The sequence below is a fragment of the Homalodisca vitripennis genome, chromosome 3 (assembly GCF_021130785.1).
Source record: "Homalodisca vitripennis isolate AUS2020 chromosome 3, UT_GWSS_2.1, whole genome shotgun sequence".
NCBI classification, from domain to species: domain Eukaryota; kingdom Metazoa; phylum Arthropoda; class Insecta; order Hemiptera; family Cicadellidae; genus Homalodisca; species Homalodisca vitripennis.
This window is the reverse complement of record NC_060209.1, coordinates 67,848,764-68,137,121: the sequence shown is the minus strand read 5'-3', so window position 1 is coordinate 68,137,121 and position 288,358 is coordinate 67,848,764. Positions and strand designations below refer to the sequence as shown.

Below are 288,358 nucleotides of genomic sequence, written 5' to 3'. Positions count from 1 at the left end.
AGTTTCACGCAAAATTAAGCCTACGTATGAAATCTTTCCCGGGATATCATGCCACATTAAAGAGCGCGATGAAATCAAATCATGTCTCTGAGTTTTAACATTAAAGTTCCTCTCTTTTTCTATTTACCCTATGAATAGAAGTCACATAATATAATTGGATTAGTCTGTTTACACATTTATTTATTCTGCTTTTACTCGTTGCCATCGTGGTTATTCATAAGATCAATATAAAAATATTCACTAACGCTCAGCCAATTTCCGTGGAGTGACATGCACCATCGTGGAACTCAGTGTTTCTAATATACGATACAAATAAGATCTGAAGTCCATTTTTAAAATTTGACTATGAAGTAGTACAACAAATATAATGACCTAATGATTTCTGAGTAAAACTAAATACATGTCACTGAGAAATACATGTTTGCAGTTTATAATTTCCAAATATACATAACTCAAAACATTATTTTTAGCATTCAGAAAACCATCTGGTCTCAGATTGTTCACCTGTAAGTATGAATGGTACAGAAAATTAGATCTACTAGGGAACAGAGATGATTATGTTTCCTGCGTTTCTTTTCTTGTTTGTTTCTTATCTTGTTGGAAATCATTTTAGTTTAGAAGTTAGCTTTGCCACTGAATATTCAAACACATGTAACCCTTGTATGGTTTGTAAGAAATATTGACAGTGACTCTAAGTCAGTGGCTTTCTAGCGATAATACTCGTACATATTAAGTTTCTACAAATTAATTCGTAAATATATTCTATTTCTTTATCAAAACGACTGTTATGTTTTCTATTTGACTAATTTTCATTTTTATATGTGATAGTTGTGAGGTTTGAAAGGATTATTTACTTTTTTGTCCTACGCAGAAATCAAATCATGGCTGTGATCAATACCTCTTAAAATACATTTTAGTCAGTAACTATGAAGTATTTTAAAATATTATAGAATATAACATTATATATTTCATCTCGTTATTGGTTTAGCATAATTAATAAATTTTTATGATTTATATTTTTAATATTAATAAGATTATATTTATTCCTTCCATATGTTTATAACATAAACTTATGACTAACTCTTAGAATTTTTCAAAAATCTTATCTAAAATATTGAAGCAGACATTCAGAAAAAGTAATTACATTTTACAGAATTGTTTTAAAATAAAAACGATAAGAGTTAAAGGGTATTTAGTATTGTTTATTAAATGTCCATAACATTAATGTACGAATTATAGTTCACAGTCCTAAATCCAGTGTTCTCTTTTTGTTTATTTATTGGAAACCGTCATCAGATCTACAAAATAATAAATAAGAAATAAAAGAGGAACTAATCGTATTTGTTCAACGTTTTGACAGTCGTAGATAATATTATTCTCTTACCTGAAATCCCTTAAAACTCTATATAAATTACTTTAGTTTGTATAACATTTTAAATGTTATTAGTTTTCCTTAACAGGAACAAAACCAAGTTAGTAAACTACTGTAGTACTTGTTAAAAATGGCCTCGTGCAATTTTCGTACTTAAAATGTCTTGAATATTATGTTGGTAAGGCGTTTCAATTAAAGTTTAGTTTAATTTGTGTCCGTTTAGGATTTTATATGGTTTTAATCTTGCCTAATTCATTGTGTGGAGTGTTTATTTAGATTTTTAGTATTGGGATTGTAATACAATATATTTTATCTACGATAAAAGTTGAAAAATATTTTAAAACTTAATTTAAGGAATACAATTTTGTGAGTATAAATTTCAATACCTTGAAAGGTAAATATTAAGTTAGACTCCATTACACCTTTCTCTAAGTGCAGTGTCTGTTATGTGACTCTGGTGCAGATTGGTTCCTGCAATCTGAAGTCCACTTCTGTCTGAAGAGATCTATTAAAAGTTGGTGACGACGGTCAAAACGAACTCCTTTCACAGTTTCAACGTTAGAGACTACAAAAGAATTCAGTCTGGGTACCAGCTATATAAATTATCAGTTATCCAATGCAGTTTAGATAAAAGAGTATTTTCATTGTCTCATCAGGTGTACAATTGGTGATGAGGCGGTATGATCCTATCAATAAATTCTTATACTGTCTGCTTTTGTTTTAATTAATTTAAGATCAAACAATAATAATTTAGAGACATTTTAAGTGTTTTAGATCCGTATTAATGATATTTTCTTAAAATTGACAAGTAAGTACGTCGATTAGGTATATTTCTGTTCGTTTTTACACAACCATAATATTGTAACTATTCATACCAAAATGTTAAGGTATTTTTAAGAGTAATTAATTAAAATAATTTAATGTATATTTTGCACAAACAAGGATGTTATGATAAACTAAATATGTTATCTCACAATAAGAGCTGAGATTTTAATAATGATTTTTGAGAGATTTCATAAGGTGCCACTCAAGACTGAATGGATTTGAATAACTAATACTTTTATTACTTCATTGTATTTTTTACCTACCTGTCATATTTATTATTCAGCATTTAATTCTCCTGTTAAGATATACAATTTTGGGATTTATCTTAGGTGAGATCCCGAAAATGTTCTGATTTCGATCCCAGTAGGTTCTCGAGTAGACAGATGTCACCCAATCATAAATGTAATAATAATCAATAAACATTGAGTAAATCAGTATAAGGTGTAATATATGTCATATAAAAAATAAATATGTCTATATAATATTGGTTCAGAGAATGTTTACGTGAATTAAGATTTCAAACAGGTAAACATCATTCTTACAGAGTTACTACATAGGTAACAGATTTCTTGAAAAATAAACAATTTTAAAGACATTTGCAAATAGGTATAACGTCATTTGTACTCTACAAAATTAGGGCGCCTTTTATGCAGAATTTATTCCGACAGAACATGTTTGTACTGATTATACTTGAGTTTAAATCCTCAGTACTCCACATGTAGCTTATTGGATAAGTGCATATATTTAAAATTTCAACCATTTTTATACTGTATTGGTCATGAAGGGATTAGTACAAGACAATCACTTTATAACATATAATATTGCTATGAATTCCTCCTTAGGCATTGTTGGCTGAAAGTAAGCAGAGCATATACTCGTGGGACTCGAAAAATTTCTGTCTGTCTGTGTGTCTGTCTGTTTATCTGTCTGTCTGTGTGTCTGTCTGTTTATCTGTCTGTCTGTGTGTCTGTCTGTTTATCTGTCTGTCTGTCCGCACAATGCCTCGAAAACGAACTGCCCTATAGATTTGAAATTGTGTATGAAGCTTTATTTATATTTGACGAAAACCCAGTTCGATGGTGGTTCATGTTATTTCATAGAATTTGGATTAGCGTTGGCTAATATTTTTACATTGGTCTTATGGAAAACCGTAATGGCAATGACGAAATAGCTGAGTAAATACATTAGTTGAAAACCCCAATACATCTAGAAGAGATTCAAGCATGTGTCATGTAACCTATATATCCCTTCATATACAAAATGTTGTTGTGGCAGTGTATATACTTTCATTATGTAAAGGCTAATGTGAAATCCAATTTAATAGAAAAAATATGATTGTATTATGTGGAAATATCTGTCGATAAACACTGAAAAATATATGCATATAGATATGCAGATTTTATATATTTGCACGAAACTTTTGTTCTACATAATTACTTCTATGATACGCCATCGTTGTGTCAACTTTCTTTTTGTATATCTGTCCACAGGAAATCTTAAGGATAAAATTTGCTATGGATTTTACATTTTGCCTGTAATCCCACCGAAGCCCGTTACAACAAGTGATGTGGCGTACTTCTGTATTATACGAACTTTAAGAACAAAAATGCTCACACGTTACATGCAAATTAGCGTTATCCAATTTTTGAGCCCTACTTCTACACCGAAGGGAAGACAAATTTGGGCAAGTATTAATCAATGCTAAATTAAATGACATTATCTTTTCAAAATAAACACTAATTTAATTATTATTTTTAAATATAAAATAAATAACTCGTAGGAATCTGGAAATTGGAGAAAAATTTTGTAATTATTAAAACATATATTTGTAATGTCATTAATTCATGCATGTCAAAAAAATAAAGAGAAAACAAAATTTTCTTGCAGAATATGTGAAATGTTGATATATCACGAAATGACAGAGCAGTTCCTGATCTCGTTTCTGATCGTCTCAGCGGAAAGGAACATTCCACCCACGTACTGCTTTCAATCTCCTGGTTGTGGAATGAGAAAGGATAACTGTTCCTTGGAATTGGAATACCCGACACTCTTTGGTCGAATATGATTTATTACTTTATTTACGGTAAAAATTGTGTAACTGACTGTATACTCCATAAAAACTACAGAACTAGGCAATTGATTACAAAATTAATTAATTAAATAGTTTTGATGTATTAATTGAAATTGGGAATGAAGCAAATGAGCACACTTCATTACTATTTTCATAATCAACTTTTATTAATATCAATGTAGTATTCGATGTAACATTTTTATAATTAGTACATATAAATAACACAACTTTATTCTCATTTCTATAAAATATTGAATTTTTACCGTTATTTCAATGTGTTTCAATGAGTCTTATGCCACTTTTTTGTGATCATTAATTTCTTAAGATTGAAAAATTATTAAAAGAAAGGTAGCTTTCATGCTTAGCTGTCAACTAAAACATTCACTCTCTTAAAGGGTCATTCCTGTAAATCTAAGGCATGGGGACTTTAATGTTAATCATGCTGATACATTCTTAATACGGTACTGCAATAAATTTAGAAACACTATCATCTTGAAACTACAAGTATAACGCGGTTTATAAAAGCATGGACTTGGATTGATTGCAGTCTAGAAGAAATCAAGTTAGCAAGCATTACTTTTAATGATTCGCAGTTGTATGGTACTCAACCACCTTTCAAGCAAGTATCTTTCGAAACAATAACTAGATATCAAACGATTTATAAGCATAAAAGTGGTTGAATTCTCTTAACACTTATTAAATAAGTGTCAATTGTGGTGTAATTTACTTCTCCTTGCCATTTTATAATTTTCTATGAATTTATATGGAACAAATAAGTACCAGAATTTCGGATCATTTCGAAGGATACCAAGCGCTTAATATTCTTCTATTACTAATAACAACTTTATACAGAACTGCAACCTAACAGGTTAAGTAATTTATAAGTTATAAAAACACAAACACAAGCCATCTATCGATTTGACATTCATTGAATGTGAGGTTTGATGTCATAATGACGTCGTATATTCTCCTACATAGTTATGTACCTAGTTTTGAGTTACTATTATTATACATACAAACATTTTAATTCGACTGTCAAATATATGTGTCTATAATTTCTTTGGATATGTAGTTGATATTAAAATAATCATTAAGTAAAGTAAATTAATGTTTTTCTTATCTGTCTAGATACTTTACCGATATAATTAAGATCTGATTAGAGCAACCTGAAAACATATCTACATGACACGGATTGTTTATATATTTCCTTCAAAACAGTTTTGTGTTGTTTAACTGTACAGATGAGTTAATTATTTGTATTGTTTTTATTTTAGTTGTGAATTATTTAAATATTTGATGGTTATGCTTATTGTTTTTGTTAATGACATCACGAAGCAAATTTGAATAGGTTAATTCTGTACACAAAATATAACTAAAATGCAGGTTTATCAATGATAAATACGTCGATCTGGATCATCTTCAAGTAACCCATGTAATAAACGTGGAATGTAAGATTTATAATATTCTGTTTGTGTAACATTCTTTGCACTGAACTTCGTGATAAATCCAGCTCAGATGCTAATCGTCTGGTCGATTACCGAGGACTTTTGGTTACAGCTAAACATACCCGCAATAAATTGTCAACAGTTGAGACTGTTGTTGGGCGGCCAGACCTTGGTGCATCCATAACAGATCCATGTTGTTCAAATCTATCTCGTATGTCGTACACTGTTTGTCTAGACGGTGGTTTTGATCTAAAGTGTATTCCCCATTCATTATCAAACTGCAGTAGCACCACTTTTATAAAATGTTTTTAACGTGAAAATCCTTTCTTCTTTCGTTGACATTATGACTAATGTTTAACAAAAATTCTATTAGAAAAATAATAATTCGGGAACTGCAGCCTTAAACACGTGTCACAAATGAACTCACTAGTTCGATTTTTGTGTGTTTCATTGCATTGCATTGCCAACTTAAAAAGACATAATTACCAACATTTAGTAATACCAACATCACGGACGAAAACTATTGTACTACGTCTTGCTGTTATTTTTTTCTTCTTTTAACCAACTGTCCAGTGACTTTTGCGCCACCCAGTATAAACAAAATAAACAAGGTCACTTGTTCTATAATACTGACATTGGTTCAGTGTTGATTCGTGAAATAAAGTACCTATGATCGTACGGGTTGATTCAATGTGAATGTTAAGCTTAACTGCAGTCCACCAGAGCTGACTTCTGAGATGTGGAGTCATGTTTGCCTGAAGAGATCCAAAATACATCGGCGACAAAAACGCTCGAAGCGAACTCATTTTGACATCACGAACATCTATACTACAAAATATAAAAATATAGTGCTATCTAGGTGTGAAGAGATATTCACATTTGCTCAATAGGTGCACTACGCTGTTTTAGACACGATCTCTAAGCATGGTGGAGCAACCAAGTTTTATTATACACATAACATAGCCATGTTAGGAAGGGTTTATTTAATTGTGAAAGGATATATTTTGAGTTTTGCTCCAGTTAACCTTCCTCTTAGAAATCAGGGTTGAGATAAACTCGACATTCACATCCTAAAAATGTGAAGTAAAGTAAAGTCTGTTAAAGTAAAGTGTACTATAAGAAACTGTATAATGTTTGAGATGAACTCATCTTTAGTGACTTGCTTATTGGATCGTAAACATAAACATGCATCACTTGGGAGATTTAATGAAACTACCATCTTAAACGTCTTAATGTTTCCGGGACGATATAACTTTAGTGGTAACGGTTAAGTGGGCCGCAATCGATACAGCTATTTGCGGTTTAATTAAATTAAAAACTTCAATCAAAAGCCGATAAATATTTACACTTATTTAAAGAACATACATTATAGAAACTATAAGTGGGAATTTGTCAACACTCTTTGATAGCCCCTTTTTATTTGCCAATGTTTTGTGGTATTTTATAACGTTTGCCTGTTTATTAATTTAAAATTTGAACTACAAACAAATTTACTTCATTTATAATAATATAAACATACTTTACATGACTTCATTAGAGTGAAATTAGATATTTATTTATAATTAGTGAAACAAGAATACTTACCCATTACATGAAATTGTCGTTACGCAGCGTAGGCTCTCTACATCTCCGCTAAGTGAAAGAAAGAAGTTTGGGAAATTAATAATCAACCCCAAATTAATTCAAGCACTACATTGAAACATAACAACAACCACTTTTTATGACTTTTTATTTTACAAGACCTTTTGATAGTAAGGCTACCTTCTTGATACACATTACAAAATTAATAACATTTTATTTTGGGAATAAGCCAAAAGATTTTAAAAGGAACCCTTAGCAAGTGGCAAAGTAACTGGACTGAATGTGTCTCACATACTAACTGGCAAGCAATAAGAGATAACATGGCAAAACCAGCTATTGGTATTCACAAAACCTGCTAATGGGCTAAGGTCAGATAAAAAAACTAATAAATGCTATGTTAATCATGGTTGTTGATTCTTGTAATAACTTGTTTTATAATTTCGTGTCCTAAGTTCTCAAAATAACAAGTGAGTGAATGTTTTATCTGCATTAAAATAAGTTTAAATGTATAACTTAAACTGTGGGGTTTCGTAAAAGGTGCAAACTTTAATTGGCCAACAAATTTGATATAGTTACATTAGAGATCTCTCTAGTTTGTCCCATATTTCTTCTTTTTATAATACCTTTAAAATAAGACTGGGGCTTCTCTTTTAAATTTTAGACTTACTCCTCAAAATACCCCATTTTGGGTGGAAGTCAAAAATGTTTATCAATAAAAAAACTCCTCAGTTGGTCATCAGTTTGTTAACATCTTTCAAAGTAAATTACTGAATTTCATCAGAAAGTTAGTAAGGGAAATGAGACTTTTAAGACACCTGGTATATGACGAATACTGATGGTGCATGTTACTCATCAGTCTAGTGTGGAACCATGAAAGCAAGATTTGAATATGTTGTAGTATTATGCATAGAATAAAACGAAGAAAAAATAATATAGAGAAAGTCGATGACAAGGTTTGTTTCCAGCGCACTTTTACGTTGTATCGTCCTTAGCTCACCGAACTTGTGTTACTTGAACACTGCGATGAAACCAAACGTATTTAACAAAAATGTGAATGTATCATGTTGTAAGATATCCAAACAAATCATCATCCGTAGACTTTGAATTTTGCATGAAACTTCCTCAACATAAGGAAGAATATTTTCTATGATGGAAGAAAAAATAATATAGAGAAAGTCGATGACAAGGTTTGTTTCCAGCGCACTTTTACGTTGTATCGTTCTTAGCTCACCGAACTTGTGTTACTTGAACACTGCGATGAAACCAAACGTATTTAACAAAAATGTGAATGTATCATGTTGTAAGATATCCAAACAAATCATCATCCGTAGACTTTGAATTTTGCATGAAACTTCCTCAACATAAGGAAGAATATTTTCTATGATGGAAGAAAAAAATAATATAGAGAAAGTCGATGACAAGGTTTGTTTCCAGCGCACTTTTACGTTGTATCGTTCTTAGCTCACCGAACTTGTGTTACTTGAACACTGCGATGAAACCAAACGTATTTAACAAAAATGTGAATGTATCATGTTGTAAGATATCCAAACAAATCATCATCCGTAGACTTTGAATTTTGCATGAAACTTCCTCAACATAAGGAAGAATATTTTCTATGATGGAAGAAAAAATAATATAGAGAAAGTCGATGACAAGGTTTGTTTCCAGCGCACTTTTACGTTGTATCGTTCTTAGCTCACCGAACTTGTGTTACTTGAACACTGCGATGAAACCAAACGTATTTAACAAAAATGTGAATGTATCATGTTGTAAGATATCCAAACAAATCATCATCCGTAGACTTTGAATTTTGCATGAAACTTCCTCAACATAAGGAAGAATATTTTCTATGATGGAAGAAAAAATAATATAGAGAAAGTCGATGACAAGGTTTGTTTCCAGCGCACTTTTACGTTGTATCGTCCTTAGCTCACCGAACTTGTGTTACTTTGAACACTGCGATGAAACCAAACGTATTTAACAAAAATGTGAATGTATCATGTTGTAAGATATCCAAACAAATCATCATCCGTAGACTTTGAATTTTGCATGAAACTTCCTCAACATAAGGAAGAATATTTTCTATGATGGTGTATGTTCAATGAATTAGGCTGAACGTAAATTGCAATAAATTTCTTTTCTGTATGGATACCTGCCTATCTACTTGCAGAATATCTTAAGAATAAAATACTTTATAGATGTAGCATTTTGTATACAACCTCAGCGAAGACTGTTACGTCGCAAGTGCTGTGACGTACCCATATCTTGTTTAACATTATGAAGAAAATTGTTTCGTCACAAACTGTACAAAATATACTAAGCTTAGAGTCACCATTGTATAAATTTATCATCTAAAATTCCAACATCAAACAAACATAAGTTTCAAACTTGTTTTGTTTAGAAGGTATTGTGTTGGTAAAATAAATGAAAAAACGAAGGGAAGGTTTATAAAAGAGAACAGCCTTTTATTATAAATGAAAGGAGGCTATAATGAGCTGGGTACGGTTTCAAGACTGTTAAAATCCATTGACATCTGAGCTTTATCCAAGCTTGTCATATTTATGAAAGTCGCTTCATTTCTTTATGTTTTATCATAAGCCAGACTTTATATGAATGTAAACCTCAAGGACTTACATTGCTTGATGTATTTATAAACACGGATAAGTTTATAAATACCACTCGCTCTGAATGCTGTTCTTTACCATTTGAGACTTGAAATAGTGGTATGACACCAATGAAAGTAAACATGAAATAAATCAAGGTATTTATTGGAAATGGGTCTAGTAAGGTTAAAATCTAATGGGTACTAGGTGTTTAAAATTGTTAAATGGGACCTAGAGGAAACTGTACAAAGTTTCCATTTTATATGACTTTTATTATTCTTATATTTATTTATTATTTATATATCCTATTAGTAATATTAACATTTATCGCAAAAACGGGCAGATAGACGGGCTGCTCTTTGAATATGTTATCCTAAAATCAACAAAGATCTTCCTCGGACAACGAGGAACCTTGTTCTTTACTTAGGAACCTTTACCTAGTTTCAAGTTTCTAGGTCCTTTCTATCAAGGGTTATCACACAAACGGACGGAAAACTACACATTTTAAGTTTTCGGATTTGCCTGGCCTTTAAAAACGAGATAAGTATCATACCCATGATAGTTATTCTGAAATTTTAATTTGGAGGAAACTTGTTTCTATTAAATACAATGATATTTTCACTAAATTTAATAATTATTAATAGTGAAAATTGTATATTATTTTTATTGATAATATTTGCAATGTTGTTCAGAAAATAATAAGTTATATGTGAAAATAAATAGTATAATATATGTGACTTCTTTTAATATGGCTCATAGCATGTGATACTTTACCATCAAGATGTTCATATTGTATTTCAAATTATTTTGCTTGTATAGTTTGTAAAATTTATTTGGAAATCTTTGAATTAAATATAAAGAAACACTAATGAAGTAAACAATAATTTAATTTACGCTTTTAACAAAAATATCAGTCAATATAATTATTTCAGATTTGCGAACCGACTACTTAAGCTGCATATGGGTGTCTGTCTTTTTAATTGCTATAACTCAAATTATCAACATTTCACATAAAGATCTTATTTTTGTAAGAAGTAAATAAACCGATTTCTTTAGATGTCTTGTGGATTGTTAATCCGATGAAGCGAGAGACAATTTGCATTTTATAAGTCACGACCTAGTTATTCGTAAAAGCGATTGAGGAATTTTCCTCAAGAAAGAAGTTCAGTCAACCAAGCTAGATATTGTAATCCAACATTTTCAGCATAATCGTTGGTCTTTTCTTTTTGGAAGACGCTGATTTAAAATTTATTTACATGTATTTATAAAAAAAAAACCTTTTGTGGGAATTTAACCTTTTCAATTTTATTTAATTTCAACCTCTACCATAACTAGCGCGGCTGATCAATCCCTTCCTTGGGGGAAATTCGTCCAACGATTTCTCTTGAAACTAGATTGTTAGTGTGTTTATTACAAATTGGCTTCCGTCATATTTGATTGGCAACTGACAAAAAACGTAAAATTATTATTTGGGAATTTAATATGAACATTAAATAATTTTAGCCCATACAAATGTAAGTTTTTATATAAGGTAAATTTAAAAGTAAATAAAAAATCATTGATATAATACAAACCTAAATAAACTTCATAGAAGACACAATTTCTACGCTTGCTTCAAAACGTTCTAACACATTTAACCTATTGTCCAATAGTTATAATATTTATTGTTAGAGTAAAACAATGTTTCAGATTTTTTGATCTAAGATGTTTACACAAATGTAATGGGGACTCCTCAAAACAGTAGTAATATATTGATTATCTCATTGTGGGGAATCCTGAATAACAAAAATTTTAACAGTATTGGGTTAGATAATTAAATAATTTTGGTGACCCCACAGCCTGTAGCCGAAGATTCAAAACATTTATTTCGGTGCAGTTATGCTTTAAATAATGTACTAAAATAATTAGGATTTAGAGACGTATATAATGAGGTGTACTTTAGAAAATCTTCAATAACTGACCCCCATACCCCCACAGTGTCATTTTGGGGCATATAACAGATTTGAAAATAATTTCCCTTAGTTGATAGAGGTTCTATTTAAATTCCTTTTTTGTCGGCCAGGTACTGGCCAAGTAGCTTGTCAAGTTTAACTTTAATAATTATTTTAAATCAATCTTTATTGATACTAAATTAAGCTTTCACTTCCAATACAAACTCAATACAAATTGAATACATAAATTAAACTCCAACTCTGAAGAGCTGATAAAATCTTACACATCTTGCTCCGTCTTAGTTCGAAGTCGACTGCATATCTGGTCTGGATAAACTTATGAACAGATTTGTGCTGTAGAATAGTTTTATGATGTGTTTCTTTAAATTCTAAAACCCCCAAGCAATTAACTATTAGCATACGCCGAATCAGTTCTTGCCACTTATTCTAAAACAATATAAAAGTCTCAATATCGTGATTAATTTTCTTAATTAAATGTAATTTCAAAACACAATTCGATTACAAAACTTAATTCAAAAGAGAATGTTACATCCAAATGCGTAAATAAAATATACGATTATACTAATCAAGATGTTAAATACTTAGGTGTATTTATTGACTTAAAAAGGGCCTGGACTTTGCTGACCTCCACACACCACTCTCCAAAATAAAGACTATAGAGATAGTCGGTGTTGTTAAAAACGCCTACCCTAGAGCTGCAAAAAATATATTTGATTGGTCGTGTACATACAGCTAAAATTTCAAATGAATAGTGAACCGCCTATCGTATAAATAATTATATATAAATGTATATGTATATATACAGGGTGATCCATGAAGTTCTCCCCCCACTTCTACAGCACATTTTACTAGTAAAAATAATGAAAAAATGTTATATAAACATAGGTCCGAAAAACGCTTCGTTAGCGAGTTACAGCTAGCGAAAGATTTCGCCTGAATTCCTGGGTAAAGAGTAAAATAAAGCCATACTGAACTTTTGGAAAAGGTTAATTAAGTAAGAAATTATCGTGGATTCTTATGTATTTTTACCTGATAAAGCTAATAAAATAGGTTTCAGAACTGTACCTGTAGTAGTTTTTTGAGGGATTCAGGGTTAAATGCAAAAAATTGGGGCACAAAACAATGTTTTTTTTAAGTTTGATGTACAATAAACTTTGTTAAATTGGTAATAAATACATAAAATCAACAAACATTAATTGTAGAGAATTTAATTTTGAGAAAATTTGATATAATCAAAGTCTAAAATAAAACAGAAATAAGTACCAAAAAATCGATTTTATTCAGTATAATACATTACTAGCTGTAAAGAAATACCGTACGGTATTTTAGTTAAAATAAAACAAAAACAAAATGTTTGTTCCTTAATGATGAGATAAATTGAGAAAAACAAGATTAACTGTTAAATAAATTTGTTTGTAAATACAAATATCATGTTTTATTACGTTCTATTTTTTTTTATAAAAATTTACATTAAATGTTCGAAAATAAATGAAGCAAACATTTTCCCATTATTGTTTACTAATCATCGAAATGCAGTTTTTTGTTTTATTAATTTCTAAGTTGGTAACGCACGAATAACAGCTGATCAACAATGGTATTCTGTATTGTTACGTTAGAACTGTGTATTAGTGTGTTTTGCAAGCTACAGCAGGAGATCGGGTTCTGTGAATCGTGCAATTTTTCTGTGAGTTATAATTCGATTGTTTATTCAGCGAAAAAATGCCTTACTTATTTACATCAGAGGAATACGCTGATTGATTTTATTTTGGATTACTGTAATGGTAATGCTAGAGCTGCTGTAGAAGAATATGAACTACGTTACCCTAATATTTCCAGGAGGATTCCAGATACCAAAACAATTTCAGGAACTTTTCGTACTCTTCGGGAAACAGGATCACTACCAAGTACTAGAACCAATTATGAACGAGCTGTCCAACTTGATGATGATATTGTTATTAATGCTGTTCATCGCATTCCAGGTGTAAGTACACGACGTATTTGTAGGCGGATATGGAGTTTCGCAGTCAACGGTGTGGAGGTCACTTAATCGAAACAAATTTTATCCGTTTTCATAAACAAAATGTTCAACATCTACAGCTAGGGGTATGGTCCGCTTCGCTTGGAATTTTGCAACTTTTTGAATATTAATAATCAACTCTACAAGCGTATTTTGTTTACGGATGAGAAAACAATTCACTCGGGATGGTGTCAATAACTTGCACAATGAACACTCATGGGCAGAAGAAAATCCACATGAGGTAGTGGAACAGAACTTTCAACACCGATTTAGCGTCAATGTCTGGTGTGGCCTTTTGCACAATCGGCTGATTGGACCTTTTCATATTACCTGGACGCCTAAACGCTGAGTTCTATTTGCATTTTCCTTCAAGAAGAGTTGCCGCAGCTGTTAGAGAATGTTCCTTTACATCTCAGACAAAATTTGTACTTCCAGCATGACGGAGCACCTCCCCCACTTTTCACGTGCCGTTTCTGCTTACTTAAATCATCAATTTCCTGGACACTGGATTGGTCGTGGAGGGCCTTGGCCACCAAGATCACCAGATCTATCTCCATTGGATTATTGCATCTGGGGATGGATGAAAGACATTGTATACAAGACAAAAGTGAATTCTCGTGATGAATTAATTGCCCGTATTATGGATTCGGCTGTGCAGATACAGGGAAGTCCTGAAAAATTAAGAAACGCAACAAAAGCAATACACAAATGTGCTGCAAAATGTATTGATAATAATGATGGCCTCATTTTCGAACATCTATTATATAAAAAAGGTGCGTACGGTTGGCCCAACCTGATTAATTTTGCTTAAAACTAGTAATGTATTATACTGAATACAATCGATTTTTTGGTACTTATTTCTGTTTTATTTTAGACTTTGATTATATCAATTTTCTCAGAATTAAATTCTCTACAAATTAATGTTTGTTGATTTTATGTATTTATTACCAATTTAACAAAGTTATTGTACATCAAACTTAAAAAAACATTGTTTTGTGCCCCAATTTTTTGCATTTAACCCCTGAATCCCTCAAAAAACTACTACAGGTACAGTTCTGAAACCTATTTTATTAGCTTTATCAGGTAAAAATACATAAGAGTCCACGATATTTCTTACTTAATTAACCTTTCCAAAAAGTTCAGTATGGCTTTATTTTACTCTTTACCCAGGAATTCAGGCGAAATCTTTCGCTAGCTGTAACTCGCTAACGAAGCGTTTTCGGACCTATGTTTATATAATATTTTTTCATTATTTTTACTAGTACAATGTGCTGTAGAAGTGGAGGGAGAACTTCATGAATCACCCTGTATAATGTGTGTTTGTGTATTTTATATATTTGACACAGAAGATAGATTGGCGTCTATGATTGTTTTCTTTGCTATTCTTGTACATAAACCATAGAGTGGAACTATTACGTGACCTGTGTACTGTATCGTGTCATAGAACAGTAAATGAAAATCTCCAGGACGTAAACGGAATGGCACACAATGTCTATATTGGTTTATCGAGATCACAGCAAATCCACTGTAAAGACGTGGTTATGAAACTCGCCGGTTATTTTCCTTGTTTCACAATAACAACTTGTTGCATTTCAGTTTATGTTGCATTAAAAAAATATATAATCCACCCAAAATAACTCGAAAAAACACAAATAAAGAGTGCATATAAAAGCATTCACAACTTCAAACAAACATAAAACCTTTATGTTTCCACTTAAAGTTTACCCAAAAAATTACAACCAAAATATATGCAATATTTTAGGTAAAAGATAAAAAGCAATAAAAGTAAAGAATGTCTTATTTTACCAGACGATGTTAGGACGAAGAAGCGTTTCTAACACTTAACCTGGGGACCAACGGCTTAAAGGCAACTGCCGAACCACCACCAATGGCTGGGCAGGTACACTGCTGGCAAGGGCAGGATCACTCAGCAGTCACCTATCCAAGCAGCAGCCACGCTCGAAGTTGCTTGTAGGTTAGAGGTTTACCTAACATCCATATGTTTCCCAATATTTTCATGCAAATAATCAGTTCTACACTTCACTTCGACCAAAATACGAAGTTACATTATATCATCGATTTCAGCAAACGCTCCCCTGATTCCTTTTCTTAGTTCTTTATTGCCTGATCCTTAACAAAGCCTCTAATAAAAAATCACACGGAATCTGGAGACCTAAAAGGCCAAGATATAACCCTATCACGGCCAAAACGGTTCGGTATATTCTATCCAAACAGTAATAATAATAATCACACTCCAGTAAGGGGAGGACGAGTACCGTCATGTTGAAAAGTCACCTAACACTACAATTCTGCTCGTTGGGCATGAGCCAAATTCCCCAATATCGAACATGCATATATGATGTATTGGATACATTTAGTATCCATTGATTGATTTTCTTTCCTTAAATATGGTCAATCGTGAGATATTTCATACATAAGATTTAATTTTTCACTGTCCCTGGCGTGCTATTCGTAACAATTTCAGTTCTGAGTCCTCCAAACTTTACATCTTACTAAGATTTACCTGAAGATTAAAGTAGCCTCACCATAGAAGAGTGTTCTTTTTGAATAATTATCATTGTTATGTAGCACAGTTAAGAAAATTCCTTTCGAATAATCCAGTGATTTGACGTAATTTTTTGTAAAGTGTTTTCTTGGTCCCAGAAATTTTTAGTTAAAGTGTATAGTTTTGTATAAACACTCTGTATATTTGACAGAGTGTAATTATGATAATTTTGAACTTCTTTTTCATAAATATTTACTTAATAACAGGTAATTTTTTAATTATTCTACATATAATTCCAGTTGAATACTGTTGAACAATATCTCCCTCCAACGGTGAACAACTGAATATGCATAAAAATAAATGCTGTGTTACAACATTTTATCCCTTTGTTCAGATTTAGATGCAAATTAAAGACATTGTGGATAGATTGTAAAGATGCACAAGACTTTTACGTATAAAAACACATAATCTATATATATATATATATATATATATATATATATATATATATATATATATATATATATATATATATAAAAGAAAGTCATGTGAGTTACACTATTTATAACTCAACAGCTGAACCGATTTGGCTGAAAATTGGTAAGGAGGTAGCTAAGAACTGGGAGAAGGACATAGGATACTTTTTATCCCGTTCCCGATTCAGGATTCCGCCCCACTAGTCTCTAAAAGTTACAGAAATACCCGTAAGAAATGCATTGCAGCAAACATATGTTATTAAGTGAAAGAGCCTTTTCAAATTTAATCAGCTGTTCTTTGTAAACATATATAATGCGACAAAAGAAATATATGTTTTTATAATTTAATTATTATTTTAAATTTCTTTACACTTATAGTTTGAAAGCATAGAGTAAGCTTAAGAGAAACAGCAAATTTCATTTCAACTGTTTCTGCAATCACTGTTAAACATAGACTTTACTATCCAGATAATACAATTCAAATTTGACGTAAAAATTCACCTTTAACTGCAATATTTATCTAATATAAACCATGCTCATGCTTGATCAGAGCAATGCAGATATCAAAATTACTATCTTACGTTGGCTACAAATATAAAGAATGTTATAAAACCAACCTTAGTTGTTTTTTTTGACAGAATTATGGTTCTCGAAACTCCATGTGTACATATTCTGTCGATCGAGACAACAAAGCAAGCTCAATCATGGCATCGGAGATATAACTAATTTGATCCAGAAGTGATACACTCGCAAAGCCTAAAATAAAAACCATACGCAATTTCGCTTAACATCTGAAGCTCATAATCATTAGACTGTAATAATGTGTACCTAAAATATGCCTATTTTCGTTTCAAAATTACATTGAGCGCCATCATTTATTACATTGTATGTGCGCTAATAAATTCCAACTTTTTGACTCCTGTCCACGATGGTCTAATATAGTTCAATTGTATACAAAAAATCATAGAATATTGTAGAAAAATTCCACTTATTTCACAGGTGCATATTGAGACTATTTTAACATTTAAATATTAAATAGATCATGAGCTTGGAGTATCTTTCAGTGACTATCATTTATCTCAGAAGGGTAATAACGACGTTCAAAAGAAATATGCCTCCTATGTCCCAATTTTTCTGTAGGAAATCGTGTGCGAAGCCGTGGGTATCTGGGTATTTGGTTGTAATTGGTATTTTATTGAAAGTCAAGAGTTCTCGTTATAAAATACTACAAATTTATTGACGAACTAGCTGTTACCCGCAGCCAATCGCGCATAATTGCTTTTACTAAGTAATATAAGGACTTCGGTTCTTAAGATTTGCGTGCGAAGCCGTGGGTAACAGCTAGTGTTATAATATAACAGGTTTTCAGTTTATTACCAAATTGCAAGTATTTTTTAAACCATCTTTCAATTTAATTTTGAACAATGCTTTTGAATTCTATTCAGTAATTATGATTATTAATGTTTTGATATTTAATCTATAAATTATTCACCTATCAAAATTAACTTCAAATACTATTAAATAAATAGACCACTTCAATTGTAAGCAATTAGTAACGACTACTACCTCTTGTTTCTTTTAATATCATAACTATTGATAGTCCCAGATATTATGTAGTTTTAGGGGAATTTAGTTTAAGTACTTACTATACATGAATAACAATGATAAATATTTAACATTACATCGTCTAAAACAATCCCAAAGACTAAAGCAGTCTGAAATATATTATCTTATGAGATTTTTATTAAGAGGACAATACATGTTAATTTAAACTTTTAGTTATTATATACGTTGTTACATTACGCTAAAGAACTCTCTGTACAAGAATTCTCCGATATCCAGATCTTTTAAATTAAGTATTTATTGAAAAGTTTAGCCTTGAATGTCAAACTTCATCATATCCAGTGATAAATAATAAATCTAAATTAAATTTGTTCATTCGGGGCAGTAATTTCATAAAGCCACAATTATAGACTAGTTTTCAATACTGTGATTTAAACAGTAGCACACCTAGAAGATCTGCTGAGTACATCCTTTAACGTTCATAAGACATACGAGTCATATGATAAGACTGAGGTATATCGTGGGGTCATTGTCACAACTAACAATGTTATCAGTTACAGCTCACTGGACATATATGTAAGCTTCCAGTACAAGTAACACAGTTAACATGGATAAGACAGAAGTGTAATATGACAGGACTGAGGTATGTACCCTGTGGACATTGATACAACTGACAATGTTATCAGTTACAGCTCACTGGACATATATGTAAGCTTCCAGTACAAGTAACACAGTTAACATGGATAAGACAGAAGTGTAATATGGCAGGACTGAGGTATGTACCCTGTGGACATTGATACAACTGACTAATGTCATCAGTTCCAGTTCACTGGAGATCTATTCCCTTTGTATCTAGTACAAATATTAGGACTATAAAGACGTCAAAGCGTTTACCGCAGTTGTATAAACGAAAAAAATAAAAACAAAGACACCTGCCAAGATATGCGTAATAATGTATCGCATAACATATTTTTATATAAAACTATTTTTATTTATAATTTTTATTAATTTGGTGAGTATCCCTGGATGGCCGGAGTAATTGTATTATTGTCTGTCCACTTAACTTTTTAAAAATGAACTGACCTACCGATCTGCAATTGTGTATAGAGATTCATTTCTACAGAATCAAAACTGAATTTTAAGATATGCATGTTAATCCATTGGATTTGGTGAGCATCAGCGAATATTTTTACATTGGTCTTATAGGTAACAATGATGACTGCGGGATAATCGAATAATAAATACATTTTTACACAATGTGAACCCAATCATAAAGGTGTTAACGTAAAGCATTATATTTAGGTGACTTTGTGTGTAGACTCTTTTTCGTAGAGTAAAAACAAAATAATAGAGTAGAAAGTAATGTTAAGAGTTGGTATTTGTGTTCAGTGCACTTTGTGTTGTATTACTCTACCTAGCACACCGGAATATGTATATTATCCAAACACTGATATGAGAAATAACTTGAAAACAAAAATTTAAATTTTGCATGAAACTTCGTTTATACATTGACAAGAATGAGTTCTATAATGGAGCATGTGAAATGAAATTTGGCTGAGCGTCAATGAAGCTTAACTTTTGTCTGCCGGGATGTAAATTTATTTTCGATGACAGCTGTCTGCTAGCAAAATATCTCGAGAAAAAAATAAACTATAAACTATACAAATGCAACAGTGAAGCCTTTTACAGGGCACATTGCTTGCCGTGCCCCTACCTTTTAGTTAATAATAATAGTACAAATTTAATACGAGTAACGTAATTGGTAATGTATTTGATATAACCTCCCATCAACATGAGTAATAAGAATACAATTTTGGATGGATTGCAACTTTAATACCAACTTTTTTTACATAATAATGAAATGATATATTTTTATAATTTAATAAAAACTTAACTTTCTATTTTATTGAATTCCATAAACAATAACCATTTATAATTATATTGCATATTGAAAATTTCATCCTGGTATGGATTTCGTAATTTTTCCACCAATGAAAACAGTTAATTTTATCTCTATGTGTTTTTACGTGTTTTTAAAATTATCATTTTCATTTTAGGCTGCTTTTAACAGAGAAAGAGAGAAAAGTGAACTGAATTTAAGGAGGTGTTACAAATATTACTTAATTTTACATATTAATTCCATATTTTAAATTATAGATTGAGCCAGAAACTAAACTTTATGCACATTCCTACTAAAATGTATATCATTTTTATTTACGTTTTTAGATAGTTGTATATAACTGAGACTGATTACTTTTATAAATATTCACATAGACTATAACTCAATTTTTAGTTGCACATTAAGGAAAACGACAGGTGATAAAAAATTTATAGCATCGTCAGCATAAAAATGTTAATGTCAGTACACTTAGTACCATAACAATACAGGTGGGCAATAACCTGTCTTTAAAAAATTACAAGCACATAAGTCATCCTAGTATTTTTCGAGTAATAAATATATTAATAACAGTTTGTTTTAATATATACGTCTGTAATTGATTGTATTACTTACTTTTCAAATCGCACAGTAAAATAATTAATCATGTACATAAAAGGTTCTATAGATATAGGAATGTCATCGATTCATTATGTACAACCTTTTTTAGATAACTGATTATGTAAGCTAGGTTTTACTTATATATGTGCATTTTGGAATATCTTGAGCCAAAACATTAAATATAGTTCCGTCAAAAGTTTTTATTTCCTTACCTGTTTCACCATTATTAAAACCCGATTATTTCTTATAGCATGTGCAATATGTTTCAATCAAATTAAGTTAAATATACACTTAATAATTATACAAGTTTTAGATACACTATATGAACAACATTTTCTTTGCAACATTAAAAGATAAAACGTATCAGAAAAATAACTAGTAAACTGTGAATTCCTTATTGTATGACCAATTTAAAAACGCACTAGTTCTGTAATACACCGCCGATACCAACAATCTGTAAAAGTTTATAGTAGTTGTGATTGATTGACTCTGCACCGTATAAATTTAACTCTATACTTCAAACTAAGACAAATGATATCATTTGAAATAAATGTATAGAAACTAAATATTACAAAAAGTTTGTCAGAAAAAAATAAACACAAATTTCACTTTATTAAATACGATTTAATTAGATTGAACCCATTGCGTTTTTGGTAAATGTTACAGCATTGAACATGTCGGTTTTTGTAATAATGGCGCAGAACTGAAAGTAAGGTGGAGCTAAACGCAACATTTAAATTGAATCAACCCTTCAAAATGTAATCTTTATAAGTGCAAGATTAAACCTTAAAATGCCCCAGTAGTTATGCTCAACACAATCTTTTATGATCTAGAGCTCAGATTATTGGCTCTTTTACGAACCTTACTTATTACAAACTTTTGCCTCATAATTATTTCGAAATATAAATTGCACAGGACTCAATATTATTACCCCTGGATATATAAAACAAACAAAATATCACTGGACACAAGGCTGGGGTGATTTATCTTGTTCGATGACACGAGATGGACTTCAATGCTACCAATTAAGTAACTATTTCCACCTAAAATAATAACTTAATTAACGGTGAGCTCAGCTAATTTCCTCCCGCGTCTATTTATCTAGACAGCATTAATTATACATTCAGTTGGTGCTCAGACGTATGTATAAGTACGTGCTGATCTGTTAAACAAATAACACTCGTAATATGAGAGAAGTGTTCTCTATTCCTGTACTTTAATACACGTTTTTTTCCCCACACAAGAATTATTGTAGGATTTTTAATATATGTCTATAATGTAGTTTAGGTAGTTTTGGCACCAAAAACGTTGTAAACTATAAAAATATGTATGTTTTGTGTACAAAACTGTTTACTTATAAGATTAATCTCAATCCTCGTAATTAAAATTAGGTTTAATGATTAAAGCACGGGACTGAGACTACATTTTGACAAATTTAATTACCAACCTCTCTTTTAATACACTCCTACTGTCGGTGGATGTTTCCAAATGAGCACACTTTTATTATACTAATTAATTTCCCATATATTTTCAATAGCAAATTAAATCAGTATATTTATGTATGGTCACGTTTTAAGAGCTAGTTCGAAATGAAGATATTATACTTAGAAATGTACGTCCATCGTAAAATTTCTAGATATGAAATAGATTTTCTCAATGTAATAGTCCGTTATTAATAGGTTCAATAGACAAAAACGCAAAAATTATAACATTTTAGTAAATATAAGGTAACATTACTAAAATAAGTAATAACAATAAACCATGACGAATTATACAAATGCAATTGGTTGGAATTAGAGAACCCTATAGGTTACCTGAGTTAGAGTACTAACTATGTAAAAATTTAAAACCTCATATTTATACAAAAACAAAATTAATAATGAAATATAGTAAAATAAATATAAATAATATAGTAAAAATATTCATAGATTACTAATAATACAATTTAATACATTTCAATTCAAAACATTATTCCTTTTATAAATAACTTTATAAACAAAATAATCTTTATAAACAAAAATCAGTGCCATTCTTGATGACAAAAAATGAATTAATAAATGTCCAAACAATATGAATCACCAAAACATGTATTGAATACAAACAAGTTAAATACAATAATATTAAGTAAAGTAGGAGCCTATGGTCCCTAGGTCGAGCTACTTAGAACTCAGCATGGTAAAATAAGACATTCTTTACTTTACTTTTCTTTTTTACTGAAATTAGTGGTTCTAAAGGTACATACATTTGAAGATTAAATATAACACATTCAAAATATAGTTGCTATGATGGGAAGGGTTATTTCAATGTGAATTTTAATAGTTCACCTTCCCATTAGTACGGCGTCTGGAATCTGATTCTATCACAGATTTGACTCCTGAAATCTGATTTTGTTTCGTATAAAGAGATCCAGAATAATATGTGTGTAAAACTTTCTATTATAGATCGTGTCAGAAACCTCATAGTGCACTCAATTGTGCACCTGGAAAGACAATGAGGTACATTTTGACCTAGATTCCACTGTAGTTTGTAGTCTAAGTGTCTTCGATATCGATCAAATCGAACTTCTTCGTCCCAACTTTTTGGATTGGGGTCATTTAGCCAATTCCAGGAGTCAAGTTGTGACAGCATCAAAATCAGATTTCAGGCGCTGGAATTAATGGAGAGTGAACTGGAGCTAAACTCGACATGCATACCTTCAAAATTATAAAAAGTATCCATAAGTGTTGTTTTACCGTTGAATGAGAATATTTCAGCATATATATGTCCCTATCCGCGCTATAGAAAATCAAAACCTTCATTGTAGAATTGAGCTTGAAGCAAAATATAACCACTATATATTTGCATAGCTTCAATAAAAATTGTATTCGACTAAAAATTGGTTGATTGGGTTTTCACGATTTTTACTCGCACAAACTGACATAAAATTGCAAAGAGACGTGGTCTCAGCACCTGTACTAACAGTGTCGATTATTACATAACACGATACGAGATAGGGACGAGCGACTCTTGATTACTTTCCACCTCCGTATTACGCGGGAGACGGCAGAGTGACATGTCCTTCATCACCGCTACCGTTCCTGTATTTACTACACAGACACATTTCTAGCGTCACACTACACGTCTATTTTTCCATCAAGTTTTTCTCATTTATCATCATAATTGCGTAGAGTGATGTACCATTTATGAAATGTGGGCAAGTGTATCAGACCTTACAATGATATAATTTATGTTTAAAAACCCTCAAGATCGCCACTAACTTTCCTGTATTATTAACCGAGACACTTTTAATCTGACATTGGACGTATGTCTTTCCATCAAGGTTTTCTCATTGCTCACGATAACTTTGTAGAGTGACATATTACTTATTATATGTGGGCATGTTTATCAGACTATACAATAATTTAAGTGATGTTTACAAACCCTCTACATGACTGCTACTGTTCCTGTAATATTAGCCAACAAACTTGCAGTTTATATCTGTTCATGAAGGTTTTTCAATTTATCGCCAATATTTGGTAGAGTTATAAATTCTTTATTAAACGGATACACACCATACATTGGTATTGGGGATATTTACAAAGCCTGTACGTTACGGCTACCGTTTCCACGATTTGTTCATTCATCAGCATAATATTTAAAAATAACATATTATCTAATATCGTGGACAGTTTTAGATATAAGGTTTGTTTAGTGTTTTCAAAGTCCTTTACATCTTACTCGTCCCACTCCCTTTCTCCTTAAATACATTGTGAAAAGTATACCACACTTATTCTACGGGTAACATCACAATGGCCATGATTGGGATATCACTTACCGCAAATTTCGAGATACTATGTAAAGGAAAACCGTGGTTGGTACGACTAGTTTATTGCGGTGGATTACTGTTGGAGTGTCTACGGTTCACTTAATGTTAAATGTTACAGAAAGCTTTTCGACTGAAAGTGGCTAAAAGTAAAAAGCCGTCCCCTCATTAAAGGTGATATGACTGAGACGGTGTCCTCCCTCATATCACCTCCCTCTATCCCTTCTAATGATGGCTGTATTAAGGGATATCGGCAGGAGACAACTTCAATACCCCATACTTGACCGCCTGAAAATCATTTTACTCCGGAAGCCACGTAGAATACTGTATAGGCTTTGCAGAAGTACAATGGATTTCCTAGCTTATTATACCAGTAAACAAAAACTTAACACTCAAAGTAGTAATAAAAACTATGTCATTAAGCCCTCTAGCGTGGTCAAGTTATGATTGCCATTAAATTACATATTATAGATCTCTAAGAATCTATAAACCCTCATAGCTGTGCATTTCCACATATATTTTCACATTAAAACCTCTTCAAATATTACTGCTGAAACCATTAACTACATTAGTTACCAAGTTTTTAGCACCATTTTATTACATCAAAAAGGTTTTGTTCAATTTAAAATCCCAGCGTGGCCTATTCCTTATAATCAATGACACGTGAAGCTAGTAAAAGTTACCGTATGTTTAACTCGTAAAGATGTAGCCTAAATAAACCCATAATGATAAGATTACATTACGTCACATTACACAAATAAACTACAGTATCTTATCACTTGTTTCCTATATGTTCTATAAGCTATGTGTTTAGTAATTACTGTGAATCGTTTAGCTTTTAAGCTAAGTGTTAATTATTATTTTAATACTGGGAACGAATGTTAAAATCAGTAAAAGTAATAATATATGTTTAAATTATTAATGTATATATGAAATCCTTTCATGTGAAATTCCAAACAGAGTTTAAAACTTATGAATTTTATATATACAACACATGTTTTAAAAACTGTGCAAAAAATGTTAATTTTAGAACATAGCATGGGCGGAGTTTCCAAACAACCATGCAATCGCGATTGTAACAACCTCTCCCACTTCTACTTAGTCACCACTTGGATTGAAAGTGGAGCGTATGTGTGAATTAAATCTCTAACCAGTCCTAAGTTAAGTGATTAAAATTATAACAAATAATTTCTGCCTGAATATAATTAAAACTGAGACTAAACATGCCTTAATAGTTTTTGGAAACGGTAGTAATGACACACATATTTGCTTTATTTCTATTTATTCACTTGTATTATTAATATTTACTATTATTTTACTTCATCAGCATGTATAGAAATATTACAGATCCCATATGAGTTTTATGGTTTATTAAATCTGAGAATGAAACTACTATGTAATTCTTAGGATAGTAAATTTTCCCAGGTGGAGTAAATAATAACAATTTCTATATTTAAGCAAATTATAAAGTCGTTTTTGTGTAAACTTGATTGTTTCCCATCTTGTCATATATTCCGTAAATTTAAAGCAGTAAAACATTTATTTAAAAAAGTTTAGGATGTAAATGAATCAGTTCTGTCATCCTATTTGTTAAGGTAGCGTAAGTACATTAGAACAATTTGAAAAGTTTTAAACGAAGTGCCGTGTTTGCAGTTTACTCACTTGTGGGGTTTTTAACGTAGGAGACATCAAACCACTGATGTTCATATGGGCAAGGGTGCAAGGTTACAGCTTAACGTCGATATGGAGTGACACTTTGTGTAAGCTTTACTGATAGTGTACCGTACATAGAGGGTCCACAACTCTCTTGTATTCCCCGTAGTAAGTAGGGACATGACTCTGCAACTTAGCTTCCCGGTGCGGTTGGGTTTAAAGCCGGAACATGGCTGTACCATTATGTGGCTATGTGAACGTTTTGTAACATTCGCGAGGCCAGATCGTAAATGTTATAAACTTTTAGTATTTTATATAGCCTGAGTTGATATAAATACATGTCTGAACTAAAACAGGTTTTCGTATATATTTTGAGGATAGCAACAATCTTTTCACTCATGGTTCTTTATATTCACCAAGGAAGTTTGTATATATAGGGAATAAAAGACGCGGAGTGCACTGGTACAATTGAAATTACTTTTTACTCATCCACTCCCACACTTAAAATAGATCAAACTATACACTTGGTGACCGTCTGACTTGGTGACCGTCTGACTTGATGACACTTGGATCCTACTCTATGTAAACTATGATAGTCCATCGCTCTCATTACTATCGTAATTTTTGGATAAAGCCATCTTTCTTGGTGACTTTGGTAACATTAGCAGCATTAAATCCAATCAACAAGTATAAGCATGATGATGCATGTTTATAATCTTCATGTTTGTAATTCACTTATTTATTCGAATTCATTTCTAATATTGGTCGCTATAAACATGTTTTCTATCATATTATACATTCATATAATATAATAATTTACAAGTATGACTTTATAGAATAATAAAACCATATGCTTGAATCCTAAATATTGTAAATTCTTATAACATTTTTACTAATATGTATATGAAAACTTATATATATATATATATATATATATATATATATATATATATATATATATATAACTATAAATATAGAGAAGCTATTATGGTGCTATAAAATAAGAAGATCACCGAGTAACACGCCACACAATAATTATATAAAATCCAACAAGTCATCCAAATAAGTATAAATCTGCTTATGTTGCTTTAACAATAACATAAATGAGCTTTCCTAACTTTGTGCTTAAAAATAAGGAATTTCTATTTAAATTAGGTATATATTGTAAAATTTAAACTTAACGTTTCAATTTACAAATACCGTTCACTCTGCTTGGGTCATGCCTGACGTTGTGGCAGGTCTGTACAGTAGGTTCTCCGGAATATTGCAATTTTGAGTATTCTTAAGATTAAGTTTGTGATGAAGATTTATGTTTCTTCCTTCTCGCTCGAGTTTGGATTGTTTCCTGGATTGGCATATAAACAATGCAACGCTTCGTTTTGTATACAAACACATTACTCTTATCGTCTCGAGAATAATGTAGTGTCAAACTATTTCACTCAATTCCTAACACTCTTTTGCTTACTATAAACTACAGTGCTAACATGAAGTAAGTTAGTCATAAAATTGTGTTATTGTCTATGTAGGAAATAAATTATGATTTCTAACAGAAAAGTATATTATCCGTGAAAACATCAATTGATTAATAGTTCTTATACAATAAAAGTTATTGATGGTATGTTAGATTTCATAGATTTGTTGTAACATTTCATTGCACATTTTCTACATACAAGCAGATACAAAACGGGTTCAGTGTCGTCTGTAAACCCATGGAAATAAATAACAGCCTGTATTAATTGTCAGGTTGAAGAAGGATTTGTTATAAAATAAGATCACTATTCTACGAATATGCAAACAATTGTATAAGTATACACGAGTTTTCACAATTTAATTCAGTAAATGCATACTATCACACTCTTATTAAATTCTGAACTAGGTTCCAAATTTCAAGACATTCTTTGCAAAAGTTGGTTAAGGCTGATCAAACATATGTAAGAGGCAGACAAAAACGTGATTTATGGATAATTTATATCACCATACATGCGATTCATGCTCCGACCATCCCAGATTTCATCAATAATTCCATTAAATAAAACAAAGTAAAACAGCCCTTTACCGTTAGCTTGCCATGACATTTAGTTTCATAGTTTTAACGGCAGCAGCTTAGAGACTCGAAAAAGAATTCCGTCAAGCCAAATTCCCAAATCCTCTTCAAACTGCATAATGGAGTTTTCCAGTGTAAAGTTGAACTGATGATCTCAGTATATTATCGGAAAGTATCTGATGTGCAGGGTAAGCAACCGGTCTAATAGCTGATGACGTAATGATAGGAAGTGAACATATTATCCGTTATTGACTCACAGCGTTACAAGTATCCCTTTTTTCTTAGCAGTTTTCGAATATGACGATAATAGTAGAAACTATTAGAATATTTAAAACATTTATTTCTTTTTCTTTTCGTGTTACCATAAATAGTTTTTATGCGCTTTTATTGAAAGATATACTGAATTTTAGTATCCTCTCATTAATTATATTATCTAACTATATAACATGCTGTTATACTACTACGAGTATTTGTCGTAAGTATCGAATAATCCCTTGTTATAAATTGAAGATTGTTTATTTTTATTTTTTCTCACATATAGTTTATTTTATTGCTATAAATATAATAATCTTGATTGTTATTGTTATTTTAAAGTACAATAATTTAATTGGGATTACTTGATTCTTTAATGATTTTTAATACATATCTACGTTTTATTTTTATTGTTGCACTGTTCGTTTGTTGGGCAAGATGTAGCCCATATATTCTCGTTACTAATTTACTTTATTTATTTGCGGAATATTTTATTCTTACAAATAGTATACAACATTAAATGCTTGCCAATAATTGTATTTTATGTTTACTCGTATTCTGATATGAAATAGTTACGTCACGAAAAGAATACGGAATGTATTCAGGTTCTTTTTTATTTTCTCAGTTACTGTCAAAGTAGCAAGCTCTCGAATTATATCCTGTGCATATATAAAGAGCTACCAAAGTGTTTGAGATTTCCAAGCCGAAGTTAACAATCGATCTGACAAGACATCAACCGGAAATTATCTCCGCCGGAAACCACAAGATTGAAACAATGACGTCATATTGTACTATTCTCAAAGCAAACGATTCATACGAAGTTTATTTTTATGTTTAATCTTCATGTCCTTAGGTCCAAAATTGTCTAACTGTGTAAAAATGTAAAACAGCATTTCATAATTTAATTTTAACGAGAGAATAAATTAACTATGGTAAATTATATTTAAAATTATTAAATCAAAACCTAATTTATAGGAAATAAATCTTACCATTATTATTACCAGAAATAACTGTGATTATAAAGTTTGGAAACTTACCTCCATATTTTTATACATAATACACCAAACATATGATCAAAGAAGTTGCGAAGGCGTTCGTTAAAAGGTTAACAAGTCTTGATTAAAATCAAGGGATTACAATTTATTAATTCAGTGGTGAATAACATGTGTATAACACAACTGTAATATATTGTCTCTAAATAAACCTTGATTAAATAAATCTTCAAAAACACAATAAATTTCATCTTTGTTGCCCCAGTGTCTGTAACATGCAAAGGTTAAGTATCTATCCAACAGTATCCTCAATTTAAGGACATGGCTGCGAATAACAAAATATATACTATTCAATATCTAAGGTAATATGTAGATATTATTAGTGAACTTGCTATTTTTGTGAACTTAAGTATTAAGAGACTTTTTCTTGAAAACACATTAAATAATTTTATTGCACTAAGCTACAACTAAGCAAGGAATGCTACCTTCCAATTAATATCTTGCTAAGAGGATAATGTTTCTAAGAAACTATGAACTCTTTTATCGTTAGTGTAAGAAATTCTGCCACTTGAAACCAAACTAATTTATTGTATTTTATTTGCGATTAATTATTGACAGTTTATTCAGTTCTTTCCAGGAAAACCAGCAAAAATAACTATTTCAGTATTAAATATTACAGTAAAAGCATTACTTGTTAAAAATGGCATTACATATAATAGGAATATATCTTTAAAAATAAATGTTATTGGATTATCCCATAAAGCTATATCGAAACATTTTTGAAATGAAGAATAATATCATAAAGTTTTATAAAATAATAATTAATATACAGCCTCCAGCTTTTCTTATTTAAAAATGTTTAACAGCTTAACTATGAAATTACTAATCGAGTAACTATTATGAAATGTTTTTAAAAGCACATTTTAATTCATTAGCCATTTAAAAGATTTCATGATAACGCGTTTTCAGAAAATTACAAGCCATGCCTGTTTCTCTAAAGCTACAATTGTAGGTGACAATGAGACATGAAAGCTAACTTTCTTCTATCCCGGATGGAGTATTACAATTAGTACATTTCATGATTAACATAGCAATATTATTATTTTAGATATTTAATTTATAAGAGCATTGCTAGGAACCACTACCTTCCGTGAATACTATAGTTCGTTGTACCTGTTATAATCTGGTTTTGTTTTAATTACATCGTTATAAAAACAATATAATTAAATATACAGTGGGTTTACTCAGACTAGTATTACCATTATCCAGTTAGCGCCAGTAGTTTATAGAATGTTATATTATTTTTTCACATTATTTAATTATTTATTAATATTCATATATTTATTCGCATGCAATTTTTAAGTCCGTATCCTACTTAGCGAAAACACTTGTGTTGTAATATAATGAAACTCATATTCCTTTTCAAACGTATATAGGCACAGATATTTTCGTATTTTTCACGTATTTTTCAAAGAAAACAAGTACATATTATTTGTGTTCGTGGTTGTGAGAATCAGAGGTAAAGAGAAATTGCTACAAACTCTTATATCCGGTTGGCGCGAGTAAGAGCACTTCTTGTTTGAATGAGTTATACTTATAACATTTCAGCTGAGTTAGCCTTATTGTCACGTTCAAGAAACTATATACTGAGATAGTTAAGTTGCTCCGATAAGCAATACATGTATAGGTATTTACAGAAACCTACTTTGGTGAAACAAAGTGTTTATTCAAATCTATTGAAATTTACTTCCGGTCTCATATATTTAAGGTGCTAAATTTGGGTTTCCTTTTTCCACGGTAAAGAATATACATATATGTATTCTAACTGCATGTATATATATATGCAGTTTTTAGAAACCTACTTCGGTCAGAAAGCGTCTACAGCCGTTATTTGAGTAAATCATTACTAAATTCATGTAACATATCAAAATAATTGTTTTTATAATGGGTTTTGAAAGGAGAATTATTATTCTTCAGCCAGTAGTCTGTGGAAGAAAGACTCTTCGAAGCATGTTAGTGTTCACTTCTGTATATAAATAACCATATAAAGCTAACCAGTTTCGAATACCTTATGTGTAAGCATTCACAGCTTTGGTCATTAGAGCGAGTTTTATTTCAGAGTTTGATTAGTGTTTGCAATGAATTAGATAGTTTGAACTCGTCCCTTTCGCGGTCTGCAGTGAAAGTTAGATGGTAAGTTTGTTTCTGTTACTTGCATTACACTACTTGTCAATCACTATTATAAAAGAATATCAACATACCTACATACATAGTAAAAATTACCAACTGAAAGTTTATCACATTCTATACCGACCGATATACTGTGCTAGTTCAATATCATGAAATGTATACAATGTAGGAGTAACGTGTTGCGTAACAAAATACACTACTGTTGCATACAACATTTTAAGCCTCATTTCAATCTCGAGATGTCCTGCGACACAATAGGCGGATATGTATTAAACAGAAAAGAAATTTTCACATTCCCTCGGTGGACAAGAAAGGACATTTTCGCAGCTAAAAGAGCTTCAAAGACACTCAGCTAAAGTCAATGGTTGGATACACATCATCGTATAACCAATTCTCAACCAGATAGAAACGAATTTTTATGCAAAATTTAATGAGATAAACAAAATTGTAGGTGTCAAAGCAGTTTTTATATAGTAAAAGTTCCGGTGAGGTAGGGAAGGTACTACAACGCAAGAGTGCGAGGAAGTCAAATCTTTTCACCAAATGTTAACATTGTATTTCCACTCTATTATTTTTTTATTCACTCTGTGAATAAACATATCACAAGTAAAGTTTGTATGTGAGTTTACCCATTTTAATAACACATTTATTTATACTACATTTGCTCGCTACCATCATGGTTATCCATAATCCCAAAGTAAATATATTTGCTAACGCTTAAACATATCCCATGGATTGACATTTATAATCATCGAACTCAGTTTGTAAGGATATAAATGATGATTCATGTAAAAATTCAAGTCTATGTATGATTTCGAGCTGGAGATATCGAGTGGACAGATAGACAGATAAAAGGTTTACCAACCCCACGACTGATATACTTCGCTCAACGAATAATGTATTTATAGAGAGTAAATATTTGCACTTGAACATACATTCTATAAACAGTAAACAACAAAGAATAATTTTACGAAATAGCAAAATAATCTGTAACGTTAAATCAAGTACATACCACTCAAGTAATTGTTTTAAGTACACTTTAAAGGGGACAAAGCAATATTATATCACTGTGATAATCTTATTGTTAGGCGATAACCAGAAGTAACGACAAAACATACAGCGTTGTAAATTAAATGAAGCACTGTTTAAAAATGATGAACGACTGACAAACATCCGTCGTCCTTAATATCAGTAAATAAACAGGCAACAGATGGACGAAGGAAACATTTATACAAAACAATTCATTTCATAACAAACGACTCATATCTTAATTAATTAATTAATTGAAACACATCACTGTTAAAGAAGCGAAGTTATGATAATACACCTGTATCTCTCTGCTTGTTAAAAAATGTGAACGAATCGTTCATTTACCTGCGTATTAACTGTACGACCCGTATTATTGTTGTAATACGTGAATGATAAGAGTAGTGTAAATCGTACTAAATGGCACTGTTCAATCAAGATTGCTCTAAATTTAAGGAAGCAGCTTTAACTTAGTATTACTCTATTTATTCTAATTACAAGTTAAGTAATCATCTTTATAATATTATAAATATACTAATATTATTCTTTTTAATTTTCCATAAAAAATTAATGTGTGTTTTACTAAGATATCGTAAGAAATATAACTAACTTACTTAAAACGCAAGTAAATTTCTTATAAATGTTCTCTAATACCTTGCATAATGTGTTTTTAACTTATATACTAACTTTAACATGTATAAATATTGTCAATTACATTGGTAACCTGTGTATTCAGATTCACTTGCCATGAGGAGATAAAAATACATTAAGTGTAACTGATATTATAAAGTATGTGAATCAGTAGTGGGAAATTATCAAATTATAAAGCAAGTTTTAAACACAACATACTACAACACAAGCTTCAACTTTGTACTTTAAGCCCCCTCCCCTACGAAAGAAACACACACACAAACACACAAGACCATGATTTTTCAGACATTACCGTGTATAAATTGCCATAAAAATTTTCCTTTAATTTCAGATAATACTGACATTTAAAATTACAAGTATCTGGTCGGCCAATCATATTTTAATTTTCTTATTTAAATATGTGTAAAAAACAGTAAGTATAAAATAATTAACAGATATTGAATAAAGACATTTTGGATTAAAGGTTTAGCATTCTGGTCAGGTTTAGTGTTTCCAGAATCTAGACATTCGATTTAGAGTAATAAGTACATTTTAGTTATGTCGTAGTTCAACATATCAGGTCAACCATCACACATACACTGATTGACTGTGATCACTGATTTCGTTACTGATAAGCATTTGGAATGTATTGGACTAAATTTAAATATCATTAGTTAAGTATATATAATCTTAAAGATCCAACTTAATTCTATTTGGCTACAATATATATATATATATATATATATATATATATATATATATATATATATATATGATATTCAGAAAGAACTTTATATATATATATATTATAATTTAACACAAATGTGTATTATGCTCTCTAAAGATGTACCAGTAGATGACTGAACCGGTTGTATAACTTATTGATAACCTTAGTTATAGACATTAGGCTCCTATTTACTGAAGGTAGGAGAAAAGGAAGTATTAAACATAATTTTTATTGACAACATTTTTTTATACTTAAGATGAATTATTTGAGATTAATACACTTTTTAATTATATTTAAGAAAGGTGATCTGAAATCTGTTTATATTCTGAAATTTTTAATCAATCCGTTATTATTTACGTTCCATGTGTTGTAGCTCATAACAAATAAATTTTATATACAAAATTTTAAAATATTTTGATAAAATTGTATTTTTTTTTAAGGGGTGGATAAAGAAATAACTAATCTTAACAAAGAAAATGGCATCAAACTGTCAAGATGCTCACGGTTTGTGATAGAGAAGCCATATTGATCATATTGGTCGATGGTGAACCGACTACGGAAATACTTCGTCTCTTTAAGCTCACCTGAACGGACTGACCTCAGTGGCAATTATGATTCAATTGAAGATGGCTATTCACAGCGAGGGTCGTATAAAACTAAATAGTGTGAGCAATTAGGTATAAGGTACTCCACGCAATATGTCGCGTGACATGCTTCACTTAGTTTCAATGCAAGATAACACTGTTCATTTCAATAATGACAGATCATAAGAAAAATAACTATGTTCATTCCCCGGCGGACAAAAGAAAAATTTATGTTAGTTGCTTGTATCATGTTTTGTTGTTAATCTTGTAGTATAAGATTATTTATAATTATTTCTATTGTATTGCAACATTTTTAAAGAGAGAATTATTTGTAAATAGCAATAGCCGTGGAATAAATAAATATTGTCAGAACACGTAGTGATGCACTATCACTAACTCAATGTTCTTCATATAGAAATACGGCTTCGTCCCAAATTAAAATATAAATATCTGCTCGTTTTCGAGATATCTTGTAGACAGACAGACAAATAAAAAAGTTTTCCAGTCTTCCGATGGCCAGTGATAACGGCTTCAATAAAATTATATTTTATTTTTTAGGTATGCCTTATGATTTCATAATTTTACCTGATATTTATAGCTGGAAATTGTAAAACACGTCATTTTGACAAAACAGACAAAATGCTACTTCAGAAATACGCGTTAAAACTGGATTCCAACGCAAAGGTCACTATGATATAAAATGACTTTGAATTGGCTCCAGAGGCTTATGGAAATCACTTATATCAATAATGCTCAGAGTTAAGTTAAAACCAGCAAGCCTATACGTCATATTCAGTGTTACATACCGCGGGTAAAAATCTAATAGGCTTTTTGTTTACAAGTTAGCACTTCTGACCTAATATTTAAACTATTTTCAGGATTTCAATTTGTTTAGTTGTCATGAAGAAGAAGTTACTTTGATTGACAGTTCCATTGAAGTTAGTTTTTGGTCAAAGTTAGACAACTATCGACTAAATTTTACGAAGTTGGTTACACTGAAGTATATTGTGTTACTACACTACGTGTCACGTAGCAGTCTTCGCTAAGGTTGTGTGCAGTTTCAAACCAAACCTTTATAGCTCATTTCATTCTCTAGATGTCCTGCGATCAGATAGACATGCATACGATTACAGAAAAAGTCTTTACAATCTCCGGCAGACCAAAGAGAAATTGTGTCAGCACACTGAGTGATTGGATAGAACTCATTCGTATTTATGTAAAATAAAGTGTTACGCAAAGTGGACGGATAAAATCTTTCTCAATATTTTTTGCACATGATACGTTCATATTATTGTTCAATAAAATAGATTTTGTGTAATTTTCAAATAATTAATGTTCCGATAAGCTAGTGAGAGTACAACAGCAAACAGTGCGTTGAGTTTAAATGTTTTCACCTACTTTTAACATTTATCCCAGTCTATTATATATTTTCTTTTTACTATATGAATAAAATTGTTACGTTTTATAGTCTCATATGATTGATTGTATATATTTTGTTCAAACATTGTATTTATTCTGCTATTATCTCGTTGCCATCACGGTTAACCATCGGACCAATGTAAATATATTCGCTTAAGTTCAGCCAAATTGCTTGGAGTGACAGGCGCCATAATCAAACTGTTTTATTAATATAGAAATGGAGCTTCATGCAAAATTTCAAGTCTATAAGTCAGTAGTTAGTTTTTGAGGACTATTAACTTCGCTAACGATCAGCCAGTTATTGGAATTAAATGTATTCCTTTTTGATAAATGTATCGAAATAAAAAAACAATGCTTTCAAAAACAATTCCTACAAGAATTTGATGGAAGTTTCATACGTATAAGTTGTTCTATGTACAATCGCGTTGTGCAATCATGAAACATTGGTTACTAAAAACGTTCGAAAAGTTGCAAGTCCGGACAAAATTTCATAAAAATGAAAAGAGTGACTCCAACCACCACATTATGAATCTACTTTAACAGTTGTGTGTTCCTAGAATGTCGAAGCTACAGTATAATCGAACTGATTGCTCTCCTCACGTACAATCGATCTTGATGAGTTACTAACTGTGCATCGGAAATTCTATAACATTTCAACCCTCCAAACTACTCGTGTATTGCTGACACGGTTATCTAAGTAAAAATGTATTAAACATTAAGTTAAGTAATATTGGGAATAAAACTCGTAAATTTCTGATGGATTATCAGATATAAGTAATATTTACAGATATATTTACTTGTGCTGAGACGATTGATAATTTTAATTGAATAAGAATAAAATTCAATTTATCTTTAAATTTATTAAAAACTTCCCTTAAAAAACTATTGATTTTAGCTACACTCGTTTTGGAAAGGGTCGAAATGGGAGGGTTGCAAAAGATTTAAAATACCAACTGACATTTTAGCTCATGTCATGACACCGTAACGCTGATTTTTCAGACATTTTATATATATATATATATATATATATATATATATATCCGTCATCCGTAAATAATGGCACTAAGAGTTTTCACTTTCTATATAATCGTAAACTATACATCCCAATAATTTTACTATGTAATATAAGGTTTATTTTAGCTTACGTAGTTCTATTGTAAATCAATCATAACATTGAAAACATTATAACGCACTTCCATTTTAAATTTTTTAAGGAGGGGCAATTTCCCTTTTAAGTCTTATTTTTCACGTCATTATGGGCCACTGACCTGTGAGAGGGTCTTTCAAACAGAACAAGTGGGGAATCGATTTAGTAAAAGATCTATAGTACTGATCGATATGCACTGCTAGAGACACAGACAGGATTTGACTTTGACACTACACTATCTATTGCATAGGCTTAAAATCCGACGTCTTAGACCACTCGGCCATCGACACTCCCGTTCAATTGTGATCTAACACAGAAATAACTCATCCATACCGTCTTTTTGTAAGTACATTCTTAAGAGACAAACATTTCCATTCTAATTCTTCATTAAAACAACTGTTTTATTAAGCGGGGCTTACATACAAGTTATTTATCCGATACAGAAGTCTGTGAAATATATGTTATGATTTATAAAAATTTAAGATTTATAACGAATTTCTATGAGCTTATTCATAAGTTCAGCATATCCAAAAAATAAATTTATCTTTTCCGCCTATAAGTTAATTACTTATGTAACAAAGTTAAAATTATTTATTAATGTTATTGAACATATTGTTATAAAGCATTTACATTTTTTTTGTTTCAATCACAAGTCCATAAATGAAAATATAATATCTTGCTCTTTGACCACACTTTCGTAAATGTCTACGTACTAAGATTTTAATTTGGTGAAGAATTTTGGGATTACCCTTAAAGTGGACTAAGTAATTAATTGAACTCTTTTGTAGTAAAACACCGATTTATAAAAAATTTATCTGATAATCCTTGTTCTTACGATTATGCGGTTGATGACGAAAGATAGTGTTATTGGCGTACATCAGCCAACAATAGTAAACACTCTGAAGATTAAAATAATTTAAATACCTCATGGTGAGGCAGGAATATTTTAAGAATGTGTATGTAAGGGTTCATTACGGTAAGAGCCGGAAAACTCAGATTTTGTTATATACGTCCAAATATAAGATCAATCTTTGACCAATCATCATCTTGAAATTTGATGAGATAATAACTTTAATGTTGCAAATCTTGAATTCTCTTGCTTTAGTTTGGTTCTTAGCTGAGAAGAAAACTTTGGTAGATGTTTTAAGTTCCATCTTTAAAATTTTGTAAGACTGCAATTTTTAAAAAATAAATAAATTCGTTATTTTAAAGTCCATATGAGAACATGATGTTTCCTAGATATTAAAATTACCACATGAAGTAATATTACCAGTTTCGTGGTACAATACCATCAGTCTAGTTTGACAACAGGTCACTAGAGAGGTCGTTAGTCAGTGACTGCTTCCCTGAGTCCCTCATTACTGCCTCAACACAGCCTTGAAGTGCCACACCCGCACACCGCACACGGTTCCTTAACAAATACACTGTTCCGTTAAACGTATGGTGGAAGTGAAAGGTTTAGGGTACTTTTGTATTTAAATTTTGGAGTGTCAATATTTTATTTTGGGAAAAAAGCATATGATAAGCTTTCGAATGGTATGTCGTTTCACAACAGTTTTTACAGCACAAAACCTTTCAGAATTGAAACACTTTTTTGAGAACATTTACATTTTACATTTTATTGAAAACGAAACACTTTTAAATCTAAACTTCACTATTTTATTTTGTAAGTTATTTGAAAACCTCTTATTTTAATCCGATTCAAGCATTCTTCTTAGTAATTACAAATAAAACTTAGTAAAATTACAATCACATTTAGTGAAATATGAATGATAATCTCATAATGTGCAATGAAAATTCAATTAAAGAAAAAAAATCACTTAATTTTGATAGTCTCCGTAATCCTGTAATCGATATAGAGTAACAACATCTCTTTACATGAAATCCATTACATCGTTTTGAAATGATTTTGCTCAATCCTTAAAACAGCTGATATATAAAAAATTCAAGTTTTCCAAGTATCAGAAAATATATATATATATATATATATATATATATATATATATATGCCTTGGAATATTTTCCGCGTGGGATGCTCTGCGTGCAGGCGAGCAGCACCTGTAACAATTCTGAAAACATTCTTCTAAAACCATAAGAATATCAAAAGCTTTTATATTTCTAAAATGCATTTGCTAACCATATGTAAGTGCCTTATGTTTTACAAGTCGACTTATAGTACAAACTGAAAAATTTAAACTTGCACATCCAATACTAAATATACCCAATAAAGTCTTCTTAACTTAAACAAATAAAGAAATAAGTAACTATCCAAAAATCTATAGTTAACAATGACTTAAGTTATGACTTACACTTAAAAAACAAATTTATCAGCTCTTTTAAGGTTTGTACAGATATTTAAAAACGCTGTAATGGATTTCGTCTAAACAACAACCTTTCTATCCCGATTTTAATTTCATTTAATTTAATTATATTCATATACAATTTTATTAGCTTTTATGGTCTTGTGAAGTAAAAGTGAGTAAAAGTTTTTTTTTAATTTTGAACATTTTGTTGCTGTGGAAACTTTCAAAATCGGTAAAAAGACATATAACATTCGAAAGCTTATCCTGTGCTTTTTCCAACATAAAAAATTAACTCGTACAAATTGAAATAGAAAAGTACCACAGTAAAAAAGGAAAACTAAACAAAATTTTCAAAAAATCTCAGCCATTTGGACTAGACAAGATATTGTCAAAACATTTTTACCCAATTAAAATTATGTGCCTCATCTTGCTATTTGAAATTATCGATATTTCAACCTGTAACTGTCATTTCCGTTACACTCTGTATTTTTAGTGTGACTAAAACAATTTTACGATGTTCGCCGAATGGATTTATTAGAGTTACGTTTATAGCATCGCTCTATGCCAAACTGATCAACCACAGAAGATTGTGACCGGGTGTTCTGGAACACCCTGAATAATGAATAAGAGAAATTCTGCTCTCACAAATAAATAAGCTGAAGAGGAACGAATATAAGAAAATTTATGGTGTCACTTTAACAAGTCAATATCTGTTTATTGCTGCAGAGAAGATCAGTGGTCTAAGACCACTCACATAATTCTCGAGGCCTTTGCTGTCACTTTGGCATTTATGATCCACCATCTCTTTCTTTATTCTCAAATCATAAATTATGTTCAACGCGGAAGTAACTGTGCAGTACCCTGCGCTAACTCCCTTTACCCCGTTTATTGTTTTTCATCTTTCAAATTCATTAGAGAAGCCTAGCATCTCCTAATTGTTATAGATTTACGAGACTATAATGTATGCTAAATTTATTAGTATAGATGTAATAGATGGCACTGCTATACCACCACAATACGCGGGTCTATATCACTCGGCTCTGGTGGGTGGCCTGCAGCAAAATTTGGAGCTAGATTCTTTTTTGAAACTTCCCAAATTAATTTAAAGATATTTAATATTTAGAAAACATTACCCTGTTTAAAATGAGACTAAGAGAGCATGTAGTTCAAGAGGCTTCTGCTCAGCGTGTGAGTACTTGGCCTTAATTTCATTTTAAGATGTTATTTTATGTTAGTTGTAGGATGTGATATGTGTTCCATTTCATGTTAAATTTATGTTTTTTTATTTCATGTTTATACTTTATTTTCCTATATTGACGGTTATAATAAATATTTAACTTCACTTGACTTTGTTAGTTCCCAAGTTAAGTGTTAGAAAGGGCTTCTCAGCCTTAACTTCACCTGGTAAAATAAGATATGATTTACTTTACTTTTATAAATTTTAATACATTTATTGTGTATTATTGTTATCGGACCTTTTTTCATACATGTAACTCATGTCAATGATTATAAAATATGATTGATTGATAAGTAATAATAAATTGTTAGTGCTTAACACTTCAAATTTTGACATTATCATATGTTTTATCACCTATAAAAAAACAACAATTTATTTATGGAATCCTGGAGCTTTTAAATTAATAAGCCTACTTTTTAATTTTATTATCTATATAGCAGAGGCTTTCTCTCGAATATTTATGTATTTAAGACTTTATATTATGACTTATTACAATAATAGGAGAACTTTACAATCATAATACACAACCAGATCGGATTTTAAAGTGTTAAGTGACATATTTCGGGCCTTCTGAAGTATTCCACTATGCAGGGATAGTTAATAAGTGGTAGGGCATAACACGGTTTGGCATATCTACGCGTATTAAGCAAAAACAATTACAGGTGTGTTTATATAAATTTAGATGAACAACAGAGAACTGGAAGAAGGCAAGGCACACAAAAAAGCAAGCCAAGAGAAGAAGAGAGGGCAAAATAGGAGATAAGAGGATTTAAAACAGCTTAAAATTTTGGAACTTAAAGTGCGTTTAGCCACGTCATCCCAAGTTATCTTCACTTTAGGTTGTTTCACTTGTGCTCCAGTCTGATTAGGCAACACAGAAATCCTTTAAAACAGCACCGTTCAATTTTAAGGATAAACACTTTGGATTGTAGACTCAACTTAATTACCGAAAGAAATAAAAATTTGGTTTTTTTCTCAGAAGTAATCTGTGTCTTCAAACCATACAGAATTTTAAACTCATACTGAAAATCCTAAGTAATCCGCATATGAGCTTAACACAGGGAAGTTTAAAAGCTTATATCCAGCATTATACGATTCAAATGTGTTCAGCAAAAGCTCCAAAGTTCCTTTTAGAAAGGAATAATCACAATATAATAATTTCCAATACGTCAGAAGAAAACTTTCATTTTAAAAGAACCATCATTATGAAATAATCTTATCCATAACTGAGACATGCTGTTACATTAATATTTTTTTTAGTTCATTAAATTTCATTATACGGATTATAATGAGACATTGAAAATTAGCAGCTACACAAATTACGGAAACAATGGTACATAGTAATGTATAGATTTGTATAACATTGTTGGTATTTTAACTTTTATAAGTCAAATAAATTAACGTTAAACTAGGTTCTGGTTATTTAACTGACGCTTTTACTTATCTCCTAATACGTCTTTGCAACGGCGGTGATTATATTCCGCAAATCACCAGAGCCATTTGACAATATTCTAACTCATCGTCCTTATCAGTGGGGATTTGTTGCTGCAGGATAGTAAATTTACTATTGAAAGGAATTTTGAACAAGGGAGTTAGTACCATTCTAGAACTGATATAAAGTGAGGTGACTATTTATTCGCTAACACTTAACTGGTAATAACTTTTTATTCAATTTATCCATTGAAATTATTCAACATTAAATTCGACTTTATTTATACTAATTTTAGTCATTGAGCAGCAAAATCCTTAATTTTTTTTTACATCAATGAATGTACCATATAGTGATATTGTGTAGTAGACTATTACGTAAACAATAACAGTAATAATGCTTGTATTATGAACAGTACTTCAATACGAGAGTGCCTACGGAAATATATCTGGTACAGGGGTTTAAGCTTTCACAACCAATCCGTGGTTTAAATAAAAATCACTTTAGTAAGACATCTTGAAAATGTATTTATTAAAATTCAAAATAACTTTTTTGTAAGCTACTTGATATATGAACTTATAAACCTTATAAACTCCAGTAAATACATGTGTGACAGCTTTTTCAGCGTTCCTAATTCCTCTATGTATCGAGTAATTTCAAAATAAAATTGCGCTGAGCAAATAAAACTGGAGCTGGCCATCTCTTGGGCCTGTAAATCTAGTCCAGCACTGACAACGAATGTAAAATCTCGCGTGTACTGTATGTTATTAACTATCTTGAAAGCCTTTCCCTGTTTTAAAGGTTCAAAAATTATACCTCATTTCGTCCAGTGTTTTCAACCTGCTGTAAACATTTTTTAACAACATCCGATAATCATTATAGTGGCAACCCTATGTACTCGTATATATACTTTAATAACAAATAAATACAACTCATGTAACTCTAAAATATAGAATATAAATATTCATGTTTAATTGTCAGCAATATATTTATTTATATTTACATGTTGCACTATGTATATATATATATATATATATATATATATATATATATATATATATATATATATAAAACTATCAATACTCATTAGCCTACACCGTAATAATAAAAAATTGACAGTTTACAAATATATGTTTAAAGATGATATAATACTATAACTCTCTTACATCGGTTACATGAACTTGATTTTAAATCAAGGTGACAAAAAATTACACCACTCTAAATCCATATTAAATAAAGATACCATATTATTTGTGTAGTTAATAGCGACATTGTATATAATTGCACTATTTACAAATTATAAATATATTTTTATTTTGTAAGAGTATAGAGTCATCTTTTATTACAAAACACGAATATTCGAACATGATTCTCTCTCCGTATATTCAATTGGTTTCCAGTTTCATAAATACTGGATGTTGGGTTCAAGAGTACATCAATTAAATGCTAAAATGTAATATTTATATAGCTATTCGCAAATCTTTTAGAACCCAGTGCCACACATTTTATTGTTGTTACATGGTGAGACAATGGAATACTTCTTTATGTAGATGGCTGATAGGTAAATCAGACAGAGCTATTGTGTGGTTAGGGTGCCTCTGGTGTCAAAACGATGCAAAGAGTAAGTTATGAACTTCTCCGTCGCCTACTATTTTTGGATCTCTTCAAACGGACGTTGACTCCAGATTCCACGAGTCAAGTATGTGACAGCATCAGATTTTAGAAGCTGCTTTAAGAAAAGGGTGAATTGGCTGAACTCATCATTCGCAGCTTTCCAGGTTTGTCACTCTGCAAAACACTTTATAAAGGCACATTATTTGATGTGAACGTTTTTTCCTAACACAGCATATATACCTCTAAGTGTTTTAAATAATAAAAGTTTGTCATATGATATTAGACTTGAAGTTAATTAATATTGGAGGCATTTCTAATTTGGGTTGGGTATTCAGAATAAGTAAACCATATTCTAAATTCAGTTTTCTTATAAAAAGCAGACTTGTCTTAGGGTATGAAATATTTAAAAATTAGTCACGAAAACGCGAACTGTGACCACTGAGGATACATAAAGAATAAAAATATGTATTGCCATTGGTCGATCCAGCTGGAATATTCAAAATTTTATAGGCAGTACTTGATTACAAATTTATTTATAATTGCAAGTAACATCAGTCTACAAAATGTAAATCACTGATCTATCACTTACAAACTAAATTAACATCTGATAATATCATTCATCTTACAATTCTTTATACTGTATAAACCGACTGCTCAAATGTGCCTCAGGAAATTCATCAGTTGGATAAATAGTGCTATAATCAACTAACCAATTATTTAAATTTATATCAGGTCAAAAAATAACATAATTTCGTAGCAAGAAGCAAACTTAGTTTAGTCCCTCTTCAACAGGAATTAGTCAATCTGTATGGCAAGTTAGTACGGTTAGCTAGCCAATGGAAACCTCTTTTTAATTATTTATATGTTCATATATGTCGTGTCTGAGCGTGCGCGCGCGTGTGTGTGTGTGTGTGTGTGTGAAATAAATTAAATTTAAATATTATTACTAAGTACTACGCAGTGGAAATAAACTGTTAATATCTTTCCGCAACTTTATTGATTATTATGTTTCAGCGTCGATACTGGTGTCGAGTGTGAATAGATAAGAACGAAATACAACCAGTGTTAAGGTGTTCTATTTTATCAACAGTAATATGCAAAATTATGTATATATACATTACATATTATAATATGTATGTAAATATATATATATATTATTAATTTATTTACAGCGCTCCATACATTAAAATTAACACAGGATTTCAATAATTTTTAAGAGTTACTTGATAAAAAAATGGATCAAATTTTAAGTGGAATTTCTTGCTAAACCTAATTTGCTGTTTATTTAATCCCAAGCAATGTATGCATTTACTGGGATCAAATAAAATAAGGTTTAGGCGTATGAAGGCTGTCACAACTATAGTAAAGTATTGAAAAATATTGTTAAGACTAATAACATTAAATATTAATATTAATGCATTAAGTGGCATTAATACTAATGCCACTTAAATATTAGACAGAATGAAACAATCAAAGTCATTGTTTAGAAAAATAAAATTCCCTTGCAACGAAATATTAGCAGTGGGTGGTATTTATGTAATGAGTATTTCCCAGGAATTTGAGCCAGCTTTAATTAGTCGGTACATTCCGACCATTTTTAAGTATTAACCCAGTTTTACACTTTAATATGTTTGGCAAATGCATGGAAAAAGTAGAACACTCGCTTAAAATCTTCTGCTAGTATGGCAGGATGGGAAACTGAATTCAGGTGTCAAAGCGTCTTTTTGAACCCTTATTATCTTTAATATTAAAGTATTACTTTTTACACAAATGATGCCTTCCTTGTAGTACTAATAATTATTAATGAGAAATATTTATGGGAGTTTCAAATTAGGATATTATCTATTTATAATATTTATAGTTTTTAAAGTCATAGAAACAGACACACATAAGTCTCACTAAAATATTGTTCACATCGCAATCCTGTGGCCAGCCCTAGAACAACCATAATGCACCTATATACATAACAGCTTTAGACAAAACTGGATAGGCATATTAGTCCTCGACGTACTTGCTTATGTGTGGTGCAGCAAAATGTTTGTGCTTTGTAGTGGTATTTTATTTTGATGTATTTTTTAAAAACTTTTAGTAGGGTCTCAGGTACATACTTGATTCTTTGGATAAAATTTTCTGATGTCAAATATGAAATTTTTATTATATTGTTTTGATTTTTATGTACGCTTAATACTTCTTAAGGTATGGTTTCTGAAGAAGAGAACATACATCATTATTCGAAACGATGTTTAAAAGCATGTGAGGAGGCCAGTCTCGAAAAAATTCATATTATTTTATCTACCCTTCTCTCGTTAAATACAAACCTAAAACAAGGAATTGCCTAATTTTCATGCACGACCGCTTGAAACAAGTTCATTTTTTCAGAGTTCCAATCTCTAAAACGATAAAGGATTCATCAGAATATCTTGATGTAACTACATCAAATTTAAAACTTTTAACGAAATACCACCAGAGCTGGAAAACTATGTACGACCGGGAAGCCTGTACAATTTGTAGGAATTTGTGAATTTCCTTAGCCCGTGTGTATTCGTTTATACCGCTGAAAAAGTTGAAAGCAAAAAGTTTTAGTAATAATGGATTTCTTTGTTAAATATTGTGTGGCGAAGCAATCTAATTCAATATTTTATAAATATTGTTCTTTCAATACAGTCTAGCGAAGTGGAAAGCAAAATTAAAGCAACTTTATACGCAATAAGTATTAATCCAAGTAATATGATAAGTAGTGCTGGAAATTAAAAGTGGTAATCGCTTCAAGTGTCAATCGAATATTTTCACAATACAATTACAGGAAAGCGTGTAAACAGCGATAGCGAAGATTAAAACTAGTTTGTAAGTGTGAATTCTTTTGGAATTACGAGGCGATTACTTTTCAGATTGAATGTTATTAGCTCCCATCGGAGTTTTAATTACAACTTGATACAGCAATACGTTTCTTTCTTCTTTCTCGTTCCACGTCATTTTCTCCTTACAGAAGTTTTAAAGTTCCTATTACTGGGTTAAACCATGAAATTGAATGTTAAGAAAATATTTAAGACTTTTTCATAAATTATAATACTGTATCAAATGGGTTTTAAATGTGTATTTCAAATATTATGTGATATTCTACAAAATTAAAATACATTTTCTTATTACAATTGTAAAGTATCATAAGAAATAAGTTTATATTAAGTGTTTTTGGATTAAAAATAACACCCTAAGCAACTCGCGTGTGTTTTAGTAATAAGTTGTTTTATACCATTTGTTCATTTCTGATACCCATTGTAAAGAAGTTTAACAATGTAACAGCTTAGGTGGCTATTCATTACAAAACAACTACTAATGCTATAAATATAATACTAGATATATTTGATAATCTAAATTTGATAAACAAATCCTGCAAACAGCTTAGGCAACTCAATTCAATAACAAATATTACAACATGCAGCTAAAACAAATCAACAGAAATAATACATAACTAACAATACCAATTTATCAATAAGTTTATTCAGCATATGCAGGAATAAGTTAATCAACCAACAGAAAGTAGGATAATGACAATTAAGCATTATTAATAATAATAAAAATATGTATTTGCGACATGTAAATAACACTAAGACACTAACGTATAAAGTGCTAAGGCATAGATACAGTATATTGATTGAAAGATGTATTAGTAATACAAAATGGTTGTTGATTGTTGATGATCACTCATGGTCTGAGAAAAGTCTATCTGGAAAAAAAATCAATCTCAGAAGAAACTCGATTATCAAAGCGGAGAACCGAACCAGTGGACTATCTTGACCATAGAAAGAAGTCCTGAAACGACCAAAGCGAGCTTTTAATTATCTTGTGTAGAGCTAGCTGTTGATCGAACACATCTCTGTTAAGGCTCTACCGTCACAAACCAAGTTCTGATCCAACCAACCTCTAACATAGTATATTTGTACAGCCTCCATACGACCCACAAGGCCGGCAGAGTAAGGAGACCAGACTGTAGACAGAGACTCAACTCCCTACATCACCAGTGTCTGTATTATTCCCCTAGTTGTGTGCATAATCAAACCAATTAAATTGTTAGCTATATTACCAATGGGGTATCCAAAGTTCATGTTGTAACTGAAGATAGCCACAAGATCCTTGACATGCGTGATTCTGGGAACTGCCTTATCCTCCATAATGTATTAAAATAGCAAAGATGAGCGGAAGCGATGAAAGACACTTCACACTGTCGTCACACTCTCTAGGGTAATTTGTAACTGAGTAGACTTCCACCCTGGAGCTCACTTCTTTATACAGTTTCAAATTTTCAGCGAACCCAGTGCATCGATCCCTGCCTAACTGAACAGGTTTAAAAGGTCATTAATTGATAATTATTTAAAATGTCATATTAAGCAATTTATATCTAAGGTGAGACCCCTGGGCAATAAAACATACTTGAGGAGGGAGGGGGAATTCGTCTGAGAAAACAGATCCCAACCTTGAGCAAGGCTGCGATAGCTCAGGTAGTTCTCAGATAACATGAATAGAGATTCTATAATGTCGTATCCCTTCAAATTAACTCATAGTATCCCGTGGTCCACCTTGTCGAAAGTCCTGATAAATTAACACATATTGCATATAGTTGGTAATTCGTTCTGAAGGCATATAGTCGCTCTTGATTGGTGCTGTAAAAACCATGCCGAACCGAACCTTGTTATGGTGTGTGAGGGTCGAAAGAATTGTTATTGGGCGGTTGTTTTTCACATCACCAAGGCTGCCAGATTTTGGTAAAAAGACCATATATGGATAATTGAACACGTAAAGGAAAACATCGGCTGCCACAAATTCACCGAACAAACGCTGCAAAAGCTCAGCAGTATACCGGTACAATATCTTTAAAGAGAAGGGGAATGTTGGCCGTGTCAGCTCCGTTACACACGTAAAACTTAAGTAATTTTAATTTTACGTCCTCTTTCGTTATGTTAAGAGAGAAAACAGATTCGTTGTTAAAGTGAAAACTAATTGAATTATAGTTTGGAAAAAACAAATATAATGTGACGAGCAAAATATCCACACATATCTTGTCTTTCGTGGAGTTTGCTATGAAGTGCATTCTGAACTGCATTTCAACTGACACCTTAGATTGAAACACTCCAAAATACACGGGGATGAGAAGGACTACTTTCTTCACAGTGTGCAATATAACTTGAGTAACACACCTTCTTTACATTGGTTAAGTGAAAATACTCTAATAAGCTTAACATTAGGACTTTTAAAGCCCGAGGAGCAGAGTCCTATAGTTGGATGTATTTAAAATCACAAAATGCACATCTAGAGTGTAAGAGACTTTGATCAATACCAAATAAATGTACAAAAATTAGTTTTGGATACAAATTATAAATTGCTTTATCAAACTTTACCATTTTATTTATCAGCTCCAAATAACTGAAAGTGTTATGTAAAGTATGATTCTACCCTGCTTACTTTACCGTCTGCCTGTCCGGTATGTTTTGGGAGGAAATCATATCTTTAAATTGAATAAAGCTATAAAGTTCGAACTTTTCAGAATTTTTAATGAAACCTATTTTAAAAAGGTTTCAGGCAAATAATAAATACATAATAATTAATAATGGAATAGTTAAATATTGATTACTTATTACAAACGTGTCATTTTGACACAAATTTCATTTCGCTACGACAAATAATAACTGACAAGGTAATGTATAACTTAAAAATCTCTCACTTAAAATACACTAATCGACTTGTTAATTGTCCAACTGCTGATTAATAATTAGCTAATTGTTGCATTTACAGTCGAAATCACCTGCTCGTTACTGTCATTTTGTAGCGTTTAACGACAATTGCGTAGTTACTACCTTGTTCCGTTTTTGTAAAAACCGTAACAGCCTACAATGTGTAGAACATTTTATAAAACAAGGTAATATAGTTTATATACAATTCAATTCAATATATAATTCTAATAAAAATAATTTAGATCCAATACACGATGCAATTATCTAAACATAATGGAGTAACTATTAAGCTGTTAATGACTTATTTGTACTATAAGCTTGTCTGTTTTATCAAAGTATTCATACCGCTCTAGTAATGTTGGCTGTAAAGGCACATAAAGCCGTTAATCTCTGGTAGCCATAAAAATGCAAAGCGCAATCATCTGATACATTATTGGGAATGTTTAGTGATTACAACCGGATGGGTTAATAGTAATTAGTATTTAGTATAGTTTAGTATTTAATTTTGAAACTATATACTGGGCAAATAATTCGTATAGTTAAAAAATGCTTTCTTAATATGACACAAACTGTTTTGGTTGGGTTTTTTTTATTTAAGAATTATCTCCCTTTGAGATAACTTTTGCGGGGACAAAAATTACCTCTTTTTATTACTCCACAAGAATTTGTAAGACAGTAAAGTAGGAATTTTAAGCTTTTTACAATAAGCTCAGAAGGAAAAAGTCTGAATTCAAGAATGTGTTGTACTAATAATAATTATATGCCTTTAATAAATTGTGTTTTTGAATTACGTGTGTCTGAAAGAAGTGTTTTAAACAAATACTTACACAAATTTTATATAATATTTAACACTACTTACGGAGATTACACATTTTGTAAATCTAAATCAAAGTCACTACCTTCAGTTACGTATCGTACGATATACGTAATGTAAAAATATTATAATATTTTTATTTCGAGCAATTTATGTAAATCTCATTATTAAATACCCCCAAATACTACTTTAAATACCAAATATTCCTCTTGAGTTGATCTAAAATATTTTTTAATCATTGTCTTCAAGACGGGAAATTAACCCCAACTATCATCAATGACACCACCTTAATGTCTATATATTCCCAATCAATGTTTCCGAAAATAGTATTATTTTATTTTACAAAACTAAAGTATATGTACATGTTTATTTACTTACAAAACACTCACACACACACACACACACACACACACACACACACACACACACACACACACACACACACACACACACACACACACACACACACACACATACATATATATATATATATATATATATATATATATATATATATATATATATATATCTGTCTCATGTCAGTACAGTGAACAAACACAAACATGGGTAACCAAAGGAATCAACACATACACCATGTTTAACATACACATTACACTTCGCTGCTTGTTTACTCGTGAGTTTGTGCAAAATCTAGAGTAATTGGGAATACTAAAGCATTGCACACTTAGCTTGAACATACTGAAGAGTATATAGTCACTGAACAGTGAACATATTCATGCCGTTCATGAACGTTACTTTTTTCAAATCAATTATAACTTACCATCAATCAACTCATAAGAATTTATTAGAAAACAACCTAACATTCACACCAAGCACACTTCTTACGCAATATTTTTTTGCATTTCATGAAGCTTTAATTGCGCATTATATTAATTTATAGCTACCCCTGCCCACTTCGTAAGCCCACGTTTGTTGATCTTGTCAGATTACCTAAGCCTACAACGTCGCATTGGTTTCTGTGGTACAGTGGTGTTAATGTAAAATTAATGCAAAAATGTTGAATGTGTTATATACCTATATCTCTCTGACTTTTTTATAATGAGTGTGCGTGGAAATTAAGTCAAAAGCAACAACTAATTTGCCTTTCAAGAGGTTAAAATCCATAGCAAACTTTTACTCTTTTAATTGATACAAATGAAATCGATTTATTTACAAATTCTTAATCGAATTAATTAATTGATATCCAAAGAATAAACCCCGAATGGAAACTTAAACATGTTTATGTTTTACCCACCGAAATACATCCCAGCATTTAAACAAAAGACATGAAGTGAATGAAACGTAATGTTCAAATGAGAAATTAATCCGTTTCATTTTCTATCGAAGGGAATATATTCAAAATAGAAATAAATCGGTTTTACGTTATGTGTAAATTAATGTCATGCACTATCCAGCGGAACTTTTTCTACGTATAAGACAAAGACAACTACAATTCAGAGAAAATATTAGAGGACATTGGAAAATCATTACAGCACAACATAAAGAAACTTTTTAAAACAAATTATAATAATTAGGTGACAGGAAGTAAAAATATATAATGTTCAAAACTGCCGTATCTTTGCCACATTCAAAAAGGTTTTAATACACTAGGGGGAGAGTAGACATATATGATCTGCACACGGAACAAGGTTTAAGTTTAACCAGAATTTTGCTGAACTCCGTAAACCACACCATTTCGTAGGTGGAAAAAATTGCCATTTGTGAGAAAATTTGCTTTAAATCGCAAAATTTGTATTTTTTCAAGAGGAGTGATGGGAAGTTTTGGAATCGTATAATCTTTCCTAAAAGTAATGTTTCTGAATATAAGAATACGGACATTTGAGGTAGGTACATAAAATGTAACTGGAGGGAATAACCAAGTGTTTTCTTTATATAACCTTTTCATTTAAGTAGGAAAAAAATACCAGAAACATTTAATTTTATTAGATGATATTTTGTTTAAAAAAATACAATTTTTGTAAGCTATAAATAATGAAAAACGTATCATTTCCTGAAGCTATGATACATCCACATACTGTTACAATTTAATATTTTTAAATACTCCTGTATTATATTTGGGCCTGAGGAAATTACCTAGAATTACTGTATCAACTTATTTAATTTTTAGTTTTCTTCCTATGTCTTATAATACGAAAATGTAGATAGATGCAGATGATAACTACGTTAGCTTCATTACATATTTTGTAAATGCTATTTTTAGTTTAATTGGTCTTTCCGACACCTTTAATTAATAGTCTGAATTTTTATTACAAATTTTTAATATATTTTAATAGTAAAAAATAGAATTTCATGCATATAGAGAATTATTATTGGACCTGAATAATAATTTTCCAAAATTAACTTATTATAATGCCAATAACTGCTCGCGGAGTAATAAAATAAAACTGTTGCAACAGAGTATGCTTTTCAAATTAAAGTTATATTTTTCAAACTAAAAATATATTGTATAATATTAACGTCTAAATAGTAACTAATGCAGCCAACTGCTCGGGCGTTGAGAGATGGTATCAAACGGGCAGAGACCAGGGGGTGAGTTCCACCAACGGGAGAAGCGGTAGTTAAATCAAACAATAGGTTCAAGATTCACTGTAACATCCTCCGTTTTGTATTAGAATTCCCTGAACTATTTTAACTAATAGCAAGAAGTCTTATTCTGAGTACTAAAACTAAAGCCTACTCTAACTGGTCATTATTGTAAATTTTAAACAAATGGGAGCCTTTCATTATGTCCCGTCTTACTAAAATGTTCTCAGTGTGTTCCAAGGGCGTTGTCCAATACACTTACGGCAACGGCATCTGCTCTACCTCTTGTGGGTTCCCGAATATACGTCTTGTGTTTACTAAACAAAGAGCAGAAAATAAACAGTTAATTAACTTTAAACTAATCTCCTTTAGAAATATTATAAGATTTACAAGGGTGGTTATAGATAAGACAACACGGTGATATACAGCATTATAAGTCACCATATTTGTATCTGTAATTTGTTGTTGAAACACTAGTTAGCTCGTAATTCCCTCTCACATACTTTAGACACGCACTTTCTTCTCGTGTTTTGAACGATAAACGAACTAAGTTAATTAGCTCTGATTATTATATGTATATTGGTTTGTTAACCGGTAAATATTATACGCAATGTTACCTATTTTCTATACGAAACTTTATTTAGTCTCGTTGGTAAATGTGATGTTCAATAAACTACTTGATGGAGACTATCACATACTATATTTGAATAATACGTATTGCATTTATAATTTTATGTGATAAGTTTTTGACACCTTGAAGAAGAGAGTGGACTCCGACCTTCGAAACGTAGATTTATATAACATACAACGATGGCAAATGTGCGACATCTTGTTATACTCTCAAATCATCCATTGTTAGAAATCAATTTTTAATCTTTGAAATACTTGTATACATTCTCTTCAGTGTAGTTTTCCATACTACAAAAGATGCATACACCGTATGATATCATTAAAATTAACTATACTGATCTACTACAGTGATTTTATAGGGATTATTTTCTGTAACGATTTTCAGGGCTCATTTATACGGTTAGATATTGCTTGTAACGATATATCGGCGTCAATATTTATACTATACAGACAAGTTAAACGGTGGATTATATAATTAATTGATCTACGACCTAATAAAATCTTTCGTATCATTGCTTGTGCACAATAGTGTTCGGTTCGGTATTAAGCATTTCATTATATATTAAAAAATGTTAAAATATCTTAGCAAAATGCATATGGCCTTTAAAACTGTTCATTTCAAATCGAAAGTGGTAGTAAATGATTATGATATAATCGTATAACAAAGAGCTGGCTGTGTGATGGGGTGAAGTCAGCTGAGTTGTTTGAAAGCAAGTAGTTGGTGTTATGGTGACAGGACCGCTAATTCCACGGGTAGCCTAAATATATCAAGCTGTGGGAGAGGTCTTGATAAGTAAAGGTCAGAGAGTATTGGTATGTTTAATATGAGTGCAATCATCAAAAGCTAGTAACGAAGTAACTATTGAAAGTTACTAACACAAAACTGTTCTTGTGCTGTTATAAACGGTATGCCTTGCCCATCCAGTGTTGACTTTGTATTAATTCATTAATGTCTGGAAAATAAATAAAAGAAGCACATTAAACCTTCTTAATCTTAAACAATTTAATAATGTTTCTAATTTTCAAAGAAAAGAGTACCATTTAGTTCCTGAAGTTTGTTAGTGACTGGGAAATACTTACTGTACAGATAAATGACTGGACCCTGGAGAAGATCCAACTAGCGTTTTGTCAAGGCACAATTACATATACTGTTCAAAGAGGTTTGGAACTGAAAGCTTTAAATCAGGACGGTTACAATTTTTAGTGTATATTAAGAATTCCAATACAAAACTTTGGATCTACATTGCCTATAGTTAAAACAAGAGAAAAAGTAATATTAACAATGATTGGATTAGAAAGAAAATAAAGTAAACTCATAAATATATAAATGAACTAACAGTAAACATTATATACATACATTTTTTTATGAAATTACGTTAAGTTTATAAATATAAAACCAAAAATTAAGAGAGATGCGTTTAGTTTATGCCAGACACTCCATGAATATTAAATCTCGATTAAAATGACAGCAAACAATTTTTACATTTTATGAAAACCTCACAAAAGACATAAATGAAAAACTAATTATGGTTTAAATTTAAAAATAAAAATATATTTTAAGTGTTTTCCTCCCATTTAGATAGAATTAAGGAATGTACCATTGTACTAATAAGAATGTACGAATGTACTAATAGATAGTACTATTGAACAATTGGTTTGTGCAGAAAAGAAATGTCCCCAAATCAATCCAGTTACGCCTCGCGTTTTTTGTATGTAAATAGCATCACATATCATGACGGCTTGAAACCTGTATTGATATGTAATATGTTATGTAATTATATATGTCACGTCATGTCATTACCTTGTCATATAATGGCGACAAAAAATGTGAAAAAGCAGATTATGAGTTATGATCAACGACAACGTGCAATAACAACAAAATGTTTAAGAACTTCCTAGAGCACGTATATTTCCAAAAACTGAGATAAATTTAACGTTTGATATATATATATATATATATATATATATATATATATATATATATCAGATCATTTAATACTCAATATACTGTAAAATTAATTATAACATCAAGAAACTAAATTTTGTTCCCTTAAAGTTGCGTAGTTTTACTGTTAATTAACTAATCTTCGGAAAAGGCAATTCTCCCAGTCGCTGTCCATAACCTAATTACTAAACTGTTGTTGAAGTTATTTATCATTTTAATTGTTTCAATCGATTCTATTATCCTACATTAAGCTTTCTTCCTTTTCGTCAAATATCATCCCTAACTTGGTGTATGTATTTCCCACAAAATATTGCTACCAATTTAGCAGCACTTTCTTTAACTAAACATGCGACGTGTAATAGTTCCAGCATCACGAAATTTCAATGAAATACGCCCTAATAAAGATTAAATTCTATTGGAGTTTAAAATTTTCACCTTTCAGATATTATTTTTTATCCTGAATAAATCTGCATTCATTTCTACACCCTAATGTGTATTAAGGAATCAAATACCCAACACAAACTACTAAGTGTTTATTTTCTTGATTAATTTATCACAGTAAACAGCGCAAAAAACATGGCCTGAATAGACTCTTATTTTTAAATTGCACCCTATACATCATTGAAATATGATTTGATTGGCTATATGAAGATCGCCTAATCTTCGGAACTAATTCCAAATGATTGATTTTCACAATGGTCAGTAGTCAGAAAATTTACTTAGGTCGGAAAGCAAAACAGCTCTGTGACGGTTTACGACACCAGGTAGGCCTTACCTAACTGACAATACCGAATCCAAGGCATTTCTTTGGGTAGATCCTAAGGTTATTGAGAAAATAAAAACAACAACCATTCTTAATGCACAACTGCCAGGCATCGTGTTAGTTTTACCATCATATCATAGTTTGGTAGTCGCAACTTGTGAGAAACAATGATATCTTGGTGGCTTTAAATGCAAACTACCATGATAGTTGCAACTGCGAGACATCATAATAACAGTAAATATGATAGTACCTTGATAGTATGATGGTTGCAACTGTAAGCCAACATGATGTCCTGGTGGCAGTAAATCGAGATGCCATGACGGTATGGTGTTGCAACTGCAAAATATCTTGATATGAAATATCATATCAAGACGTACAGACAATAGTCTTTAATCCAATGTATCATAATAGCATGGTAGTTGCATCTGTGAGACACCATGATGTCATGATGGCAGTAAATACGAGTTACCTATATAGTATGATGGTTGCAACTGCAAGACGTCATGCAATCATGGTGGCTGTAATCCGAGTTCCATATACTCGCTACACGGAGACATGATAATAATATGGTACTCGTTACAGCGAGACACCATGATATAACGGTGGATGCAATCCGAAGTACCATGATAGTATAGTATTCGTAACTGCGAAACACCATGATGGCAGTAAATACGAGATACCTTGATGGCTGTTGCAAGTAGTTACAACTGCAAAACATCATGATATGATAGTGTTGTAATCCGATGTACCATGATAGTATGGAAGTTGCAACAAAAGAAAGTCAACAGTGGTACCCGAAATATTTTATACTGCAAGGAAATTACAATCGCTGACAATAGACACTTTATAACCGAAGTAGGCTTCTTAGACCCGTGTGTGTATGGATATTTTCTTGAATGGGAAAGTAAGAAAAGTCAACCTTGATGTTTGAAATATAATTAATTCGAGCTAATTCTAACCAGAATTACTTGCACACGCGCAAAGTCTAAAATAAGATCAAATAAGAATATTGCTTATGATTTGAGGCTTGTGAACCATAGGCACTAACGTAATTTGTATATCAAATATCCTTACTTCCTTTCTTAAACTTCACAGAACACCACAATTCATTACATCATCAAATGCTAATTGCAATGAGGACTCCTCTACACTGGCCTAAAATATTTCAATTGTTACTGAAATCGTTGGAGGGATTAAATTATTTATCATAGAATGTTGGAAGAGATTTCGAACCATATAAAACTGTTAAACCGTGCGACTTCAGGAGGCCAAAACACTGTTTCATAAAGTTAAATCTAAAATGGATCAGAAGATTGGAATAGCTTCGAGTGACTATCAATTATATAAGGAGCGTTTTGAATATCATATAAAAAGATTTCAATTATAGTGTCCTATTTCAACAGGAAACATCGTGTGAAGCGGAGGATAAATTCTAGTTGTTTATATATTTGTGCTATGTTACAGTAAACGCCAATTACAATATAGAATTTGTACGGAATTATTATATAACATGAAAAACATACATTCGTTAATGTTTCTTGACAAACAATCTAAAACAAGTCCAAATTGTTGATTTGCTGCAGAAGGCTTATGAATACAACTGCTTATTTATTTAAGGATGTTTTAACTCACTCATTAATATAGACATTGGAAATGGGCCTGTTGGATTAGAGTTACCTGTTACAATCTGCATATAGATTAAATCTAATACAAAAATAAACAAAATTTACTTAATCCACTCTAGTACATGTTAATCGGGAGTTCCTTGTTCTATTTTAAATATTACTTCTGTTTCGGGGTTTCGTTAAGGTTTCTTTGGGCTTTTTGCAATTGTTTCAAGTTGTAATACTTATTTATGAAAACGTATTTTTAATCTAAAATACATTTCTAAATTTGTTATTGTCTCTATTACGGCCTGACACTTGAGACCACCTAATTATTTAAATTGTGTGTGTATCGCTCAGTAGAAAGTTCCCAATGATTTGCGTCACAGTTTAATGTACTAAAATACCTAAATTGGAAACTTTTGAAATTTAAAAGTTTATGATAAAATACTGGTGATTTATTTTGTTTTTGAAAAATAAATATAAAAATAAAATTAAGTAGCATTCAGATATTTATTACTCAAGAATAATATTACAGTTTTTTTGGTTCCATATTTGTGTATCTTAAACAGTAGCAATACAAAGTGTAAACATGTATTTCATCGAGTTTCTTAAAACGAGAAACTTAAAATAGTTTTTGTATAGCTATGCTTTTCTAACTTTAAAAATTTCCACCTGTGAAAATTAGTAGTGGAAAACATATTTACTTTAACCATCAAATTTATATTTTTACACTACCGGTATTCAAAGTGTTTTATGCTTGAAATCCACGCAAAGTTCTGAAAGAGTAAGCAAATCTCTCAAAGTCCACAGCTCTGTGCTCGGTCAAGCCCGACAATCAAATAAGTAAAGCATATGGCTCACTGGGTCTTTTGGCCACCTCTTTCTTCCTGAATCATGTACATAAAAAGAGGTTTATGAGCAAAGATTCTACGTTTATTTAACCCTTAATAATGTTATTAATTTACGCTAATTATTGATAATTACGCTAGCAACAAGTTTTTATGGTGTTATAAAATAATAAGAAGTTGCGTGGGTGAAATAACAGTAAAATGTACATTAACACGTGCATCTGTTACGCCTAATGTTTTACTTTTGGCTATTATGGATTTCATTGCTCACGCTTCGAATATTTATTCTTTACTCGTATTTAATTATTTGCATGTCGACTACATAATTTATGTTCTCTAATGTACTATAGCCAATGTATATCACTTGCTTAAATCTTTATCTTACAAATACCAATACGCTCAAATGTCATCAGTGATTTGACGTATTTTAGTATCTCTTCTTATTTTTCTTAAAACACATAAACTTAAAATTCATTCTTTTTAACTGATCTAAGGAGCAAAATGATTGAATGATACCAAAACCATCGATATTAGTAAAGGCGCTTTCTCATATTATTTTGTCCCTTGCCCAGTTAATAATCTATAATGTTATCAAATATAATATATTTGGTAGCTTGAGAATTTTACCCAACTACATCCACTGCTTAGACTGTATAAAACCGTAAAGGTGTTGGACTTCAACTAACCAATATTCTTTAATCTGACTTAAACTTTAATCCTAGATTTATGTTTCTTTGTACTCCTCAAAAATACAATGTAAGCTACAGCCTAAAAACCTATATGAACCCATTATTTAGGGAGAAAGAATCTTGTGACAAAATTTGATCTACATACAGTTTGAAATGTAGGTGAGATAGTTGCAATAATTCTTATGCTCAGGAATGAGTTTAATAAATTAATTGCAACTGCTAAATAGAGGTCCAAAAAAATACCCCATTACAAAGAAACGGTTATGTATCTGGTAGTAAGTCATAATAAATTTTTAATTACCGTTTATTGAAATGTTCACTGTGAAGTTAAAACACATTGTTCATGATCAACTTAAGCGCTAATAAAGTGAAGTTAAAATGTTCAGAACAAGTAATGGAATTTAGATCCTCTTTTCCCCAAGGTCTAAGTAGTTACACACTGTTCTCTTAACTACGTTATCCAAATCACTTGACAAATAGCTACTTAACTCACTTATTTGCCTTTTTCCCTCCAGGCTTTCTTTAAATAAAATTATCAATTATGTACTATTGTTATTGAAGTAGTTTAACTTATGTTCTCTTTTTTACGTTTCATAATAAATATAATAATACTAGTACGATGTGTCTAATTGATCATCAAAAAAATTAATTTTGTTCCAAATCATTTACTGTAACGATAAAGTTATTAATCCCGTTTTTTTATTATTCCAAATAAACATATTAGTTTTTATAAATACAACGAAACTAGGAGAAAACGTCATGTGACCTGAAAAATCTTGAATGTCTTTTTATTTAAACTAAATAAATACCTTATAAGTTAAAAACGTTTTAAGCTTTCATATATTTTGACCGAGGACCTTTAAATAAGTCTACAAAGCAACTTATGGACGATTAAGATCAAAAAAGCTGAAGCAGATTTATAAACGTCTTTTCGTTTGTGGAATTCTACATCTTTGAAGTACAGATAAAGATATGACGAATTCTTGGAATCCTTCAAGAAGGTATGTGTGTTCAAGCGAATATAATAAGGTAGACATTCAAAGAACTAGAAAGCATTCAGCATAAAGTCATATAGTGTTTCTATAAAAAATAAATTATATAATTTACAATATTTAAAGATGATATGTATTTTGTTATAATAACACGGCTATAATTTGTATTTAAACTGGCCAGAAAAGTTAAAAGATTCAGACCTGCCGTTTAACCACGATTCTATCGACACGTAACTGAATCATCGTCATAACAAATTACTTAAGTATAATGTGTTTATAGGTGCAAAAAATGACTGGTTCAAGCTAAATCCATAGTTTTTTACTATTTTTATTTACCAAGATCATAAAAATAACTAGAAAAACTATAAAATTTACTATATTATTACTTAAGTTATGAAAAATATCAAGAAATACATTGTTTGCATAAAAATTATAAAGATATTTGTGACAACTTAAATATAGAAAAAGCTCAAATACTTGTATTTATTCGGATATGTATTGATTGCAAGTACAATTTAATCCAAATTAAACGATGAGTCTATATTAAAATGTAAGTACACAACACACTTGTGGTGGCTGTCAATAGAGAAAGCAAATTTCACTCTGCTCTTGATAATGTTTCCAACATTAAATAATTCCAAAAGTGTAATTAATAGTGCTAATACCAGATGTTTTATCAACTATAGCTCCAAAGGTTTAGTAGAGATCAAAGAAGTGAACGGTAATACATTCCTAGAAATACGCTTTGATTCAGAGTTTAAATTAGTTATGAATCCAGTAATTATCAAGTAACCATATTAGTTGAGTGAACTATAATTTGTCCTCACACGTTGATATCTTGAAGATATTTCTAATATTGCTCAATTGAACTATAATACCAGCCACATCACGTGTCGTGCAACAGGTATCTTTGTGATTGTATGCCAAATTTCAGTTCCATACCTCATTCCATTAGGCTACGTGTGTTACTATATTACATGTAAAACTTTCATATGATTGTACGCAATTACTTTTTAAATTTTTTTCCACACTTTTCTCGTTGCCGTCACTCACTAGATCAATGTAAAAATATGCACTAAGGCTTAGCCAAATCATATGATAAGTGAGATGCACCATCATTCAATTAGATGGTCCTTATATATATATATATATATATATATATATATATATATATATATATATATATATAAATCTTCAAAATTTCAAGTCTAAAGAACAGTAAGTTCTTATGATATCGAGCAGACAGACAGACATACAGAAATGAAATTTTCTAGCCCTTCATGGTATAGGCTTCGCTATGACTTAGCCAATAATACATAAGATAGCTTTAAAACTAACGAACATTTGGTGGTGTTTTTATTTTTTACGCTGTTTACTGTTAGAAGTAATAGATTATAATTTACCACCGAGTTCTTGTTTATAAGGACAACAAAAGAACACGGAACGATGAAAAGTAACAATCAAGTAAAACGAAAGTAAACATTATCAAAGGTACTGAAATTCGTTGTCCCACTGAGCAAAGATAAGCAAGGAAGTGTTTGAGTTTCATCTTGGTTGGCCTTTTGACAGACGACTTTGACGTCAAACATAAAACATATGCAGATTCCCTACTTTCGTCAACCTCCCAGGTCGTGTTTGGGAAAGTAATTGAGACAAAGCATGATCTTGTAGTGGTGGTTTATATATTTAGAAGGAGTAAACGAACATTCTTTTCGCACGAGGTATATAACGGTACCTGTGACCATAAAGTTCCAGTTTTATGTTGTTATGTCCTGCTTAACTTAAAAACGTTGAATTATGGAATAGCTCGTCAAACGACATAAAAGTTTGTGAATAAGTGGATTTGATACATTGCTTTATAGTACATTAAACTTTTGAAGTGGCGATAACTTAGAAAGTTGAAACTATTAATTTAATCAGATTTAAATTAATTCAAGTATATTGCATTTAATTCTTGCAACCTCATCAAATCCAATTTCTTGCAGCTTAACATGGATTAATAATATACTAGCATATTGTATATACAATGTTTTCTTCAAAATAACATGCAAGTAAACCTTCGTACATTTTCGTTAAATTCTTATTTACTTTAGTTCTGATAGTTAATCTCTATACCACATGTCTATATCACATGTGCAAAGATCTCATCCCTTATCACTAATAATCCAACTTTCCAAATTCCCAGAAAATTTTAATTTGGCTAACCTAAAAACTAAAGCATTTTAATGAAAATCCATAGTGGTAGAAATGAAGTTGGTACCCCCCTGAAAGATTCACGTTTTATTTCGTAACTCCCTGATGTTCTACAACGATGAAATTTGATACACACATGTCTAATGTCCTCAAAAGACTAATACAATATCAGCCATCCATATGGGTTGAATGGGATTGAAATACCTATAAAACCTACATTTTTTGTGTTTACAACTAAAATTTATGTAAATTAACACTTAACTGGATTCTACTAAGAGCTTTTGTTCGAGGCAAAAAAGTTACGGGATGTGGGCTATAAGTATGTTTGGATAAAAGATAGAAAAATCTTTACTAGGAAGATAGATATTACTAGGATCATCCAGATACTCTCTAGAACTGACATAAAAAAGTACTGAACTCTGGTTGAATAGCTCCTATCAGTAGCTTGTTCATGTATTCTACATTTACATTGGTGTTATGGTGATAAATAACCTAAAGGACTTTCATATTTTTCACATAAACATTCGAAGCATACGCAAACACTTTTACGAACTTTTAATATATTTAAAATCGCAAAATAAAAATTATCACATTATAACCCTTAGTGAATTTCGGTGTAAATGTGATGAAGAGACTAAATTCTATATTCCTGGCTACAATATGCATCTACAACCTAGGCAACATAACCGAGCTGTTGGGCTAATAATCTACATGAATTCTGACCTGCATTACCAACATCAGCTTATCTGCTTAACTACAGCTGAAATAATTAATGTTGTTCTACCTGTCTCCATTAACAACCATCACATTAAGTTTTCACTCGAGGGCATTTACCGTTCTTGTAGACATAATTATGCAACTTTTGAAAATGATTTTCACAGTATATTAAATAAAAAATTGACCCAAATGTTATAATAGGTGACATAAATATATGTACATTAAGAAATTCAGGTTCTGGCCAAATATACATTGATTTATATTCTTCTTGTGGATCTAAAAACTATGTAAAGTCACCTACTAGGGTTTGTAATGGTTTTTCTTCTTCTTTTGATCATATGTTAGTGTTAGAAACACAAAAAATATCAAATTTAGCTGTGATGTTATTCCTGCAAGTTTAACTGACCATTGGATGCTAAAGTGCCAATTAATAAAACCATTACTCAGAAATCATCCTTTTACAAATGTTAAGATTATAAAAAGTTGCGTACACTATTGATACGTACTGATTGGACACCTGTTCTGTCAATGATGATGCCAATATAAGTTACCAGCATTTATAATATTTATACAATGTATGTTATGATGCTTCGTTCACTCTAAAAAAATAACTAGTAAAAACAAAAAACGTAACCCATGGATAACTGAGAAACTGGTCAACTTGGTTAACAAGGAGACCTACTTGTATAGATAGTATATTACACACAAAATGAATATAAATTTAAAATCCTAGTACTATGAGATGTCCAAACTATTAAACAGTAGAATAAAAAAATAAATTAAACTATTACTCACCACTAATAGAAAATAATTGTGGAAACACTAGATACTACTGGAAATATGTGAAAATTGTCATAAAAAACAATACAATGAAGTTTACTAACATAAAGTGTAATGGTAAAGATGTAGAGGTGGCAGGCAATGAGGTTTTTATATCTGATTTTCTTAATGATTATTTTGTGAATGTGACCTCAAAGCTAAAAAAAGCTCTTGCATTTGACTATGATTTATTTGAAAACAACTTTGACATAGTTCCAAAGTATTTGACAACTTTTCAGTAACAAAAAACTTAGTATGTTAATAAAATGAAAAATAAAAGAATCTGTGGTATTGGTGGCATTAATATTGTATCAATAAAGAACAATATTGATATTATTTACCAGTTTTGCATCAAATTTCGACTAAGTCACTTAGTCAAAATGATTTTCCTGATACATTTAAAGTAGCTTATGTTATACCAATCTTACAAAATGGAAGCACAACCGAATTTTCATCATATCGCCTTATATATCTCATCACAACTCTAGCTAAAATATTGGAAATTTTAATTATCAGCTTTTTGATTAGTTGGTGTCCAGGTCTATACTTTCCCCATACCAGCTTGGATATATAATGAGAGAGGTTTTTTGAAACCCAATCCGCTAAGATAACTATACACCTCTTGGTTTTAAGGCACCCGGCAGTATGGAATAATCCACTATGGAGAGACTTACGAGTCTTTTTTAATACCAATACAAAACTCACAAAGATTTGCTGTGAGAAATATTTATCATTTAAAGACAAAATTTTAAATTTTAATCAACTTTATGTTTAAAATTGTTTAAATTACATCTATAATTCTTAGACAGTTTTAACATTAAAAAGAATGAAGTTTAAAGTAAAAAGAATGAACATTAAGAAGAAGAAGTTTTACTTTTAATACAAGATCTCCAGTAAAGCAAATTACAATGCCTAACTACATCAAGGAGTTGGCAAGAAAGCAATTCACTTATACAGCCATTAAACATTGCAATGCATTCATAATAAACTATGGTAACAGTCTATTGTATGAACCGAAACCAAAATTTAAGATAAAAACTAGAGAATATGTAAAAGACCTACATTCTTAATTGTTTTATTTTTATTGCTGCATCACATTACATGTAGTTTATTACATAGTTTAAAAATTGTTATTTATTTAAGAGTTGTTATCATGTGTATACTGTTGAGGTGTAATAGTTGAAATTTGATTGTTAGATCTATATATTGTTGCATTTGTTACTGTTGTATATATTTTATATTAAATCCTGTTTTGTTGAACTTATGTTGAGCTTAGTGGATCTTCTATTTGTTTAATTTGCTACCATCTGAATATTGATTTATCACTTCATTAATAATTGTTATTTATCTTCTAAATGAATTTTACTATTAAATGTCTGCTGCAAAGCTATAGTTCCTGAAATTGTTTGCTAACAATGGTTTGATTGGTTTTTGTATTTAATCATGTATTACTGATTTATATATTTTAAATCTGTTTAAGCAGTCCCTAGATTTCTTAAGCATTCTACTATTATTGGTTTTTGTTTAATTTATGTAAGGATTTATTTATTTGTAATATCTAAAAAATTTGAAACGTGTTATTTATTTAAATTTAAGTCCACTCTCTGCCAAAAGATGTTGGGTAGGGTTTGAATATAAGTAGCAATTGTAGCATATAAGGACAATATATTAAAAAGGAAATTGTTTTTATCTTCTACCCTTGCTTTGCATAGCCCATTGAGTTGTATTTTTTGTGAACTATTTTGAAAATTAAGTTTATTGTGAACTGTGAACTGATCAACTTCCCAATGTTCTTGAAAAAATAAAGTTTGGCACACACGCTCCTCATCACCTACATACAAAAATAAAATAATTGGCATGAAGAACATCCACCCACATAGGGTTAAATGGAGTTTAAACCCCTAGAAAAACTATATTTTTGTTTTTAAATATCAAGCTGTCCTATTAAGATGAGATTTGACACATATTTTTGTTAGCCCCTCTACAAAACTACCGGTACTCGAAGTACCTTAAACCGGAAGTAGATTTCAATGACATGAAGTAATCACTTTTGTCGATTTCAGACCAACTACCTTAATCGGCAAACGCTACAATAGCACCGAAAATATCTTGGACCAGAAGATTATTTTAAATGTAAGTATACCTTTTTCGTCGAAAAACACTTTTCATACCTATTTATGTATCATAACAAAGCTAACGCTACTATTTCAATTTCATTTACTATTAAAATTACAAATTTTCACCAAAGTAGAGTTTTCAGACAAATATATCACATATTTTCCTAATCTGAGAACAATTAAAACCGTATTATGGCACCGTAAGTAGATTTAAATGATCAGAAGTAAACGCTTATTGACCGAAGTAGACGTTTCAGACGTTATATATGTATATATTTTCTTGGTCAATGCAACAATACAAACGCTACTACATGATCCCATACCCGTACCTAGCCGTCTGTACCTTAGACTAGAACTAGATTACAGCGGTCGGTATCGACACTAGTCTGGCACCATTCTAATCACCATCAAGGTAGTACCATTTCATAACATAATAGCTTAGTGCATCAGAAAAGACCGCAATACAAATGAGCCAACGTTGCTTAGACCAAAGCGGCGTCACAAAATCAGCATTGACATAAGCACAACAAAACTGCGATGTGGCAGTAGGTCTATGTAGGGCGATTGGGCGATCGTTTACATTTCACAGATATCAAATTGAATTCTCCAGTTACAAGATACTTCAGGTATTGTATGGTGGGCTTAACTGAACAAGTGAAGCAGGCTATGAAACAGCCACTGACCGAGAGTGCACTTATGTGTACTAAACATTAGTGTAAAACTAAAAAGGAACTACAAAACAGCATTTAACGCGTGTGCAATCACGTGTAACTAAACACATGTTCCTCGTGAGATAGAATGGGAATTATCAAACAAGACTTTCCAAGCGTTCATTTACGTTTACTTTAAACATTGCTGTGAGACTAAACAGGAACTACGAAACAGCATTTACCGTGTGTGCAATCGCCTGTGACTAAACACATGTTCCTGATGGGACATAATGGTAACTAAGAAACAGCACATACCAACTGTGTGCTTATGTGTAACTGAACACGCGTTCCCGGTGTAAATAAAGAAGTACTATAAAAACAGCACCTACCCGTATGTGTGCCTCCATGTAAGCGTATAAGTGAACATGTGCCTGGTAAAAGTGAGGTGGAACAGTGAAAACAATTCTGCGGTAATCCATTCCACTCAGCGTCACCGACTTATTTGAAACAGATCCTATATTCGTGCCTGGATGGCATAAACATGCCTTCTTTCTTTTGCTGTATACTTCATCTCTCTATGCAATTTGGTAAACTAATCAAACTATATTTTATATGTAACTGTTGTTCACTTCAATAGAATGAATGATGAATCGAAGCAAAACCATAATTTATTGTAGTATAGCATATAAATTCTTGCTAAAAAGCAACTATAAAATTATTTTTGGTTTATGGATGTACAATTTAGAGTGAAACTTAAATAACTGTATTGATTTGTTTATATCTCCCCCCGAACCACTTTCTAAAACACTCTGTTATTTTTGTTTTAAAACATTATCTAGTTTTAATTGTTTATAAATGTTATTTATAATAACAACACTGTTTAGATAAGACTGAAAATACAAGAACAATTGAGTTTTTACCGAAAATTGTAACACCATTTTAAATTACTTGAAGTAGCATCAATTGTCGTAATATCACATTATAAAATTACTGTGAATTCTGACAAAACCTGGAGATATTCATTTACCACGATATAGACAAGGTTACGAATATTTATTTACTGACCACAGAAATACTCGATGATTTCTTAGACTACAAGTTGAGGCCTTAAATAGATATCCCCACTGGAGGCCAAACCTTGTAATCAAGATAAAATACATGGGTGGGTTCTACAGTGTAGTTTTATGTAACAAAATGAGGTAAGAGTAGCATAAAATCTATTTAACTTAAATACTATTAATTTTATTGTATGCGCTACGCTTTAGCTGATTCAAAAGCGTTTTAAATTCACACATGATTTATTTAAAGTGATGGTGATATAAAATTAAAATATGTTGGATCCACAACTCAATATCCGTATTACGGTACTGAAAAGTCACTACATTACATTACGAAGGCAACTGTCTGTTACTCAAAGCAGTAACATGTATTAATAGAATAAAAACCATTTTATAACGTGAATTTCATTTATGGCCCAACTATTCAATAATTCTCGTAATCCGATACGAATAACGCCAACTACAAATCATGCAGAATGATATATACACCCTAAGTGCTATCTGCCAAATGATGGAAGAGCGTATACACACCGGAAGAGCTATCAGTAAAATTATGCTGAAGCAAAAACAGTCCGGAAGTGCTATCTTCAAATTATGGATGAGGGATCATGTCCACACGGGAAGTGCTATCTGTCAAATGATGGAATAGCATTTCCACACCAGAAGAGTTATCAATCAAATTAAGGAGGAGCAAGAACAGACCGGAAGTGCTATCTTTCAAATTATGGAGGAGTATGCATACACCGGAAGAACTATGTGCCAATTATCGAGGAGGATGTACATACCGGAAGTTTTATCTGTAAAATTATGTGTGTGTGTTTCAAACCACTTGTCTATACTACGTGTATTATTTTATTAAAAACAATGATTTTAGTCACATGGTTATTATGATACGCTTGTTATTCTATATTAGTATAGTCGTGTTATATAACGTTATTGAATCCTACGATCTCCATAAAAAGTTTTGTAAATATTGTCTATATAAATATTAGTATATATATGCATAAGAGGACCATGCCAGTTTCGTGGTACAATACCATCAGTCTAGTTTGACAACAGGTCACTAGAGAGGTCGTTAGTCAGTGACGGCTTCCCTGAGTCCCTCATTACTGCCTCAACACAGCCTTGAAGTGTCACACCCACACACACACACACACACACACACACACACACACACACACACACACACACACACACACACACACATAGTAACACTCCCACTTCACGTGAGTGAATTTGATGTTTAAAGATAATTTGACGTAATATATAATGTAATATACAAAATGTATAGTATATATCGTTGAAGCTTAAAACGCGGAAATGTATTTGTAAATTTTAAAGAATAACGACAGTAATGTTCTCTACTACTGTTTCACATAGTACTCTTTTCATTATAACATCCTTTGTCCAAAGTATTAGTCAGTTCTCTGGAACAGGTTTTATTTCTTTTATTACTACTAAAGAAAATTTATTTAATCAATTAACACGTTTGATAAGGGTGGATATGTATGCGTTTAAATTTAAACCTTTTAGCTTGGTTAGTAAGTGGAAGTATCTTTTAAGTTATCATTTTGATTCTCATCGATCTTTTCACGTCATTGAGTTTAAATTTGGAGTTTAACATTTAGTTTCCTTCATTTTTTAAAGAATTGTCAATCCAGATCCTCTTACTTAATCGAAAGAAGTTCATGACGGCGATTTAAATGACGTAGATGTTTTCTAAAAGAACTTCTGTTTATTAACTGTATTATCGATATTTGAACTAAACCTAAACCAACTTTGTTTGACTCAAAACAGCATCCTAATTTAATTACAAAATTCAGTACTATATACTTGTGATGATTGTTATAACATATATAAAAATGCTTAAGAGTAAATCTTCTCGTGAACTTTCAACAAGATCGCTCGCTTGTATATAAGATTAGTTAGTACTTTTGCTATTTTAGGAAAACTTACTTTATACTTCGAATACCAAGTCTTGTTGTTGTGTCCATCTGGTCACGGTGATGTTGGACATGGTTTATCAGAAGCTGATTGGTTTAAAATGTAATATATTATGAACTTTCTAACTATACTTTAATGGAATATATAAGTAACAGTGGTTTATCTTATTCTCCACCATTAAAATTGTAAATATTTTTTGATAGTGAAGAATTTTTATCTGATGAGTCCCCATAGTAAGTAAGATAAAAAAGTTATCATTCTACAAAATGTTAGATTACAAATATATGTTTTACGATAAGTATTAATACTTGAATATAAAATTAAAATATCTCACAAAAACGCGTTGTGAAAAAATATACACTACATCACCAAGTACTAAGATTCTTTGCCATATAAGAGGATCATTTTTCCAGCACTCTTGTTTGAGGTTATTGACTTTGTACATGCTATTGGACTTCACACATAGTGGCCTAGCCTGGTTCAGCGTTACTAGTTAGGTATACATTTCAGTTTGAATAAGCTATCTTATTGCATATACACAGTCCCTGAAAACCTTCGCTGTGAAGAAAAACATTCGAATATGTTACCAAGGAAGGTAGAGAGGGTTGGTTGTTTTCCACTTACTTCAACTGCCACCTTTAATGTTCCGCTTTGGCCAATTTCCTCCAACGCGGTTCACCTAATTTCATTGTAACGGTTCTGGTGTTTCTCTCAGAGTTTTAGTCGAGCTGTCCTGTCCTGGAATGCGCTCCACATTACACAACACATGTGCGAGCTTTTATATGGCTCGGAAATTCCTCCAGCATTATAAGAGGTTTACTTGAAAACGTATGAGTTCGATAGTACTACTCTTTCAGTTTTACGGAATTCACTAAATCGTCAACAATGTTACAATTGGAAATTATCGAATGTTTCTGAAAATTTCACCAAATTTTACTTCGCAATTACCGTTTTACATAGCTTAAATCAATATCATGTTAAATTAATTGAGAAACATAGCCTATATTGGAGGACTTAATACACGTCATGTACAATTGAAATCAAGAACACCAATGCGTGATTAAATATTACTGTGATTTTGAAGTTTTTGAGGTGCTTGAAACAGCTGAACATTACTTTTTGAAAACTTTCCTTGCAAATGTGTAACGAAAACTGAAATAAATATATTTTAAGAACTAGTATTTTCTCTTCTTCGTATTTACAGTTACATAAAGAGGTTGTGTAAACATATTTCACAAATTATTTTATTTGCATTTGTTATATTACTTTCTACCAAACTGACCAGGAAGGTTTAGGCTAAAAATCCATTTGATGTCACGTGGTTTAAATTCAATTAATTAATCTTTATCCAAACTTGCATGAGACCGAAGAAGGTGGACCGACGATAAAATTCGTTATATATTACAAGCACCGACAATGTTTTAAAATATTAGCCTACATTTTTCCTTTCCCCATCCTCATCATGTCTGGATGAAGTCATCCCATCGTGTCATACCAAGTTGTTCAGGATAAAGTAGACATTATTTTAATATCAACATGGTATCACGTTTTAAGATAAATTCGTACACTTGCTAATATTATCAAACCTTTTATAATCGTGTAGTGATCTATAGAATATTAAAAATGATGTAAGCCTTTAACTGTTGTAATATAAGGCAAAATTATTTTTTACATCTTTACGATATTTTTAAACATATATTATTTACTTACCGAATTGTTTATACATGTGTAACAATATTTCTAATTAAGTTTCAGAAAAACTTATTACTCTTTAAAAGTGTTCATAACCTTATTGGCTTTGACGACATTAAGCTTTAAATACTTCAAATGTCGTCCATCTTGAAACGTAATGTGGCAATATAATATTATTTTTTGTATTTGAGACTACAATAAAAATAATTTCATCAAGTTTTAGATATTTATTTATTCTTTTTTGGAATAAAAAGAAACTAAAATACACGTACGGACAGACAGACAGTGAACGAATAAAGATAGGCCATTGATTGCATGTACTTTTTAGCTCCTCTTGGTCCATGGAAGTGTATCCTAAAGTTTGTGTGGAGAGTTTTAATTACATGATGTATACTTTTCGTAATCTGTGTATGCCGTTTGCTGTGTATTTATATTTTAATGAATTTCACGGTTTTTTCATCTTCAATATTTGGTATGTTGCTCTCTGGATGAACAGGTTAGACGTGTAACATTGGAATATAAATTCCGTGCACTACATGAAAAACGTGAAAGTTTTTGTTCTTCCATAAATAATTAAAACGTGTTGGCCAGTGTGTTCTTTTATAACTGATTCAGCTAATTCAAGGACACCAAACTTGAACCGACTAATTAAAAAGTTTGTTATTCGCATAGAAATGCGTTCATTTCACAATGTTGCCTCGACTGTAAGAGACATATAACTCCACAATGTTATCTTGAGGACTCTACAAACAAAGGCTCTACTGACATATTGTCTCTCTTGGCATTAAACTGTTTGTTCCCTTATAATGACAGAAGACATCAACCGAGAGTTAGGATTGAGTAAATAAAGTAAAGACAAACTCGTACGTTGTTGTTGTTTTGAATGTAATCTAACCTAAGCACTGCATTATGGTGTAAGATATAACATTAGGAAATCATATTTCATGTTTACGTCATGCATTTATGATTATGAAACAATATGATTTTGTCTTAGTAACTACGATAGTGCCCAAGACTGTACTCTTCACACGTTCAAAACTGTTTAATTTTCCAAATAGCAATTACTTACCTCAGAGATAAGGTGAAACATTATCCCTCTCATTGGGGGTGATACATGATGTTCGTCTAAGAGACCTTCTTCGATACGTGATATGAAATAACGAGATGGAATAATTTACGAAATATAGTATTCTTTCAGTAGCCACCCAAGTCACAGAATATTTTTTATAAACAAACATAAATCGCAAAAGATGTTCCTAAGCGGTAATCTGTTACATTTGAAGGTTTATAGTAAGACTAGGTGGATTATATGAAAATGTAAATATCTTTTGAATTTAATAAATCAATAATACTCAATACTCTTTCTGATTGTCTCATACAGATAGAATTCTATTTTTGAATTGAATATAGGACTATTAAATCCAATACATAAATTTGATAAAAATATTGTTGAACGTTATCTCGTACCCTGGCACATCCAAAGATCTAAGCCATTTAATTGAAGTAAGTCATTATTCAGGTATGAAAGTGTGATATATGAATTAGGAACACAGAGAGAACTAGCTGACTGTTGTGTATGCATTGACTTGGTAGAATGAATGACCCACGTAAAACTAATGTCACATTCTCCCAGGAAATATGTTAAACTTTAAATGGTAGTCTTAGAAAACCTTCCTGTAGATTCTTAACAGTATACAAAATATGCCCAAAAAATCATAATAAAAATTGCGAGACAAATGTAAAGATTAGACCAAAATACGGATTATAAAGCTTACAAAATTTACTATTTTATTTTCTTCTATTTTTCTTACCAAATTCAAAGGTTTTTGGGTTTAGTATATTTTATTTTAAATTTTGCGTGGTTACGATAAAAATACCGCCTTCTTAAGATTAAGGATGCAGTAAATAGATTTAACGAGATAAGTTAAAATACTTAAATTATAATAATTCTGTATATGTGTTTTTCTTCGTCATTATATTTTGAATTCCATCTTTAAGCTATAATTCTATTGTATACTACGGTACATATTATGTCCAAATATAAAACGAATAACGAAAAAAGTGTACTATCTGGATACACACGATTCTCCGAACTTTAAAAGTTTTAAAACTCAAAAGCAAGTTAAAATGTATACGGAATAATGGGAGGTTCAATATAATTATTTTAAAATCCAAAAGAGCTTACTGACATGTGATTATCGTTTAAGATTTATCACTTATCTTTAAAATCTACTTTTAAGAACCAACAACGAGACATAATAATCATTTTACTTTCAGAACACGGTAGTAAAACAAAACATTTGTATGCAGGTCGTAAACGCTCTGAATATCTCACTTTAAAAGTACGATTATATAAATGGTCGAGAAGAAAGAGTTTATTGTCAAACTTGGTCCATTGAATTTGTTTTAATTATAATTCTTAGCAAGTTCTCAATGCTTACTTTGGTATTTTTGTATTTTTAATCAAATGAAATTTTAAATTTTTGGAAGAAAACTGTTATACATGCTAAGAAGTGTAGAAAAATAAAAGATCGGATGATCGTATCAATGTACAGAGTGATGAGGCCACCTGTGCGGTAAGTATGCAGGACGTTATCCAGACAGAGAACCTCAATCGTGAACGGCCTAGGCGTGTGGTAAGAATGCCTGTTCATCCTAACAGCAATAAAGGGAAAATACTGACATTGAGATTCAACGCAGCTACATATATTTGAAAATATTCCCCTTAAAACATCAATATCTAGATTTCCCCTTCACTGTGTAAGGTATTTCGAGTATACACAAGTTACCCTAATATCCCTCACAGCAGATGCCAAGTACATGACGTACGGTAGCCAACTCACATTTATCAGATAAAAGATAACTAGCTACAAGTTTACTAGTGATAACCCTATCAGCTACATTTCCAGTTTCAGTGTATTGGGACTGTGTATATTTTCTATGATAACTATATTTTATAAGATATTAATTTAAAACCATTAGAAAAGTATTAATATATATTTTAAATTTATAACTATTATTAAAACATAAACATAATTGTTTTTAGTTCTCAGACATCAAATTGAAATTCTGCAACGGAGGAAGAAAAAGTGTAACGGTTACTTGGTATTATCATTGTAGAATCATAGTCAACAGATGTTCTGCACACCCTTTATATTGTAATTTATATGGACTGTTGTGTCATACTATAGGCTGAGCGTTAACAAAGTCTGTAATATATGTCTGTCTGTTTCTCTATTTTTCTGTCTGTCTGCAGGATATTTCGAGAACGAACAGACATATAGACATGAAATATTGCATGAAGCTTAATTTCTATATAGGCGACATCGAATTTGATGATATTGCATGTTGTGATGATATTGGGATTTGAATGTTAGCAAATATTTTTACATTGGTCTTATGGATAGGCATGATGGTGACGAGGAAAACGTCATAAATGGCATAAATAAAATTGTAAGAAACTTAATAAAATCAAAAACTACATTTTAACATGTGACATCGTAATACATGATGATGCAGACTTGGAATTTTGCATAAAGACTGAAAAAAAGATATTGTGGCATATTCTTACACTATGTTTTTTTTATTTCTCATAGTGATGTATAGTGTAACAGTAGTTGTATGTTGTTATAGTTGCATATATATGTATTGTTTATGTGTAAGTACATGTAATGTTTTTTGGTCAGTCTGTGCAATATTACAAAAATTGCATCTGTCATTTTTTATTTGTGAGAAATAAAGTTTCTTTCTTTCTTTCTATAAACACTAACACACCTGAATTTTATTGATTGTATTAAAGTTATAATATTTATATGTGACTAAAAATGTATAATATGCAAATATTATCCTTATTAAACTATTCCGAATGGAGTTTTATATTAAAAAGTTTTATATTAAAAAGGTATAATATATAAAATATCTAATCTGTATTTTTTACAAAAGTAAATCGTTACATTTTAGCTCTCTTATTAAATATTTTAATTAGAAACTAAACACATGTGCATCAAAACATTCAAGTTCAAGATCAAGTTCAAAAATCAGGAAATCGTTGAATACATGCAAAACATATACATTTGGGCATAAGATACGGATAACTAATACATGCAATTTTGTTTAGCACTACCAATCCACCTTTTATTAAGTTGTCACAAATTGTTAATTATAATAATATACTTAAATCTAGGCAGTATTAGTTCATTTCAGTTGTTTAGTTTAGATTTATTACCAATACTATGAAATATGGACATTACAACTATATGACAATGCATCTTTATATATATATATATATATATATATATATATATATATATATATATAAAGATGCATTGTCAAATAGTTGTAATGTCCATATTTCATAGTTTAGATTCATGATTTAAATAGTTTATTTAATTAATTTTTTATTTATAAATTGTTGTTGATGTTAGAGTGTTTTATATTGGATCCGGCAGATTTCGCAACGACACGTAATACAAAGTGAACTGATACTTTCAGCTGTTAACACTTTCAGCTGAAGTTCATCGTAAAGAGGCAGAAACGTTTATTTACATTTGAATTTTAGTAACTATTAAATTACTGTAAACTGCTTGATCAGTAGTTTAATGCAGATTGCAGAGACGAAGTTATTATCTAATTTTAAATTTTGATTGCCCCAATGGTCAATAATCCATCTAATGCCAAGGAAATGCTATGTATACGCTGTTATAAAAACTACCTCATTAAATAAAGCTGTGAATATTTGCACATAAAGTAATCGAATCTGGTTAGCTCCTTTAACATTGTGTCTGGCATTTTTACTGTAGTTATTGAAAAGCAAATGGGGATAACACACTCTTGCTCTTATACATATTTATTGATCGGTAAAAATATCAAAATCACTTAATCACCAAAATTTAACCTAAGTTAGATTCCGGAACCAACATATGAGACCATTGTTTTGGTTAGTGCAACAGCATAAATCAATTGTTGAACTGTAAATAGATTAGACCGGGGGTGCATTTAAACGACCAGAACAGACTCATATTAACCGCAGCAACTTTGTAGTTGGACGATCACTTACGTCATTGGGATAACAAGGCTAACTCTTATTGTTACTGAAATCGTCGGAGCACTTCAATAAATTGTCATGGAATGTTGGAGGGAATACGAATCTTATAAAAACTGTTTCACTTTAGGACTTCAGGACCCCAAAAAACTGTTCTATAAACTTAAATCTAAAATGGATCAGGAGATTTGAATAGCTTTGAGTGACTATCGACTATCTCAGGAGTGTTTATTATGTCGTAGGTAAAGAATACATGAATATATTATCCGAGTTTTCAACAGGAAAATGCTTGCGAAACCGCGGGTAGCTGCTAGTAAATATATAAATAAATAAATAATACAATAGCAATATAAATATTAACAAAGAACCAACAAAAAACTACAAATAAATAACACCAACATATATTAAAATTTATTTTAAAATACATTGAATTATGTTTTATTAAAAAATTACTTTATAGTATGATTAAATATAAGTGTACATGTGTGAATTTGTCTGATGATGAAAGGCCTCGCAAGAATAAAATTAATATTGGAAAATTAGTATTGATTTACTAGTGATATTAAAATAAATTTATTAGTTTACCTTTATTAATGGAGTAGCTCGAAAGTAAAAGTAAAATGTGCGGTAACTTTATAAAACAATTCAAACAAGTAAATGAAGTTTTTCTTGGAGAAAATCGGCTCAGAAGATCAAATATCTCTGAATGTAAGATAATCCAGTTTGAGAAGTTTACTATGGATTTCAAACTGAAAGATCTGTTCCATGAATTAAACCTTGTTGGAGTATTACGAAATGTAGAATACACCGGCAGACAATACAACAAAAGGAGAGCGTAACAAAGCGACCCGGCGCTGTAGTAGGCAAAGTGAGCACACCACGGAGATTGCTTATCTGCGCCTGCACAATCCGAGATAACGTTTAACTCTACTTAACCACCGACAGCTCTACCACTATATTATTTTTGTAATTAATGTTATTTGGAAAAATACTGACTATATCATTAATAATAATTCCTTATTATGTCTCAACTATAAGACTCCATTCACATGTTATTACTCTAACTTTATGGTAGCGAATGTGTTGAATGTCTAAACTACTACAATTGTAGAAATAGTCTAAACAACTTTTAAACTTTAGTGATAGTTAAGTAATTTTAAATGTATGCTTTATTCATGACTGAAGTATAATATTAAACACCTACGCCCCTTATCTGTTGAACTAATATTTTAGAATCAAAGAGTTTATAAAGAACAACTTTTTAATCAAATATATACCTACATTTTTTGTATGAAATACATGTTATTAAACTAAAAATACGCCAAACAAATATTGAGGGATTTAATAGCCGTAAATCTTTCCCTTGTGTCTAAATGTGCAAAATTCTCTTACCGCTCTTCCTTAGATATTACACTTAATTAATTACATTTTAAAGTTCACCTTGAGGTTTTATTCATACAGCAACTGTTAATAAAGAAAATTTGCATTTTTATAGTTTAGTTGAAAATATACGTATAAAATTGATATTATTTACTTGAATCGTTTTTATGTGGTTTTCATTTACAAAAATTTAATATAAAAAAAGTCTTTTGCCCTTAAATTTTACACAGACTTTGGCATGTTGTTTAGAGACGCGGACAAAGCATTTGTGCTAAGTATTCCGGTTTCCGGGTACAGAGCTTGGAAGAAAAGAATGCACTGATAAGCAATTGTTAATTGATTAGGAAAATCGTTTATAAGGGAAAATATAGCAGCTCTTATACTGTTTAACACAATTGCATGGCCTAAACCACAATGGTATCAAATTTAAATTTTCAAAGATATCAGGAAGTTGTTTTTACTCTGTATAGTCAGTACCACATGGGCTTAGAAAAGATGTATTTCTACTAGAGACATTCCCAGAGGAGTGGGAAAGATTTTTGGGGTTTCAAAAAACGGAGGTCAAATTGTTTCTCAGGTATTAGTGTTAAAATTATGCAGTTAATACATTTTCTGGAGTCAAAATTAGGTCATAAACCGATCAAATATTTTGACTGGATGTGAACTAAGTGAAAAGGAAACTGTTTGGATAAATACGCTCTGCCATATACACTAATGTATATCCATTAAATATTGACCAGGAGGTTCAGTTCGTGAGGTGAATTGAATGACAAGAATATTTAGTGAGCCAAACTAAAACGCCCTCTGTCCCTATTCACGTCGGCTAAAGTGGAGTTAAGGTCTCACTATCTGTATGTACTAATATTGTACGATAAAAACTTTGACCAATGGATACAGGAAATGATCACTTTTATACCTTCATCGCTATGTCCCTATCTATTAACTCTATTACAATTTTGTTTCTTTTAGTTAACAGTTAAAGATACAGGAAAATTTCAGCTAGTACTAATCATCCTGCCGCTATTGGGCTGAAGTATTTATTTCTAATGTAACAATCACTGGAATTTAAACTATGCGAGCGTTTTGTTGCCTAACCATAAGTGATAGGACCAAAAGCAATTGGACTTTTTTGAAATTAATTTTATTTGATAATTTCCATAAAAGTTAAAATTTAGTTACGACTAACTGTTCGGCCCCTACCGGGCCTGGAAAGAACATTCTCGAGTAAAAACTACAATAATTATGCATTTAAACGCGTTTTGCGGCCAAGATAACAAAGATAAGGAGAAGGTTACTGGATCACTTTTGTAGATTTTCATGCTATTTAGTAATTTCCATGATAAATTGGATTTGAGCTGCGACCAACGGTTCTGCCACTATCAGGCTGAAATTATTATTTTAAGTGAAAACAAATCACTGGAGTTTCATTTTAGTGCGCTTTTTATCGCCTAACTATTAGATATATGTCAAAAAGTTGTTAAACCTTTTTTTTAGGGTCACTTCATTCCACACGAATAATTATTCATCATATTTGAGCTACTCTAAATGTTTGACCTCTTCAAAAAAAAGGCCTGCAAGGTTGAAAAATGTGCGAATTCCCTGTTTAAAAGAGTTTGTAGTGTGTGAGTGGATCAGTGAGTCAGTTACAAATGCGGCTGTATAAATATTTAGCTTCCCCTCACCAGCGGTTTTATTACATAAACTACATATTTAGTCACATACGCTGAAGCACTATATAATATTAAAAGAAACTTGTCCTACCATAACCATTGCTCAATAAGGATATAACTCAGTATCAAAGTACCCGACAAATCTAGAAGAAAGTCTTACCAACCAACGCAACAAAGAAACTATATCATATGTCATATTATAAAATGTCATACGATTTTATTCAGTTTACAAATTTTTTATTCTTAATTTCCTCGTTTACATAATGGTTACCCATAAAACCAATGTAGAAGTGTTAGAACATAAAAAAGCTTAGATCTTTAACCTTCTTGAGCCCAAAATAAAGAGTTCTCCCTTGGATCAAGAGGAAACTAATTACATACCGTACACAGATTCTAGGACCTTTCTATCTAATGTTATAGCACAGGTGAAGAGACAACGGCATGATTTTAAGAGGAACATGTTTGGTGCTTAGTAATATTAAATAATTGTAAATAAATAAAGAAAACAAAACAATTTTTATTCATATTTCAATATTTATAACAGTAAAACAACTCTTTAACATTGTTATTTCGGGGTTAAACAGCTATTTCGTAGAATGAAAAAAAGAATTGTATAGGTCGTCGGATAGAATTAGGTACGTCAGTGACAATAATAATATTTTCCTTAGCATTTTCCTTACAGTGTGAAACTGCGCATGACCAATCTGACCAATCTGTTTTTGGTGTTCAATCGGGTTCTGCAGCGATTGAAAATTGGACTGCACAACAAAACATATTTTAAAATAAAAATAATGTATTAATTTTACTTTTTTCACTCTATTAGTTTATTTTTAATAGAAATGTATTTGAGTAAGTTAATATTTCAGTCTACTTAATTGATTGTGGCAATTGAAAAAGCTCTATTTTATTTTGAAACGTACAAAGCATATAGCATCTCATCGCCAATATATGAGAACTTAACAATTATTTTACGGTTTTCGACAGCTTAGTGAACCGTTCTGATCCTGTTTCAAAGGTATATCGCAAGCTCCTGATTCCACTTCCGAGTAGATGTAACTAAGTTACGCATCAAAGTAGCGCACATCCTCATCCTTCTAGAAACTTCGCTATAGAATAAAGAGAGTTACAAGTTACAGTTGTTCACCAGCTCTTCTTTACAGTATGCACATAGATCTATACGAACCACTACGACGACGTACGTCAAAACACATTTTCTCTATCATTAAAAAAAAAGTCTGTTTTCATAGATAAGCAACCACAAGACTGATAATAAATTGTTACGTACACTATTTACTTCAGCGTTATACAGTTAGGGATTTTTATGTTTGCTAGTTGGGAATTCAATGTCCTTCACATCCATCTGACAGTCTCTCGAGGAATACCCACTTGATTTAGTTTAATCCCATTTTCAAAACTTCTCTTGAATATGGTTCTCGAAATATTTAAAGAGCAAATTCCTTTGATTTATCACGTTAGGTCTAATAGTATAGGAAAATTTCGTAGTTAGTAAATTGCAAATAATACTGCCAGTTTTAAGGGAGGAAATTTTTCTTGCTATCCTTTCAAATAACTAGGTTTTATAACTACAAATTCATTCTAACCCTCTATAAATTAAAACATTTTAAAACCCTATAGAATAATATTTAGTTGCTTCTAAAAAATATTATTTTTGGAGAACACTCCGATGTCGTTGGCTACTGGAAAAATGTTTGTAAACATCACGTTTTGAAATCTAAATCAAGCCTTAGATGAAAACTTCTCTCGTGGTTTTAGTTTGAATACGCCTGGAATCATGGATGAAATCATCTTGCAGGGTGTGGCCAAGATGTCACCTCTAGGTGATGACCAAATTATTCTTGAAAATAAGGATGATGAGAATAAGAGTAATGAGTTAAGAATTTTTCAAATTAACTTCCCTGTTTGAACAGGAACTATTTCTCGTAACACAAATGTTACTATGTATTTTCCCAACAAAACCTGCGCTAAAGTAAAGTGAAATTGTACAAGAACCATACATAATCTTGTAATATAATCATTTCCCAACACTGAAGAGCTGACTTTATTGGAGCAAATCTTCAAAACTATCAACACTATAAGACCACAATAGTGTATCACTATAATCATGATTACCATGAATCTTATTAAAATCAACTGTTTCCAACCAATCACTAGGCTTTCAAGAAATTTTCATTATCGCAGTTGATGTACAGTGATTTTAATGAATCAGTTGATTTCTAGCCATAAGCAGACGTATTTACTCAAGTAATTGGATAACTATCTATATATTCACGCCAATAAAATCACACTTTTGTTTACTAAGATAACCATATAAACATGGAATATATATGTTTATATTCATGTTAATTTTAAACTATTTTAGGCTGTTACTAAAATTTAAGCACAATAATATTGTATTATAAAAATTAAAAAAAAAAGTTTAAATGATACTGAGCAAGCATTTTTTTACTGTAACAATAATATTAAAAGAGTTAAAAATAAGATGAAATACAAAATTGGTTTGGTTTACATGAACGAGGAATATTATGTATAAGCCTTATATTTGCATTTAAGAATTGTAAGATATGATAATTTCAATATTTGGCATTGGACTGTTCGACACAATCTTTGAGACAATTGTTATGTTGCGTACCTAAAAAAATTTGAGTTTACTGTGAAAGTAGTTATGTAAATACTTTCACAAGTACTACATGTATAATGGTATAATACGTGAAGTCCTATATTTGACAATTTTCTGCCATCGTTTTAAAAATCAAATTATTTATTCGTTTTTTTTTAGTTATTGAATTTATAATGGTTTTTAATTTGTATACATTTGTGCATATCTTTTATAAATTGTATCCAAGTAACTAGTGAATAACATTCAGTAAAGTGAATACCTGTCATTAATTAATAAAATTAACGTTAAACTTAAATTATATGTTATGTTAAAATTAAAATTGTACGGGTATGTTTCTTTCACTTAGACAAACACATAATAGTATTTAGGGGACAAAAACACTGCAGGCTATATAGCTACTATAACATGAAAATAGCTAGTTACACTTTTAGAACGCTTCCTACAATCCTTGCATTAATAACTTTCAAATATATTCTCAGTACAAATACATAAAAAGTGCAAAATATTAAACCAGAATGTAAATACCATTAATTTACTTTTTTTTATTAACTATAAGTTAACCTTAAGTATAGCTTAAATTTTAGATAAGTTTTTTGTAAAATTTATGAAATGGAAACTATTTATTAAACGAAGTGTAATAGATCATTCTGGTAGAGACACTATTTTCATTTTACATATTTTACCCTATTCCAAAATACATCCCCGCACATTTTAACCACTCTATAATAACATCTAGATTGTATTAATTTTGCAAGGAATGCCATGAATATAGATAGTTTTGTTTAAGTCATTGTATTTTAATTTTTTTATGATGACCACATAAAAATAAACAAACCCGTAAAATAAGTAAAAAAATGTATGTAACCTTTTTATCGAGTTTGACATGTCACAATTTTTACAGACTCCGAAGATAGATTGGGATCCCGTCCACAAATTGAGTTTACTGCATGCTTGCCCGATACACAAAAACCCCAATCAATCTTATCATCTAATTCTGGTTCTCGTGTGCTGTTTCGTTGGTGGCTGGTTTATACATTTAAAACATACCTGTTACATGTTGGTAGTAAAATACATAGTTACGATAGCAAATTCACTGTAAGTATGAATGGAAATGAGTGATAAAAGAGCATTTGAAGGCATACACGTGTTTCGCATAGCTCTAATAGTTTATGTTATTAGTTATAACATAGTTTTTCCTGGACAGGTAAAGTATATTGACTATATGTCACGATACTTCGGCCCAAGAGAGTGCAAACTAATGGAAAGTAGAGTAAAATATTTAGCGACAATTTGTCCATGACTTGGCTCCTTTGTTAGAATCAGGCAACGACTTGTCTAGTGTTTGTCGGCGGATCATTGTGTTGGCTGGTCGGAACCGCGACCGATCCCGGCGGACAGACTGTTCGATTTTTTGTTTCATGTTTTTTCAGTGGGGCCTGACCATCCCACCTACTCCTCGCTATCCTCGGCCCCTCCTCCCACCTGACCCAAGCTAAATTGAGAAGTTTCCTGTTTGATGCTGGTCACTGTGTAACGTAACTGTTTGGTTTCAAAAGGCTTTCGGAGTACATTTTCAACTTTTAGGATTTTTAACTTTTTGATTTGTCAACCTTTTGAAATTTTGACTCTTTACTATTCAAGTACATTTTATAGTTTTGATATACTTTATATTAGTTGGAATTTCCACAAGTATTTAATTTTCAAGCAATTTCAATTTTAATGTTCCATTTTTAAGTAAGGCTAATACATAATAATTACAATCTTTGATCAAGAGTTGTAAAGAATATTGAGAAGTATTTTGGAAATATCTTTTGTGTGAGTTTTTATTACGATTTTTTATTTAAAGTAAGATAGCAAGACTCTTTATTTAGATTTTTCGTGTCTGAATAGGATTTATATTCAAAACAAGAAGATTTGTAAAACTTTGTATCGTTTTGTCCACACAGGTCTAAACTTAAAACAAAATGACTTTTTTATTTTCGGTCAATGATATTATTTTTTATTAAATTCAAATTCCTGTGCATTGTAATTAATTAAGAATGCAGTATACTACCGAAAGCACTGTTTTAGTGTCAGTTTATCGACTCTTTTGCTTAACATGTCATTCTGCCGTCTTTCTATGCTGACGACTTACCAAAATATAAATCTTACCAGCAAACTAGATGAAAATTAAATCACTCTGAATAAGAATAGCTAATAAAAAGGTTACATCTGTCCCATGTCAACACCGTATAAAATAATGTACCGTCAGCATAGATGTTGGAAATATAAGAGATGAATTTACCCTATCATAAGTATAAATTAGTTAGCATGCGGATGGTTTTAGATAACAAACGGTTCAATGGATCTGGTATGTGAGTTTCGAATAGTAATTACTAACACATTTATATCTTGACGACTTGTCACATGATAGTTGATATCACAGTTTTCCGAATATTATCACGAGTTATCATTAAAACGTGAAATAATCGTCCCAAAAGAAACATAAATACCATATGGCTGACACACGTTTATTACAATCTCGACTAAAGAGTATAAGATAATAATTTGGATATAGCTCATCCCTTTAATATCAGCTAATCAGATTTTCCATTAGTTTGTTTCACTTTCGTTGTTTTTAAAATATCATATAATATGTTGATATATACGCTATAAGAAATTCTGATAGCAACAACTAAAAAAAATTAAATTTAAAGAAAATTGTACTACGTTATACTCAGAGGCAAACATATATAAAATAAGAGAACCTAACGTTTGATTCTTTATGAAAATTAATTCAAAATTTCATTTACATTTACGAAAATATGGAGCTATGTATTACGCATTGTTTAGTGGGTACGCACGTACCATCTTAATGAGGTTCATTAATTTATTAATTAACATAGGTAAGATATGGTAGATAAAAACTGTTATTTCTTAAGTTTTTGATCATACATTTGAAAACAAATTGAGACTAGTAATGAAATATTGACCAAATGTCATTATATTTAATCCATCAAGTATTCTTCCTACTTATTGTAATTTATCATCCATACCTTTATCGTCTCCCAGCAACTTTGGCAACACAAAGCATTTCTCTAGAATTTAATATCAAATTGAGTAGGCTAAGATTAGTATTATTAGTGTCATGAATTTGAACCTAGGCCTGTGGAATTGTGTTTTTGTGCTAGAGGCAGCATTCGGAGTCAGCACCGTGTGTGTGGCAACACTAGGACAAAGTGTGTGGAAAGTATCTTGGAGTGTGTTTTACATCATGGTATATGCAATGGAAGTAGCATTTTATTGGTTTAGAGAACAAATCACTGAACAGCCGGTAGGAACCATAATTATAGCTAGGTGTTTCGCTTTGTTTATTGCAACTTACTCATTTGTGATTGGGATTACTAACTACAAGACGAAAATATCAGCTGCTTTAAATATGGAAGCTATTGAAAAGAAACTAGACTCAGCAACTGTTTCTGTCCGAGATAAAATGCTACACAAAATATTGGTTCAAGCTATGTTTATTGTGCAGTTCTGTTTGATATCTTTAGCTGAACTAAAACAGATTATGAATGATCTAAGCATCGGAATGGCAAGATTTATTACTACATTTCAAAGCGTGGGAAATATATTGGTCCAACTGTACGGGAACGTCGCGTTTATGATCAAGCTTAGGATACTGAATAGCACCGTCACGCAAAGTCTTGCTCAAATACATCACCACCTTAGAACGAACTTTCAAACTGTTGTAGATAGTGATTCTCAAGAAAGCTGTCTAGAATATCAACTAGAGAGGCATGACCTAACGCAGAAAATGTTACCTCTGTTAATAGAGGTCCAGAACTCCATACATGTCACAGAGGTAAAAATCCACTCTTGCTATATGGTCTATATCATCTGGATCCGAGCTTGTGTTGGAGGAATTATTCCAATCATTTGCACTAATGTCATGAAAGGTACAGCCACCTCTGCTTATAATTTTGTTGTGCTTTCAATCTTTCCTGCCGGTCTCTTATGGATTATATACAACTCGCAAAAATTAACAGAGGAGAAGAAAAACACCAATCTCCAGTTGACATCTTGCCTCGTTGCCTGCAGGAAGAATAGCCACCACTTCAAGCGTCAGCTGTTGGCCAATATCCATCGATCTTCATCTTTCACTTATTACTTTTTTGACTTGGACTACGCTACATGTACAGATGTGATAGAGAACGCTCTATTCGTCGCCTCTATATTCCTTCAGCTTTAAATTAGCCATACCGAACATAAACTTCTAACTCAATGGGAATAGATGCTTTTCATGTAAATGTCTCATTTACAAAATCTTCAGATTACTGAAGAATTGGCGTGAAGGTTCAAAAGTGTTGCTGCTCGATTCTGATGACGATCCCACACAATAAACACCGCTAAATAATAGTTTATGATTGTGAAGGAACAAAACTGTTTTCTTCACAATCCTTTTATCGTAAAAATATTCTTTAAACACAGAATTTTGTATTCATTATGTGAAAATATCGAAGCTATAAACTTTTCCAGACATTTTTCTCTAATATTATTATATTATTCTTTCCAGTTTTATTTTGTTTTACAATTAATGATATAAAGATTGCCTACACATTTTCTATTAATTTTTATACGTTCATTAAAAACCACTTCCTCTACCGAAACTAATAAGAAATATAAAACAATGTTTCAATAGAAATCTCCTCAAATTCCGCTTTTCAAATTTGGATAGTGGTGGTTTTAATATACCCACACAAATGTCATACAAAACGATTTTTAAATAAATTGTGATTCTTTAGAGGGTCAGTCAATATAACTTGATATCTAGGCTAAGAGTGATTGTTTCCTCAACCGCTCTCACATTTAACTTAATCTCAAACTCCGATTAGTTTTCTTTTTCTAAAGTTGAAAACTATCATTGTCAGTAGTTAAAAAGCTATTTTTAAAATTCACTAGGTTCATGAAACTCCCAAATTTATAGAGTCAACGCTATTTTTGAAATTCGAAATTTCGAATTAGTTGGACTGCCATTAAAAATATTCTTCTGGTAAGTAATTATATCTAAAAACTAAACTATTTCCAAATATCAAAAGGAAATTCAGCTAGTATTCTAAATCCAAATCTCACTCCTTCAACCACTTGTCAGGGGAAATTCGCTGAAAATATAACCTACAGCAACCTAAACCCGTCAGATGTATTCCTAACATTTAAGGCTTTCTTAGATCTTTCTGACGGGGTGAATTAAATTTCCAATATGTTTAAATATTCACCATGCTTAAAAATATGTTACTGATTTCCCGAGCTATGTAATAATATGTTTTAAAACACCTTAATATTCTGAAGTTGCCCTATATGATTTTCAGAAATAGCTAAAATATGTTTACTTCAGATTATTACGCTTATCGGTTATATTACGATAATCACGCACTCACTTCGAGCGTTCTCTATTCAATGCCTTAGAATTGAATCAGTTCCTAATAGAACAATTGTATATACATTTTGTAAATCTAATGTTGTTTAGAAAAGTTTTGAAAACTAACACTTATGTATCTCACTCAGTCAATAATAAACTTATAAAATATTAAATTTACATTGTCTTGTTATTTCTTTCCTATAGAATCTGCTTGATTTTTTCGAAACCTCCTTAGGGGAGACTTTAATAAGCGGCCTACACTCGTTATTCGATTGATATTATCGGACATTTCGATATATTATCCATCTTCGATATGCAAACATCGTTCACAATAAGAGTTATAATAAATTTCCGTAAAAAGAAGAATCTCGTGCATTGCAATGTAAAATACTTAAATTTAACAATGACATTACAAAACAACAAAACCAACTGTGACCCTAGACTTAGATATCAAAGAAACCTTACAATATTTATAACTTCCACAGTTTGGTATCAATGAATAACCGCTTTTGTGAACTGGAGAACAGAATTCTCCACATGTGTTACCAGGAGCCAAACCCACACGTTGAAGCTTCTTAAACAAATCTCATCACTTGTCAAAAATATCTTACATATTAACCTCTTATTCATTGCCATTTTCAAAGTCTCAAAGTATTAGTTACTTCTTGTTCTTTACATTAAAGTTACTAGAACTAATTAGTTGAAATCATATGCTAAATAAATTATAATATCGAATGATTCTTTCGGATTAAAACAATTGATCCATTATATAAAATCAATCAAAACGAGTGTATGCCGCTTATTAAAGTTTACCCCCTCTTTACGTGTATTAAATGGAATAAAAAATGTATTAAAATGTAGACTTTTTCAACTTTTATTACTTTTTGTAGATCATACTTCTTGTTGTGAATTTTAAAAATTTCTCCTGTAGTCTTACGTGATTTGTTTCTTGTACAAGCTACTAACTTGATTTGTTACTTTGATTTTGATAAGTATTTTGTGTGATTGGTGGTATAAGAAAATCGTCCCTTTATGGAGCAGACTTGATAATTTAATAGTACTAAATTGCTGTTACTCTCCTCGTGATTACCACTTGCAGCCATATATGAAACCAAAATTAAAGGCTGAAATGGGAAAGTAAGGAATAATAATTTCGGAATAATTCATTAAAAATATATTTTATTTTAAATAATGTAATTATATGATACATAAACTACAGAAACAAGTAACAGATCGGAAGGTTAAATCACATGATATCACATTAGGGTCTTGCCAGTGCCGTCTTAGAATGGTCGTAACCCATTATATCTGGAAATTTATATTTTACAATTTCATGTTTACCTAACTAAAAATTAATTCAACTTTGTAAAACACTTTAATTTCTTAAATGTTGGTTAAAACTATATGTAACGTTCACTTTCAAGTATGTATCAGGATTTGTATACTACAGGGTTATATTTATAAACTATTACAGTCTAAAGCCTGTTTTCACTTTATATAATTACATTTTAAAAACGTATTAAACTCGTAAATAACATAATTATGTAATACATAGTCATATAACAAAGCTATATTCAAGCATTTAATAAATTTAATACATAATATCTTCAAATTCAATGTTTAACAATACGTTTCAATTGGTTTTATTGACTGTAAGAAAACATTATTTTAAAGCAATTGTATTCTTTAAAATATAAAGAATCTATTCTTTGAAATATAAAATTCCAAAAGAAAACTACGTTTAAAAAATCGCGTACATAAAAGCCTTGCATGTTTGCATATTTACTATTTTTGTTACGTCAACAGCTAATTGCTTTATTTTCCTCGAATATTTATTATGTTCTCCATAGTTTAATTTTTTGTACTTAACATGACCCCCTCCCCCGAAGTATGTTAACATAAAAGTAAATAAATAATGTGAAGGCCAATGAAAAGTGTTTTTAACTAAACTTTAATTTCGTGTACCTAAAGAGTGTACAGATTCGTTAGTTTACTTCAACTTCAAATGTTTCACTGCCTCTTTTGGTATGTTTACTATAGAGGTTGCGGCAGGACAATTCTATGTTTCAGCCTGAATTAGAATTTATTATGAATCTGGGGTACTATTGGCCAATGCCATGAAACGACTAAATGTTCCAACAAATCAAACATTACAAAATTATAATTTTATTAAAATTAATTTTTCTCTCTCTTTCTGAGTTTTCATTCCCAATCAAGATCGTTAATCAGAGATGGAGTTTGTTATAATCATTGAACATTATAAGCCTTTAAATGTTTTCACTGCATTATCACTGAAATATTATGACAATGGAGTGACAACCATGGGAATTTCAGGTTTATACAACGTGTGAGAAATACAAGTTTTCTATGTCAAACAGTAACATTTAGAACTAAGCATTTAATATAATGTTATAATATCACATTAAGATTTATAACAGCAAGACTCTCGTTTTAAAGTATTTACAATGTATATGTAAAGTCATTGAAAGATACAGTAAAGTTACACATAGACATTATACATCTTGAATAAAATAACGAAAAACGATTTAAGTGTTTAAGTGCTTTTTATGGATACTAGTAGATGTTGTAATAATTTTCAACTAAATTGTTTCACACACCTTATATTATTTGGAAATTGTAGTTCATATTATATATGCCATCCGTTTAGAAAGTAAAACAACAGCAAATATTAACACTCCTTTTAATTGTATACATATATTTTTATTACAATTTTGCAATCATATTTTTATGGATAGATTAGTACACTTATAGCTGTAATAGACATTTAGGGAGTTTAAATATTTCGTAATTCACGAAAGACATTGTATCTTAAAAATTGTTACTGGGTTTTTTTATTCATGAGTCTGTATTAGATTATGTAATTATATAAGCATTTAATTTAATCGTAAAATAATTTTGAACATGTATTAAGGTTATGTTCACAGGATTTGTACAAAAAATATCATTAATATTAAAAATATAAGCGTATATCAGTAACAAATAATAAATAAACTTAACATTACTGTAGAAATATTAGGCTTGGTATTCTTTGTTGCACAAAAATATCTCTGGCTTTACACGTCTTAAACTAATAGGTACATTGAGAGTTATAGATATTAGAAAACACAACAGTTATGGTTGAAAATATTTTACAAAAGTGTTGTTTGTCAGAAAATAGAAAACAAAGATTAGTACTACACGAAATAAATGTGCTGGAACAATGTTCACCTGGTATACGTTAAGTTAGCTTGTATCTTTACAGTTGTCATAAAAATAAAGTTAGATTTAAATTATCCGGAAAATCACCAGTACGCTAAACATTGCCAAATCTTTACCAATTCCGAGTCACAGGACGATCTTAAACAAACATTGCTACTATATGTAACAGAGCGTGCTATAAATAAATAAACGGAGATATTAAGAGGTTTATTGATAGAGGAACTCAGTCTTTCTTGCAGTGATAACAGGAGCAACTTCTGGCGGACTTGAAGATAAGGTCGCGCGTCCCATCAAGACACATCACTCTCACCTCGACCTGGAACACACACAACATTATCTGCTTTCTTTATTTACCCATTATTACTAACGAAGGACAGTTTTTCAGGGTAACATGTATTCTGCCATCTGACATCGTTATGTGCTACAAAGATAGAACACGACGTTTCGAGGATCAGGGTCTATCCTCTTCATCAGGTGTTAAAACCTTAAGATACAAGGTTATGTATACACTCATTAATATGTGGCGATATACATATCAAAGTCATGATTACAACATGAGATTAAAGCGAGTGCTAATTATGCCACTACTCAGAACATTTGCACTGAAGAACATGTTCATGCACAAGAGGAGATAAAAGACTGAGAAAACAATCAATATGGGCAATTCCTGTGGCAAGGCGGCACGTCATCCGAAAGAAAAGGGGACAGGATGGCGTTGGTTTTAGGGGGAGGGGGTCGTGAAAAGGCAACCACTTTCGTCTTAAGTCTTTGTTACTAAAAGTCATAGTGCATGTTTGAATCTTATTGGCTGACATTTCATTAAATGGCTATTTGTTTTGGCTCCTGGTTAATTCTCTAATTAGTTTTGGTAGCCAAAGTAGCCTGCCTTAAGCAGAAGGTTTTCTTGGTCGTTAGTCTGCTAGTTTAATATTTGAATATATTATTTTACGTTTGGAAATATTCTCTAAACGGTGTATTATATTGGCTTTATGTAATAAATTTTAAAATACTTAATCATTGATGGTATGAAAACCATTATTGGTTAGGTAAAATGGCATATTGGCATTGGAAAGTCTTTAAGAATCAAGCATTCATTAATTATATTCAGATTTCAGTTAGCTTATTATCATTAATAGTATTGAATAGCAATGAAAACACTAATGATAACATGCATAAGAACAGGAGGAAATGATTACCTTGGTGCTAGAAAGAGTAATTAGCCACGACGTGGATGATTTATTTCTTGAGTATTCCAATGGCGTCATATAAAATCACTTTTAAATGCCTAAGTGGCTTTAAGGTTATGTGCATTTTAGGATATCCTGAAAAATGTCCATTGTGTACCATTGAGTAATCTACGACAGTCAGGACAAATTTGTGAGCCTAATATTTCCGGCTTCTTAGCTGAACTAATAATAGCTACATCCACCCAGTTTGACGGTCTGTTGCTTCAAGAGTATGTGATATGAGGCTCCACAATGTTATCTTGAGGGCTTGGCAAACAAAGGGTAGGCTGCCTTATTGTCTTACGTCTGGCATGCCGGCTTTATACTGTTTGTGGTCATAACAAAATATCAGCTTTATCATTCAGACACTCTTTTCACAAATGCATTTTGTAGAAATAATTTCTTCTCCATAACGTCAGACTTCAATGAAATTCGTATTTAAGTATATGGAATCTATAGCTACTTGATTAAGTATTAGTTTCAAGTCTGTAATTCCATTCTTACCGTAGTGTTGGATTTTCATCCTATTTTATTTTCTTAAAGGGGGTCAACATATTAACATTGCAGTCTTTTAGAATCATTCACATTCATTAATCATATTCAGATTTGAGTTAGCTTATTATATTTAATAGTATTGAGTAACAATGAAAATATTTGTAATGAGTGTCTTTAATAATCTCATAACATTTATCAAAATAAAATGCAAAATACCGTATGTCGCATATAGACTCCGGTGATGTTGCAAACGAAATTTCAAGTCTGTAAGTAGCTCCTTTTATTCTCGGGATGTCCTGTGGACGAATAGACAGAAAGATAGACAAAACTACTTATCATAATCGAAAATGTAAACAGGGTAAATATTATGCCTATAAGAAAGAACACACATTCATTTTAGGAGCTTAACTATTTTAGACGTTTAATGTCAGTTCACAAACAACTGAAAAGATCTCAAATTAACATCTCGATTCCAAGTCATTATCTTACCTCTTCAAGACCTTCACAAAAAAAGGCTGCAGATTGATACAAAAATATCTGTATAATTAAATAAAAAATAAACAATATTCTGATTTGGAAATTTATTCTAGTTTAAAATGTGTATTTTTGTTGGACTTTTGAGCTAGATGGATGACTTTTTAACAAATATTTAAGATATTTGTCTTTTTATATGTATTTACCAAGATTAGTTAAAAATAATATCATTCAGATCATGTGTTCCTCGTTATAATATAGTATTGTCTGTCTCACTCAGCATGTGTTTGTGATGCTGATACTCACATCCTCAGTGTCCATGATGTTACAGCACTGTCCGATGCTGGTGATGGGCTGATGGGGATTTATGAAGAGGGTCTCTAGCGAGGACGGGATGGACCACGACTCGCAGAAGCCACGGCAGGCATTCGTCGTTATGGAGAACTCTACGCAATCTGGGATGCTGATCTTTCTCGTGTGCCCTGTAAAATTAATATAATCTTATGCTAAGTGAAAATTTGTAGGCATTTGAGTAAAAGATTGAAATCTTTTAAGAGGTAATAACAATTTCAAATAAACTGTTCAGTCTCATTTAAAAACGTTATTGTAAGTTAAATACATATAGTAGCTATTTGGTTTAAAAGTTAATCAGACAGCGTCAGTGTAAGAAGTGGCAGCCTGGTCTCTCCAAGGTGTCTGCTACCGTCACACAGACACCACACTACAAGTATACCAGAGGCCACACCGTCTGGAGATACTTACCTACTTTGTGGCAGTCTAGTCTCTCCCAGGCATCTGGTACAGTCACAGATTTCACACTAAAGTATACCAGAGGCCACACCGTCTGGAGATACTTACCTACTTTGTGGCAGCCTGGTCTCTCCCAGGCGTCTGCTACCGTCACACAGACACCACATTACAAGTATACCAGAGGCCACACCGTCTGGAGATACTTACCTACTTTGCGGCAGCCTGGTCTCTCCCAGGCGTCTGCTACCGTCACACAGACACCACATTACAAGTATACCAGAGGCCACACCGTCTGGAGATACTTACCTACTTTGTGGCAGCCTGGTCTCTCCCAGGCGTCTGCTGCCGTCACACAGACACAAACGCCACACCACAGGAACACCAGAGGCCACACCACCTGGCGACCGTTTTTCCTCTACAACAGCAAAATTTTTGATTTATATTTATATTTGTAATTTTAGTTGGATGTCATTGCATGCTGCACTGTTATAAAGTTCTAAACGGTGTAATTAAAATCAAAACATTCAAAATAATCTGCTTTTGTAATATGTTCCATTATCGAACTGTTACCTTATTGTGGAGTAATTTCGGATTGGATGCACGTGGTCGGACTAATTTTGCAATAAGTTAGTTATTCTTTTATAGTAATTTTATTATGTAATAGCAACGTTTAAAAAAATAATAGCTTAACAAATACAGTAATTAATCAATATTCAAAAGAAAATTATTTAACGATGGTCTATCCTTTTTCTTTAATGTAAAACAATGTGTTATGTGATCCTTCTCAAACCCATTTTTATTATAGGCCTAAAGCTCATAAAATAATATAAATTACTCTAGCTTGTAACCAATTCATTTTAGAGGTTCAGAAATATTTATGTGATTTTAAAGACATGAATTTCTGTAAACTTGTACACAATGTGTTACATAATCGTATTATGACATAAAAATAAATTGTATGAGAAAAATAAATATATTGATTCAAAATATACCTATAGACCTATTCTCCAAAATAGTAAGGTGATAATTAATTATGTTAATTATATTTTGAATTGGCATACACAATTTTTAAAATCGAGGGACATCGTAGTGAAAGCACTTATGATATAATATGATGGTGATGGAGCCATGTGATATGAAGAAGTAGGCATATATTAGGGGTATATTATTTCATGGTTAATAAGATCAAAGGTTACACAAAACTGGGCCTGGCATATATTAAGTTTGACGGGAATAGAAGCATTTCTAGTTAGAAAAAATATATTTCCAACACAACAGTAATTCTCAGTTTGCCTTAATAGCAATATCAAGAAAATATATACATATATCGGCTTAGGTCAAAAAAACATCTACTTCTGGCAATGGGTAGAGTGGAAAATCCTTACTCATTTAACTAAACATTTCAAAATAACAATGTGTAGACTAATAAGTTTTGCCTGATGAAGTCTTGTTGTTTTTTGAAGTTGAAATTAACGACTCGTTAAAGGATATCGGTTTCCATACCTCTGTTTTTCGTTAAATCAATTCAGGGAAGCCAACGATTTAAGGAAAATTACTTCATGTTCATACAGCATTAACAGCATCGTTCATTACGGTGGGGCTTTTAATAGTTTTAAAATAGTATTCTTAATGCCTTAAATATTTTAAATGAGCTATCAGCGCAAGCTCTAGTAAAAGTTAGATAGTAACTGGGAATATTCTATCTCCGTTACTCTTCTTATCCAGCAATTTAAGAATATACACTTAATATTTTCTGAGACTGAAATTAATTTGACAATTCATTTTTCAGAGATCCACATTTAGAGATCCATTTTTATTGGCTAAGCTTTTATGAAGCCTACCACTCGAAAGGCTAAAAAGATTTCATTTAAGTATGTACGTCTGTCCGTACGATATCTCGAAAACGAAATGATCTGTAGACTTTAAATTTGGCATGAAGCTTCATTTCTTTATAAGCAACCTTGAGTTCGATGATGGTTCATGTCACTCTATATCTTATGGCTGAGCATTAGCGAATATTTGTACGTTTTATGTTGGTCTTATGCGTAACCATGGTCGCAAATAGGAAGTAGCATAATAAAAAATGTATCACAATCTGAGTGCAATCATATGAGATTTTGAAATGTTATAGTTTTATTCATAGAGTGAAATTAAAAAATAATAGAGTAGAAAGTAAAGTGTTAAATGTCGGTGACAAGATTTGATTTTAACGCACTTTCAAATTGTAGTACCCTTCCTAGCTTACCGGAGCTGGTTTTATTTGAAGACTATTATGAAATAACTGAACTTTATATTGAAAATGTAAATATGTCATGTAGCAAGATATCTCGAGAAAGATTTCATCCGTACACTTTAAACTTTGAAATTTCATTGTTACATAAACAAGAATGTATTCTATGATGGTGCTTTGAATTTGGCAGGGCATAATTTTTGTGTTAATTTCCTTTCTGCATGATTTTATATCTGCCTAGTAGAACTTCTGAAGTATGAAGTGTGTTAAAGATCTGAACTTTTGCATAGCCCATTACGCGGCACGTGGTGTGGCGTGCTCATACCTTGTTTTTAAGATCATATGAATTAATTTACACTTCATATTAGAATTCTTGAAAATTTTACAAATGCTGAACTTTTTAATTATACTCAGTATTCGTTACTCAAGCAATAAATGTTATTACATTACCTTCCTAACCTACAGCAGGATGATCACAAATGGAACGATAACAGAACATGACTTTATCTTTATATGCCAATGATTAGGTACATAAACCGTCATCACCAAACACTGTACATGCACACCTAGTTGAATGATTGGTCGGTTGTACACATAATCTACATTGATGAGTTGATCAACACTGGATACGCCCTACTTGGGTTCGGTTGCTGATTTACCTGTTGAACTAGGCATTCTCGATAAAATACCACTATAGTTGTATATACCTTTGTATGATGACAACATGAATTAAATTGCGTTTCTAGTACATTATGTTGTACATCTTCAAGGTATTTCGTTGAATACAAGACCTCTAAAATATGGTTTCCAAATAATTACAGTATCTCTTTTATATATCCAGTTGTTATTGCCCTATAATTTCTTTAATTTTTGATCTCCACTAAAACGTATAAATTCATATTAATAAGGAAACGTTACGCTATTTTTAATTAACATTAAAAATAATTTAAATGAATTCAGTAATTCATTGGGTATAAGCTTTGCTAAAATCAAAAGTGACGATATATTTGTTAAAAACAATATTGCTCGATTGAGTTTGAGTAGTGATTGATCGTAGAATCATGATGTAAATTTTTATATAAAATATTATTGCTTAACAAATATTTTAACCATTTTTGTTTACTATTTCTCTTATTTTAAACATTATCCTATGATTTACTCTTGTAAAAAGATAGTATCATAACAAAATAAAGATAATACAATATGACATATAAATAATTATTTTATTGAACGTAGGTAAAAGTATTGTCTTGTAAAATGTGTCTAGAAACATAGGAGTCTTATTTTTCTAGGACTTTACTTATAATATCAATTTAATATTATACACTAGAGAATATCTCTGTTCTCATTTTAATGTGATGAAAAGTTAAATATTACGACATGAAGCTACTCATACATATACGTATGACTCATACATTTGTAATAAAATAATAAGCCATGTTCATTTTTCGTACGTAACAAACTATTAAGTAGGTACCGAATCACTTTAAAGTGTCGATGTGCAAGTTCACTAAATTTAATTATTTGCGTATCTCGCCCAGGCTTTGCTTTGACGTCCAGCCCCTGCCTGCCGCCTGCTCTATTTCCGCTGATAAGATAAATGTTACTGAAATTCATTATTAATTAGGCCAATATTCGTGGCTAATATTAAAACAAAACAAATAATTATTTACTAATTGCAGTTGGGTATGGAATAATATTATATCTATGAGAATGTTTCTGAGACCTAATACACAATAAGAGTTTGTGATTCAATGTTTATTAAAATTAAATTAGGCTATTGTCATTTATCCAAATGTAATGAATGTAAATAAAAGTGTTTTGACAGGTCATATACATTTTTTCCGATCATATGTTACTTTGGTTATTTAAACACATATGTGACAGATACGGCCAAGTACAAAATAATTTAATGATAAAAAGTAAGGGCTTTGCGGTGTAGTGATAGCGCACCCGGCAAGTGAGAGATCCGGTTCGTGTTCCGACGGAGTAAATACTTTTGTGATTCAATGACGTTTATTGAGATGAATTAAGTGTTCTAATTTTACATTATGCTTACAAGTATTGAAAATATAGCTTAAAAACGTACACTTTGTATTCGAAAGCATTTAATCCGTCATACTGTTTTAGTAATTTATATATTTTATAAATCATACAGCTTTACAGCTTTAACTGCAGATTTTGTCTACTTCATTTTTTTTATTTTTCCTTCTTATATTATATTTCCCATATAAATCATGACACCACACCATAATATAATAATAACAACAATGTAATTTAATGTTTTGTTGCATATCTGAAAAACATTTTTAACAACCTCGGAATTGGTAAAGATTATTGGTTTTATTGATTTGGATTTGGATTGATTTTGGAAAATACCTAAATAAACTATACTGTACTATATTAAACTCTTGAAAGCTTTTTAACTTATTTCAATAGTAGATTTTTATCACTATTCCCAACGATTCTTCAGATCAATAAATTGTAACATATTTGATTCAAATTGATTTTTTGTGTAAAATGGTAGCAATTTACATAAATTGTGTTATGGTACCAAAACTCATATGATATTTCGCTTAACAACTCAAGCTTTTAACCATGAATACTTTAATAACATGTGCCTAAAATATGGCTACTTTCTTTCAAAATTACATAGAGGCCCACCATTTATTACATCATGAGTACATTAACGCCATGAGCTGACTTCAACTTTATTAAAATTCTTCCAATGGGCTGAAATAGGTGAATTGAAATTGTTGCAGCTTTGAAATAGAAAGTCATAGAACATTGAAGAGAAATTCCGGTTATTTTACAGGTACTTTTAAAAACGGTTTCACTCTTCGACTTCAGAGTCCTAAAAATTGATCTTTAAATTTAAATATAATATGGATCAGGGGTTAAAGTTTCGTTGTGTCAGGAATGTTTTCAATGTTATTTGAAAGTTATATGACCACGATGTCCCTGTTTTTCAATACTAAATGTGTGCGAAGCAGTGGTGACTGAATGTTTATTAAACAAACTAAAAATGTTCTAACCTCTCTGGTAGTCTTTAAAACAGGTTCTTATCGAAAGTTTTTAGCGTAAGATTCTTATGCAATCAACAGTATTAAAAGCGTACAGACAAGAACATCGCTGTAGGTCACGTACTATACGTACAAAAGCCATTTCGACTCGATGACAAGCCTTTGATGACCGGTTTGACATAGACTATTCTATACTGACGTTTGCTACAAAATACAAGTTCAAGCATGGATAGACATTGAATAATTCGTTCATGTGATTGATGATCATACAATTTAAAGATTTCTTTTTACAGATCAAAATTGTGTAACAATAAATTAGCACCAGGTTCGTGTGAGGATTTTCACAATTATTAATACTAAATAAAGCCTAAAGCCTAATAGACTTCAGACAGATGCCGTGTCCGGTAATAAACAGTGACAAATGGTTCAGCCGCGGAGGAAATGGAAACAGATTGTCGCAAAAACACTTTCGTGCTTTTTCACTGATGACAATGTGGTGAGAGTGTTTTCAAAATGATTCCACCTGTGCGCCGGAGTTTGTCACACTGGTAATAAATGGAGAACAAAATATTTACCATAATTAAAGTCACGTTTCAGTTTTCAAAAATCTTAAAAATCAAATCAAGAAAAATAACGGAATGAGTAACAAATACAATGTAGCATAAATAACAATGCACCCTTTTGGTTATTTTAAAATTAGAACTTTTGGAGAAGCCTGTAACGGAAATGCTTTAGTTCTAGGAAACAACCCTTTATGACTAATATGTTATGTTGCAATTTTGTATTGTAACTGCAGCTATATGATACAAATGATCAGAATTAATTGCATTTTATAACTTCTTGTGTGGACTAGCTTCCTTACTTTGTTTTGTGAGAATGACTCTTATTTTTCCATTAAACTTCTTTTACATTTGTTCGCGGTTTCGGAAGATTCTTTAAGCCCTTTCGTAAAATTACTGTTCTTTTATTAATACCCATGATCTAAGTCCATTTACTGCGATAAAAGTAAAATATATAGTTTGCTGAATATAGCTGGGCTGGGTAGTCAACATTAAGTAATGTACTGTTTGGTTCACCAAATTTCCTACAAAGACCGTTCCAAATTTCTTATCATAGGTATCCTAAGATTTTCCAATGATTATTTAGGAAACCCACTTCCACCCCTTTCCACCTCTCGCTTGGGTCACGTTTTCCTTTGAATCGAAAAAAAATCTTTGTAGACCTCACTATGAGACTCGATGTTCGACTATTCTTCTTATTAAATTGTAAGATAATACGTAATAATTGGGGGTGATTTATTGCTGTTTATTTGGTATGCTTAACTTTCTTATCATGCAAATAGATTATCTGTCTAGCGGTGGATTTGAACTTGCAAATAGTTTCATTCCGACATACTTGTGCTACCCATTTAATGAGGTTGAATGACACGTTTATGGTTTTTTGCATTTTTTTCTGTTAACCCTCAGCTTTTGGCTATTGTGGATAGTTTGGGTCATCCAGGGATTTGAAGCCGTGGTATCTGTTAGAGAGCCTTGACCATATCCACTAGTTTACTGCGGATGACGTATTTTATCATTATAACAAGCAACTTCAGTTAATGTTAATGGTAAATGGATACATGAATATAAGATTCTGTATGGATAATGGAAGTTAAAGATAATTTAAAAGATTCTACTTTGATTTGCTCCTTATGAGTTGAATGCCTTGATATCTGACAGGATTCTGACCAGAATCTGAGCAAGGCTTCTCCGGGCAATAAGACGTCTCGTCGTATTGTGTCGATACCGCGCCCAGTTCGGCTTCCTCAATACTTCAGCTACATGTTCTTGGAAAAATTTTTTAAAGTGTAACATTTTTAACATAATGTTATGATAATACATTATATTTTATGTATGGATCCCCATAATATTCTGTACAGCAATAATGAAATATGCAGTTATTGATGTAAACACCTTTTAATTCCATAAATAATTATTAAAGAATGAAACATGTAGAAAATTAAGGTTGGGTTAATAATTGACATTTAAGGTATACACATAAATTTAACTCAACATTTAAAATTTTATAATGGTTAACATTCAACCTTATATTACCAACGTACAATTTACATTGGAAGAATTTTAATAAAGTTGAAGTCAGCTCATGGCGTTAATGTACTCATGATGTAATAAATGGTGGGCCTCTATGTAATTTTGAAATGAAAGTAGCCATATTTTAGGCACATGTTATTAAAGTATTCATGGTTAAAAGCTTGAGTTGTTAAGCGAAATATCATATTAGTTTTGGTACCATAACACAATTTATGTAAATTGCTACCATTTTACACAAAAAATCAATTTGAATCAAATATGTTACAATTTATTATTACTACTTTGATGCCATTAACCTACTGATCCCAAATTCAATTCTTCCCTGGGCTAAGAGGAACCTATATGCCAAGGACCGATATTTTCAGTTATCGCATAGACGGATAGGCAGATAATGCCGAGATGTGAAGAAGGACCTTTCGCGTACTTAATTGAAGTTTTCAATCTGGCAATTCAATGGCGAATTCTGAAAGCAAGAGGATTCTGTGACATAATGTCTGTTTAGAATTTTATGAGACAAAATTTTGAAAACCATCAATTGTAAAAGGGTGATTCGGATCTCAAAACAAAGAGACGTATTGCTGTTTTTTTAATACATTCTTCAGTTTTGAGAAATGTCTTATCCAAAGTTTACAAAGAAGAGGTGTGTGTTTCGACAGTAACCCAGTGAGCCAGACGCTTCACTTATTTGATTGTCGGGCTTGACCGAGCACACGGCTCCAGACTTTGTGTGATTTGTTTACTCTTTCGGAACTTTGCGTGGATTTCACGTGTGAAATCCTCGTAAAATAGTAAACAAAGTGTGGCCAGTAAAAATTAAGAACTTGTAGGAGAACTTCGTTTATAGTGGTAAACCGAGTTTGCGTGTATAGTTTTTTGATAATTTTTGTTGTATTGTGTATACCATGTTTAAGCTATTCACTCAATTTTCCTTTTTGGCATTGTGGGCATTGGAGGATTTAAATCATTTACATTATAACTGTAATTTACAATATAATTATTTATATAAAGTTTTAAATCAATGTGTTTTGTGCATAAAGGAATGCTGTGTTTATAAATAAATTTAAAAGCGGGGTCTGGATTAGAAGATCTTGTATAGACACGTATAGACACGTATAGACGTGTCCACCCTTAACCACAGTTCCCATACAATACAAGATTGAAAACTACCTGACAGTTTTTTTTTTTAATCTCATCCACTGAATATATTTATGTTAAACATTATCAGCATAGCAACGGTTACATTACCTAATAGCTGTCAAAGTAAACCTCATCACCTTAGCAACGGTTACATTGCCTAATAGCTGTCTAAACAAACATCACCTTCTTAGTGCAGTTACACTACCTAATAGCTGTCAAAGTAAACCTCATCACCTTAGCAACGGTTACATTGCCTAATAGCTGTCTAAACAAACATCACCTTCTTAGTGCAGTTACACTACCTAATAGCTGTCAAAGTAAACCTCATCACCTTAGCAACGGTTACATTGCCTAATAGCTGTCTAAACAAACATCACCTTCTTAGTGCAGTTACACTACCTAATAGCTGTCAAAGTAAACCTCATCACCTTAGCAACGGTTACATTGCCTAATAGCTGTCTAAACAAACATCACCTTCTTAGTGCAGTTACACTACCTAATAGCTGTCAAAGTAAACCTCGTCACCTTAGCAACGGTTACATTGCCTAATAGCTGTCTAAACAAACATCACCTTCTTAGTGCAGTTACACTACCTAATAGCTGTCAAAGTAAACCTCGTCACCTTAGCAACGGTTACATTGCCTAATAGCTGTCTAAACAAACATCACCTTCTTAGTGCAGTTACACTACCTAATAGCTGTCAAAGTAAACCTCGTCACCTTAGCAACGGTTACATTGCCTAATAGCTGTCTAAACAAACATCACCTTCTTAGTGCAGTTACACTACCTAATAGCTGTCAAAGTAAACCTCGTCACCTTAGCAACGGTTACATTGCCTAATAGCTGTCAAAGTAAACCTAATGGTCTTACTAATCGTTTTGTTGAATTAAAGGAGGTGAGACTGACACTAAAATAGTAACGACGGCTACTCCATTTACACCGACATAAAACAACAGGTCTTTAACCATCCAGTATTCTAACACATAATCATTTTGTTAACCCTGGAAAAGTTTGGATGAGGAAACGAACTTAAATAATTAATATTAACATGGTATCTCTTCACTTTCTATTTGAGCATATTAATCTTATATGCACTATTATTGGTACCATACATTTTCATATCCCTATATTTAGCTGTCTATGCTATTTTTAGTTGTTTATCAGACTTATTATTATAAAATGCTGATATTCATACTGAATGTATAGTGTTTGTAGTTTACATACTGCAAAACATACTGAGTGATCAAACATTTTAATCATGTGTTAGTAATCCCATAAATTTTTGAAAGTGATTATTGTAACTGAAATATCTGTCCTACTAAGCATGTTGTTTCACAATTCCAAGAATGTTCTGACAGGTTTCATTAAAATTTTGATTTTACAAAGGGTATGTGGTCGAATCAATGCTGATTGTCAGGTCACGCAATCCATATTTCATATGACCTAATTAATCCTTGCATTCCGCCGCACATTATTCATTATTCCAAAATAACAAGTTTAACTGATCGTACCCGAGAGTGTAATCACTTTGATTTCAATCTATCAGTTCATTAACCGTTCGATGAAAGCTGGATCTGTACAAATCCAACCAACCACTCGCTCCAGGTAATGGGTTGCCGCGTTCCACTGTTCCGCTGTTCCGCTGTTCGGCGTTCGCGCTCCGCGGTCCCACTGTTCCCTGCTCCGTCATGTGATTGTTACGCTTCTATATGAATTCATCCTCACCACGCCTGAGAACTTATCTGTGTAATGCGCTTATAACACCATCCGAGTATGAACTCTTATTTCCCTTTCTATTTTACTCGTATATCTGTCTCCACTTTTTTGTACACTCCGGCTTTGATACTTTTTTATTGACTGCACTTTTATTACTGTTACTTTACTGAAATGATGCTCTAAACTATATTATATCAATAAATGGAATTACCTTAAAATTGTATAAGAGCATTGATATTTTTCAACTTTACGGTACTAAATAATTGTTTTTTAGACCGTCTTAACTAGCCTTTCATACCAATTTAAATTGCACTTTAAATTTTTTAATACAATTGAAAATTGTTACGCAAACAGTTATTATTGTTACATAAAAAGTTGTAATTCTCAATCAAATTTTGACTTTTACAGTAGTAAAGTTTTAAAGATTTCCTACAATAACTATTTTCATCAAACTACCCCTAATTATAATTGTGCCATACGGAATGATTTCATTTTTATGAAATTACAGTCTGATTTACAGATATTGTTTAAGAAATTTTATTTTATTTAATGTTTAAAACTGCTGTGGTGTTTGCACGCACGCAAATCGACAGACTAAATTGAATGGGTTACAAGCAAACAGGATTTAGCCACAGTATTGTAATTTTTCAGGAAGAGAAATAAGAGTATATTATTTGTAGAAGTTCTAGGTAAATTTATAAAATGCTATGGAGTCTATGTATAAAAATAAACACCTTATCTGAGCTTTTGTTATTGATGCAGTACAATAAATTGGTTTAGAAATAAAATGTTTTGTATGAAATATGTGGTATATTACCTGTTTTACTTGGATGTGAATTTAAACATGATTTTACCATGGGAAATAATTCATTTTGCATGGAGTAAGTTACAAACATATAAATGGTTTAATCAAACAAATGTAATGGTTTAGCTAACCCAATTTCCATTTGTTGTGACTTAAGCTTGTTTCCACGTAGTCTTCTCAATTTCGTAACGAATGTGTATCTATATAATCAGAATATAAGAAAACCCACGGTTTCACATATTACTTTATTTTCATTCGCCATAAAATATTTCTTAAAGCTTGTTACCAAACGTTTTCTCCTCCATAATAAAGAATACCAAAGTGCTTATTCGGTCTTATTGCGATAGTTTGATTCAAAATTAATTATTAAAAAATTATCAATTAATTAAAAACATTTACTTTAATTCACTTTGGGATAAAAGTTACCAGATGAGTTTATTTATATTTTTTTTGTCAAATATTGCAATTGAATTTAGTTAGAAATATAGATCACTAATGCGCTTCAGATTGTTTTACAACATTTATCACAGTTCAAGATGTATTTCAATTGATATAACTCCATTTTGTTAGAGACAAAAAATCTCACACAAGATCTTGGAGTCGTGTTGAAGATCTAACAAGTACTTGGAAGGACGACAGTAAAGAGCCGGTCAATTCGCAAGGAACAGTATCCACTTCCACAACGGCGCTTGTTATTTCCTTAACATTATCTAAAGTTGCAGCCATCACAGGCCTGTTACGACGCTATATAAAAAGGATTATCTGAAGAGGCGTGAAAGCCCTGTCATCTACGATCTACATCATCTACAATTTTGTTTTCTTGGACGTAAGAATGAATATATTTTACGTCCATTCGTATTCTTTATATTGTGCTTTATATATTCCATTCTGAACTGTTAACATTCCAACCTTCTATCCTTTGTGGAATGTAACCTAATAATAAACTATTCATATGTTTTATAATCTGTTGAAACTTCACAAATTCAAATTGATTTGTATGAAATAATTTACTATTTTCAAATATTTACATTTTATTCTATCATAACTGCATCAATAGGATAAAAAGAATTCGTGATCTGTATTATTATTTAGACTAAAATTATATTAGTGTGTTTTTTTCGGTACGACACAGTGTAAGAGCTACAAGATAATTATACTTATAAGGAAAACACTTTGAGATTACCATAATATTTACTAACTAGAAGTAACTAGCAGTTATCCGTTTCTTCACACACAATTTTCAAAATCGACGACCACAGCTTTCTTACTGAAAATATTTATGATATAATATGAAGGAGGTCTACCATTTTTGAAACATAAGTAGACTTATCAGTTAAATATGATTTCAGTAACCATTGTTGAGAGATTCAAAACGCAAATAAAAATTTGTTTGGTTTTGTTTTAGGTTTTGTTGTATGAATACACAAATAAATATATATTTAGTCAAAAAGTGTGAACTTCAGTCTGCTTAAATTGATTTTCTATCTAAGTTATTTCAAAAGCCACAGTGATAGTTTGCTTTTTTGTTCTAATAAAGAAAATATATGAATTACGTACGACTGAAAAGTTACTGCGGTCCAATAAAGTCAATAAGTTAAATTCACTTCCGGATTCACTTCCCGTTGTTGCACTGACCAAGAAAATAAATACATATGGGTTTTGGAATCCAAATTATATTTTAAAGCGTTTATTTGCGGTCAGCGATGTTATTTGATGTTATAATTATTATTTATTTTTTCCCCAACCAATGAAGTATCTGCACATGTACGCAAGCTTAATAAGACTACTTTAGTCAAAATCCATCTACTTCAATCTCTTTTCCTCTGCTTCTGATATACGGAGAAGAGTGTGCCATATCTTTGCTTTTCCTTTTTAACTACAGTGAACTTGTTAATGGAAACAACCTTACGTGAAAAGCATTCACAGCTTTGTTCAAGAAGATGAGTCTTAGAACACCGTTTAAATACTATTTTCAGTTTATTATATGGTTTATTCGTCACTGGTGCAATCTAAAATAAATGTTTGATAGTAACTTTGTCTTTTGCAATCTGCCTATCACTATTGATCAAGCACCGTATAATTATTCAATTTTTATTCTAAAACTTGAATGTAAACAAATGTTTCTGCCACATTGCTGAACTTCAGTTTAAAATGCCAACAGCTTTTGTACGGTCAGTTAATTTTATTACGTATCGTAAATATTATATTTATTATACATTAGTTATTTATATTAAATATTATAATTATTTTCTAGAATTATTAAATATTCTGAGACACTTTTCCAATGTTGCTCACCTTTTAACCTTCCTTGGACTACAAATATTTAAAAACCAAATTTAGCCTAATTGGCCCATCCATTCATAAGGTTTAGTCATTATTAACAGTAGAAGTGCTCAAAAATATCAACGTTCGCATTATACAACATGTTCTCTACTTTTTACAATAAAAAAAATATTAATGTATCATACCTAAGAACCTGCCATAGTTTATAACGAATCTGACAGTGAAAACGGCAACACAATCTGTTGAGTAGTTTAGAAAATATCGATGCACAAACATACCAACACAAAAAGGCTATTTTAATTTACACTGTGTATTGATAATCTACTGTATAAAAATTAATCGCTAAATTTGTTGCTAAGCGCTACTCTCGGGAACGGCTGGTCCATTCGGCTTTTTTTAATATGTTGTTTTAATATTCGTTGAAATGCAAGGAAGTTTTATATGAAGAGAAATATTGGAAAATTTGTCTGGAATATTTTAGAAAGCGGAAAAACTGCAATATTTGTATTCAAAATTCAAACTTAACATACTCTAAACAGCTGTTGACACTTTCAGTCTAATTTCGTCAAAGAGGTTTAAATATAGAACAGTGTTTGATGAATAATAATGCAGATAGCAAAAACAAAGGTAACCTTTTTACTGCAGATTATGCCAGTGACGAATTTAATGCATTGTAAATACTATTTAAACATAGTTATAAAACCAACTTTAATGAGCAAAGCTGTTTTTTACGTACAGCTTAAATTACAGGCCAAAAAAACAACAGGACGCTAAACTTAAAAATGATTATCTTGAAACTTTACATAAAATTGGTAAGAATTTCTCACTTAAACCGGGAGTAGGGAGGATTTTTCCCTACACCGTAATAGGCGTCTCCCTTTTGCGTATGTATGTAATATTTTTCTTCTTCGGGACAACCAGGCACACTCAACTATAGCACTTGAAATACCTTTTTGACCGATGTAGTTTACCAAGAGCTTTATTCGAATATATTTTTTGGTCAGGTTGATAACGTAAACTCAACTGAGGCACCTCAAGTGAATTTAAACAGCCGAAAGTATGCTTCTCAGTCATACGTATGTAATCTATATATTTTTCTTCATCAGGACACCAAGTCACACCCTACTATACCACTGGAAATATCTTTGACCGGAAGTGCCCCTATCTATACATATATATATATATATTTATTTATTTATTTATTTAAAAATATGAAAACTCTATCATGCCACCAAAAGTACAATTCATTCGAACCAGAAGTGCTCCTACATGTGAAAATCGAAAAGAAATTGTATGCTCAGATCGGTTAATTATGCAAAGCCTGTTATGGAAATAATGAGCTTAATCATAGTTTTTAAACTCTATTGTAAAATTTATCTAATCTAACCTTATATATTTTATTTTATTCATCAACCAGTTGAAATCTATGTTACGTGTTTCATCAGTGTTGGTACGCTTCTTAAAACAATAATGACTCCATGAAGGGGTTAGAATAAATTTAATCAATCTCCCTAATAAAGATTCTTGAAGCATTGAGAAGATTTAAATTTAATATCACTATTGAACTATTACACATTTTCCCAGATTATTTTATTTTTGCGAGCCTTTCAGATTCTATCGTCAGGCAATTTCATAAACGGAAAAACTCTACCTAATATTTTTTTCTTCGCTGACGATGATACACTAAATAGAAACCAAAATCAAGATTAAGGTCAGAAGTAGGGTTGTTAATCTAAGTATATAATACATTTTACAGTTCCTGTTACACAGTAAAAGGTGTACATATCCAAGTAAAGTAACATTTATGGGATATTAGTCCAAATTTATGCGTATCATTGTACAGTAAACTATAACTAAAGTAGTGTCCAATATATGACGCACTAGAGGCCTGTCTCGATCGTGCAAGCAATTCCTGTGTTGTGACATATGCATCCTTTTAAAGGCATATAAGTATCAATTTTAAAAATAAGTTAAAATCTTTTAAAGGTATTCTTATATCCATAACCACTTTTCAATAATCGAGTATTTACATTTAAATAGAACTGTACTCACAGTTGAGAGCTACTGATACGATTACGAGTATTAATAGAAAACTTGAATTTACTTGCAAAGTTCGATGTTATTTTTTCAATATAAAATACATTGCAAAATTCAAACAAATTTATTTATTTCTTGCTAATAAAACTTTTAAGATCAATATTCGCAACTCTCGTTCCTACACAAGCTTCCTGCACTCTATAATGTCTCTGGTCATTTAGTATATTGATTTTATACACGGACTCGATGCACTCAATATTTTTCTACGAATATACAATTATTGTATTCAAGGTACATTACGACATTCCCTAGTGCGGGAGCCAAGTTGCGCAAAGAGAGTTTAATAAAGAATAATTTCGTGTACAGAAATGTGACAAGCGAGAGAGAAATGTGACAAGCGAGAGAATATATAAATCTAAACTTTTCGATAAAACAAGAAGGCTTTACGCCGGCCCGAAGTCCACCCATATAGTTTTCTCCCGTAGAGATTTTAGAAATAGTTTATGAAGACCCAGAAATATGATCCTGCATTGCTTTACATGAATATGGGACGATACCTAACAAGACTGGAAGAGAAACAATAAGACTAAGACAAGATTAGGATAATATTAGAAAATTAATGGGATTTAATAAGATGTATGTACTTGAGACAACTACAGGCATCATGGTGTCGAATATTGTTAAGATTGAAAATCACTGTTAGCTGATTACCTTACGGTAGCAATGGTCATCGTGAATGCGGAGCTTCAAAATTCCACCATAATTAAGACATGAACCATAAAATACTAGCGGAGGTGTATGATGTTCCAATCTTTACACTCTTAGCTATAATATTTTTAGAGTTCTATCTTACTGCAAACTGAATTCTGAAGGTTGGAGAGTTTCTTGCACAGCATTAATATTGTCTTGGACTTTTAAATAGACGGTATTGAACAAATTCAATGAGAACAATCAAACAAAAATTAAAGCCTGTTAGATTAGAGAACAATTATTGATTTTTGAGAGTTCTTTGCCAATATAAAAGAATATTTATTTTGAAGATCTATCTATAAAAGTAGACGAATGATAACTCTGAGCTTGCGAATGTTTACTACCTCCCGCTGCAAATGCGGACTAATCTGTATTAAATTTCAAAGGGCTTTGAAATGACATAAAGATACTGGGAAAGAAAGTTAAGTATCCAAAAAAATCCTCTTACAAATATGGCAGAATGAGATCAGAAATGTGTATCCTAGGCTACGAGAGATAGGTTAGCTATGATTTTCCTAATCTGGGAGAAGGGAAATATTGAAGTGCTAGCTTATGTTAGCCCAAATTATTATTGATTATTGAGTTTCGACAAATATTTGAAGATCGGACTAAAGAAGATGTGTCCTTTACAGGCTATTATCTAGGTGACAGGCTCACACAGTTCAAGACAAAATGCTATATTCAATGCTTTATACTAAGAATGTCTTCAAGTCCTATCAGAACGAATGTGCCATCGTGAGTACAAGTTTGGTGCATGACACGAGCAACGAATATAAGACGGAGTATGATCAAAGTTCTGGTGCTAATTATATAATTTCTCGACTAACTGGCATTTTAAATTTGACATTTAAATATAAAATTACACCAACTGATTAAATCTACTTTAAACCTACCAAGCACAAAGGTATACAATACATACGATTGTAATCGAATTATTAAACGTCAAAATGGTGACCATAATCAAATTATAGCGTAACTATTATACCTCAAAAGTCAAAGTCGTTTATTGCGAAAATATGTTGACATGCAATAGCATGAATAGCAAATGTCTAGAAACCTTAACAGTTATTTGTGGGGCATTCCCCCACTTTTATAGTAATATTATTGTAACGAATACATTATACTTGTTAAATTATTAAATGTGAGTATATTAGAACTGATTGTTTTAACATAAACTATTTATAAATACAGAGTTATTGGCAACTAGTGTCTAAAACTTATTAGGAATTTGGAATAAAAGAGCGATTAAATAAGGTTTTTATTAAATCTTCCCCTCAAATAAGACAGTTTTAATGGTGTTTTACAAAATTACATGTAGATAATATTATCATAGTTATTCACTAATAATTTAAATACAATACTCAAGACTGTTGTAGACTCTTAAAACATCACACATTTCAAATTAAATTAACTATCTTACGTTCCAATTGTTACTTTTTACTGTGGTTTAGAGTGGCTGAAAGTATACAATTTTCACTGTTAACTTAAAGACGATTTTAATCGCCCTAAGCAAGTGTGAAAGATGACAAACTACTTTGAAAACGTCCTCAATAAATGGTCCTTTAATATGTTTATTGGACTTAAAGGACGTCCTTCATTGACTGACAAAGATTAACGTTTGCATAACGGAAATTGTTCTATCAAATTAATTATCTTACAGAAGAACAGACAAAGACATGATTTGACCCATCATGAACCAGCCGGGTCCTTTATAACGGACAGGATAAATTCAAGTTTAACTGCTCTTTTTGAGGGAGCACAATGAATAAAAATTATTATTTCTTTCATTAAAAATTATATATTTACAACATTGACGATAAAGATAAAAAACTTGTAGAGTATTTTTCACTATTTTGTATTTATGTTAACGATTTTACGTCCAGCCACCGTGATTCCACGGCTGACAGTGTGACGCCGCTGAGACATAAAACAACAAATTACTCATGCTGTCTGTGTCCAAATGTTTTCCTTGCATAATTATCAGTCAATTTAAGCATTCTACCACTAACACATTAAAATCAAATGTACTCAGCAAATGTATTGAGCTTATTGTTTGTTAATGAGTTTATTTATAGAGAATGTCCGATGGTTTTAATTATAGTCTCTCAAAAATCAGTTTTAAAACTGTTTGTTATATATTTTTAGCTCAGCTTTTTCTATACAATTAAGCTTTACAGACACAACCATAACTAGTAATCATAATTTTTGTAGTACTAAATAAATCATTGCAACATATTGCAAAACACGTCTTGTTCTATGAAACGGTCTGATAATAAAGATGGAAATCTGCTCTGTTGCACGTAGACTAAAAATATATATTTTATTTTAATCGATTAGTTGTTCAGGTATGTATTGAAACATAACGAATTATGCATATAGGTAGATAATTTACTAAGATACGATTTAAGAACAACTGAATCGGACCGAGTATGTCTACTATTCGTACAAAAAATGTAAACTAACATTTATGAGAACATTTTATTTACTAAAATAATCAGGGGAAATCTTAAAATGTCCTAACTCACATTGTATTTATATTTTTGTATTTCCTTAACAGCTCACCATTCCTTCAATATTCGTAAAATAGCTTGTAACACTGTATGTAATATAAATAATTATTATATTATTTTTATTATTATATTTAAATATTATATTTTTTATTATATTATATTTAATTATATTAAATATTATATAATTATATTTAAACATGTTCGTATTTTACAAACCACTTTTTCAGGAAATATATATACACTAGCATTTACCCGCGGCTTGCACTGAATTTCATGTCGCATAATATGAACGGCATAGGCATACCCTTTTCATGTAAGTTTGGAGAGTGTTTTGGGGTATTCCATTCTGAGAGTGAAAATCATTGTATGAAAACCATTTAAATACTAATTCAAATTGCTCTGGAACATTTCATGTATTTGGTTGAATAGCTATAACGCTTTCAGCAACACTTAGCCTATTTTTTACCAAAGTGAAGAACCCTAAAGCCGAGGTCTTTCTTAATGAAAGCACTTATGACATAGTACGATGGCCTCCTGTGGTATTTTCTACATTTACTTTTGCAGTGAGGTTTAATTCAGTATAGAACACAACAATATGCCAATATGTTTATATTACGAATTTTTTTCTCACCAACGAAAATTATAAAGAATATATGTGGTTTCGAAAAAAACAATAAAATTTTAAAGGGAGGAATAGAGACTGGTCTTACATTTAGACCGTTTGGTTGCCTAGATTTAAATTCGATTTAACAATAAGTGATTTTAACATTAGGTTTAAATTAGCTTCAGGATTTTGATCTGAATGATAAATTTATTTTAGGTTGAAGCAATTTTTAAAATAGTTTTGGTTATATGAATCGCATGTGCAGATAATGGTGTCCCAGAATAATTGTTATAATAAAATAACACTTTAAATTAACGGAAAAATTATTATTTCTATTATTTTAACATATATTCACCTAAATTAACGTTTAAATTTTTTTGTGCAATATTACAAAATAACGCTTATACATCACTAATACAGCGAATAAAAGCTAACAAGTTTACAATGATATATCAATTGATTTATTTTTAAAACTCAGTTCATTATAATACTAACGAAATCAGTAGAAAGTTATTATTTTAACCTGCATTATTTGTGATATCTATTTTGAGTAAAATCCTAGATACCGGTGAACGCTAAAAGAAAAATAGGTGGGACGGAATACAGAACAGTAATTTCAAAACACCATTGATATAATCGACTTAAATATTTTTTCCCATAAATTGATTTTTTTTATAATTTAAAGGAATTAGAAAAAACAGAAGAATAAATACACGGAACCACGAGTAATTTTGAGACCTGGCTGAGTTTTTAGCCAGTTTTTATTAAGTCGATTGTATAAATTATTGAGTTGAATGAGATTTGAAAAGTTGACAGTAATTTTAAAGAAGGCAATATACAATTAATTTGTTGAACAATATTTATGATTTTCTTTATAAACAAAATTCTAACCATTAACGTCATTATATATATATACTATCAAATTATGAGTTAGTTTCTAAATACGTCATATTTTCAAACATATCAATTCTTATTTTTACTACCCGATGATTTGATCTATAGAGTTTTGAATACCATATGTCAATACAGACACTTTTGCTTTATCTTTAGTAACTAACAAACAAGTAATTAAATCTATTATTAAGCACGATTCTCATATTCCATTAAAACAAACTTGTGCTACAACGTTCTAATATGCAAACACATGATATTTACAAAATAATGAATTTGGCTTGACAGCCCTAGTTGACTACACTGCAAGTAATTCTAGAATTTCCAGATTTTAACCTTTTTGATATTTTCTTGACTGTCTAAACTGTTGGCAGATTTTAAAATATGTATCAAAATACTTGAAAATCGATCTCAAAATAGTCAAAACACCTGATGCTATCTGTACGCTTGGAGTATAACGTATTCAGTATGCTCACGAACAAACCTCAGGCGATGTTATATAGTTCTGAGCATACGATTCTATCACGTATCTGGTGTTCTCTAGACTATAGAGTTCTGGATACTGAGTTGAAAGACTATCATGATTAAAACTAACAGTGTAAGTATACCGATAACTGCATATTTTTTATTTAAAAGTATATTTTGTTGTACACATCTATCCACATGGAATACTAATAGTAATTTGGATTTCTGACTACACATAAGTTAATATTTTTATACGCGCATTCAAAGGAATGTCGCCGAAACGTTTGACAAAGAGTCAAGACTTACCATGGCAGCAGCTCCTCGGCGGACCTTCTGACTTGGACCCCAAACCGAGTTGGGAGTTTAAGTCAGGGGTGCTGGAGTGGGAGACTTCCCCTCCAGGGGGCGCGGCCACCCCCCTCCCCCTCATTGTTGCTGTGACGTCAGACCATTGTTGCCCCCGCACCTCACAAGCGGCGTCGTGGCGCCGATATCTAGCAAATGCTCAATCACCATTTGACTAACCAGATTTGTGAGCTGTTTCAGTTTATTTTGCATCGTTTGTTTTTTCATTTCGCATTCGCCGCTCTGAGTCATATGCTAATACCGCGCGCTACCCGGCCTGCACCTTGCACGGACTGCAGAGCGACAACAGATTTGTTCGAATTAGGGACAATATTTATTCATAAGAACGTTTCGACGTTGAGTAACTGAGTTACTCGGCGTATCCTTTATCAATGATCGTTCTTTGCATTTACTTTGAATAACTGTTATCATTCCCACTATCAACGTTCTAATCTACGTAATCTGTAGACCTAGAGTTGAGAGAGAACTCATTGTCTGTGGCAAGACAGAAAACTATTACATGTTAGCCCCGTCAAAATAAGTAATTTTAATTCAATCATTATCATGTGCTCCTCGTTAAAATATGTTTTATCCAGGGTCTGCTGAAGTATAAAACACAATAAAATGGTTTTCACTGCAATATTTTTAAAACTTGGATGATATAAAAAGAAAGAAAGAACGAAACGCTTCTTTATTGAGGCGAAATTAGGACCATTGGGTCCTTTCTTACATTTAACCTCTTAAAAAATTAATCTTAATAATGCAAATTAAGACTAATTAACCGTAACTTACACTTACGGTATTCTATTCACTCTTCCATTCACACAGTCACGATTCAAAGAGTAGCCCCGCCGCCCGCCACGATCATCTGGTCCAGGTATTTTCGTCTCAGCTCCACCACAAACCGTTTTCGGCTCTCAATTTGTTTGACAGGATCTGGTAAGGAGTTCCATAATCTACAGGCGGTAACGGTTAAGGGTCGGTTATAGGTTATCAGATTGCGTAGGAAACAGGTTACTGAATCCTTGGACTAATCTCAATTCAATTAGTTAGATACCGGAGTTTGAAAGTTAACTTCAAACTAACTGGTAGTTTTTATTTAATAATAACTTTTATTTACATTTTAGAAAGTTAGAATCAAGTATCTCTTCTTTTAAAGTTAGAATCAGATATTTCTTCTTTTATTTGTTTATTTTTATATTATGTAGCTACTTGAAAAAGCTGTAATAACAATTTAATATTCTACATATAATTGTAGTTTTCTGAATGAATAAATATTCAATATAAATATGAATAAATATGTGAGCCTCTAGGCAACACATGACAAGATGTTACATTACAGGATGTGCTACATCAGTATTTATCCAATGTGATGAGATGACTGAAAGTTGTCATTTTAATTAAACTGGTAGATTAGATTGGTTGCAGAGACAGAATATGTTAGTTGTTATTAGCGATGCATGGTCTTGATACCAAAAGACACAACTTCTTTGGCCATCAAGATCATGCATCCCCAATACCAAGTAAAATATCATGTCTGTAAAATATCTAATATAATCTACCAGTTAAAATGGTATATGGCAACAAAAGACATACACAATTTTTACAATACATAAAATGTTTAAAATTTTACAAACCTACTTGTAATAAACAACCTCCACCTTCATCATCGCATACCAAAATTCTAAATTGTATTATGTTATTTTTATTTGAAAATCAACAACTTATCAAACTGTTTTAATATCAATACTATTTACATATTATTAAGTTCATTATCAGTTGTTTCTTCTTGACGAGATGTTTACGATTTTACAAATTTATTGGTAATAAATAAACTCCACCTTCATCATCGCATACCAAAATTCTAAATTGTATTATGTTATTTTTATTTGAAAATCAACAACTTATCAAACTGTTTTAATATCAATACTATTTACATTTTATTAAGTTCGTTATCAGGTGTTTCTTCTTGACAAGATGTTTATGATTTTACAAATCTACTGGTAATAAACAAACTCCACCTTCATCATCGCATACCAAAATTCTAAATTGTATTATGTTATTTTTATTTGAAAATCAACAACTTATCAAACTGTTTTAATATCAATACTATTGATATTAAATAATAGTGTGTGTGTGTGTGTGTGTGTGTGTGTGTGTGTGTGTGTGTGTGTGTGTGTGTGTGTGTGTGTGTGTGTGTGTGTGTGTGTGTGTGTGTGTGTGTTGTGTGTGTGTGTGTGTGTGTGTGTGTGTGTGTGTGTGTGTGTGTGTGTGTGAGAGAGAGTTTAAAATTGTTTTAAAGAATTTTTATCATTAGAAACTTTGAATTTATATATTTTAAGACTCCCTCTGCTGCAAACATTTAATCTAATGTGTAACATACTGGTTTGTTAACAGTACTTAGTCTCACTCAGTATAAAGCCACTCTAAAGGTGCTAACAAATCTGTTAGCTGAATAGCACAATTTTATATTTATGAAATTACCATGAGTTAATGTGATTAACTGATTTGTATTTTAGTTTAATTTTACTATAATTATTTGAAAGCAATGTTTCTGCACATGATAATCTAATCTGTCGGAGCAATGCAGTTTTATTAATGCTCCATAACCCAGTTGAAGCTTTTATTATTCTATCGGTTTTAGAGACCAAAACCTTTATCAGAAAACAAGTACATTAGAACTATTCCCTGTAGAGCATGTAATAAAATGAGTTGGTTGATAAACTTTTGTAACATTATTACTATCATTATTACTACGGCGGTCCAACTTCCTACTGTTATAGAAATTTATTTTCTCAATAAACCTTTACCTACGCTCAGCTTACCAGCTTACCTTAACCATTGTCTGCAGTCTACCAATAACTGTAACTTTATACCAAAATTTGAATAAAATAATACTTTACTTCAAATAATTTTTTAGGCACATACAAATCAACTTCATTTATTATATGCTATGCCCATTGATGTAACTCACCACCAGGCGGCACTAAAAAAGATAACAGTTTTCAAAATACCTGCACATTATAAACTGCAATTACAAAACAGCTACATATAGTAAACAGCCAAACACTTTTTGAAGGCGCTAAGTTATGATGTATATTTATCTTTAAAATAAATTTCTAGTTAGTGGAACAAGCTTGAGTGTTACACAACTTTACAATAAAGTATATGTACATGTACAATACACATTTTATAGATTTTCTTGATTGTGACATCAAGGCAAACTCTACATCAGCGTTGGAAATATAATTCACTTGAACCAGAAGTGCTCATACATGGGCAAAGCTTACGAAAAGCTTGCGAAGCCACGGGAAACAGCTAGTAACATATAAATAAGATACAATCCCTAAATATATGGTTCCAAATCAAAAAGAAATACATAATAATACAATGGTTTGTGATGGGTAGTTGCAATTTTAAATCATTATGTAACACTTGAGTAATTTTGTTGTTTTATTTTGCAAATGATTTTAGATCTTATGTAAATAGTTATCAATGATAGTTGCTCTAGGGATGGGCTTTGACTGTCAGGCCCAGTTAACCACATACGGTTCATATCTTCTTCTTCAGTTATAAGCGCTGGTTGTGTACAACACTGAAAGGAGCGCTAGTCATGGCATCATGTTTCTGATTGGCTGAGGGCTTATCCTGTAGTATTTATATCAAAATAGCTATCAAAATTAATGCACGTAAATTTTTTATATATCATTTTACGTTCTTTAGTGATGTTGCTGAGATACAACTGTTATATGCTAGCATGCACATTACCATATTTACTCATGATTAATTTAATTCATTGAAATCTGTGTTATAATACTCACAGACTTAATTTTTTTAGTTCTTCTAACTTTTTAACACATTTTATGTTGTATGGCATTAGATATATGTTTATGTGTATTACAATATAAAACAACTAAACAATTGAAGCAACATGTATACAAAACAAACTTGACAGATTACTAGTATTCGTTATTAATAAATTTGAAATTGGCATCACATGTAAGGGAATGGAAACTAGGGCCTCCAGTTTCTTGTGAACTGGGGAGGGTACTACAACGTGAGAGTGCATTGAAATACTTAAATCCTTGCAATGACTTTTAACTCTAACTTTTCAATCTGTTGTTTTTATTGTTTTTACTCCAAGTTGTTTGTCTAGAACAAATCAAGGTTTAATACAAAAATTATTAACAATTACATAGGTATTATTCTTTTTTAATTAATTCTAAAATGTAAAACTCTATTAAAACTGAGTTTAAAATAATATTTTACGTAATTTTGTATCCGAACTTAACTGCAAAGCATATATTTATTTACTTCTTGTAATTTAAAGCACATACAAAAATATAAACAACCACACATGCTTATATATAATCCACTGTGAATACACTAAATTAATAATATTCTAGGAGAAATATTGATGGAAATCAAGCACCAAACCAATTAATAAAACTTGTTGTAATTTGCTAATTATATACACATAACAATATAAATAATAAAAATGCTACATGTTTCATGGTTGAACATAAAGTTTTTATACAAAAGCTGGATGCAAACTTATTACAGACATATATATCTATGCTCAGTTATCACATCAAGTTTGAACTACCTCAGTTCAAACTTTCGGTGCTGTTCAAAAACTAATATTATATGTAATCTTTTGAGATTAAGTGTTGCAAGGGATAGTTATGACAGCTGAGGATATGAACACAAGTAAGTTTCTTAATTCAACTAAAATTTGTTAAATGTTGAACTTTCAAATTTGAATCAAATTGCAAGTAATATTCTTTTAAAACCATTATTATTAGATTGGGGAAGTCTTTCACACAAAAGAGTCCTGACTACAGAGAATTCCCTATGCACATTTATGTAGCAATAACCTGATCTAATTGGAATTAGTTAACATTTTTACCTTCCCTAGTCTCATGGATGAATATAAAGGGAGCTCTGGGTTCTCAACCACCCCTCCCCTATTAAAATTGCACCCTGTAGATTATTATGAGCTAGAACACATTTAAAAGTTATTAAATCTCAAAAATGTCCCAGGGGTAGAATAACAAGCTCCTGTTTTTGGAAGATATTTTATACCTCCTAAACCATCTCATTACTCTCCAAAATAATTTTATATATACACGCCACTGTAGTCTTACACAAAACATTATCTGAAATATGGTATTCTCCCAGAAATCCATAAAATATGGATTCTGTATGTCTCAATACATTAATGAGCTAAAGCAGTATACTTATACAGATTTAAGCAGCAAATAAAAAAATTACAAATATTATTAATAATACAAATTGTTATAAGCTGGTACAAACGTCAAGTACAAGTTTTTCTGTAATCAGTACTCAGTAGGCTGTAAATATGTTTAAAATTACAGAGTGAGTGTTTTCATAACAACATATTGTTGTGTGGCTATTTGATTCCATACTGCTATGATGATAATTACAAGGTTTATATGTTTATATAGTTTCCATACAGAGCTATTCTGCTTCAACATCAGATCAAAATGTTTAATTCTTTTCCTTATCTCCTATTATTTTTGGTGTTTTTTAGTTTATGTCAACCCATCAAGCAAAATAATTAATGTTCCCTGCACAACAAATGAGTTATGTAAATTCACTTAAACATACAAGTTCTAATAGCAATATGAGTATCTGGTGTTATTCCAGGTGTGACAATCTCATTAATAGATATGGGCAAGATAATATCATATAAGACCAGCATGTTTTGCCATTCCATGAAATATTGATGTTGGCCGTTTGAGAAGATTTGATGGTGAATCAAATTCTTTCACCTTTCCTTTATCCAGCACTATAACCCTGCAACAGAAATACATAATTCACTTAAACACAATACAGTTTTGGCTTTTTTAAGTATACCAAGTATCCTAAAGTCATGCCACTTCATAATTTTTAAACAGCAGAGGACTTTCACATTTCCGTAGAAGACAGCCATAATATTAACTGGAACATTTTGCATACATTTCAAAGTGACCTACCTCAGAGTTGTTTTCTAGAAACTTGAGTAAATTTTTTACAAAAGAAGAAATTCTAAAATACATATGTAAGAGTATAGTAGAAATTTTTCTAAATTCAAGAAAATAATTCATTTCATAACGATGTTAAAATACATGTTCTCAGCAAAAAAATAAATAGAAAATTACCCTTTTATACAATATGTATTCTACTTATTACGCTGAAGAGTGTCTCATCAGGTAATTTAGTATTAAAGTATAAACATTTTTGCTCAAAATTAGAGGTTTTAGAAATAAACTTTTTAAACAAATCACTGTATTATTTATACAACCATCAAGACAGTATGTACAATAACCTGATATACCTGCCATACCCCCAGTCCAATTTTACAATATGACAAATAAACACATTTCTTCCCCTCCCCTAAATACTTTTATAATAAGTTACTGCTGGAAAAAACTGTTCAATTCTTGAAAAAAGTTTAAAAGAGAGAAATTTTATTTTCATACCACTTTCTGAACATATGCCACTTAGTATTTAAGGAGATGAATTAAGCAACTCCCAGATCAGACCACACAAATAGATGTATTTAATTACCCAACTTAAAAATTCATTTTTCTTCCTTTCATTATATTCATTACTTTTCCTCATAGACTTTTTTGAATTTTCTCCCTTTTCTCTATCAAATTCTTCCTTCATCTTTTCTAGTTAATTTGTTTAGTGTCAAGAAGTGTTTCACTGTATTGCAAGAAGCTTTATCCTCCCCTCCCAGCTCAATTGTTGTTTTCTAGGAAAGCTATCACTTCTAAGTTACACAAGATATACTTGCCTGTCAGAGTCTATGATGGTGTTGAGTCTGTGAGCTATTGTGAGAACTGTACAATCCTTGAACTCCTCTCGTATTGTCTGCTGTATCAAGTTATCTGTCTCCAAGTCAATGGCGGCTGTGGCCTCATCCAGGATCAATATCTGAGTCTTCCGCAGCAGTGCTCGAGCCAGGCATACCAACTGTCGTTGGCCAACACTAGAATCAAGAATATTTTATTGTCTTCCCTCGAAGTAATTTATTGACAAAGTTAGAGAGTTATTTAACATAAAACATTAAAATAAGACACTAGACTAGTTAGTGCTGTTTTGTAGTTTGTAGCATTTGTATGTGCTTAGTTAAGATACATACTAAATACTTATGGTAAACAGCATAATTCAAGAGTTTACATAAATATTTTACTATCTATGTTACCAGATAACATCTCTTATACAGTGTTTAAGCTTTCTGTTTAAGCCATTTTACAATAACATTTTTAAAGCTATTAAGAATGATATCTTTAGCCCTAAATGGTAATTTGTTGAAGAGTCTTATACCAATATAAGATAAGAATTCTGAGTTTAAGTCAGCCTAACATGTTTTTAGTACAATAGAATAAGATGGCTGGTTACCATCTCTAGTTAAAACGTAGCCAATGGCATCAGCATGGCTGTTCAAAGTAGAGGAAAATTTAATATTTTCTACCTTTAATGTATCCGATTTATTAAAAAGTTTGCATTGGTTTTCAGTTAAATTAAAAATTTAATCCATTCGAATTGTATATGCATAAAGCTTTCACAAGAATTACTGGTTGAGCTTTCTGTAACAACTGCAGCTGTGTTGCTTTCTACACTCACTTCAAGGTGAGATTGCCAGGTGCAACCTATGGAATATGTATATTCCTTTTTAGATTTTCCAGCACACTGAAAATGAAACCACTTGGCACATTCTCCCTCACACAAAATTCTAACAGAGGTATTAGTAACTCTTTTAGGACAAGCTACATTTCAATTCACCGACACCATCTTCAGTGATACTAAGAATCGAAATATGTTGAATTGCAGTTATTATTGTAAACAATCAAAGAATTTATGTGATATTATATGTCAAGTAAATAAAAGTATATAGATGCTGGATGGGAGCATTACTGAACCTTATCAATTCCAAAATGGAATTGTATACTGTTCTTAAACATTGACATTTAGTTGGGAGGATACAATTTTCAAAGAATTTAAAATCATTACACTAAACAAACGCTTATTCACTATTGTTTTAAACACTATATTGTACCTCAAGTTATCTCCACCCTCGGAGATTGTGTGGAATAACTTCTCAGGCTGGGAACGGATAAATAGTCCAAGATGTGCCAAGTCCAGAGCATGCCAAAGGTCTGAGTCATTGTACATCTCAAATGGATCTAAGTTCATTCGAAGAGAACCAGAAAAAAGAACTGGATCCTGAAATTAAAAGATTAGTTCAGTTCAGTTTTATGTAAAGAAAGATGAATGGCACTATTATAAGTCAGGTGCTATGAAAAATATCCTTTTATAACAGATACAAATTTTGTATATTTGAGAACAGAAAATGTATATTAAAATTTGAACATAGATGTAATCAAATTAATTTAATCAAACTACAGAAATTTTTATTAGTTTTATATAGGTATCTAGTGTAAGTATCAACTTCTCATCAAGCAGTGATAAAATATCTTCTAAGATTCACAAAATTATAGCTAGCTAGTGGAAATTGTCAACATCTATAGCAGAAGGTGCTTTTTCATACGAAGAACTCTAGGAGTAATCAAATGCTTCTAGGTGCCCAACAAGGCATCTAAAGTCATATGAATTACTGTATTCCCAGCCCAAAATGTTTTTAATTAAATGATTATGATTAATGATTATGAAAATTATAAATAAAGTCTCTTCTCCATGGAATGATTAAGCAATAACCCAGACACAAAGGAGGCAATTTACAAAATATTTAACTACAGATCCATTTTGTATCCATCTGTTTCTAAAGGCATTAAATAGAGTATATGTAGGATTCCAGGAACATCAGAAAAAAACCATTTGTTGACAAATTTAATAATCTGCAAGAGTTTGTCACTGTTTTTCTTAGACTATGGATGTTGAATACATCATTGACAATCTGGAGATTAGAAACACTATTACCAGCCTATAGTTTTGGCAAATCAAAGATTTTTAACTTCTAGATGACATGTCCTTACACTAGCTACACTTCAAAACATAGTAGTCCAACAAGGTTGAGTGGTTTGCCAAAAATTGTAGCCAAATAGTACAAATAAAGCATTCAATAAAAGGATCTATTACAAAGTCCTTATATTACTTAGTAAAAGCAATTATGATGTAATATGATGGGAGTCCTATAAAAATTTTAAAAGTAAGTAGGTATACATCAAGTAGATATTATTTAAGTTCATGGTAAATAGTATCATAGTTTAACTTAATTATTACATAATGTTTGGCACGTGTAGGAGCATTTCTGGTTCTAATTAAAATACATAACGTCACAGCTGAATCTGTCTTGTCATCCCGATCAAGAAAACACAAATCTTGGATCACACAGATCTCGGAAACTTACTTCAGTAAAAAAGCATATATTTCCAGTCCTTGTCATATATTTCAGGTCTAAGATATTTCCAGTACCATAGTAGAGTTTGCCTTGTTGTTCTGACAAAGAAAAAAATATATATACTCAAGTAGGACCGAGGTGCCTACTTCGGCTTAAGACCGTTTAAATTCACTTACCTACTATGTCACAGTTTAGCTTGCCATATTGCCTCGATCAAAATATTATATACGTTCGATTATCTAGTTCTCGGAAATCTATTTTGGTCAAAATTGTGTTGACATAGTTGAGTTTGCCTTGTCCTGATGAACAAAATACACACATAAGTAGAAGCCTATTACGACCTAGGGGGAAGGCCTACCTACTTCTTATGTACTTTCGGTATAAGATGAAAATCCTTATTAAGGTTATACAACATTCCAAAATAATCGTTATTAAAGTTTTGCGTCACACTTGATTTTGGACTGTAGCCAAGGAAAGAATGAATCGTTGAGGCATGTTAGTATTCATTTCTCTGTTTTTCCATAAGCCATTGTTAAAAGTAACATCATAATGTCAAGGAAGCCCACCAGTTTAAAGTAACTTATGTGAAAACATTCATATCTTCGTTCATTAAGGTTAGTTTTACAACAGTATTTAATGCATTAGATGATTTTAATTCGTCACTGGCACAATCTGGAGTAAAATTTATATATTAATGTTTTATTTACTATGTGCATTACACTACCAATCAAGCACTGTTTACTTATTATTATTATTGATAAAATTTAAATGTAAACAGATGTTTCAGAAAGTTTGTCGAACTATAGCTGTCAACAGCTTTTTAGTGCCAGTTTAGTTTCAATTATGAAACGTAAAAAACCACATTTTTTTCTAAATTTCAAAATATTCCAGGTAACTTTCCTTAACTTTTTCTTCATAAAAACCTTCCTCGGATTTTAATGGACATTTTACAAAAAGAATTAACCGAATTTGTCCGAATTGAGCCGAATCTTGAGATAAGCGCTTACCAACACATTTGGTGATTCATTTTTATTTATAAGATTAGTAAGTATCTAAAGATTCAATGAATATATACTAATAACTATACAATCATTATTAATGTCACCTGAGGAATGATGGTAAGCTTGGACCTGAGATCTCCTAGTCCAATCTTGGAGATGTCCAGACCATCAATGTAAATATGTCCCCCAGCAGCTTCCAGTATACGGAACAAACTCAGAGTGAGAGAGGACTTGCCTGCTCCAGTTCGACCAACTATACCAATCTGGAACCAATATATAAATCTTAAAAAGTATTATTTTGTTTTGTTTTCCACCTACACAAAATTACAATTGTGAATCAGAATTGTATAGTTAGAAATATTAATAACTCACAAACACCTTGCATAGATTTTACAATTAATAAACAGTGTATTGATCGATATCTTACTTAGTTCAACAAAATGTTTTATTTTCCAAAAGTATATTTTCAAATTAACTATTGTAAAGTATGAATAACAATTTATTTATAGAATCAAAAGAATGAATTTTGTATTTCATTATTAAATATAGCAGTTTAACCTAACATTTAAATTCATTTTAATCACTACTGCCTCATTTGAATACAGTTAATATCAAAAATGTTCATTTAAACACTCCAAAATATTGAAAAGACATCTATCAATTCCTTACCTTCTCTTGGCTATTGATGACAAAGGAGACCCCTCTCAGCACCAATTCCAGGCCTTCTCGATAACGTACTTGGAAGTCCTTGAACTCGACAGTACCATGAGCTGGCCACTTGGGGTCAGGCCTGGGCTGAACTTCCCATGCTCCTTCCTATGCCCACATCAACCCTTCAACACGTGAACTTTAGGTCCAGATAAAATTATGTTTAATGAATTATCTTTAAAAATAAAACATTTTATTTTCATTAACACCATCACTGTGACACTTATGGATAATTAGCAGTAACTGCCCACTGCAGTTAGTGTGTTAAATAACATGATACGTAGAAATATCTCCACAAGACATTAAAATATAAATGTCTATTATTGCCCTACATATACAAGTTTCATGCTCATCTTATTTTAATGACTTGATGATAAGACGTACAAAAATGGACTTTCAAAATTCTTCTCCCTCCATTATATTAACTTTTGAATATTTACAAACATAAACATGATTTTAAGCACCATGTTAATATTATATATCACTGTTGAGTAATTACCACCTCTGGTCTATCTAGAAATATGATAAAACCAGAAATTTTCTAAATTAATTACAAACTGTTGAAAATAAATTGATATATTGAAGTTATTTCAGCTGTAATTAAGGTTATCAAATTTAATTATCTCAGTTATTTCAAATGGTTTATTTGTTCCCAATGTTGCATTATATCACAATGTAATGAGTGTCAGCAAATGTTAAATTTCTTTCGGATGACAGTCTTAAGATTATTGGGATCTTAAAAATCTTTCTAAATACTGGTAGAGAAGAAGGGAAGATTTTTCAAAGTATTTAAAAATTGTGTAATTGTTTTAAAGTACAATATTTTGCAATAAGCTTCAAATTATAATTGAGTTGACAATATTAAAGGAAGAGAACATTAAAATTAGCATATAATCTTAAGAAAACTGAATTATGTAGAATTGAGCAATAAATAAAAAAAAAACCTTCTATGAATTTTATTTAAAATTTTGTTACCTGAGGAATTTCAGCATACTCTTTAATCCTCTCGACTGAAACAATGTTTGTTTCAATATCCGAGGCCATCCGCACTGCAAAGTTCAGCATCCCTGTAATCTTTACAATAAAGTTGTTGGAAAATTAAAATATAAATTTCATTGAAGAATTTGATACACTATTTGGTTTGAGGTCCATTAATTACACACACTTTAACGCCATAACAGAATTTTAATGGTAAATATGAAATATAAAGTATGTTAATCCTAACATGTACTAAAAATAGATGCATTAGCCACTTTTCTTAATTTGCATGAATAAGGAATCTATGTTAGTTGATAGCTACTATTTATAGAGACTGAAAAATAGCACTTTCTGCCAAATAGCCAGTCTGTATATAGTGAGCTGATACTGATTTTACTTTATTTATGTCTGATAATTGGTTTTTAACTGTGTCAAGCTAAGAAAAATAGGATCTTAAAGAGAAAAAAAATTATTTTAACACTTTTGATACTGTACTCTTTCATTTCGACCTTCACCAAAACTGATGTGGCTGACAATCAATGTCTTTCTTAGGAGAAAGTCCTCTATCGTTTTGAAGAAAAATCGGGTTATGCGCTTAAAAAATATGAATTGGCTATTTCAACCTTGGACTATAAGCAACAATTGTCAAATCAATTTACTTATAAACTATAAGCAAGTCAATTTACGACAGTAATAACCATTTATTTAAATATTTTGAATAGCCTACTTTTAATTATTTAATTTTTTAAAGCCTCTAATTAAAAATATACATTTTCGGAGATAAAATTATTATTCATTGATAACTGAAAGTGTAATAAATAATTGTTTTAACCATGAACGTATATTTTTGTTTTACTATGTTTTTTAACACTACTAAGTACTAATGGAATGTTTTAAAATTTTAAACTATGTACTTTTTTAAATTAATTAAAATCTTGATACGTATTTTGACAAGTCTTTTCATTATAATCCATGTTCTGTTATATCACAGGAAAGAGCGTAGAAAATTCTGCAAAGTGACACCTCTCCCATCTCTTTAGGTTAAATAGGAGAGTTTCTGGAGGAATTTTGAAAGAATCTCTTAATTTATTTTATGTTTTTTTTGCATAGCTATATTTCAGAAACAGTTTGAGATAAAAACTTAAAATTTTGTATTTTTCAAAGTCTTAGCAGTTACTATAAATTCAATGTGTATAGTTGATATAAACTTTATTCTTCACATAAAAACTTGTTTAATTTTTATATCTGTTTATAACTTTTAGTAAAAATCTCAAAAATTAAAATTCATTTGAGATACCTAACTATAACATCCATAAGAAATTTATTAATAATCGGTTTGTTTAGTTTGTATCAATTCTAATCATAGTAAGTTCTATTACAGTAGTTCATGAAAGAAATTAAAATGTTAGTAATTTTTATGTACAAACCTGCAAAGCATAACTAATGGAGAGACCAACAATTCCAGGATCTAATGTATCTCTTTCCAAAACAGCAAATAAAGCTGCAAAGAAAATTAAAATATTGCCTATTGTCTCTAACCGGATACCGAGCCATCTGAAAAAGTGTTAAGGCCAATGTTATACAATAATAAATAAGTTTGCAGCTTACAAATATCTATTCAATTTACTACAAATAGTGTATTTTATATAACAGCCAGTCTCTAATCATGGATAGATGAATACTAAAAATTAAGAAAATAGTAATATCGATTTGGATTGTTTTGTTGTGGTTTTTCTCCCCTTGTCACATGGAGATATTGAATTTCAAATCTAACAAATAAGTATTAATTAAACAATATAGGATACAAAATGTACACAAATCAGCTTGTTTTTCGTAACATTCTTCTATATTCTACAATAATATACCTACGTCCTGAATATTAAACCAAAAAGTTAAGTCGCAACTTGTCTTAAAGGTGGTGCAATCAATTATGGTTACTAAAATATTTATTCATGATAAATTTATAGCTCTTTAATATAACTTCCCACAACACAGAAAAACTAGGAAATATTTGTATCACTCATGTGAATTACAACCATTTAAAGAAGAAATTTAGCCTTTTTGTATTAAGGCCGGAATAAAAACAAAGATTAAAATGTGGCATTTTTGCAGCAATTACAAAACATATAGCTTCAGAAGTGACATGTTTTTTATTCATAATAAAATTTATTTTAATAAAAAAAATATTTTTGAACAATTTTTTGAATTATATTTAATTAAAAGCATAATTTTCTAAGATATGAAAATGAATAAATAAAAAAGTACTCCCTAAAGCTATTACTCATGTATACACTGTAAAATTTCACATTTTAATCTTCTGCCATTGTATTTGGACCTGATTAAAAAACTAACCAAAATCCTTATTTTAAATTATTTAAATGAGGAGTGAATAGTGAATCCCTCACAATTTAAAGAAGTGATCAAAAGGTTATTTTAAATTTTTTTCTTAATTTATTGAAGCCATCTTAAATAGCTTTAAATTTAACATTAAAAAGTATTTTCATAACCCAAAACTCATTGCTTCACCTGAAAGAAGTACAATTTTGTAATTTTAAAATAAATTAGTGTCAGAAATATAAAGTGGTGATATTAAACTGTGACCTTTAATATTCCTCATAAAATGTCAATTGTTAAATGGAATCCAGTCACGTTTTATACATATAAATATAAAGCTTTGAATAGTAATATTTTTCACCTAGTTTAGCTCCAAAAGTTTAATGAGTTGGATTTATTATATTTAAGCATTAAATACCTGTTTGAGATCAAGCTGGGGTAGTAACAGACTTGATTGGCATCCACCCTGTCTTCCGCTGTTTTGATAAAACGGTTCTCAACCCTGTATGCTCTGATCGATGAAGCACCTACACAGTCACAATTACATCATTATGTCATTTTCATCTTATCATAATTGCACTTGCACTGGAGCATTGAATTGTGTGGACTAGGGAGCCCAAGCATAGATGCATAGCATAATTTAGCCTTTCACCACATTGGAGTCACTACACAAGACGTTTAATTCTTGTTTGAACAATGAGTGTTGTTCTTACTTAAAATTTGGCTGTAGAAAAACAACCTTGAGCTTTTCCCCATAAGAAAAATTGCAAAACTTTTATGTACGTCATCATTCAAACCTAAACATTTCAACTTTACAAGAAAAATTAAAAAGTGTTTGTACATGTATTAATAGCCTCTTCAAAATGAGATATCTCTCACAACAATACAATAAAAAACAAGGCTGTAAAAGTACATGAGGTTTAACATTAGTCTCATGGGGAAAAACTCAAGACGTTTCTCTGAAGCAAGCTCTTAATGTAAGTATATATATTTAAAGACATGTTGAAATGACACATCAATTAATTTTAAAATAAAGGCAACCAGATGGATTGAACCTAAGGCTAGTTGCACACACACCGATTTTGGACGACCGATTTTTTACCGACCGTCCAAATTCCAATAGTGAACTGAATGAGGGAACGGAACCTGGCACACATGCCGACAGCTGATCGGCGCCAGTTTACTATTGGAATTTGGACGGCCGGTAAAAATCGGTCGACCAAAATCGGTGTGTGTGCAACTAGCCTAAGGTGATTTCTTTTTCCATCTTATATACATTTTTAGTTCTATGTAAGCATTTATAAATATTCTACATACAGCTGATTGGAATCTGGTTGTTTATGGTATTCATTTGATAAAATTTCTTTTTTGTTTATGTTTTTAATTCTTGGTTTTGGTTCTGTTTCTATGTTTTATTAAATCAGTGTGTTTTTGATGAAGGGTTCTGTTTATCTTTGTAGTTTTAAATATTTAAGAATCATAACATCTTCCAAAAGAAGAACGTCATGCAAAAGGAATATTTAAAGGTTTAAATTTGTTAACCTGTCTATTGGTTTATGTGCTGAGATAGTTATTGTTTGTAAGGTAGAATTTCAAGCTCTTTTTTTTAATCACTATAACCATAACTATAATACAATAAATAAGAGATGTGTTGCACTTTCCAATTTCATAGACTGTGTTTGTGTGAGCATTCACCACAGTATCTTGGAAGAAAATAATACAATAAGTTCCTTACTTACTAGATTTAATGAATCAAAAATACAATGAATTTAAAATAAAAGTTTCAGATATGTTATAAGAGAAATATTATTACTCTATTGAAGAATATATGTGACACAATAGTTCAATAAATACTTACATTTATACATTTTATTTTTATGGCTGTTTTATAATTTAATAACATTATATATACTTATTCATACATTTGACTATAACTGATAGTAATATTACATTCTATTTTATACCTTGACAATATCACTTGTTCTTCCCTGTGCTAGTTTAAAAGAACATATATTATGTAAATTGTGAAAATAAAGAATTTGAATTTGAGTTGTAGCACTTTCCAGTGCAATTATATCAATTATTTTTCAAAATGTGGATAAGGGTGATATAGGTAGTTTCTTGGATCCATAGGTGAACGTTTTTTGTGCTTGGGGTGGATTATAGATATTTGAAGAAAAAGACATGTTGAAATGATCAACAATAAGCTCTGGGTCATACTCTTTCTTGCCATTCACCTCCAAGTGAAGAAAAGAAGTATCCTGTATTAGCTCACTGTTCCCTTCTAAGTTTAAAATATTGTCCAGAGAGTATTTGATTTGTTGCTCAAATCAGTTATACGTTCTTAAGTTATGTTGCATTTGAGATTTCTGAGTTTAGTATCATAATTTTTCTTTATATCTGACATTTCTTCCTTGACACTAGTACTACCTGTCGTCTCAAAGGAGGTTTGGCTGACTCCTCCAGTGTCATCTTTGGATGATGTTTCATGCAGGGGTTCTGTAGAAAGAGTCAGATTCTATAATGGGATGTTAGGCTGACTTCTCTTGTGTATTCTTGTGAAATATTTACCAGTTTTTCAATATGATTGTTGAAAAACCATCAAGAGTTTCATTATCATCAAACTTGTATGCTTTGCAGGGGGGTTTTGGGACTAATTTTAAGTTTTCGTGGAGGGTGAACATTTATAGATTTTGAGTCAAATATATCTGTGTTGTTAATGTGGTCAGTCTGTGTAGAAATAGACTTAACCTTCATTTTGTCTATGGTATGAAACCAGTTAGTTACTCCTACGGATATCATTAATACTGTCATACGAGGTGCCTGTTGATTATTTGATTTATTTTTGCTTACTTTGCTTGCTTTCTTGTAATGTACTGTAATGGGTGGTTTTTATAAGGTGTGTCTTTCTCAGTAAAAGTAGCAAATTGTTTTGTTTTGTGCCACGTTACGAGTCTTGAGGTTTTAAATTTTATCTGTGTATGCTGCCCATGTAGAATGACCCTTAATTTTAATAAAAACTTTAATTATTTTTTAACATTTTGTATTAATTTTTACTATTGTAGATTGTGGATCAAAATATTTCTTAGGGGCAGATTAATGTTACATTGGTTATGGAAAATTACCAGCTAGCAGAGAGCAATGTCAGAGACATGTGTTAGATTGCTGTACAAATAGAGTTACACAGAACATCTGTCAACTCTTTGCTATAATGCTGCACTAGAGATCAGTGCCTTGTTGGCTAGAAATGGAGTCAGCTAACTTCTGACATTCTGGCTGTGTTGGAGTTCCTCTTCTGGTAAAAAACAGTATTATTCGAAATTGTTGCTTATTAATAGTGAAAGAAATATCCATTAAGCAATGGTTTTACATGTCTTACCATTAGCCTGTCTTCTTTAACTACAAATTAATTAAATATTTTAGGTCCATACTTGAGATATGACTACATAATTTTGATTAACTGATCTTAAAATTAAAATCCTCTGATTTGGATAACTTCACTCACCAGAAACAGTCTCACTGAAGTGGGAGAATATGGGAGATCGGGACACGGACTCTATTCTCTTCAGTTGGCGAGAAGTTGTAACATAAAACTTCTGTAAACCAAGAGAAAATAAATTAATACCTCTAAAAATTAAGGATGGTGAAAAAGGATCATCCCATTCTGAATGCTGAAATTTTGAACAGTAATTAACACAAAGACAATTTGCATTATTAAATTATGACATCACCAGGTTATAATTCACAGCAAGTCAAAGTGCTCAATATTTGCCTCTTTGGAGTTACAGCATAATTATGTTTATTCAATGGTCAAACTCGTCCAAAACTTCAACAGGCATATTCAGATCTCTTACATCTACAGCCTTTCTAAGTATAGTTAGGTAGTTCAACCACTGTAGCTAAAATAGAGGCATATAGCCTAAATATTTTATAAACTTCCATAAGAAAGTAGCTCGCCATGGGGTCTGATGACCCAGTGATGTAAACTTAGGTTGTGTACCATGATGATATCATTAGGTTCTAGGTGACAAATTAATCTTTCAGAAGTTTTTGTTATTAATTTCATCTTCCAGTGGGGGGAGGCTTGCATCATTCAATTACACTAAAGTCTCTGAGTTTATCAAATTTTACCCATTGTTTGCCATCTGCATGTAATGCCTAGGGTGGTGAAGACTTGTTTGATTTCATAACAGACTACAACTTGGATCATACCAGACAGGTGTAAAAATGTTCAGTTCTCTACTGGTACAATGTGTGAACTTTTGGGGACTAAATACAAAATCAAGCTCAAGCAATAAATCAATTAATAGAAATTCTTTATCTCAGATTGTCAGCTTTTTGACATCTGTATATGAAAGAATCAGCCACAGCTCGGAAGCAAGATACATAAAAGAATTTGACAAAACAAAAACACTTGCAAAGAACTTCCCTTCTTAGTCTCATTCAAAGTGATGACAAATGGATTTTCCTTTACATAGACTGACTGTGTTTTCAAATTGGTTATACAATTGTCTAATGCTCACAGTTTTGAGGTTCACCACCATATCGTTAATGAGTCATATTGAACAGTCAACATGAACTCATATAAAACATGAATTACAAAAGGATTTCTGTTGGCAACATACTGGCAATCATGTGAATCTTAAGAATTCCTTTCAGCAGTAGAATTAAAAAAATAACAGTATCTTACAACGAATTTTAAAAGTTTAAAACCTGTGATGTAGAGGAAACCAGATATAGACAGTTATCTTGAAAATTATAGAAATTCCTGTCTTAATTTCATTCATGAAAATCTTAAATTCAACTAGTCAGAATTTTAGGTACAAGGAAATTTTAAAATGAAAAATCTAAATTTTATAACTCTTTATTTTCTCAGGTTTCTGACTTCATCAGGCATTTGATAAAAATAAACATAAAGGACCTTATGCAGTAAAAGTTTTATATAACTTATTAAGTATTTGACTCAGTATAGTACTTTTATTTAATTTTAATTCATTTACATTTCACTATAAAATTAGTAATTAATTACTGTACATGCAAGACAACCTGGCAATAAATACAATGTTCCCATCACGTGGCTCCTTTAAACACAAGAACAGAATTGGAAGCTGTAGCGTCGCCAAGCACAGAGTAGCAGTGTAGACCTACTATGAATCTGTCAGAGAGCGGTCACTTCGTTCCAATCCCTTTTATCTCAATTCTTTTTAATTTAGTGTAGCTCTCTTTTTTAAGTTTCATAGAATTGAGCCATTTTCATGTTTGTTCAGCCCCATGTGCCCTGTGGCATGTGCATCTCTACGTATGGCTCATCATACATTGAACCCCTGGAATTCCCTTCACAGAAAGGAAAGACCGAGAACCAATCTGTGGACGTCTATCATCTCCTCTGGTTTCTGCCAACTGGCAAGTGTTACAATAATCTCTTGCTGCTTTGCCTAATAAGACAGCAAGCTGGTCCTCAATGTTTAATACATTTAATAATAATCATAATTTATTCCTTTAGGCCAAATTTCTTTTTGCATCTACCTCATTTTTTATATAAAATATTTACCTTAGTTATATAAGTTACCACATTAAGCTTCATCTCCAAGAATTAAGTGCAATAATAAAAGTATTATACAGTAAAATAAATTATATCACTGATATTTAATGATAAATATAAATTTACTTCTGCAATTTATAGAGCAAGCTTAATGACGGACAACACTGTAACTTATTTGTTGAAATATTAATTTTTAATAGTTTAGTACCAACAAAGTTTGCTTAGTATTCCCACCTTCATACTACTGACCTGTACTAAATAGTAAAGCAATCCAACAGGAACAATGATGGAAGCAAAAGCTGGAGTTGACCAGGTGATAACAACCAGTGTCCCTACAACCTGCACAACAAGATAAGAAATAAAGGAAAACAATTGTTTATTTATTTCTAAATATCAACAAGTAAACAAAACCAGGGCGTACTCAGGAAGTAAGCTATGGAGGTGGGCTTTATTTATTAGGACAAAAGGTAAATTCAAAGAGTGTGGGGAAATCTTTCTGAGTATGTCCTGATGACTGTAGCTTACATTGGCAGACATCGACAAAGCGTTATTGACTGAGAAAGGCAGCGTGTTGTCAACAACTTCAATGTCTTTTCCAAATCGGTTGACAATTCTTCCCGTTGGAGTGGTATCAAAGAAGCTCATCGGTGAACGCAGCACATTAGTTAGCATTGAGAGGTGAAGGCGATGTGAAGCCAGGACTGTAGCAAGGGCAAGAGTGTAGGCACTAGCCAAAACTGCGGCCACTGTAAAAAAAGTAAAATTAGTTAAAAGTATCAAAGTAAAACAGTTAATACAAGGAATTCTCTAATATATTCATATCCTAAGAGAACCATTAGCATACTAAAACACACACACACACACACAGTAATACGCAATTAAAATTTTGAAGAGTTTGCGGTAAAACGGCAGGCGGATACTGTCAAATCATCTAATAATATAGTCTTGTCATTGATTCTGGTGCCAAATCACATGTGAAGGTTAAAGTACATTAATAGAGAAAGATAAATTAAATTTATATTGGAATAGATTAAAATTATTGTAAGAATTGTAACAGGCGTAAAAGAAAATCCTATTTTATAAACACTATTAACAAAATATTAAAAGTTAAGTGTAGTAGTTTGTGTCTGAGATTAAAAGTGCAGGAATCCATTTCTGTCAACCAGGGTTCTCCTCCAACTTCATTCATCTCTTTCCTTCCTTGGCGTTCATGGTAGTGGGATCTGTCACGATACTGTGATTATGCTGGAATAGTTTAATTCTTTTTAAAATTTACTGTTGCAGTGATGTTAAAATGAATTTTAATACAGTTGCTGAAGTGCATAATAAAACATTGTATTGTGAAGACTAGTAATTCGGAGAAATTTTAATACAAATACTGGTGAACTGTGTGACCATGTGTTTGGTGTATTCAGTTCAACAAATAAATTCATTTAAAAATGTAATGGCTCTTAATATTTTGGGAACATATACATCATGTGGTGAGTATAATAGGTGAATAATTTCAATTGTATCGACATTTGAGACTTCTAAAGACTATTTATCAAAAACTAATGCAAATTACTGACTTATTGACATACTAAAAACTAAATGAAAGTAAAGGTTATGTTCAATGAAATGTAACACTGACAACGCCATTCTATAACCAATCCCACACACAATTGACACATTTCAAGTGCGTACACCTATATGAGGCCACCTCATACAACCTATCACATCCAAACTACAACTACATTGGACTAGATGACAACACACTGATCCCGTTTATTGTTGAAACCAACGTGAGGCTACCAACATACATCACCACTCAACACCAAACTTACACTAGACAATCAGCGACGGGCAATACCGAACCTAAACAAAGGGCCGCAACCAATGTAAGACCCAATAACTGATCTCGTACAGTATATATATATATATATACAGTATATATGTACTGACGCATTGGAATTTGCACGAGATAGTAGAATCAAATTTTATTTCAGTAAACATGAAAATAAGAACAATTTCAATGAGCCATTGCCACTTTCCCTTAAAAAATTTCAACCAAAGTCTGGATGGCAGCCCGGGCCCCTGCCCAATGACCATCCTATTGAGCAGTTTCTAAATGTAATATTAGCCAATGTATCTGATCAAAAATTTATTGAAAACTTGCCACAATTAAAAAATATATCATCTAAGGAAGAAAAAGCCATTAAGTCATTAAAATATAACAAAAATATTGTAATTTTACCTTCTGATAAGGGGAATTCTACAGTAATCTTGAATAGCAGTGATTATATTAATGAGGCTAACAGGCAATTACAAGATTCTACTGTGTACATGACCCTGGAAAAAGACCCAACTAACGATTTTAGCACAGAAATCAAAGAATATCTCTTAGAAAATGGCCCCAAGCAAAATATTTCTGATAATATACTTAAAACTTTAATCCCAACACAACCAAAGTCACCTGTATTCTACATGTTACCTAAAACACACAAACAGGTAAGACCTCCTCCAGGTCGGCCTATTGTTGCAAGTATTGGAGCTCCTACAGAAAAAATTTCTGCTTACGTAGATGACATTCTACAACCTTTTGTCAGAGAGTTGCCCTCCTATATCAAAAATACCAATCATTTCTTAGAAAGACTATCGGAAATTCCTCAACCATTATCTGGCGAAATAATATTAGCTACAGTTGACGTAGAATCACTCTACACCAATATTCCACATGATGAGGGCGTCGAAGCAATTGGGAAATTTTTAGATGAAAGACCGAAAAACACTTTACCCACTTCTAATTTTATCACTCATTTAATTACTATGATCTTGACTATGAACAATTTTAAGTTTCTAGACAAAAACTTTCTTCAAATAAAGGGCACAGCGATGGGGACAAAACTGGCTCCTTCTTACGCCAATCTTTTTATGGGGTTACTCGAGAAAAACTTTTTATCAACCCAACAATTTCAACCCTTGGCTTGGTTTCGTTATATTGATGATATATTTCTTGTTTGGAATAATGGAATGGAACATTTGAAACAATTCCTAGAAGAATTAAACGATTTTTCATCACTAAATTTCATCTGGAAAACATCACCAAACTCTGTGACCTTCCTTGATGTAGACGTTTTATTAAACAGCGGTCGTTTTAAAACTAAAATTCATGTCAAGGACACAAATAGTATGCAATATTTACATTATGATAGCTGCCATCCACAGTATGTAAAGAAATCTATACCCAAGGGTCTTGCTCTAAGAGCTAAGAATCTATGTACAGATGACAATGACTTCCAAAATTATGTAACAACATTATCAAATTCATTAATCAACAGAGGATACCCTGCAAAATTGATTAACAGTGAAATAGCTAAGCCTAAAAACACAAACCATGTTTTAAGTGTTGTGAAAAAATATGCCAAATTTGTAATTATACAAAGTATTACAAAGGATTATACAAATTAAATGGAATTATGAAGACCGCCTACAAAATATTGGAACAATCTCCAGAAACAAAGGATCTTTTTAATAGACCTCCTAGAATTATTTTCAAAAGACCACCAAATCTGAAAAATTTATTAGTTCATCCTAAATATATTAAAGATAAAGACAACAGTCAAAATTTCAAACACAAATGCCATCCATGCAATAAACCACGCTGTGGAATATGCAATATGATGCAATCTACAAACTGTTACAAAAGCTGTGTTACGCACAAAAAATATTCTATTGCAGAAGATATCACATGTAACAGTGAAAATGTAGTCTATAAAATTATCCTGTCAACATTGCCCTAAAGACTACATTGGAGAAACATCTACGTCACTTAGGCTGAGGATGAACAATCATCGTGCCGATGTTCGACATCAAAATTTACTTAGACCCGTATCTGCACACGCTGTCCAACACAATAAAATCTTTGAAAATTGTTTCTCTCTAATTGGCATCAAGAAGTTTCAAAATTATGACAATAAAGAATACACAAAATTATTACTAAGAAGATATGAACAAGCTATGAATAGCTCTTCAATCAAAATCACCAGTTGGATTAAATTTGAGACACAGCTAATTTAAATTTATTATTCAAACATTTTATCTAGCTCTGTGTTTAGGAAAGGTTACATGTTTAATTTTCTTCTTTGATACCATATGTTTTTGTTGTTTCCAATGTTTTTATAACCTTCATTCTTATATTTGTTTATATTTTATTGTATACATGCTTTTGATAATGTTACTGAAAAGTAACGAAATATTAAGCATTTAGAGTTGAAGAAACGTGTTTTGTTTTCTTTTATACCTATATATATATATATATATATATATATATATATATATATATATATATATATATATATATATATATTATATATATATATATATATATATATATATATATATATATATATTAACATCTGAGAAAAGAAAAGAGTCCTACCAATTACTGAAAAACATGAACTACTTTTGGTTTTTACCTTACAGATTTAATAACAAATAAGGGGCTATTCTATCCATATGGACTATATGTAATGTTCACATTTAGATCTAATAAAATATCACAATTATTAGTCATCTGGCTCATACTTTATGCTATCAATATTACTGTTTCCAAAAATCGTTATGAATAAGCTGACAGGCTATAACCATTATTAAAAGAACAATTGTATGTATTGGTAAATTAGCCATTGCTGTTGAAACATGCGGCATTGTTGAAACAGGTTAATTAGTAATTGCTATTGACACTATAAGTTAAATATAGAACAACAAAATTATATGGAATTACCTTGCCCAACTCCATACAGTGTGTAAATCTCTAGATAAAAGCTGCGTTTTTCCGGAACCTGAACTCCGTCTACAGCTGCCGCCTTGTCATTGGTCCAGTCAGACAGCCAAATGCTGGACAACACTGAGAAAGCTTGAAACAGAGCCATGAACCCCACTGTGGCTATACAGAGCAGTATACCTGCAGACTTCAGGTAGTGAGTGTAAACGCTCCACTTCACCTGGTAAGTTAAAAATCAAAGAGTCAAAATAAATACTTCATTCTGTCAGGGAGAGATTCATGTTTATTTATAGTACAGGCAGTTTTGTTTGTGTGTCACGATATTGTTAGTTTTCTTATACAATATTTAGAAAAATTGATTTCAAAGCATTTATATAACAACTATTAATATTTTAAATATTTATTACATATAATATGTTACAAGGTATATTTTAACTATTATGACATGTACTGACTTATTTAAAACCTGTATTTTTACATCTATCTACAAATGGGTAGAAAAGATAACAGAATCTTGGACATTTGCCATCATTATAGGTTATAAAAGTTAATAACACAACATTTTAAAGATTAGAATCTATCCTCTTCGTCAGGTGGGGGAAGTTAACGCAAATTTAAAGAACAGAAAGAAGTAAAGAAGGGAAAGAAAGGTTTCTTTCTCCAGGGACAATAAGAGAAAATAATCAAGAAGCAAAATAACTTAACAAAATGACAGCGTTCATTATTTTTAAAACAGATAAGAGATTAACCTGTGGCTTTGAACATTAATATGGTAGTAGTGTAGTTAAATAAACTCACATATCATATCAACAGCTTGACATTTTTCTCATCAGAATCACAAAAACCATTCAAATTAACATGTTAAGGAGTAGCTGAAACTGGTTCCAAAATAGTACTGACGGTTATAGCCGTTCTACCCAAAAAAGAAATGACGGTTTTAACCACCCATCACAGGCTTTTTCAAATAATACAATATAGCGGTTTACGTTCTCTAGTGGTGTTCTTTTGTACTATTTTGACTGTTAAATGTTCCAGGTAATTGTTGTTGTAAGGTGCTGGCTCCTAGTTCAACAGAAATATAATCACAGCTTTGCCATCAATGTCCTGTAATTTTTTCGTGCCAAGTCCATTTATATGTTATTCTTGATTCTTGCAATTTATTGATGATTGATGTACAGCACTGAATCCTAGTGTCAGAATGATTATAAAAAAATAATAGTTAATAAAAACGCTGCTTTATGTGCTAAAATACAACACAGAGTGACAGTAAAAGAAAAGAAACTGCTTATGAGTGTACTAAATTTAAAAGTAGCACTTTGCATGTACCTGTGTTTAAAAAATTATCTTACTTTGCCAAAATTCTAAATAAAACAGAAAGTACAATTTTAAAGTCAAGAAACTATTATAAAGCAATAGAAATAATAAGGTGATAAATGTTGATTGTCTGTAACGTTTAAATACATTTAGAATAAATATACAGCTAAAACGTGTTCTTTACTCCCTGGAAACCATTAATGATACTTTTGCTTATTCTAGTAGATCCTAGACAGGTTGATGGTTATAGCTGTCAGTACTGCTCAACAGGTTAAACTGTGAGTTGTACTCAATACATCAATACACTAAATTGTCTATATTTTTGAAGAATTAGTAAACTAGAACAAAATACACAACATATACTTACACTGCCAGTTTCAGTTTTCTCAGCTTGAATCAATCTATCAATGTGAGAAGTGAATTCCAAGTCATCGTCGGAGTCCACAGTCAACTGGCTACTGCACGTATACACACATACACATTTCTACTAATATATATTGTTATGACAACAGAGATTAGGAATGAGTATGTCACAGAGATTCAAAATACTAGTCACTTTAAAAATAAGGTTACACAAAGTTGTTTTTGTTGCTTGTCTGTGCTGAAGTATTTTGTCATAGAAAAAGTTAAAACTTATTCCTATATAACTAGAGGCATGACAAGCCGTTCCAGTCACAGAGCCATTACAAACATGAAAAATTAAAATATTTTTTACGCATACCATAGTTATGGTGGGAACGGTTGGTTCAATGTGAATGTTGAGTTAGATCCAGTTCACCTTCCTCTTAGTGCAGCATCTGAAATGCAAATCTAATTCTGTCACAGACTTGAATCCTGGAATCTGGTGCCATGTTTGTCTCAAAAGATCCAAAAAACTCAATATTCACATTGAATCAACCCTTCTCACCTCAGCTACATTATGTGTAGAAAACGTAGTTGCTCCACAGTGTTTTGGAATGTGTCAGAAACGTCATAGTGCACTCAGTTGTGCTCTTTGTGAGACAATGAGAATACCTTTGAACTTAGATTACTCCATATTTTTTAGTCTAGGTGTCTCTGATGATGAAACAATGCAAAGAGTCTGTTATGAGCTTCTTCGTTACTGACTATTGTTTGAATCTCTTCAGATGAACATGACTCTAGATTCCAAGAGTCAAGTCTGTTACAGCGCCAAATTTCAGACGTACTAAAAGGAAGGTGAACTGGAGTTAAACTTAACATTCACATTAAAATATTTGTATTGCAATATTTATTTAGCTTTGTTGGAATAAATATTACAGACCACATACAATATGTTACGTACATAAAAAATATTAAAATACAGATTGATCATGGTACAATTAAATAACTAATAATAATAAAACAGGAAAATAATTAACACAATTTTTAACTTTTTTTGTTTAAATTGGTGAATATAAACCATAAAAACCATGTTACATGTATAAAAACTGCTGAATACAATAACAGGTAGGATTGGTGGTAGGGAGAGAAAGGAAGGAATAATAAATTTAGTCTCTCTGGACTCTCTGCAACATATAGTGTTGCGGATATTTTATAATTCCAGTACAAATCCAAACATTTGTTACATTTAATGGTTACATTTTCTCTACAGTTGCAATGGAATTTTTTACTTTTTTATTCCGTAACCAATGGGCAGTAACAGTTACAATGAGCAACTTCCATACATAATTACTCATTAACGTTAGTAATTTACTTTTAAATGTAGTATTTTCTACCTTATATAAATTTAATACAAAATAAAATTTTCTAAGTAAATATGTAACTCTTGTTAATTTTTTTACAGATGACAGGAACATGTAAGTCCCAGCTTAGCTTACTGTCTAAGTGTATACAAAGTTAAAATGTAAATTACCATAAATATTAATGTCCACGGAGCAACATTTGTGCTCTGTTTTTTTCCCTTTATTTACAACTGGAGAATTAGACCTACACCACTCATTAGCTACATCCAATAGTAACTCTTCTGATATAATAGTAGATTATCTGTATTTGTAGTGCTACTTAAAAGAGTAGTGTCGTAAGCATATTGAACAGAAGAACATGGTATATTATGTGCAAACTCATTCACTGCCATAACAAACAGGAATAGTCCTAGCATGGAACCCTGTGGAACCCCTATTTTTAAAATTACTAAAATCTGATTCATCTCCACCTTTTACAACCATTTGCTTACGATCATAAAGATATGATGAGAACAGCTTCAGTTCATTATCTTTTACAGCGTAACCTTCAACCCTTTTTGGTAGTAAGTTATGTGGAATACAATCAAATGCTTTTGATAAATCTATTAATGAGGCTGAGCAAGCAATTTGGTATTTAAAGCTAAAACATTTGATACCGCCAACTATACAACAATTGTATTGCAATCTGGTATAAAAACCAAAACTGCTGTTTATATATATATATAGTGTTTAGCATATACATATATAGCTGATTTTTAATGCAATGCTCAAGTATTTTTCTAAAAGTTAGAACCAGCAATATTGGACGATAACTAGCAGGGTGCAATTCATCTCCCTTCTTATAAATAGAAATCATTTTAACCACTTCCAAACCGGTAGGAAAAGTAGCTGTCAGAAGCATCTTATTGTATAAGTATAATAAGGGTTGTAATATAAATAATATAACATCTTTAACAATTGTTTTAGAAAACCCATAAAACTCTTCACATCGCGAAGAACTCAATTCTTTTAAGATTATGACTGTATATAGCCTTTATCTATTTCAAACGATAATATATATTAAAGAACACCAGCCTTTATCTCAGCGGAAAATAAAGGACATTGTTATAATACAAGAGATTGAAAAGAAGTACAACTGGACATCACAGCTTATAGTTTTTTGAGAAGAAGGTGAGTAACACCGGTCTGAGATTGTATAGAATGCTATTAATATCATTAAAATCTATAGGTTCAAATAAAAATTCAAAAATTATTTAAGCAATTTATTGATTAATTCAGCATCTTACTCAGTAACAGAATTTGAAGAGTTGTCTGCTAGGTAATACGTGTGAGCAATAGTTGTAAGTTTTTTATGTTGTGTGTGTGTGCGTGTGTAAAACATGTGTTAGCGTTAGTTGTAAAATATAGTCATAGTATTTGTATTCATGACACTATTCATTGTACATTGTACAAACTTATGAATAAAACAATTTCTGATTTTTATGTTAAAAATTGGTGGTATGTACATATAAAGAAAGTTTTATGTATAATATTCATGATCTATAATATCTGTAATGATTTGTAACTTAACCAACTATAATATTAATGCACCGTATTTTTAAATTAATAAACTAAACAAATTAGTGTGACATTTAATAATGCTTACCTTAGTGAAGAAGTTGATGATCTTGTAGACTCAGTTTTGCTATGTTCAATATTTTCTCTGAAGATCAGTTTATCAGTGTCATCATCAAGCATGTCTTCAATTTCTGTATACAAACATCTAGCAAGTTTACTCTTCTAATAGAGTGTATTCTTAATAAAAATATATACATACTATAATTACAAATAATAGCCAGTTAATAAAATAACATAATAAAGGGTTTTAATCATCTCAAAACAAATTGTAGGAATTATACAGTTAAACAATACTGAATAATAAAAAATTTTTGACAAAATACATGTGATGTTATCATATGATAGTTTGTATTAATTAATATTATTCACCACATTTACCCCTCCTTGGTAGGTAATAGCCTTCTTAGTATTTTGGAAGATATCTATTTCTTGTAGTTCGTCTTAAAGGCGGGTAGTTAGAATTATAAATTTGTTTAGTTGGTTGAGGGAAATCAATGTTTTGTGGCAGAGCTTATATATTACTTGGTTTAGATGAATAAAGATGGGATGCAAGATGATCATGATCTAGCGGAGAGCTACTTGTCACATCCATCATAGATATATCCCGATTTGATATTTGTGATTCTTCAGATATAATACTGTCCGGTTGGTCCACTACCAAAACAGATTGATCTGTGTTATCTTTTGGGAGTATAGCAGCATTATCTCCTTTTGGACCTAGCTGTTTCAGGGAAGCTGTCTTCTCATCTCCGTTATTGAGATGTATAGTTGCATAATTTGGATTTACATATATTTGTTTGACATCGTCTACCAGCGGATCGTTCTTGCTCTGTCTTACATTTCTCTTCAGGAACACTTTCAGATTCAAGCAGCCAGGTTGTTAAATAATGGCCGATTGAAGATTTTCTGGAATGAATAAACATTCATTTATGTTGTGTCACATTTGTAGCAGTGCATAGTAAAGACCTAATAGAATGTAAGGAATCATTTAAGACATACTCCCATTCATTTATTTTTAAATTACCTACAACTTTTTAGCAACAGATTAATAACCTTCCAGATTATGCCATTGTAATGTTTGATCTGACCATTACCTTGAGGATTATACAGTGTAGTTCTACTGGTCGCTACGCTTTTGGAATTAAGAAAGGCTTTTGACATGAAGAAAAGCCCATGTCAGTATGAATATAAGAGAGTAGTCCAACTAAACATAACAGGTTACATAATTTTGCCATTATTGTGATTGACGTTATGTCGGGGCATGGATAACCAAAAGGAAAACATGAGAATTCATCAACAACAGTCAGAAAATATTTATTTTTGGAATTTTGTTGCCCTTAAAATCCATGTTCAACCACTGAAATGAAGCAGTTGATTTTATTAACACTGTTTCTTGAGGTTTATAAAATAAAAAACATTGGACATGTAGCAGTCATCTTCTTTATTTCTTCCAGATTCCGACTTATTTTCAAAGTCTGATGGAGCCTGGATGAAATTGGAAATGTTATCGTTTCTATTAAACTTCGAACTTTGTCTGAATAGTGCAATATCCACTTAGAATAATGTGATACCAAAGCAATAGTTATTCTTGATGAAGCTATGTCTGTAGGCAGTAGTAGATTTTCTAATGATTAACGACATCAACATTAGAATAACATGCTGATTGATTATGATATGCATCTAAAGCAAGAGTTTGATTAGAAGCTTGTTCCAGAGTTAAAGTATTATTTTCTAAGAGCCATTGTTGAAGACAAAAGTCCACTTAGAAACACATCTTGAATAAAGTTATTTTTGTGGTTTTCAGTATTAACTGCCAAAAATATGCAGTCTTTGTTTAGTACTTTTAAAGTCAACAAGTATTCACTGATGGACTCACCTGATCTTTGCTTACATCAAGCTAGCTGATACCTTGCAAATATTCCACTTGTAGGTTTGATGAATATACTGTTCAGAATATCAACTGCTGCCTCGTATGTAGTGGACTCAGATATGAATTCAAATATTGGTTGTGAAACGTGATTGATGAGGAGATTCAGTTTTTCCTCATATCTAATACTTTCTTCCTTTGATGAGATTCTATTCATGAATGTCTCAAATGTTCTTAACTAGTATTTCCAAAGTTTAGAGCAAGAGGGTGAACTTGGATTAGTATCAAATTTATCAGGTCTTAAAAACTTATCCATGTCTATTAGAATTAGAATAAAACAGGAAACATACTATTTAACATTTAAATTATTGAGATGATTAAATTGTAAAGAAAAATAAAACCCAGTTAATAAAGTAACAGAATAAAAGGTTTTAATTATTTTAAAACAAACCATAGAAAATATAGTAAACATATGATAGTTTGTATTAATTAATTATTCGCCACACATACTATACTGGTTATGTTTAAAAAACCAATTGATTACAAGAACTGGCATATTGTGTTCCAGAATAATAAATTTAAAACAATTGAACATTACAATCTATATTTTCTTCCAACTATACCAGCATTCCTAGTTACTGTACACTATGTCTGTTGTTACACCTCAGGACTCAAGAAAATTTCACTTAGGGTAGAAGAAAGTTTAAAATAATTTAAATGAAATTCAATACCATCATTCCATACACAAAATGTTTAAATCGTTTTTACAAGGCATCCTCAACACATATGATACTGCAATTTTAAAAACTACAGGAAAATCATAATCTCAGAGATGGTTGCATTACCATTTGGGAATGAAAGTTGGGATGAGTCGTCAGTGGTTACTTGTGTAAATAACTGTGCCTGAGATGATTCTACTGAAACTGTATCAGTTGCAGGAAAATAAAATAGCTTGTAAAGTGTGATATATGGAATTTTTTGAACCTCATGTCATTTAAGTTTAAATTGTGCAACTAACAGTCTCATTTGGGAATGGTGTTTTATTAGACATCTAATTTTATAACTTACTTTTTATGGAGTAGTGAACTATTTCCAACAATACTATTAGTATATCGTTATTATAAACATATGTTCAAGATGATCATGTTACCAGAGCATGTGTTTAATTTTTACTGATGAATTTATTTATGAAAAGTAAAAATAAAAGTTTATGCAAACAGACACTTAAATCTTTTTATGGGATTTATAGAAATATGTTAAAAAATTATTCATTATTAAATCAGTTCCAAATACTTTGTTTAACTTACTCAAAAACTTATTTTGAGCTCGTAAATATTTTCACTGAGCAACTAAACTAAACTGACTCATGTTGAGTGTAAAAGGTTTTTGAACATTTAGAGAAAAATCGTCGAGGAGTTTTGGGCTGTAGACAAATAGACAAATATAACTCATAGTCTACATCTCACACTTTGTGATTATCATTTGTCCATCAAATAGAAACTTTATAGAAAGTCCTTATCAGGTAATAACAAACAGACTGGGTGAGTTGATACATGAAATGAAATAAGAATTTATTGATAAGATATTTTATAAATTTACTCTCAGAAAAACAAAATATATTGAATAAATTTAACAGAAACAATGTCAAAAATAGGAGATCTATCAATTTGGAATAATTGCAATCCCTAATATATATAAATAATTTTCAAATATTTCACCTTGTACAGAAATAAACTTTGTCTCTATTGATAAATAAATAATAATAACAGCTGTCAGTTTTTAGCAAATAAAAGGTTTTCTTCTCTAGGTACTTTTTAAAGGTCTACCTGATTGTAATCCAGGGTCATCAGTAGCTGTGATGTGTTGTACCAAAAAGGCAGCGAATTCTCCTTTCTTGGCCATAAGTTCTTTGAATGTCCCTTCCTCTGTAATTTCACCACCTTTCAACACTATGATCTTGTCCACTTGGCTCAGGAATGTTACTCCGTGAGTTACCAAAATTCTGGTCTAAATCAAAATCAACAATAATTCTGTAATTATTTTTAAAAGATCTATTAAATGTTAAAGAAATATTTGGTTATCTCTGAAAGAAATACATTCACATGTCCATTAAAAACACACTTTATATGCAGGGAAATCTTTCACACATATACACCATTACTCAATATGTAATAAATTAGTGAAATACATTAGTTTTATAATTCAACCACTGTCTTCATAAATAAAAATTAATTTACAAAGTGACTCATAACTAGACTGAACGTCAGCAATAACAGTGTAAATTTTTGTTCTTAACAATAATTACCATAACTGATTGTCATCCTGCATTTCTGGGATGTCAGTAATATTAAAATTATAATTTAGATTAAAACATTAGCCTTAGCAAGATAAAATTGTGAGTTAATATATATAAACTCACAATTTTATTTTGAGGGAGATACTTTGTTTAATGCTTAGCGATCCAAAATAACTTACTTAGCAACACCCAAAGTAGTTGCAAATCATAACAGTATAAACTAAACAAGATCTTCACCATAGTAAGTTATGTACTTACCTTTTTTCTGAGTTCTCCTCTGGGGCCAATAACATTCTCAAAAATATGTTTGCCAACATGAGAGTCCACAGCACTGAGAGGATCATCCAGCAGGTAAATATCTGCATCATTGTACACAGCTCGAGCCAGGCTTACTCTCTGCTTCTGACCTCCACTAAGATTGATACCCTAGAGACATAACATAGTCATGAGAGTCCACAGCACTGAGAGGATCATCCAGCAGGTAAATATCTGCATCATTGTACACAGCCCGAACCAAGCTCACTCTCTGCTTCTGGCCTCCACTAAGATTGATACCCTAGAGACATAACATAGTCATGAGAGTCCACAGCACTGAGAGGATCATCCAGCAGGTAAATATCTGCATCATTGTACACAGCTCGAGCCAGGCTTACTCTCTGCTTCTGACCTCCACTAAGATTGATACCCTAGAGACATAACATAGTCATGAGAGTCCACAGCACTGAGAGGATCATCCAGCAGGTAAATATCTGCATCATTGTACACAGCCCGAACCAAGCTCACTCTCTGCTTCTGGCCTCCACTAAGATTGATACCCTAGAGACATAACATAGTCATGAGAGTCCACAGCACTGAGAGGATCATCCAGCAGGTAAATATCTGCATCATTGTACACAGCTCGAGCCAGGCTTACTCTCTGCTTCTGACCTCCACTAAGATTGATACCCTAGAGACATAACATAGTCATGAGAGTCCACAGCACTGAGAGGATCATCCAGCAGGTAAATATCTGCATCACTGTACACAGGTCGAGGTAGCCTCTGTGCTCCTGACTTCCACTAAGATTTAATACCACATGTCCATTAAAATCACATTTTATATGTAAGAAAATATTTCTGCCTGTGTGTGTATACAAGAATATATATATATAAACATCCAATATGTTTACAAAACAAATAAATAAAATAAAACCTATGTGCTTTTTTATGGTGGTAAACCATCTAAATTATTGAAGATGATTTAATTTTAATTTAAACTGGTTTCTCATCAATAATAACATGCTCTGTAATACTCACCTTTTCTCCTATTTCAGTAAAATCTCTGCCAGGCAGCATATCAAAATCTTGTTTAAGAGCGCAGGCTTCTATAGTATTAATGTATTTTTTGTTGTTGAAGCTACTGCCAAACAAAATGTTATCTTTCAGTGTAGCATTTTGTATCCACGCTTGCTGAGGTACATATGCTATTTTACCCTAAAAGCAGAAGAAATATTTTAAAATAACATAGCCATTAATATTTTAATTTTAATTTTAGAAACCTCTATAATATCTCTTTATAATAATATCTCTAACCAACTTGGCCATATTGGTTTTCATGTAAAAGATTACTAAATTTTGTTATAATACATTAACATAAAACCTTAGCACCAGTAATGGGCCAATACAAAAATGTAATTTGGATTCTGATACCGATACCAAAATTTGGTCTCGATTTTGAATTCAATACCAATTCCTGTATACATTATTACTAAGAAAAATGGCTAAATATAATAATAACTAAATAGTAATTATTAAAGACGTTAGGCAGGATAAGAAATGCAAGCTTACCTTTATCAGACTGGAAGTATATTCTTCTTCTTCTTCATAGAGACATTATAAAGATCACACTCTAAGAATAATAAGAGGAATATTCTTCCAATCTGGTAAAAGTAAGCTAGGTAGTCTTATCCTATGTAAGTTTTTTAAGTTCAAATCTAGCCCTTTTTAGAAGGATGTAGCCAGGGGAAAAATTGGGTTGGATCAGAACAAAATTGGGAGGACTTTCAAATTTAAGAAGCCAAAATAGTCAATTTTACACAAAGTTTTTACAGCTTTGTAGGCTGTGCAGGCGTAATAATCAAAATTGATCAGACTTATGTAATAATTTAATTACAAAAAAGATGCTTTCATTCTCTGCAAAGTACATAGTAAAAAGTGCACAGTGAGAATTGATGATATGGAAAGTTTTACAAAAGTAAAATATTTTTTGACTTGAGAGCTATGGTATTCAGTACTTGCTCCAGAGAAACTGATATTTTCCCATAGTGGACAGAGAGTAAGGCAAGTGCAGTCAACCGCTCATTCCCCATTTTGTTACTTAAAAATCTCTTGACCTGTTTCAATGTTGAGAACGATCTTTCAGCAGTACATATTATATAACACATTGACAAAACAATGTTCTTACTTTTTATATTATACTAAATTTAGCAGCAATACAACATTTAGAATAGTAGCAAATTTTGCCGTGAACACAGAAATATACTTTGCTGTAAGTTTTTTTAGCAATTCATAATATATATTCTGGCACACTGCGCTAGGACACGTAAGAAAAGGTGAACTGATACTTAACAGCTGTTAATATTTTCAGCTGAAGTTCATCAAAGAGGCAGAAATATTTGTTTACGTTTAAAATTTAGATAATTATTATTGTAAAGTGCTTGATCAGTAGTGTAATGCAGATTGCATAGTAGTTATTGTCTAGTTTAAAATTTAGATTCAAGATTCAAGATTCAAGATTCAAGATCTTTATTGGTCTTTAAACACATTCAATAGTGCAATGGACTTCGTCAAGTTACTAAAATATTCTAAACTAAAACACTAAACTAAAACTAAAAACAAACTACTCAGATTCTACCTACTCAATCCAGCCTACCAGCAAATATATAGATCTATACAATTAATAACAATAATAACCAAACAACCAACAGATCTATATAAATTAACAATAATAAATAACTATTAACACATTTAACATGGATAAAATTTTAAAACTCAACAATATTAAAACTAAATAAATAATAAATAACTGAATAAATAAATACATTGAGAGACAAAATTTAAAAAAATTATTCATTTATGTATATACAGATAAGTTAATAAATTAAAACACATACTATATAACGAATAAATAAAACAAATACAAACAAACAATTACAGTTTATAATTTAACAAATCAATGGGACACACAACGAATATTAATTTTAAAAGCATAAACATGTAATATCGCTGCTTAAGAAATTTGAGACTGAGTAATAAATATTATTCTTGAACCAGTTCTCTAATACTCTCTTAAAATTGTTTAAAGGTACAATCCATGCATTTTGTGGTAATTTGTTAAACAGTTTAATTTTCATAAAAATATGGCTACCTCTAGTTTTTTCTAATCTTACTTGAGGAAGATCTATAAAATACTTCCTCCTCGTATTATACCCATGTACTTGTTCCCTAATTGTAAAGCTGGGGAGGACTTCTTTTACACTTACTAAACAACAGTAAATATAAAGATTTGGCAGTGTCATAATTTTATACTCTCTAAATAGAGGAACACAAGTTTCTCTGTCTGATACATTTTTTATTGACCTAATCGCTTTTTTTTGCCATATGAATGCTCTTTGTGCACTAGTACTGTTTCCCCATAAAGTTACACCATATCTTAATTGCGATTGAAAAAGGGCATTATAAACTAATAACAATGTTTCAATAGATACATAATTTCTTAACTTTCTTAGAAGATAAACTATTCTAGATAGTTTTTTACAAAGGTAATCAATATGATAGGCCCAATCCAACTTACTGTCCAAACAAATACCTAATAACTTAGCAGTTGAAGTACTCTCTTCTAATAATAGATTAAGAAAAAACTATTTTCTCCGTCTTATTACTATTTACAACAAGTGAGTTTGCTTCAAACCATTCTAATGCCATTTTTAATGTTTGATTTTCTTTGTCCATTAATTCATCTAAATGTTTTGTGCTGTTAATCAGAGTAGTATCGTCAGCATATAACACTGACTTACATGTCACATTGAATGAGAAATCATTGACTGCCATTACAAATAAAAAAGGACCTAAGATCGAGCCTTGAGGCACACCTCTGGTAATATTCTTAAAGCTAGATTTATCATTACGTTGTACAACCATCTGTTTTCTGTCATTCAGATATGACCTTAGTAAATTAAGCTCATTATTTCTAATTCCATAACTGTGAAACTTATCCACTAAAATTTTGTGATCTATACAATCAAAGGCTTTAGTTAAGTCAATTAACATAGCAGATGTTGTCATATGCTCTTCAAAACTCATTAGAATATTATCAATTACAGTCTCTACTGCTTTGATTGTACTTCCCCCTGGAATAAACCCAAATTGTTCTTGACAGTATACATTATTTTGGACAAAGTAAAAATGAAGTTGCTGTTTAATGTTTAATTCAAATATTTTACCAAGTATAGGTATTAAGGAGATTGGGCGGTAACTTGAGGGATTTGATTTGTCCCCTTTCTTGAATATTGGACACACTCTAGTTAGCTTTAATGCCTTTGGAAAAATCCCTTGCTCCAACATCTTATTAAATAACCATGTAAGAGGTGTTACTATTCCTTCAATAACATTTTTTATGGTTTTATTCGAGAATCCATATATATCTACACTACTTGAATTACTTAATCTAGAGACACAGTTTAAAACTTCTTCTGCTTTAATCTCATGCCAATTAAAAGTTAGGTTTGTATCAATATTTTTATGTATAATATACTTATTGCACCAATGATCAATAAACTATTTAATGCAATGAAAATACTATTAAACGATGTTATAAAAACACCTCATTATACAAAGCCGTGAATGTTTGCACATACAGTAAGCGAATTTGGTTAGATCAAAGGTAAATGAAAAGAGCCAAAAGCTTCACAATCGAAATTGGTTTTCGTTGATACATTTTCTTGATCGGAGCAGCAAACTCCACAATAATACTGGAAATATTTTAGACAGAAAATTAATTTTAACAGACCAAATTTTATTCTTTATAACTCAATTAGTTTATCGAGATTCATCCACATTAATTAATTGTACTGAATAACTTATCAACACCTAGCAAAAACGATGAAAGATAGAGGCAAGAAATATGGTACATACCTTCATAATGTACCCAAGACACTCACGAAGGAACAACTATCAATTATATCAGGAATGTTCAGAACATGATAGAAAAAGAATACGTGAATATAGTGTACTGTTTTTAAACAGGAAAATGCGTGCTAAGCCGCGGCAACTTCCTGACTGCACATTGAGTGTAAAGTTGCTCAAGACTTGACAAAGAATTAACTCTAATATGGTGTTGATATGACCAGACATGTCTCATTTAAGAAAATGAAACGAAACATCAGTTGCACAAACTAGTAAAAAGAATACTCTACCTTAGTGTTGACATATCCAGAGATTTTGTCCATCTCACCCAGGAAGGCAGAGATGAGGGAACTCTTGCCAGAGCCGACAGCTCCCACCACTGCTACCAACTGTCCTGGTTGTATCTTGAGTGTAACATTGCACAAAATAGGCCTTTCTACATTTGTTGTTCCCCAAGAAAACGTTCCACCCTCCATGATTAATGGATCATCTGTAACAATAAATATCTATGAATTACTTAAGAATAGCTAAATATTTCATAGACATACAGATAAGTATATTGTAAAAGTAAGTACAACAGTTGTATTCTATTTGTATCAATACCTTTACTATGTATAGATGTGGAGGTGTTTTATTTTATATATTACTATGCAGTTTCACACATCTTCGCACACAATTTCCTGCTGAATAACCATATCCTTTTTTCAAAATTCCTTTGATAAGTCCTGGTTACTAGAAAATGCTCTAATCTCAATTCTTTTTAGAATAATTTAACTGTAAGTTTATATAATAGTATTTAGAGGCCCCTTAAGTTGGAAAGTGAAACAGTTCTTATAAGTAGCAATGAAATAAACCAAATTTGTCTGCAAAATTTCATGATATTTAACAAAATAGCTCAAAGGATTTCAGTAACACTTGAAATATTCAAGGCCAATGAAGGGATAATAGATTTAAGTGCATAGTCTCTTTATCAGTGAAAAGGTTTATAGTATAATGTGATGTGATGGAGTCCTTAGATGATTTTAAACTAGAAATAATAAATCAGAATCTTTATTGTTATTGAACACAATAAAGTGTAATAGACATTGTCATGAATCTTACACGTATAACCTAGTTTTACTTACAGTGTAACACAACAGTCTTCTTGAAACTTTTTAACAGAGTAAGAAGCTTTATGTACTTTTCAAATAAACTTCTATTTTATTTTCAAAAATATTTAAATACATACCCCTGTAAGATATTGGCAATAAATTAAATAGTCCAATACCTTTATAAATAAAGCTAATTTTTGTCTACCCCAACCTTAAATATTTACATTCTATGTAACCCTTCTTTCTTGTGTCATATCTACGAATATCAAATCTTAAATTAATTCATTAAATTACTTTTGACATACAATGTTACAGAACATATAAAATAAAAACACAGGGCAAGGTTAAAATATTTAAAGTAATAAAATAACTACATGATTCTCTGCTACTGATTTCTATCAATGCTCTTAAAACCTTTTGCCCTAGAAAAACTTGCTTAGCACCAGCAGAATTACTCCAGAGAGACACCCCGAACAGTTAGTGTACACAACTACTCTAGATGTGCCTTACATTTAATAGACCAACATTGGTTTTAAATCTATCCACTGTATGTCAAACAGTTATCAAAAGTAATGTGCAGACATATACACCAAGATCTTTTTGAACTGTATTAATATGTAACAGATCGTAAATTAATATTGCTTTTATTTTTAGTAAATTAGTAATAATCAAGGTTTAAATTGGCGGAAACAAATAAACACAATGTTTTGAAACACAAAAGTAAAGGGTATTTAGGAAACAATGAACTGGACAGAATAGAGTCACCACATAGGGTCATTTTAACTTAATTACACTAAACACATAAAACCAATATTTAATACTTTTATTTTTGTGAGGCCTTTCGATAGCAAGGCCTCACAAAAATAAAAGAATTAAATATTGGTTTATTGTAATTAAGTTAACAGTAACCATAAGCTCCATCTTCAACACAAGGTCATGTTGACTGAGCTGACATTTGATTGGTTGGCTGAGTCGCAACAAAATGGAGTGGATGTTGTAACACTCAAAAATAGTTTACACAGAGAACACTCGACGAAGAAGGAAGTGCAGTTACTACTCAGATCCACCTTGTATAGAGTGCATGGTGATGGACCAAGGATGTAAACGGTCATGATTCACCAAACTAATACTTCGTTTTAAACATTATTAATTTCTTTTAAAGCTGAATAACAGGATATTTCTATTTTTAATTATTTAAAGTTTTTAAATAACTTTTAATTAGCTTTGCAACTGAACAAACAATTATTCTTTTATTTCTTCTGACAAAATTCAAATGCAAAATTAATTTTTTAATTGATGAAGACAATCCAAAGTTAAATAAATAAATTTGGAAAATGGAAAAATCCCCAACATGGCACCATGTGCTCTGCTGCAGCAGTTAAAAAAAATTGTGGAGTGGTGCTGAATTTAATATAACTTAAAAGTCAATATTTTGGGTACCACATACTGTATACTAACTACCTTCAAGCCTTACATCATTCACCCCACTCTCACACAACTCCACCAACAAATCAGATGCCTGCTCAGTCAACATGATATAATACAAGTATGGTAGCCTTATTCTGTACAGTTCATTGTTTTTATAAATATCCTTTACTTCTGTATTTTAAAATGTTTTATCATCGTTTATTTACTTCCATACAATTTAAAAATCGAATATTACTCACAATTTACTAAAATAAAACTAGTAATGATTCAGGATTTATGATTATTTAAATTCCCTGAAATGAAATGCATGCCTACTTTGCAGGCCATCCAGATCGCAATTTGGTACCCTAATTTGTTTGCACCCTTAGTATTAGTTCTTTATAAAAATAAATACCTGTAAACCTGATACAGTGCACTGTATGCCCTTGCTTTTTAATCTTTATTCGCTATACCATCCTATTTTCTTGGTTCATTCTAGGACTCATACAAATTTTTATATATCTTATCAGCAACGTATGGTTTATGATTCATATTAGTGAACATTCCATCAGTTTCTTCTCTCCTCAGCTACTGTAAATATGCCATCCACAATGGTAAATGAAACTAATTTTAATAACCAAAATAAACTAAATGGTTTAATTCATCACAGCTACCATCTATATTAAGAATTAGGTAATACTGCTCTCATTTAACTATTTGTAGCACAATACATCACATGATAGTTTGTTCACAAAAATATAAATTCTGGATTAAATATTTCATAGTAAACAGTGTTCCTGGATAAAATATGTAATTTCATTCTTATATGTAAGCAATATAAGCAAATTTTATTTAAATCTGACCACTGGAGTTTGTGTGGTTGAGTGTCAAACATCTCAACGACCAAACATGCAAATATAGAAACATAATTATTCACAAACTTTCACATTTATTTATAAAGTTAATAGGATTGTCACATTTTTTATTTGTGAAAAAACACACAAATGTTAAATTAGATAAACTAAACAAAATTTTATTCTCACCTTTACTTTCATCGTGAGATACCGAATTTATATCCAACTCTTCAGCATTCATAAACTCATCTATTCTTCTATAAGACACCAGAAACTGAAACATAACACGTTTACTAGTAATAAAATAAATAAAAGTATTCTATTTCAAAATAATTTGAATCTAAATACAGAAATAAGAGTAAATCTTTATTTTTGGATTTTATCTGTTTCTTATGGGAAAAAGACACAAAAGACTATTTATAATAGTTAATACTTTTAATGCCTTGTGCTTCTAATTTTTCTAGTGGCCAGCTGTACTGTTATCCTTCTAAAGAGTATTCCATAACTTTGATTTCTTTCAACTAATTTGAACACTTATAGAATCAAGAATCTTTATTGTACAGTGCAACATCAACAATCAGTAAAATTAGACAATACAAGTAAGTTAAGTAATAAGGTAAGTTAAAATTAATAAAATATTTGATAAAATTCCATTAACAAATCATCACTATAAAAATTCAGGAAATTATCAAGACATGTAGATATTAACACAGTCTCAAATACTGATCTTAACTTCTTTAACAGTTTTGATTTAATATTCTGTGGTAATGCATTATAATAATAATAATAACTTTTTGCTAACTCAATATATTTTGAGTGCTACTGTACACACACCTGACTGTACCAATGTTATGCCAGTATTTGGTTTCATAAAAATGAACATCGACTACCTAGAAAGGAGTACGTAGAAAGGTTGCGTTTGATACATAAAAGAAAATACAGTACATATAAGGATGGCAGAGTAAGAATCCTAAGGCTAAAAGATTTTCCTACAACGTGCTTCTTCAGAACTTCAGACATTAAATGCACAGCTCTTTTCTGTAAGATAAACACTTAACCCGCTAATCCAACATTATGGCATAATGAAACACCATAAGTCAAATAACTACCGTAGAATATTACTGTAGTAGTCTTTACTAACATACAACTAAACACTATGAATATATCTATAAAATATCAAAACAGGTGACAAAAACGTAATATCAAAAACAAAAAACAAAACATAATCTTACAACTGATAATTACTGTAATGGTTTAGTGTCAAAATCAAAACAATCAGTTTTCTTGTCACTGGGTTCAAGGATGATTTGAAACTAATGTGCACTATAATTAGTCTTAGATTAACTGCATGATTTTTAATTATTGCATTTCAACACTGCAAAAAAGTCTAGATACATTATCATTGTTCATTTACTTTTGGCCAATTTGAAAATTGAATATTATTCTCGGTTTCATTATAATTTATTTAATTGTTATGAGCAAACATAAAGCCAAATTTTAATTCTTGAATCCTTTGAGGACCAAATAAACCCTGTAGACTGCATGGACACACTATATTGTGTCTCTAGTTATATCAACATTAAGTTAAGTGATTTATAAGAGCTGACATTCAAGTTGAAAATAATAAACCCTAAAATAATTTTAGGACTTATGAATCTTGGTGTCCAACTCAGTTCAGGTAATATCCAGTAGACTGGGAATGTACCTCACCAGGGGTTACATAGTTACTGGTGCAACTCAAAACCATTGGGGTATTCCAATCCAACCAATGGTTGGCCTCAAATAAACTCTTGTCAAGCGCCCTGCATGAGGTGGCCCTGCTGTTAACAGAATCCCAGGATCCCGGGTTAGTGTTCTGATTGTGCAATTTGCAATGGCGGTTGTCATTGGTGTCTTGCAGTTCGAGCATGATCAGTCTTGACTGGTCTGTCCGGAATCGTACCACAAACACCCATTTGTATGGACTGGGAGCCTCCTCCAATCCCTTGGTGAGAAGCAATGAATGCCTAAGGGATGTATGGTGCAGGAGCAGTGATTTCAAAATGGAGCCCTTGCAAATTGAACGCCTCCCAAGCCTTAATAGCTTTACCTGGTGATGTGGGGCTCGGATAAGGTAGACCGGTTATCTCTTCAGTAGTCGTGGGACCCTATTATGGATCCTGAAATCAAAACAACCCAAAGCCAACAGTTCTTGATCTGTAAAGGTTACAGCAGGCAGTTGCATCTGGCAGTTTGGTTTTGGGTGTATTTGCCTGTGTATCTCTTCAACTACCATCATGAAAGACTCAGCAGTTGGTTGTGTTGATGTAGAGCTTGAGCAGGTCCAGCTGAGGATACGAGGTGTGGTAACTGATCAAGGGATCAAGATCCTTCTTCTGAGATCAGTGCAAGGACTACAAGGGGCTGTCCCATAAGTGGTGTTCTTTCTACCCTAGTTGTGTCTTAAAACAGTACCAGTGTCTTCACACAGAGGTATACAGATGACACTATGACTCTTGTGAGTGGCACGTTCAACACAAAAGTCACGAATTGACCAAGGCTGCTCTGAACATGGTGGGGAAATGGTGTGATGGGATGATCTTTAATGTCAACCCCATCATGGCTGTCGTGGTTGCCTTTACAAGAAGGTGTCAGATGGAGGGTATTGGTCCATTCTTATTAAAAAGGCTCTTTCATCGAGATAAACTCTGAGGTCAAGTACCTGGGTGTCATTCTTAGAAGATGACTAGGAACCCCATCTGCCCATAGTGTCTTTGACACAAAGCAGATGTGTAATAGGTCGGTCTTGGTGACTTAATCTGAGGCTTTTGTATTAGCTTTATGGTTAGACCTGCATTAATGTTTGGGGCTGACGTCTGGTGACCAAAATTGGAGGCCAGGATGGCGGTAGCTAGTTTGGCTAGCATACAAAGGATGGCTTGCCTTGATATCACTGGTGTCTTTCCAAGTGCGCGGGGCGTGGCTCTAGACTGCTATTTCAGCCTAGCCCCCTTGGACATTGCGTTTCAGGGTATAGCCAGGAGAAGTGCCTACTGTCTTCAGCAGGCAGAGCTCTGGTTGACCTTGGGCTGCAACAGGGGACACTGCAAAATTAGTGTCCTGATTCATGAGAATGCTTTGCACATGATCTTTAATCAGATTGTGGAGATGAGCATTCTTTGTATAACTCCTTTTCTTCCCTATTTCTATTTATATCTTCATAAGTTAATGGCTAAGTGAAACAGTTACTAACTATGTATCAGCAGAACACATACCTGAAGCAGAACCTGCACCGTCATGGGCATTATGGATATAGCCGTCCTCATAATATTGAACAGTGCAGTGGCCACAAATGCAATTTCTGAGGTGAGAACGTTGCGTTCATCGATCATCACAAACACTGCGAAAGTGACAAGTGACACCTGTACAGAAAAATATACTAATACATATTGGCTTTTTCAAATAGGCCACCATTTAGATCTTGGAAACTATAAATCTGGCAGCGAACTATAAATTGGAAATATTTCCATAATATTAGAGAAATTTAAAAGATATACATCAAACTTTTAAAAACTATAGCCATTTCCCAATATAGCGATAACTTTAATTTTTCATATGGAATGCCCTGTATATTACTATTATTTTCTATAGAAAAATTAATTTTTAAGTAAATGTACTAGTTAACTTTAAATTACACAAGACACGTCTGTACAGGACTATTTGACCGCTCAAGGTATCACAAGCATCATTTAGTTCAATAATAAAATAAATGAACCTACTCTGAAAAATATTGGTGATTTACAGTGATGTGTATCAAATCTTACCAGGAATGAAGAACAGAGCCAAAGAAAGGAGATGGAAGCATTCCACAATGCAGCTGATTTTAACACTCTTATCTCCTTCTCTCTTATCTTGAGAATTTGGTTTCTGAAACTTGGATCCCAAGCGTAGAGCTTTAATACCTGCAAGCAATTGGTTTAAGTCTCAGAGGTTTGATTCTTGAACCTCTGATTGTATTATTCATTGATGGCATTAGTACTATTCTACTCATTAAAAATACCATACAAATGATTTTTAGATCCACACTCATTATATTGTTTGCGACACACATGGATGTGTAGTTGAAGACAACAAAATCAACTTAAATTAAATGGATGGAAAACATGGACTTAAACTAAATCAAGACCAAACTCAATCAATGATCATCGTCTTTCATGCAAGTTTATGAGCACAATAGAATCAAGAATTTTGAATCTTTTTGATTCACCTTAATATGATCTAGAAGTTATTTTGGGGATAAAGGCTGTTTAACTGAGGCATATACACAAAGTAATAATGAAGATTATCCAATTAGAAACTCAAAACTCAAAGGCTCAAATGGGGTCCCTCAAAGCTACTTATTAATACTGATTTCACGCATTGCTCTACATAAACTATACTGTTGTGACTTGTCTGACATTCTTGAAAAACACTGTTCACTATTTATACACAAACAATATTGTACTCATGAAATGTATACAAACTTAAAACTGGAAATGAAGGTATTCATAATGTTACATGATAAGACCATCAAATATTTCCAATGAAATTATCTCATAATAAATGAGAGTACAGCCATTCAGCTGTTTGGTTTGGGTTTTTATCAAAATCGGCTTAGTTAAAAAATAAAGGGACTAAATATATTGATAAAGCAAAATGTCTTGAGATCATCCATTAGCTCCAATTTGTTATTATAAACAAACTTATGGACATAGTATATATTAACTTTAGCATCTATGCACTCAAGAGGCAATAGCAACTGAAGCCAAATGTACTTAGAAGAGCATAGTTTTTACTCATTGAATTAAACATATAAAATGATTTTGCACTTTTGGTCTATATACAGGGTGAATATAAAGTCAGGACCCTCCCTCTACTTTTTTCAGTAGGTAATATAATGAGATATCCGTTGGTAGTGGTGCAATATGGAAAGAAAAATTCATTTTATGATATTGAAAATTTTTTTGTCCCCCAAAAATGCGAAATTTTGGGGGCAACCCAAAAATTTTAAATGTAAACCCCTATCAAGTGACCCCTCATTTTAAAGAGCATGAAAAAACTTAAATAGTGGTGGAAACCAGAGATCGCTATCTCTTTTCCAACAACATAGCCAATAAAAATTTTAATTAAGTCTTTACACCTAAATTTTGTTTGGGTACAGTTTCCATCTGCATGGAAACAGGTTTATTGGTTGTTTGTGTTCTCAATGAGTGAGGCATGCAATGGATGAAGGATCCAATATTAGAAAGTAAACTGATAAGGAGTTTATTGTCAATGAGTGACTGGGCTTTCCCTGTTCGAAGTACAGTTAGTACAAACTAGTCCATTCCTTGTTTCAACCTTGTGAGAACAGGTCATACTTTGACAGTAGTTATTATTTTAGTAGATCATTACTATCCAATGGTATTGTGTGGTTACTGTTCCGTGAAGTATTTTGAGAAGTTTTTATGTGTTTTAGTGTTATTACAATAATTTATTGAGATGCACATGAATTCGCATTGTAAGTTTTAAATAATATTATCTAATTAATTCTGATTATGAGTAAAATTGGCATGTAGTAACGAAGATAAAGTAGAAATGTTATTTAATTTCGGGGCTTTTAATGAAAATTATCATGAGGCAGAAAGGCGGTTTAATTTGGCACATCCTGATAGACCTGTGACAAGGAAATACTTAAGAACTTTAGTAAATAAGTTCCAAGAATTTGGATCCATCAAAGATGCCCCACGCTCAGGTCGGCCTCCTTTAGGCGGTGATAAACAGTTTGAAATTGTTGCACAATTTGTTGAAGATCTGCAGCAGTCCACCAGATTAGTAGCAAATCTTTGTGATGTTTCCCAAATGTCTGTGGTAAAGTTACTGAAAAAAATAAATTTCACGCTTATAAAATTAAGCTTATCCACGAGTTAAACAAAGACGATCCAGACCGTCGTCTACAATTTTGTGAAGAAATGGAAGCACTAATTTCTGCTCATCCATTATTTGTTTGAAACGTTGTGTTCAGTGATGAATGCAGTTTTTTCATCAATGGAGATGTGAACAAACACAACTGCAGGTACTGGGACACAGAAAATCCTAATGTTTTCAATGTTTTCCGTGAATCTCGCACCCAGTACCCAGAAGAAGTTAATATTTGGGCCAGGATTTTTGGGAATCACATTATAGGACCATTTTTTATTGATGGGAATCTCAATGGTCAACTGAATTTGGAAATGTTACAAGAATCAATTTTTCCTGCAATAAATACTGTTATTAGGGAGAATCAACATGAATTTGAAGAAGAAATCGTTCATTTCCAGCAAGATGGTGCCCCACCACATTATCATCGTGCTGTACGACATTTCCTTGGAACTCAGCTACGTGGTCAGTGGATGGGGGTTTACATTTGAAATTGTTGGGTTGCCCCCAAAATGGCAAGTGTCACAGGGGAACTTAAAAGTGTACGAGGTGTGTTACAAAAGTAACAGGAATTTTTAAGTTTTAAGAGTTTGATTGCTAAGATGTTTTTTATGTTGATTCTCATACTCCTGATAATAAAATTTCCAACTGTATTCATTGTTTATTGTTTCAGTGGCAACTGCAACATTGTTTATGTTAGGTGTGTTTTATAAACTCAGTGGTTTTAGTTTTTTTTTTTTTTTTTTTTTTTTTTTTTTTTTTTGACTGGATCAAAGTAATTGTGTCAAATCTTGTGTGAATGAAATAGTACAACAGAGTATGGGAAATTTTAACAGAGGCATGAGTAAAACAAGGGTTTACTTGTGGTATAAAGATTTCAAAGATGGCCGTTAAGACATTGAATATGATGAACGCTCCAGAAGCCCCAGCACATCAACAACCGATGAAAACGTGAATAAATATAAGAAATTGTTATGAATGATCACAATATTACAATCAAAGAAGTCGCTGATGATGTTGGTGTAACATTTGCTACAAAGGCAAATTAAAATTTAATGAATAAATTACTATGGGAGAAAATATATACAATATTTTAGAATTTAAGTATAATTGTCAAAACATAGGTAAAATTTCAAATGTAATTTCTCAAGAAAAGTTCAGAAAATCTAGGAATGATATAGTAAGAAACAGTTTATCTGGAAGTAAACCTTCATAATGGGTTACAATAGGGGTTGTTCAATTGACAATTAATTTATCTAGCCTTGTAATTGGATAGTCGAAAGGCCAATAAGGACATTGCTAATGAAGTAGTTTTGGTTAAGGAAGGGGTCATATAAAAACATCCACCACAGACATCTCTGCTTCTCTTTGAGTGTTTAGAGGTATTAATTTGGTGTTTTTCTGGTTCTTCATTTTTCTTCTACTAATATGTGCAGGATTTTGTGTAAGTAGCAATTTTACAGTCAAATTATGATTTTCATATGGAAAATTTGTTGTCAACTAATGTAAGCTCTCTTTACAGAGATCATTGTACTATTTTGATACGAAGGGAATTAAGAAGATTGGGAGATCACTAAATATTATTATTTTATTATTTTTATTTAATTATTTATTTTTTATTTGTATTTATTTATTTTTTGGTGTGTTAATACACAAGTTTGCAAGAGAGTACAGGTTGTAGCAAGAATTTCCCAAGTAAAGTTAATAATTTTAATATTAGTTAAAGGTTACTTGCACTAGAAATTTAGTATAAAATAGTCATAATAATTTTAATGCACCAAGATATCAAGTTAGTAGTAAATATTTTTGGCTGAAATATAGTTAAATAACCGTTTTAACTTTGAATGTACCAATAGTAACAGGAAGTGACATTCGTGGTATGAAGAATTTTTCAGTGAGTTTTCAGTTCTGTTTTATTTAGCTTTGATTATAATAAAGAAAATTTGTTCAAAAATTGTTGAATTTTGAACTAACACTGTGGTAAATGGTATATTCTCAGTAGTCACTAAATAAAGTCAACGACAATGCAGAATTATTGAAATGTGTTATAACAAGTAACGAAACATGGGTTGACAGATATGATGTTGAAACTAAGGCACAATCATCCCAGTGGAGGCCTTCTGGATCATCAAAACCGAAAAAGGCTTGACAAGTGCAGTCGTAGCTGAAAAAGCTAAGCTATCCCAAAGGTCAACTTTGAGGAGTGTTTTGAAGGTTGGAAAAAGCACTCTCACAAGTGCATAATATCTTATAGGGACTATTTTGAAGGTAACTCATTAATGTAGCTAAATAAATGTTTTCACAAAATTAACATTTCCGTTACTTTTTGAACATACCTCATATACTAAAAAATAATTTAATACTTAACTGAAGGTACATAGACTAGATCTAATCAATACCTATGCCAATGTTTCTTCAACCATTGATTATTAAAATAAATAAGAAAAATAAAATTGTGAAGTATCAAACCACCTTAGAATTGTGTTGAAAAGAACTCCAATGTGGTTGATTTTGGCAAAACTTCAGTATAATATATTGGTGAATGTTTTATTTAAAGAGCCAGATAAAGTTTTCTTGCCAATAATTTTTAACTAGTACACCATTATTTAAGTATAAGCTGATATCTAACCTTGATTCCAGCCAATACTTCATTCATCAGTTTGACTCTTTCATCCTTATATGTCATCTGTTCCATTTGTAGGAGTTTTACTTTCTTCGCTATAAGAGCATTTATTGGAATGATGATGAGCATGACAGCGAGTCCGGCTAATGCTGCTAGACCTATAAAATGAGTTTTTAGAAATACAATTCACTTATGTAGTAAACTCTGTCTTAACCATTCACCCACTTCTATATCTGATAATAATAGACATCACTTAGTCTAAACACTAGACTAACACAGATATAACACTTCTTACCTAAATGTTTTGTGAAGCAGATTTTGAAAGTACTGTATATGTTCTAAAAAAATTATATTTTAATGATGTCCACAGATTATATATCTACAACTGCCAAAAAGAAAAGAACGAAATGTACAAATCCAATGACTGACTACAATTTGATATAGGCTAAGGTACTTTAAATATTATTTCTGAAGAGTTGTCACCTAGTTACATAATAGTACTGAGTTTAAATCTAATATTTGAATGTCCAGAAAAAAACCATTCTAATGTTTTTTATTTTGTATTTTTACTGAATTCAAGGGAAAGTGAGAGGGGTATGGCTCATCAGTAGTTCATTAGGAAGAGACCAATGGCTGCAATTACTAAGACATAAATAGAGTAGATGAGGCATCTCATGTAAGCAGAGAAACAAAATGTTCTTTGCACAACAAATTATACTTCAGTTATCCATTTCCAAAATTGGCTAAGTGCACTGAGTTTATAAAACACTAGAAAACTAAAATTTATTCTTTATATTTGTCGTTATTATTGTTTGTTCTTTGTTTTTATTTTAAAGGCCTCTTAAAGACAATGGGTGAAGTGAATAAAGCTGAGCAAATGCTCTTTCCTCCAAAAAATGAGTACGTACTCCAGTTTTATGTGAATAAAAAGAACTTGCTCAGTGGAGGCTCGGAGCACTTTCTCATGTTGACGACTAGACAATTGACTTGGAGTATCTACTCACCTTTTTAGGTGAATAAAACTAGGCACTTGCTCCAAAATGTGAGCAGGTACTCCAGAAATTACCGATCTACTCATTAGTAGATACAACTTGCTCAAGTAAAGACGTTCAATCTTGTGATGGCAGAGTTTTTACCTTTTCGTGCTGTAAAACTTTACAGAGTGCGTCGGGAATCTCGAGAGCAAGACTACCGAGCTCTTTATCGTTTTAATAAAATGAATGTTGAGTGGATTAGTGATCATTTTCTTGGGGAAAACTTTGAAAGGCGTGGTGGTGCGTTGCCCAATTTGGACAGAATGCGTACTTTTCTTCGATATGTTGGTGATCCTGGGTTTCAGAGTGGTGTTGCCGAAGATGTTGGTATCGACAGAACTACAGTCACAAAAACCATTTCAGATGTAATGGCAGCTATATTACTGAAGAAAAACTTATGGATAAAATTTCCTTCTACAAGAGAAGAAATGGAACAACAAAAAGCCAATTGGCAAGATAAATACAGATTTCCTTCAGCCATTGGAGCTGTTGACTGCACTCAAATACCTATACGCAAGCCTTCTGACCATGGCGATGAATATATAAATAGAAAGAGGTTTCCAAGTATAAATGTGCAGGCAACTTGTAATTTTGCTGAAGAGTTCACAAGCGTAGATGCTTCTTGGCCAGGTTCAGTGCATGATGCACGAATTTGGAGAAATTCAGATATTTACAGAATTATGGAATTCAATCAAGCTAATGCACTTCTAATTGGAGATTCGGGATAGCTCCCTGGCTTATGACGCCCTATGAAAACCCAATAACTGCTAGAGAAAGGGCATACAATCTGTGTTTGGCCCAAGAAAGAGTAATAATTGAACGTTGTTTTGGTCAGTTGAAACAACGTTTCCCAATTATGCAAAACAAAATTAGGATTAAAACTGAAAATGTTCCGTCGATGGTTGTTTGTTGCTTTATTCTTCATAATGTTGCAAAAAGACTAAGTGATGAAGACTTTGACTTTAACATTGAGGAAAGGCAAAACAATGAAGTTGGCAATGTAGAGAATCGTAACGAAAGAGACATTCGCAATAGAGGACAACAGAGAAGAACCGAAATTGCTCGGCTGATACATGGAGCTTAACAGCTTAAAAAGAATGTACTGTGTAAATAAATGTTCTGGTAAAAGAATAAAAAACTTACCTATTTCCAATTCCTAAAAAAACACACACAAAAAACAAAAACAATACCAAAAATATCTAAACTCTGGGGTCGTAATGACCGTGTTTACGTGCGTACGACTTTCAATAGAGCCAGTCTTACAGCCGTAAAGCTAGTGTCTGGGACAGTCGCTCAAGGGTCTTATGTAGGCAGTGTACGTATACAACACGGCCACAAGCTTTGTTGTAACACAGTAGCACCTAACCTTTGCTTGTGGCCGTGTTGTATACGCGGTTGTACATACGGCTGTAAGACTGGCTCTATTGAAAGTCGTACGCACGTAAACACGGTCATTACGACCCCAGAGTTTAAATATTTTTTGTATTGTTTTTGTTTTTGTGTGTTTTTTTAGGAATTGGAAGTAGGTAGGTATTGTTATCCTAGGATCAGGATGAGAATTTATTTTACATTATTATACATTTATTACAGAGTAGTGAACTCCAATCCATCACAGTAAGTTGTTAAATAAGAAGTTCCAATCATAGTTTGTAGTTCCTCTGTTGAAATTCCGTTTTGCTCAGATGGTACTGTTGATTGTGGCTGATCGATTTCCTTAGATTCTTCTCGTTTCAATTGTATATCAACCAATTTTTCAGCTTTTTTGAAGTATTCAAGCTGCTTAAGTAACACTAAACGTTGTAGCTCAGGCATGGTCAAATCTTTAGTTTCCTCAGTTTCAATTAATTTACGTTTTTTCTTTGCTTGTTTAACGTTTGGTCCTGTTACTTTACGTTGTTCAGCAGTTGAATCTTGCGTTTTTCCTTGTCGATTCTCAGTTGTTTTGTCCGAGCTAGTTTCAAAGTTGGTGGAATCCACCGAAGAGTCAAAAGAAACACTGTTTTCATTCTGAGTCTCTTCAGTCCCCGCAGTAACAGCACCTGAAAACGTAAAGTTCTTTATTACAAGCGTAGTTCTGAAAAAAATTAACACAAAGTATACCAGTACAATATGAAGAAAAAAATGAGAGTTTATTTATCATGCCCACATGATCAAATAACTGTTATAAAAAGGCAAAATTATTTTTTTAGCAGTTTTATATGAACTTACCTTTTAAACGCACAATAGCCGGGTTGTCGGTGTCACCTTCAATAAAATTAAGTAACTCCTCTTCCCATGGTTTCAAGATAACCTTCTTGTTGCCAGTCTTGTTAGTATCTGCCTTTGACTTCACTCTACTTTTCATATTATTGAATTTTTTCAAAATTTGGCTTGAGTCGAGATGCAATCCTAATTCATTATCGATTCGATTTTGAATCTCTTCAATGGCTCTGTTTCTTTTGTTTTTGATACTTGGTATTTTACTCTTTTCCAAAATAACTGGATATTCCTTTATAATCGAAATAAAAGAAGCCTGGTTTTCATGTTGTGGGTTATTCCCTTTATCACAAGCCATCACTTGTTTTGTTGTAACTCGTGAGACAACTAAGACAACAATGCGAATGTGGACGCTGAATATTATAGTTGAATTAAAGACAGAAGGGTATTGAGACGAGCTCGACCGAAGACAGCCGAACTGCCTCACGAAGGCTCGCCCTACCGCTCCACCAATCACAGCCGAGCACTTTCCTTTTCGACGGAGGCAGCGTTGTCACGTCTCCTCTGTTGTGGCTGTCATCCGGTAGGTATCAGCTGGGTGATGCGCAGTAGCAAACAGTGCTTCATTACGTCATTGGTTGTTGGTTATGTATGTTGTTTCGTGTGGTGTTATTGCGCTTCTGTGTGTTCGTGGCCTAGTGTTAAATATACTTTTTCAAGACTAAACCTTATTTGAAAGACAAGTGTACGCACGTACTTTCTAGTGTTACATTTTTGTGACAGACATTATTTAATTACTGTTAATTCCGTACCATGTCTCAGTGCCCTGAAACAGTGATAAAAAACCGCGGTAGGCCCCGCACTCGCGTGATAAGTGTGCCTTACACCAAGGTTGGAGAAAAAGGTGTTCCATTGCGAGGCCAATCCCGGGAGTTGGTTTGTCGAGTGAGAGACTACTTTCAGCAAGAGAAAATTAACAACTGACCGATACTTCCAGTAGAAAAGAGTTATCGAAAGAACTGCTGCGGCTTTGGAGATAGGAAAAATACAGTTGTGAGAATTGGAAAGGAGAAAATACAAAGTGAACAGAGTGGCTTGAAACTGAACACTCCCGATAAGAAATATTCGAGGTTTAAGCCTGTTACGGAGCTGGACGCCTTTCAAAACGATGCCATCCGCCGCCATGTTTACGGATTCTTCGTAAGAAGAGAGTATCCCACAGTAAGGAAGCTACAAGTAAGTCTTGCAGAAGCAGATCTTTTTCGAGGAAGCAAATCAACTGTTGCCATTATATTGAAGAAATTGGGTTTAAAATATTAGAAATTTGGCAGCCGTAAAATATTAATGGAAAGAGGAGACATCATTGCTTGGAGGTGCAGATTTCTTAGATAAATAATAGATTTAAATTTTGAGGAAATAGTTTGGATTGATGAAACTTGGGTAAATTCTGGGCACTGTAAAAAAATTTGACGGACTGATGATTCTGTTGAAGGTACGTTTCCTGTTCCCGTTGGAAAAGGGGGGAGGATAATTCTTCTGCATGCTGGCAGCTCTGCTGGATTTATTCATAACTGTGCATTACTTTTTGCATTAAAGAAAACCAACGAGTATCATAAAGAGATCAACCAAAAAGTATTTTCAAAATGGTTTCAAGATGCTTTACTTCCAAACCTAACGAGGCCTTCGCCCATTGTAATGGACAATGCAAAATACCACATAAAAGTAGTTGACAAACCACCTAACAGCAGTTCTAGAAAGGATGAAATAATAGAGTGGTTAAATAATCATGACATACAGTATGAAAAGGCGATGTTAAAAAAAACATCCTTCATCACAAATCTGTGGTTTAAAGTTAGTAACATTTAGTAATAAATTAAAAATATACCAAGCTTCCAAATATTGTTATAGATTTTTTGTCAAATAATTAGATTACATTAAGTTGATCGATAAAAGTCACACTGAAGGAAATTTCATATCATAGTCGGGTTGACGCCCTAGTCGCAAATTTTGCATTTTGGTCAACCTAACAATATAACTTTAGACTCAACAATTAACAATTATTATCCTATAACAGTTTTAACAGGATACCATTTATTGGTTAAAAATACTATCCTAAACGAGCTTTATCAGGTTAAAACTACAGTATCTTTATTTGTTGTAAGTTGATTTTTGATCGCGGCACAGTGCTCATTTCAATGGATTTGCTAAGACTGATAAGACTGATTAAATAATTATAACTTAGCAGACTTGCATTTACTTAACGAATATAATTTTAGTTCTTTTCACTATACTCCTTGGTGTTTTGAAAATAACTATTAATAACAGTAAAATGTACCATATTCAAATTATTATTATTAGGCCTATGTATAATTTTCAATAATACACTCGTGGCTTCAGTAAAAATCCTTTACAAGGTTTTGATTTCTGACTCAATTACTTATAAAATAACAATTCTCAAAACAACGAACGCTATTAATTTATCGCTTCGATAAATGTGTCCACATGTTTCCGCTGCGAACCACCCCTACCTAGAAGCGGTTGATGTGAACGCTGTGGATGAGCGAGTCAGACAGAACAACTTGGCAACACTGTAGCCAACCGGTCCCGAAGACCTCCGAACCTCGGCCATCGCTGCCGGTTCTCAATACCCTTCTCCTTCTGTCTTTAATTCAACTATAGTGTTATCTGCTCGATATCTGGACAAGTTGCAACACGTCTGTCTAGCACAAGATAGGGAAGGGAACTGTGAGCACTTACTCCACTTGCCTGAGCAAGTCCTCTAGTCCAATATTGACTTTTTATTCACATCGAATCAGAGCACTTACTCGTGTTAGAAGGAGTTACTCCTCACTACCTGAGCATCTGCTACGGAGCATGTACTCCAACTTTATTCACTTCACCAAATGTTCTAGATATAGTCTTAAGATTAGTCAGAATGTGAAAGATTATTCAGATTAGATTAGATAAAAATTAATTAGATATAGTCTACTTATATATTTCTGATTAAACCAAAAACACTTATAATTCTGTTCAGTATAAAAAAAGTAAAGTAAAGATGTCTTATTTTACCAGGTGAGGTTAGGGCTAAGAAGTCCTCTCTAACACTTAATTGACACACATTGAACACACATTGACGAAAACATTAATTGGAAACATCATATTGAAAAATTAGAAAGTAAGCTGAGCTCTGCGTGTTTTGCCTTAAAAGTTTTACAAAATATTGTGAGTTTTCAAGTGATGATGACAGTGTATTATTGTTATTTTTTTCCTCACATGAAATACGGTATATTGGCATGGGGTTCTTCCTCCAAAGCAATTTTTATTTTTAAATTGCAAAAAAGAGCTTTGAGAATTATAACAAAATTAAATTTTAGATCATCCTGTAGGTCCATATTTAAAGAGCTAAATTTATTGACCATTCCGTCACTTTATGTATATGAGGTCTTAATGTATACCCATAAAAACTTACATAATAATATCACCACAAAAGACCATGATTATAATACAAGACAGAGATACAGACTTACATACCCAATCCATAGAACTAAATTATTTGAAATGTCCCCTTATTTCAAAGGACTAAAACTTTACAATAAAATTCCAATATCTCTATCCTCTTTGCCTCCAGAAAAGTTCTCTATAAAATTAAAACATATCTTAATAGAGAAAGAATATTATTCAGAAACTGATTTTCTAAATGATACAACCTTCATTAAGTAAATTACCCCCCCAACCATATCAAAACATTTTGAAGTATATATATATATTAATTCCATTGTATTTATTTTATCACTAATTATTTTTAAATGTGTTTTGAGTTTTGTAAATTATTTTATTTTAGGATAATAATAGCTACATCTATCTTTATTTAATTACAATCACATGAATTATAATCTGTGCGTGTACCTACCATTAGAATTTAATGTTATATATTTTTAGTGGTTCACTGTTTGTGCGATTAATATTGATTATTTATCAATGAATTATTAATTATGTTTTTAACTTTTTTTTGATTAGGGTTAGTGTATTTTAAACTATATTTGACGAGTCACCTGTTTATTGTAGATCTTATCTACTCAATTATGTAACGTTACGTGACAATAAATTTCTGATTTCTGACTTCTGATTCTTAACCTGGGGATCAGCAGCTTAAAGGTCACTTCCGAACCACAACCAATGGCCGAGCAGGTGAGCTGCTTGCAAGGACAAGATCGCTTAGCGGTCATCCATACAAGCAGTAGCCACACTCGATTTTGCTTGATCTGGTTATCTTGCGATAACCGTTATACCAACTACACTACGCCATTGGCAGTAGTATACTTACTGGTGCAATAATTTAATAAGAAGAAATAATGTTCATTTTTTAAATTTAATCAGATTATAAACATAATATAGTGATAAAACAATACTATTTGTTTGGTTGTAGTTAATGCTTTATGTTTGATCACTTTACCGATAAAAGTCTCCAGTGCATTTCTTAGAAACAACTTCAAGAATAAATCACAAAAATTATAAATTCATATTTGAATAAAGTACACTTTTTTGAAAATGAACAAGCTAGATTTCAGTTAGTATTTTAATACATTGTCGTCTACTACATTAACATTTTTTTCTAAACACATAAGACTTTGGTTTACCAAGAATCTGCCAGAGGAAGTAGAGAGCAACAAAGATGATGAATGGACTGGCCCAAGTAAAGTGACAGTATGATGCAAAGTCATTACATCGCTGAGCATCCACAGCCATCATATTTACAACTTCTCCCATTGTGTACCTCTTGCGGGCTGCATTGGAGATGCGCAGAGACTGCAAATAGCTTCATAAATTATCTCAATATTACTATTTTCTAGTTAGAATCAGATTATGTATCTCATGTACAATAATGACAATAAAGACAAGTATTACTAGTTTATCACTCTAAATAAAACTATTGTAACACTACCATACTAAACAAATTGTAAAATAATTTAGACCTTCTTATAAACAGCAAACATGATAGCAGTCCTCCAGTTGAGACCAACTCTGTACATAGACATCAGCTGCTGATGGAAGAAGATGGATTGCAATTCTGCAGTAACGAACATGCCGATTGCGTAGGCAAACCCTCTCCACATGTACTCCTTACTGTCTACAAACTGGATCAGCAAGCTGTAAAATTAGAGAAATTTTATCAAATACAAGATAAAATGAAGCTAAGAGATCTAATTTTCCCCCTTCAATATACTATAAATTTGAAGTAATATGAATAATAAAATAGATGTATTTATTTCAAGCATTCCCTCCTAGTATCATCTTCTTTAAAGAACTAGTGGAAGTCGAACAGCTCTAGGTCTTGTGTATAAGCCAGGTGGTGAAGAAAGTTCCATTGAAATCCTTCAAGAAGCTATTTAATTACATCAGTTCTGTGATGTTTATTGTCATGGATGAGCATGAATCCAGAAGTGAGTTTCTTTTTTTTGAATGGCTTTCCCCATACCATTGCAAAGCTTCACAATCACCTAGTGCATTTATCATAGCTGTAAAAATTCCATGATCAGTACAGTACCTATTAGAGAAAATGTTTTCATGAACAAGATAAAATAGTGCTTAGAGGGATGATTTCCCCCCTCCAATAAGAGATACATTTAAACTAATCTGAATAACAAATCTATTTATTGAAAGCATTCCCTCCTAGTCTCTTCATCTTTCAAGGACTGATGGAAGTCAATCAGCTCCTAGATCTTGTATATACACCCTGTGTTCAAGAATGTTCCATTAAAATCCTTCAATAAGCTACATCATTATATCAGCTCTGTGAAGTTGGATATCATGGATGGGCATAACTCCAGAAGAGAGAATTTTAAAACTATTTGTTTTATTATCTTAGATGTTAAGTTAAAATGATATCTCGGAACATTTGATAAACTTGTTCAACAAGTCTTCATTTTCAAACAGACTTGTGATTTTCACCCTCTTCATCATGAACATTAACTTGACTTTAGTTTTATGCTTAAACTAGATATGAGTACAGTATGATGAATGTACAGTCATTTGATGCACATTGTTGATACACAACTGACATTTTTCCATCCGGTTTCACAACCGGACCAGAAGTTAGAATAAACAGCTAAACAAGCAGCTTTAAAACTAAGAAGTAGACATTACAGAAATAACAAAGCTTAATATGAGTTAATTCACTGTTCCAAAATCAAGTATGGGTGTTTGATAGAAACCTGCTTAACATTTCTGGTTTACAGATCAGTTAAAAAAAAGGTACTGTATTAGTAATAATTTATAGTAATAGTAAAAAAAAAAAAAAAACAGCAGACTTCATAATTGTTTATTGAGGTATAGATAAAAGACAGTGAAATCCACAACAGTGAGTGTTTAATACTTCCAATTTAGAAAACTGAACATTTGTCTTCTTCTCAAACTAAATACAAAGATTAAAATGTTTATGGTAAAATATGTTAATAAGGACTAAAATTATAGCAAAGGTTCTCATTAACTTTACAATTTTTAGATTTTAAAAGAAAACAACTATAAAGAGAAAATACAAAACTGAAGTAGTTATTTTCTTCTGTTGTACTGAACTATGAAGGTGCAAAGTTAGATACATCTATTACATCGCCTTCATTTTAACTTAAGATATGTAGAGAAAGCTACTATACATTTTAAATGTTGAAAACCCAATCCTAAATTAAAATCAAATAGTGAGAAACAATATTGTCAATTTAACAAGTTTTATTATCATACTTTCGTAAACCTTATCTTTGTAATTTCAAAACATTTTAAATATACTCACTTTAAAATCTGTGGATTAACGAATGATATAATATCTCCTATGATCTTAATTGCTGCTGAAGACATAATTGGGCTCCGAAAAGCCCCCCAGATAGGCCAAAGAATAGTGACTCTCTTCTTCTTTACATTACTTGTATTTTTCAGTGTTCCATATGATTCAAGTTTCTTGTACAATCCACTGGCAGCAGCCCTGTAATTATATTCAGATAGCATTGCATTGAAATAGAATATTACACTTGGACATAATAACAAAAATATATTTTCAGAGGAGAGTTGTATAAAAACATATTGGGACTGTTTTTATTAAAAATCTTAAAACTGCTCAGCCGCCAAATCCCATGGAGTGACATGCACCATCATCAAACTTTATGTTGTCTTTATAGAAATGAAGGTCCATGCAAAATTTCAAGATAAAATGAAATTCTTTATTAGCCGAAGAGAACAAGTTACAATGTTATAAGGCTCATCAAATAGATAAGTAACCTAAATACTAATATAAATTAATTTAATCTACCAATTATACTACATTTACAAAATAATTTTAATTATGGCACATCATGGAGTCAATACGTAGACTGTTACTAAGTTCCTGGTGAATATAGCCTAAAATCATCAAATGATATACTTGTATTTCATTTTCCAGCAAATATTCATTAGTGACCCTTTTGAAAGAATTTAATGTTGGAATCTATCTACATGCTATTGGTAATTTATTTAAAAAATATTAGTTATTATAAGAAAATGATTTGTTAAAGTGTTGTTTATTGGGACTAGAATAGCATTAATGTTCCGTGTAAAATAATTATGTTGGGAAAAAAGAGGTTTGGTTTGCACACTTTTGTAAGTTTGAATCAAGATTCCCATTATATATACACCCCTCACTGTCAAACTTTGAAGATCTTTAAAATGATGCCTGCATGATTGGTTAAAGTCTAAATTGCTTAATAACTTAATTGCTTTTTTCTGAGCTTTGAACATTTTTTCTATAAATGGTGAAATGCCCCAGCAAACAATACCATACCACAATAAATACTCAAAATAAACAGTTTTTGCCACTCTTACATCAGTGAGACCTCTCATTTTACTAATGCATAACATGCATCTCACTGGTCCAAGGCAGTCAATACAGAGTCAGCTGAACTGATAATGGCATCTGATGTTGATAACTGGGACTGAAAGCCAAATTGATTTTTATTTATTATTGAGAATGATTTCAGAAAATATTGAAGACGTGACTTAATAATGATTTCTAATAGCTTTGAAAAGACTGAAAGATACAAATAGGTCTGCAACTTACTGAAATTTTATTGGAATCTTTGTTTTTAAATATTTGAGTTACTTTGGCCACCCTGAGACGTTCAGGGAAGACATCATCATTCAGGGAATCATTTATCAGAGCCAAGAGAGGTTTAAATAGAATGTGAATATACTGTTTTAAAATTCTGGGAGATATTTCATCTAAGCCTGGGGATTTGATTTATATTTCTTAACAACTTCTATTATTTCTTTTTCACACACAGGATGGAAATATAATAGATATTGTGCAAATAGACATTAAAAAAGAGATTTCCAGAAATATATGTATGTTTTATGTAAAATTGTAATGTTCATTAAAATTCTGGGAGATATTTCATCTAAGCCTGGGGATTTGATTTATATTTCTTAACAACTTCTATTATTTCTTTTTCACACACAGGATGGAAATATAATAGATATTGTGCAAATAGACATTAAAAAAGAGATTTCCAGAAATATATGTATGTTTTATGTAAAATTGTAATGTTCATTAACATTAAGTAAAAAAAATAAATAGCTTTATGTCGATGCTAGTCATAATATTAATCAATATATCAATTATTCTAAAAGTAATCTAAAACAAGCCATAAAATAGGGGTTGTTTTGTTTTACAAATTTTCTGCAATACTAAGGAGAACTTCTCTGTTTATTGTGTGATTTCTGTTTCAGTGTACCATGTGGTCCTAACTTTGCATGTATAAATAAAGAATCTTTCATTTCATTTTGCCAAATACTTTAAACCTCCAATATAAGAAATTTTATATGTTGTTAGACATTACAGTCAAAATTTCAAATAATGAATTTGTTGTAATGTACCAAACAGAATTCAGTTCAGTAGTGAAAGAAAACAGTCATTTGAAATACAGCTTCAGGTATTTCAAGGCTTCAGGTGATACCAGTCTTTGTTTCAACTGTAGAAAGATCGAGATTGCAACAAATAATTCAACTTTAGTCTGAAATTTCATGATGACAGCAATACCAAAGTCTACCTTAAATCTTCTGACTGTACTGGAAGAGATATTTTAACTTACTCAGTATCATCACCATAATACTTTGCCCAGCTTCTCTCAAATCGTCTTACTATCTGAGCCGAAGTGTCCTGATAACGTAAGTCCCATAGATCGGCAACATTTAAAGATTTCTTATAACCCTTCCATATCAGCTGATCGAACCATCCAAAAATCATTCTTGAGGCAAATGAGGCTTGTACCTCTGGGCATAGTTTCTGTAAAAAGTACAATAACAATTATGTAGTGTATATGTCAGATTTCAATGTAATGTAATTGTAAAATATGATAACAAATCTAGTTTTGTCCCACAAGGATCCATTGCAGACTGTGCAGTTTGGGCTGTTATTGAATACTCTCAATAACTGCTAGAACTGTGTTAGTCTATCCAATGGAACTATTACAACTGGATGATAGCTAGCGCTCTAAAGAGTTGTTTCAATGAGACATTCTGTAATTATTTTCTAGTCTGTTTTTTAGCTCCCCTGAATGTAATTGCAGAGTAAATATAAAATAACATCATCCTTATTACAAGCACTACAAAATGCCAAAACATATATTATATTCAGTCATACACCAGAAAATGAGTAAACTAATGTAAAGGGTTAATAAAAAGTCCTGAGACCCCCTATTAATATAGTAACAGCTCGCTAGATAAACAAACTCTGCACATCTTTATGTCATGTTTTATGGATTTGGGGGAAACTCAAAATTTTCACATGACAAGCCTCTTTGAAAGACCCTTCATTTTGAAGGTCCAGATAAAAAACTAACAATGCAAACTAGAGGTCTCTATCTTAACCCAGTGCAAAGTGGCAGCTAATTGAAATTTTTAGAAGTAAGAATTAACTACTTACAACCTAGGCATAAGTAACCTTTGGAGCAGCTAACCATTGTAAGTATTAAGTACCACTCAGCAACTTCTCATTTTTAAGATATTCTTAAAAGGTTACAAATTAGGGAAAGCAGAGATGTCTTTGTAACCCAGGATATTTTTTAATGCTACCAATGAAGATACCCAACCACAATTTCCTAGCATTGTTATGAATTCTTGAATCAGGTAGATGTCATTACTTACCTTGCCACCATAACTTTGCACAAGAAATGTTCAAATTGCTTCCCTTCAGCGGCTTGAAAATCTGTCAGTGTGGTGTAAACATGTGACACAAGTTTGTTGAGGAATCCTTGTATTTCCCGTACAATTCAATTTTTCAGATCATTGACTGTGACTTTGATATAACCCCATTTGAAGCAATCTGGCAGAGGGCATAACCCAACAGGTCCAATCAATCAATCAGTAGGCTTTATTCGTGAACATCAAGTACAGAATAAGGGTCAACAATCGATAAAACAAATAAAAAAAATTAAATCTAAGTAATACATAAGGTCATGTCTCTCCTTGGGATGTTCTACAGCATGTCACAAATTCTTCCAGGCTGTAGATTGATTCACTCACCAACCAGGTCTTCAGGATTCGTTTTAGAATTTCAGGATTGTCTTCTTTCAACTTAGGTGGGAGTAGATTATAGAGTTTTCGCTCCTGCATATGATGGTTTTTCGGAAAATAGAGATGTCCTGTGTATTGCCAGGCTGAAGTCTTGAGCATGTCTTGTTTGCAGGCCATGAAGATCGCCATTTCTAGTAAGTCCTTGTTTGGAGGCATGTACAATGACTTCAATTATATAAATAGCCACAACTGTCAATATTCTTAGTGTTTTAAATACCTCTCTACAACTATCTTGATGTTGGAGGGAAGCCATGATTCTTACTGCTCGCTTTTGAATGAGTAGGATCCGCTGAAGGTTCTTTGAGGACGAGCTGCCCATAGAATCACTCCATATCTAACATGAGACTCAAAGAGCGAGTGATAGACTGTCTTTGTAGTCAATTCTGTACTCACTGCCATGGTTCTTCTCAGTACATACAAAGCGGTGTTGAGTTTTAAGCAAAGAGAATCAATGTGGCTGTCCCATGAAAGTTTGTCGTCAAGAATCATTCCAAGGTGCTTCGTTTGTTCAACAGTTGCGATCTTGGGTGTTCCAGAGACTTTGTTCTTGTGCTTACCCAAAATCATCTGTGTTGTCTTCTCTTCGTTAAAGACCAAGTCGTTTGCTATACAGTAATCATGAGCCATGCTGACAGATATGTATGAGGCTATTTCTAAAGCCTCAGCTGATTTGTTGTTGGATAGCAGCACAGTGTCATCAGCATACATGATTGTCTGACTGTAAGTTTCCATGAATGTGGAGAGGTCGCAAGTGAACAGAACGAACAAGACTGGTCCCAACACAGACCCTTGGGGGACTCCTCTTTTTACTTCTCGTGAAGCAGATTTTATCCCAACAGGTGATCTTTGTTTAATATCTTCAATTTGTTTTCATTGAGGAGATTTTTCCGTTGAAAGCCTGTTCTGAGGGGAATAGTATATTAATAATATTATTCAATTTCTTGAGTCAAAACGTGTTGCAGGATAATACATTGATTGATGACTTTCCTTTTACAATGCTTTTATTCATTTCTAACTAATACAGCACAGATATCTTGATAATATGTCTATCTTTTTTTTCTTTTTCATAGAAATCGGTTCTCTTGACGTTACATACTTTTTAAAGTAATTTGGCTACCAATAATCAAAATTTAGGATCATGTTAGTGTTTTTCAGTACTATGGATTATATTTTTCCTTTTGAGCCATCTTTTATAAAAGTTTTATACTCTTCTGTTGTGTATATAGCCTACCCTATCTTTGATTTTTATTTCTCTCTTAATGACTCCAAAGTTTCTGTCATACAGCATAAAGATGTGTCCTCCTACAGGAAAATACTGTTTTAGAGGTATTTTTTTGTCATGAGATATTGATAACAAGGTTCTCAACACTGTTTGGTTCCTATTTTGCCCAGTACAACTATCCGAGGAGGCATAGGTTTCATTTGCAGTTTCTGGAACACCGCCTTTTATGAAATCAAAAATAAAATATGACACTTCATTCCTCTCTTTTTTAGCGGTTCCCTCGTGTTAAAGATAAGTTGTTTTTTTTTCTCTTCATGTCATAAACACAAAAGCAGTTGACCCAGATTTGGTGATAATAAAAGATTTCTTGTATCAGGTTATTGGGTAAGGGCAAGTTCTACGTATAGTGGACACAAATGCCATGTAAACTAAACTTCGCACTTATCTGTCACAGTTTTCAAAATGGAAAAAATTTGTTATTACTTAACTTTAAGCTTTGAATTCTTATCACTGAACAGTGTATGCATTATTTTAATGTTTAGATCAGTAGGTATATATTTTACAGGGCTCCCAGTGTAGTGAGATACTTTCGTTTGAAAGCATTCAATGTGTTGTTTTATTTATTTTTTTTATATTTCTGGAGGTACATTAACATTCCCCTTAAGGTTTATGTCCTGCAAATCTTTTGGAGATTTTCCAACACTTAGTATAACAGACACTTCTCAGTAGTTTCCAACACTTCTAAGTATAAGTCAGAAATCCTTTATTTACTGGTGACAGAGTACAAGTGTATGATAGCATTTTTACAAACGGCAATGTTTTTCCTTTATATGACATGTGATAAGAAACTGTATGCCTCTTTCCTTTTTTATTTTCAGCAGAGGTACTTAGTTTTGGTTGATACGGGTTTTTCTCTCAATTCTGTAAAACTCTAACATTTCCTCTAGGCCATCTTTTGATTTATTATCCAAACAATATTTGTGGCACTTAAACAAAACTAAATTTTAGTAAAAAGCAGAAAAATTTATAATAAATGGAACGAGGCTAGACCTAAGTCAAGTTCCTAGACAATGAATAACTATTTACAGGGAGACAAATTTTGATCACTTTATTTACAAAGTAATGTCCAACCTACACAATATAAGTGTAGGCCTAAGTGTAATAAATTATTGATTTTCTTAAGACATTTCTGAAAATAAAAAATAAAATAAAAATAACTTTCCCGCAACTATTTTTTAGAAATTTTCAATGAATGTCAGTTCCTTTGTAGATTTTTAGGCCTCTCAACATAACGGAGCCTTCTTTATTCATTCCGTATGTTCTGATCTTCGTTATGAATATTCCCCATTTCCTCTCCTTGCTTAAAGGGATATTTGATTCTTCATCACTATCAGAACTATTGAGCGTTCCATTATTTCTATGCTCATTAATGGAAACAAATTAAATAAAGTCAAAGTAAGGACTCACTCGACACACAACACCACTCTGAGTAAATAACCTGAATCGTTTTGAGGTTAGGATAAACAGTGCAGTCAGCTGTTGTTCACGCATGCGAAGTTTAGTTTAGCCAGTTTACTTCAGAAAAGGCTCATTATCCATGATGTGATCTTCATGGCAACGAATGGAATCAAGTTATAGATGTATCCTTTCAACAACAAATGTGTCTACATCCACAGAAATAAATTTAAACAAAACATCAATTTAAAGAAATTGATATGTTCCCTTTCCCAAATAAACGATTTATTTAATTGCAATATTGCACCCTTTGATCGAAGTTATTTTCGTTCATGTACAAGATGAATTTTGATTGTTTGTGCTATGCAAAATGTTACAAACGGATCCCTGAGAATTCCCACTTATCTGATAAAGTAGTAGTTGACACGTGTGGGTTTTCAACAACAGGCATCAACACCTCCAGACAATGGTTCTTGTTTCTTGCTGATCTTGGTCTTTCAGATTTAGGCAGATTCTTCACTGTTTCGTCATTCATAAGGTTTTATTTTTTCATCAGCAGAGTTTGATATGGGGTTTCCATTAGGAAATGTTTCAGTAAATAAATATCTCACTTGATCATTTAACAAATTCTATCAGCATAACCACGCATCATTAACGAAGTAATACGTTCCTGTTTGATTAACTCCATGATGTAGGTAAAGAATAACGTGTATCGAGTTAGTATGACAAGATGGTATTGACGCTAATGAGACTCAGATAAGACTTGTAAAAACAACTGATTACACTGGATAAAGTCCGTAACTTGTGGAATGTAGTTCTCCTGCAGTTAGGAATTCCCAGTAATTCTTTTAACTTTTGCTATTTGCTAGCTTTCATATTTCAACCTATACTATGCTTTGATTGTTTTCCTTTTAATACTTTAAAAAGTTATGGTTGCCTGTAAAGTCGGTTTTACGGGCGAAGATTTTACGTGACAACGTCTTTTTCTCGGTAGAATATTTATTGATATGAATATTATTAAATTGCACAATAGGAACAAGGAATTGAATGAAAATAAGAATTGCACAAATTTTAACTATAGAAATATATTTTGTTTACTAAAACATTGTACATAATTTGAAATTAATTAAAATTTGTTATTGTAAATGGTAAAGTTGAATTAAAACATTTACTAAAATTGGAATTTGAAATTCTTGCTAAACACAGTTAAATTCTAACTCCGCGCGTGGTGATTGGTCGGTTTAGTTCGTTTGTTTGGTCGCACTGTTATGACAGGTTAGAGGTTATAATTTGTTATTTTAAATGTTTGACTAGCAATACGCGCTGTTTCTTCTCAATCGACTGAATTACGATTGATTGCAGAGTGATTTAAACTAATAATTTACTTAACACTATCAACATTTGTCAATAGTATGACATAACCTATAAACTCAGTTTCTCAACTTTTGTGTCAATCTAACAATTAATCAATCAATCATAGTTTACGATAATGAAATATCAGTGTACAATTATTTACCTTTATTGTTGTAGTTGTTGTAAATGACGAATCTAAACACTCCACATTTTCACGAATAAACATAGTTACGGTATCTGCTTTATCCCGTGCGGCGGACCCACAGTTATCTGCTTTATCCCGTGCGGATCCCGTGCGGCGGACCCACTGGACGGGCATCGTAACGTTACCGGGCGTTACACTTTTTCATGAGTGACTCCGAGCCGCAACCTAATTTAAGACGTTGTCACGTCAAAATTAGAAGTCACTGAGTGGGCTTTAAATTTACAATTTATAACTGCTGGAAAAGGTTACTTTTTCCTACGTTGGTATTTAATTAGTTAATTCTGGCTTCTAAAACTTTCAATTGCTGCCATTTTGTACTGGGTTAAGCTAGAGCCATCTAATTTGTGTTGTAAGTTTTCTTTTATCAGGACCTTCAAAGTGAGGGGTCACTCAATAATAAATTATGAGCTTTTGTTGTAAAACATAATGCAAACGACGATTTTAAGTTACAAAATGGATGAACACTGGAAGGGTGGATGAGATTACCAAGGCATTAGTGTATGGTTGGTTTTAACAAGTAAATAAGGCTTTCATTGTCTCTAAGCCATGTGTATTTGCATGTTCATATAATTGTAATCTATTCTTAATATTCAAAAGTGAGTTAATTACCTGACTCTTTGGATAGTCGGTTACTTTCGGCGGTGGATCAGCAAATATGTTCAGTAAAAACATTAAAACCACAAGAGGGTAGTGAAATATGTAAAGAAGACTTCTGTATAAACTTTCCTCTGAATCCTGAAATATAATGAATTTTTTTAGTTAATAGAATAATTCAAATACAATTCAGTGTTTAACTTTTAAAGTAAATGTTAGTTCTATTTTACTTCAAACATTTGATTTTGAACAATTATCCCTATCTAAGCCAACCATTGAGCTGTGGATGATGTGATGATTTATCTTCTAAGCACTAACATTTTTTTGTAAATTGCAAGACATGTAAATTATCAAGTCACTCATCTATCTGATAAAATACTAATGTGCAGTTCAATAAAAGACAAAGTATTTGTACATCTTATCATTGTTACTACACTGCAATCAATATAAAACAAACAATCAGAAGGAAATCATAATTTTATTTCTAAGAGAAGTTATTATGCTGTAAATTATTCCTTTTTCATTGCCAATTGCCTATATTTTCGTATACATAAAGAAATTAAAATAAATAAGTTGTTCGTTAATAATGACTTAAAAAGACGTTCGGAAGACCAGTAGGAGACTTGAGCTTCCGATAATTTAAGGAGCAATTTAGGGATAAGAAATTTCATGGAGTGTGCTGAAGAAGTCACTCACCAATAGAAGTGGTCTTTTCAGAGCACCATCAAAAGAGGGATCCATGAACCTAGCGCATGAGACCAGAGAGAGTTTCAGGGAAAGAGGGCTCCAGATGACAGAATAGTCTATGTTTGCGGGAGTTCATACACTTTTCTGCGCTTACGACGGGGCACATGAAGGGTGAACAAAAGATAAAAACAAGGTAAAATAATAAAGAAGAAAGGTGAGCAAATAGTAGGTGAGATGGGATAGTTAATAGAAAAGTGAATGTGTGCAGAAGACACACAGACACAGGAATAGCGAGAGGAAAGGTAGATTAAGCCTAGAGTGACACCGACCGTGTCAGGAAGAGAGATATAGCCCCATTAGTCAAGCCGAAAGGCGCGGGCTCAGGGGTGGTTCAGTCGTGATAAATTTAGAATAGTTTTTTGAGAGACAACAGCTGCTGGTATATCTCGTTCGCTCACTGATTAAACTTAAAATGTTTCACTAAATAAGAATACGGGCATTATCAATGCACTTAAAACAGAACATACTGGCCCTCTATTGAAGCACACAGGCTTCATCGTAAAAAACCAAGACACACATTGAAAAGAGTAAGAGATAACCTAGAGATAACATTGCGGGCGTACGTGAGTTTCAGTTAATTTAAGGGGAGTGTAAACACCTTAACCATGGCTCGTTGAAGGTGGCCAATAGTAATCCTGGGTGAACGGCCGTAGTTCTTGTAAGAGGCAAAGTTAGAGTGGGTGAAGTTTTATAAATCAACACCAAGTCCCCTATCTTAAGGTTTGTTGTGGTTTGGTTCCACTTAAACTGTTGCTAAAGATATTATGAGAGGGTTTCAGGGAGGAGAGGGCTCCAGATTCCACACTGACGGAATAGTCCACGTTTACGGGAAATCATACACTTTAGCATATACAACGGGGCACATGAAGGGTGAACAATAGATATAGAGAAGTGAATTTATATAGAAGGCATACAAACACATGAATAATGAGAGGAAAGGTAGATTAAGTCGAGAGAACAAAGTCGGAAAGAGAGATGTAGCCCTACTTTAGTCAAGCCGAACGGCGCGGGCTCAGGAAGGGGTGGTTCGGTCGTGATAAATTCTCTCGCTCGCTCATTGATTACACTTTAATATGTTTAATTAAATGCCATTAATGTGCTTAAACTAAACAACGTTTAATTGAAATTATTAATGCTCACGTCATACTCTGCTTCTCTAAATTCGGTGAAGAATTGTGCGACGCCAACTGTACTCAAAATTAGCCAAAACAAGAACAGAACTGCTGAAGACTGGAGTCCTCTTTTCGTGTCCCAAATTAGTAGTACCAACGTCAACACCTGAAACATGGATTACCAATCTAACAGTACACAATCATTACAGGCTATATTCTTTCTATATGAAAAAATTGTTTTTTCACGGAAGCAATCAACATTTGAAATATTTTATTTCACTCTAGTCTTAATATGAATTAAACATTTTCTTTTGTTAAAGCAATCATCTACGGACACTATATAACTTATAATCACTGCAACAACATATAAATATAATTTTAAAAAAAAAAAATATTTTTTTTAATAAATAGTCCTTCTGGCTAAGTCGGAAGAAGCTGGTAGGTAAATTATTGATTTATTCTCATGGGATTTACATGTACTCAATATCTTGAAAGTGAATCGAAGTCCAACACAATATTTAATTTTAATATGTGTAGTAAATGTTATAAACAATCAATAGGTTTATTTTAACATTTCAACTCCTCAATTTTACATACAATTTGATGCATAAATGTCGCTTGGTGTTTACGTTATATTTACCTACACTTAAAATTAAATTTTTTAAACTTGTTATAAAATACGAGTATGTTATTATTTAATAATAATGTTTTATAGCTAATGTTGCCTTTTTGTAATTAATGCAGTGCTTCTATTAAAGTGTTGTTTCACGAGGTTACAAAGGTAAGAAACTGATAATAATAAAATTGCATTGATTTTGTACCCAATTAGAAAAATACTTGTAAGTATATATCTATGAGAATATACCAAGATTTAAAAGATAACTCTTCCGTTACAGGTCATTAACGGAAAACCAAAACAAATAGTATGTCAAACACGTAATGTCAGATACCTGATTTCTTGTTTGGTAAATGCAAACTCAAATTTCAGTCTACTCTCTTTTATGGTTGATTAGTATTGTGACACCTCTGAGTATTAAATAATGATCTATTGATTATAGACCTTGATATTCAGGAGCAGTGGCTTTATAATCTAGCTCAGAGATTTATAACAATTAATCTTGTTTTGACCACAGTTTCTAAACATTTAAGGCAACATATAAATTGTGTTGGCTGCTTTGATAGTGTATAACAATTATTTTTATGACAGAAAATTATAGATGAATTGTCACTTACAAACGTAGCAGAAGTTACAGCAGGAGTCCACAGATCAACAGGGTAAACCTTTTCTCCTGCCATACTCAGGGTCAGTGACCAGACGAAGCTGGTAACACTCAGTACGATAAGTACCAAATTGAGACACTGTTGGATAAGAAATCAGTTTTAAGGAAACATTGAAATCCTTTTTTTCTATGGTTTAAAAGTCTATTTATTTTACTTTAACATACTGTAAGCTATAACAATCTTGGAAGATAAAAAAATCAAGTTATTTAAAAATGTTTGTGGTACAATATTTATATTTACAAATAACATTTTTATAATTCATCTTACATCTTAGAAGAATTTAGGTAATTGGAGCAAAAAGTTCTCAAAGATAGGTTCTAGCTGTCACTCCCAACTTCACATTTTCTAAAGGGTACTAATCATGAAACCAACAACCCTACAATTATATTGGTTTCCTTTTGTAACATCATAATAAAGCAATTCAACAAAGTATAGTCCCAAAATCAATATTACTTTTCTCTGAATCAAGAGGAACCTATGTGGCAATCGTAGTCCTAGGTCTGACTTTAGGATGACACTGTGAACTGTGTTTCAGTAGACGGCCCCAATGATGTTAGTACTAGGACCAGTAAACAGAATTCGCAAGTGTTGCTTCTTTCCTTCGGGACATGACGTCATATGTGCACAAAAACTACGCAATGTGTATTTTACCATGAATTTCCTCAGGGACTGACTAGTACGTGGTCAGATGGGTGTGGCAATCCAGAGGTACCCTGCTATACACAGATCCCCTCTCTTCTTGTTCTAGGTCTTTCGTTCTATTATCAGCACACCTCTGGAGCTGATTGTACGGGAAGTAACTGGGAGTCATATCATCGAGCTCTCACACATTTTAGATTAGCCATTAAAAAAGGCAAAACAAAAATGATGGAAACTGTTCACACAGAAGGTGAAAAACGTCAATAAAGTTGTTCGACTATAACGAGTACTTACTATAAGCCAATTGTTTATATGGAATCCTTGAGGTCATGAGATGGCCAGTTTACCTTAAATTCGGAGGATGGACACAAACTTGTCCTTAAGACTCATTTCCTTAACTGTGACTTTCCAGGCAATGACTCAGGCATGTCGTGTGGAAGTGACAGAGGCTCAAGAGCGAGAGCCAATCGCAAAAGCTGGACACTGACTTGTCGCATTATAGCCTAACTGTATCACCCGGCAAATGGACAATCAGTAAGTTTATCCCATTTAAATCGCCAAAACATGATGGAATTTCCCCGTCCTTTGCTCCAGAAGGACCTAGAATTTCTTCTTGTCATATTATGTGAACTTTTCAAAGCTAGTTTGGCTTATTTTATTTTATTTTATTTCCAACGGATCAACCATTACAAAAGCGAGCATAATTATTTATAATTATATTAATAAGTTAGCAACAATGACTAACACAAAACTAAAAAACTAAATCCAGGCAATAAGGCACTTATGGGTATGGCCCCCTAAAGGCACCATCAAAAACCAAACACGAGCACAGGTGTGCGTGCGCGTCCGCGTTTGTGTGCGTGTGTGTGTGTTTTGAAATTCATAGTTGTTTTGAAAAATTTGTAGTTATTGCTCCAGTTACAGCCTGTCCACAAGGAGGTGTCTTGGCACCTTTACTATGGAATCTTGTGGTCGGTGGACTCTTAGAAGACTTGAATCGAGCGGGTATTTACGCCCAGTGCTATACTGATGTCGTGTCTTATGGAGGGACTTGGAGTCAATCCTGCAAAGACAGTTGCAATTCTCTCACCAGGAAAATGAACATTGGGTGTCTTTCCCTATTAAAACTGGGTGTTATTCGGCTTCCTCTCAGAATCTTTCAAATATTTACGGCTGACCTTAGATTGCAAGCTGTCATAGAATAAACACCTAAATATTGTGCTTCACAAGGTAAGATGAGAACTCATGACTTCCAGGCGCTTTTTTGGCACGAACTGGGGCCTAAAACCGCACATAGCCCGTTGGCTATACTATGCAATTGTGAAACCCCCAAATAACCTATGGCTTGCGGACATTCAATTATTGAATGAAGGCTGCGGACTACTAGACTATTGCCAAAATAGTATGTGAGAAGTACATGGCATCAGACTCTATTGCAGAAAATTGTGTATTTGGCAAACCCTTTGTCATAAGCATCCGATCATATCAAGAGTGGAAAACGAAGGATGGATTAAAGTTAGATAAAGGTAATCTAATTTGGTACACAGATGGATCCTTAATGATGGGCAGAGCTGTATATGGGGTGTGGAGTTCATCTCCAAGAACAACTCTTATCGAAAGTCTGAGAGAACATACCAGAATCTTTCAGGCTGAAATATACGCTTTTCTAGCTTGCGTAAATGTAGGATTGACTAAGAATTATGCCGATCAATGGATAGTGATATTATATGATAGCCAGGCCGTCTTACGGCTATTAACTGTGCAGAATTTACTTCAAGGCTGGTATTGAAATACTTTATGACTTTACCTGTTCTAGCTAGTCGTAATATATCTCAGTATATCTCAGCTGTGATCATCGGTCTTTCTGGACATGCCGGTATTTTGGGGCAATGAAGTAGCTGACGAATTAACGAGAAATGGCTCAAATAAGCACTTTCTTGGACCTGAACCACCTTGTGATATAAACAAGTCAAGTGTCTACTAAGGAATTAGGAAATAGTTAGAGCTAAGCACTGTCTTTGGTAGCAGAGTTTCTCTGTCTCATTTGGCAGGAAGCTTGCTACCTCCCCCCTCTTTATCTAATCTAATATGGATGCTATTCCCATAAGTTTATAACGTATGTTATACTATACTGAATTCACTTTCCAATACTCAACTTAAATTCATTTTTGATGGAATCTTTCACTTACTAGTTTTGTAGTGTTTGTAAACCTCCAAGGCACATCTCTACACTTGCTGTGGAATATGACGAACAGCTCGAGAGGTGTGAGTAACCAGAGCAGCAGACATGGACCCCACACCAGAGCGGTCTTCTCGAAACACAAGGGGAGCCGAGGATTGTCTGTATCCCAGGAGATGGTGGAGTCCTGTAAAATATTGATGAAGAATTAAACTAAAGAGTGAATGATATACAACAAACAAATAGTGTAAATATACACTCTTTAGGTGCAGCCGCACAAGTTTAGGTGGAGGTCCAAATGGAATGATATCAAATCGAAAGAGCTTAAAATATCAAATAATAACTTTCCCTAAAATCCCACTTTCCTTACCTTGATTCACTTAAAACCAACTATCAGACACGAAAGTTTAAGTTAATTCAGATTAAGCCTTCTATACAAAGACCGATATTTTGACTGAAAGTGATGACTACAGTCACGGCCACCAAATAAGGCGGATGGGTGGATTTGCGCTGCTGCCACGTATGGGACCGGTGAAGCGGAGGAAGGTCGAGAATCGGTCGCTCTCAGGCACAAATTGGCAACGCTGTGTGCACATTGTTGCCTAGTCCAAGCGTCGCGCCGACGCTGCTGCTTCCACACGCCACCCTGCCAGTGCCAGTGCCAGTCGTATTGTACTTTCTGACTAGTTAGTGAGTGTAGTTACATACTGAAAATGGAGGAAGCTGGTAGTTCACGAGAAAATGAAAAAAACACCTGTGAAAAGGAGACGATTAGAGGGTATTAAAAAAGTGATTTAAATAGTCAAACTAGATGTGTTGTAGTTAACGTTCTAAATTATTCTGAAAGGTTTAGCTGATCCTGGTGTTCTTGGAACAATTAACTTCAAGAAAAGTCAAGAACTAACATCAAAAGTGTGTGGATTAAGTCTCCGTTCTGTTCAACAATGTGTCCAGGAACAAAAATTGTCACCAACATGTGATTTCTCGTCCCCAAGAAAACAATATTCACGAGAGAAACAACTGACTGTTTTGAGTCACTTTGATTGTGATATGGTTCGAAGAACAATTTTGGAGTTTTATGACCAAGGTGAGTTTCCAACAGCTGAAAAAGTGAGAATAAAACTTCAGGAAAAATTGAATACAACGGAAGTGTACGATCAACTAGGAGGCTATTGCACACTGTTGGGTTTAAGTTTAAGAAAGCAAACGATGGTCGTAAATTTTTGATGGAAAGACAGGACATTGTGGTTGCACGTGCACAATTTTTAAGGAAAATGAAATCTGTACGGGATGAAAACGTTGATCGCGTGTATCTATACGAAACATGGGTAAACCAAAGTCACACAAAACATTTTATTTGGCAGCATTCTAACAAAAGTGGTGGTTTGAAAGTCCCAACAGGAAAGGTGGTAGATTAATAGTGTGTCATGCAGGAAATTCAAAAGGATTTATTCCACAGTGCAAATGGGTTTTTAGATCTAAAACAACCGGTACAGACTATCGTGCTGAAATGAATCATACATCATTTAAGAGGTGGTTTTGTGAAGATCTTCTACCAAGTTTGGAAGAACCTACAGTCATCGTTATGAACAATGCACCCTGCCACTCTGCACAAATTGACAAAGTTCCCTCATCTAACTGGAAGAAAAAAGATATACAAGACTGGTTAAATAGAAAAAATATTGATTTTCTTGACAAGGAAACTAAAGCGGAATTACTTGTAAAAGTGATACCTTTTAGACAACACAAAAAATACGAGCTTGACGAACTAGCGTTATCATGGGGCCATGAAGTGGTGAAGTTGCCTCCTTACCACTGCCAGTACAACCCGATTCAACTTATCTGGGCACAAGTCAAGCGAGAAGTTGCTACAAGAAATAGTACTTTCAAATTAGCAGATGTTGAAAAACTCGCTTCAGAAGCTATAGATAACGTCACCGCTGTCGTTTGGGGAAAATTGTGTAAGACACAGTGAGAATTTGCAGTCTGACGATTGGGCTAAAGAAATTGTTAGAGATGACATAATGGAACCATTTATTATAAACCTTTAGAGACGAACTCATCAGACAGTGAAAACAGCGACAGTGACTGTGACATTGACAAAGATTAAAAGCAAGTAACTCGGAACCACCAAGTGATCAAATCAACCACGGACTGATATAATTTCACTGTGATTATGTAGTAGTAAGTACTAATAATGTCACTTGTTTAATAATAATTACTTAAAAACGTTTCTTTATTATTTCTATTACTATTCGTGTTTAAAATGTTTATATTTCAAATAATTTTGCTAAGGAAGGCAAAACAGATTGTTTTAAGCATGGTTACTTTTACTAAACTTAAAATATTTATTTAATTTTCGCTATAGTTACAATACATAGTACTATAGTTGAGTAATGATAAAAATAATAGAAGGTAAAGTATTGCTATTAAAAAAAAGTTGAGTAGAAATCGTGTGTATACGTACGGCGCACGCATCGCTCTGCGTGTTTGATTTCAATAATTTAGGTTTGCATGCATTTCCCAGCGAAGTTAGTAAACTGAGAAAAATTTGTTTGGAACAAAAAATAAAGTTTATACCTTTGTCTAAAACTTTGCCACAGGAAAAATGTTCCTAACCAAAAAATAAAAAACTTCCTCGCTTACTGAAATGTTTAATACACAATGTTAATGAATAAAAATTGGTTTGTAGGTATGTAGTATTTCAAAATTACATTTTTGTATTTACATATTAATGTATTTACATAAATTATATACCGTTATCATCAGCGGTCTCTCCTGAAGCCAATAATACGATTTTCATCTTTGTAACTTGTAAGATGTCATCAGAATCTCAGGAGAAAGCAAACAACATCATGCTCTAAAATGGATACAATTCAGGGATTATTCTATTTTACGATGTTTGCACAATCTGGCAACGGCGTAATTCCACCCACCCGCCTAATTTTGGTGGCCCCGACTGTGGATACGTTTTTTTTTTTTTTTTTTGTTAAAAAATCAACTAAATAAGACAATAGTTCTAGATAGGGTTATCCAGATCCGCATACTATAGGTGAAAATAAGTCATTTATCGTCGGTGTAACGTTTTTAATTTTGGCTACTTTTAGCTGTAATCCACCATTTTCAAACATTATTACAACCCCTTCTCCGAGAAAAACGTGAGGAATGTTTTAGGGGAAGGTTTCCTTTATTGGTACACAAATTAACATGTACTGTTAACTGTCATTGCAACATTAAAATATCCAAAACGCTTTTATTTATGAAATAATTTGAATAAATAACACATATACAGTTATGGATTTTAAATATATAAATGACCGTCGTTGTAAAATTTCAAAAAAGTAAAACAGATATATTAGAAATTTTAGATATCGTACTTAGTAAGACACATGCCAAGTTTCTAAAATATATATTTTAAACATATAACCGGAAAGTAGCAAAAAAAAACATTAACTACTATCTGCATAATGTAGTTTTGGGGATACCCAGCTAAGTTTGTGTCACCTATGTATTATCTAATTGTTTACAGGCTAAACTAATTCTATCCAATTAAAAAAATTTCATTTCTTTAGAGATTTTTTATGTTCTCTCTTCATGAAGTGGAATTGTATCAGTCTAAATTAATCTACAGGAAGGCGTAATTCAAAATTAAATTGTTCAACTGGTCTCGTTTCAAAATTAAACTTACAACAAAGGCCCATCTGGAGAGTTGGAACATAATCAAGAACAATTTGAAGGGCATGTTTAGTTTTTAAAATGTATTGCTATTGTTGAAAAATCCATCTTTTCTTTATGAATATTTAAATTCTTAGGTTCTGAACGTTTGGAATATCGATTTCCAGTCACCAGCAGAAAGGAGAGGTCTTAAAGTTTGAATGAATAGAGGACGGGACGATAAATTATTCCCCTACTTAAAATGGTAAGGAGTAAAAATATAAGTACTATTCTAAAATTACAATATCTTATTTTATAATTCTCGTAACAGAAGAATAATGCTGCAAATAATGTGTATCTGGGGTGACCATAAGCGAAATAGTGGCCTACTAGTTTACTTTAAACCTGAATAGAGTTTAGGTACATGAGTAAAATATTTAAAAGAGCAATACGCATATTCTTCAAAACTTTTTGCATTCAACTACTATCAATGTATAAACCAGTACCTAATGCATTTCCTAATTCAGTATGTGAGCCAAGTGGGATCTGGGCATCCGATGCAGTTATTAGTTTGAGTTTTATTTTAATATTAATAAGGAAAACTGCAAGATATTGTAGGTAATTCGATAACTTTTTATATTAGTTATATGCAATATGTAATCAAATAGTTAAAGTTTAAACTAACTAAAAAATCCTGAATGCGCATAGTCAATATTAATAATGGTTGGAGGAAGGAAAGGCTTCATTGGAGTCTGAGGATATAGAACTACCAACTTGCGAGGGGATTCTGGGAAGCTCAAATCAAATCAAATAAGTTTTTTGCAGCGGCAATAGTACATTGTATAACAAACTTCATGGGATTTTAATCTAAAATTAGCTTATGTAAAACGTTTGAAAACTAATTCTCTCGGGTTATTTTAGGCACTTGTAAGCCAACTTAGTTTGGAAATAGTATTACGGTTACTGTTTCGAAAGCACTCTTGAATTCAGAAACAAAAGCACAAATTTTAATGCTTTTAAACGAGGTAAAACCAACTATTTTATGAGAGATATAAATCGTAATTCGTTCTTTAAACACTGTTAAATCTCTAGGTATAAAACAAAATAGAAGCGGTTTTTTTGAGAGAACTTAGTCTTATTAAAAATGATTGGTTATTTTTATTGCGATTAGGACATAATCTTACACCTTTCAGACTGGTTACGACTATGTTTGAGTGACTCTGCACTTTTTTATGTACAATGGATATCTTGTGACAATAGGACTATCTTATCACTACAGTAAGTCTGGGTCAAGACCCACGAACTCCCTAAAATCTGGAGCGTGCATCATGAAAAGTTGTTATTTACATTACTACTAACAAAAGTGTAACATCATCAAATAAATAATACCAGTATTCTGTTATACATTTTTTATTACTCAGACCTTAGGTTACAACCGAAACTTGTTTGAATACACATTTATAAACTAAATATACCTAAGTAAAATTATAAGCTACCATAATTATTGCAAAATTGTGTAAATGATAAAATTTTCTACAAGAAAAAACATGTTATTTTAAGAAGGTCAACTATTACACATAAATTTGCTTAGCTTATATTCTCAGAATATTTATGTCAGCTTGTTTATTCATCGTGAGGATATTAAACAGCGACCTATGGCACTGCAGATTTTCCTTCCTTTGGACTGCCTATTTTATAAAAATAAGAATTGAAAGCCATAGCAAAATAAAAATTCGAATGAAAAATCAATAAATTTAGATATAATTTTAAACCTACTTCAGAAAATACGAGGTGTACAATTCGACCTGTTTTTACGTTCATGTTCATGTAAGTTCACCCATTTGTTTCCGATGTTATTGAACCTTTTTATTAGACGGAAGAGGGCTGTCCCATAACGGTCCCACATAGGGTTTTATGGACTGGACAAGTATCTGCCCAGGAAATCACTTTGTAAGCTTTACATATACAACCATATTAAGAATCTGGACAAAGGAATTTGCGGAGATGCTGTTTTCTTACAATTACTAGGAATGTCACCTTTCGTGTTTGGCTTCGAAATAACATCCTATTGAAGGCAATATATAAAAACCACCCTAAGTAACGGGATTGATTGGGGAGTTTAATGCTTTCCAAATCATTATAACTTACTTCACTGTTACTGTGGGAAATTCCCTAGTTTACATTAAGGTTTCAGAAAACAATTCTATTGGAGTTATCTACACATAAAGCAGCTGTGGTGGAAAGGGTTGATTCGATGTAAATTTTGAATTTAGCTCCAGTTCACCTTTCTCTTACGTCCTGGAATCTAATGCTGTTGCAGACTTGAAACCTGAAATCTTGAGTAATGTTCGTCTGAAGGTATCCAAAAATAGTCGGTGACAATGAAGGACGACGCTCAAAACAAACCCCCCGCATCATTTCGACATCAGAGACAACCAGACTACAAAAAGTAGTGCGATCTAGGCGAATAGGTATTCTCATTGTCTCATCAGTTGCACAATTGAGTGCACTACGATGTTAACTGACACGATCCCAAAATACGGTAGAGCAACTGAGTCTTTTACACATAAAGCAGCTATGGGATCCAAAAATAGTCGGTGCCGAAGAACGAAGACGCCGCATCGACGAACATGACTCCAGATTTCAGGAGTCAAGTCTGTAACAGCATCGGATTTCAGATGCTGCACGCAAGAGGAAGGTGAGCTGGAGCTAAATTCAACGTTAACGTCTATTGGAGGACTTAAAACATGGCATGGGGATATCGGAATAAGATATCGAGATCTAAGTTAGTTTCCTTCCAATGACTTTACCTTACAGATGCTACATATTGCTGTCCATAGTAATAGTCCGAGTTGGAGGCAACGTGGAATTCCTGTTGGAGCAATGAGTTAGGATTGTGGAGATTGTACTTTGTTTAAATCACCATTATGTTATCTCGGAGATGTTTTTTCTAGCCTACATTAGTATTCCAGATAATTGTGGAATCCTTTGAAACATGATATAGAACAAAACAGAATGAGTTGCAGAGATTTAGATTTTTCCGATGATTGTAATCTACCTCATAATTCCTAAGAAACCTAACTTTGTTCAGAGTAACTATTCGACTCTCGTCCCTGTTAGAGCCAATGTCGAATCCGTCTGGAGTAATGAAAGAGGGATGAGTCTTGATTTGAATTTTTAAAATCACCATTCGATATCTCAGAGTAGCTGTATGAAGCTTCTCAGATTATATCAGGATACCATATGGCGTGCCTCTAAGAATCCTTATCAAGGCACGAAGCAACGAGACGGTATAAGTAGCTGAGATGTATATTTCTTTAAACTACTATAACTTAACTCACAGATTGTAGGGAATACACCGTTGTCCCTACATACTGATCGTTTGAGTGATTCATCTATTGGAAGCAATGTGGAATCGGTCTTAGAAAAGTAAGATAGGAGAGAGTTCAGAAAGTAATGCTGCTCAAATAAACATAGGTTACCACACAGGCACCTGGAAAATAATTGTACTACTTTGAAGCTGAGACTTGGCAAAGAACGACGAGATGAAATATGTTGCCGACATGTACTTTTGTACCTATTACTATCATTTGCTTCAAAGATCACAAGAAATAGTTCAGTACTACAGTACGGAATAAGGGAAGGTTCTTACCCTTGATTAAATGAATGCCCCATCAAGAATTTGCACTTTCTCCTACAAAATAACATATCTACCAAAGGGATTCACCAAATTCATCGTTGAAATCCCCGAACATCTTCGCCTGTATTCCTAATTAAATGAGAGAACACTCAACATTAGTCAATACAAATTTAAAAAGTAATACAATTAAAAAATAAACCGACTTCAATACTAACGCTAAACTTAAATAACGTAACGTTAATAAAAATAATTTTAATTTAACAAAATGAAAGGTACTCAGAGCCAACTCATACATTTTTTGAAGGCAACGGCAAGTTTTAGATATACTACAAAGCATATACGATATAAATGAAATTTGAAGAAGATTGTGTTGTATTGGTGCAAGTTTTATATTGCAAATTATAACTATATTTTACTTTTTAATTCTTTAATTTTAGTACAAGTATTGAAGTCGGTTTATTTTAATGTTCAACAATGCATTATGGGACAATGCATTGTATTCACTGTGACTAAGTAAATTCACCCACGGTTACAATACATAATTTCTCTGATAACTGCTGTGTAGACCTGTATCCATTTCTGACCTGTGAACTGTGTTCTGATATTCTGTCATCCAGAAAGTGCAGGTATTTTATTGTACGGTCCCCTGGTGAGTATAAAGCTAAGCAGGATGAGGATATATTCAGTGGGTGATGTCTAACACCAAAACTGTGTAGAAAAGGTTGGTTACTACGTTAATCAGGCTAGGCTCTAGTATTATTTTGAAATTCGTTCTTGTCTATGTAAAAATAAAATTTCTCCCAAATTTTAAAATATTTCTCCCAGATGAAATATTTCTCGGGATATCTAGCCTCACAATTAATTCTTAGTTTTTGTCTATGTCTATTAAATTAAGTTTTATAGCAGTGTTCAAATAATAAAAGTTCCGATAAGCCAGGGAGGGTATTACAACGCATGAGTGAACTAAAATCAAATTTTATCCCCGAGTTTTAACAGGAACTGTCCACGCACTTCTTCTTTTTAATATATGAATAAAGGGCACAGACATGTCGAAATCTCAATTGATTTGATTCAGCTAGTTTACGAATTGATTTATTCTGCTATTTCTAGTTCTCATCATACAGTATTTACCCATAAAACTAACGTAAAAATGTTCGGTAATGCTCAGCCAAATCCCATGGCTGACATCCACCATAGAGTTGATAATATATAAATGAAGCTTCATGCAAAGTTTTAAGTCCATAGATCCCTTCGTGTTTTAAATATCTTGTCGCCGGGCAGACAGACTGAAATTAAATCGTTCCAGCCCCACGAGAGATAGGATTCGCTAAAACTCAGCCAATAATGTGAGACTTTGTCAAATTATTGCTATTAGAAAAATTTCCTATGATCGAGCTTAAATAATCTGTTACAATTCTGTTTTGAAAATCATTGAAGCAAACAACTGTATAAAACATTTAAGAAATAAATAATATAAATATTCTAAGTTTTGGCAGAGGTATAAACTGTAAATGAAACTGATTAAATACCTTCTATGATTATGTTTCTATAAATTGAATGTGGAATATTCAATACTGAATGTACGTGAACCACAGTTCTATACAATATGTTTCATTTATAATTGCAGTGAAGTTCTGTTTTAATAGTGTTTATTTCAGGTTCAGTGGACAAATTAAGGTTTAATTATTTTGTAATCAATGACATTTATTTAATCGCTTTTTACAGGCAACTATGTAATATAGCAATAATTGATAATTCCAATGTTTAAATGTAATCTAGAAGAAATAAAACAACAGAGCTAGTCATTTTAATTGATTAAAATGAAAGGCTTATCAGCCAAGGTCACCGGGTCGATGTTCCAGGCTTGCATCTTTATCTTTTACATGCTTGTAGTTAACGCATAGAATAATTTCCCCTCTGTTTTATTACTTTTAAAGTAGTTAGACTTGTAGTTATTATTTCGTACTAATATGTGTATTATTTTATTTCCACTGTCTTTTATTAGGGAAGGTAGGTAGACTACGTGTCGCGTAACATGCTTGCTTAGGTTGCATGGAAAATTTTAAGTCTGGATTTCAGCTAATTTCATTAGGCTACATGTCGCGTATTAAAATGCCATATTTTTGTACTGTCTTTTTGAAAAATTTATTTATTCATCGATTTTTTTCGTTGTCATCATGGCTACCTATAAGACCAGAGTAAAAGATTTACTAAGGCCCAGCCAAATCCCATGGAATGACATTCATCATCATCTAACTCGATGTTACATATACAGAAATAAAGTTTCTTGCAAAATTTCAAGTCTATAGGTCAATTCGTTTCGAGATATTGACATTCAGAGAGAAATTAAACTTTTTCAGCTTCTCGAGTGATAGGCTTTGCTAACGCTCAGCCAAGAACATAAACCATAATATTATGTTTCACCTCAAAGTTATATTGAACCCTTAGGTTTCCAATAAAAATAACACTTTTAACATTGGAGACGTGTCAAACTGTAATTTCCAACAGAAAATTTTTTATATAAAGACATGTATAAATTTTTAATAACGCCCTTTCTCGGTAAGTTTACAATATATACAATTTAAGTAAATGATTCAAAGAAGTTTGCGTACACAATTAACAACATTTAATCATGTTCGTGACCCAATTAAAATATATTCCAAATACTAATTTTTTTAACTTGCAGCTATGTTCGTTAACTTGTTAATGTTCGCTGTATATCTCAATAGTTGCAAAATGGTTTGATTGACTTCCAAATGTTAGTATTCCAGTTATAAAAATGATCATTATAGTTTACAATGTTATGCAATATTTTACAAAACAATGTCTTGAGGGTAAAATGAAATGTACACTCAATACATTTCACTCTTTAATAACATTTTTCAAATTGATGTGAGATCTACCTTTTGCGACTGTGTCGGAGGGAAAGATAAGTCCCTTCTTTTCAATGTAAGAAATCGATTAGTTAAGAGCCAAACTCCATTGATACAATAGAGTATCGCTGCAGTTAGACAGAATTTTTTAGCATGGTTGTACCTCCGACCTCAATTTCTTTTTTTAAAGTCATAAATTACTGTCAGCCAGTTCACTGTCCTTTAGAATCATTATATAAATATAATTACTGACAACTGAACGAGTGTTATTAAACTTCTAAATGAATTTCTCTTGTTAGCACAAATATCACTGGGTAACAGTCACAATTCTTATTTTAAAATATATACAGTAGCAACATTTACTTGGTCTATTTTTCTTTCCAAAATATTTAAAGAATTAAAGACAATAATGTTGCTTTTAACTCCATACAATATTTATAAGTTAGCCAAAATATTATAAATTATAAATTGGTTGCCAAATGACATTTCATAAAAATCTACTGTATTACTCTAATAAAAATAATTCTCAACCATAATATTGTCTTCAAACACTTTTAATACGCTCTTTATTTTGAATTAAATTGTCCAGTATTCAATTTTACGTAATTGAAGAACTGAATAAATTCGAACTCAAGATGTTTATTCTTTTTAGAGAAATCAGCGTATTTTATTACTAGAACCCAACTCAAAAGACTTATATTCAAATTAATAAAGATATGTCACTATAACTACAACGTTACATAATTTTGAAGTTATGCATGTAATTTGGTGCAGTGCATAATCTTATAAAAGAAATTAAAAACACGAGTATACTTGTAATAATTAGCTGTGATTTTTATCTAGTTTAAGGCATTTGTGTAAACAGGGTTGAGCCTAAAAAAACAAACGAAACGGTCCACAGGTACAGTATTAAAGATGAAAAAGTTCAAGAAATCTAATAATATATTGTGAATATTACCATCCTATTTACATACCAGATTTGAACAACCAAAAGAAGTATTAAAGCCTTCCAGCGTCTAAGCAATTGTATAAACAACAACAATAATAGGTTGCAATTTGTTTTGTTCCTATTCTTAAAACTGTACAACGTGAGTAAGGGTGTTTTAAATCTTAGGGCAATGTCATTTTTTACCTAGTTAAAATTGTAAACTTAAAAAAACAAACTTATATAAGAATTATTTTTTTAATTCATTAGCTTAATATGCACATGAAAACTCACCCAAAAACTAGAATTGCAGAAACCATCCTCATCTGAAGACATGAATTAATTTTGAAACTACAGGTTATAAAAAGTATCCAGTTTATGATTGATTGATAAGTGTAAAAAGATGATAGAGAGAGAGTTAGAACACTAGGCTTACAATATGTTACCAAATAAGACAATCGAACAATACGGTACTTAAATAAAAACGTAAAGTTAGAATAAGTGGAAGTTTGAAATCCTATTAGAACCAATACGCCTGTTATACCCGCGCGTCGCGGTTATCAACTGTGAGGTTATAACTTGCGGCACTGGCGGCAGACGACTAACTGTTGAAAGATAACTCGTAACTCAGCGGCCGCTGCTGCCTAGGCAGCTATCAGTAGTACCACTCGAAAACAAAACAAATTTTAAACTCCCAGCGTTTAATTGAATGTTATATATGTTTGGTAAGTTATTAATCTATCTAAGCACAGCACTGGTTAAGTATACTGTTCATATCATATTTTATTACTTTCTATAACGTAATAACGATTTTTTTTTAAATTTTGCTCTGAATCGTTGTAATTTTATTAATGATATATTTTAAAATTGGTTAGCATTGAGTTATGAGTTGTTTAATGTATTGTACGTAATAACTGTCATATCCGGTACTTCCGATATCCGGCCTAGTGACGAACATTAAACCAGTTTTTACTATAAGGTAGGAGAAAAGAATGCCGGTAAAACTCGAACACTATTCCGTATTAAGGCCGAGGGGGCAGGAGCTGGAGAGGAATTTGGGCTTTATTTTCCTTTCCAATGTCTTTGCCTACTATATTATATTTTTTTAAACATTAACCTTTGTAAAACCTTGATATTGATGTTTTCTTTTTATATTTTCTGTAAGTTGGGATCGGGATTGTGAAAGTTGTACATAGCTAAATGTTCCAAAATAAAATTGTATTTACACCCTTTCGATTTGTGTTTATTGTACATGCATAACTACGAAAACTTTGAACAAAAATAGCACAAATAAATCAAATTAAAGACTAATTTTAGGACGGCCAAAAATGTTATAAACTACATTATTTCTAAAGGTTTTAATGCAAAAGGAATGTTACCGTATGGCAAACATGTCCGACCTAGTGACAAAGATTAAACTTTTTGTTACTGTTTAATTTAACTGTTAATTTAATGTCATTTTCTTTATGAAATCGTTTTTATTTTCATTTCTTTTTCACGGGTTTTTATGCTACCTATTACCATATCATTTTGGCTATTCAGAGAGTCAAATTTTTGTGATTTCAATTTTATTTCCTCTCAAGTTTTTTTATTTGTTTAATTGCATAATACTGCTTTGTTATTCGTTGAGATTTTTCGAATTTGGCTTGTTCAACAAAATCACTTTTGAGCTTGTGCTCACTGTCCACTTTATTCTTCAGATTACTGAGTTCAGCTTGGAGTTTATTATTTTAAACTGTAAGGTCCTTGAACAGTTCTTTGTTCGCAACTATGTTGTCTTGTAGTTCAAGATGGTATTCAGATTTTGTAACTTTTTCCCATGTGTAGTTTCTCAAAAATAAATGTAAGTGATATGACAACAACAAAAACAGCTTATCATGCTCTATTTGAACCACATCTCAGATATGGGATCGCAGTATGGGGCAGCACTACAGCAGGGAACATGCAGCGCATTCTTATCCTCCAAAAAACGGGTCATTAGAATCCTGTATAATCTACAATTCAGAGAATCCTGTAGAGCAGCCTTCCAAGAACTGAGGATTCTTACAGTGATCAACTTGTATATCCTGGAGGCAATAACCCACGTCCACATCAAGGAACCGGAATCTGCTAGAAGTGGATCACAATTCCACCAATACAACACCAGACATGCCAACAACTACTGCCTAACTGTGCACAAACTCAGCTCCACTGAAAAGAAGACAAGCTGTATCAGTGCCAAGATGTGGAACGCCCTGCCAGACGCGACAAGCGGCTCTTTAGAAGAGACCTGAAGAACTGGCAACCAGATCGGCCCGTTTTGACTGTTGCAATTCGTGATGCCTTAACTTTAAGATCTTTTAATGTCTTATTAATGTGACACTATACTTGTCTTGATGATAATGTAATAAAGATATTTTAACTTGACTTCTCTTTAAGTTGTAAATTCTTACTAAGCTATGCATTTCCAACTTTTTGCTAGGATTAGGAATGTTTCATGGTATAAGTTATAAGATTGTAGAGGTTTTTTATTTTGGTTTCAATATCTTCAACATAAATTTTAGTTGTTTCCAGGTCTTGTTTATACTTATCTCATACTCATGATGCAGTATCCTCTGAAGCAAGTTTTTAAATTTGTTCAGACCAGTTTAGGCATCTGGAATGATACAACATATTGCAGAGTCCAGAACAGCATTTAGTCTGGTATTTAACTCCAATGTTGCAAAAGCCACAGGAGTGTCTAGACATGGTGCAGAACAATTTGGATAAACAGCGTTTTGGTAATTCCTAGTTTGTGGAGTAAAATTGTATTGTGAATTAGGAATTATATATATTAGAAGGAGACCACAGGTTATAATTCTTTGTGGGTGATAAAAAATGTGTATATTATATTTTATTTAGTTGAGCTAGTAAACTGTTGTCGGATATTTAAAGTTATTCTTGATTAAGCGGCTATCAAGTGCCATACGTGGCAATAGCATAAGTTCATCCTCTGGCTGTATTGCTGCATGTCAGCGCTGATATGGTGTCTGGGTCAGTGGTCTAGTTACAGGTGGATGTCATAGATAGTAATTCAGAGATTGTATCTTATATTATTTCAGCTCTTGATATTTTCTTGAAAGGCTTATGCATTTTAGAGTGAATGATATAGTTGTGTGAAGTGTTATGCTTAAATATTGAAAGTCATTAGCTTTGCTCAATCTTGAGTTTACTTGCTAGATAATGTCAAATACACTAATTCAAGTTTTCTATATAGTTTTGAAGTTTTCATGAAGAATATTAGTTTATTTTCTTAGATGTGATCCAAGGTAAATGTTGTACGTAAGTAAATAATATTTTGTTGAGTTATTACCACAGAATGCACACTTTTCTTGAGTGACCATACCAAATGTTAGAGATCATTACAACTGAAAAATTTAGAGGGGCACCTCATAACTTATGTAATCTAAATCTGAAATTTGTTCAAAATGTATCTGTTTTTGACACCAAATGTCAAAGTATGATACGCATTTGCACATCAAAGAATTAGCAAAACAACATAAAAATGATGATTTAATCATAAACAACGACAAAAAAATGTCACATAAACTATACATTCTGGATATGGGTATGCATTTGATTTGTAAATACATTTAGATTTGTTGGATTCATCTATAGAAAATATAACATAAAATCTGAAATGCAATGATTGTAAACATGCTAATAGTTTTATAAACAAATGTTAACAAAATTAAAACATTAGAAAGATGGACCATATAATGAAGAAGAACTCTTTCAAACTCTTCATTTAAAGGTCTATTTTCTAATGAATTTATTGATAGTATTAAAAAACTAAATCATACTGAAAAGTTCTTTATGCGAAACAAGAAGAAAATACCACTCCAACCAAGAGAGGTAAGAAAAGAACAAAACTTTAAAAAAATGAAAATGAAATTGAAATCCTACCTGCTGAAACTATCACTTTATTCTTTTAAGGAAGTTTTGGAAAGAAGGTAAATTGGGAGGTAACTATTATATATATATATATATAATATATATATATATATATATATATATATATATATATATATATATACTTTGTTGCTATCTTTATATAATTAATTTAATGGCATTTTAATGGCAAATTTGTGTTTTTATTTTACAGTATTCTTATTATGATGATTCTTATTATGAAAGTAGTATTACTTGACACTATTCTTGTACATGATGTGCATTTCACGAATAAAGACTTTTCGAATCTTGAATCTTGAGTTAAAAATTCAAGATTTTTATTCAATTTTAACAGATGAGAACATTTCTGAAAATAATTATCAACATTGTCTGAATGTTTGTAACAAATTGAAAGGTAATAATCTTGGAAATTATTTAGATCTATACAATACAATGCTCTTTTGCTTGCAGATGTATGTATTTAGAAATTTTATATCAATTGTTATAAATTAGATCCAACTCATTACCTAACTGGCTATAATTAAGCGTAGGATGCAATGTTAAAACTAACCTAAATTGAATTACAATTTATATGATTATAGATAGTATTTAATAGGATAATGTATGAAATATTATGTTAAAGCAAATAGTGAATATTTTGAAAATGTTAATGGAAACAAAATATTTTAAAATTATATGTTTTATGTTGATGTGAATAATCTTTATGGGTAGGCTTTGATGCTCAGCTTTACCTATATTTGCAGTCTATTTACAGCTGTTATACCAAATTTGTATTCTTTTCCTAAAATAATTTTTTAGACTCGATGGTTGGGTACCCCACTGAAAGGAGTGCTAGTAGCATGGCATCACGTTTCTGATTGGCTGAGGACTTATCACTATATCAAAATATCAGCTGTTAAAATTAATTCATGTAACTTAGTTGTTTATAATTTTACACTCTTTACAGTTCATGTTGTTTAGGCACAACTGTTAGCACACACATAGTGACTATCACTGTTAGCACTGTGATAGTTCATCCACATTGCTTTATTTATTTATGATTAATTCATTTTATTGAAAACTGTTATGATACTCACATACTTAGTTTTTTTACCTTTTTATCATTTTTTATATTGTATGACAATTAACCTTGCAAGTGTATAATGTATTGTTATGTTTACAACCCAAAGTTGACAGATTTGGCAGTACCAATATGGTATTACTAAAAATTTGAAATTGGCACTATGTGTAAGGGAACAGAAACTAGGGCCTCCAGTTTTCAGTTAAATAGAGGTGAATAATACAATCTTTGCAAAGACTTTCAACTCTGTGACTTTTTTCTGTGTTATTTTTAATTTTTTACTCCATGTTGTTTCTCTAGTCCAAATCAAGGTTTAATACAAAAAATTATTGAAAATATACAAAGGAATTATTATTTTTTTATATTAATCCTAAAATACAAGTTCCATAAAAACTTACTTAAAATAATATTTAACATATTTTGTATCCAAAATTAACTGCAAAGCATATATTTATTTACTCCTTACACACTCCACACTCCTTAAATTGTTTTCCAGTTTAAGGCTATGTCATTTAAAACCATCTATTTATTTAACCAGTTCCTCTTTATTTAAATCTTCTAGATAACTATCAGCCAAATTCTTGATTTTTACGCCCTTTTGAGTCGTGGTATAGTGAAACAAAAGACAGGCAAAATGAAGAATGGAGCTCCCTTAGGCGGACGCACACTGGAAGAGAAAACTGTCAAAATGCTTTTGACAATATCACTTGTGACTCCTTGAGTTTGCTCCTCCAGTGTGTGATAGCTTGGGGTAAAATCATATTTTGAATTGAAAGGTCAATAACTTAATATAAGATGCACCCGCCTAAGTAAGGTTAGGTTAATTTGCCGTTGTATGAGCATGGGTGACCCTTTTGCTTCTAACGGTTGTCGTGAGGTATAAAAATCAGGTGCTCACGTGGTCTCGACACAGGTGCTGCCTCCATGTGCGGCGGACTATTCGAGTAGAGAAGAGGTATCCGACAAAATTGTATGAGCAAATTGACTTGTGACACTTGCTTATGACAGTTTGATCCTCCAATGTACAAAAAAAAAAAAAAAAAAACAAACAAATACATGTTAATACTTTGCAAAATTTTTAAATATTTTATACATATTTATGGTTAAGGTTAAACATTATAACAAGCATAAATAATTAAATCTAAATTAATTAAAAAAACAGTACTCTTTTGCTATAAATTTATACAAATATTTTAAGTGGTTGAAACATCAAAATGTTGATATTTTACAATTATTACAATTAATAGTAACAATGTGTGTCTATGAATATGAAGACAGAAGTATTACATTTGAAACTTGTGTCATCTTTACAGGATTAAAAAACAAAGTTGAACTTATAAAGATATTTTTGTGGCCTTATTTTTACTGCCCAGGATGGTATTGCCTCAGTAGTCTGGTGGTCTGTGCATTTAAATGAGCAAGCACTGGCTGCTGTATGTAGCAAAACCTTATTTAGATCAAGTTTTGTTAAAAATTAATTGTTTGAATAGCAGTTTACAAAATTACATGCCTAAGGTGTTAGCTTTAAGAACTACCTTTAACGTTATCAGTGCCGACTTTTTTAACCACCCAATCGAAAATAATAGGTAAGGTACTAATTTAATGACAATTTTTTTCATAAGCAGCAATTCTAAAATTAGAAACTCAAAACAGTAAACTTGTACTTAGAATTGTACAAAATTTTGATCTTAATCAGATCTTAAATTTCAGAGTTATAAATTTTCAAAGGTACAGTTTGGCTGAAATTTATAATTTGCCTTAAATGTCTAAGCGCAGAAATAAAAAAACTAACTTTTAATATATAACTTCCGTTATTATAGTTCTGCTATAGTTCAAACTCAGGTAGCTATATTTTCTGCTCTTCAAGTAAAGTGATTCGCATAGAGACTGACAAAACTATGTGCAAACAGCTGAGACGTGGCTAAACCTTCTATACTTTTACTGCCCTACAATTCTGCCGATCGGGGCAAACAATCCTCGTGTCCCCTCTAATTGCGGCTCTAACTAACTAAAGCAGTACATTCATACAGATTTAAGCAGCAAATAAAACAATTTAAAAAATATTATTCATAACACTTTTAATGTGCTAGTGTAAATTTAAACATATTTTCTATAATTAGTACTCAGTAAACTATAAACATGTTTGAAATGACAAAGTGAGTGTTGTAATAACACTATTTGATTCCATACACATACAGCTATGGTAGCATTTATATGACACGCATTTATACAGTTTTTATATTGGGTTATTCTGCTTCAACATTAGGTTAAAATAGTTAATTCTTGTTCACATCTCCTATTATTAATGGTCTTGTTATTATGATGTCAACCAAAATAGTTAAATGTTCCTTGCACAACAAATGTGTTTTGTACATTCACTTATATGTATAGCAATATGAGTATCTTGTGTTATTGCAGGGGCGACAATTTCATAAAAACATATGGTCAAGATAATATCATATAAGACCAGCAAGTTCTGCCATTCCATAAAATATTGATGTTGGCTGTTTGAGAAGATTTGATGGTGAATCAAATTCTTTCACCTTTCCTTCATCAAGCACTATAACTCTGCAACAGAAAAACATAATTATACTCAAAAATAGGATACACTTTTTACTTTTTAATTATACCAGGTATCCCAAAGTCCCCCCACTTCACAATAATTTTTGAACAGCAGAGAATTTTTAAATCTCCTTAGACAACTATAATATAAACTGGGACATTTTGCATAAATATCTGTTATGTTTGTATCTAAATAACAGTACTTATGCCGGGGGCGGGTGAATCGAAATAAAGAACACTTTTACATTTCTTAAGACACGGCCACACGAGGGGTGGTGTGGCAAGCGAGACTGGGAGTTGACTGCCTATTCGGCTCAAGGAATGCTCGGACAAGGCAGTGACCAAAGGAGAGGGGGATCAGGTGATCTCGAGTAGCCAATGCCGTTTATTCAAAATCATCATACGATTACAACATCCGACACATTACGTCATATGGGGTGATGTGCACCTGTTGCAAATATATTTAAACTTACTAGATAAAGACACAAAGAATATTCATATATAACAATATCAAAATTACAAACCTCAGAGTTTTTTTTTTCACTGTAACTTCTAACTTTAGTAATTTTTTATAAAAAGGAAATGCTAAAATAGAGATGTAGAAGTATAATTTAAAACATTTGTTTAAATTTAAGAAATAATTGGTTTTATAGTGTTGTTAAAATAGATGTTAACATGAAAAAATAGATAGAAAAGTTAGTGGTGGAACTTTTCCTTCTGATACAATCCACTTATCACACTGAAGAGTGTGTCAACAGGCAGTGGCACACCCAGAAATCTTTTCTGGGGGTATCCGGAACATCAGAAAGTCAGGGGTATAGAAAAACTCTCCAAAGTAGTCTGGCGCCCCTTCCACAGGAATAGCTATTTTACAGTACTTCTGACAAATAAAAAAGGCAAAAATTAGGTCAGACAGTACAGTTAGTATTAGTACAGTTTATTATAAAACCACTTTACCACCTATCACCATGAAGCTTATACAGAGATAATTAGAATCTTCTGCAACAAATAAAGTATATATTAAGTGTATTAAACTAAAACAAAACTTAATCGTAAAATTAACAAAATATTTAACAAAATAATTAAACTTAAATCACTAACAAGACCTAAGCTAAATCTTGAGGCCTGCTCTCGAATCAAAAAGTATAGATGGCCAAGTCTGAAAGTTGATCACAAACTACCAACAGAACTACAATACATTACTTTTTAGATTTTGCATTTCTGAAAAAATGCTGGGTTTTGGCACTTTTCAATCAAACTGTAAATTTGAACATTCATATCTCGGAAACTTGTTATTCTATTAAGACAAAATGTTTACACAAGATAGATACAAGTATACTTAAGCATATAATTTTAGAACAGTATGAAAATAATGTTGTTATGAAATTACCATCTGAACTTTTATTCTTGACTCCAAAACATTCGTCATTAGTAACATTATGGAGCTCTTAGTCATTACCTTTATCTTATAATTTTATAAACCACAATTTAAAACATTTAGTTTTTATCACAGATGCAATTGAACACGTATTGTTTATTTATCGTAACCAGCAACTACTCGTTTTAATGCACGCCAGACTGTCCAGAGTGGTGTTGCTTCATTGTGACAGCAAACTAACACTATACAGAACTGTTCAGAGCTTAGCAGTTCACTCACTATTGTGACAATTGATCATGTCGGGACTACTGTGACAGATAATTTTTACGGGTTACTCGTCTGTCCCCAAACTGAAAATATTCTGTACAGTTTACTGTTACAGGTATTTTTATGATACAGATACTTTACACATATACCGCTGTTCCTAGTACAAAGTACTCGAACTCGTCTAGCAGTAACAGCAGACTAACTGGAACATGTACCTGTGCCATTTTAGGAGTACTATGCAATATAAGATTCTATATCAGTACAAGCACATTATATGGTTACTGCCGTCCTAGTACAAAGTACTCGGACACATTTAGCAGTAACAGTAGACTAACTGGAACATGTACCTGTGCCATTGGGGGGTGGGGGGGGGGGGGGGTGGGGGGGGGGGGGGGTGGGGGGGGGGGGGGGTGGGGGGGGGGGGGGGTGGGGGGGGGGGGGGGTGGGGGGGGGGGGGTTTTTTACAATTTTAGCCTTTTGTTGTATAACTGATACTCACTGTTGAGAATTGAAATTTCAATCATTTCATGTGAAGAGAGGGAAAAACCTTCACCAAAGCCATCAAACCTTTATCACCGTTTTCCCCATTTTTAGTATTCATCCATCCATGATTAGAGACTGGCTGATATGAAATAAACTATATTTAGTAAATCAGTTTTTTTAACTCAAAAATTACTTGTCAATTTTTTTTAACATTGGCCTTGACACTTTTTCAGATGGCTCGGTATCCGGTTAGAGACAATAGGCAATATTATAATTTTCTTTGCAGCTTTATTTGCTGTTTTGGAAAGAGATACATTGGATCCTGGAATTGTTGGTCTCTCCATTAGTTATGCTTTACAGGTTTGTAAAAAAAATATTAATCTTTAAATTTCTTTCATATATTACAGTAATATAATTACTATAATTAGAATTTATAGAAACCAAACAAACACATAATTAAGAAATTTGGTAAGGATTTTATGGTTAAGCACCTCACAGAAAGTATAAAATTTTTAGACTTTACTAAAATTTAAAAACAGAAATAAAAAAATAAAAAAGGGTTTTATGCCAAGTTTAACAATTTTAAAGTTTATACAGTATAAAGAGATTACACTAAAGGGATATATATATATATATATATATATATATATATATATATATATATATATATCCTATATATCCAAAACCTACCAACACACTTTAGATAAAAATTTCACCTAAACATTTTGTAAATTTACTCGCTTATAGTTTATAAGTAAATTAATTTGACAATGTTTTGCTTGTAGTCAAGGAGTTGAGAGCCATTTTGTATTATATAACCACATATAACCTGGTGTTCTTCCAACCGATAGAGGAATTTCTCCAAAGAAAGAATTTGATCATCATCTAAATATTTTTGTGGAGATTGAAATTGGAGAGTACCAAAGGGGTTAAAAATGATTATTTTGTTCTCACATCATATATTTCAAAGCTTGCACACTTAAACCAATCAAGAGACATAAATAAAAGTAAAATCAGCATCAGCTAACCATATACATACTGACCATTTGGCAGAAAGTTGCATGTTTCAGCCTCTACTTATAGTAGCTATTAACTAACATAGCTTTCTAATCCATGTGAATTCAGGAAAGTAGATAATGCATCTATTTTTAGTACATGCTAGGCTTAACATGCTTTATATTTCATATTTACCATTAAAATTTAGTTATGGCATTAAAGTATGTGTGTAAAATTCTTTAATAAAATTTTCTATTTTCATTTTGCCAAAAATGTAATTGCACAGATTACAGGGGTGCTGAACTTTGCAGTACGGATGGCCACAGATATTGAGACAAACATTGTCTCAGTCGAGAGGAATTAAAGAGTACTCTGAAATTCCTCAGGTAATCATAATTAATACTTTTGAATCAAAGTTGTAGAAGGCTTTTATTTATTATTGCTCCACTCTATCTAATTAAGTTTACATAATACAGCATGTGGTTTTTAATATTCCCTTCCTTTAGTTTTCAACTCAATTATAATTTGAAGTTTATTGCAAAATATTGTCCTTTAACACAATCATGACAGCGGCTTTTTCTGGACTGTTTTATATGCCGTTGAATTTTTTCAATAATAATGGCTAAAAAACCGTAATTGTTTTTCTATGTTAAACGTCTAAGTATAGCGAGAAAAGTATGTGGGCTTCGCAATTGTGCACAAATCAATTATTTCAATATGTTTATTCATGTTTTCCCTTGTACCTGAAGCAGTATCTAAAAAATTAGTTTACCTTAAAAATTAACCACTTGTGCACCTGATGTGGTACTCGATAGTCTGAGGTATTTATTTAAGCGCAGGAGCAAATTTAACAAACCACAAAGACAGGTAAACAATAAAATTGCAATAAGGAAATGCATAGCAGTTGTTAAAGATTGCATGTACCAGATGAGGTACATGCCATTGTAAACACTTTAAAAATGTTACACAACTTCTAAATACTTTCTAAAATCTTCCTCCTCTCCTCTAATAGAACCAACCAGATTTTCAAGTTCCCAAATCTTAAGACTGGTATCCCAAAGAAATTTAACGTTGGCTGCCACTCATTGCATTGTGATGTAATGAATCTACTCACAGACAGACAGGCCCCATGTTCTGCTGAAATAACAATTTATTCTCATCAGCTTGAAATAAATTTTAAAAAGTTCTTATTTATTTATATTTTTAAATACATAAGAGGTTGTAGTTACTCAAAAATTATGTATAATATTAACATAGTACATTAAATAATTTGTATACCTATCAATATTTAAAAGTTAATGGAGTGGGGAGAGAAGAAGGAAATCCATTTTTGTACATTTATTATCAAGTCATTAAAGTAAGATGAGCATAAAACTTGGATATATTGAACAATAATAGACTTTTACATTGCATTGTCTCGTGGACAAATTAAAGTATATCATGCTTTTTAGAGTTTTTGGGATAAGAGAAACATCTTGTGCTATAGATTACTGCAGCTGACTCACTGCTTGTTACCTGGCTGTTTAAAAGTTTGTACATGACAGGTGTTGCAGTTAAGGTGTTAAAGGAAACAAAAAATTTTAAAAAATTCTTAATTATAAAATAATTATATCTAGACCCAAAGTTTATGTGTTGAAAGGTTGATGTGGGCATAGGAAGGAGCATGGGAAGTTCAGCCCCGACCTGACCCAAAGTGGCCAGTTCATGGTACTGTCGAGTTCAAGGACTTCCAAGTACGTTATCGAGCGGGCCTGGAATTGGTGCTGAGAGGTGTCTCCTTTGTCATCAAGGGCCAAGAAAAGGTCAGGAATTGGTAGATGCAATAATATTATTTTTTTTAAATACTTTTCGTAAATTAAACATTTTGTTGAAATAAAGTAAGATATCAAATAATACCTTTTTCATTAATTACAAAATATATTGAAGGGGTTGGTGATATATTGATATTTCAGCTATACCATTCTGATTCACTACTGTAATGCCTTGTAGGTGGAAAACAAAGCAAAACAATGCTTTTTGAGGTTAAAAATTTTGTTTCAGATTGGTATAGTTGGTCGAACTGGAGCAGGCAAGTCCTCTCTCACTTTTGAGTCTGTTCCGTATAATAGAAGCTGCTGGGGGACATATTTACATTGATGGTCTGGGACATCTCCAAGATTGGACTGGGAGATCTCAGGTCCAGGCTTACCATCATTCCTCAGGTGAGATTAATAATGATTGTATAGTTAATAGTCTCTATTTATTATTAAACAGTTTCATAAGAAATGCTGGACTGTCAGTCATTAAGTTCAATATGTAAAATAGTCTTTGTACAAATAAAACTGAATAAGCACATCTTAAAACAGTACAATTAAAAATCCTTTGGGAGTAGATGTAAATCTTAAAATAGTTTTGTTGAATGCTTTATTTGTACTATTTGGCAAACCACTCAATCTTGTTGGAATCCCATGTTTTTGAAATTTAGCTAGTATAAGGTCGAGTCAATTAGAAAACAAAAAAACTTTGCTAAGGAAAACTTATAAGCTGGTAGTAGTTGCTTCTAATCTCCAGATTTTTCAATAATGTATTCAACATCGGAGCCTAACAACAGTGACAAACCCCTGCAGATTATTTGTCAATAAATGATTTTGTCTAACGTTCCTGGAATCTTATTTATACTTTCTTTAGTGCCTTTAGAAACAGATGGACACAAAAGGGGTCTATAGTTAGATATTTGTAATTTGCATCATTTGTGGTTTGGTTATTCCTTAGTAATTCCATAGAGAGGAGAGTTTCGTTGGTGATTCCTAGAGTTTTTGGGATAGAGAGAAACACCTTGTGCCATAGATTTGTTGACAATTTTCACTAGCTTAGAGGAATTATTTACACAAGCAGATGTTTTTGTCAATCCTACAATATATTTTATCAGTACTTTATGTGGATTTAATATTTATATTAGATACCTATATAACACTATTCAGCATTTCTTCAGTGTACTTGACCAATACATTAAATTTTATTACATGTAAGTTCAAACTTTAATATACATTTTGTGTCCTTTAAATAGGCAAAATTTTGTTTGTTATAATAGGATATTTTCCATCTCACCCAACATATAATAATGTCACACATCTTTCTTTAAATAAAAATTTACTGTTTTAATTTCAGGATCCAGTACTTTTTTCTGGTTCTCTTCGAATGAACTTAGATCCATTTGAGATGTACAATGACTCAGACCTTTGGCATGCTCTGGACTTGGCACATCTTGGACTATTTATCCGTTCCCAGCCTCAGAAGTTATTCCATACAATCTCTGAGGGTGGGGATAACTTGAGGTAAACTTATAGAATTTAAAACAATAGAGAAATAAGCATTTGTTTAGTTTAATGATTTTAAATTCTTTCAACAATTTTTATCTTCCTATTTGAAAGCCAATTTTTAAGAACAGTATGCAATTCTATTATGGAATCAATAAGATTCAGTAATGCTCCCATCCAGTATCTATATGCTTTACTTGAGATAAAATCTCATATTAATTGTTACAATAATAATTCCAATTAAATATATTTCAATTCATAGTGTTGGCCAGCGACAGTTGGTATGCCTGGCTCGAGCACTGCTGCGGAAGACTCAGATATTGATCCTGGATGAGGCCACAGCCGCCATTGACTTGGAGACTGATGACTTGATACAGCAAACAATACGTGAGGAGTTCAAGGATTGTACAGTGCTCACAATAGCTCACAGGCTCAACACCATCATTGACTCTGACAGGCATGTATATCTCGTGTAGCGTAGACGTGATAGATTTCCTAGAAAACAACAATAGAGCTGGGAGGGAGGATATAAGCTTCTTGCAATAAAGTGGAATAACAGCCACTTTAAACATATTATGTAGAACAAGATGAAGAAGTAATTTTGGTAGAGAGAGGGGAGAGATGAATGTGAGAACATTCATTAATGTTCCACACAAATTAATGAATATGTGTGGAAACAAAATGAAAATAATAAAGAGTAGGAGGAATGAGAAAGACAAATTTTTTTGATAGTTAAATACATCTGCTTTTGTAGTCTGATTTGGTAGTTGTTTAATTCATTGCCTCAAATACTAAGTGGCATAATCGCTGAAACACAATTTATAAGAAAGTGGTTTAAAAATAAAATTTTGACTCTTTGGAAACTGTTATCATGAGCAACACTTGTAGCCATTAAGTTTAAAAAATAACTGAAGCCCGTAATTTTGAAATTTATGAAAAATGCTCCAGTTGATATTATGACTGTCTTCTAAGGAGATTTTAAAATCCTATTGTATTAAAAAATTATGGTGAAATGGTGGGACTTTGGGATACAGGGTACAGTTAAAAAATAAAAACTGTATTAACTATCCTGTTTTTGAGTATAATTATGTATTTCTGTTGCAGAGTTATAGTGCTGGATGAAGGAAAGGTGAAAGAATTTGATTCACCATCAAATCTTCTCAAACAGCCAACATCAATATTTTATGGACTGGCAAAGCATGCTGGTCTTATATGATATTATCTTGGCTATGTCTTTTTATGAAATCGTCACCGCTGGAGTAACGATAAGTTCTCATATTGCTATCAGAACTTATACACAAGTGAATTTACAAACTCATTTGTTGTGCAAGCAGCACTGAATTATTTTTGTTGATAATTTGACGTCATGCCCTCCAAAATCAGCGGCACAGGAATCTTCCCCTAGGAAATTGTTGAGCTTTAGGACCTCATAAATGAGTTCTAGCCTAAACTAAACTACTACGTGCAATTGTATTGTTTTGAGGGGGCTTGAGTCTACAGAGCCCCCCTTTATATTCATCCATGAGACTATTCGGAAGGTTAACTAATTCCAATTAGATAAGATTATAGCTACATAAATGGGTCATAATGAATCTTCTTTAGTACTCTCTTTTTCTTTGAAAAAATTCCTAAATTTGACAATAATGGTTTAAAAAAGTATTTTGCTTATAATTTGATTTTGAAATTGTAGGTAGATTAAAAATCTACTTGTTGGAATCAACCTAACATCTGGCAGAACATATTGAAAATGTGTTAATATCTACAGCTGTTATAACCCTCTGACCCCAAAACTAACCCTTGCGACTACTTAATCTCAAAAGACTAAATTGTTGTATATATAATGGGCCAAAATAATTCAAAGTGATGTAGTTTTGAACTTGGTATTATAACTGAGCATACTTAAATATGTCTAGAATAAGTTGCATCCAGCCTTTGTAGATAAACTCTATGTTCAAACCATGAAACATGTAGCATCTTTATTATTGATTTTGACATTTGTATATAATTAGCAAAATATAACTAGTTTTATTTATTAGTTTTGTGTTTTATTTTCATCACCATTTCCTCTAATGTTTATATATATATTACAATATATATATATATATATATATATATATATATATATATATATAAAACAATGTGAAAAATTCAGTTATAAAAATCATTCAAAGGTTTGATTTCAATCCACTATCACGTTTAGTACCTACCCCAGTTCACTAGAAACTGAAGGCTCTAGTTTCCGTTCTCTTACACGTAGTGCCAATTTCATTAACACCATATTGGTAATAGCAAATACTAGTAATCTGTCGACCTCAGTTTATAAACATGTTGCTTCAATTGTTTAGTTGTTTTAAATGAAAAATGGATACTAATGGTTTGTGATCTGTTACTAGAATAAACTTCCTTCTATAGCAGTAAGAGAAAAACTTTTTCAGTTCCCAGTAAATGCCCATTCCTTCTTTGTTAATTTGACTGTATTTATGTTCACGTGGTGTTAAGATATGCGAAGCAAAATTTATTGGTCTTTCAGTTTCTTCGCTATATCTATGAGGCGGTTTTTATGGGTTTCCTCTCTTAATATCAGTATATTTAAACCTCTCTTTATAATTTTTAAACATTATTACACCTCAAACCCTCCTTTCAAACCCTTTAAACAGTGATTGTGTGAGTGTTATAAGTAACATGACTTCTGAAGACTTCCTTGCGCGACTACTGCGGCTGTTGTGTGTGAACTCCTCCAAAATAAGGTATTGTTAAGCCATTTTAACTATACCTTATAATTGCATAGCTCTTATTATTCTTATTTAATATCTTTGCCCTCACAAAAACAATGTGTTTCATCTTCCAGACTCTATGAAGGAGCTCATTCAGCAAACATGAGAAATGGGATGGTTTAGTGAATCACCTAAGTTGTTGACTCCACACTGATGGGATGAGAGACAGCTGTAGCACACCTAACCCTCAGCGATCAACCCTGGAGATATGATTTGATGTATTCTATGAGAGAGCGGGAAAACCCCAAAGAACCCAGTTTTGCTAGTAAGTACTTTTGACTCACCCGGTCAAAGGCCTTGGTGAAGTCAAAATAGATACAGTCAACCTGTCGACCTCTGGCAAACAATGAGGTATTATAATGTTGAAAAATTACTAGATTAGTGGTAGTGGATCTGCCAGAACGGAGGCATGTTGTTGCAGTACAATCAGGTGTTTAAGTTCAAATTCAAGTTCGTTCAGCACCAGGCTCTCAAAAAGTTTGGTCAATGTGTTGAGAATAACCTATAGGCTTGTAGTTTGATGCAGAGGCACGATCGCCAGATTTTAATATGGGTACTATAATATAGCCTTTTTTCAAGCAGTCTGGAAAAATGCTGTTGGAGAAGAATATATTAAAATAAATATATAAATAAGAAGATATCAATCACCACAATGCAATATTTCAGTGCTGCCGGAGGAATGAAATCAGCTCCTTTATTTGGGTCCAGCTGGCTAAGTTACGCTCAATGACATTGACTGATAGGCACCAGGGTGTTATGGCATTGGATTCACAGAGATTGTAGGATTTCTTCAGGATCTTCATTAACAAAGTCTGGGTGATGAACCATCTTAAGTATGCTAATTGTATATCCTTAAAGTACCTGTAAAAGTAACCTGTACCGGGTACTTTCGGTTTGCGGACGAACGAGTACCCGTTACAAAGTATCTGTTACAGTAATCCGGCCGTTTGTTGTCATTCGTTGGCACTACGAGGTAACACTGCCCTGGGCAGTCTGGCCAATACGGTTGCCGGTTATGGTGAATTAACAAAACTTTGCTCAATTTAATCTGTGTTAAAAACTAAACGTTTAAATAGTGCGTTACAAAACTGCACGCAAAAGATAAGGACTAAGATCTTCATAACGTGACCAATGCCAAAATCTTAATCACTATTCGGTCAAAAATAAAATTTAAGATGGTAATTTAATAACAACTTTGTTTTCATGCTATACTGACATTCTAAAATTACATAGCCTACTCAATTACAGAACACTTGTATCTATCTTGTATAAACATTTCGTCTCAATCGGATCACAAGTTTCCGTGGTATGGATTCTCACATTTGCAGTTTGGTTGAAAAGCGCCAAATACCGGTATTTTCTGTTGTTATTATGTATTAATTGAAAATTATTGTTAGTAGTCTAAACAGTTTTATATGTTGAAATGCAGAAATAAAAAACTAAATTTCAATATAACTCCAGTTATTGTATGTAGCTTTATTAATTAGTTTGTAATCAACTTTCAAACTCGGATATATATATTATGATTGACAGAAGATTTTAATTAACCCTGTATTAGCTTCCTGGTGATTGGTGGTAGAGTGGTTTTACTGTAAAACTGTATACAATGGGACCTAATCTTTGTCTTCCTTTCATTAGCTCAGAAGTACTATAAAAGAACCTTGTTAGAATCTAATATTTCGAAAATTTCACGGGGGAGGACCTTCCAATCCCCTTACTGATTTGGAAGATTTTTAATACCCCCGACTCCCCGGTATTCCAAACACCCCCTAAAGAAGATACATCTGGTCGCGCCACTGTATACTTATAGTACTTTAGACTTTATACCCGTGGTGTTACAATATTATTGCTTTTAATTTATAATTACCTTTTGCCACGTTCAAATGCTATACTTTTATTAGTAGTTTATATATAAACAATAGGTTATATTGTCCTAGGAAATACGTTAGCTTGTGTTTACCGCCGATTTCCTGACCCTGTAACAGCCAATAATGCGCTAGCCGTGATTACGTACTGTACATTAACAAACTCAGAACTAAATGCCAACCAGTTTTAAAATGTAGCAGTAATAAAACTGCAACAATGCAGAACACATTTACAAAAAGATCGTCATTACGTTATAAAATGTGATACGGGCATAACGCATAACCAGTGTGTTGTTTAGTTTTGTAACGTACCAAACATATTTAACATTTTACTGGAAGTTGGGACTTTTAGTTTGTGTTGTTTTCGAGTGGTACTACTGATAAATTCATGGGTGGCCGCGGCCGCTGAGATTTCTTTCATCAGTTTGTCGCCTGCCGCCAGTGCCGCAAGTTATAACCTCACAGCTGATAACCGCGACGCGCGGGTATAATAGGCGTATTGGTTCTAAACGCCAATTTATTATTATTGTACGTTTTTGTTTCAGTTCATTGCACAATACAGTGTATTGTTCAATTGTGCGATTTTGTCACATATTGTACGCATAGTGTTCTCTCATCTTGGTATAGCTCTCAATCATAAACCGGATAATTTTTATAACCTGTAGTTTCAAAATTAATTCATGTCTTCAGATGAGGATGGTTTCTGCAATTTTAGTTTTTGGGTAAGTTGTAATGTGTGTGTATATATTATGCTAAGAAATAAAAAATAAATCTATTCTTATATAAGTTAGCTATTTGAATTTACCAAAAAAATTTCAACTGGGTATATGTAGAGAGATCCGCAAGTTTCACAAAATCCTTTACATACTTTTTTCATTAGTTCAACTGCACTTCAGTGTCTAGTTTAATAATTAATTAAATTAAGGTAGATATACGGGAGAATACCTTCTCAAATCAAATCACTTCAAAATGGTTTATTCATAAATTTCAAAATTAAAATTGGTTTTCAAGAAAATGACTTTATACAATTTAAAATATTTAGATTTAATACTCAAATGCTTACACTACCACTTGTCTTGTAAAAGTTTTCTCAAGGAAAAGGTTTCTTCGTTCATATAAAATAAATTAAATAAAAGTTAACTTTTGTTTCAAAACTAAAATCGGACTAAAAATTTTATTTTCTTATCAGACTCAAATAAAATAAAGATTTTAATTTAACTCAAAATAAAATATACTTTTCTCTATTATAAACGAGGCTAAATAAAACTTAACTAAAAACTTCCTGAAATTTTGTTTGTACCACTTGTGTCACAACCTGTTGCCGTTGCGACAGTTTCAAAGTTAAAACTGTAATTTAACTATGTTTCACCCAAAAATCTTTGTTAAAGGCTTTATATCTTGATGTATAAAAAATTATTCTGACTGTTGAATACTAAATGGTTATTACTAGTAACTTTTAAACAATATTAAAATGGAAAACCTTACTCTGAGATATACTGGTATCGACATGTAGTCGATGATGGGTACATGAAAACTATAAATCCGAAAACACTACTGTAATTAATTACCGCAAAAGAACACTCAAAAGACCCCGAGAAGCGCGTGTCGTAGCATTTATACTTCCCGTTCCATTAAACTAGCTAACTAACTATAAGCAACCCCTGATTGGCATTCCACTATCCAATCACAAGGTCAGCGAGAGCAAAACTCTTTGTAAACCCGTTTTCATAAAGCAGATACCAGAAAACCTGTTGTCTAAATGTACCATCCTACATCCGCAGACCCTTTTTTGAGAAATTAAATAATTAAATTTTCCTATATTTTAACATCACTACAGTAACTTTTAAACTATTTTCGTATATCATTTCTCCTATCAACATTTAATAAATAAATTTTTAATTGCCTATGTAGCAAATGCTACAGTATAAAAAAGACATTGCGCATATATTTAAAATCCTCGCGATTCTGCCGGCGACATCCATTGTGACACACTTTTCGGGTTTGAACTTTAGTCCCAACCATGTCGCCCTTAAGGAAAAGATGTTGGCTACAATAGCCAAGTCATTAGTATATGCCAGGATGATCATCCAGAACTGCACTCCTCTCATATAAGTCCCTTGTAAGAGTCAGTCGAGCCTCCGTGAGACCCGTACACCGCAGTGCCGCCACAACTACAAAGCGAGGGACACTCCCATAGGCATTCACGAGGCGGAGCCACGCTACGCAGAGTCCTCCACCCCGGGGACATGCTTCATCTAGAAACTCCTGAACCACGAAATTATACTTCGAGCAGCCCTCGGACGCAGATATGAGGCAGTTGTCAGCAATCCACGATGCAGTGTCCGAGAGCGCGATAGAGTTCTAATCGGTTATCTCATAGGGAGTACCTTTCTTATGGATGAGCATCGTGGGAAGCGCCCAGCCTCCAAACAGATATTAAAGATGGCTGAAAGCACGTGACCACACAGGAGGCGGAGATGGTAAACTCTCCTCTGAGCCGCAAGGCGCCCCTAGCAACAGTCGAAGCCAGGATCATCTTTGGGCTAACCAAAGACCCAGAAGAGGACGAGTCCGGGGGAAAACGCGACACGCCGGTGCTTCGGCACACGGCGGCGCGTGAGGAGGTGTCATGTGCAACGCATTGCGTGCAATAGCTGTGACAGAGCGGAGAAGAACTAGGGGAGGAGAAGAAGTGGGACCTGGGGACGCTTGAAGGGCAGGAGATCGCACAGGGGTCACCACCCGGACGATCGTTTCCTGCAAGGTGTTGTATGAGGACGCGTAAACTTTCAGTGACCCCTGGTAAAGTGGGCCTTCGCCTGTTTAAGAGCGTATTTTTGCTGCCGGCACGAGAACTCCCCATTCTCACATGTGGTCTTGATTTACGCGCCTTTTAGTCTCCTCTCTCTTTCTGACACGAAGAACACCCACCTCCTTTGTTCTGCGCCTTGTTACGGAAGGTCGGTGCGTCACGTCGACACCTGACTAATCTGTTGGCAGGGCGAAGGGTGCGCCTGATTCAGTAACCCTTCCCTCGTAACGTCAATTTATTTCAATTTTAAATAAAGAATTTTAGGGAGGGGATACATAATCTGCTCTCCGTCACAATCGGAAAAGGTAGATTTAATATCACTTTAAACATTTGAGTGAAGAGTTATAATTGTTTTGAGGATTAATTTGCAAAACAATAATACTTATAATGATCTTTCTTATAGCTCGCATACTAATATATTATTTTCAAACATTTGGAAGTTAATCAAATCATTTTTAACCTATCAAGCTATACAGCAAACATTACCACAAACAATTGCACGTTACAAACTGAGAGTGTTTAGAATATAAATATAATTGGGTCACAACCATAATAGAATGTTGTTAAATGTTTACCCAAAACTCTTTCAATCATTGATTAATATATTATATATTGTAAAATTACCGAGAAAGAATGTTATTACAAATTAATATAATATGTCTTTAAATTAAAACTTTTAAACGTTCATAGATAGCTCACGAAATTACAGTTTCAGGCGAATTAACATATAATAAGAAACTTAAAAGTACTATTTTTAGTGTAAGCATAAGTCTTTAATATGTTTTTTGGAGAAACATAATATTTTGGCGTATGTTATGGGCTGAGCTTTAGCAAAGCCAATCACTCGAGGAGCTGGAAAACATTAATTTCTGGCAGCCTGTCCACTCGATATCGCGAGAACACACTGACCTATAGACTTGAAATGTTGCCTGAACCTTCATTTCTATATGCGAGTATGTAACATCGAGTTTGATGACGGTGAATGTCACTTAATGCAATTTGGCTGAGCGTTAGTAAACATCTTTTAGATATTTCTTATGAGTAACCATGATGGCAACGAAAAATCGTAAAATAAACAAGTTTATAAAAAATCGACTACAATAATATGGAGTTTTAAAACGTGGCATGTAGCCTAATGAACTGAGCTGAAATCCAGACTTGAAATTTTGCATATAACCTCAACAGATCCTATTGTGCGACTGGTATCTACATTCTCTGATAAAAGGCAGTGGTAATAAAAATATATAAATATTCGTACGAAAAAAGAACTAAAAGTCTAATTACTTTAACAAATAAAACAGAGGGAAACGTTATTCTACATCAGGGACGTAGCCAGCGAGAAGTGCACGGGGTCCGGACGCTCCCCCAAATTTTCGACTTTTCAATTCCTTTTTAGTAAACGATTATTATTATTTAAATAATTCAATATTACTGACATGTACTGCTGAAAGATCGTTCCCAACAAAGAAACGAGTCAAGAACTGTTTAAGGAACAAAATGGAGCCTCACTCTCTGTCCACTAGGTTAAAAATTTCAGTTTTGTAAAAGATTGAGAGATGTATTCCTGGTACATTATCCCGGTGACACTGAGTTGAAAAGCCTTTATTTTAATCAATTAAAATGATTAGCTCTTTTCTTTTCACTCTTCTACATTACATTTAAACATAGAATGATCAATAATTGCTATATTACTTAGCTATCTGTAAAAGGCAATCAAAGGCCAGGGGATTAGGTTGGCAACACTTCTGAGATTAGTTCGTTCAAGCGTTTTGTCGTTCTGTACAGTTTTTTAGTTTTAGTATTGTAGGTATTAAAAGCTTTTCAATCATATCTCTAGTTGTAAATCTTTGTAATGAATCAGTAATTCATGTTATGTGCATATTCCATTTCGTTGCTTCAAGTCAAGTGCTCCTATAAGAGCGTTTTCTGGAACCTTCATATGTACTAAGACACTTCCCACGGTAACTGTGATGCAACTTATAGTGATTTGCAAAATTTCAAACTCCGCAATCAATCAAAATCGCGTTGCTTTAGCTTTAGAATGGCATATATATATATATATATATATATATATATATATATATATATATATAAACTAGCTGTTACCCGTGGCTTCGCATGCTATTTTCAAATTCGAAGACCTTATACTAATTATTAAATGCACTTATGACGTAATATAATGGAGTCTTATAGGAAATTTTCAAAACTTAATTAAGTATACATCAGGTACATATTATTGCAGTGCTTATGATTAAGAGGATCAGAGTTTAACCTGACTCTTATATGATGTTTTAAAATTTCGACATGGAGGCATATTTCTAAGAATTCTACTTCGGAATTATTCCCGCCGTGTTGTCCGAGTATATTGGTTAAAACTTTGTACAGTAGTTTTATAAAAACCAAAAAGAAAAGAAAAACGCGTTAGAAAATGTTTATTGTAAATGACCTGAGAATTCTAAAAAAGCTTTTACGTTATAATGCATAATAACTAATTATGGATCAAATCCTTTTTGTGATTCAATGTTGATTACAAAATTAAATTAGGCTATTGTCATTTATACAAATGTAATGAATGTAAATAAAAAGTAGTTTGGCAGGCATTTGGTTTTCCGATCAGATGTTAGTTTGGTTATTTAAACGCATATGTGACAGGTACGGCCAAAATAATCGCAATGATCTTTTGTGATTTAATGTTAATTGAAATATATATATCCGATCATGAGCGGAGAAAACCCAAAAAAAACTCCCGGAAATTCCATCTTGAGGGGATTACAATAAACAGGTACGGCCAAAATAATCGCAATGATCTTTTGTGATTTAATGTTAATTGAAATATATATATATATCCGATCATGATCGGAGAAAACCCAAAAAAATCTCCCATCTTGAGGGGATTACAATAAACAGGTACGGCCAAAATAATCGCAATGATCTTTTGTGATTTAATGTTAATTGAAATATATATATATATATATATATATATATATATATATATATATATATATATATATAAATATATATATATATATATATATCCGATCATGATCGGAGAAAACCCAAAAAAATCTCCCATCTTGAGCGGATTACAATAAACAGATTAACTCTAAAATTGTTGGTATAACCAACACCATTAAAGAAAGATTTCATTCCAACAAAAAGGAAAGGCAAGATAGGCAAGTCTTGTTAACTCTTGCTGGTCGAGATCCAGTAAAACCAGTTCCGCTTTAGAATTTACATTTACATCCAACAAAAGGATTGTGGACGCAGAGAATCTCAACTCTCGAATAACCTCGTTCTACTGGAGAGTTCCGCTTGAGTATCCAGAGTTAATGAAAATAAAACTTGATGTCTTTAAGAAGGTGGCGGTCATTTATATTCGAACAAAAATGTTTACTCTACACAAAAATTATTACATACTTGACGTTTCCTATACAAATGTACTATTTGTCTCCGCAATAAATATATGAATATTTCGGTTACAGACTGAAATTATTGTGTGTGATTGAGAAAGATACTCTGATTCACCTACAGTTTCGGTCATGGGAACTTCAAGAATATCTCTCACTATAAGTTACTACGTTAGAGTTGGACAATGAAAACGAGCTCAAACTGAAAAACACCGGTATGTAGTTTTGGCATTCTAAAGAGATAGAAAACATTGCTCAAAAGCGAGTGCTTCTTCATTTGAGCGCTGCAATCTGATAAATGACATTCTATTTAAATTCACAATGCTGCACTTACGACAATATTCACGGAGAGTTATGCATTTTCTATGAAATGTTTATACATATTTATATATTTCCAAAACTCTGATCAAAAACCGGATTCCACAATAGTGAATTATGAAACTTTTAAATTCCATGTCCCTCTGCCCATGATATATTATTCTGAACAGAACGATTCCATTAAATCGGGGCTATTATATGTGATGTTAGAGTTTGAAGCAAAATATATTTCTCCAGCGAACACAATCGCATACTGTCCCCTATTGCATAACTCCCACACGGCGTACCACCTGCTCACAGGTTCCGAAATTGAATGAAGTATATTTCGTATTTTGGTGGGGATGTAGTTTTATAAATAGCGAGATGTTTATTTTTCAGGAACCATGGAAAGATTGAATAACTTTTTAATTAAGACTCGGTCGAGGTAACTAAATTTTTTAAACTGAGGATCAAATTACCGAGTTCTATGGTATGCGAACACTCTTCGCCAACTTTAAACCTGCGACTCAGATACCCAATAAAACTTATAGGTACGATCATTTCAAGGGATGTGCGGTGCATAATCCAATGCTACACCACGCCCTGACACTATATGGATTCGAACATTAGAGCCTCGACTACTATTGTCGACATACTCCTCAAGGGAGACGAGTTTCTGATGGAGTTTACGGACTTTACTTGAACTCTTCCGTGGCGTTAATAATCCGTGGTGTTTTACAAATTAGAAGATTGGGGGGCAGTTCAATATAAATTAAAGGGTGTCTTTGTTCAAAATTCGTTAACTCTCATCCGCACGCCATATTGAACGCCCTCACAGCAATGGCTATCGAGGTAGGTGTGTTCGTTTCTTTTTAAGAGGAAGGAAAATTAATAACAAGAATATTCGTTGACTGCTACAAGGTTTCTTCCAACAGTAACACTTTTGATGTGAAAGACATTGACAACTTTAAGGTTCCATTCAGAATATGACACAGACTCAGACGAAGAAGGAGAAGATGAGAAAGAGTTCGTTCCTTAACTAAAAACAGGTTTCAGATAACTAATATTTAGAGAAGTGGAGATGGTATCTTGACATCTAGTGTTACAGCAGCTAAAGAAATTTCATAGTGAAGATCTATCAGGACGTTCGTTGTCGAAGCGGTATAGAACTGTTATGCCTAATATACTCCGGACTTAAATTAAATCAAATAACTATAATTTCATTTGTTTTATAGTTTATTTTTTGTGATATATTTTTCCTTGTAACATGAGTATTATAACCAACATTTTGTTTTTATAAAAATTGCAGTTTTATAAAAAATATTCAATCTTTGAAAACTGCATACTTGGATTTTTAATATTTATACAACTGTTATTGGTCTTAACTTGTAGAAACTGTTGTTTCCTTTAACAGAATAACCTTTTTCTTAAAGGTACATTAGTTTCTCTTTTTATATTCTAAAAAGATAATTAAAATGTGAATCTTTTTATAATATAATTTTCAATTTATGAATTCATTTTAAGGCCTTGTTTTGAATTTTACCTAATACAGAGAGTCGTGTCGTCAGCATATTAAACCATCTCTCCACTCTGGATTGAAAAATTCAATCTGTTGAAATTAATGAGGAAACAAGTAGTAGTAGTAGAACAGTTAGAACAAGAACTTTTAGTCTGTCCTATTGGACATATTTTTGAAGGTTCGTTTTGGATTCCAACTAGCTTTTAGCCTTTCTAGAATGCTGGCCTTTTTTCGAATCACAGTTATACTTTTGCTTGTCTTCTAAGGCGAGATACACAGCATAGTCGTCCTAAATCCTGAATTTTACATTTTTATGAGTGGAACACTCCAGCTTAGGTATGGTGATTAAGTCGTTTGAAAACCATTAAGGATAATTTTAATATTTTTGTTTTGTTTTCATTAGTATATTATATATCAACATTGTAATAATGTTTAGATCAATAATCTAATTTATGCTTATTTAAAAATTCTTTTCTTCCTCATCCGTCCAATCTCAAGCAAAAAAACCTGAAACCTCGCGATCACTGACACTGTTTGAAAACATTACATTTTAAGGCTATATTTTCAATCATCCAACTGTCCCGAAGCAATACTTAAGTCAGTGATTACCGTTAATAGATGTCGGCAACACAAAAACACCGTTGGTTTCCTTTAGTTTCCAACGGAATTCTAAATGAAACGGAAACCTATTTTCAAACGGTCAGATATACTGAGATAAGATTTTAAACCTCTCTGTGGGTCCTGTACTGTACCAACTCTTCCCTCTATTCTGTTTGATGAGACCCTCGCAAAAGCCAATGGCTCTTGAGGACAAGCAGAATAAGGATTACGAGGTTGGCCTCTCTATAAAAAACGAACGTCTAACATTTCATTCCTGAGATTAATATTGGAATTTTCAGTATGTATTGTATTACTTTTACCAGGTGTTGCCGTTTTTTGTATTAACGCTTTAAAAAAAACCATGTTCCACTTAAGGTTTTTACATAAACAACTAGCATTAACACTACCCCACTGGCGTAACTTTTGTTACTTTGAACATTTTTTTTATTAAATTAAATTTAAATTTTAGTAATCTGAAATAAACATTGTAAATTATATCAAAACCAAACCTGGTATAATAGTTCCTATAGGTTTTAAATCTGTAATACTTTTTAAATTCCTTATACACTGTTAATATATTCCTATTCTCTTCGCTTAATATTTAAAAAAAAACATCCACAGTTCCCGTATGACACAGTTGGTGTTCACATTTCGCTTATATCGAATTCTCTTTTACCACAAACGCAATATGTAAAAATGAAATTATAAATTACATTGCTTCAAAATAACGGTCGGGCTTAAAAAATAAAAACTGTATTAATTTATTGTTGTGTGTGCATGAAAGAAAATGTGTAGTATGGGCTACATATGGGATGGTGCGAATAAAATAAAGTAATTGCTCTTACCTGGGAAGCATTTAATTGATTTGAATTTAATAAAACAGAAACACTTTGTTTGCTGAGCAATCCTCATACTGTTTAATGATATTTCTTCATCCATCCAGCAATTGTATCATGAGCCGATCACTTGTATATTCACCACGAAATAAAAATATTCTTAAATTCAAGTATATTGCTTCATAAAATTAATTTCATTTTACTCACACCGCACATAAAAAATACATAAACACAATTAATTGCAGTAATCAATGACGGTTTGGTTTTGTCTTAATACATAAGTTGCTTTTTTACAAAATATTCAAGAAACCACAGCATCAAGATCCATAATTTAACTGTAATATAACCCAATAAACAATATTGAATTAATAATGGTTACACAATTTTGTGTGTCAAGAATGAAATTGATCTATGACGAATAGCCAGTTATACAATTACCAAAGTAATAGATAAACTTTACAATAGGAGCAAAATTGTGATCAAAAATACTGGTGAACGTTAGCATATTTCATAATGTGGATTTATCTGAAGTGAAACCTTAAAACGGGTTTTTGCTATACAAAAGTCTATTTCAGTTAGTTAGTATGTAGCGTAACGCCCCCTTTCATAACATTAATACATAAATTTAATTTCACTAAATGCATAAGGGCAATGAACGCTTACCGGTCATCTCTTAGATTTGTAATAGTCAAGATAATTCTCATCGCTTTCGTTGTTGGCGCTAATCGTGTATTATTGACTTCTGGTATTAATGAATGCCGATTAGTGGCAGTAGTAGGCTACAAAACCTTTAGTTTACTGATTTTTCTATTGTAAATTTTTTATTTCTTAAAAATATTATTATTTCCTTAGCTGACACGGTTAAACTTCTCCAGTATTCTTTCAACCAAAATTGTCTTAACACACATACAAAATTAGATGCTTATTAAAACATGTTTTATATTTTACCTAAACATAAAAATAAAAGAATGAATTTTCAATCCTTTGTTGGTGACCTTCAGATATATTGGAAGTTATGAAATAACCTATTTAATTTATTTTATGACATATTTTAATCAAATTTTCAGAAACACTGGAAGTACACAACCAACGTAAGGAAATATCGTGGCCTTTTTTAATAACACATTATTTGAAATTCATATTTGTATTGTTTCATTTCACTAGAATATGTTGTGTTTACCTACATCTATTTCACGAATGAAATATTAATAAATGATAATAACAAAATTATATAAGCTCATTCAAATTATATAAGCTCTACAACATGCAACCACTAAAATACCTTCCCCTCCAGATAAAGTCATAGTTTTAGATAGTTAAATAATTTAGTACCAAAGTAAAGAATGTAATTTTTATAAATGTTTATGTTGAGTTCCCTTAACTAATTTTAGCTTATATTGCTGGAGGAATTTAAAAAATTGTTGTTATTTAAAACAAAATCAATGCAGTGATTAATTAATAAAGACGGCAGTGTTAAGATGCTATCTGACAGAAAATAATCTCTGAAACTTTCTTACGGTACAAGGCCCCCAATGACCATAAACAACAACGCGGCACAAAAATTCCAATACAATTCTGAATAAAACAAAATCTCCAGAATACTATATCATATCTCAGCCTAGACTCAATTATTATACCTTACGCCAATCTGAGAGTCTCGTGGTTAAAAAAAACCACTACTCAAAAACCTTATTGAAGGTGCGGCCTCATAGTGCCACACCACCCTTATTAAATAAATAAATAAGAGAGTAAAAAAATTATGGTTGCCTGTAAAGTCGGTTTTACGGGCGAAGATTTTACGTGACAACGTCTTTTTCTCGGTAGAATATTTATTGATATGAATATTATTAAATTGCACAATAGGAACAAGGAATTGAATGAAAATAAGAATTGCACAAATTTTAACTATAGAAATATATTTTGTTTACTAAAACATTGTACATAATTTGAAATTAATTAAAATTTGTTATTGTAAATGGTAAAGTTGAATAAAACATTTACTAAAATTGGAATTTGAAATTCTTGCTAAACACAGGTAAATTCTAACTCCGCGCGTGGTGATTGGTCGGTTTAGTTCGTTTGTTTGGTCGCACTGTTATGACAGGTTAGAGGTTATAATTTGTTATTTTAAATGTTTGACTAGCAAGTAGCAATACGCGCTGTTTCTTCTCAATCGACTGAATTACGATTGATTGCAGAGTGATTTAAACTAATAATTTACTTAACACTATCAACATTTGTCAATAGTATGACATAACCTATAAACTCAGTTTCTCAACTTTTGTGTCAATCTAACAATTAATCAATCAATCATAGTTTACGATAATGAAATATCAGTGTACAATTATTTACCTATATTGTTGTAGTTGTTGTAAATGACGAATCTAAGCACCCCACATTTTCACGAATAAACATAGTTATCTGCTTTATCCCGTGCGGCGGTCCCACAGTTATCTGCTTTATCCCGTGCGGATCCCGTGCGGCGGACCCACTGGACGGGCATCGTAACGTTACCGGGCGTTACACTTTTTCATGAGTGACTCCGAGCCGCAACCTAATTTAAGACGTTGTCATGTCAAAATATGCTTATCTGTCTCATCGGAAATCACTGCTTTTCGAACAAATAAAGAAACGGCAGAAATTATGGAAAGCTTGTGATGGAACCTAGATTGCGATGAACACATTTTATAATTGGTTTCAAGAAAGTAGTGCAGTGCAGTAAGAAACTTAATTAATATACTGTAGTACAGTAATGCATAGTAGATTTTACATTGTACAGAAATGTACCATTTTCTAAAATATTTTTCAAAAATCTGAGTAATCAATATTAGTATTAATCCAAAAATTAAAATTTCGATTTTTGAGGATTAAAATAGTTTCACTAATCTTAAAATCAGTTGGAAAAACACAGTTGGTGAGTGTGAGAATAAAAAAAAAACCGTTCAAAAATTGTATCAGTTGTGATACTTTTTAAGAGAGCTGAATACATCCAGAGATTACAATAACTTGATTTTGAATTAAATATATTAATAATGGGGAAAATTAAAGATTTGAATTGAACAGTGGTGAAACTAGACTGTTTACTGGAATATAGCACAGTTGTCGATAACGTTAGTATTTAAAACTATATACCTTTTCTGGAAATCGTATGTGATAATCCCATTGAGTTTCAATTTACCTATCTCACGTTTAGAGGACGAAGATTATAAATTAAAATTAATAATCTCGAAGGGTTGCCATACGCAACAATCAAGCCCCTTACATAGTCGAACGTTACTGCAGCAATAAGTTTCGTATTCAGTCTTTCTTTCATTTATAATAACTATTTAATTTAGGTGGGCTATTGGTCTATAAAGTTTAAGCATCTTGAAGTTCTTGTCTGTTATTCTAATTTTATGTTCAAAAAACTTTGACTTCTTTTACACCGATATTGATTAGTAAATTAAAGGGAACGCTTTTTTGAATAGTCTCCAAAAGTATCTATACAAAATTAATGAACTGCCTTAAAACATATCTTTCATTGAATATAGAATTTTCATAATATTAATTTATAGTTTCTTACTAAAACTATAATTTTTTCAGGTTTAGCGTACTTGCTTCTAAGACACTGCCAAAGAAAAGGCTAATTTTTATGTGAAATATTTGAAATGTTTATGTGATTTATACCATGCCTCTCCTGATAGCTCTCTAGTTGATACCTGTAATAGTTTGTCTGAAAAATTAACCGAAAAGAATATCTAATGTGGCATTAGAGCCTTTGTTATGACCAGTAGGATAATATGAAAGTCACAAACAAAACACATTCGACTTTTGTTAATCGATTTATATTCGTGTATGTTTATTAATTATTACGATAGTTATTTACCGATAGCTATAACGTGGTTATGTCACACTTCATGTATGAGAATAAAAATTTATATAATCAAAGTAAGACAATAACTTGATTTGTAAATAATATATAATTTGAAGTTCGTATTTCTATATTCGTTCATCACCGAGCGTCTGCCGCGTCTATGCGTAATGCACGCAAATGCTTGTCAAATGCTCAGCGGCGGCAAAAACAGACAATTACAAATTTAATGCCTCAAATTTTGTGTAATTGTATAACAATAAGTATATCCTCTATAAAAATACATGTCGATTTATATCTTAATATTTGTATTAGGAATGGCACGATTTGAAGTTAAAAAAGTTAAAATGTAAAATGCATATTATTTAAGCAACACAAATACGTGCCCATATTTGCAAGTAAAAACATTTATTCAGGATGCCTATAGACCATGTATAAATTCTAGGTGGAGGGATGTGCCTTCTAGTTTTTAAGATATAGCAATTTTCATGAGCCTCTTTAATATAGCGTCGTTTTCTTGAAATTCTTTTGTGTTATCGGACGGACAGTCTTCTAAAGCTTATATACCTACTATAGCTTAAGCTATACATACCCGTTTTTGTAGAGCATAACATAAGAATAATATGTTCTCAGACGGCTGTCAAATTTATAATTTTAATATTAATAGCATTAAAAATATTCTAGGGGAGTGCTCCCATAGCGATGTTTGACAGGAAGGTATGGTAGATTTGTAATGGTAATCCCCCTGTTTGGTCATCCTAGATACCCATGTATATAGCTCGTGTTTTAGTATTTTAGGTTATTATAATAGTATTGTCTATTAGAAAGAAGAGATCTATGAAATTTAAAACCTTTAAATTTGTATACGCTATTTACATTTACTCCACATCGTTGCCTACTACGGCACAGGTAGTAAAGCAGTGGACCTCTATAGACGCAGAACAATCGTGCCCATTAGGCAAACTAGGCGGCCACCGAGGACAACAGCTTTGAGAGGTGACAAAAAGAAGATAAACTACAAGAATGTCTATAAATTACTGTACAGAAAAACCGAGCCAAAATTGTTCCCATGTGATTCCTTTTACTTCATACAAACTTCCTAACACATAGCCTACTTCACACAAAATTCCTACAAAGACTTTTGTTACACCTTTACTATTTAAAAAATGAAGAGTTGGGGAGAGGTTATTTTATTTCCATATGAATTGGATGAGTGGAAAATATATCTCGTGGGGAGAACTAAACAGTCATTTCAATAAATGTTAAGAGTTTTTTTTTTTTTTTTAATAGAATACAATGAAAAAGAAAGGGATTGGTATTTTTAGACTTATTTTGCCTGTCCCTACAAAACAACATGCCTGTGTAGGAATCATCGAACAGAAAAATGAGCGAGTTTATACAAGAGGTATTACACAAAAGCTTTCCGGTAACAATAGAATATTACAACAATCAAACTAAAAATCAATGTCACTACACTCACAGACTTTTGTAACATATAATAGTGTGTAGATGTCTTTAAATACTCGTTGGTTTGATTCCACATCAATATTTCACAGGACTCCAACATCTCCTGGGATACAGACAATCCTCGGCTCCCCTTGTGTTTCGAGAAGACAGCTCTGGTGTGGGGACCATGTCTGTTGCTCTGGCTGTTCACACCTCTCGAGCTGTTTGTTATATTCAGCAGCAAGTGTAGAGATGTGCCTTGGGGGTTCACAAACACTACAAAACTGGTAAGTGAAAGATTCCATAAAAAGTTCAATTTAAGTTGGTTACCGAAAAATAAAATTCAAAATAGTATAAAAGACCTCAGAATTGACATTGCGCAACGGTCTGTTAATATAGAATTGTGAAATGTAATGTTCAACATGAAAAATAAAAACTTATGTGGCACAGTTTGGAAGATTGATTTATTTTTAAAATGAACATCTTTGAAAGTTCTAATTCTAGTTCTCTACCTGATAGTAAGATCGGCAAGGCACAAACTCACGATGTTTTCCCTCGGTAGTTCAGGTACACCAACCTCGTGATTGATTCAGGTGAGTACTAACGATGCGTACGTACTGAATCTTTTGAAGTTCGGAGATGAGTACTTTAGAGTACGGGGACCGTACCTCAGAAGAAAACTCCAATACTTGTCTTATGAGGGAACAGAATAGCAACTTGAGAACAAATGGATTATATTTATTCCCATTGTTGTGCTGACAGTAAAATCAAGAATTTTGTTACATCTACTTACAGTTCAGAAAACTGGCGTATTAAAAAGAGACTGCCGAAGAAATTAATTCCCAAGTTCCTAATCTCCAAGACTCTCGCCAATTGGAAGGCGTCCAGACGATAGTTAAGAGGAATAGACTTCTGTTTCCTGTTAGAAGAAATTACTTTACACTCACTTTGTGGCATTGATGATCATGTCGTTGTCGCTACACCACTGGTCAAGCTCGTTTAGGGCCTCCTGTATCAGTGATTAATCCCTATCCTTAATCGCCAAGAATAATTTCATGTAATCAGAGAAACATAGTATTTCGGTACCACCAGTAGGGGTAAAATGACTTTTGACAGTGTTTAATAAGTAAGGACCCAAATGTGACTCCTGAGGGACATCAGACATGACCATAAACTGGGGAAAGCTCGTTAACATATCGGACATATAGGAATCTGTTTCCCAAGTAGCTTTGGATCCAAATGTACAGCGTGCCAATGATTCCTATCCCAATAGCTTGGCAAGAATATTAGGATGAATCGCTCGATCAATGGCCTTGGAAAATTAATGTATACAGCGTCGACTTGATAGTGATGTTGGTGTTGAGATAGTATGAATTTGAATAAATAACTTTTCAAACACTTTGGCTATTGATGGTAGAATAGTGGTTGGCCTATAGTTTGCAACATCATTTTTGCTGTCGGACTTATGAATAGACGAAACATGGCCTATTTTTAGACAGTTAGGGAAAACACCATTTTCCACAGATTTGTTAAACCGTGAACAAAGTGGTTCAGCTAGTAATGACTTACAATATTTCTATACAGAGGGAGGTATGTTGTCATGTCCATTGCCTTTATAAGGATTAAGCCTCCCAAGAGCTTGTTCCACTTCCTCGATTTCGAAGCGACATAGTGACTTCACTTGATTCTTTGCGGAGTTGAGCACAGGAGAGGGTAACATTAGTTTTTTACAATCTTTGGTGTCCTATTGATCAACTTGATGGTTAACTTAATTTATCCTGATTTATATATTTTATCCAATTCAACACGAAGTTTAAAGAGGTGCTCCTTGTTCTTAGAAGTACGTTCGTTAGACACTATTATTTTGCTGTACTTTTGGTACACTTTTGCTGTACTCTTAGTGTCGCAATTTGCAAAGTCCTTCGAATGCTAAGGACTTGACCTTCCGAATTCAGAATTACTTTAACTGGTTGGATTTTGTTTTGTGAAGGTATCCCAATCCCAATTCGAAAAAACTTAAATTAAAATGTGTTTGAATTTGGACCTATCGCTGAGAATAATTATTGAATCTCAACTTTATCCGGTTTTTTCTTATCTTTGTTGTTCGTTTTGGTACGTTCAGGTAAACTATCACATTGCTTGTCAGACTCCTATAATCATTGAGTTCCCCAAATATGGATTCTTCCAAAATAGAATCCAGCTTATCATGAATGTGAAGAACTTCTACTTCAACCTCATCTACTCGCTTTTCAACTACTACCATCGTAGGTTCCAAACTGCTGAGTTTTTCTGAAAAAGTTTTTAATTCAGATGTTAAAATATTGCTTGTTTCACATTGTTGACATGATAAATTTTCGTGGCTAACTTCATGACTAAATCTCTCAGGTTATCTACTGCATCAGACAGAGAATTAAGCCTTCTTTAGAGATTATTTTGGTTGGTGAGAGCATCATCAAGGCAGTCTGCTCGGGAGCAGTTCCTTTTCGACGCAGCATTTTGAGTTAGTTTTGTGTATTCAGACTGGAATCTTGACACATTCACGATAGAACCAGCAAGTATTCAGTGATGTATACTTATACAGGCAGAAGTGAACATTGATAAAATAAACAAATAATCATACGTGATAATATAGTGCTCAGCCTGCAACTGAAGAATATATCTAGAAGGCAGCAGAAAAGATCGAATAACTCTTCCCTTTAATTAAGTAGTATTCTTGACATGAATGTAGAACATGAATAGCGATTTTACGGAGATGGGAGAAGAGGTTGTGTAGATTTTTTGTTATTGACAAGGTGTGGCAAAATATTACTTATAGTCCATGTTAAGTTGTATAGCGTTGGCAGTTGAAATGTAATGTCCACATACCACTTACGTGCCTTAGAGATTACAGCACACTATACAAAATCAGTTTAACAAGAGAATACACACCTTATAATTTTATTATTTAACCAAGAGTCAATCTTTTCAATTATTTAAAGCACGGATAGCGCTGATGTGAGGGTTTTCAAATATTTAAGGATGTTTGAAGAATTATATTAGATCTATAGTCAATGATGTAAAATGAATAACGCCATAAAATTACACGAATAGTATCGATATTAGATTCAATTAAAGAGGGAGGTATAAAGAACTCTTAGTTCAAACAAGTGGTGCGAAATCTTCCATAAATGAAACCAGCCATTTTTTGGCGTCATCATTGATGCAAGGGCTCCTTTTTCAATATAACAGCATGCAAATGATGATATAGTTCCGACCTCAATTGGTCATATCGCACACATGAGTGCATCCTCGATTACTGCTCCCAGCTCTGCAGTAAGCTAAGCTTCGGGATATCGTTTGATGGCAATTGATATTTTTGTGACAAAGGTGCCCCTATATGAGACTTCTTTGCTTTCTTTCTCCTCCGCTGCAGGAGTATAAGCCTCACACTAGCCTTAATTTTTGGTACCTCAGCCAAGATCCGAGTGGCCTGATCGCCTCTAGGGCGTTTGGCCGTGCTGCCGCTTACTTCAGTGCTATCTCGGAATTTGTGTAACGCCGGGGCCTCCAGTGTTTCAGTGAGAGGACAATTCAGTTTGGTTTGTTGGGTTTCCTGCTTCATGAAGTTTCCATGACCAGCTAGGGATCTAAAATATATACCCAGGCAGACCTCCGCATGTCTGTGCAAGCCTAGGTTACTTTGGTGTGGTGCATGGTGCTCCAAAGGCTCAACTAAATTCTTCTTGGCAAGGGTTACGTGACACCATTGGGGTTGTGCTGAAACATAAAGCAAAAAAAAAAGAAGAGGGGAAGGAAGAAGTAGAGTACTACAACATGAAAGAGACGAGAAATTATGACAGCCCCAGAAAAGTTGTGTTGATCATAGAACAAAAGACCCAAAACAAGAATAGAAGGGATCTGGTTAGCAGGGTACCTCGGGAATGCACACCTGTCTGACCACGTACCCCTGAGAAAATCCATGGTAAAATACACATTGGATAGTTTTAGTGTACTCATAAGTCATGTTACCAAGGGAAGGAGCACGATGGAGGATTGAGCACAGAAAACATAAAACATAGATGTCTCAATAAAACATGTTTACAACGCCATTCTACGGCCAGACTTGTGATCTACTATTTACTGGATACAGCACATCATCAGTGATTTCTGTTTACTGGTTCTAGTATTAGTAGTATTACCCTCTTTGGTACCGTTCACAGTGCCATCCTACAGTCAGACCTAGGAACTACGAATCTCTGCATACAGTGCAACACTAGCATCTCCCGTAGAATTAGGTAGTATCTGTGTGGGGGAGGAGATAACATGCACCGTGATAAACCTCACGTTTTTTAAGTAAATTGCATACTAGGCTATAATATACTTAATCTTGCATCTTTAATAAGTCTATATTTTTAATATTTATATTTATGTCAAATTAAGGTGACGGATAATCACTACATATACAAATATTAGATGTTTAAATTAAGATATTACGAATTTACGTTAAAAATAAATCGAAGAATTCAGGAAAAGACTCAAGGTAACGTGCCACCCCAAGATTTGCACATACATGTGTCTTATTCACCCACCATTCACTTATCAATCACTGTATGCTCACCTATTCAGAATGGAAAGATAATTCAATATGCAGAAATACCACTCTCTGAATAACGTCAGTCTATTTCAAACATGGCTCTTCTGTTCCATTTAGTTATTAAATTCAATTTATTTCAGAAATCAATCAAAAATGGATGAGCCACCCCTAAAAATATTTCTCAGTGAAACAGAAGCGAATAAGCCAGAGAAGCCTCCAGGGAGCCTGTGTTGCCTTGCCTTTTTGTCTTTAATGTATTTGTTTACTGTCAATCAAAGTGAACTTTGACATAACACACGAGTAGCTATCCATTAATATGATACAAGAGGTAGGGACATCTACTGTGGCCGATTACAATGTTATATTACATGAGGTTGTCTTAGGTGCCCTTATTAGGGACCAGACGGTGTCTTCCTTAAATTTTGTCATTGTCTGTCTGTCTGTCTGTGAATTCTTGATAAGAGGTCCTAGAGACTTGGAACTTGGCACATAGGTTCCTTTTCATCCAGAGTAAAATCCTTTTCATTTTGGGGTCATAGGGTTATTGGTTTCAAGTTCAATATCATGCAGATATATGAATCAATCTGTGACAGCTAGAACCTATTTTGGAGAATTTCTTGCTCCAACCATTATGAGATGAAACATAAAAACTTTCTCAATTACTCCAAGAACTACGCAAATTCCATATTCTTTCCATTTGACATACCCTTATCAAACTAAGACTCCTATTTATCTATCTGATCACTTAAATTTTATCTCTGATATTAGTGAACGACCAACAAGAAGAGGAGCCACTTTGCTAACAATTCCAATTCTTAGATCAACAATTTTTAATAGGTTGAGGCTTGTAATTTTTAATTGGGTTTTAATAACTGTTCAGGCTTGTCGCCTTTGAAAAACACTCTTCCTGATGATATTAGACATATTGAGGATCATGCGTGCTTCGGTGTGTGGTCCAAAGACTTGTTAGTTACTGGGGGGACTGTGGGTTGGTAGTGCTTGCTGTGTGCGTGAGATCAAACAGTGTTTTGGAAAGGTTGAATGTGTTTATTGTTCTTTTAATTTTTTTACATTTTTAGGTTTTTCTTCATTTTTTAGAATTATATTATTAAGTTCATAAGTTTTTTTATATATAAATTAAGCAATTTTGTTTAACATTAATTATATATTATAATTATGTTACAAGTTGACATGTGTCTGTATTCAAATATTGTTAAATTACTTTATATCATATGTTGAAAGGTAGAGTAAAACCTGCCTTTTTAATAAAGGCATTTTTCATTTCATTTGCCCTTTATAAATATAAATATTAAACAATAAATTTGGAAGAGCTTAAATATTATTCCCTTTCACTGTTATTATGTCTAATGTCCAAAAAAATAAATTAAATTAGTAGACTTTTAAAACATTGGATAGAAAAAATTTAAATATTTCCATAAAATTGAATTTTTTTGTCCAACAGAGTCTCAACTTGGTACTTATCGTATTGAGTGTTACCAGCTTCGTCTGGTCACTGACCCTGAGTATGGCAGGAGAAAAGGTTTACCCTGTTGATCTGTGGACTCCTGCTGTAACTTCTGCTACTTTTGTAAGTGACAATTCATCTATTGTTGAATACCAACATGTTTATAGAGCAAATAAACATGGTTAAAATCCTGATTGATACCTTTAAGGAATATTATGAATAATAAATAATACACACAATTTTTAATAATTTAATTAAATTTATTACACAATATTGTAGAATATTGTAGAGTTTTTGTAGACTTTCGTAAGGCCTTCGATTTGGTTGATCATGCATGTTTACTGGCTAAAATGGAAAATATAGGAATTAGAGGAAATGCATTGAACTGGTTTAGGCAATTTTTGACCGAACGCGAACAAATTGTCAAGTGTAGGGGATGCTTAAGTAAACCGGGAATTATAAAAAAAGGTGTACCGCAAGGATCCGTTTTATCAGCTACTTTGTTTTTAATTTTTATTAATGATCTTTTAGAAGTCCAATTCGAAGGAAGGGTAACCGCGTTCGCTGATGATGTTGCTTTTTTGTTTTGGAATATAGATAGCCAGAGATTATGTAACAGTGTAAACGAAACACTCTCCTTCTTGAATAGTTGGTGTTTAGAAAATAAAATGTGTGTCAATGTTTCAAAAACAAAAGTTTTAAATTTTAAAATGAATAGGCCCTTATTTGAAGAGATCCAATTTAAGTATCATTCATTAAATTGTCAAAGTGAGCCAAATTGTAATTGTCTAGCCGTAGAAAATGTGGGATCCTTCAAATATTTGGGGGTTATAATAGACAAGGAATTATCTTGGAAGGATCACATTGAGGAGCTAACAAGAGGATTAAAAGGGAGCATTCGAAAATTTTATTTTTTGAGGAATATATGTGACCAAAGGCTTTTAAAGATACTCTATTTCGCTCTCATAAACTCTAAATTACAATATGGCACTCATTGTTGGGGAGGAACTTTCAAGAATTTAATAACAAAAGTAAGAACAGTGCAGAATCATTATATTAGGATTATATTACATAAAAATAAAAGAGAATCATCTTTTAATCTATTTAATCAACTAAATATATTACCTTTAAAACATTTATATATCTTCAAGGTTCTTCAAATTTTCTTTATTCGTAGTGGCAATAATGAAACCGAGCTTATAATGCATAATCATAACACATGTAGTAAATCAGCCAATTTATTAAGAAAACCAAAAGTTTCAAAATCCTTAATGACAAGATCTTTTATTTTTTTAGGTGCAAAAACTATTTAATGAAATACCAGCAGACATTGAATTGTGTAGATCAAAAATTAGGTTTTAAAATAAATTAAAGCAATGGCTTTTTAACTTTGAGGACACGTCAATACTGATACATATTCTGAGATAGTCTGATTTGGTATATTTTGCTGAATGTGAATAAGTTTGAAATAATATTTTGAGTAAGATTATGCTATTTTTGTTATTTTTGTTTCTTTTACAGATACTTAGTACAATATTACAGTTCAATCATTATTGATATTAGTATTTTCTTTTGTGGAACTTTTGTTAATTTCAATTTGATTATATCTTAGCTACGACATTTTGTTATGTTACTTATGATGTCACATATTTTTTTATTAGAAGTGAAGCTTTGCTTTTGTCTAATTATGTTCTGACTATTGTTTTTTGTATGTTGTTTTATTGATTTTGGTAGTGTACATACTGTGTTGGTTAAGATGTTGCACGAGCTCGTCGCACTATTTATTTTGTAAAGGTAGACTCTAAGTTATGTTTTTTTTATGTATTGCTAAACCATCGCAACTGGTTAAAGATGGTTTAGTATTTTCAAATGAGTAATTTATGATTAAATTGTAAATATTTATCGAAAATAAATCATTATCTCATTATCTCATATTTTCTTAAACTCATTGAAGAATATAGCCTGTAATAATTTTGTACTGTCAAGTTGGTAATCCATGTTTCAGGTGTTGACATTGGTACTGCTTATTTGAGACATGCGAAGAGGACTCCAGTCTTCAGCAGTTCTGTTCTTGTTTTGGCTGGTTTTAAGTACGGTTGGCCTCACAGAATTCTTCACAGAATTTAGAGACGTAGAATATGACGTGAGCAGTAATCATTTTAGAGTAGTGTATTGGGAATTAAAAAGGAAATGATTTATAGCGTAATAACCTCTCTTAGAAGTAAAATCACAATTTCCTACTGATTTTTTGTTCTATGTTGATCACAGTGTAGTAACAATGATAAAGTCTGAAGTGTAAGGTGTAGCGTACAAATCTTTTGTCTTTTATTGAACTGTACGTTGTATATTATCAGACAAATGAATGATTTGATACCAGACTTTTGCATGCCTTGCAATTTACTAAATTATTAGAGCATAAAAAAATTTAGCACCACGTCATTCAGGGCTCAATGTATAGATTAGAGAGGACTTATTTTTGAAAATCCAATATAAATTTTTGAGGTAACATAGACTTAACACTTATTTAAAAGTCAACACTAAATTATATTCTATTTCAGGATTCAGGGGAAGGTTTATTCAGAAGTCTTCTCTACATGTTTCGCTACCCCTTTGTGGTTTTAATGTTTCTACTGAACATATTTGCTGATCCACCGCCAAAAGTAACAAACTATCTAAAAAGTCAGGTAATTATTTTCCTTTTAAAGCAAAAATAAATTATGATTCTCTTATGAACAAGCATATATAAGTGGCTTACATACAATCAAGGCCATATATACTTGTTGAAACCAACCATACACTAATATTCTGCTACATTCTATCTACATCACAGTTCTCATACATCTTGCAATGTAATAACTTGTTTCTGTAGTAAAATATAACACTTTTTTTTAAAGATCCGTCAAGAAATAATTTCTCAAAGTAACCTCATTAATATACTGTCCCATTAAAGTTACAGATGTTAAATTGTACTGAAATTACTATGACAATGAAATTAGGAAATGGCTATTTTGGTAGATTAAGATACAGGTTCTTTTAAAATCTGTGTATATATATATATATATATATATATATATATATATATATATATATATAGGATATTTTAGTATTCTATTACATTGAAATATGACATCCACTAATTAAATTGTTCTATTTTTACAGAAACTATGCCCAGAGGTACAAGCCTCATTTGCCTCAAGAGTGATTTTTGGATGGTTTGATCAGCTGATATGGAAGGGTTATAAGAAATCGTTGAATGTTGCCGATCTATGGGACTTACGTCATCAAGACACTTCAGCTCAGATAGTAAGACGATTTGAGAGAATCTGGGCAAAGTATTATGGTGAAGATACTGAGTAAGTTAAAATATCCCTTCCAGCACAGTCGGAAGATTTAAGGTAGACTTTTGTGTAACTGTTGTCTTGAAATATCAGACTAAAGTTGAATTAATTGTGTTGAAGACTATTTGTATAAGACTGATGTATGGCAACTAATAGTTGACATGATAATAAACTTGTAAAAATAATTTTAAAATGCCATCACTAGAATTTAAGCACCAGCATTATACTGCATAAGCTAATGCATATAGTGTCCAATGAGAACTCTACATGGATATTAAGAAATACACTCCTTCTCAGTGACTTCTAAAAGTCTTCTGTGTGGTCTAACTTCACACTTTCTATAGAAGAAACAAAGACTGTTGAAGCTTTGAAACACCTGAAGCTGTATTTCCAACAACTCAGTTTTCATCGACTAATGAATTGAATTCTGATTGGTAAATTGTGATACATCGACTGTTGTGATATGCTGACTGTCATGTCTAAGAATACTTAACATTTATAACATTGGAGGTTTGAAATATTTGGCCAAATAAAATGAAATATTCTTTATTTATACAGACAAAGTTAGGGTTATAACTTATAAGGGAATCCACCTGTTTGGGATAAAGACAACTTCACAAAGTGGTACAAGGGGGTTCTCGACAGTACCTCATATTGAGGTTTAAATAATGTAATTACATAGTACAAGTAAACGAGCTCTACGAGACAAGTGCTCTGTAAAAAGAGAGAGAGAGATATAGATGCTCCCCACGCAGATTCAGATTTCGGAAAACTGAAGAGAGAGATAGCCATCATTCACAGTCACATTTTGGATGACTACTACCCGGGCAGCTGACAAAGGTCGCTGTGCCGACCAATTAGGCCATTTCCCGGGATCTCAGGTCATATTAAATTTTCTCTGCCTATCGAGACCATTCACCCGATTTTACATCATTGTCTATGGTGCGGTACAGCCAGCTTATCGAGTATTAGAGAACAAACAAAATTAATCTAATTAATGAAATTAAATCTTATACTAATTAAAGAGAGTTTTAATTTTCATACAATTATAAAAGGGATTTTTAAATACGTTGTAATTTTTTTATAAATGAATGGTTTTTAATTTGTTAAAAACAAAGAAAAAAACTTATACCAGAATAATATTGTTATTGTTTTAATACATTAATATGCAGTGAATTAGTTTTGAGATATAATATTAAACTAGTTTATAGTAAAAATCATTACAGAAAGTACATTTACATTAACACTTTTAGTGGATTGGGCAAATAGGGTACAGAGTTTGGATTATTAAGCGTTCATTCTGCTAAGGTTGCCAATAAACCTAAGCTACACCATTGAAAGTAGGAGTGAATATGTACATATATTTTGTGTTGAAGGTTGAGATTAAATGGACTTAGTTCACTTATGTAAGTTTTATAAATTGGTATTACTATAATTTTTATATAAAAAACTAACTTTTATTGCCCTATAATGAAATCTTGATACATAATGTGGTAAGGACTTTAAAAATTAATGTCTAAAATTTGTTGTTTTAACTTTTTTTTAATAAATTAAAAATAAAGAAAAGAAATGTTAAGATCTTTAACCAATTTTTTCTAAACTATAGTCCCAATCTGTTTTTATATAACTGGGCTACTATAATAAATGCTTATTTTTATGTTCTAGTGTAATATTCTATTTTAATATATTGCTATTTGAATATATTTACAGGGCTGTTAGCAGTGGAGGGTACAAGAAGTTTAAATCATATGGAACACTCAAAAATACAAGTAATGTTAAAAAGAAGAGAGTCACTATTCTATGGCCTACTTGGGGGACTTTTTGGGGCTCAATTATTTCTGCAGCAGCAATTAAGGTCATAGGAGATATTGTATCGTTTGTTAATCCACATATTTTAAAGTGAGTATATTTAAGAATATATTGAATTTACTTAGATAAAGTTCACTAAAGATGTTAATGAAACATTTAAAATTTTTTTCTTACTACTTGATTTTGATTTAGAGTTGGTTCTTCTCTAACAAACGAACTGGTTCTTAATGAAAAGAAAACAGTCCAGCTAACCTTTACTACCAGAAACAAAAACAACACTAACATAACACTACCAGATATAGAATCAAAAAACAGCACAAAGTACCTTGGAATAACAATAGATTCTTCCCTGTCCTGGACAGCGCACATAGACGGCCTCTGCAAAAAGCTCTCATCATGCACTTATGTCATTAGGAGACTAAAACAAATAAGTGGCTTGGAAGCAGCAAAAACAGCATACTTTGCCTTATTTGAATCACATATGAGGTATGGTATTGCAACCTGGGGAGGTACAAGTAATACCAATCTAGAGAGGATTCTGGTACAACAAAAAAGAGCAATCAGATGCCTTGCAAATATCGCCCCACGAGAAAGCTGTCGAGACGCTTTTAAAGAGCTAAAGATCCTCACAGTAGTATCACTTCACATTCAAGAAGTGATTCTACATGCTGTTAATACAGCACAACTCAGGCATAGAGACATGCACCAGCACAATACTCGTCATGCTGCAGACTTCACACTACCAACTCACCATCTCAGCCTGTTTGGAAGGAAACCCTCATACAAGGGAGCAGCATATTTCAACCGCCTACCAGACCATCTCAAACAAGAACCAATCAAGACACTCAAGAGAAAGCTAAATCTATGGCTACAAGACAACCCCTACTATACAGAAAAGGAATTTTGTGACAATTAAACATGTTTATTTTTATGAATCTAATGACCACTGACTCGATGTACTGTTCTCAAAGAATATGTCATTAAAGTATATTGTCTATTGTCTATTGTCTCTTGTTTAACATGTGTAGCAAGTAACCTTCTCTGGATATCTCGGATATTGGAACACTTTATTTTTTTATTTGGTATTTGATCTGGTATAGTTGATTAAATACAAATTCCACCTAAGCAAGAACAAATTAAATTCAAATTAAATGCTAGTTAAAAGTTAAAATAAAGGCAATGAATACAGTAGAATATATCTAACTTTACACCCTGCATTCATAGTTTAGTGCAACAGAAGAAAAATCTACTTAAAATTTTGTATTTCCTCTTTCTTCTGATTTTCTTTTAAAATCTAAAAATTATGAAGTCAATAAAAGTCTTTTACTGTTTTTGTTTTATTAACGTATTTTACCATAAACATGTTAACCTTCAAATTTATTTTTAGAATAGGACAAATAATCAGTTTTTCTAAATTGAAGTATTAAATATTAACTGTTGTGGATTTCACTGTCGTTTATGTATATACCTCACTGAACAGTTATGAAGTTTGTTGTTATTTACTGTTACTATATATTATTATTAATACTGTACCTTTTTGTGCAATTTTTGTAAGTGATCTGTAAACCAGAAATATTAAGCAGGTTTTTGTGAAACACCCAAACATGATTTAGTAGCAATGAATTGGCTCATAAACCTGGTCATGTCAAACATAGTTCAAGTTTTGTTATTTCTGAAACAAACGTCTGTTTCTTAATTGTAAAATAACTGTTTGTTCCAACATCTAATCCTATTGTGATTTAATTGAGTGTTAGGAGACAACAATGTGTATCAGATAACTGTAGACCTATTGTTGTGTAAAGCACTACAGGGTGTATGACTCATTCTATTTCAAGCAGAAAGGAATTCACTGAATAATAATTTGAGTATAGTGTGAAAACTTAGTTAGTTAATGCACTAACTGTATGGAAAATTTAAAGACAAATTAATGTTCATGCTGGAGATGAAGAACGCAAAAACTGTTTGGAAGAGAAAACTTGTTGAACAAGTCCAACATTTGGATCAAATGGTCCAAGATACTGTTGTAATAACATCTAAGATAATAAAACAAATATGTGGTCAATTGATTTTATAGCTGTCTGATGAGCACATACTCAATAATTGGCTTCAGCATTATTGTTCTCTGTTATTGAAAAAATATTACAAAGACAATTTAAAAATAATTGGGAAAAGATATGAGACGTGGTTTCTGTATGACATCCCAGAAATGAAGCAATCACAAGAATTGGTAAACCTAAGTTAAAAAAACAAAAAACAAAACAGTCTTCAAAAATATAAATATTATGATCACTGTGATTTTTTACCATAAAAAGAGGTATCATATGAAATTCTTATAGTTGTGATGAATGTAGTAGGTTTTTGTGAAGCTTTGAAATGGTGTGGGGAAAGCCATTCAAAACAAAAGAAATTCACTTCTGGAGTCATCCTCAGCCATGACAACAAACATAACTGAACTGGTGTAATGAAATAGCTTTTGAAGGATTTCAATGGCATTTTCTTTACCACCTGGTGTATACAAAACCTAGAGCTGATCGACTTCCACCAGCTCTTTATAGAAGACGATACTAGGATGAATGCTTCAAATAAATAGTCACATTAGTTTTAATTTATACCCCATTAGAGGAGAAAAATCAGTCCTCTTAGCAGGATAAATTTTTTTATTTTTACAGCTTGATGATCCAGTTTGTAGACAGTAAGGAGTACATGTGGAGAGGTCTTGCCTATGCAATCGGCTTGTTCATTTTTGCAGAGTTGCAATCCATCTTCTACCATCAACACCTGATTGCTATGTACAGAGTTGGTCTCAACTGGAGGATTGCAATCACGTTTGCTGTTTATAAGAAGGTATAAATTATTTTACAGCTTGTTTAGTAGTGTTACAATAGTTTTAGTTGCAGTGATAAACTATTAATACCTATTGTCATTATTGTCATTACTGCACATGACATGAAAAATTCTGAGTCTGACTAGCAACTAGTAATATTGAAATGAAATTGATGAAGTTATTTGCAGTCTCTGCGTATCTCCAATGCAGCCCGCAAGAGGTACACAATGGGAGAAGTGGTAAATCTGATGGCTGTGAATGCTCAGCGATGTAATGACTTTGCATTGTACTTTCACTTTACGTGGACCACTCCGTTAATCGTCCTTGCTGCTCTTTATTTCCTCTGGCAGATCCTCGGTAAACTAGTCTTATGTTAAAAAAATTTAATGTAGTAGAAGATATAAAAAATATGTATAAAATATTTATGTCTAACTGGATATATAATTTTTCCGCTTTATTCTTTAAGTTGTCAAATATTGAAAAATCACCTATTTCTCTACTTTGTACAATAGTTCCATATAATGTGATTGAAATGTAATGTGACGTATAAGAATTAAAAAACTGTCATAACAAAAACTTAAACGCAATCAAAAAGAAAAAACCACAAACAAATTAAAATTAAAATAATTTATGAGTGAGTTTTCTAGTATTTCATAAAGGAAATTCAGTGCAATTAGCCAATATTGGGAATGAACAACTGATGTATAATTTGCTATGCACTGAAAATTATCGATTCTGTGCTCACATGAAATGCCACTTCTACTGTATTTCTGTTTTAGTAAGTGCAACCATTGGATACTTTCTGATGAACTATGGATGAGCCATACCTCTCACATTCCCTTGCATTCAGTAAAAATACAAAATAAAAACATTAAAGAAGAAAGAGCGGTTTTCCTGAACATTCAAACATTAGTTTGAAAACTCAATACTATTATGTAACTAGGTGACAGCACTTCAGAAATAATATTTCAAGCACCTTAGTTAATACAAAACTGTAGTCAGTCTTTAGATTTTTACCTCTTGTTATTTTCTTTTTGTCTGTTGTACATGTAAAATCTGTGGACATTATGAAATTATAAATTATTTTAGAATATAAGTTATATTAACAAATTTTGTTTCAGAAAAAATCTTAGTCTATATAAGAAGTATTATATAATATATTACTAGTCTACTACTATCAGATATAAACTGAGTTACTGGCTCAAACGGAGTCAACTGCTATGAATATATGAATTATCTTCTAAAAACTTAATTGACAGGTCTAGCAGCATTAGCCGGACTCGCTGTCATGCTCATCATCATTCCAATAAATGCTCTGATAGGAAAAAAAGTAAAACTTCTGCAGATGGAACAGATGACATATAAGGATGAAAGAGTCAAACTGATGAATGAAGTGTTGACTGGAATCAAGGTTAGATATCAGCTTAGCTTATACTAAATTTGGTGTAGCAGTAAATTACATCAAACTATGCTCAAATACCCTTCCTTGGCTTCTGTTCCTATTTTAGCCTATTGATTCCATAAATACTATGGTTTGTACATACTGTCCATAAGAAGTAAGTGTGTCTTGAGTGGTGATCTCAAGCTATTTTACTCTATCAGTATATTTAGTTCCTGTATTTTCTTAATTTAGCCTCTTCTCTATAAAATCTCCAAAAATAAACAGCTGCATGCCTGTACTCTCATTTATTTTGAGATAATTTCAATGGAAATATGAAATGGCATTATTGTGCAACATTATGAATACACTAGAACATACCCGCATCATCGCCCGCAAATTTTATGTGACCTTCCATAATATATTTGATTGAATAGCTCCCACGATTTCAGTAACACTTGAATTATTTTAGACAAATGTAGAGGAACTTCAAAGTTGAAATTATATCTTTTTTAGTGAAATTACTATTGATGTTATATGATAGAGTCCTATAATATTTTTTAAATAAAATTAATTGTAGTTGTAGTGCTATAACATCATGCACCAATTGTCCATTTTTCAGTGTTCATGATTAATAGGACCAGAAATTAAGCAAAACTGTGAGAAATTTTTATTTTAGATATTGCACTTATAGTTCAAACTAATTATATGTCCAACACAAAATAGGAATTTGCTATTTTCCCCGAGAAATTGTATATGTGTATGTGTGTGTGTGTGTAATTTTGTAATGAGGATCCATTCAAAACAGGAGAGTTTTCTAAATTGTATTTATATAGATATTGTAATTGAGAATTAAAAACTAAAATTAACATCAATAATACTAACACATTTCAATACTTAAATGATGACAGCTGTCATTCATATGTGAAAATAGTACACGATACAGTAAAGTACATGTTCTTGCCTCCCAATCCATGTTTGCTATCTATATCATACTATTTCCTTGGTCCAATCTAGGAATTATATCATTATTTATATACCTAATCATTATCGTACGTCGTAAAAATTGCATTTAATGTTTCGTGTATTGCTTTGTGATTCTATTTTCTATAATCACGGACTCACTGTGTTCGCTTCTTTCCTAAAGTTGTAGTTATGGAGTAATTGGTTTGTTGAATCATGTTAATGCCCAGTCCCTCCCTTTTTGTTCCTTCATCTACTGTAAATATGCCGTTCCACGATGTCTAAGGAAATCAAATTCAATAGCTTAGGCTATATGAACACATTCACAATTGTATTCAATAAGTAAAAACTAGAATAAATTAATTAGTTTGCCTTGTTGTTCTACTAGATGTCAGCACTTCCTTGATCCAATGTCGAGTGTTTGCACCTCAGTGAATTCCCTCCATTTCTTTAATTTTAGTTGTCTTTGGTTACACAGTCATGTAAGTCACAAACAATAAAATGAGTGTAAATCTATGTCATTTGTGTACATATGGTATTTTCAGTGAGTAGAATAGTACTAATGCCATCAATGAATAATACTATCGGAGGTTCAAGAATCAAACCTTTGCGACTGCACATAAACCAACTGCTTGCAGGTCTTAAAGCTCTACGCCTGGGATCCAAGTTTCAGAAACCAAATTCTTAAGATTAGAGAGAAGGAGATTAGAGTCTTAAAATCAGCTGCAATGTGGAATGCTTCCATCTCCTTTCTTTGGTTCTGTTCTTCATTCCTGGTAAGATTTGTTATACATCACTGTAAATCACTAATATTTTCAGAGTAGGTTAAATTATTTCATCATTGTACTAACTGATGTTTGTGATACCTCATGGGATCAAATATTTCTGTACAGATATGTCTTGTGTAATTTAAAGTTATATAAATATAGTACATTTGTACTGTAAAAAGTTGTTATTTCCTTGCACATACTTTTCTTTGTAAACCTAAGAGCTGTTATATCTTCATTATTGAAAGAAATATCAAAAAGGTGCCATAATAAAAAAAGTCTTAAAATTAATGTTCTATAGAAAATAATAGTCTGAAGGGCATTCAATATGAAAAAATAAAGTTATCATTATATGGCTGCAGTTTTTAAGTTTGATGTGTAGCCTATATTTTTAAATGTCTCTAAAATCATGGAAAGGTTTCCCACTTAAAGATTGCTGTCAGATTAATAGTTTCCAAGATCAAAATGGTGGCCCCAAAAAAATCCTTTACAATATGTATTTATATTTCTTTCTGTGCAGGTGTCTCTTGTCACTTTCACAGTATTTGTGATGATTGATGAACACAACATTCTCACCTCAGAAACAGCACCAGAGATGTAGTGCTGTATATATATAGTGCCAAGACAGTTTAAAGTGCAGTGCCAGTTTTTTCCCCTATAAACACCTCTCCTGCAGGAAATTTATATTGAAAACAATGGAAAATGCTTGATTAAGTATTTAGAATAGACATAAATATAATTTTTCATTTTAGCAGCATTAATAGTATAAATAATATAAAAAATAAATACATACATTTTCACTGTGTGTATAGGCACATGTTTTTCCTGCAGAGCAAAAACTGGTAAACAACCTCAAAAAGCACTTAAAATTACTTAAAACCACAACAAATAAGTAACTTTTTCTGGTAGAGATTAATATAACAAACCAGGTTGTTGTGTGAAAGACTATCTCAAATAATTTACTGGAATGCAGTAAGCACTAATGCATGACAACCTGAAATTGACTACAGCAGTTATTTCCTGTTGGGAACTGTGACTCCCACCACTGCCCAATATTGCAGCTGCAGACGGCATTACCAACTGGGCTCTTATCTGCCAGCTGTCAATCACTAATGTAAACAATAACATATTGGGCCACAGATCAGATTTTTGTATGCTATATAATTACTGCTTGACTCCAATAATTAATGATAATTATTAAGTATAATATATTGTATATTTTACAGTAGTAATAATAACAAACTATGCATGTATGTATCAGTAGCAACTCTTGATTAAATGAACATGAAGGACTGGCAGATATTTTCATTGAGGTTTGAGTCTTGACCTCAGGTCAAGGTAACTCAGTCATTAGAGCACTAATTTATTAAGCCTGGTTCAAATCCAGCTGAGATACTTATATTTTCGCCTTGGAGAAATAAAATTACACAAAGTATAAAAAAATACACAGATAAACCTGACACATACTTTTCTTATTATATTGTAATAAGAAAAATTGTATATACATATATAAAATTATAAGATGACAGAAATTAATACTTTTAAAGATGGTGATAACGTTTTTGCAAAAGTAAGAGGACATCCATACTGGCCAGCAAAAATACTATCAATTTTTAATGAACATAATCACTCACTTTATAAAGTGGAATTTTATGGCACGGGCGAATGGGCTAATGTACAGAATAAAGACTTATGTAGCTATATTGAAAATAAAGAGAAATATGGGAAGCCCAAGAATAAAAATGCAAAATTTAATATAGCCCTTGAAGATATTGAACAATCTTTAAGTGGTCCTACTGAGACAGAGAGATCTGAGTTTGTGGATGAACAGAAAACATATAATGAACAAAACGACTGGCTAAAGAACAATGACCTGGACGACAAAGTTGCTGAGTATGCTTGTGAGCTACACACAATTTTAGGGCTTCTTATACAAAAATACGGGCCTGAAAATTTTAGCTCACTTTTAAAACTAAATGTAAAAATTCTGGAGGATTTCAGCCAACATATGAATGCTAAAAAAGAGTTAATGAGCAGAAATGAACATGCATGGGAAGAATATAAAGAATTACAGAAGGCTTATGAAAAAGAAAAAATAACCAGACTGGAGGAACTCGAACTGTCAATTTCACTGGAATCTGAAATTGAAGTTGAAGTCAAAGGGTACAAAGATAAAATAAAACATGTTTCACAAGATTTGGAAAACTATGTAGAGGAGCTTAAACATAAAAATACTTTGATTACTAAATTACAAAATAATATTGAATTATTGAACACCAAAGTAAAAAATTGTAAGAGTGAAAACAAATGTCTTGGTGATAGGATAAATCAATTAAAAAACAAACTAGTTTCCAATACATCACTAAATTTGCCAAATATTCACTTTCAAAGGTCTGAAGCTCGAACTGCCAAAACTAATACAGAGCTATGTTCCTCTGTATTGGAGGGAGGCTGGCTGACAGATGATGCAATCAAACTGAGTTTCGACCTCCTTGAGTCTTGTATTGACAAGAAACACTCTATTTTGTTTATCAGCCCTGCTGTGAGTTTGGTAATAAAATGTACTGATGAATTTTCAAGTGACCTACAAGCACTAAATTTGTGTGACAGATCCTATATCTTAGTGCCTGTGAATAATGCTAATGTGATTGTAGACGGTACACAGAGTGTTCTGAACCAAGCAAGAGGTTCGCACTGGAGTCTGCTTATGTATGTTAAGGATAAAAAAAGGTTTCTCCACTTTGACTCTGCCGGAAAATGCAATACAGCTCCAGCAAGTATCATTGCAAATAAACTTATAAAATATATGAACTTGGAAGAAACTACTGATTTTGAAAATTGTGTAACCCCTCAACAAAGCAACTCCGAAGATTGTGGAGTATTTTTGCTTTTGATAACCGAGACTATAATAGCAAATATAATCAAAGATTCTGAACAGGTAACGCTAAACTTGCATATTGATGAACTTGATATATGGACTAAGCGTTTACAGGTTGGATCAATGTTATATAACAATACTAGCAAGTATAAGACCCTGAAACAATTAATATCAATGACAATAAATGCAAAACCAACCACTTACAAAGATAGCAAGAGTTCTTATAATGTAGCACACAAGGAGCACACGAATGGTAGATCAGTAAACAATTCTGTTCAAAACTCTGGGAGTGTGGCAGCTGCTCAACCAGCACTAGTTACTGGGGAAGATGTCACCAAGTATCTTACTATACAATCACATGCAGTGGAGAGTGGTGGAGCAATTTGTCAAATCATAAATGGAGATGTCTGTACTCAAACGAGCTCACCTGTTGGAGAGACGTCCTTACCATTGACAGTGGCTTGTGAGATAACTAATCTTAAAGAAAGACAACAAATGTTGGAACATGAACTAAAGAAATTGGCCCAGAAAGTCTCAGAATCTAAAATCCAAGGCTCTTATAAACCTCCCATTTACCAACAAAACACAAACTCTGACTTACATAAAACCAAAGTATTTAGAAAAACTAAGAGCAGTAATATGTCTAGTGTATCTTTGCAAATTGCCAAGCATATGGAAGCTACAAAATACTGTAAAAAGTGTTCAAGGAAGCAGTCAGATCAGAAAGGCTCAGATATACTTACTAATCTCCCAATCACACAACGGCCAAGACCTATCACAACTGTTCCCAGTTCACGCTCTCAAGTTTCACAACAAAAAGTTACACTGCCAGTGGTGATAACTAAAGCTCCTATCGTTATTTCACTGCCTCACAGGACACCACCAGCACTAGCAAAGGTTCGAAAGGAAGGTGAAAGTTATGATGAGTTTTTTAACCGATACATAGATGAATACAAACTACACATAACGTCTACAACAAGTTTATCTCTACATGACACATCAGTACAAGATATCCCTGGGGTGGCTCCCAGGTTGCTCTCAAAACTCTCCAACTCTCAAATTAGTGCTGATAATTTTTTAGAACAAAACGTGACAAAAAAAACCAGACACAAAACAGTCTCAAACCAAAAACAAAAAATAAATTAGTAATCTTTCACCAAAACATGGACAGACTGAGCAACAAGATTGATAGATTAAACCACTTTCTATACATAAACAAGCCACATATAGTTGTACTAACTGAGCATGGTCTAAATTCCCTAATACTCAACAATGTTTGCTTGACTAACTATGTTCTGGTTGCTGCTTTCTGTAGAGAAAATCATCTCAAAGGGGGCACAGCTATATTCAAGCAAGACAACCTCGCTAATGAAGTTGAAAGTATCCTCTCAGAAAAACACAGTATTGAGTTATTATGTGAAATTGCAGGTATAAAAATATATCTAAGCAAAAAGGAAACCTTATATGTGCTGGGTGTTTACAGACCCCCCTCTGCCTCACTTGAGGAGGCCCTTACACAGATGACTCAAGTGCTGGAAGAAATTCCAAATAACAACAATGGAATTTGTATTCTGGGGGACCTTAACGTTGATAGTCTGACACAATCAAGAGAAAAAACTGCAGTAAGTGAAATGCTTGCCACTTTCAACATAACAAGGATTCCTCTGCCCCCAACCAGAATAACCTCCACCACTGCTACTTCAATAGATGTAGTATGCACTGATCTGGAGTTGGGGAATGTTAACGTTGAGGTTATCCATACCTCGCTTTCTGATCATACAGGACAGCTCTGCAAACTTGAAGTAGACTGTGAAGCAAAAAGACCTATTAACATGACCAGAGACGGATTTTCAACTTTCACAATCTCTCAAACCTATCAAACCTCCTTGCATTAAACTCCTGGGAAAGAGTCGAGTCAGCACCTACAGTAGAAGAGGCATACTCAGTTTTCATTAGTACAATTACAAACAGCACTAGACATCACATGCCCCCTTAAAAAATCAAGAATTAACAAAAGAAAACATACGCTTTACAACACAGAAGTAGATGAACTGCGAGCAGACTTCATAAGAGCTAATGAAAAATGTGCACTCAGCAAAAAGGAAGAGGACAAATATATAGCTTTTTCAAAAGAAGAAGGAATATGATATGAAGCTGCGAATACTCAGAAAAACAAAGTGTGAACAAAGAATAGCTGAGGCAAGTAACAAAAGTAAGGCTGTATGGGAGATTGTCAACAGTGAAAGGAAAGCGAAAAAAAAGGACTCAGAAACAGTCTGGCAGTTGAATATCAATGGTAATACAGTTGAAGACCTGAAAGAAATTGCAGAATACTTCAATGAATTCTTTGTGACTACAGCGGAGGATATTCTGACCAATAACAATTCTCCCAGAACTTCAGTGATCGAGGAGCCAAGAGATCATTACGAAACAGCACTCAACGAATTCCAATTGGTAACATCAGAGGAGGTACTGAAAGTTATTTCTTCTATGAAATCCAAAACATTCACTGGAGTAGATGGGATAAATTCCAAAATATTAAAGTTCTGCAGAAATGAAGTTTGTATACCAATCGCCAGTATTGTTAACAAATCCCTAACTCAGGGTAGATGTCCTGAGAATCTAAAAACCTCCAAAGTGTACCCTCTGCACAAACAAGGTAATAAAAAGGAAGTGCAGAATTTCAGGCCCATCTCTTTAATTCCTACAGTGTCAAAAGTCATGGAAAAGGTCATACTGACACGTCTCACACAGCATTTGGAGATAAATCACTACCTACCAGAGAGACAACATGGCTTCATATCGGGAAGATCAACCACCAGTGCCCTCATTGATTTGGTTGAGCACCTCATTGACAACCTTGAGGAGGGAAAAAATGTTTGTAGTGTTTTTCTAGATCCAAGCAAAGGTTTCGATTGCCTTAACCACAGATTATTATTGACAAAACTTAGCTCTTTAGGCATCAAGGGTACAGCACTAAAGTGGTTTGAAAGTTACTTGCAGGGTAGAAGGAACATAGTGGAGATCAGACAGGTTCTTGAGGGAAATATCAGAGTTGAAACATCCGAACCGATGGAAATTAAAAGAGGTGTTCCTCAAGGATCTGTCTTGGGGCCTGTACTGTTTGTGCTTTTCATTGGAGACCTTCAGGAGCACTTGGGGGAGGGTTGCTATCCAGTGTCATACGCGGATGACACTGTCCTCGTCACAAACAACAAGTCGGTGCAGGCACTGGAAATTGACACCTACACATCTATAACTAGAGCTAAGCACTACTGCCTGAACAACAATCTGATTTTCAATGCATCCAAAACCAAATGCATCATATGGGGAAGACATAAAGATTATGTATCTTTGCCACTGGACCTAGAACAAGTGCTCTCTGCAAAGCATTTGGGTGTCACAATTGACAATCGTCTCTCATGGAATCAACATGTAGACATAATGTGTTCAAAACTCAGCACAGCTCTTTTTGTTTTAAAGAGAGTTAAACACATTAGCACACCAGAAGCTACTAGAATCGCTTACTTTGCGCTTTTTGAGACACATGTTCGCTATGGAATAGTGCTTTGGGGGGGCTCTTCTATCACCAACCTTCAGCGAGTCCTAGTTATGCAGAAGCGTGCAGTGCGAATCATGGCTAATTTAAATCCTCAAGAAAGCTGTAGAGATGCTTTTAAGAAACTTGGGCATACTCACAGTGGTGTCTATTTACATTACGGAGGTAATATTACTGGCTATCAGACAAAACTGCTTGAGGAACCGTGATATCCATGAACGCCAAACAAGACATGGCAATGACTTCAATCTGCCAGCCCACAGATCAGCTCTATTCGCCAAGAAGCCAACCTATGCAGGTGCCAGGTTATACAACATGCTACCAGGAGAACTTAAGAACCTTGGCCCACAAGTTTTGAAGAGGAAAATGTTCAAGTGGCTAGTGGAAAAGACTGTATACAGCCTAGAAGAATTTATGACCATCAACACCTACTAATAAAAGTTAACAAAAATGTTTTAACTTATACTTTTTAAGATTTGACGCTGTCTCTGTTCTTGATGAATATGAAAATAAAGTCTATTGTCTATTGTCTATTGCATTTGTGGCCACTGCACTGTTCAATATCATGAGGACGGCCATGTCCATAATACCCTTGACGGTGCAGGTTCTGCTTCAGGTATGTATTCTGCTGATACATAGTTAGTAACTGTTTCACTCAGTAAGCAACATGGAAATGAAGAGAATAGGAATAGAAATAGGAAGGAAAGGGGTTACATAAAGAAAGAGTGCTCTTCTTCACAATTATAATTTCTTTTAATTTACCAGATTCCCGTACATTAAGTCCATAGATAGGCTACCTAACCTCATACAATCCTTGCTCTTCACATGCATAGCACTTTAACACAGTCAGGCGTATAGTGTGTTTCATATACATATTGTGTTTATGCGGCTGAATTTTTTACTACCTAATATTATATGATACATATTCCTATGAAACATATTTATTTGAACTTGCTGTTCTAAACATAACAACATTGACTTTGGTTTTCATATTCAGACTATATTTTTAAATGTATCATTGTTATACTCGTATAGTTCTATTGTAATTTCTGAAACTGTGTTTTACCTGTTGCTATTATTTATTTGTTATATACCTGTTATTTATATATTTATTATTTATGTTTCCTATTATTTATTAATTTAAAATAATATTTACTTTGTGGTGTACTGGAACCATCATGTTTTGGCTACAAACATTTTATATTTAGACTTCTACTTTACATTAATTTTTATATATATATTATACATACTTGGTGATGATTTTGTAAGCTTTATACCAATAAACATATTCTTATTCAGAAGTCCTAATTCTTTTTCTTCTTCTAAGGGGCGGTCTATTGTAATGCACTTAAGCCTCAAGGGCCTTTTGCGCACCTCGGAAGTATACCATGAGGCCAACCAGTTTATGGTTTTAGTAGTTGTACAAACCACCAAAAACAACTAATCAGGTTCTCCTGGGGAAATTCACCACCTTTGTCCAGATTACCAAATATGGCATAGCATTCCTGTACTATTGGAGCACAGTCAAAGAGCAAGTATTCAGCAGTTTCCTCCTACTCGTCACACATTCTACATAGCGGATCTTCCTGGAGAATGTTGACTCTGAAGATGCTTCATCAGGGGTCCATGTCCCATAATTAGACCCACAACCCTAGAAGACGGAGAGGAGGTCAGGCGTAACCCTGGGGGAAGGCGACTGTAGGACCATTTTGCTCATTCTCACACCCGGATGCAGTCTCCACTTTCTTGTATGTTCGGTGTAAACTCACTTCTAGACAGCCCTAAAGGATTGACACCTAGAAATACCACAGAATGGTTGAGGTCCCATCATGTTGGACACTGAATCCAAATTAGCCGGAGCATCTGCTCTTTCGTTCCCAGAGACTCTCTCATGACCAGGAACCCAAAAAACAGTTACAGGTAATTTGGCAGTTAGGTTGTTTCTGCCTAGGGAAGAAACACTTGATAGCAATCCCAACAAGTCTGGAGTTGAACACACAAGTGTCCAATGCCTTCAATGCTTCCTGGCTGTCTGGTAAATGCTGATTGTGTTATTCTTATACTACAGACAAAGATTCTCACAAGCACATTCCATAGTGGCTGTAACTTGCTTGAAAAACTGTGGGATAAGGAACCATTGGGACCACCAGCTCTCTCTTTATGGTCTCACTCCCACAATCCCAGTGCATGGGCTACTTTTTGTTTTAGAAACATCTGTAAACCATTCAAGCTCCGTTGGTGGAACAGGTTTCTTTATCTACGATCAAGCCTACCTAGAAGGTATAACAATCCTGAAGGGTTTGTTGAAGGAATATCTTTGAAGCATGTTATCAGAGAACATGTGCTGAGCATTCCCATAAATAAGGATGCTAATTTTGTAGCACCCTCTGTTCCATTTAAGGTCAATCAGAGCCTTGTCTGCTGAAGAAAGTAGGCACTCCTCCTGGCCACAACCCAAAAGACAATGTCCAAGGGGGTGAGGTTGAAACAGCAGTCTAGCCACTGCTCTCAGTGCCCTTGAAAAGGCCTCAGAGATAGCAAGGCAAGCCATCCTTTGTATGTAACCAGACTAGCTACCACCATCCTGACCTCAATTTTTGGCCACCAGATGACAGCCCAAACATTATTGCAGGTTTAACCACAAAGACATAAATCATCATATCAAATGGAGGATGACCCACAAGAAGTTTGACAAAAATATTAAACATATGCAAAGATCAAGATGTGTATTGTTTGAAATGGTGTGTCTTGTAGAGATGAATACTACAAACAATACTTAAAAAGGTTGATCTAGTACAAAATGGTAAAAGTTCAAAGGTTTTACTGAAAAAAGTTATGTTTATTTATCAAATGCCTTAAGAGTTAATGTTCGAATTCTTGTGACCATTGAGCGATCCTGTCCTTGCAAGCAGCCTGCTGGTCTGGAATCAGAATTGACATTTAAGTTGATGGTTCCCAGGATGTCTTAGAAAGGGCTTCTTAGATCTAACTTTGCATTATAAAATAGGATTCCTTTACTTTTAACTTTTTAACTAATTTTGGCTGCATTAAGGTGCTTAAATGCTATTTCGAGTAAACATTTTATTTTAAAATCTAACTGTATCTAGACTATTTTGCAGTAATTAAATGCCATAATCCAAAAATCATAGTTCACAGAAGACTAATTAGTGCCCATTAATTTCAAATCATCCTTGGAATCCAGGATAATTCATTAAGTAAAGTAATAAGACAACAGATTGCCTTGATTGTGACACCAAACCATTACACTAATGATCAGTTACAAGATTATGTTTGGATGTTTTGAGATTAAGAATATTTAGAATCTAATTATTTTTATATAGATTAAAATTATTTAATTTTATTGCTAATAAAAGTGTTATGTTTCAGTTTCTGGTGTCTTACAGAAGAATAGATGAGTTTATGAATGCTGAAGAGTTAGATGTAAATTCAGTATCTCACGATGAAAATAAAGGTAAGAATAACATTTTGTTTAGTTTAACTAATATAACATTTGTATGTTTTTTCACAAATAAAAACTGTGTGACAATCCTTTTAACATTATAAATAAATGTAAAAGTTTGTGAATAATGGTGTTTGTATATTTGTATGTTTGGTTGTTGAGATGTTTGATACTCAATTACACAAACTCTAGTGGTGAGATTTAATTGAAATTTGACATGTATATTGCTTACATATAAGAATAAAAAGACATATTTTTATCCTGGAATACTGTGTACTATAACATATTTATTCCAGAATTCTGTATCATTGTGAAAAAAATCATCATCATATGTGTTATGCTGTAAATAGTTATGACAGTAGTAATACCTAACTTTGACTATAGATGGCAGCTGTGATGAATTCAAACCATTTAGTTAATTTTGGTTACTAAAATTAGTTTCTTAGTAAGTAGCTGAAGACATAAGAAACTGATGGAACACGTATATATATATATAAAATTTGTTATACTTTGTAGACTGAACTGAAACAAAAAAATAGGATTATATTATAGTAAACAGAGATTAAAAAGCAAGGGCATACAGTGCACTGTATCAGGTTTACAGGTATTTATATCCATAAAGAACTAATACTAAGAGTACAAGCAAATTAGGGTACCAAATTGCTAGCTGAATGTCCTGAAAAGTAGGCATTTATTTCATTTTGGACGATTAAAATAATCAAGAATATTATTTATAATAGATCCTGAGTTAATATGGGTTTTTATTTTGTAAATCGTGAATAATGTTCGATTTTTCAAACTGTCCAGAAGTAAATAAACAATGATAATATATTTTAAAGTGCAAAAGTAAAAGGTATTTAGAAAAACAACAAACTGTGCAGAATAGCACCACCATACTAGTTTGTATAAGGTCATGTTGGCTGAGCTGACATCTGATTGGTTGGTGGAGTCGTGTGAGAATGGGGTGGATGATGTAACACTAGAAAATAGTTAGTACACAGTATGCAGTACCCAACAAATTGATTTTTAAGTGATATTAAATTCAACACCACTCCGCCATTTCTTAACTACCGCAGTGGAGTACAAGGTCCCCCATGTTGGGCAGTTCATTGTTTTCCTTCATTAGTACAGTTTAAATAGATCTTGGTGTGTAAATGTGTAACATTATCTCGTCAATAACTGTTCGACATATGGTGGATAGATTTAGCACCAAAGTTAGTCTATTAAATGTAAGGCACATCTAGAAGAGGGGTGTACACAAACTGTACAGGGTGTCTCTTTGGGGTAATTCTCCTGGTGCTAAGCAAGTTTTTATTTTACATGTTCTGTTATATCATATATCAAAAGTAATTTTAATGAATTTAATATAAGATTTGATATTCATAGTTATGACACAAGAAAGAAGGGTCACATAGAATTTAAATATATAAGATTGGGAAAACAAAAATAGCTCTATTTATATAGGTATTATACTATTTAATTTACTGCCAATATCTTACAGCGATATGTATTTAAATGTTTTTAAAAATAAAATAGAGGTTTATTTAAAAAGTAACTAAAAACACTTTATACAATTTTTATACAAAATTTTATACAAATACAATTTATGCTTTGCTGAACTGTAAATAAAACTAGGTTATACTTTTAAGATTCATGACAATGTCTATTATTCAAAAATGAATTAAGGTTAGAGCATTTTTTAGTGACTATGACTTATCAAAGGACTTTTGAAAAAGAATATGGTTGTTCAGTAGGAAATTGTGTGCAAAGTCATGTGAAGCTGTATAGACTTATATAAAATTAATTAATACCACATCTACACATAGTAAAGATATTGATAAAAATAGAACACAATTGTTTTATTCACTCTTGCAATATACTTATCTGTATGTAAATCAATATTTAGATCTACTTAAGTAATTTATAGATATTTATTGTTACAGATGACCCATTAATCATGGAGGGTGGAACATTTTCTTGGGGAACAACAAATGTAGAAAGGCCTATTTTGTGCAACATTACACTCAAGATACAACCAGGACAGTTGGTAGCAGTGGTGGGAGCTGTCGGCTCTGGCAAGAGTTCCCTCATCTCAGCCTTTCTGGGTGAAATGGACAAGATCTCTGGATATGTCAACACTAAGGTAGAGTATACTTTTTAATAGTTTGTGCAACTGATATTGCACACTCAGTGTATGGCAAGGGTAGTTAGTTGGTGACAATAGTAAGAGATGTTAGCCCCGGCAAGAGTTTTGTCATCTATATTTTCTTAAATGAGATGTATATGATGTCTGGTCATATTAACACTATGTTGGAGTAAATTCTTTGTCAGGTCTTGTGCAACTTCACACTCAATGTAAAGTTAGGGCAGCAGTTGGTGACAGTAATGATTGAGGCCTACTGTATGTTTTATGGGATGAATGTCAATAACAGCTTTTCATTTATACATTTATCATTTGTACAGTGAAGTAATAAAGTACCTAATCAAGATAATATCAAACCACAAGATGGTTTAATCTTTGTTTAACTATATAGTAAATTTCAAGTTTTTATCTGTACCCATTTAAAAAAATATAAAGCTAGTAGTTAAGGAAAAAATGGAATATTCATTGGCATTTTTGTGGCCAGGAAAGCTTTTTTTCACTGACTGAATGAGAATACTTAAATCCTCCTACTCCATGCTCAACACAAAGAATGAGTAAAGGTAATTGAGACAAGCTAATGACATTTGAGTTGAACTTTTATAATAACAGACCAAAAAAGTGGTGCAGTGTGTGCTATAATATTCTGAAACAAGAAAGCACACTCCCATATGCTAAAGAAAAATGTTAAACAAGTTTTAACATGTCTGAATTATGTGATGAAAATAACTGTATTTTTAATGATCGATTCAAAAGTATTCACTAATTATAGGATAAAAAATTTCAGATTACAATTAATTTTAATACAGTGCTTTATGGGCCTGAATTCATTCTTTGTACACTATGTTACAAATAAATTTAATTTATCCATTAAATGTATAAATAGTTATTTATTAGTTAGCTCTCTTGTGCTTTAAAAATTATGTAGCTTAGTTACACGTCTTGATGTTATAACGTCATTATCAGGCTTTTCGTTGAAGAACAGGTTAATATCATTAAATATGATATTTAAAATACAAAACAAAAAGATAAAATAACAACAGAAAACATTAAAAACAGATAGTCCTATCATACTATATTAGTAAGTACTGCACAGGGTCAAATTCATGGCAGTGGCTGGCAGTCGACCAGAAAGAACAGATACACTGATGAACAGCTGATTGTGGTTCAGGTGGCTTCAACTTGTGTTAAAGAAGAGCTTCAAAAAACAGTTATGATTGTACTTAAACTTCATTGAAAGCTCTGTCCCTCATTTCATCTATTTGAAATGCTTTATTTAATTTCAAAACCCCTTTAAGATATTGAGTTATTACATTTTTTACATTGTAGCATCTTTAAAAATCATTCATGTCATTACAACTGTTTTAGAGGTGTTGAGCAAAGGTTGATTTTTGCTTAAAATCAATTTGACAATCAGCAATTATTGTTGATACGAAATTGTCATAGCATGAACGATTTTAAAGACTGGTCTAGTAGTCAGAATTGCTTTAGTTGTAACAATTCAAAACTGTTTAGTGTATTATATAATTACTTATTATTTTTAATTAAAAAGGGCTAGATTTTAACATGAGAATTTAGAATTGAGGTAGGATAGGACTAGCTAACTTACTTTTACCAGTTTGGTAGGTTATTGCTCTTCTTTTTTGTTGAGTGTGATCTTTTTAATGTCTCTATGAAGAAGAAAAGGAATATACTTCCAATCTGGTAAAGGTAAGCTTGCAGTTCTTATTCTACCTAAATTCTTTAATTACTATTTAGTTATTAATTATAATTTAGCCATTATTGTTAGTAATAATTTATACAGGAACTGGTATCGAATTCAAAATTGAGACCAAAATTTTGTATCAGTATCATGTATTGGCCCTCTACTAGGGCTAACATTTAATGATATATTATTGTAAGGTCTTATGGTTATTTATTATTATAAAAAACCTTTTGTAAACCTTTACATGAAAATTAACATGGCCAAACTGATCAGGGAAATTTATAAGTAATTTCTAAGGTTAAAATTAAAATGTTGATGGATATTTTTATGCGTTTTCTACTTGTAGGGTACAATAGCATATGTACCTCAGCAAGCGTGGATACAAAATGCTACACTGAGGGATAACATTTTGTTTGGCAGTAGCTTCAACAGAAAAAAGTACATTAATACTATAGAAGCCTGCGCTCTTAAACAAGATTTGGACATGCTGCCTGGTGGAGATTTTACTGAAATAGGAGAAAAGGTGAGCGTTACAAACCATGTTATTAGTGATGTGGAAATAGTTTTAATTTAAATTAAATCATCTTCAATCACTGGGCATATAGGAAGAGTTGTGTTATTTTTATATAACTCATATTGTGATTGTTGGTTGATTTAATAAGTTATGTATAAACATTGGTCACACACAAACAAGGTACAGAATACATACACAGTAACAGTGCATTTAATTCGAGGTTAAGATGACCATCATAAAATAGAACATAGACTTTATTTTATTTCCAGGTTGTAGCCATTGAGGGGGTTCAAAGGTCCAAGAGAAAATACCAGTTGCCTAGACTCCCTCAAAATGTTGTCCTTACTACGTTGTTGTTTTTTTTTTCTATCTGTTTTCATTTGTTATTTATTTTAGATGTTTTATATGTATTTTCCTGCAAACACACACAGACAGAAAGATTTTCTTGTTTATAAAATGTGTTTTAATGGCATTGAATCTTGGTAGTAAGGAACTCTCATAAAGATATTATGTCTGAAGGGTATTAATCTTAGTGGAGGTGTGAAGCAAAAAGTGAACCTGACTCGAGCTGTATACAATGATGCAGAAGGTATCTTCTGGATAACCTTCACAGTGCTGCGGACTCTCATGACAATGTTATGTCTCAAGGGTATCAATCTTAGTGGAGGTCAGAAGCAGAGAGTGAGCCTGGCTAGAGCTGTGTACAATGATGCAGATATTTACCTACTGGATAATCCTCTCAGTGCTGTAGACGCTCATGTTGGCAAACACACATTTTTGAGAATGTTATTGGCCCCAAAGGAGAACTCAGAAAAAAGGTGAGTACATCATTTACTATGGTGAGGATCTTGTTTAATTTATACTGTTATGATTTGCAACTCATTTGTGTGTGTATATATATATAATATATATATATATATATATATATATATATATATATATATTAATATATATATATATAATATATATATATATATATTAATATATATATATATATATAATATATATATAAAATTCAATGGAATATTTTGCCAGAATCACATCTACACATTCTAGAATTTTGGAATGTTAGGTGAATCATGATATAGTCAAAATTATACTTAAAACTTCCTTGACTTCCTGTTCAGTTTTAATTTTTTGTTAATTTTATATAACTTTTTTCTGCTTCTATTTTTGGATTTAGCAATATAAAAAAATAATATAATAAAAATGTTTAACAAAAAAATATTTATTTTATTAGTTTTAGTCCATTGATTCTTATGCGACTAACTAAGTACAACAACACATTTGGTTGATTTTGCTATGTATTTGGTACATTTAAACTGTTGATTTGTCATTGATTTTAATCCAAAAGAGGCACAGTGTTAGTCTTGTGTTGTTAAAGTGGCTAAGCATAATTTAAAATCAATTTGTCTTACAGTATAGTTGATGATTGATATAAATAGCTAAAAATATCTAAATAGCTACAGTCCTATCAAAACTTATGCTATGATTTATGAAAAAGGTGTTATAGTTATATAACTAGACTGACTGCTATTTATTTAGGGATCAAAATAGACCAGAAAAGACAAGATTAGTGTGGTTGCTCAAATTAATTCACTGTACTTATATATCGAATTCTAACTTTTTATTGTTAAATATATCCAGAATTTACTTATTGCTAATTCCTATTTGATTATTAGAGTTGATTATTACCTAACACAGATGATTTATTCTAAATTAATTTTGCTGTTGCTGACATCCTACAAATGCAGGAAGACAATTAACTATGTAATTATTGTGTAAGAATGAAAATTGACCCTGCTATAACGGACAGGCGCTACGCATCATCATCTTCAGACCATCTGGAGCATTGTAGGCCTATTTTCAAACGCTTCAGGGTATTAACGGTTCAAGGCCAATATGTAATGAACTCGCTTATATACATAAAGGAGAATGAATCACTGTTTGGGAGAAGACAAGATGTCCATGGCTACAACACCCGCCATGCAAAAGACCTAAACACCCTAAAATGTAGACTTTCAAAATCGTTGAACAGTTTTCTAATAGCAGCGGTCAAACTATACAACAGCCTACCGGAAAGCATCAGAAATATGAACACTATTAAGTTCAAGGAAGCCATATGGTCCAGACTTACAAGTAGGCCTATCTATGCACTCAAGGAACTTGAAGATGACCCACTGTTCTAGTCCTGCCACCATAAACCTTTGTAAATAGTGTATATAGTTTTAAATACTTGACAAAATTGTTCTGAACAAATTGCAAACAGTTTTAAAACAAAATTTACACAGTCTATCTGGTTTTTATCAGTCAAAGACGAAGACATCAAGTATCAAGTAAGTAAGTAAGTAAGACATTCATTCTAGTGATGACATTGTAAACGAGTGTCCATTAGATTCTTTTTTTGTATTCATAAAAGCAGTGATTGAATTAGAAAACTAATGTATTTCACTCATTTATTACAAATTTATGACTGCTATTTATTTAGGGGTTAAAATAGACCAGGGAAGACAAGACTAGTGGGGTTGCTCAAATTAATTCAATGTACTTATATCTTGAATTCTAACATTGATTCTTTCTTTTTGTATTCATAAAGGCAGTGATTAAATTAGAATACCAATTTATTTCACAAATGTATATATGTGAAAGATTTTCCAGTACATAAAATGTGTTTTTAATAGTCATGTGAATGTATTTCTTTAAGAGATAAGCAAATATTTCTTTAACATTCAGTAGATCTTTTAAAAATCATTACAGAGTTATTTTGTTGATTTTGATTTAGACCAGAATTTTTGTGACTCACGGAATAACATTCCTGAGCCAAGTGGACAAGATCATAGTGTTGAAAGGAGGTGAAATTACAGAGGAAGGGACATTCAAAGAACTTATGGCCAAGAAAGGGGAATTTTCTGCCTTTTTGGTGCAACACATCACACCTACTGATGACCCTGGACTACAATCAGGTAGACACATATACAATACTTAAAGAAGAAAAACTTTTCAATAGCTAAAAACTGACAGCAGTTATTATTATTTATTTTATCAGATAAAGGCAAACTTAATTTCTGTAAAAGGTGAAATATTTGAAACTTTTGATATGAATTGAAATTATCACAAAAACAATAGAAGTACTATTTTACTTTTCTGAGAATAAGTTTATACAATATCTTATCAATAAATTCTCACTCCATTCCATATAGCCACTTAATCAGTCAACTGTTGTCATTATCTGATAAGGACTTTCTATAAAGTTTATATTTGATGAAAAAATGATAATCACCAAATGTAAGATGTAGACTGTGAGTTATATTTGTCTACAACTCAAAACTTATTCTTACCATTTATTCTGATGATTAATTGAATTTAATTTTCAGATCACAACATTGATGGATTTTAGATCCTACTTTTTTCACAGAGAATAAAATTTACATATCCTTAATTATCTATATATATAAAAGAAAGTCGTGTTAGTTACACTATTTATAAGTCAAGAACGGCTGATCCGATTTGGCTGAAAATTGGTAGGGAGGTAGCTAAGAACTGGAGAAGGACATAGGATACTTTTTTATCCCTTCCCGATTCAGGATTCCGCCCCACTGGTCTCTAAAAGTTACAGAAATACCCGTAAGAAATGCATTACAGCAAACATATGTTATTAAGTGAAAGAGCCTGTTCAAATTGAATCAGCTGTTCTTTGTAAACATATATAATGCAACAAAAGAAATATAAATGTTTATAATTACCATTTTAAATTTCTTTACATTTATAGTTTTAAAGCATAGAGTAAGCTTAAGAGAAAACAGCAAATTTTGTTTCAATTGTTTCTGCAATCACTGTTAACATAGACTTTACTATCCAGATAATACAATTCAAATTTTAATTTTTTTACAATTCAAAGCAGTTATCTCTGCATCTCCAAGTCAGATACGTACATTATTTGCTATCATCATTTCAATATGCTTTCCATCGAACCCATCTAACCTTGGCACAAATACAAGGATAATATGGCAGAAGATATTTAACATCAAATTTGTGTCAGTTCAATAAATTCCGATCATAAAATGAATGAGGAGATACATAATCGGGCCTTACTCTTGATCGAAGACATGTGTTATCTCATGTGTGGTAGTTTATTAGCCATGTTAGGAATGCCAGCGCCAAATCGTAAAATGAATGACGCATTTAATCGAGAATTGGAATAGGAACGTGAATATGATCACCAGGAATTAGATTTAGTAGTTCAAACAAATGTGCCCCTGATGAACCCCCAACAAAAAGGAAGTTTATGATACATTAATGAAGGCAATTGATGATGGAAACGGTGGTTTATATTTACATGGTGGAACTGGTAAGACATTCCTCATGTCAGTAGTTTTAGCCACTGTTCATGCAAGATCCAACATTGCAGTTTCAGTTGCTTCTTCTAGAATAGCAGCCACATTGCTAGAAGGATGTCGTACGGCACATTCTGCATTAAAATTGCCGTTAAATCTTCAATCTGTTGAAGAACCAACATGCAACATTACAAAGCGCTCCGCTATGGCGAAAGTTTTATCAGAATCGAAGATCATCATCTGGGACGAATGCACAATAGCGCATAAACGTGCATTGGAAGCAGTTAACGTAACATTGCAAGATCTACGTAATGAACTCAAAATGTTTTGGAGGCGCAACTATTTTACTGTCTGGCGATTTCCGCCAAACATTGCCAGTAATTCCCCAGATCGACTGATGCCAACAAAATAAACGCTTGCCTCAAATCATCGAATCTATGGCGCTATGTTAGGAAACTTCAGCTGACAACAAACATGAGAGTTGCATTGCTGAACGATACATCTGCTGAAGATTTCTCTGAGTTTTGTTGACTATCAGTAATGGTCGAGTACCTGTCGACGAATCGAGCGGATTGATTTCATTTCCTCGGAATATCTGTAACTTTTGTCTCATCGAAAGACGAACTCATCAACAAAGTATTCCCAAACATCATTACTAACCTCAAAAATAATGAATGGTTGAGTGAGCGAGCAATTTTGGCAGCTAAGAATAAAGATGTAGATGACTTAAACTACATAATTCAGAATGAGATCATTGGTAACACTGCATTTCTTTCAAATCTGTTGACTTTGTAACAAATGAAGATGATGCCACCAACTATCCAATTGAATGTTTAAAACTCCTTGGATGTACCTGGCACAATTTTACAACTAAATATTGGTTCCGTAGTAATCATGCTTCGAAACTTATACCAACCAAAACTGTGCAACGGAACAAGTTTGGTGGTAAGTAAATTGATGAACAATTTGATTTACCACCACAATACTCAAATGTGAGGAAATTCTCATTCCGAGGATCCCGATGATCCCACCCCGACATGCCATTTGAGTTTATACGGTGTCAATTTCCGATCCGTCTTGCATTCGCCATGACTGTAAATAAGTCACAAGGCCAATCGTTGAAAGTTTGGTGGTCTTAATCTCAAACATCCATGTTTTCCCATGCCAATTAAATGTGGCATGTCCACGGGTCGGAAGACCATCCGCGTTATTTGTTTTCGCGCCTAATAAAAAAACAAAAAATGTAGTTTATCACAAGGTGCTACAATAAATGGCAAATAAAGAATCATTGAATAATTATATTTTTTTATTTACAATTATCCTAATTTAAAAAGTAAAAAATGTGATCATGTGATATTGCCTTTAAGGCGGGACAAAGTTTGCCGGGTCAGCTAGTATACATATAAAGAACAAACAGAAATAATATTAAAATACAATACAAATGGTATATCAGCAATTTCTCTAACAGTGATTCGACGATTGGCCAATACCATTTTCTTCACTTCATCAATTTTTTTTTAATAGTAATCATAGAAATGATCGTCATGATAATGAACACTAATAAAGTAAGTTACAAAATAGATATCACATTAAAAAAATTAATTCCCAAATAAGATTAATGACCAAGGTAGTTGCACAATTTAAACTTAAATGGCTTGAGGTTTAAAACCTTTCATATTTCACACTTTGCAAGCTATTTTATTTTCCTGGAACTGATAACAGTTTCAGTAGAATCATATCAGCCACAGTTATTTAGACAACTGCCTTTGACAATTCATCCCAAATGGTAATGCAACCAACTCTGAGATTATGATTATTTCCTATATTAAAAAAAATTTTCATATCATACTTGTTGAGGATGCCTCGTAAAACTGATTATAAAATGTTGTGTATGGAATGATAGTATTGAATTTTATTTAAATTATTTTAAACTTTTTTTCTACCCTAAGTGAAATTTTCATGAGTCCTGAGGGATAATAACAGACATAGTGTAACTAGGAGTGCTGGTATTGATGGAAATACTATTGTAATCTTCACTTGTTTTGAATGTATTATTCTGGAACACATTTTGACAGTTTTTGTAAAAAATCTCAAAATAAATTGATTGTCTAACCAGTATAGCATGTGTATAGTTTTATTATAGATACAGTCTATTAGAAGAGTAAACATTCTAGATTTATGTATACAGAAATTAAAGATATGCTGGAGGATGAGCCTGATAAACTGATCTTCACAGAAAATATTGAACATACTAAAACTGAGTCTACAAGATCATCAAACTCTTCACTTAGGTAATCATTATTAAATGCCACACTACTTCTGTTTGGTTTATTAATTTAAAAATTCAGTATATTAATATTACTGTATAGTTGGTTAAATTACAAATCATTACATATATTATAGATCAGGAATATTATACATAAAACGTTCTGTTTAAACCAATTTTTAACATCTTAAATTTATATAAGTTAAAAAATACCACATTTAGAAGTAAATAACTAGCATTAGTGAGTGATTATGTACAGAGGTTGCTCATTGGAACTAAAATGGCCTTGTCAAGACGCTCCTTATTGAAGTGGTTACAGAACGAAAAAATTAAAGTTTCCACTGGAACTGTGACTACTGTACCAAATGTTTGGACTGGTACTAGAATGATGAAATAATCACAACACTATGTGTTGCAGTGAGCCCAGAGAGACTATATTTATTATTCCTTCCTTTCTCCCCCTACCACCAATCCTACTTGCTATTGCATTCAGCAGTTTTGATATATAATAACGTTTTCATGGTTTACATTCACCCTCTATCTAAAAAAAGTTTTAAAAGTTAAAAATTTGTTTCCTGTTTTATTATTAACGTTATTTATTTCTACCTTGATCAAAATGTATGTTAATATTTTTAATGTATGTAACATATCTTATGTGGTCTGTAATATTGATCCCAACAAAGCTAAATAAATATTGCAATATAAATATTTTAACGTGAATGTTGAGTTTAACTTCAGTTCACCTTCCTTTTAGTACATCTCAAATTTAACACTGTAACAGACTTGACTCTTGGAATCTGGAGTCATGTTCATCTAAAGAGATCCAAACAAAAATCAGTAACGAAGAAGCTCAAAACAAACTCTTTGCATTGTTTCATCATCAGAGACACCTAGACTATAAAATATAGTGTAAACTAGGAGAAGTGGTATTCTCATTGTCTCATTAGGTGCACAATTGAGTGCACTATGATACTTTTGACACAATTCCAAAGCACTGTGGAGCAAATGAGGTTTTTAAGGTTTCTAACATAATTTAGCTGTGGTGGGAAGGGTTGATTCAATGTGAATTTTGAGTGTTTTTTTGGATCACTTCAGACAAACATGGCACCAGACTCCAGGATTCAAGTCTGAGACAGCGTCAGCTTTCAGATGCTGCACTAAGAGGAAGGTGAACTAGAGCTAAACTTAACATTCACTTTGAATCCACCCTTTTTATGTGTAAAAATATTTTAATTCCCAGGTCTGTAATAGTTCTGTAACTGGGACGGCTTAATTACGTAGGAATCGGCCTTAACTTTTACTATGACAAAATACTTCAGCACAGACAAACAACAAAAAGAACTTTGCGTAACCTTATTTTTTAAAGTGATTAGTGTTTGAATATCTGAGATAATTACATACTCATTCCTAATCTCCTGTTGTCACCACATTATGAGTATTTAGTAGAAATGTTTGTGTGTAGCAATTTGACTGTGGACTTTGACGATGACTTGGAATTCACTTCTCACATTGACAGATTGATTCAAGCTGAGAAAACTGAAACAGGCAGTGTAAGTACCTGTTATTGTATATTTTTTTATAGTTTACTAATGTTTCAAAAACATACACCATTAGTAAAGGATGTATTGAGCACAACTCACAGTTTAATTTTCATAATTTTTATGATTCTGATGAATTTCAAGCTGATGTTATGATATGTGAGTTTATTTAACTACACTACTATTACATTAATGTTCAGAGCCACACAGATGAATCTCTTGTCTGTTTTTTTAAATAATCAATGTTGTCTTTTTGTTTGAGTTATTTTGCTTCTGGATTATTTTCAAGGTTTCTGTTATTATCCTTGGATAAGAGCATGGAACATTTGCAAGTCATTTTGTTTAATTAAATTCTATTGTATGAATGGTTTTGTAACTGAGTTATAATGGCTGATTCTTCCATATTCTGAAGTCACACATCTGGTAACCTGAGACACAGAAGCTAATCAATTATATTAATTAGCCTACTGATTGATTAAACTTCAGCCAATCACAATACAGAACCACCTCTTCCACTCAACTTTATAAGTGGTACATTACTGGCCTTGCCAGCGTGATTTAATATCTATTGACTAAAGGTAGCCATGGTAAGGCCAAAATATTTCTAAGTTTTAATTGTTTTAGCAAAGTTTTTATATGGAATGAACCAAAAAAACTTATATATAATTATCTACCTAGTTAGGTAAGCTGAGAGCTTCTGTGGAATCAGAGGACTTTCATTATCCCTACATGAATCCTTAATCCAATAAACTCTATGTAATGGTAATTTGCCAGAGGAAAGTTAACATAAAATATGCAATGACTGTTATTTTTCACTTGAGAAGGCATATACTGTCTATGGATTTATTTACCCTTTGGCATTCAATTTGTAAAATTATAAGATGAATAATGGTGTATAGTAGGCTATACATTAAGCATCATTATTTCAATAACTTAATATATTTCAGCAGTTGTGAACATAAAATTGCAAGAAGCAAAGTTCCGAGACTATTTCAATTGACTCTAGGTTTTATCCTCTTGGATTATCCCCTATACTTCCAGAGACAAACTATGCCTATTTGAAGATAGATGTAAAAATACAATTTTTAAATCAGTCAATTCATAGCGTAATAATTAAAACACATATTGTTACGTACACACACACAACACCTAACAAATATTTTAAAAATTAATTATTATTATAATGTTAGCCTATATAAATGCTTTGAAATCTATTTGTCTAAGAATTTCACAAAAAAACTAACAACTTTGTGTGATGCACTAACAAACCTGCCTGTACTATAAATAAAGATGAATCTCCCCATGACATAATGAAGTATTTATTCTGACTCTTTGATTTTTAACTTACCAGGTGAAGTGGAGCGTTTACACTCACTACCTGAAGTCTGCGGGTATACTGCTCTGTATAGCCACAGTGGGGTTCATGGCTCTGTTTCAAGCTTTCTCAGTGTTGTCCAGCATTTGGCTGTCTGACTGGACCAATGACAAAGCAGCAGCTGTAGACGGAGTTCAGGTTCCGGAAAAACGCAGCTTTTTTATCTAGAGATATACACTCTGTATGGAGTTGGCCAAGGTATGGTCATATAGCTGTGTTGCAATGTAAACTCAAATAAAATCTCTCTGTCTTGCCTTAATTTGTAAATAAAACTACATTTATTTTACATTTAACTTTTATTGTAAATATCAATGACCAATTAAACTGGTTAAAGATGCCACATGTTTCAACAGTAATGGCTAATTTAACATTTCATTCAACTATTGTTTTAATGATGGTTATAGTCTGTCAGCCTATTCATAAAAACCTTTTGAAATAGTAATATTGGTTGTATAAACTGTGAGCCAGATGACTAATTGTGATATTTTATTAGATTTAAATGTGAATATTACAATAAATTTCACTCTTTATTAGAAGAACAAAAGGGTGGCTGGGTTATATTCAGAAGGTCAAATTGCATTTTGCTACATTTTTATTTCTTTTTTAAATGATCAAATTAGTTTCAAGAAATTGATCTCTTGTGTCACTGAGCCAATAATTGTGGCCAATAGTTTTGTCTGGTGTTCAGATATTTAAAAGTAATACCATGCAAACAAACTAGAGATAATTAATTGTATTTTAACTTTTACTACTATGTATTTGGGTATGAGAAAATAGAGTTTGAGGGTTTCCTGGGCGAGGATGGCTAACCAGATGAGAAGATAAAAGCAGTTTTGCAGAGTGCCATAGTGGACTCATGTAGAAAAAGTAATTTATTCAAATTCTGGGGAGGCCTATAACTTGAAACAAGGAAATTGTTGGTTAACAGTATCTCATTTTGACTTCTGACATTCTAAAAGTTTGCCAAAAGTGTTTTGACTCACTGTCTATATAGGTAGACATCATTAAGATGTAGCCCATTGGATAGAATAGCCCCTTATCTGACAAATATATATATACACATACATATGTGTGTGTGTGTGTGTGTGTGTGTGTGCGTGTGTGTGTGTGTGTGTGTGTGTGTGTGTGTGTTAATGATATTCTGGTCTATTAGGATATGAAAATAAATAAAAAAATAATTTCTTTTATTAGCTGTTATATTTTGATACTCTCTAATTTTGCTTTGCTATTATACAGTGGCTGCAGTTTTGGCTAGTGCCTATTCGCTAGCCTTCGCTACAGTCCTAGCTTCACAACACCTTCACCTGTCAATGCTAACTAATGTGCTGCGTTCACCGATGAGCTTCTTTGATACCACTCCAACAGGAAGAATTGTCAACCGATTTGGAAAAGACATTGAAGTTGTTGACAACACGCTGCCTTTCTCAGTCAATAGTGCTTTGTCGATATCTGCCAATGTAAGCTACAGTGAGCAGGATATAATTAGAAAGATTTCCCCACACCCTTTGAATTTACGTTTTGTCCTCCACAGCTTACTTCCTGTGCATACCCTAATGAGCTGGTTTTGTTTCTTTGTTGATATTAAGAAATAAATTTAAAATCTTGTAATAGTCTTCAATAAATAAATAAACTACCGTTTGCCTTTATTTATTCTTGTATCTTCTTTTACAGGTTGTAGGAACACTGGTGGTTATTACCTGGTCAACTCCAGCTTTTGCTTCCATCATTGTTCCTGTTGGACTGCTTTATTATTTATTACAGGTCAGTGGTATGAAAGTTGGAATACTGAGCAAACTTTGTACTATACTATTACGAATTAATCTTTTAAAAATAAGTTACAATACTATCTGTCTTTTTCTCTCTCGAGCACAGACGTACATTTATACTTCATTCTGATCTTGTTCCTAATGTTGCCACGTTTCAGAATGTCTGTACTTATTGCCAGCTTTTCTGCAGTATTTAATTGTAGTGAAATGTAAATGAATTAAAATTACAAAAAAAAGTATATTATTAAGCTAAATACTTAACAACTTATATAAACTTTGTATTACATATGGTCTTTTATGTTTATTTTCATAAAGTGTCTGATGGAGTCAGGAAATTAACAAAACAAAGAGTTATTAAGTATAGGTTTTGTATTTTTAAATTTCCTTATACATAAAATTCTGACAACTGTAATTTTATCATACAACAAGCTAATTGTAGATTATACAACTATAAAATGCTATGTAACAACTATATATACAGTTGCATTTGATTGAGTAGCGTATTATATGCACTAGGTTATTTAATTAATATCTATATAAAATTGATAGTGTAACCTTTAGGATGTTTCAAAAAGAATCGTCTAAGAACTGCTGAAGGGAATTCTTGAGATTTACATGATTGTCAGTATGTTGTCAACAGAAATCCTTTTGTCATTCATTTTTTTGTTATGAAAAAGAGAGAACAATCCTCTTTATAGATTTATTCTGCTTATCCACATGAGCTACTGGCCTGTGCAAGAATTTCTTCAGAATAAAGAGGAGAATCGGTACAGTACATGGTCGATAATACTGATAAGAAATGCAACAATCACAGACAGGATTTGAACCTTGCGCTTTAACTCTGACTCAGAACCAAAGTTTAATGCCTTAAACTACCGGCTCTACCAGTATTGTAGTTAAGTGACTGATCTTTTTTATTTATATGGCAAGTTAACCACAACCGTCACAATGTAGGAACATGGTGTATGAGAAGACATGTCATGTGTAACTTCAAAGTGTAAAGGAGAGACTCCCCAAAAAGTATGTTTTACTGTTTCTCAAGAAAATATATACAGTCACCTTTTCTTCACAGAGATTATTGTAACAACATGCTTTAAAATTCCTCTCAGTTTGAGGCAAATTTAGAGACTGTTATGTAACTGGATGATGTAGATTATCCTCCACTAGAAGATTGAATTAATAAACAGGTTCCTTAATGTTTTACTAGAACCTAATGATATCACCATGGTATACAACCTAAGTTTAAATCACTGGGTCACAGGCCCCATAGTGAGCCAATTTTTCGTTACCAATTTTATGAGTTAATTTTATGACCAGTTACCAAAATTGTGCAGTCATATATCAAGAATGTACCTCCAAGTATTTAATTTTTTATCTAAAGAAGACTTGTAAAAACATTGCTTAGTAGACAAGTCTTTCACTAATGTAGCTATTAATAAGCACACATTTCAAATAATTCTCTTTTTTAGTGATGCTATGAACTGTACAAACAATGGCTGTTTTATTACTTACGTTGTTTTGATTGCCTTACAACAAAGATCCAAAAAATCAGCTGTCACACAATTCTAGTTTTTAACCACATTAACCTTAAACTTTGTTATTGTTTCAATTAAAGTAAATATAAAAAACATAGCTGTTGTGATATGATAGCTTGATTACTATGTTGAGTTATTATGTAATAACAATTCTATTTTTTACAAGCTAAGAAATGTACGTATATATTCTATTTGGTACTTTGGGATTATACCGACCACAACCCAGACATGAATCGTTATTTCACATTTCGTTTCTACTGATTACTAGATTAGCGTAGAACAATATTTTCGTCAATATAAAACAGGAATTGTCTTATCGCAAACACCTCCCCATCCTCAGACAGAGGTCAAAGTCGAGCGTCTAGTAGATAACGTGATTGCAGAGTCTCCGCCGCCCGTTCAAGCTGGTGCAACGCTTTTTTGTTGTACTTCCGTTGTTTTACCTCTAGCATTTACATTTCTCCAAACACAAAAATTCAACAAAAACAAACATTTACCAAACTAAACTTTTTATTAAAAAAACACTCAAAACTTGTTTTTATTCTTGATCACATTCCGCCACCCAAAATGCGAGTGCCTCCGGCCCATCAGCGCGGGCTTCGGCAGCACCTTGGGTGCTGCCCCGCGCTGATGTCGACGAAAGAAAAACATCCCTCGAGATAAGTACCTATCAGTAAAATATCAAATTCTAGAGGGGCTAATCAGAAATATAAATTGAATTGTAATGGAAAAGGCAATGATGTACCGTGCAAATCACGTGATGCCGCGCGGCCTGCCGTAATCAGGATTCTCGAGAAAGATAAGATAAACAGCGACAACAATACCGATCACAATACCTGGAAATGCTTGTTCAAATCAAATCAAAATCAATTTTTATTGCCAGGACATAATCACATGTATAGCAATAGTCAAGATATTCTAAAATTAATATCTAAAATTTAAAAACTTTCACATCGCCTCAAACCACATTCAAACGTACAAATTTTCAGCCAACTCCACATTCATCCAGCCAATATTCCCATTTCCCAGCGCCGGTAGTCAGTTTGCTAATTGTGCGGTCACCCTGTCGAATGCCATAAACTCGTCAGCACTGTAAAATGCTTGCGACACTAAAAAAGCGTCTTTAAACGAGTTTTTTAACACCTTAGGCGTTGGGGCATTTCTTAACTGATCTGGCAACTTGTTGATGAACCGAATACCTGCCTGGGAGGGCAAGTGTTCGTAAACCCCCGTCCTGTGTCTTCCAGTTCGGTAGGCATCTCTGCCTCTTGTCTCATACTCGTGTATGTCACGGCCCCGGGTTAATGCACATTTGGACAAACAAAATGAGCTTGTCTCAAGAATGTAGAGACAAGGCAGAGTCAACAGTTGCAACGTTTTGAAGGCTTCTTTGCACGATTCTCGGAATTTCAATTTTTGCGATTATGCGAATCGCTTGCTTTTCTGAATTTTTGAATGCTCGGAAGAAATGGTTGTTTGCGCAGGCTCCCCATAACACCAGACCGTAAGTGAGGTGGGGGTAGATCAAGCCATAATACGCCGTCATCAGTACCTGAGTAGGGCAGTAACTTGGCTAAAGATCTCAAGACATAAATGCCTGAGGACAGTCTGGAACAAACGTGGTCAATGTGAGCATTCCAAGTCAATCTTCGATCAAGGAATATTCCCAGAAACTTTGAACATTCGACTTCATCCAGCACTGTGTCTTCCAATAATACGGCTGCACCGTCATTGAGATTTCCTGATCGCAGTGCGAAAGTCAGGACGTTTGACTTTGAAGAATTTGCTTTGAGGTTGAGGCTATTGAAGTGCTGGACACAACTGTTGACGTCGAGAAAAGCTTTGTATGTTCCAGAATCATTTTGGATTTGCTGGTAAAACAAAGTGTTGTGTCATCAGCATACTGCACAAGTTTCCCGTTGCAGTAAGTGATGAGTCTATGTCATTGACATAGATGAGAAAAAGAATTGGACTGAGAATTGATCCTTGAGGGACTCCATATCTCAGCTGCAACGGCTCGGAAAATTTGTTTTGAGATTTGAACAAGCTGTTTCTTCTGCGGCTTAGAAATGAGCTAAGCCACTGAAGAGGCACGCCTCTGATGCCATGGGATTCAAGTTTGTCAAGCAGCTTCACGTGGTCGACACAGTCGAATGCTTTAGTTAAGTCGAGAAATACACTTAAAGTGAGATTTCGACTTTCTAATCCCTCTACTACCATTTCAACAAGACTCACAATTGCATCAATTGTCGACTTGCCCCTTCTGAAACCGAATTGGTGTTTCAGAAAGAAGGTTGTGATTATTCAAAAACTGAAGCATTCTTTGTAAAAAAGATTTTTTTTTCAAAAAATTTTGCTCAGAACAGGGCAAAATAGAGACAGGCCGATAATTATTTGGGAGAGCATGGGTCGTCCTTTTTTGAAGATTGGGCTCACCTTTGCAATTTTTAGGAGGCGAGGGAAAAAACTCCTTCTTCAAATGACTGATTTATTAATTGGACTAGTGGCTTGGCAATATGCTTGGAGCATTTCTTTATAAGCCACGCCGACATCAAATTAATGTCGTTTGTTTTTTTGGGTGGGAGCTGCTGAATGATTTTCACGATCTCTTCCTCAACTACAGGAGCCAGTGCCAATGAGGAAACTGGTCCCTGTATACGCGTGGGGTTTACTTGAGGAGGTGGTGGACAATGATTTTGCTCACAAGCAACAGATGCGAAAAATCTGTTAAAACTCGTTCGCAACCTCAGTCGCATCCTCCACAAGCCTTATCCCCAAATTTTTAATTTTGATTGTTTTTTCTGTGTTTTGTTTTTATTGTTTATGATGCCCCAAAACTGTTTTAGAAATATTTTTTTGACGAGGTGATTGATTTTTGAGACATCATATGCTTTCGCGGCTTGGATCACCTTTCTGTAAATTCTTTTGTAATTTCGGAAAAAAAAATTTAAAATCTTCATTTGAAGTGGTTTTCTGAATTTCGGAGAAAAATTTTTAATTTCTCTCTCGAAACCAAAATTCCTTTAGTGATCCATTTATTGTTAGTCCTTTTGGGACAACATTTAATTGATTTTTGAGGACAGCACACATTTAAATGATAGTTAAAACATTCCGTTGAAAACTTTAAAGTTCTGTTTCTAGAGGTTGAGACCAATTCAAGAATTCCCACTTTTTCTTGTAAGTTTGTAATTTTGTAATTGAAAGAGTTGTTTTTTCGTTCTATCATGTTTGTTTCTATAAATTTCTATTTTTGTGTTCTTCATACTGGTTGTGGTCGGTATAATCCCAAAGTACCTTATATTTTATAGGTAGACAATTATTTATATTGGTTTGGTATTTTTATGTCAATGTATTTACCATTGAAATTCTTAAGTAGTCTAGTAATATTTATCATTTTTTCACTAAAAAAGTATAAATCTTATTCAAATTCCATCAGATTTATTCCGAATATAAATAATCAAGTAAGTACCAAACATAATATTTTGGACATAGAAAAACAAAATAAGAATAATTAAAAAAGTCAATGGAATAATTAATATGTTGGTCAGTATGCTCATATATAAAATTACAAAACTCCAAAGTTGTAATAAAAACTCTAATAAACCTCTCTTGAAATAGTATCAGTTACGCTCTCACACTGGCATTCTTTTATTCCACTGCATTTTTAATGAGAGGATGATAACTGAATTTAAGCATGCAAAAGATAAAAAAAGTTATTGATGTTTATCATGGAGCCTTTTATTCTTATATTTTTGTTGACATATTAGCTAGTTTATAGGACTATACAGATCACCCCATGGCTGTATGAACTCCTTTAAAAAAAAATTTGAATCTCTTCTAAATTCCGTAAGTACAAAATCATGAAATTCCTTTGTGATCGGCGACTTTAACATTAATGTAATGGACAACACCAATCCCCAAACCCAAGCGATTACGCGACGTTCTTTTAATCTAAAACTGGTCCATAAACTCGCCAACGAGAGTAACTTAACTCCTCACTCAAGCACAGCCATCAACATTGTTACAAATCTCACAAACATTTCAGTCTCTGTATTGAACATTGCCACCTCTGACCATTTTGCACTGAAAGTTGTTGGTCTCGGGACTGTTCATTTGAGCATGAAAAAAAAATATTTTTCTTATTAATTGGGACTTTTGACCTCAAATGTTAACAAGAAATAGCGAATGAGTTCAATGTTTTTTTCGTCCAAAGTAGCTGTGACTCATGTAGATTCAACAATATCTTGCCCTCGTGATGTGAATATCCATGAACCAGTGACATCATTGGCTATAGCCCCTGTGACCGAGGAGGAGGGTGGCATGTGTAGTCCTGGGACTGAAACCCAAAAAGTCATGTGACATCAACAGAATGTCAATGTGGATGTTAAAACGCTGTTTCAAGTAGTTAACACCACTAACACAATTGGTAAACTGTTTCATTGCAAACTGGAATCTTTCCATCAAAATGAAAACAGCAAAAATCATTCCAATTTTCAAAAGGACGATCCCTTGCTCACCAGCAACTACCGTCCGATTTCAATTCTGCCAGTTTTTGAGCAAAGTCTTTTGAACAAATCTTTCTTGAACAACTTAACTGTTTTCTGGAAAAATTTTGAAATACTCAGTCCCACTGAATTAGGGTTCTGAGAAAAGTGTACAGCAGATGCTGTAACAAACCTCATTGGAGCAACGCAGTATTGAAGATGGCCTATTTTGGCCTAATCCTATCCTCATCTAGTATATGGAATTAAACTGTGGGTTAGCTGGGTAAAACACATGTTGGAACGGGTCTTCAGACTCCAAAAAAAGAGCCGTTGGGAGTGATTTTGGGTTTGAGAGCCAGAGAGTCATGCAAAGATATTTTTAGAAAGCTGGGGTTACTGACTTTGCCCTGACTCTATATTGTAGAGGTGATCCCTGTAAGTATTAAACAAGAAAATTGAAAAAAATTAAAAGCTCAGTTGAAAACCATTTTCGTGTCAAACGCATTTTACTCTTTTGATGAGTTTATGATGAATCGCTGGGACAATAAGAGCACAAAAATTCACAAAATCTTATTGCCAGACCTGTAAACTGTAAGAGAGAGTTTAGAATTTGGTCATGTATGTTTGAGTGTCATTGTCAGCGAGAATGGTTAGGTTAGATTTAGGACGGTTGTGATACAATGTTTATATTGTCTTTTCACAATAAGACGATATTATTATTATTAGTTAACTTACACCAATCTACTTTCCTCATCATACTATTTTCATATTTACACTAAGAGTTGGCTGTAGAGAACCAGACCATGAGTTTTCCCCCCATAAGTTCAATGTTAACCCTCATGCAGTTTTACTCTCTTGGTATTGTAACATATCATTATGGGAAACATCCCATTTTTAAGGTTAATAATAAGCATTCAAAAGTTTTTTCTTAAAATTTTCTTGTAAAGTTCAGATATTTTAGTGTTTAAACGATGTCAGTACCTAAAAGTCTGAAATTTTTTTTTCTTATTATAGATTTTTCTCATGGGGAAAAACTCAAGGTTTTTTCTACAGCTGGCTCTTAAGCAAAAACAACACTCTTTGTTCAAACCAGAATGAAACCTTTTGTTTGGTAACTGCACACTTGCTAAGTGTAAATAATGCTGTACATCAATGCTGGGCTTCCTAATCCACACAATTCAATGTTCCAGTGCAATGTGCAATTATGATAAGATGAAAATGACATAATGATGTAATTTGTGACAGTGTAGGTGCTTCATCGATCAGAGCATTATGGGGTTGAGAACGCGTTTTATCAAAAACAGCGGAAGAAAGGGTGGATGCCAATCAAGTCTGTTACTACCCCAGCATGATCTCAACAAGAGGCATGTAATAAACCTGACTCATTAAAAATTTGGGTATAAGTGATGTTAAAAAAAATATATTATGGTTTATTCTATAGTCATCTGTGTTATGGGGTTCATCTTTGGGGAAACTTAAGTATTACAAAGAGAGCCTTTTGTTTGGCAAATATAAAACCATTAGAATAATTACTGGACTGTCTACCCAGTCATCTTGTAGACCATTCTTTTGCTTGGTTCCAAATTCTGACTGTGGCCTGTATTTATATATTATTTTAATGTAGTGTATGTAAAAGAATACCTAAGGCAAATTTCAGACTCACAGTATTCTTCATGATTATGATACAAGATCTAGAGAAAATGTAGTCACTTGAGACTTAAGAAATTTTATGAGTCACAACTACCAGCGGTTCAAGCTATATATGGGGGGGTGGGGGGGGGGGGGGGTGGGGGGGGGGGGGGGTGGGGGGGGGGGGGGGTGGGGGGGGGGGGGGGTGGGGGGGGGGGGGGGTGGGGGGGGGGGGGGTTTGTGGGGATTTGGTATTCGTCCATTACATTAATGTTTAAAGTCGCTGATCACAAAGAATTTCATGATTTTGTATTTACGGAATTTAGAAGAGATTCAAATTTTTCTAAAAAGGAATTCATACAGCCATGGGGTGATCTGTATAGTCCTATTAAACTAGCTAATATGTCAAAAAAATATAAGAATAAAAGGCTCCATGATAAACATCAATCACTTTTTTTTATCTTTGCATGCTTAAATTCAGTTATCATCCTCTCATTAAAAATGCAGTGGAATAAAAGAATGCCAGAGTGGAGAACGTAATTGATACTATTTCAAGAGAGGTTTATTAGAGTTTTTATTACAACTTTGGAGTTTTGTAATTTTATATATGAGCATACTGACCAACATATTAATTATTCCTTGACTTTTTTAATTATTCTTATTTTGTTTTCTACGTCCAAAATATTATGTTTGGTATTTACTTGATTATTTATATTCGGAATAAATCTGATGGAATTTGAATAAGATTTATACTTTTTTAGTGAAAAATGATAAATATTACTACTTAAGAATTTCAATGGTAAATAAATTGACATAAAATACCAAACCAATATAAATAATTGTCTACCTATAAAATATAATATATACGTACATTTCTTAGCTTGTAAAAAATAGAATTGTTATTACATAATAACTCAACATAGTAATCAAGCTATCATATCACATACAGCTATGTTTTTTTATATTTACTTTAATTGAAACAATAACAAAGTTTAAGGTTAATGTGGTTAAAAACTGAGAATTGTGTGACAGCTGATTTTTTTGGATCTTTGTTGTAAGGCAATCAAAACAACGTAAGTAATAAAAACAGCCATTGTTTGTACAGTTCATAGCATCACTAAAAAAGAGAATTATTTGAAATGTGTGCTTATTAATAGCTACATTAGTGAAAGACTTGTCTACTAAGCAATGTTTTTACAAGTCTTCTTTAAATAAAAAATTAAATACTTGGAGGTACATTCTTGATATATGACTGCACAATTTTGGTAACTGGTCATAAAATTTTCTGATCTGGATGACTTCACTTACCAGAAACAGTCTCACTGAAGTGAGAGAAGACAGGAGATCGAGATACAGCCTCTATTCTCTTCAGTTGGTGAGAAGTTGTAATATAACACTTCTGTAAACCAACAAAAAATAAATTAATATCTCTTAATATTAAGGATGCTAAAAAAGAATCTTCCAACTGATTTTTTTAAATAATTTGAGAATATAATTAACACAGAGACTAAAATTTGCTTTATATATCATGACTTATCGTCATGATATTATGGTCAAACTCGTGCCTAACTTCAACAAGCACATTTAGAACTCTCACATCTACAGCCATATTGTTAAATATTACAGTTTGACCACTGTAGCTAAAAGAGAGGCACATAACCTAAATCTTTTATCAGCTCCCATATGAAAAATTGGCTCACTATGGGGCCTGTGACCCTGTGATTTAAACTTAGGTTGTATACCATGATGATATCATTAGGTTCTAGTAAACAAGTCTATCATTAAGGAACCTGTTTATTAATTCAATCTTCTAGTGGAGGATAATCTACATCATCCAGTTACATAACAGTCTCTAAATTTGCCTCAAACTGAGAGGAATTTTAAAGCATGTTGTTACAATAATCTCTGTGAAGAAAAGGTGACTGTATATATTTTCTTGAGAAACAGTAAAACATACTTTTTGGGGAGTCTCTCCTTTACACTTTGAAGTTACACATGACATGTCTTCTCATACACCCTGTTCCTACATTGTGACGGTTGTGGTTAACTTGCCATATAAGATCAGTCACTTAACTACAATACTGGTAGAGCCGGTAGTTTAAGGCATTAAACTTTGGTTCTGAGTCAGAGTTAAAGCGCGAGGTTCAAATCCTGTCTGTGATTGTTGCATTTCTTATCAGTATTATCGACCATGTACTGTACCGATTCTCCTCTTTATTCTGAAGAAATTCTTGCACAGGCCAGTAGCTCATGTGGATAAGCACAATAAATCTATAAAGAGGATTGTTCTCTCTTTTTCATAACAAAAAAAATTTTATTAAATATTTGGCAAATCTCCCGTCATGTAAAGTATGCATTCACACAGTTTCCACATGTCGTATTTATCAGTATTTTACCCTTTGTTTGTCATCTGCATACGATGTCTGGAGTAGCGAAGTCTTGTTTGATTTTATTAGCAGATTACGCCATGAATCATACCAGTGAGGTGTAAAAATATTCAATTTCAAATATTCTACTGGCACAACGTGTGAACTTTTTGAAACTAAATACAAAATCAAGCTTGAGCAATCAATCAATAGAACTTCTTTATCACAGATTGTCATCTTTCTGACATACGCATATGAAAAAAATCAGTCATAGTTCTGAAGCCAGACACACACACACACACAAGGACAATTTGACTAAACACAAATACTTGAAAAGAACTTCCCTTCTTAGTCCTCATTCAAGGTGAGGATTAATGGATTTTCCTTTGCATTGGCTGACTGTGTTTTCAAATTGGTTTATACAATTGTCTAATGCTCAAAAATGTGTTCAGGTTCAAAACCATATCGTTAATGAGTCATATTGAGCAGGTATATGAACTCATAAAACTTGAATGACAAAAGGATTTCTGTTGACAACATACTGACAATCATGTAAATCTCAAGAATTCCCTTCAGCAGTTCTTAGACGATTCTTTTTGAAACCATCCTAAAGGTTACACTATCAATTTTATATAGATATTAATTAAATAGTGCATATAATACGCTACTCAGTAACAAGGAAGTCTTCAGAAGTCATGTTACTTATAACACTTACACAATCACTGTTTAAAGGGTTTGAAAGGAGGGTTTGAGGTGTAATAATGTTTAAAAATTATAAAGAGAGGTTTGTTTAAATATACTGATATTAAGAGAGGAAACCCATAAAAACCGCCTAATGCGGTGGGTTGAGAAATTGCTTATAGCAGACACATTAAGCAGGACATCTGAACAAGGACTGAGCGGTGGCGTCAGTACGCTTGGTTATTTTAGGTATTGTGCGTATAAGCATATTCTCCAGTCGGACTAGATGCAGTTCTATCTCATAGATATAGCGAAGAAACTGAAAGACCAATAAGTTTTGCTTCGCATATCTTAACACCACGTGAACATAAATACAGTCAAATTAACAAAGAAGGAATGGGCATTTACTGGGAACTGAAAAAGTTTTTCTCTTACTGCTATAGAAGGAAGTTTATTCTAGTAACAGATCACAAACCATTAGTATCCATTTTTCATTTAAAA

The 288,358-nt window shown here is 32.3% G+C and overlaps 6 protein-coding genes across 6 annotated transcripts; 4 read left to right on the top strand and 2 right to left on the bottom strand.

Moving 5' to 3' along the window:
- Positions 1–88,983: 88,983 nt before the first annotated feature.
- Positions 88,984–114,875, bottom strand: LOC124357027 (thyrostimulin alpha-2 subunit). The gene is made up of 4 exons (XM_046808397.1): positions 114,844–114,875; positions 94,303–94,411; positions 93,553–93,728; positions 88,984–91,367 (listed from the first exon to the last, which is right to left on the bottom strand). Exons 1-4 carry the CDS (start codon positions 114,844–114,846, stop codon positions 91,275–91,277), a joined length of 381 nt encoding a protein of 126 aa, XP_046664353.1. The 5' UTR covers positions 114,847–114,875; the 3' UTR covers positions 88,984–91,274.
- A 4,447-nt stretch (positions 114,876–119,322) lies between these two features.
- Positions 119,323–201,900, bottom strand: LOC124357024 (multidrug resistance-associated protein 1-like). Its single transcript, XM_046808394.1, has 31 exons — positions 201,427–201,900; positions 190,051–190,227; positions 187,175–187,300; positions 185,970–186,107; positions 184,098–184,223; positions 177,771–177,964; positions 175,445–175,633; positions 173,634–173,808; positions 173,298–173,466; positions 165,437–165,588; positions 160,695–160,832; positions 160,146–160,292; positions 157,081–157,165; positions 153,830–154,029; positions 149,673–149,849; positions 148,636–148,803; positions 147,908–148,088; positions 144,243–144,345; positions 141,262–141,352; positions 139,581–139,800; positions 135,344–135,564; positions 135,068–135,157; positions 132,782–132,872; positions 129,695–129,803; positions 128,370–128,496; positions 126,940–127,038; positions 125,926–126,072; positions 125,361–125,519; positions 122,954–123,120; positions 121,688–121,882; positions 119,323–120,702 (listed from the first exon to the last, which is right to left on the bottom strand). Exons 1-31 carry the CDS (start codon positions 201,466–201,468, stop codon positions 120,591–120,593), a joined length of 4,515 nt encoding a protein of 1,504 aa, XP_046664350.1. The 5' UTR covers positions 201,469–201,900; the 3' UTR covers positions 119,323–120,590.
- A 9,134-nt stretch (positions 201,901–211,034) lies between these two features.
- On the top strand, positions 211,035–216,970 carry LOC124358226 (ATP-binding cassette sub-family C member 3-like; the record flags this gene model as incomplete). The annotated part of the gene is given in 10 exon segments (XM_046810520.1): positions 211,035–211,172; positions 212,095–212,166; positions 212,168–212,194; positions 213,464–213,610; positions 213,849–213,893; positions 213,895–213,951; positions 213,953–214,009; positions 214,956–215,122; positions 215,367–215,561; positions 216,209–216,970. Coding segments are annotated over 10 exon segments (1,017 nt in total), but the record flags the coding sequence as incomplete, so codon positions are not given.
- Positions 216,971–220,193: 3,223 nt separating this feature from the next.
- LOC124357026 (ATP-binding cassette sub-family C member 2-like) lies at positions 220,194–242,686 on the top strand. Its single transcript, XM_046808396.1, has 4 exons — positions 220,194–220,465; positions 234,621–234,797; positions 240,546–240,671; positions 242,554–242,686. Exons 1-4 carry the CDS (start codon positions 220,424–220,426, stop codon positions 242,578–242,580), a joined length of 372 nt encoding a protein of 123 aa, XP_046664352.1. The 5' UTR covers positions 220,194–220,423; the 3' UTR covers positions 242,581–242,686.
- Positions 242,687–243,112: 426 nt separating this feature from the next.
- On the top strand, positions 243,113–249,575 carry LOC124357025 (putative ATP-binding cassette sub-family C member 13). The gene is made up of 4 exons (XM_046808395.1): positions 243,113–243,232; positions 243,708–243,901; positions 245,597–245,785; positions 248,365–249,575. The coding sequence occupies exons 1-4, from the start codon at positions 243,143–243,145 to the stop codon at positions 248,543–248,545; spliced, it is 654 nt and encodes a 217-aa protein (XP_046664351.1). The 5' UTR covers positions 243,113–243,142; the 3' UTR covers positions 248,546–249,575.
- On the top strand, positions 248,747–277,049 carry LOC124358225 (multidrug resistance-associated protein 1-like). Its single transcript, XM_046810518.1, is given in 15 exon segments — positions 248,747–248,789; positions 249,779–249,930; positions 251,499–251,636; positions 252,148–252,212; positions 258,599–258,680; positions 261,452–261,536; positions 263,468–263,667; positions 265,716–265,892; positions 266,532–266,651; positions 266,654–266,701; positions 268,666–268,846; positions 272,406–272,508; positions 273,946–274,033; positions 275,373–275,594; positions 276,633–277,049. Coding segments are annotated over 14 exon segments (1,674 nt in total). The 3' UTR covers positions 275,565–275,594; positions 276,633–277,049.
- Positions 277,050–288,358: the final 11,309 nt, after the last annotated feature.

Excerpts from the sequence above, each read along its gene's own strand:
- LOC124357027 (XM_046808397.1), bottom strand. Across the intron at positions 93,729-94,302 it reads ACCAGGCTGCCACAAAGTAG|GGCACACGAGAAAGATCAGC; the intron begins GTAAGTATCTCC and ends TTAATTTTACAG. Across the intron at positions 91,368-93,552 it reads ACATCATGGACACTGAGGAT|GTCGAGGTGAGAGTGATGTG; the intron begins GTGAGTATCAGC and ends TGTGTGTTCCAG.
- LOC124357024 (XM_046808394.1), bottom strand. The coding sequence starts at position 201,468 with ATGTCTTCAGATGAGGATGGTTTCTGCAATTCTAGTTTTTGG. Across the intron at positions 184,224-185,969 it reads TTAGAGAAGCAGAGTATGAC|GATTCAGAGGAAAGTTTATA; the intron begins GTGAGCATTAAT and ends ATTATATTTCAG. Across the intron at positions 148,089-148,635 it reads GAGGAGAACTCAGAAAAAAG|ACCAGAATTTTGGTAACTCA; the intron begins GTAAGTACATAA and ends ATTTTGATTTAG.
- LOC124357026 (XM_046808396.1), top strand. The coding sequence starts at position 220,424 with ATGTCTTCAGATGAGGATGGTTTCTGCAATTTTAGTTTTTGG. Across the intron at positions 234,798-240,545 it reads TCACAAACACTACAAAACTG|AGTCTCAACTTGGTACTTAT; the intron begins GTAAGTGAAAGA and ends TTTGTCCAACAG. Across the intron at positions 240,672-242,553 it reads CTGTAACTTCTGCTACTTTT|GTGTTGACATTGGTACTGCT; the intron begins GTAAGTGACAAT and ends TCCATGTTTCAG.
- LOC124357025 (XM_046808395.1), top strand. The coding sequence starts at position 243,143 with ATGTTTCGCTACCCCTTTGTGGTTTTAATGTTTCTACTGAACATATTT. Across the intron at positions 243,233-243,707 it reads CAAACTATCTAAAAAGTCAG|AAACTATGCCCAGAGGTACA; the intron begins GTAATTATTTTC and ends CTATTTTTACAG. Across the intron at positions 245,786-248,364 it reads GTTAATCCACATATTTTAAA|CTTGATGATCCAGTTTGTAG; the intron begins GTGAGTATATTT and ends TTATTTTTACAG.